The sequence below is a fragment of the Passer domesticus genome, chromosome 22 (assembly GCF_036417665.1).
Source record: "Passer domesticus isolate bPasDom1 chromosome 22, bPasDom1.hap1, whole genome shotgun sequence".
In the NCBI taxonomy this organism is placed as follows: Eukaryota; Metazoa; Chordata; class Aves; order Passeriformes; family Passeridae; genus Passer; species Passer domesticus.
In genome coordinates this window covers 624,435-907,560 of record NC_087495.1, presented here as the reverse complement: position 1 = coordinate 907,560, position 283,126 = coordinate 624,435, and the positions used below count along the sequence as shown (strand labels likewise).

Genomic DNA, 283,126 nt, shown 5'->3' with positions numbered 1-283,126 from the left:
TATTAAAGAGTAGAAAGAGGGGATGGAAAACGCATTTTTGTTTTGAAGAAAGGTGACATAAAATGGAGATAAGAAAGGGAACTTTTTTGTGAAGACGGGCAATAAAAGATGGAGATGGGAAGGGAAAGCAGCCATTCCAGGTTCAGGCTTCAAGCATCTGCTTCCACAGCTTCTCCCAGGGCCATGAGCCTTTCTGAAAGGGGAATCTTCAATAATTAAAATCTGAAATCTGCTCACTGAGAGAAAGAATGAGCAGCTCTTACAAAAGATTGTATTAAAGCAGAGTTCAGACTGAAGGAAAAGACCAGTTGGGGAGGGTTAAAAACCACCACAGGGATATTGTAGTGTGTTATACAGTCAAGAAATTCCAAGGGAATACTACACATCAAAATAATCCACTCATAGTTAGGGAAGAAAAGATGTTCAAGATCTTCAGATTGCCCTAAATTGTACCAAAAGTGATGAGAAGTGTTTTTGTGGCTCTGCTGCCAACTCGTGCTATCTTTAAAAACAAACCCACATGTTCTGCAATATTTTGAGCCTAAAAAAGTAACTCAGCTGTGAAAAAAGCCAGATCTGGCTGTGTGGATTGCGTACTTCCCACTTATCCATATTTGAATGTCTTTCAAGTGTAACCTTAACTGAATAATTTGAGTTTATTGTGCTTGTTTTGAGAAAATTATCTCATCACAGAGCAATCACAACATCCTTGTAAAGCTGATTGGAGAAAGCCATGTTCAGAGAGGAGTTAGGAATTGTTCCCTGTCAAACCAGGGTGTTGCGTCAAGTGTGATTCTTCAGGAATCTGTGTGAGCCAGCAGGATCCAATATTTCCATTTAACACCTTGTATTGAACAGACTTTGCTGACATTTGCAGATGAAAACAGGCTGTGAGAGATGATTTGTACAGGGAGAGGTTTCAGAGGAAGAGTCTGTTCTGGAGCCTGGAGGTGCAGTCCTGTACTTTTTACGGAATAAACACAAGCAGGTACATGCCAGGTAATCTAGCAGGAGTTCAGCAGAAGTGGAGCAGCTTTGCAAAAACCTGGGGATTATAATGGATTACATTTTGATGTGGGATGTGAAATTGAAAAAAGAAATGGGCAGGGACAGCTCCCACTATCCCAGGTTGCTCCCAGCCCTGTCCAGCCTGACCTTGGACACTGCCAGGGATCCAGGGGCAGCCACAGCTGCTCTGGGAACCCTGTACCAGGGCCTCCCCACCCTCACAGGAAGGATTTCCTCCCAAAATCCCATCTAACCCTACCCTCTGGCAGATTTATTGCACAAAAGTTATACAGCTCCCTAGACTTCATGGGAATTGCCTGCAGGAATAATTGGAGAATGCACTCAAGTAGCTCATAATGAACAGAAATATTCAGACCTTCATTCAAGGCACAAAAAAGCGCCTTGTATTCTGGGGACAACTCCTTGTGTCCTCAAAATTATAAATAATATTGACCCAGCAGCAGATTACATTTGCCACAAACCTGAAGTGAAAGGAGGAAGATTCCTGGATTGTCTTCTCTGTGTTCTTTGCTGTTCCCCACAGATCCACCTGAGTACACAGCACGGCTCCCAGGGTGAGCAGTGCTTGTACTGGGGTTGTTGTGAAAATCCCTGGGATTAACGGGGACAGCGCTCCAAATCCAGCTCCACCCAGTGATTTGTGTCACCTTCTGTCACCCTGTGGGAAGCTGCTACTGCTCTGCTAATTCCCAGAGAAATCTGGACTCATGAATGTTCTGATGTAAATATAGTCCTCAGAGAGAGAGATGATTGGGATAACATCCCCCTCCCAGAAATCCTCATCCCAGGATCTGAAATTCCTTAACATCGTCTTCAACCCTCCCTCGCATGACCCTCCAAAGTGGAATGGCACTCAGCAGTTCTGGGCTTTGAACTTTGATGTTGTGATTGGTTTTTTTCCCCCCCAAATCCCTGTAAGATATGGTCACCATGATTTGCTTCAGGTGCAGAGTCTGCAAACCTCTTTCTCTGTGAGGGCTGGGCTGAAATTCTAATTTAATCCTTTGTGAGGTTACATAAGGAATGGTGTCACCGTCATATTTTCTGGGAAAATCCCTTTGCCAGGATTTCTCTCCTGGGAAGCTGAGAAGCCTCAGAGAAAAAGGAAAACAATAATTATCTGATTTGCTTCTCCTCTGTTTTGCTGCCTTGGAATGTAGTTTGGAGAGTGTTTATCCAACAGGTGATTGTTTCATTGAATTGTTTTTACTTATTGGCCAATCAGGGCCAAGCTGTGTTGAGGCTCTGGAAAGAGTCATGAGTTTTCATTAGTATCTTTTAGCCTTCTGTCCGTATCCTTTCTGTATTCTTTAGTATAATTTAGTATGGTTTAGTATAGTATTCTTTAATATAATATAGATCATAAAATAATAAATTAGCCTTCTAAGAACATGGAGTCAGATTCATCATTTCCTTCCTTCATCTGGGAACCCTGCAAATACAAGAGGAATGGTGCTCAGGAGGAGTTCATCACTTTTTGAGGCCAGGAGGAATGTGAGGGACAGGTCCTGTGTGGGTTCGTGCCTCTGTTGTGGTAAGGTACAAAAGACCAGAAAAGTGACCTCTGGGAGAAGGAAGGTCACCTGCAGAGCCCTGGGGCTGTCACAGCCTCAGTTCAGAGCAGGGCTGGGCACCCAAAAGGAGGAACCAGAGGATCACAGAATGGTCTGGTTAGAAAGGACCTTAAACATCATCTCGTTCCCACCCCCTGCCCTCAGGGATATCAGCACCTTCCACATGGAACCACAGAATGTCCCGAGCTGGAAGGGACCCACAAGGATCAGAGCCCAGATCCTGGCCCTGCACAGATCCCCCAACAATCCCATCCTGTGTGTCCCTGGAGCTCTGTCCAAACTCCCCTGGAGCTGTGGCAGCCTTGGGGCCGTGCCCATCCCCTGGGGAGCCTGGGCAGTGCCAGCACCTCTGGGGGACATCTGGGTGATTTCCTCAAATCATCTCTGCCTACCCGCAGCCAGAGGATTATTTGCCATGGTTAGTTCATAAAGATTTTTGAAATTGTGACGGTGAGACCAGAAGTGAAATCACAAGTGGGAAATTGTGGGAATTTCTGCCACAACCTGCTGTTGTTTTATCTCTGTGGTGAGCCACATAAACAACGGCAAAGAGATGCTTATGCCATATTCACCCAAACCACCCAAACACCTGAAACGGCATTTCCTTTGTCTTCAAGATACTCTATTTGCATACATTTACATGAATTTACAGTTTTTATACATATTTATCTCCACAAACAAAATATTTTAAAAATATATTTACGACAGTATCTCATGGTGTAGGTAAAAAATTGAGTTTGTTCTCAGCTTCCAAATGAAAAATAAGGATCAAGAAATGCTTTCCAGTTGTTCAAATAAAATAAGAATTTTATTTAGCAAAATACAGCCTAAACAAAACAAGAAAAATACATCCTTATGCAACACAATTGAAATTTCCTATTTTAGTAAGTTGTTGTCACAGTACCTCTTCTTTTCTAATTTTAATATTACAAAAAAAAAAAAAATAGGCACAGATGGCTCCTGAATTTCCATTGTAATAAATCAGGAGAAAAGACATCACTGTAAACACTTCTATGGTTGATTTTTTTCCATGTGCAAAAAGGAAAATCCAGCCTTTCTGGTCACACAATCAAAGAATTCCTCACGATTAACCCATCCCCTGTAGTTTTTTTGGGGTTCCACCATCCAAGCTGTCTCTTTGAGGACCAGAGGAGCTGTGCCTGCCCCATCCCTGTAAGTGTCCAAGACCCTGGACCTTGGAGCAGCCTGGGATAGTGGAAGGTGTCCCTGCCTATGGACACCTCTAGAACAGATGGAAAAGTGAATTTGTTAAGGTTTGTCAGATTATAAAAAAATTAAAAGCCAATTGGGAATCCTTTCCCAGGTGCTGAGTTGTTATAAATCTTCTGAAAGACAAGAGTCAAAACTGGAAAAAAAAAAAATCTGCATGGAATACAACTGGCAGTGGGAGGTGTTGGGGCTCTGTGATCGTGGACACAGCTCCCAAAGACCCGTGTCCCAAAGTGGGCTGAGAAATCCCCAGCGTTGCTCTGCCCATGGGGACAGCACAGTCCCTTGGACAGAAATTGGAGCAGCAGGAGTTGCTTTGCCAGTATTTTGAGCACAGGGAGTGATAACAAATCTATTTTGTTACTCAGGAATCCTGTATTTTTCCTGCTCACTTTTTAAATTACAAACTTTTAGGGAAATTCATACCTTTGCCAGAAATGTCAGAGTTTATCCTGGATCCATGATGAATAATAGGGAAAATAAATGGTATTGTACAGAATCCCAGAATGATTTTGATTGGAAGGAACCTTTAAGCCCATCCAGTTCCACCCCCTGCATGGACAGGGACACCTGTCACTATCCCAGGTTGATCCAAGCCCCACCCAACCTGGCCTTGGACATTTCCATGGATGGGGCAGCCACAGCTTCTCTGGACTGATGGTGAGGAGGTGGTAAAAGTGCCTTAGATACAATCAAAGCAACTTGTTCGTTAGCAAACTCCTTGGTATAAAATTAATCTCATAAAGTTGCTGATTTTGCCAGATGGGCCCATTGTTGTTCCATTCCTGTAGAATTCCTGACTGACATTTCACAGTATGCCATGAGTTAAAAAGAGAGGAGGCAGGGGAAGCAGGTGCTGGGAATGGAGTACCTGGGAAGTGGGTACCTGGGAAAGAACACCCCCCCCCATTAGGAAAGAAACACCAATCCTGGCAAAGTCAGATGAAAGCTCTGCATCTTCTGACATTGATTCCCAGGGCAAAGACACAGGAACAGTGAGATCTCCACCAACACTGCCTCAAATATGGGCTGGATCTTCAGCCAAGAAAGCTGGAAGGCCTCCAATCACTCACCCCAAACGTGTCTGGATTTTTTACAAAGAGGCTGAACATGGGTTGCAGGAGGGACGACCATGGGCAGGGTTTGTTGTGGTTCCAGGAAGGTTTGTCAGAATGTCCTGAGTGCTGCCAAAATGCCAAGCAGCAGAATGGGGATTGGCCCCAAATTTTCCATACTGGTGGGAAGGGAAAAGCATTAATCGGATGTACTCCATGACTCTCCTTCCCATAGAAGGCAATACTTAGATACTGTGGATAAATTCTGCAAAGCCAAACCCCAGGTTTAGAACCTCAGGAAGAGCTGAGCAGAGGATCCTTATGTCCTTGTACCACTTTGCTCATCATGAAGGCTCAAGTCCCAGCATTTCAGAAATGTTCCTACTCTTTCCTTCAATTCTAAATTGGGCTGATCCAACCTGGCCTCAGGAATTTCTGTGGACGATGGAGCTCCCACTCACAGCACAGTTCCCTACATTAGATCAGGGTGGCTGAGCCTTTACCAATCCAAATATTGAATGGAATATCCAATGAGAGGGTGGAGGCACCTCACCTCTTTGGTGACCCGTGCAGGGGGTGCAGAGAAATCTGGGGGAGACAGCTTTTCCTAAAAGCCACCTTGAACATCCCAGGCTGCAGTTTGTGACTATTGCCCCTTGTTGGACTGTGTGGTACCACTTAGCTCTCTTCTGTCCTCTTTGTCATTGTCCTCCAAGTAGATGTAGGTGCTGGTAAATCCATCCTTCAGCCTTCATCTGATTAACCCAGCTCAGATCCCACCACCTCTCCTTGTACTCCCTGTGATCCAGGCATAACCATGGAAGTGCATCATCCCTGGAAGTGTCCAAGGCCAGGTTGGATGGGTCTTGGAGCACCCTGGGATAGTGGAAGGTGTCCCTGCCCATGGTAGGGGCTTGGAACAAGATGGACTTTATGGTCCCTTTCAGCCCAAGCCATTCCATGATTCCATGATTGTCTTGGTCATCCTCCAGGATCTTCCTGGGTCGAGGGAAAGAAGCCACAGAGGATGCATGGTGAGGCAATCAACTAGAGAGGTTTTCTCAAAGAGCTGAGAAGTTATGGCTGTGTTCTCCTGGAACACTTGGCCCAAGTGCCTCTCAGTCCTGAACCGGAGGGTGAATCCAGGTCAGATCTTGTGGGCTTGATCTCCTCTCCACAAGAGCTCAGCTGCTCTGCACTGGACACACTTTGGGTGCTGGGTTACTGACAGAAAGAGATTTGCATTTCTCTGAAACAAAATTTATGGGAGGTTTATGGTCCCTTTCAGAAAATATCGGATATTTTCCAATCAAGGCAAAGCAGCAATTAAAGGGGGTGGACCCTTTTATACTGCACTCCTGGATGTTTTGATGCTTTGCAAAGGTCACACTGCTCCCACTAATCTTCCTTTGTGGATGGGAACGGGGCCAGTTCTGGTTCATTTATTGTGCCATGTATTTTTTAAAACTGAATTGTTTATTGTGCATCGGATTTTAATTTGCTTAGTGGTTTCCTGGGATTCTGAGTTACATTATTTGTCGGGAAAAGGGCTTTGTAAAATTATAACTACTGGGCCCAGTGGATTCCCTGATGTAGCACTTCAGTGCAGATATGCAGAGATTACAAAATAATCAATCAGTGCCCAAACAGAGCATTGTGAGGTGTGAGGATTTCCTCACAGTAACTGGAATAGGAAGGAGTTTCGTAGGGAGAAACTGCAGACAGCTGTGAAGGGCTGAAATCTCCATCCCAGTCTTCAACTCCTCCATGAGAAAAGCAATATTGTGTCTCTAGATGACTTCAATGTCTGCATCAAAGCTGGGCAGAGAAATCCTCCCAACAAGCAGCAGGTCAGGAGTTCCTGTGGTCTCTTACATCAAGAAATACATTCTAGAAAGAGAATATAGTGCTGGATAGGATAATTTTTTAGGACAAGACAGAAATGAGAAAGAATCTGAGAAAAAATCAGTGTTCAATGTCTTGTTGGGTGAAGAGAGTCTGTGGGGCTGAGTAGAGACTTGGCCCAGGGACTGTGTTGTAAAGGAATTGAGGAATTTCAAAGATTTCTGTTGACTTCTGAGGTCACCACTCAAATTCTGACTGTGCTGAGAGACCAAGAGAAACACTGACATCTCAAAAGAGCATTCCCTGTGAGCTTCCCCCACATCTAACCATACTAATTTTGTATTTTTTGATAATAAAAGCCCCTTGAGCAGAGCAGCAGCAGTGTCACAGAGGAGCACTGGTGTGGCCTTGAGCACTTTGCTCACACTGAGTCCTCCTGTGAGGGCCTCCAGGGTGGTTGCTGCCCTTACAGGCAGCTCTGTACCCACCACTCAGCCCCTACTCCTCTCCCACACGTTGCCACACCTGCTGGCACTGCCAGTCCCTCTCCCACACCTTGTGCTCAAATATTTCGCTTTTTTCTTCTTCCTCCTCCCTTTCACCCCTCCATTGGTGGAACCCCCAGTTTTTATTGGATTAGTGTGCTGTTCCAAGCATTCCTTTATTCTGAGAGGGCTCCACAGGCCATCCTTGCTGATGGCCACAGTGTCACAGCAACACCTCAGCTCACAGTGACTCAATCCCATCACAGGAATTGTCTGATGTGCCCTGCCCTTGCATGAGGGGTAACTGCTGACTGCACCCATGACTGTCTTGAGCACTTGTTTTCTGCTCCAGGGAGCCCTGGGTGGCTTCCAGGACATGCAGCATGGCCTGGCTTGCTTCCATCCTGCTCATGTTCCAGGCTGTTGGAGCGACAGATTAAATCCCAGCTGCACTTGGGCAGGAGCACTCTGTGGGGCTCTCTCCCCCTGTGCCTGTGAATCTCCCCTGCAGGCTTGGTTCAGATTTGTTCTCTCCCCAGCTTCTCAGGGGCTTCTGCACTCTCTGAACCTGCTCCTGCCCTGTGAGCCCTGAGCTCAGACCCCGCACAAGCTCCTGGTCTCTGCCAGCAGCACCGCAGCTCCATGGCAGGGATCACTCTGAAGACACCCCAGTCACCTCACAGGAGCCTCACTCTGTGTTTCAGACACGAGTGGGTGTCAGGACAGAGGGATGGTACCTGAGCTTCCTTCAACATGCAAGAAAAGGATAAAGACGATAGTCCTGATGCTGAAACCACTGACTCCTGGATGAAATAAATCCTCTTCCATGTATATGACAAAGGCAAGTGGTTTCCCACTGCCAGAGGGCAGGGTTAGGTGGGACATTGGGAAGGAATTCCTGGCTGTGAGGGTGGGGAGGCCCTGGCACAGGGTGCCCAGAGAAGCTGTGGCTGCCCCTGGATCCCTGGCAGTGCCCAAGGCCAGGCTGGATGAGCCTGGGATAGTGGGAGCTGTCCCTGGCCGTGGCACAGGGTGGGACTGGATGAGCTTTAAGGTCCTTTCCACCAAACCTGTTCCATGTGTGGTGGTTCTCTAGATCAGTCAGTGTTGGCTGGGAACATCCAGGAAGATTGCCATCCTGGGAGCACAGATCTGTGCACATCCTTTTTGGGGACATCTCCCGTTTTTGGATTGACTGTCATGGCAAACAGTGGCCATTACCCTGATGAAGTCCAGCCCCTCCTGACTCTCACAAGTCAGTCAGGAATCTCAGCAGATACAGGACTGTACGTAGCATCAGATGGCACAAGAAAGGCCCAGACTGAGATCTGAAATCTTCCAGCTTGGACAAATGAAAGGGAAGCTGGAGGCTCCTTTTATGTCCTTATCTCTTTATTTTTTCATGTTTGTGGCTCTCAAAAGCCCCTTGATTGGTCTTTTCCCCACCTCCCCAGACAAGTCTTTGCATTAGTTTTCAATGCTCTTCCCCTGTGTCCCATCCTCCATCCAGTAACTCCCATCAGTGTGTGAGGTGTTCCAGAGACATTTTATGTCCCACTTTGTCCCAGATTTCCTGGCAGGCACCGGGGAAACTGCGTGGTGTTCAGTGATCGGAGGCTTTTCTGCATCCTCACAAGGAAGGAGCACCAAGGTGCAATGGCAGGTGGGGACCCCAAGTGACACCCCTGAGGGGGCTCCTCTCTTACAATAAACCCAATGTCAACAGATTTTTGGGAGTGATGGGGCTGAACCCAAAACAACAGCAACAAAACACTCTGGCCAAGAGAACTGACACTGGAATGGTGAAGATTTCCCCAGTTTTACCAGTTGCCCAGGAGGAGCTCTAGCAGCTTTCTTCCACAGGTTGTGGGAAACAGCCTATTTGTCATCCTGGAATTGACCTGCTCTTCCCAGCAGAGCTTGTTTCTCCCAGTTTGGGGGATGCAGGGCAAAATATTTTCCAATTGCCTGTTTGGGAGCACTTTGCTCCCATCTTTCAGATTTTTGATTTAACCAACTGCGTTTCTTACATCTTCATCAGTATGGCTGATAATTAGCTGGAAGTGATTGGAAATTGTGGCTGGACATTTTTATATTCGGCTCCCTCTTGTGCTCATTCCATCCTCCTGCTGATTCCTCTCTTCCCATGTTTTTCCACAACCTTTTGCCAGCAGGATGCTCTCACATCTCACCCACAGTGCTCAGGTGGAGCTGAAATTAAACGAAATGTGCCTGCCCATCCCTAGCAGAAATATCACTCCTTGGAGGAATAAATTGGGAACTAAACAGGAGCTGCTGCCAGGCAGAGTTGGCACCAACCCACAATGCTGATAATTGGGTTTGCATCGGGAATGGCTGCCAGGGGAGGCTCAGCACCTGCCCAGAGCAGTTACAGCCAGACCATGAGTGGAAAGGAGGGAGAGGAGATCCTTACCCTGTGCTGTGGCACTGGGCAGGGCCTGGGCTGAAGAGAACAGAGTAGGAATGATGGAGAAGTGTGAGACACAGACACTCCAAAGATGCCAGAATCCCAGAATCGATTAGGTAGGAAAAGACCTTTGAGATCATTGAGTCCAGCCTATGAGCTGACACCACTTTGTCACCCAGAGCATGGCACTGAGAAGGACTGTGTGACATCCCTGTGAGAGGCTGCATGGCACAGGTCACTGCAGACTTGCAAGTTCCACCCAAATTCCTTCCAACAAGTTTGGAGGTGCAGCAGGACTGTCCTGATGTGTAAGTGTTCTGTCTTGTGATAATCTTTGTGTCTTGCCTTGGAGCGAATGCCCAGAGCTCTCAAAATGCCATGAAGCCAGGAACCTTTGTGTTTTCTGGGAGACTCCCAAGTGCCCATGGTAAATAATTAGACCCTTAATTACAGCTTGCATACACCATCTCAGTGATAGCTTGTGACTGTACTTCAACTATGCTATATTCCCTCAATTCCTGTTTATATCTGCAAAAGGGCCTGGAATCCTGCCCAGGGGAAAAGATTTTTTTTCTTTCTGTTTTTATGTCTTTGAGTGTTTCTGGGCATGAAACATCAATTTACTTTTATTGTTTTTTCATAATTTTTGTCAGCTTGGCTAGTGCTGGAGACTGTAACATAACTGCATTTCAGCTCTGCCTGTGCAATAATTCTACCTGGACCATTAAAACCGTGTTTGCTCATTAGCTGTGAGGGGCTGGGATGGGTGTGCCAGAGCACTGCATGTTGAGGAAAATGCATTTTTCAGGACAATGTAAATGTGGATAACGTGAATTTGGGTGATGTGCTCCTCTTCGGGCTCTGAGAGAAAAGGGATGAAAGGTGGGGGCTCCATGGGCTGGAGGGACAGGGAGCTTGGAGCAGTGAGGGCTGGGGATAATTGGGACACAACTGCAAAAGAGAATGGGAGCAAAGTCCTCATCAATGAGGTGTAGCTGCAAGAGAGAATGGGAGCACAGGCACCCCATTATGCATATCAGATATCAGTGTGATCCTCACCTGAGCTGATAGTCCTGAAGGCAGAGTCCTTGCAAAGGGGAAGAAGTCATCATAACCAATGTCAGGTTAGAAAGGGACCACAAGCACTGCCTTGTTTTTTTTGAGCTGTTAGTCTGTGAGCCTCACGTCTTCAGGGCAAGGGTGGTGAGCTTGTCCTTACCTGAGAGCAGGTTCTGGAAGTGTTTCCCTTCCAACTGAAGAGGTGCTCATGATGGGCCTGGGTCCATCCCAGCCAGCTGGGGTCTGGGGATGTGTAGAGTGTGATTTGTCAATTTATCCCAGTTCTGCCCTTTGACGTGAGAGGAATCCACTCCACTGACTGGAGTCATTAAACTCACTAAGAAAGGAGTTCAAAGGGTTCAAAGTTCTGAGATGTAGGTGTTTATATTTTGCCAGATTATTCTCATTTTTAGTGGTCCAGAGTCTTTTAATTTGTAGAGTAACTACAGTTTAAGGGACACTATTACAATATTATGTGGTTTCATTACTGCTCCTTGGGGCAGAATTTAGTCTCTTAAACCAATAAAGTGAGTTTTGTTTTTGTCTGTTTTTGAATGCTGGGAATGCTAATGAAGCATTTTCTATTTGTTTGGTTCCCTGATGAGTAATTCTGAAAACATTTTTAAGCACTGTGTTTCTATAGGCTGTTGCAGACACATTCAGTCACTTTTTAAAGCACAGATTCAGTGAAATGTGAGCAGATGGGCAGAGTTTGCATGTTTGTTGTATGGATTGTGGAGCCAGTCTCTGACATGGGTGAAATAACAGTGGGATATTTTTAAATTCAGCAGCATACACAAAAGCTTAAATATTATTCATAATGGTAACTTAGATTCTGTAAAAGTTCAAGTAAAAAAAAAAAGGCAAATTCACACAGAGCTGTTAGAGCTGGGTAAAACACCTGCTAATTGAGTCAGGTCACCTCCCCCTCCCCTCCCTCCCAGTGACTGAGCAGGTTCTGCTCTTCTCAGGATGCTGTTTTGGCACAAACTTACAAAAAGAAGTTTGGGCTCAGGACTGTGACTCTGGCTGCTCCCCATGACTGGACTACCCCTAGAACTCCACCTTTTCCTGTCTGCCATGCACAGCCTCTCCCAAATCCTCTGTACAGATCTTTCAAGGTCCCCTTTTCCCCCTCTGTGTCAGGGAAGGTTCTCCTGCCCACAGCGAGCTCCCCTTCACCTTCCCAGGGTGAGCCAGGCTTTGGTGAGATAAGCTTTGCTGCAGCTCAGGAAATGAATTTGACTCAGTAGTGGCAAAGAACATGATTTACTGTTAATGAGAATGAATTAGAGCCCCCAAAATGTTGGTGAACAGGTGTGAGGGTGACCCACTAGAAAAGACTTCTTGGTGTCTGCGTTTCTGATGGAAAACTAAAACACCTCCAGCTTTCCGTCACACAGATGGAGGTTGTCCAGTGTGGTGTTTCCTCCTGGCCAGTGAGTGACATGGGATATAAATCCTAAATTTTCTTGGAAGCTTTTGAGGATAAACAGTCACTTCTTTTGTTTCAGAGCAAGAAGGACAGCCCCTCACTGGCTCATAGCCCTCACTCAGAAGAACCAGAATTAGACCACTCCAGGATCTTGCAATCAGACATCCCATCCCATGGACTTTGACATATGTCAGGAGTGTCATGGCAGTGATATTGTCCTCAGGAAATCAGCACCAAATGTGCCTGCATTCATCCCTCTGGGCATGACCACACAGGACAGTGGCATTTCCACAGGTTTTATTGCTGATGGTATAGCCCAGACTAAATATTGAACATATGGTGTTGTACAAGGTATGGGATGTGATCTTCTACAAAGTCCAGAGGAAACCAACACAGCAGCAGCTCTGTAAGGCAAGGTTTGCATGGTTCCACGTGCTGATCAGGGAACTGAAACTATCTGAGAAAAGGCAGGGAATTTCTGGGCCTTCAGTGATGGTCTCTTTATTCACAACTGAAGCTTAAGAGCAGCTCACAGAGTGAAAACACTGAGAGAACCAGAGAGAAGGGATCAGAGAGGGTTTTTTTCTCATCCTCTCTGAGACATGTCCACATCCAAGAGTCTGTGTGAACCAGCAGCAGCAGGACATTGCTCTGCAAGAGGGTACACTCATACCAGAACATGCATTTGGAAGGGTCTTTGACAGTGCAAGTTTCTATAAGACCTTGTGCAGTGCCCCTGTCACACTTCCTTCTGGATTTCCATGCTGTGCAGCCTCTGCCATGCCCTGCGGGTTGGATATTCATGTTAAGGTCAGAACTATCCTGCCCTGCCCCTCTGCTTGCTTTTATTTCAGCTCCACCCAGGGCTGAAATCACAATATCCCCTAATTTTGGAGAGGCATTGAGGAGCCAGGATTGTGCAGTTGTGGTGGTCCTGTCTGCCCTTGTGCCTGACATTTTCCTCATCACAGTGAGGTAGTGTTGGCCATTGACAACTTCAAGGTCATCGAGTCCAAATGTTCCTCCAGCACTGCCAGGGCCACCACTAAACATGACCCCAGGTGCCACATTCACACATCTTTTGAACACCTCCAGACATGGTGGCTCTACCACTGCCCCTTCCAATGCCTGAACACTCTTTCTGAGAAAAAAAAATTTCCAAATATCCAACCAACACTTCTCTTGGTACAACTTGAGGGTGCTTCCTCTTGTACTGTCCCTTGTTCCCTGGGAGCAGAGCCTGACCCCCTGGCTGCCCCCTCCTGTCAGAGAGTTCTGACCTTCCTGTCAGAAGGTCTCCCCTGAGCCTCATTTTCTCCAGGCTGAGCCCCTTTCCCAGCTCCCTCAGCTGCTTCTGCTGTCCCAGACCCTTTCCCAGCTCCATTCCCTTCTCTGGACATGCTCCAGCCCCTCAGTGTCTTTCCTGTCAGGAGGAGCCCAGAACTGACCCAGGATTTGTGGAGGGGCCTCACCAGTGCCCAGCACAGTGGGACAATCACTGCCCTGGTCCTGTGGTCACACCATGGCTGGGACAAGCCAGGTGCCATTGTTTTCTTGGCCACCTGGGCTCATGTTCAGCCACTGTCGCCAGCACCTCCAGGGCCTTTTCCTCCTGGGCAGGAGTTCAGTCACTCTGCCCCACACCTGCAGCACTGCCTGGGGTTGGTGTGACACATTTCCCTGTCCTGCCTGCCTTGGCATGGCATGAGCACAGGAAGGGATAATGAAATGCACCAGTGGCTCTGTAGGTGCAGGGGCACTGTCGCCAAGGTGGTGCTCCCCAGGCTGATGCATTTTCCCTCAGATCTTCACTCCCAGCTGCAAAAACCCAGTGGGTATGTTTGCAGCCAGACATCCTGCTCCAAACATACAGAAAGGTTTCCATGATTCCCGAATTTCCACACCATGCTCACACACTCCCTGGATACTGAGAGTGTCACAGAGCTGAGTCCCGCTGGAATATCCCACCTTATGTTCCTGTGCCTCTACACCCAGCAGTGAGCTTCAGCTTCTACACTGCTCCCACATCCTTTGAAGAACCAGCCAAGGAGTTCACACATTGCTCTGCACTTTTAAAAGTTTATGATCCAGGAAAGAAACAGACCCTCACTTCCCAGGGATTCCAAGCAGGGCCTGGTGTCACATTGGTGCCATTGTTTAGCACATAATGATTTTGGCAAACCCAGGTAAGGGATTTTTTTTGTGATAGACAGGCTCTTGAAAAGCCCTGGAAAAATCCTTGGACTGACGAAGAGACATTTTCTGAGAGACCCAGGGAATTCTCAGCCCTTTGATGATAGCAGTTGATCACCACAGTAGTCTTCAAATAGACAATATAAGAGTGGACACTTTAGTGTCTGGCTTTGTTTTTATGGCATCCAAACACATCCCTCCAGCACATTCCCACTTCTTTTTCCTGCAGGTGTGTCCAGGTGCCAGCTGGCCTGTTGTGCACTGCTGGGGGCCAACGACAAGTCATTAAAGTCATCTTAAAAGTGGGAAGGATTTGTTTGGCAAAAGAGTCCTTTGCCTCCATCCTTCCCTTTGGAATTGCATCCACAATGCCACACAGGCAGGAGAGTCTGGTAAGACACAGATCTGGAGCCAGCTCCCAGGAGTGGAGGGAAGAGCGTGGAATGTTTAGCTGTAGAACACGGGCTTGCGCAGGACACGCACCACGTTGTAGGTGTTCAGCCCCGGGGCGTCAAAGCCAGGGGACAAACCCTTGCGGTCGAAGGGGTAGAAGTTAAAGAGCTGCCCGTTCTGTGTCTCCAGTGAGATGGAGGCAGAGCCCAGGTGCAGAACACATGGGAACTCCTTGTCAAAAACTACTTGGAAAACGCGATCTTCCAGGTGGTGGAGCTTGATTGTCCGATACTTTTCAGGGATCAGCTCTTCCACATGAGGCCCAAACTGCTGCATGAGCAGCACCCCACCAATTCCAACTTTGATCTCATAGAAAGTCAGGTTGGAATAGGTGTAGTAGCCAACATAAGGAATTGGGTTTGGAGGAGGAACCAAGCTTTTGTCGGCCTCTCTGAACGCTGTCTCCATGGCAGGGATGAGATACTCGTATGTCTGAGACACAATGTCCCCACCCTGCGGTCTGGGCCCTGCCATCAGCACAATGAAGCTCAGGCGGAGCTTGGGGATGAGAGAGAATGTTGCTGAGTAACCATCAAGGTCCCCATCCTTCCTGATGACATCATATCCCAGCTGCTCGTTAATCTCCCAGGGTGTGCCTGTCTTGTTAGCAAAGTATTCCACGGAGCACTTGAACAGAGGTGTCAGCATCGTCTTCACCGTGTCGGGCTCGAGCAGCCGGCGGTGGTAAGTGCCCAGGAAGACCATGGCCAGCTTGGCCAGGTCGGCAGCCGTGGAGTACATCTGGCCAGAGGGCCGGTACCAGCCCAGGTCGTAGAGCGGGGCTGGCTGCTGGCTGCCATAGAAGCCCACGGCCATCTGGGAGCGGATGGGCGCCGTGATGTCGAAGCCCGTGTCCTCCATGCCCAGGCGGTCCAGGATGTTCTCCGAGATCCAGCGCTGGTACTGCCCGTCAGCTGCGTGGTCAGCCAGCACGTGGGCCATCAGGGAGAAGGCCAGGTTGCTGTAGTGGCATCTGGAAGGAAGAGGAATATATTTGGATCAGCTGTTCATCAGTGGTATGCAAAATCAGTGGCTGGGTCTCTCTTCTTTAGGGAAAAATTCACATTTTATGGAATGGCAGATGAACGGGAGACAGAGAAAAGCTGCATGTTGTTGTCATGATTTGTTGTTGAATCAAGAAACAGAAATGTTTTATGTGAACATCAGCAGAGCTGTTCAACCCTGATGTACAGAGAGCTGGAGATGGAAAAGAAACAACTTCTCTATATTTGCATAACCTGACTTGCTGTTTATAATTGTTCACCATCCATTCTTTTTAAGAGCAGCGTGGAGAGTTCCAGGTGCTCACCTTAAAGGTCTCAAAATCCTGGGTAAACCTCTTTGGGGATTTGCCATGGGATAATCACTTAGATACCTAAGCTACCATAAGATGGTAAAAGCACTTAAAGAGCACTTAAAAGCCCACAAAGCAGCATCCAGCAATGTGGAATCATTAAAGAAACTTGAGTACTCCAGTCTTTAATAACCATCAAATGATTTAAGTCTTCAGAACTGAATGAAGTTTAATGGCATGAAAACATGAAGGGGCATTTTTTAAAAATACATTTTCAAAATTCATTAAATTTTCAAGCCTGTTGGTTTTTTTAATTGTGTGAAGCCACGCATCTCATTGAGACCTATTTAGATCATAAATTTGGTACCACTTCAACCTTTTCCAGCTCATTTAGTTGAATAAAAGCATGGTGAGCATATATATTCTGACCCTAAGAACAATAACATTCTGTATGTAAAAGCTTGCATCTGAAATGGAGCTGAATTTCAACATAGAAAAATATGTTAAAACATCTGTATCAGTGAATGGGAACTTCCTTTGGGAAGAATGATCTGTTAGCTGGGAAGCATAACCAGGGACAAGGAGAGAGAGTGAAAACTGTCAACATATCAATTAATAAGGTGTTTAAAGAACGTGAGGGGATGTCCTTATTTATCTTCTTGGGAATAATAAAGATACCAATGGAGATAAGTTACAATAGTAATAAAAATACCAAAGAAGAAGGTGGTATTAAATTCTAAAATCCTTTAAGGAATATCTGTTGTAGCCTCCTACATGACATGGGACAGAACTAACACAAGGGAGTGGTAGATCCTCAGCCATCCTGCATAAATTATTTCAGGCTGTAATTAATTACCAAATGATTTTGCAGTCTTAGAAAGTTTCTTCCCATTTAGTTTGAATCCTTTCCCTCATCTGTTGTCCATTGGATCCTGTTGAAGCCTGTGAGGAAGTGTCCAAGGCCAGGATGGACAAGGCTTGGAGCAACCTGGGACAGTGGAAAATGTCCCTGCCCATGGCAGAAATGATCTTTAAGGTCCCTTCCAACCCAAATCAGTCTGGGATTCTATGAACCCATGATATTTTTGTGTGTTTGCAACCCAGGTACAGACTTTTAACAGGATACAGGAATTGAAACAAGCATTCATAGACCTTTTTGATAATTTAGAGACACACAGCTCACCACAGGCATGATTTTAACAGAAGCCTGTGATGATTTAAACCATTTAAATTAAAGTCCCTTTCTATTTTTGAAAACCTGCATCATTTAAGTCTGATAAAGTGAACTATAGCAGTTTAATTTGGCTCATCTGGGCTTAAAATACTAAACCAAACCCTGAGACCTCCAACAGTCCCTTTTTCCCAGCCTCTGCCAAGTGTGTGGGGAGTTGGCTGATTCCCTCCCTTTGGGAATGGCTGCCTTTACCCACCAGTCATGCAGGCTGGGGATGGGGCTGAGGGTGGAGAACACATCCAGACCAAAAGCTCCTAAAGGAATGTGTCTGACCTGGTTCCTGGGTCGGCCACCAGGACATCGTCTTTGAGCAGTGCGAGCGCGTCCTGTGTGTTGCCCTTCCAGAGCAGGCTGGTGGATCGCAGCCTCCTGGGCAGACCTGAGCCATGGGGAAGAGAGAAATCATGGAATGATGGCTCTGGTGAAGACAGAACAAAGGCAAGATTCAACAGCAACATGGAAGCAGCAGTGATGGACACGAGAGCTCTGGGAGCACAAGGGCCTGCTCCTGCTGGGCTGCAGGACGTGGCATCAAGTCATGGACTCCTGACTCTGGCTTACATAGGTCCAACCCCAACGTCAACTCTGGGCTGCTGCATCTCAGTGAAAACACCTCAAGGAATGATGGAAATTATCCTGGATCCCCAAATGTGGTTTGGAAGAGAGGAGCAAATGGGGTGTTGGGAAATCCCTGTATTTCCATGTGACTGCATTCCCTTGACTACAAATGTGCATAACAGCTCCCTTTAACAGGATTTCATTCTTTACACTTCACCACAGACAGCCTAAACTTCTCTGGACAAGTCTAGGCTTGGTCTAAAGTATTTTTATCTTCCCCCTCATCTTTAGCAACATTTATTCAGGGTTTCTGAATGTAGAAAAAAACAAGGTTCTTTCCACTTTTAATTATTCAGGGTTTCTAAATGCAAAAATATCAAGTTCTTTTCACTTGTCATTTCTCACTGAACATGGATTCCCTAAAATTTTTTGCTCAGTACTTTTTTAATCACCCCAGCTCCTCTGCACAGGATCTATGACTTGCCTAGGCCAGAACTTGGATCACTTTTGGAATGGAATCCTTGCTGCCATTTGCAACTTGTTTTGATGTGGATGTTTGGGAGGAAATTGGGAAATGTATGGTTTTGACAGAAAAATTACTCACAATCGTGTGCTCAGTGACCGTGTCTTAGTCATGGATTCACTAAGGTTGGAAAAGCCCTCCAGGATCATGGAATCCAACCATTAACCCAGCACTGTCTGTCCACCACTAACCCATGTCCCCAAGTGCTACTTCTCTCATTTTTTTAATGCCTCCCGGAATGGTGACCCCACTAATTTCCTGAGCAATCTTTGCTAATGCTTTACAACCCTTCCTCTGGAAATTTTGTTTCTAATATGTGCTCTAAGCATCCTTTGGTGCAACTTGAGGCCTTTTCCTCTTGTCCTGCACCCTCGCAAGGCTGAATGAGGCCCCATTCTTTTGTAGCAGCAATGCTTGTTTTCCTCAGCTGGCCTGAACTTGGCATTTGAGCTGGAGTGAGAGCACTGTTCTGTCCCTGCTCTGGGGTTATTTGTGCAGCTGCATGGCCAGATAAGAGATGCACTGGCATCTTCCAGTGGACAATGGGCTCCTTCATGGTGTACCTGCCCCAGTGGCAGCAAAGAAAATGTTGGAGCAGTGGGAGATTTCACCAGCTCTGTGACAGCAGAGCAGTGTCTCCTTGAGGTTCATTGGAAATGATAAACCAGAGCATAATATAATCCAGAGTCATTGATTTCTACCTCATGGGCTGCTAATTGAAGTGTCAAGCACGTTGTTAATAATTTACAATCGCATCCCCTCCTGTCATTCGTGTGGACTGGAAAATCACAGTCTTAACAAGCTGGAGCTTCCCTCCAGCAATGGGCCCATCGGGTGCTGAGGAGAAAAACCTTTGGAGTTACTTCTGTAATATGCAATGGAGAGACCAGATAATGAGGATCTATTACAGATCAGTTTCCACTGGAAGAATTTAGATGAAACCCACTTTACAATGTGTCATGCAGTGGCTTTGATCCCAGTGCTAAGCAGAACTTATTCCTTTTCGGGTTTGACACACGGCAAACGGAAAGTGGAACTGGAACATTCCTTTGATTTGCAGTTGGGATTTTGAAACTGTACATCTCCTTCTGCTGAATTGTCAGGGTCCAAGGGTTGGTGTGTCCTCTAGGGGTGCTCTGGGAAATTTGGGCCACATTCTAAAATCCAAAAATACATAGCAGCATAAAAGGAGCTGAGCAGGGGCACAAATCTAACACAGTGATGGAAGCAATGGAAGGGCTGCACAGTACAAGCAATTATGCCATGACCAGGTATTCTTTTGACTAATGCTCCTTACAACATTTCTGGGGTACACGTCACACCTCCCTGGGTGACAGGAGCAGTCAGAGCAACCTCAGGTGCTCATGAGAGTCAGAGGGGACCAGGCAGAATTGGTGCCCCTGCACACCACACCAGGCTGGATGGAGCCACACCTTGTCTGCAGGGAGAGGGGCTGGGCAGGGATGTGGCCACTTTGGGTTGTTTATCTGCTTCTTTCCAGGTTTCAGTATCATTCCATTTTGGGGAGCCCTCATTTTCATATTGGCTTTCTTCAGATGGTGCTGTACCCCATCCTGAGGTCCTGCAAGTTGCAGACATGCTATTTTGATTTTAGGTCCTAATTTAGGGCATTTATTCCAATCTTGAAAAATGCAAGTGTTACAGAGATTGACCAAAATACCACATGTGATATCAGCACAGTCTCTTTGGCCATTACATTTTGTAATCACTCAGTCAAGTATTAGCAGCTTTGTTTCAGAGAAAGGGTAAAGTTCTTAGTCTTGTGTGCTCCTTCTCCCTTGATATATGAGTTCCCCAATTCTGAAGGTAGCAGCAGATTAACACTTCTCTGACAGCAAATGCCAAGCTATTAATAGCTCAGGAATCCTGGATCAGGAACCACACACTGACAGCTAAATTTAGCTCAGCAATCAAGGTCTTTCTATTCAAAGCAAAGAGATTTGACCCTCAACTCTACATCTCAGAAAAATGAGAGTGCTCGGGGCTGGAGTGCAAAATACTGTTGTGCAATTGGAACCTGATTTCAGGTCATGGTAGTGAGTGAGCAGAAAGGAATCTGTGTTCACATCTGAGAGGAATCTGTGTTCACCTTGCAGGGGAAAAACTCCCTCATCTCAGCCCCTTCCTGGCAGGTATCCTGGACAAGAGTTCCCTTGGAGCACTCCATAAAGCTGCTGACGCCCTACTTGCAAGAGCCCTGCCTGGGAAATGCACAGTGCAGGGTCCAGACTGGGAAACAGCCTCCCAGCAGCTTTTTTTTTATTCCTGGAATATGGTCTGCTCCCTCTGAGGTGTCTGTCCAGGGCAGAGGGGCCCAGGGACACTGAGGGAGCTGTCTCACCTGAGAGCTGGCTGGCCATTCTGCGTAGGGTGACCAGGGATGGCTTCAGGGGCATCGAGCCTTTTTCCAGAAACACCAGGCCATCCGCTGTGTATCTTTGCTCTGAGTCCTTGAACCTGCCCAGAGGGTTCTTAATAACAAAGTTCTGTACATAACGCTCCAGTGGGTCATCAAGGGATGTGACTTTTCCTTCCTCCCACATCTTGTACAACATAATGGTGGGGAAGATCTTGGAGACACTGGCGATTCTGTTAGGGAAGAAACATTTGGAGAAATTTAGCATTAAGAAGCCCATGAATCAAGAAGAAAGAGGAGATCACCATGATTTTACATGTGTCACCTTTGCTCATTCCAGAGGGAATGGCTAAACACAGGTAGGAAGTTTGAATTAATATCCTTAAATCTGAATCTTCATAGACTACAACACAACTTCTGAATGTCTCTAGCAGTGCAGTGGGCTGCTGATATCTTTCTATTCACTTGGCATTCATAAAATTACATAAATTGTAAATTACTGGTGAGTAAATACACTCTCACATAGTTTATTGGAATTTTAGGGTTAAAATCACAGAATCGTTTAGGTGGGAAAAGACCTTTCAGATCATTGAATTGGACCATTTACCCAGCACTACCAGACTGTCCCTAAATACAAGATTCTCACAATTTTTGTGCCTGTCCAGGCTGTCTCTGTGGCGCAATCGGTCAGCGCGTTCGGCTGTTAACCGAAAGGTTGGTGGTTCGAGCCCACCCAGGGACGTGGCCCTGACTCCTGCCCTGTGGCAGGGGGTTGGAATCAGACCTTGAATGTCCCTTCCAACCCAAATTATTCAATGGTTCTGGAAGAAAAATAGCACAAGGTTATTTTACCATTAGACAGATGGGGAAGAAGCAGATAATCACAGCTGCTGAAATTGTCCAAAATTGTTAATTCTGAGGACAAGATTTTACAGTCAGAGTGCAGACCATGTTTCTTAGATAACACAGTTATAATTCACTGAAATTGATCTTTAGAGGAAGGAAGCATTTCCTTTGTCTTGGTTTTTGGTTTTTAGCACACATTAAGAGCTTTATTCTGTCTTAACCTAAAAAAATAATAGCCAATATGAATTTGACTTCACTGGAAAAATAAATAAACTTATGGGTCTGCTTTATATGTTCTGCAGATATACATCCCAAACATCCATTTTCCCTTAACTGACATTTATTATTATTTTTTAAATCCTGTGGCACTGTCTCCTCTCTGCTCTCCAAATCTGTGCCAACTCTTGGTCTTCAGGTTTGTGTCCTTGACATGAAACCTCTCCCGTGTAAGGAACAGTATGTTTTCAGGTTCTTTAGGGTCATTGCTATTCCAATTTAAAATGTTGTCAGAATTAAATGAAAAAATACATAAATAAATCCAAAGTAACTCAGCAAGCCACCAGCATGTAACAATCTGGGGATTCGCTTTGTCTCATAAAGTTCCAGCATAAGCCAGCAGAGTTTCCTGCACAGACCTGCAGTTCGTGACGGCGTCCTTATTGCAGGTACCAGCTCCCCATAGGTGTGTTGCCCTTTCCTGGCAGTCCCAGCTGTGCCAGGTGTCTCACCTGTAGATGGTGTACTCGTTGGGTACCCCTGAGGCAGGGTCAGAGGCGTTCTTCTTCCCGAAGTTGCCCGTCCAGAGCACGGTGTCGTTGTAGATGGCGATGGCCGACATGGCCGGGAGGCCGGAGCTGTGCATCTTCTGACGCAGCATCTGATCCACCTGGGGAGGAAGGGAAACCATGAACTCCCAAAAGAAGGGTCTTACAATGCATCCAGTCTGTACCAAGCAATAGAAGGCTCAGATCATCCATCCTCATTACTCCCAAGCACTCAAGAGTGATCCTATGAACGGTGTTTTGGGGAAAAAGTATCTTACCTGTTTATCTGTTTCTTCTAAAATTGCTTCTGTTGAATTATCCTGTGTCCTTTTTCAGTCTACATACCCACTGTGTAGATGAATGTGGTGCTTATGCTTGAAATATTTATGATTAAAACCAAATATGAACATGTAATAATTGCAATTTCTTGCTTTTTAATTTGTATTCTGCACATCTGTTCTTGGCACTGGTATTTCAGGGTCAAAGACACATGAGAAAAAGAGTTTTCAGATGTCCCATGACACTTCCCATCCCATGAAAAACTCTGGAGCTTGGGCTCTGTGTTGGTGTGATTATTTTTTCTCTTTCCTTCACGAATGGGATGGGACTGCTGGGATATGTTCCTTGAGCTTTCTTTGCAGCATCAGCCTCATTACGTGGTTGAGACAATAGGAAGATGGCAAAGCTCACATACAGCCAGCAACAACCAAAGATTTCTTTGTTATAGAACATTTAAAAAACTTTCTAGCCAATAGCATATGGCTAAATCTTACAGACAATTGTTTTAACCAATTACTAAAAGTACACTTACTTCACACAATGCTTGCTTGTCTTCTTTCTATTAACAATACACAGTACTCCATCACTAAGCTTAAAACCTTCTACTCTCTTGCTAAACATATTTTCCAACATTCTTAAGGTCTATCTTAACCAAACATAAGATTCAAGCTATTGTTTAATGTCCTTACTTGCTATACAATTTTAACTTTTTCTACTTTCAGACTTTACAACTACAACTTAACTCTAAGTTTTCTGTTCTTTCTATTTCTAAAGTCTACTTTTCCCAGTTTTCTAGAAATCTTTTTTCCTTTACTATTTCCCACAGGCTTCTGTTTAAACCACAACCTGAGAAACAGCTCTGAGCAGCTGAAGGGCTGTGATTGCTCCCGGCTCCCTGTTGTGCCAGGGCCGTGCAGAACTCTTCACTGAGCTGTACAGAACTCCTCATCAGCTCTGCACCCACCTCCTGCAGAATTCCTCAATCTTGCCCTTTTGGGACTTTTTCAAAGCAATGCCATCATCTTGCACATATCATTTGCATTTTCAGGCACAGGCTTTGTTTTGCACACCTTGGTTAAGACATAAGAAATGCACTTCCAGACCCATCATTTGAGGCAAGAAAATCCAAACTGAGTCATGTCCTTGGGATCTCTTCACTGAATGGCCAGGGGAGGTGCACTGAGAGCAACAAGTGGAAACATCCAGCTTGTGTCCAGTTCTTCTGTCAGGATCCTTTGCCCTCCCTCCCCATGGACCAGTGGCCTACCTGGTACATCTGTAGATGTGTACATCTGGTACCCCAGAACCTCCTGAGAAGGGGCTGGTCTCATGGAGACCATGAAAAGGGACTTTGGACAAGGGTTGGAGTGCCAGGATGAGGGGGACTGGCTTCCCACTGCCAGAGAGCAGGGTTAGATGGGAAGGAATTCTTCCCCATGAGGGTGGGCAGGCCCTGGCACAGGGTGCCCAGAGCAGCTGTGGCTGCCCCTGGATCTCTGTCAGTGTCCAAGGCCAGGCTGGATGGGGTTTGGAGCAGCCTGGGACAGTAGAAGCTGTCCCTGCCCATGGCAGGGGTGGCTGGGTGAGCTTTGAGGTCTCTTCTAACCCATGTCAGTCTAAGATTCATGTCAACAATCATGGTCCTCCTTTCCTCAGAGTCTGACCTTTAGACCTGTCTGATCTGCAGACAGGCAGAGACTTCATAAAAGTGGATGTGAAGTGATGGGAATTGAAATTCCATGTGGATAAAGCCATGTATGTGCAGGGAAACTGCCCAAACCTGGTCCTGAGCTCTCCACAGCAGGACCTCAGGGCTGTGGTGGATGTTCCTATGGAAACATTTGCTCAGTGCCTTAAGGCAGACAAAAAGGCAAATAAATAGGAGGGACTATTAGAGAACTAACATAAAATACAACAGAAAACATAATTTTTTCACTGTATAAATCCCCGATTCACTTGCATGTTGAATATGGTTTGTTTACAGTGCTGATTGCCCTCTACTTGTGAGAAGGAGACAAATGAGAGAGCACGTGATAGGGGCTAAAAATAGGGAATGTCCTGTCAGAGTATGATTATTCTTATGGTCCAGACAGTCAGAGCAATGCTGCAGTATTTCCTCAGAGCTCATGGAGCCTGCCTGAAGTTCAGGCAGTGCTAAAATGTCAGATCCATCTCATACTGAGAATATCATGACAGTGTATCACACCTTCTTCCAGACAGAAAGATACTTTCATCTCCTTCCCCTTCCCTTTCCCTTTCTCCTTCCCCTTTCTTCTTCCTTTCCTCTCCACTCCCTTCCCTGGAGTTATATACAAGCATATTTTTAATTTTTAAGCAGGGGTGTGGGGAAAGCCAGCAAAGAAAGAAAATTTGGCCCTGGCTGATGAATTTGAACTAGAGAGCACCTGAGCCAGGTACTCTCCAGGACCTCAGGGCTGCCTAACAGTACACCAGATGCAAAGAGCCATTATTTTTTTGCTGGTGGAATCTCACCATACCTTCTGATGGACAAGTGATGATGTTTGACCATCCCAGCTCACCCTCTGGGCATGAGAACTGCTCACTGAAGGAGTTCACACATCCATTTCTAGGTTTGTGTGTTCTCCCCCTCCTCAATTCCCCACCTCCTTCCCCAGGATGTTCAGTGGCAAAATCCACCATCTCCCCTGTACCCCTGGAGAAGAGCAGCCAAGACTGGCGTGTCCCTCTGCTCCCTCCTCCCCACAGACCTTCTCCAGTGCTTCCTTCAGGATGGGGAGGGGGTGGTCCAGTGGGACTGGCTCAGGATAGCGGGGACACATCTGCACAGCTTCTGACCTCACCTCCATCACAGATGGATCTGCAAAACAGTTTAGGGTGGCACAGGTGACCTCAACAGACACATGGGCAAGCTTGAACCTCACCCAGCAGCCACCATGAGCTTTCTTGCTTGCGTTGGCCTATGGGATACTTCTGCATGGGGAAGGGACAATGCTGAATTATTTCTGTCTGATGTAAAACAGGGCTGGCAGGGGCACTGTGCCCTGTTATTGCTTATTCCAACATGGGATGGCACAGGATGCACTTCAACAAACTGCAACCTGGAAGAGTAAAGAACTGGGGCTGCAGAAGACTCTGGGGTACCTGGCAGTGGGTTTAGCCCCCTGGAAGGGCCTGCCCATGTCTAAAGAAAAGTCCGAGCTGGGGTTCAGGACAGCAGTGGCAAAGAGTCATCCCTGTATCATAACCTCAGAAATGGGACCAGGAGTGACCTGTGAGGGCCATCTGAAATCCAGCAGTAACATCACTGGGTAGGCCCCACACCCACTCCATTAGTTGTCTCCTGCATCAGCTGCATCCTCCACATCCCACAGACAGCTTACATTTTTGTGGCCAGCAAAGATCTTTAAACTTTGAGAGAGATGGTAACTCCCTTACTTGGAGGCACTATTTTCCTAGCTGATCCCAAGGTGTTCATAAATACCCTGCTCTGTCAGCTGGGGACAAAATGCCATCTTCTTGCTTACCAGGTGAATGTGAAGCATCAGAAATAGGGATGAGGAGAGAAATGGCAGTAGGAAATCTTGGACATGGACAGGGATGGACACACACAGCCTACAGGCAGTCTGGTACTCTGAGATAAAAATGTGTGGTTTGAAATCTTTTCACCCCTTGGTCTCTGAAATACTTCTATCACCTTCATAATGGATTCTATGCCACCTTTCAGCTACTTAAAACTCTGATCCATTGACACTGTGTATATTTAATCCGCGTGTGTGCACTGCCTTGAGTGGATTGTTGGAGTTTCCTATAATCAACAGAGGAGGCCAGGGAGATGCTCCATGGGCTGGAGTCCCTCTGGAGCCAGGCTGGGAGAGCTGGAGTGTTCTCCTGAAGAGAGAAGGCTCCAGGGAGACTTTAGAGTCCCTCCCAGGCCCTAAAGGGGCTCCAGGAGAGCAGGAGAAGGATCTGGGACAAGGGATGGAGTGACAGGACAAGGGGGGATGGCTTCCCACTGCCAGAGGGCAGGGATGGATGGGATATTGGGAAGGAATTCCTGGCTGTGAGGGGGAATGCTGAGGCCCTGGCATAGGGTACCCAGAGCACCTGTGGCTGCCCCATCCCTGGATGTGTCCAAGGCCAGGCTGGACAGGGCTTGGAGCAAGCTGGGATAGTGGAAGGTGTCCCTGCCCATGGCAGAGGTGGAACAGAATGGGCTTTAAGGCCCATCCAATACAAACAATTCTATGATTGTTTGATTCCATGAATTCTAGTGTGAACCAGGGGGTTTAAGCCAGAACAAAGACTTGGGGAACAGGAAAGAGAGCAAACCCTGAAGCAGATGGTAAGGTATAAAAAAACCTGTTTCTACACTGGAGTAACTAACTGTAGTAACAACAGGAAAAATAAAAGATAAAAAATGTAAAATAAAATGCCTCCTTAGCAGTTATCCAAATCTAGGCCAGGAGTGATGGAGCTTCTTTGGACACCAGCAGAGTGACATGGTACCTCCATCAACCCAGCCTTCACCTCCTCTGTGGCTTTTCTCAATTGCACTCTGGGGAAATCTGTGTTTGGGGAAGTGCTCTTTAGGAAGGAAGCTTTTATTAGTCTCCAAATCTCTGTGCCCACACCATGACCAAGGTTAAACCCCCTACTCACTGGGCTCCACCTTGGGGAGGCTGTACTGCCACAGGAAGCAGCCAGTCATGGCCATTGACAGCAGGAGGAGGAAGACAACCAAGACATGGATCCACTTCACCTCCATGGCAGTGAGCTTGAGGAAGCTCCGGCTGCAGGGTGCCTGCTGGGAATGGAAAAGGAACGGGCTAGGAGAGAGAGAAAACACCTGGTGTGTCAGCTGGGAGAGAGGCCCCTGTGCAGGAGAACAAGGCTGCTGCAGGGACAGGACTCACCTGGTCTGGTGGAAGTGTCCCTGCCCATGGCAGGGGGTGGAATGACATGAGCTTTAAGGTCTCTTCATCCCAAACTATTCTGGGATCATTTCAGTACCATTGCTGCACCAGGGCAGGGCAGACCAGCCCAGGTTGGGGTAACTGGAACTAGAAATTACTTCCTGGCTTTCAGGAGCTCTGTGGGCCATTAACTCTCCTCCCCTTGCTGGTTCTTGTGGAACACCAACCACTCATTTTGCCTTCTCCCCTCCCTGCAGGTGAAGCTCATCATCCCAGCCTGGCAGGAGTCTCAGTTACAGCTCTCACTTCCTCCCTTCTCAATCACCATGACTTATTCCTGGATATCTTTCCAGCCCCTTTTTCCAGAGTCCAGCATCTGTTCATGGCAGCCACCAGCCAGACCATCTGAGCAGATCCAGCTTTTCTAGATGAATGATGGAATTTTTCACTCCGTGCTGCCCTTACCCTTCTCTGTTGTGCCTGTAAATCCCATTCTATCACGTACCATCTGCAGGCTTGGCATTTACAGATGCCATGTTTTGGAAAACTGCCTGATATTTGAGTGTGTGCAGCTCTCACAACACTGGAGACCATCCAGGTTGGTGAGAGAACCAGATCAATGTTGAAGAAAAACAAGGAACAGATGACAAATGAGGAGGTGCCTGAGCCTGAGCTGTGCTCCTTCACTGCCTGCAGGAGGTCAGGAGGGTGCTTTTGAAAGTTTGGCAATTAATGTTATAAAACATATGGCCTGCCATTTGCATCCAATATGCTCTACATTCCTATGCTGTTTCAGGTTGTCTGGACTCACTTGTAGGATAGACAGATTGAAATATTCCCTTTAGATTTCCACACAGCCTTTTTTTCCCCCTGTTTTTGAGATACAGGGTAGCTCATGCAAAAGCTTCTGCAAACCAACTGAGCCTTGTCACTCACAGCCAGGGAATGTGCAGAGCTTCTCCCAGACTCGCACATGATTCTGTGGATCCAGCTGGGTTTTCCAGCCTTCACTGCAACTCTGAGATGCAGTTCCACTTTCTGCATAATAACAGAAATATATAATAATTTTTCCTGAAAACCGTTAGCCTGGTCAGACATTCTATAGGAATTTCTGAAAGCAGCTTATGTCAGGTTCTTCCATAACATAATTTAAATTCAAGGATGACATAAGACTGTGCAGATGTCTTCAGACCCACTCACCCCTGAGCCTGCCTGAGCGCTCCAGGCCCCTATTCCAGCCTGTGACTTGTTTCTAAATAGGGGAATTCCATCCTCACACCAATCCCCTTTTTGTTTGGATATATCACCCTCCTTCAGGGCCTTAGCAGGCAGGAGATTCCATCACCCAAGGAAAAGCCCGTGCTGAGATCTCTTTAATCCCCTCACACTGTGGCTCAGCGAGTGTTCAAGGATGTTTTCCTGCAGCAAGGAGTGGGACAGGGCCCTCTGCCCTGGAGTGCTCATGGGTGACTTTCTTGCATTTAGTCCCATCTTAATAACATTGACTCCTCCACCAATTTTCAGCTCCTCTGACCATTCTTCTGCCTCTTTCCTTGCTTCACTGAGAAGCCCTGCTTCCTGAGTGCCAAAGAACAAGGTGAGAAGACTATTTTGTGGTATATCCCTCATCTCATGGACTCCAGACTCCCTGGGCAACTAATTGAGGACACAAAGATACCGACTTTGAGCTCATCTTTTAGTCCAAACTCTCCTTTACTTCGTGTGGATCATGAGCGCTCTGAAAGGCTTTTTTTCCTTCTCTGCCCTGTGATCTGGTGGGAATGCAAAAAAACCCTGGCAATACCATGGACCAGAGATATGAATCTCTCCCTTATTGATGGGACACTAGATACATGTGAGAAATACTCCTCCACCCAAGGAGATGCTCTACCCTCCAAACTACTTTTCAGGGAAAATACCACTTTTTCCCTGCACCTGGGAGACTGTCAGGCAAGCAGATGGATAGATGCCTACAAACCCTCATCACAATTCCCACTCCAGGACCTGTCTGGTCTCACCTTCCTCTGGTTTCCCTCTGACTACGTGTCTCTGTGACTGCCACTGCTCGCAGCACAGACACAGCAAGGCGGGGGAGGGGGACACTGAGCTCTTAAACACATGCAAATGAATGCAAACACTTGCAGGAATGCGTGCACACGGCTTCCCAAGGGGACAGCCTAGCAGTAGGATACATTTTTTCCCCCTGAGCTTTGAAAAATTAGCATGGGGAGAAAAACTGGGGATTCCCAATGGACCACCCAGGTCACTGTCCTGCCCCACCAGGGTTGCTCAGTCAAGGCACAGCTCAGCAGGGATTAGGGAGAGCCAGAAAGACCCCCAGCCCCTCACGTACCACCTCCAGGAGCTGCCTCAGTCCCAAAGGCTGTTGTCCTTCGTCCAGGCGTGTGGGCACTTCAACAGCCCCATCCTGGGCAGCCTCAGCCCCGGGCAGGGGGGAGCAGGAGCCCTGGGCATCTCCCAAAGGCAGCTCTGTGTCACGGGCAGCTGCTGCTCTGGCACTGGCTGGAGCAGCTGCCTTTCTCTCCCCACGAGTCCTGCTCCAGGTTTATCTTCCCAGGACTCCTGCTCTGGGTTTCCCCATCCATTTGGCCCATCCAGGCCCTCCTGAGAGTGCTGCTGATCTCCCCTGGGAAAGGAGCTTAAGTGACAGAGACAGCATGGCATTTGCACAGGAAAGTGCCCGAGAGATTGGATGTTAATTCTTCCTAATGCTTCTGTGCCATGTGTGTGAATCACAGCTGAAACCAGGAGGGCTTCACCATCTATTTATAGCAGCTTCATCTCCTCCTGACATCTGAACAGGAGGCGATTAAGCAGGAGAGGGCCAGTCCCCGAGTGCTTCCAGCCAGCCTGGGAGCAGCTCAAGGGGAGGGCACATGGAGAGCTAAGCTGGGAGCTCAGGCACTCTCTGGGCTTAATGCTGACCAGCCTCCTGGAGTTCTCCCACAGTGACATACAAGGGAGTCATTCCCAGCTCCAGGCTCACAGGACGGAGATGGAGCTGGGATTTCTTCCACCTTCTCTGCCAGGCACTCTGGAGGATAGTGGGAGGTGCACGAGGGCATCCTTACCCGCAGCTGTAACCCCTCCATGGCTGCTCAGGAGGCTCTTCTCATCCCCTGCGCTGCTGGTCCCCACAAATAAAGGGCTTATAAACCCCTGTGATAAAGAAAACAGAGTTGGTGCAGGAAAAAAGCAGTCAGAGCAAAGGGGTAACAAAGCTCAGCTCAGGTAAGAAGAGCTGCAGGCACAAGACTGGCTTTGGGGACATGGGGGTGGTGGGGGTTGGAATGAGGTGGTCCTAAAGGTCCCTTCCAACCCAAACCATTCTATGAGATAAACCACAGTAACCACAAAAGTCCTCAGCAGCACCTTCCCTCTCTCTGCCTCTGGTCTGGCAGCATCTTGTGTTTACCCCCAGGTTCTGGTACCTCCCATTTCCCATGGCCATCCTCACCTCCAAACACAAGAAACTGAAGCTTTGAGGCCTTCAGGGCTGACACATTTTCACTGTGGCTCCTCCACAGGGTCTTTCCATCCCCCCTGCAAGGCTCCTTTGCCTCGTTCCCTCTACACAGCCAACACCCTCTTACCCTTGGGAATCACACCCACAGCCAAGGCACTGCATGACAGGATTGGAAGTGCCACGATAATAGAACCACCACCATCTTTCCCACAAAATCTGCTATAAAATCTCCCTCATCCATCTACCTGGCAGCAGCAATTCAATCCCCAACCCCCCAGAAAAGAGCTCTTACCAGCCTTGCTGCTACCTCCGGCTTCCAGCTGAGGAATTTGGGGCTGTCCTGCAGCTGCAGATGTTAAGAGCATCTGAAGCACTAATCCAGCTGCCAGCCTCTCTGAGGACAGATTAATGGGCCAGGCCTCACCCCTCCACAAGCAGCACAGCATCTGTCCAGCAATGCAGCCAGAGGGAGGATTGCTGGTGATTTCCTGGCTCCAGAGGTATTGCAGTGGAAAATGGGGAGCTGTGGTGTGGGTATCCATTACATGCTATGAACTGGAAATATTGATATTGACTTCTATTAATATAATGCAATAAATATAATAAATATAATATAATATAATATAATATAATATAATATAATATAATATAATATAATATAATATAATACAATACAATACAATATAATTTATAAAGTACATCATACATGCTCTCCAAAGTGGAGGGCGTGGCTGTGCACCCAGTCACGTTCCAGACCCAGGGGATAATGCACCTCAGGAGATCCTGCTGTCCTATTTCTTCTTCAGATCTTCATAGGTAGGGGCATTCTCCCCTGTACCATTCCTTCCTTCCAGTATCTCCAACAGCAGCCCAGAATCTGACAGTGCCCAGAATATCCAGTGGAACTTGTGCCTGTGCCCCAGCTGTGCCCGGATTTTGGTGAATGGGGCTGCTGACCACGTCCTTGCTGATTAGAGTAGATCAGGCTCCTCATGGTTGCGTCATTCCCCATTTCTGGGAACTCTGGTTTTCTTCTGTCCCTGCTACCAATATTCTTTATGGTGGCCTCATGGCCAGGTATTCCACAGAGACCAACAATCCCTTTGTCCTGGGAACCCAGTCACTGCCTCAGAAATGTGAGTCTGTGCTGTCAAAGGTCCCTTGTGGTGGCCACTGCTCTGCTGGGGCTCCATCTCTGGTTATAAATGGCCAGTCTCCTCCATATGAAATATCTGTGTGCTTTTTTGATAGACCTGCTGTGCCAAAGGTTCTCTTCCCAGTTTTGTAGTACCTCCCTCCATTAAAGGCATTCCTTTCTCAGTGCTGGGTCTATTTTCCCATCATTTTCAGGAACTAGGAGGCATTCTAGGGATTTAAATCCTATTCTGTGTGTACCTTGTGATGATCAGGCTCATCCTGGGGAAGCAGCAGGAGAGGGGTTCAACCCCCCCAGCCCCCAGTATAGAGAAACTCACTCCAGTATTTTCACCAAATCTCCTGATGGAATTTTAACATTCATCCTTCGGTGCCTGGGTCCTGGTTCTGACCAGGACAGTGTTAATTTTTGCAGTAGCTTGGAAGGTTGTTCTGCACCACATCGTGGAATTGCTGGGAGCAGGGAAAGGGACTCTTCTGGGAGAAGGGGGAAAGGGGTCCCTTTCAGTCGAGGAAGTGGTTGGGTATTGTCTACTATTGGGTGATTTTTCTCCACGTGAGTAGTTTCTTATATCCTTTGTCTTTAGTATTGTTGCTGTTACTGTTCATTTTCTTATCTCATGGCTGTTTTCAGTAAATTGTTCTTGTCTCAATCCACCATCTTTATCTTTCATGCCTCCAATTGTCCTCTTCAGACACCCACAGGTGGAGGGTGAGCAGGAAGCAAGGGGCAGCATGGGAGCACTAAATTGGAGAAATCCATTCCTAAACAGCCACCGTCTCCCATGCCAAAGGTCCCAGGGGAGCTCACACATTGCTGGTAATGGATCTTTGGAGATTAAAGGATCCAAGATTGCGGGCTTGGGTCCCACCTGGGATGTCAAACAGTAAAAAAGTTTCCTCATCCTTGGCTCCCATCATCACAGTCTCATATATCCTATTCCAGAAAAAAAAAAAAAAAAGAAATATTTGAGTGCTACAGCAATGGGAGCAGCTGGAGCTGGGTGTCTCTGCAGAGGCCCTGAAAAAAGAGATCTGCGAGACACCCTCACAGTTTGTGCATATGCTCTTCATGCCTCCAGTGCTGATTTTTGGTCTGTGGTCTTCTAACACCTTACTGGACTCTTTCTGTCTCCACACACAGAGGCCATTGACTTCTCTTATCTTGTGGAATTGCGGCTTCCACTGGTGGCTGGAGCCTCCTTATCTCCTGCTCTGAGCTTCCTGAGCACTTGCTGAGCCAGCAGAGCTTGGGAGTCCAAACCCTTCCTGATTTAGGGAAAGCAGTGCCCAGCAGCAGCTCAAACAGCAGTGTGTTATCAGCATTATCCTCCTAATGTATTCAAGACACAGCTCTGTACCAGCTACAAGGAAAATTGCTGGGAAAATGAACTCCGTTCCTCCAAAAAGCACATCTGGGTGAGAGTTCAGAGCTTGTGACTTGAGGCTTCTGCAAATCCAGCTACTCAGACTAAGAAAGGAAAGCTAAGCAAGCAGCTAAACCACACAATGTTATAGCTCTAAGTGACCAATTCTGATTTAAAACCTACTTATTAAGCCAAACAACTGATATGCCCATCCTTGGGGGGCCTGAGAGTAGCCTCCACAAAATGCTTTTCCACTGGGTCCCAGCTTAGAGAAACCTCAGAAGGAATGCAAGAAGATGTTGTGGTTTCCAGGGCAGCCTCTCCCTCCCACTCCCAGGGCATCCCTGTGACCCAGGGAGCCACAGCCAGGAGGGAACATCAGGCAGGCACTGCAGCCAAAGGATTTTGTGTTTCATAACACCAAAGGGCTGCAAAGGTCAATCCGTGGAATAGCTCTGAGCAGGAGTCACTGGGATGGGGAATGACCAAAACAAACAGCTGGCTGGGGGCTGTTCAGGCTTCTCCCCCCACTCAGCTGCAGATCACCACAAAGATCTGCCCAGGTCCTGAGCTTCCCAGTCTGGCTGCATTTTTGTCCAGAGCCAGCCAAGGAAAGCTGCATTGTAGGTGTTTTACACAGCTTGTCCTTCAGCAGAGAGCCAGAATGCCCACCAGGCACTCTCCAGCTGAATTATTTTTCCTTCCCTGCCCAGAAACAGCTTTTGGCACTAAGGTGACTGATGAAGACTTTGGAACTCAGCCTTGTGGGAAATTCCCCCCACACAGAGCCCCTTCCCTCCTGCAGCACCTGCAGGGCCCCCCACACCTCTCCTTCTTCCAGAAACTCCTCCTTCTTCTTGAGCTCCTCTCCCATCCCATTTCCCTAGCTGAATTTGGGGGTGCAGCTTGCCATCCCACATGGGCTTTCACAGGAAGGATTTGGGGGGGCTGAGGTGTGCAGCGGGGGGCCCCAATCAGCAGAGCCCCCTCAAGGGACTGGTCCCAGTCAGCTCCGTGGCCAAGGCTGAGCCACCAGTGAAGCTGATGGTGCCTCTGTGGAAACATTTCAGAAAGGGAAGGAGATGCCAGATGGGAGGAAGGAAAGAGCAAAGTGAGAAGTGAAAGAGGAGCAGCAAGGTGGAGCAGGTGAGACTCCATAGGGCTGTAGATTTTCCCTGCAGCCCAAGGAGGACTCAGACCAGGGCAGATATTCCCTGCAGATGTGGATGGGACCATGATTACATGGCAGATACTCACACAACATCCCATGGGAAATCACTGTGGGGAAAATGGATATTCCTGATAAAAACACAGCCCACAAAGGACCACACTGCAGGAGGTTTTCCTGAAGGGCTGCAGCCTGTGGGGTTCCCGTGCTGGGGCACAGGAAAGGTGAGGAGGAAGGAGCAAGAGCATAAAACCCCTTTGTGCTGACATTGACCTGCTGCTCTCAATGTCCCATGCAGCGCATTTTTTTGGAGGGGGCTGATTAGGGGAGTTTGGAGTGAAGAAGCAAAACTGAATCTGACAAATGACTGGGAAGTGAGGAGGAAACATGTTGGTTTGATATTTGTCTTCTTGTTTCCCATCCCCCAAATTTTAAGGCAATAAATTAAATTACTTTTCCCAAAATTGTGTCTGTTTAAACCTGTGAGAGTAACTGGTGAATTCCCCATCTTATCCCAGTCCATGAGTTTTTTTACCCCCTTTTTCCCTCAATTTTTTTGAGAAGTGAGCAGCTGGGTGGTAGTTCTGCTCACCCAAGGTTCTCTCATCACCACAGCCATGGCAGGGTTGAAATGAGATGATCTTTAAAATCCTTTCTACCCCAAACCATTCTGGGATTCTATGATTCCATGATCACATAAGGAAAAGCTCTTCCCCTGTGGCTTTCTCCCAGTCCTCTTGTTCAATCTCCCTGCCTTGAAAGGTATTCCTGCCATTTTCCTGCCAAAAGAGGCACTTTCAGGTCTCCAGGAAGGCCCCAGCTCCTACCCAGGCCCTGGTTCAGAGCAGGTCCCCACACAGGAACATGGCAAGGTCTGGTTTTGCTGGCTAGAGGGGACTGATGGGGATATTTTGTGGTCAGATTTTTTTATTGGCAGGAAGATAAAGCACCTTAAATGAAACAGACTGGGCAGACGAATCAGGCCCAGATGCTTGAGCAATTAAAGAAGGAATTAGGAAATGAACAAGGGAGGCTCTCAGCGGTGCAGGCACTAATGGATGCCAGGACAGCAGTGGCATGTCCCAGGGAAGGGGGCTGGCTGCACTGTCCCCTCCTCCCTGGGCTGTCAGTCTCTCAGTGACACAGGGGGGCTGCTGGGGGAAGGCAATTGCCAGCTCTAATTGCCCTTCTCTCCTCTCTGCCCTTTGAACCAGGAGGGGGTGAGGGGGGCTCTCCCCCTCCCACGGCCCCACATTGCAGAGCCCAGCCAGGACTTTTTTGTCCCACTGGGTGTCCTTTGTGTCCTACCAGGCACCGTTGTCAGCCTTTGTGTCCCGGTACCAGCTGGTTCATTTTATTGATGGTTTTGTGTAGTTGAAGTGAGCTTTCAAAGTCAAAAGATGGAGCAGAGTTCCAGAGGGGCTCCAGCTGCACGTTCCTATGTCCGGGATTAGTGGCAATGGCGTGGCTCAGATGGCAGTGGAGGGGTGGCCAGCAGTGCCATTTGCTGTCATTGCCCAGCTCAGGGAGTCAGGAAGCAAGAGCCCGAAGCCTGAGAGGAAATATTTTATATTGGAGGCATCCAGGATGTGTTTTCAAAGCATTCTTCGAAGTAAGTAATACAGAGGCACAATGGTTTTACTCTTTTTTTTTTAATATGTCAAGACCCCAAGATCTAGGGATTTGGGATTTTTTTTTTTTTTGAAAACAGATTGGTGATAAAATCAAACGAATCAAGGACCACTGCTCCCTGCTAAGGATTGGATATGCCTCATTTCCAGGAGGATTTGTCAAGGCCCTGGGAGTACTAATGGGTTGGGCCAGCCTCACCTGGAGCCTCCCCCTCCCCTCCCTGCCTGTTGGCCCAAGGGCTGTGTTTCACTCCAAACCTGAGCCTTTGGTCCTTGCCTGGGATTAACTCTGCTGGCCCCCAGTGCAGCTGTGCCCATTCCTTGGCTGGGGGGGGGTTCCACTGATCCTGGCCCTGGTGTGTGAATAATGCTGGATCTGCCTCACCATCCCCAGCCCCCCATGAAGGAGGCTCTGGATTCCCCTCCCCATGGGCTGGTGCTGCTCTGCTCCCCTCACTCAGGTGCCATGGGGCTGGGGGTACCCCTGACTCTCTGGCCACGCCATCATTGTGGTCCCTCAGGAAGCATGGAGCCCTCTGGCTCCTTGACAACAGTACATTTCATTGTACACATTTCATTATATACATTTCATTACATACATTTTCTTTCTAGACATTTGTTTCATGCATTTACACAAAACACATCGTTTTTGTCTTTCTCAATTTGCCACCATAGTAAGACAAAAATTCTCCCTGTGTCTGGACCTGCATCCAGAGGGTAAACAGACCTGCCCTGGATGCCACAACCTCCCTAATTATCCACAGGGTGTTACACACAGGAAAAAGTTCAGCCTTTGTGCCACCGAAAAACTCCAGGCTGCCTCTGGGCACTGAGAGCATGGAGATGCTGAGGGCTGGGAGAGCTGGGGGGCTCACCTGGAGAGGGCTGCAGGGAGGCCCCAGAGCCCCTTCAAGGGCCTAAAGTGGCTCCAAGAAGCTGGAGAAGAATTTGGGACAAAGGCCTGGAATGCCAGGACGAGGGGGAATGGCTTCCCCTGCCAGAGGACAGATAGATGGGATATTGAGAAGGAATTCCTGGCTGTGAGGGTGGGCAGGCCCTGGCAGGGGTGCCCAGAGCAGCTGTGGCTGCCCCTGGATCCCTGGCAGTGCCCAAGGCCAGGCTGGACAGGGCTTGGAGCAGCCTGGGACAGTGGAAGCTGTCCCCACCCATGGCAGGGTAGCACTGAATGGGCTTTAAGGTCCCTTCCCACCCAAACCATCCTGTGATTCTATGATTCCATGATCAATCTCCGCAGAAAATCCCCCGTGCTGGCTCCAGCAGGGCTTCCCTCAGCCTGTGCAGCAGCAGCGAGGCCGCCCCCACCCCAGAGCGGGGCTGGCACAGCTGGACCCAGCTTGGGCTCCCTCTCCTCTTTCATCGCTGCTCTGAAGCCTGCAGGGAGCTGGGTTTTCACTGAGCCATTTCAAAGCTCTCTCATTAACTGCTTGCCAGCAGCCAGCTCTCCGATAATGGGGATCGCCTCTGGAAATTGCAGCCCCATAGCAACAAGGAGTTTAATGGCTATTATTGCTAAACGAAGGACACAGGTCTGGTAATCCACCTTGTGCCTCTAGCAAAGGCCCTTAGAAATAATGATTTCCCATTGCAGGTAAGGCAGGAAAACACACACAATCACAAAAGAACTAAAACAACATGGCCTGGCCTGGCAAAGTACGTTTTAACGTTTCAAAATACTGGAGTTTTAAAATATTTTAAATATTTGATAATTTAAGTATTAAATATATATAATAAATTAAATATTTAAATATTTAATATTTAAATATTAAAAAAACATTTAATTTTTTAAAAAATTCTTTTTCATGGAGTCATGTGAAACCTTTACAGGAAACCTTTATGTGTTTTAAAAATTGAAAGTTATTAATCTTCCTCACAAGACAAAAAGGGAAACCTGTTTTCAAGGACAGGACTCACTTCACATGGTCTGCAGCAGAGACTTTTGGCATCCTTTGCTTGTGCTTGCCCATTTCCAAGTGAACAAAGTTTTCCTGTGTGTCGCATTGTACAGCAATACAGAATCCCAAAATCCCAGACCATTTTGGGTTGGAAGGGACTTTAAGCTCATTTCATCTTCCACCCCCTGCCATGGCAGGGACACCTTCCACTGTCCCAGGCTGCACCAAGCCCTGTCCAACCTGGCCTTGGACACATCCAGGGGTCCAGGGGCAGCCACAGCTGCTCTGGGCAACCTTTTCCCATTGCCAGTGTCCCTTCTCTGCACACCCAAATCTGGATCCATCCTCTCTCCAGCCCTTTCAGGCAGTGGAAGGTGTGGTGAGTTCTCCCCTCATGGGTACAGTTCTCCAGTTCTATCCATCCCAGTGATCTTCCCTGGATCCATCAGGGAGCCCTGGTGCAGTGCCACTCAGCTCTGTCCCCATGATCTTTGTGCCACTGGCTCTCACCATTTCCTTCTCCATCAATTTAAGAAAATACACAGCTTGCCACTACAAAGGCCTTTTTTTTGCATTAAGGAGGGAGAAGCCAGCTGGGGTTTGGGCTCTGCTCTCAGGTAACAAGTGACAGGAATAGAGGAAATGGCCTCAAGCTGTGCCATGGGAGCTTTAGTTTGGATAGGAGGTAAAATTCCTTATAGAAAGGGTGGTCAGACACTGGCACAACTGCCCAGGGCAGGGGGGGAGTCACCATCCCTGCAAGGGTTCAAAGCCATGTCAACGTGGCATTTGGGCAGGTGGTTTAGGAGCAGACCTGGCAGTGCAGGTTGAGCATGGAGATCTTAGAGAGCTTTCTCAACCTTAATGTTTGGAATTTTTAATTCGTTAATTAATTAAGTCCATTATTTCTACCCACCCAGCAGCTCCATCAGCCCTGTCATGTCCAGCAGTGGGTTTCTTGGAGTTTTGTACCTGATCAGGCTGAGCTGGGTAAGACCCTGACTATGTCCAGCCAGGATGAGTTAACCTTGGAAGTGTCTCAGTGTTCCTGTGGCAGGTGGTGGCATCACCCTGCACCTGCCCAGTATCACCCACCCCATGAGTCCTTTTTCCTGTCTCCCCTGTGGTGCCTTCCCCCCTGTTTCCAGTGGAGGAGACACCAGAAGTTTGGAGCTATGGAGTGGCCTGGGAAAAGGGGGATATCAGTTTGCTTGGGTGGAGGCTCCAGGGTGGGAGGGAGATGGGAGCCTGAGGGGTGGGTGTGCATGGATAAGAGAAACCCTGGAGAGGGCTGAGGGCAACCAGCAGAGAACGTACTGGTGGATTCATGCCTGGCCATGCCTGGCCTAGGGCCATGAAAGTTTTAAGAGTGTTTCCCTCTGCAGCTGCCTTTTGGAGCCCTTGGGATCACATCCACTGCTTTTTTCTGTGCCAGTGGGGCTGCAAGAGCTTTCTGATATTTTTTAATGAAAGCAGCATTTCTCCTATAATCACCAAAGGACTCCAAGAGCTGGAAAAGACTGAATATTATATGAGATATAATAACCTAATATAATTATACTCTATAGAGAGAATAGGAGGCTTGAGCTCTGTGTCTCCCTGAAGAGTCACCCAGCCCAGCCAGGCAATCCCTGCTGGGGACTAGTGTGACCCCAGGGAGGGGGTTCAGCACAGTTGTGCTTCTCTGCAGAGCTGTATCCTCTGGCATATCCCAGGGTGCTGGAGCTGGTGTCTGGGTGCCTCCCAGCCTGACCTCCAAACCAGAGCGGCACCAGTGTGCAGGTCACTACTGCAGAGATTTGGTTGTGCAACCAAGAAAGAAGAGTTAATTCAAGTCTTAAAAGCCCAGTTTGGAAAGCTGTGGCTCCAGTGGCAATGAGCACAGGGAAGGTTCCCCAGGAGATTAGAGGATTTGGGCAGTGTCAGAGGAGGGAGGCACAGGGGAGCCTGGGTGCCCAGGATGGGCTGTGCTGGGTTGTGACCCCTGGGCCAGGGCTCAGCTGTGTTTGTGCAGCCCCTTCCCTGCCCAGGCACCTCTGGCAGCCCAGCACAGAGCCTGCCTGGGGCCATGCCAGCAGCACCACCCTGCCCACATGGAGAGGGTGCTGTGGGTGCCCTGTGCCCCCAAAGAGGTGGCCCCAGACGTGTCACCAGCAGCGTGACCCGGCTGCCATGGGCTGAGGCAGCAGCGACCTGCTCTGCCCTGCTCCGGGTACTTTAAATAGGTCAGCAGCAGGTGACTGGATGAAATTACCCTCCATTTTATTGTAAGGGAGCTGCAGACGAGGCCCTTCCCCGTGGCTAACAGCAGGGATTGCCAGTGACAATGTAATGATTTTAATCCAGCAGTTTTCATTAACTCCTCACGCGCTGTGGGCCTCGCCACGAGGCAGCACCGGCCGGGTTGGGGATGATGCCACTGCTCTAAACCTGCACAGGGACATGTCCCAGACACCACTGTGGGCCACAGGGGTACAAACCCATCTCTGGGGACAGGTGTAAAGCCCAAAGCCTCTCCCTGTGCTCCCCTGGGTCAGTGCAGAGCCCAGCAACTGTGGGGGGAGCTCTGTGACAGCAATGTGCCAGTTAAGCCCAGGGACCAAAATCTCTCAATTTCTGGAGGTAAACAGAGAACAGCACAGCTCTTCATGTGTCACTGCATGCAAATGGACTTTTATTTGTCAGAGGGCAAAGGACATGACTTGAGCATCAGGGTATGGACATGGGACACAACAGGACAGAAGGGGAGGCACGGGTGGGGATTGAGTGGTGGAGAAAATGATGGCAGATCGTGGGTGAACATGAGGGCAGGGCTGTCCCACTGTGGAAAAAAGCAGGCTGAGGGCTCAGAACGAGCCCAGAGCTAGAGCTGGCTTGTGGTGCCAGGTGCTGAGTGAGCCGCATGGGGCAGAAGGACAGTGAATCCTCTCAGTGCGACTGACAGAGACTGACTTGTCTTTATCCCCTGAGTTCTGATGTTCAATCCAGCTGCTCTTTCCCCCAGTCTCCAGCAGGCCCTTTTGAGAAGCAGGGCTGACACAGGCAGCTGCTTTTTCAAGTGTCCTGTTGAGAACAAACAAGGTCCCCAGTGACTGTCAGGGACAGTGCAGGGCAGCCCAGTTTGTACTGGAAGCAGGGCCAGAGGAGTGATGGTGTTTGAGGTGGTCCCAGTGCCAGAACAGACCAGCAGTGCAGCTGGGGGGATCCACTGTGTCTGGAGCTGGCACATTCCAGAACCCACAAAGCAGAGAGGAAAGAGGATGAAACAAGGGCAGTTCAGCCAGTGGAGCAGCTCCTGCCACTGACAAGGGGAGGCATCCTCTCTTCTTGTTTGTCTTCCCACCTTCCCCACTCTTCCTTCACCCCAGTCCCAATTCCCTCAGTGTCTCCTGACCTTTCTGCAAGGGGCTTCAGCTCCCACACCCACTCTAGGAAATCCCAGCACCTCTGAGGTGTGTGCTGAGCACCTCTGGAGCAGTGGAAGGTAAGACAAGACCTCCCCCTTGTGCTGAGCTGTCACAGCAGATTTACAGCTGCAGCTCTGGACAAATGCTGCAGGTGTGAGATTATTAAAGGAATGGTCTTTTAAGTCCAGAGAAGAAAATTCCTTTTGCTTGAAAAGGTAGGATGAACTTACTCATGTCCTGGAACAGCGTGGGGGAGACACTGCACCTCCATGAGCTGTGCCTGGGCTTTTTCATTTATTTTTTCCTAGGATGTCCTTCAGAATGGAAGGATGTCCTGAGGTCAGGACGTGATTTAGTCCAACCTACAACTCAGAGAAGTGTCAGCTCTGAGGTCACACCAGGCTACTTAAGGGTCTTTCCTTTAAGGTCTTGGAAATCCACAAAATCTTCTGGTCTTCTGACAGCATGGTGAGATTCCTGGGATTGTCCTGTAGGGCAGGAGCTGGACTCAAGGATCCTTGTGGATCCCTTCCAGCTCAGGGCATTCTATGACTCTATGAACTGGGGTTGGATCACCTTGGCTCTTTGGAAGCTCCTTAAGGGAGATGAATTGCTGAATGAGAGAGCCAAGGACTGCTGTGTCCCATTGGTCTGGCTTGCAGGGACATGACTGAAAATCTTACTGTCCTGTCCAGGTGATGGCCTGAATGCAAGCAGAGGCATTCCTGGCTCCCAGGCCAGGAGGAGGGAGAACACCACTTTTCCATGTCCATCCTGCTGGACACAGGTGAAACAAAGGCAAGGAGGAGAGGAGGGCTCCCTGCTCCCCCGTGGCATGGATGGGGCTCCACAGCCCAGGACCTGCTTTCACATAGGCTTTGCATGGCCAGGAGCAGGCTGGGTGCCCAGAGATCCCTGTGCTGCTGATGTGGGGGCACAAACACATCAAAAAATGGGGAAAACCTCTGAGCAGCAGTTCCACTGCAAGCTGGTCAAGCAGCATGACTGAGATCCTGGGATACTTTCCACTGCTCCCAAAATATAGTCAGGAATAGCCAGCACTTATGAGCCAGACTTGGCTCTGTTTGAGCTGTTCCCCAAGCTTCAGAGTAACCTTCTCTAGTCATAATTATCTGGATTTATGGTAAATATGGCCCTTTTCACTTTTTTAAAAAAATTCTCTTTAATTTTCTCTCATTTATGGTAAATGTGGTCATCTCGATTTATTTTTTTATAATTTCTCTTGAGTTTGCTCTGCTTGTGGCATATGGGAAGGAAACAAGCCCTGAACTCAGGGTGGCTGAGTGCTGAGATGTGAAGATCAGCTCCTGAGGTCCTAGAGCAGGGCTGGGCTCCTCTGCAGCCTGTCACAAGGTGCCACTGACCACACTGGGCTATCCTGGAACTCACAGCCTCAACAGGGTTATCCTTTCTCTCCTAAGGCAGTAAAGGTGTTGATACCATGCCCAAACCCTCAGAAACAACATATGGAGTGTTTGTGAGACTCCTACTGATTCCCTGTGCTTCACCTGCCTAACAGGGAAAGTGTAACTCCAGCCTGTCCACGCCAAGCTGTTTATTGTTTGCACATGTTAAAAATATCAGAAATACAGGAAGCTGAGTGCAGAGTAAAGAGGAGCCCAGTCACAGGCTAGTCCTCAGCCATGGAGGACAGACCTCCCCAGCTGTCTGCAGCACTTGGAGCTGGGGCTTCCGCAGACTCTGGATGGGGGTCATTGAATCACAGCCTAGGTTGGGAGGTAACTTTGAATACCATCAAATCCTAAAATCAGAGTTGTTTGGGTTGGGAGGGATCCTAAAGGGATCCACACCCTGCCCAGGGCAAGGACAACTTCCACTAGACCAGGTTGCTCCAAGCCTGGCCTTGGACGCTCCCAGGGTTTGGAAATAATATCCCAGAAACTACCAGATGAAAGAAGCTGAACAACAGGGTTAAATGGAAGCTGTGCAGCTCTGAACAAAACCAGTCCAGGGGAGGAGGAGGTGAAAGAATAGGACCCTTTAATTTAAAAATTGCTGATACATTTGTGACCCTCCATCATCCAAAAATAGCTGTACCTGGATCATAAATCTGAGCAACTTGATGCAGTGGTTGGCATCCCTGCCCATGCAGTGGGGTTGGTAGCAGGGTTCTCTCCAGCCCAGAGCAGTCTGTGATTCCATGACAGACAGTGCAGGGGGGTTGGATCTGGACTCCACTTCCAGGCACTTCCAGGCTGTGTTGATATCTCAGGATGGGGCAGGAATTGGGAGAATTGTGGCTCTTGATTTGGGAACTCAGAGGCATTTCCAAAGATGGGGCAGACTTAAAAATAATTTGGTCCAAGCTACGTGTGAGCCACCAGGAGAACCTGGCATCCGTGAGCAGCCTCGTGTGCCAGGTGACACAGGACTAGGGTTCATGCCTGTGCTATCCAAAGAACAAAGTCTCTCTAACAGCTTTGGGGTGGAATTGGGATTTTTGGGCCCACTGGGATTTTTGAGGATGATTGTCCATTGGTTTGTGGCAGAGGAACAGTGTCAGATTAAAGCTTTGAGACTTGGGGAATTCGCCTTCAAATCACACATTCCATAAGCTCGAGTACATCTTGCCTGAGGAAATATTCCAGTTCACAAATTTATGGGGTGATTTGTTGGAGAGACTTGAGGATGTCTCTGCTCCAACCTCCAACTCAAAGCAGGGTCAGATATGAGGTCAGAAAGGACTTCTCAGGGCTTTTTCCAGTTCTGCCTCAAAAGCCTCCAAGGACAGGGACTCCACAGTCTCTCTGGACAAACTCTTCTGACATTTGATTCTACACATAAACCCAGCTGCACATTATTCCTTTATTTGTGAAGCTCCTAAATGCATGACAGCATGTTTATTAAAAATATAGTCCTAAAAATATAAAATACATATATAAAATATATGTATATTATATAGCTCTTATATTTTTAGAGCTATATTATATGTATATAATATAGCTCTAAACATGTTCTTATGATTTTAAAGAACCACAGAATTATTAGGGTTTGAAAAGACCTCCAAGATTGTCAAGTCCAACATTTGACTGCAACTATAAATCTTGGTTTCTGCCATGTGCTACTTCCAATCCCTTTTCCTGTCCTAATAGACAAAATTCTGCAGCTAAGGATGGGATGGTGGAAAGGATTGGGAAGATGTTCAGATGGCCTTCAAAGCTGGTGTTGGCAATGACAGACACTGCCCAAAACATCCACAACATGTGCCTTGGTGGATTTGATGTATTGGTAAATGATGAGTAACTTAATACATTTTAATACTTTACTTTACCAGAACAATTCATACAAAGCTGGTTGAACAAAGCAGAAGGAAGAAAAAAAAAATCCCCTACAAAATACCCCAAAAGCTCACAATAAATTGCTATTTTCCTTCAGAAGAAAGAGAAATAATTCAGTCCTACTGTTTGGATGTCAGTAAGGGCTACTGGTCTCAGGAGATAAGGATGAAGCTCATAATGAAGAACACTCATAAATGTTTCATTCTGACAGAATATTTCTTAAAAAGTGATCTGGAAAGAAAAGCAAGGAATAAACAACTATGAGCATTTCTTTGCGTGGGTGTGAGGAATGATGCTGGCAAACAGAAGAGGTGAATCCTTAAATACAGAGAAGTCTAAAGTACAAGGAAACATAAGTGTGAGAATAGAAACACAGACACTCCTGGCGGAGGCTTGGAGAAACCAAAATACAGAAGATTTCTGTATTTTCTGTTCACTCAGAGATAACATTATTGGAGGAAGAAGGATGATGGCCAGCAAATTGAACTGCAGGTGTCAGTCCCTGCCTTGCTCCTGTGCTCCAGCTTTCCCATGTGTCCCTGGACAGAAGTAGGAGGTGCTGACAGTGCAGGAGGGAGAGAAGGGCAGCAGGAAAACAGCCCCAGTGCAGCCAAACCCGTCCCAGGGCTCTGGGTCCTGCTGGGAGCAACCACAACACTTCCACTGCCCCTCATCCTGCTCAGTCCCTCCTCAGTCCCTCTGGCTCCAGCACAGAGATGCTGGGAAAGTGCCAAGAGACTGATGGTATGTGCTGATTTGCAGATGAATTTGCATGAATTTGCATACATCTCCCTCTCAGTTTGCATTCATTCCCTGAGATGCCTTTAAGAACAAGCAAAACATTGTCTGCTCTGAATGAGTCAAATTTTCTACTTTCGTTTTCTTTTTTGCAGATACACAAATGTGAAAAATTCAGCTACTGGTTAATTCATTTTCTTCCATTTCTATTGCTTTTCCCACCTCCTTTCCACTCTCAGCTACCATAGTGATCTCTTCTTCTTTTTTTACATTATATGAAAATTGTTATCATAAATTATTCCCTCAGTTGCGTACAAAGCAGGCAATATCCCAAGCTGTAGCTTTAACTGTCCAATTTGCACAACACTGATGGTTCACAGACTGATCTTAATATGCTCCACTTTTCATTTCTTTTCCTGCAGGAACAGGTCTCAACACTGACATCTGCTTGGTGAGAAGTTTTAGGTAAACAGAATTCCACACAATTATATGTTGAGGGACAATTACCCTGGTAGCTCTTTGCTGTGCAGATGAGGGAGTTGAATGGAACACCATGGTCTGGGAATGCTCGGTCTGCAGGGAGCACTGGGACTGGGGAATAGCAGATCTTTTGGGAAATGTGGTCACTCTGGGACCTGATGGAGTGAGGGCTAATGCTTTGTTGGCATTTCCCCCTCATATCCCACCTTGTTGTCTTGGTGTCATACTCTAAGTGCCCTTCAATAGTTTGTGGTCTGTGATCTTCAGCCCCTCAGCATCAGCTTTGTGTGACAGCACAAACCAACTCCTTCCACCTTCCTGGGCCACGAGTCACAGCCCTGACAGCTCAGCCATCCCCTGACATCACAGCTAGCCCCTGCCACATCTCCTGTGTGTTTCTGTCACACCCTCTTGTTCTGGGTGGAGAAGGGAGGGATGGACAAGAACAGGGGATCTCAGCACTGAGGAGAGGAACTGGAACTCCTCCCTTCTGGTCCCAGTCCTCGTGAAGCCCAGTTTGTGGTTTCCCTGATTTGCCATGAGAGTGCACTGTTGACTCATGTTCCATCTGTCCTCCTGGTCCTTCCCAGCAGGCTGATCCCTTCCTTCCCAGGCTGCACTGCTGACCAAGGTTACCCTGCCCTGGCCTGGAGCAGTTTGAGAGGTTCCGCTTGGCCCAGATCTGAAGTTTGTTGAAGTTCTTCTGGGCTAAAGCTTTGCCATTCCCGTGCCAGCTGCTTCCTCATCTCTGGTGTTCCCTACAAACATAATGAGGCTGCACCTGAATTGTTACCCAGAGAGCACAAGGAGATACTGAACTAGCCCAGGGCACTGCTTAGCCCTGGGGTACTCAGATTGTCACCTGAGGTTAATCAAACTCCAGCCGGACTGTGCCTACTGCCCTTTCTTAGGGATTGTCCATGGCACAGTCTTTAACCCAAGGTTTTCCACTGTTTTAACTCAGTGGTGTCCAGGCTGATTAAGGGGGGCTTAGTCTGGATATCAGGGAAAGGTTCTTCCCCCAGAGGGTGCTGGCACTGCCCAGGCTCCCCAGGGAATGGGCACAGCCTTGAGGCTGACACAGCTCCAGGAGCATTTGGACACTGCTCCAGGGATGCCCAGGGTGGAACTGTTGGTGTGTCTGTGCAGGGCCAGGAGCAGGACTGGGTATTCCTTGTGGGTTCTTTCCAGCTCAGGATAATCCATGATTATATATTTTATGATTCCATATCTTTCCTGAAATTACTCTTCTGTTCTACCACTTCAAGTTACTCCAGTTCCTTCCATTCCACTGCTTCCCTTCCACTTAACTGAGTCCCCACCTGTTGGATGCCCTTCCTGGCTGGAGTCTGACTCTTCCCCACCTGGGACCACTGGAACCTGGGCTGTGGCTCTGGGCTCCCTGCCCTTGGGACTGCTTGTCCTGGCAGGAGATGGGTTTGCCAGGCACCCCCGTGCCCCTCCCTCCAGAGTGACCCCAGGCACGGCCAGGTCTGGGGGATGGGTTTTGCCCAGCCGTGGCTGGCCAGGGTTTGGGAAGCTGGAATGCATTCCCATGTGGCTCTGTTCTCTCTGGTGAGGCATTATCCCAGTTGTTTGCCATCTCAGTGCAGGGCAGGATGTCCTTACACTGATTGATGTGCAGCAGGGAAAAGGCAGGAGCCTTTCCAAGCATCTGTACACAGCTTGTTCAGGACAACCCGTGAGAGGGAAAATCTCCTTCAGCAACCAGGAGAGGACTGTTTGGAGTCAGTGGGACAGTGATGGGGATGTTCTCTCATTTCCCCCCTTATAGAACATTGTTGCCATGCCAGGAGATGGTATTTTTGTGGTTTTTTAAGTCACAGGTGAAATACTTCATTATTTGTAGCTGTGCTCACTGTTAACTGTAAACCACCAATCTAATCAAGTACCTGAGTTGTGTAATCAAACTCCTGAGGAAAACCTGAAGATTGCTCCAGACTTGGCATGTAAATAAATGCCAGCAGAAAGAGGTGAGGCCCTCTGAGCCAGGATTTCCTTCTGAGCCAGAGAAGTTCTGAGCAAGGGGAGCTCAGGCTCTTAGAGAAGCTGAGGATGGAACTGGATATGATCTTGATGGATCAGTTATCTACTGATCCATTGTTAAATACTCAGGTTTTAGCTACAAACAATATATAACTGATGTTTAGAGTTAATCAAGCTTTATCTTTTAATTTGAAATTTACTCTGCTGTTTTAAAACTCTATGAGAGCAAACTGTAAATATGATCTCTAGCCAAGAAAAAAAGCCTTACTCACCCCTCAAAAGCCATTCCTTCTGCTTCTCTGGAATCAGGCTTTTTTGGATTTGGCCTTTTTTTTCTAATTTCACCTGCAGATTTGCTCAGGTTTTCAGTAGTTTGCTGTCTTGCCTTGTGCACCTCACAGCAGGCAGTGCAGCAAGAAGGGTTAAACAAGCCTGGGAGTGTGCAGGGGATGTGCTTGACTTTCATTACTGGTTATGGCACATAAGACAGAGAACCCAGCATGTCCTCTTTAAAGGAAAATTGTGTTCCTCTGCCTGCTTTAAGTGTGTCAGCAAAGCAGTTTTGAAGGATGCAATTTACTGAGTCTTTCAAAAGCCTTTGTCAAAGTTCTTCCCAAAAGTCACAGAAACTCTGGCACATGACAAAGTCCATCCAGGCAGGGGCTGAGCAGGGATTCCCCTGGTGTGTTCTGGGGACTCACAGGTGAGCCAAGAAAATGAGAGGCTGCTCTTCAAATTAAATATTTCCTTCTGGGGTTGTTCAGCCTGGAGTAAAAGAGGCTCAGGGGGGATCTTCTGGGTCTCCACAATTCCCTGGCAGGAGGGAACAGCTGGGGATGGAGGGGTGGTTGGGCTGTGTTCCCAAGGAACAAGAGGAAATGGTTGGATGCTGAGGAAAAATCCTTCACTGAAGGGTGGTCAGGCACTGGCACAGGCTGCCCAGGGCAGTGGTGGAGTCACAATCCCTGGAAGTGGTCAAAAACCAGTTGACCTTTGTGCTGTGGTTTGGTGGCCATGGGAGTTAGGGCATATAAAGTTGTGTATTGGACTCAATGATCTTGGAGGTCTTTTCCAACCTTAATAATTCCCTGATTCTGTGAGATCCACCACCAGCCGTGGTGTTCATCCTCCCTGGGCTCACAGAATTGTGGGGGTTGTCTCCAGGTAAGTACAGGCTGACTGAAGGGACGTGAGTGACAGCACAAGAGAAGTGTTGCTTGTACAAAGCCCAAGGCTCAGGTGACTTGGCAGCAGAAACCTGTCCCCCAGCAGCTCTGGCAGCCAAACACCATGGCATCTGTGCTATTTCTCATCATGTTATCCCAACAAACACACCACATCCACCTGGGGCCCCAAACAAGGAAGCACAGGCAACAGAAATCAATCTCACTTAAGACTTACTGAGGGTGAGGCAAGAAAAAGTCCAAAGCAAAAGATCACACTGCAGTAAACGTTGACTTCTGGGTCAAAACTACTGCCCAAAAACCTCTTATCCTTGACAATCATGAGCACCCAGGGAGGGCCTGTAAGGACACAGCAGCTGACACCCTTTCTGTGCTGCATTTGGAAAGCTGCTGTGTCCTTACAGTGCCTCCCTGCATGGCCTGCATTAGTGTGGGAAATGGATTTTGGATAGCAATTTACTGCAGCGTGCCCCACCCATGCCCCACATCCTGGTGTTTGTACATGTGCATGTGAGGATGCAGGGGGACAGGGTCAGCTTCCCTGGAAAGTTAAATTAAATTAAATCAGACCCTTTTCTGATTTTTCCTGACAGTTTCTCACTGAGTTTTGGTACACTCACCACAGTCAGGCCAGACTCTTCCCTTGTGGGACAGAACCTTTCTCTTGCATTCCTGCAAAAGCTCCTCAGGGCTACTTTGCATGGCTGAATGGAGAGATTTCCTGCATCAAGAGCTCTGTCCCTCTTCCCTGAGCCATGGGGTGCCTGTCCCAGCTTGCAGGAGATTCTCAGGGAAGATGTATTTCTGCAGCTGTTTTCTGTGCAAAGTGAGGGGTGAGCAGCCCCAGAATTTCCCAGGGGTTAGGAGAAGGCCTGGCTGTCTCATCTGCAGCTCCCTGGCAGCACAGGGGCAAGGACTCAGCCCCTAAGGAAAAAAAAAATTAAAAAGAGGAAAAAATTCCCAGTTCCAAACTCCTATTTGCCTTTCTCTGCAGACAGCAAGTGTTGTATGGGAGAGATGGGAAACAAGGGCTTGGGGAGCAGGGAGAGAGACAGAGGGCTTGCAAAGGAGGGAAACACTGCCAAAAATCTGTGTCTGCAGGCAGCAGGAAGGGACAAGTTGAGACCTGAGGATGACACATAATTTTCTGTGATAAGTTGGCAGCTTGTGAAGGGGCCAAAGGCTGCAAGCCACAGACATGGAGGTGTTTAATTGTGCTTCCCAAAGCTCCAGCAGTGCTCAGCGCCCTGGGGAGCTGGGTCTGCTCACCCCAGCTCAGCAGGGTTTTGTGTGTGCCCTTACCAGTGTCCATACTGGAGAAAACCTATCTTGGGATTCCAGGATGCCTTGGGATTCTCTGGGGAATGGGGCCATGGGGATCCATACAATCCTCCCTCTGCAGCCCTGAGCCCATGATTTTGGGCATCTGCATGTTCTGCTTTGTTTCACTTGTAAAAAAAGGGCAAGGGAACTGATGGTGGTAGGAGATTCAGCAGTGCTGTGATTAAATTACAGGCAAATGCAGCTTTGATTCCTGCTCTGCTGTACCTTCCTTTCTCCCCTCAAGGCCAGAGGGAACCAAGAAGTGAATGGAGCTCAGCTGCAGGGACAGACTATGGCACCCCACCCAAATACCTTGTCCAGAGGCTCCAACTACACCCTGTATCCTCCAGAGAGAAAATTCCAGTGCCCCACAAGGCACAGAGCAATGTCCAAGCAGCAGCCAAGGCCTCCTCCCAGCAGGGCATCACCAAGAGCCACTCCTGGGTGAGCCCTGTGGCTGTGGCAAGAGGCAGCCCAGGAGGACCTGATGTGGAAAATGTCTTTACCAGACCAGCACTGATGGAAGGAACTCACAGAATCCATGGAATGACAGAATGGTTTGTGTGGGAAGGGACTTAAAGCCCTTCTCATCCCACCCCCTGCCATGGCAGGGACATGTTCCACTAGCCCAGGGTGCTCCAAGTTGTGGCCTTGGGCACTGCCAGGGATCCAGGGGCAGCCACAGCTTCACCCTGTGCCAGGGCCTGCCCACCCTCACAGCCAAGAATTCCTTCCCAATATCCCACCTAACCCTTTCCTCGTTCCATTTGAAGCCATTTCCCCTTGTCCTGTCCCTCTCCAGCTCTCCTGGAGACCCTTCAGTCTCTAGCAGGGCTCTGAGGTCTCCCTGGAGCTTCTCTTCTCCAGGCTGGACACCCCCAGCTCTCCCAGCCTTTCCTCACAGGAGAGGAGTTCCAGCTCTCACCTCATGTCCCCCTTCCCTCTCTGGACTTACTCCTTACTTCTGGAATAATCCCAGAAGCCAGAACAAGGAGCACAGTGCTGTCTGAAGGAGGAAGAAGCTGCTGTGGGAAGCCCTCAATGGTGGCAATCAAGAGAGCTGAGCCCCAGTTATCCCAATTATGTCACTAAATCCTCCCCCAGTGCTGCACAGTACTGAGGGGACTGGAGGATATAATCACACAATATCAGTAATGCCAGTCTGGCTGCACCCTGAGAATGCCACCTTGAATGTTCCCTGTCCTGGCACAGGTGCCCAGAGCAGCTGTGGCTGCCCCTGGATCCCTGGCAGTGCCCAAGGCCAGGCTGGATGGGTTGGAGCACCCTGGGATAGTGGGAGGTGTCCCTGCCATGGCAGGGGATTGGAATGAGATTCACTTTGAGGTCCCTTCCAACCGAAATCAGTCTGGGATTCTGTGATTTTCTGATTCTGTGCTTCAGCCCCAAACACCCATTTTCTCTGTGCTGGGTGATTTTTGACACTCAGTGGTGGCTGACCACAGTTGGTCACCAGCTGCTCACCCAGTTCAGTGGGAGCCAACACTGATTTTTTCTCTGTGCTGAGCTTCCCTGCTGGAGTGGGAAAACACTGACCTGTCACACAATGCTTTCACCTGGGCTTGAGGCATCCAGGAACTGCATTTTCAGGACAGGGCAGAGCACTCTGATAAAGGCCACCTCAGTCTTTCCCACTGACTCAGATGCTTCTTATTGTGAAACACTTCCCTCTTTCCCAACACTTCAGTTCCAGCCAAGAGGATCATGCAAGAGCCAGGGAAAACACTGAGGAAAAAACAGGGTGTAAAAGAGTATGTCTAAACAAGTTCCCATCACAAATCCTGATCCTTAGGTCAGCAGCAGAGAAAAACAAAAGATACCATTTCCTTTAGAGGTGAGATGATGGTGGGCATCCTGAGACAGACTGCTCACCAACACTGTGAGACCAAGGGAGAACAAATCCCTGGAGGGGAGGGGGAAAGGGGGGAAGAACGGTCAACAGATCAAAACTCAGCTCTTACTCAAGAGCAGGAGACTCAGAACAATGACCTGCAGTTGGGAACAGGTGAATATCTCACCCAGCCATCAGTGCTGCCAGCCAGGGCTCAGCACCAGGGAGCAGAGGAGACAAATAATTCCTGTTTGCAGCAATAAAGAGATCGGTGCTGAGGAAGGAGCTGCATCCATTCACACCTGGGATTACCCAAATGCCCCACCAGGGCCAGCTGATTGCTCAGGTCCAGGCAAGTTGTTTCCCAGGCAGCCCAGAAAAACTGCTCAGAAACATTTTGATGTGATCTCAATTACTTTTGGAGTCAATCGATGAGGGTTTGGGGTCAGTGGGAATCTGTGGGAATTTTAACAGCACCACTAATGGCAGCAGAGGGCTGGAGCCTCCACTGTCTGGGAGTGCTGCTGCTCCTCCTGGGCCTTTCTGGTCATTGTCCAGCTGCATTGTGTTTGGACAAAACTTCAAGATCCCCTCCCTCCTGTACAGGCCCTTTAAACATCTGTTTAACCCTGAACATTCCCCCAGACCCCACTGTATTTCTCGCATTGAGCCCCTCCCACCCCTTCCTGCCTTGCTCAAGTTCTAATATTCATCACCGAGCTCAGAAGTGCCTTATGGCTTAATGAAATCTGTCTCAGTCAAGGGAAAAGATTTAGACAGGAATCAGCTCACTCAGCAGAGGAAACTGTTCTCCTAACAAACTCATCAAGCCATTTCCCATAGGAAACCAGTTCCAAAGGCACTTTGGCAAGCAGCAGCCTAAGACAAAAGGAGATCAATTTGCTGGCTAAATTGCACGCTGCAGATGGGAGGGTGACATAATTGTGGGTTTTCTTCTTGTGACAGGTGAATTTCAGACCCAGGGCACCTTAGATCATACAAAATCATTTGTTAAGGAAATAAAATTTTATGCTGGCTTACCAAACCCTAGACAATGTGTAAAAGAGGGGGATTTGCTGTCAGATGCCTCAGAGCTGCAAGGAGTTAATTTATTTATAAGCATCCCTCTGCAGGGGACTCAGTGAGGATGTGCAAGGTACCTCACAGATAATTCACTGTGCACACAGAGTCTGGAGCTGCCCAGCACATCCCAGTGCTGCCAAGGTCTGGGGGTGAGGGGGAAGAAGCGATGGCCTTGTGGGGAATGTGAGGGAGCTGTGATAGCTGAGAAGCAGAGGTTTTGCCAGCACTGGGTTTCAGCCCATGTCCTTTGGTCATTTGTAAATTGGTAATCAATATGAATGTTTACTGGAGCTCTCTGTGAGTGCAGAGGCTGCTGAGCCATCAGAGCACCCTGGGGTCCTGCTCCTGGCTCAGCCCTGGCTCTGCTTGGCCACTGCAGAGCCAAGTACTTCCCACAACTGATTGTCTGTTCACAGCTCAGGAAAATACTGCACTTGGCACTGATGATTTCTTTGGTTTTACTTTTACAAGGAGTTATCCAGAGAAGCTGTAGCTGCCCCATCCCTGAAAGTGTCCAAGACAAGGCTGGATGGGGCTCTGAGCAACCTGGGGTAGTGGAAGGTGTCCCTGCCCATGGCAGGGGCTGGAACTGGATGGGCTTTAAGGATTCTTCCAACCCAAACCATCCTGTCTTTCTATGAATATGTTATTTCCAGCCTTGCTGTCTCTCACATAATCAAACTGTAAGTTAAAGTCACTGCTAGAGGCACCACAGAAATTCTGTGTAAGTACCTGAAAATCAGGCACTTATCTCAACAAATTTCCCCTGTGGCTTCCTGCTCGTGCTCTGCCGGTGAAATCTTCTATCCCTGTGTTTCCTGACACATTTTCATGCAAAGCCCCTGCTACTCCAGCTCTTCCCCTGGAGACAGACCTGCAGCCCAGGGGACTTTCATCCCCAAAGGACTGAAGAGGGGTTTTTAGTGAGGAGCTGTGCCCTGCAGCCCTGGCCCTCAGTGCTCCTGCTCTCTCCTTGCTACCAGGGCTGCCAGGGCTGCTGGCACAGGCACCAGCCCCTGCCTGAGTGGCACTTCAGCCACCAGGTCCCCAGCAAAGGCAGGGTCACACGTGGTCATTGTAATTAAGGTCTATATTTTCCAACACGTTTCCCTGTCAGCCATGCTCCTGAACTTTTGAACTTCCCTGTCATTGGGCTAGGGCTCCTGGGGATGCCTTGCTGCCACATTTTTATCCCAGTGCTGTTCCCACTTATCCCCATCACCTTGGTGCTAATGGATACCCAAACCCCACAGCTGGTGGCTTGGGGCAGTGAGGTGGAAGCTCTGATCCTGGTGTCACACACAGACTCCTGGAGCTGTGCCTGGGATTTGATGTTGCTGGGATTACCCTCAGCCACAGGCAGCTGCATGACACAGGTCCAGTCTAGCCTGCACTGCAGCCGTGGGATTGAAGCCCCCATGGGTTAAATGCAGCTGCCCCTGGGCACACCTGGTGCTCCCACTCTGGATTTCTCCCCGCCAGTGACAAGGACTTGGCACTTTGCACTGAACAGTTGCCCAGGAAAGCTGTGGAATCTCCATCCTTGGGGAAAACCAAAAGTAATCTGGAAATTGTCCTGGGCAGCTCGGTGGCCCTGCTTTGGCAGGTGACATTGGACTGAACGGCCTCCAGAGATCCAGATGATTTCCAGAGATTCCTCCCTGCCCCAACCACTCTGAGATTCTGTGATTTTCTGCTGTTTCACTGAGGCTTTGCCAGCCCAGCCCTGTGTATTGGGCTGGTTGGGGCTCACCTCAGCAAGCCTGAGTGGCCCAGAGCCACATGTGACTAATTCAGCTGCAGAACACAACACCACAGGGTGCCTTTGTGCTGCAAGTTTTCTTGGGCTCAAAACACCATTAGGTGGGCTAATACAATAATAAATACCACCTATTTTTTAAAAACTGTGGATGCTGAGAAGAGGTTTAAAGAATAGTTTTATTCTGTTCTTGCATCCACCCCAAGGCCTCCACTCCTGGTCTTGGTGGGAGTTGTGTGGCCATCTGGAGTGTTCCTGTGGGACGGCAGGGTTGGAAGTTGGACTGAAGGGTGTCTACCCATATCACTCATCTGAAAATTAGACTTCTCAGGGAAGACTAGGAATAAAACATCTCCTTCCAAGTCAACAGTTCAGCTCCAGCAGAGCGAGCTGAAGCCCCAGGTTCTGTTGAGATTTCCCAGTGCTCCTCTCCTTCCCTGGGGGATTTTATGGACACTTTTTTCTGTGGCCTGGTCTCTCACTCTGAGCACTGCTGGAGGAGGATACTCCCAGTTCATCCCACCTGAGGCTGGGTTTGCTCTGCACCCTCCCTCCAGGTTCTCCCACACACTGGGAATATCCCCCTGAGCCTTCTCCAGCCAGAACAGCCCAGCTCCCCCAGCCTTCCTCCACACAGAGCCCCCAGTCCCTTCAGCATCCTCAGGGCTTTTGTTGGACTCCCCAGCGTGTCCGCGTCTCCTTTAGGTTGCCATGAGCAGAGGGCTGAGCTCAGGAAGGGCCGTGTCTCCAGGAATCCAGCGGTGCCCTCTGTCATCCCCCCGCCCACACAGAGCCCATGGGCACCGTGCCACGGCCAGCACTGGCTCCCAGGGCCTGGCACCCCCTCCTGGGGCCCTGGGCACCCGCAGTGGGGTCCTGCCCTCTCACTCTGGGGTGCATCCTGTGAGAGATGTGTTCATTTGTGCAGTGTCACCTATGAGTTATGTGCCTCACAGCTCTATTCATCCTGGGAGTAATGCAGCCATCTGCATGCAGTGTGTCCTGTGAATAATGCATCCTGGGAGTAATGCAGCCCACTGCATGCTGTGCATCCTGTGAGTAATGCAGCTCTCTGCATACAGTGCAGCCTGGGAGTAATGCAGCCCACTGCATGTAGTGGATCCTGTGAGTAATTAATCCTGTGAGTAATGCAGCCCACTGCATGCAGTGTGTCCTGTGAATAATGCATCTTGGGAGTAATGCATCCTGTGAGTAATGCAGCTCTCTGCATACAGTACAGCTGGGAGTAATGCAGCCCACTGCATGCAGTGGATCCTATGAGTAATACACCCCACTGTGTTACTATGAGCAATGCTACCCCATGTGTGCAATGCAACCTTAGAGTGATGCATCTCACTGTGTGCAGTGTATCCCGTGAGTAATGCAGCCCACTGCATGCAGCGAATCCTGTGAGTAATTAATCCTGTGCGTAATGCAGCCACTACATGCAGTGAATCCTACAAGTAATGTACCTCGCTGCACACAGTGCATCTTCTAAGTAATGCAACTCACTGTGTACAGTGAAAGGTGTATGCCTCCCTGTGTGCATCCTGTGGGTACCACACTTCCTGTGTGCATTGTATCCTGTGGGTACCACATCTCTCTGTGTGCATCCCGTGAGTACGACCCCTCCATATGTGTATCCTGTGAGTACCGCACCTCGCTAAGGGCAGCCCTGCCCCCTGCGGGGCTGTTCCTATGGAACGGGATCATTCCCAGCTGTTCCCGGGATCATTCCCGGCTGTTCCCATCGAACGGGATCATTCCCGGCTGTTCCTATGGAACAGATCATTCCCAGCTGCTCCCGGGATCATCCTGGCTGTTCCTATGGAACAGATCATTCCCGGCTGTTCCTATGGAGCAGACCATTCCCGGCGGTTCCCGGGATCATCCCGGCTGTTCCCAGGGAGCAGACCATTCCCGGCTGTTCCCGGGATCGTTCCCGGGATCATCCCGGATCATTCCTCTCAGCCCAGGCACACCCGGCAGGTCCCTCCGCCTCCCGGGCGCACCGGCAGTCCCTCCCGGCTCCCCGCGGGCCGTGAGCAGGGGAGGGGACTCGGGCGGCTCTTCGCACCCCCAGCCCATCCTGCAGCCGGGATGAGCCGCGTTTGGAGCCGGCAGCTCCGCGGGATTGCGGCAGACGAGTCCCGGCCCTGGTGCGACGAGCCCTGCTCGCCCCTTTCATCGCCTGGGTCAGGGCTGCTTCTCCCTGCTCACGTTCTCAAAGGCTCCACATCAAAGTCAGCCCGTGGGTTCCTCAGTTTCTTTCATATATCCCACAATGGTCTTGTTAAATCACAGAAACCTTTGTGGCTTTTCTCCTTTCTTTCCTTTATTTCTTTGCTATTTTTTTAAAAAGAATCTTTTCATTTGGGGGGAATTGATAAGGGAAAGTGATTGTTGGGGGAAGGAAATTTCTTCCGTAGCATTTCTTTAAGACTCTTGCTTATCAAAGCACTCGAAAAGAAGCACCGAGGAAAATACAACCAGATGGATGAAATGCTTTCCTTTTTTTTAATATATATATATTTAATGTAGCTTTGGAGACATGCCTTTGATTTTCTCATTCTTCTCCTATTTGCCCCCAATATGAATCTACAAATTTCAGCTGGGGAACTGGCCAGAATCACCCCAGTGACCCACAGAATATCCCTTTCATTTTTCTTGCCTTAAACTCCCACGTTACAGGATCAGAGAAAACTGTTAAACTCCAAATTCCCATCTTTGTGCTGGGTCCCTTGAGCCCACAGGAATGTCATGTAGCTCCAAGAAGACCAAGTAATCCAGGGGCTCATGCTTCTGGTGTGAAAGGTGTGACTAATTTGGGGCAAATGGGGCACACTGGGTTCTGTTAAACCATCTGGGTGTCTGTCAGGAAATCCTGTCAGCTCCCACTCACCCGTGACAACCCTGCCCAAATTCTCCAGGGTACCACCCTGCTTCCAGGTAGTTATCTTTGGAATTTGCCATCCTTTTTTTAACCCTCTCAGAATTATTCTCCCTCCTGACATGAAAGTGGAGGTTTTCTCTAGGCTACCACTGCACATTCCACCACCTCAAGTTTTCAGTCTAAACTTACTCTGTGAATCCATCTCTATCTTTCTTTGCACCTCTACCATCCAATTGCTTAAACATCTGCTGTCCAGGCAGTCTGAGTCCCCCAAAATATTTAGAGAGAGTGATCTGATCTTCAAATCACTATTAAATATTTACAGAGAATTATCTGATCTCCTTCAGGTCCATATTTTGCTTCTGGGCAATGTCCTTCAGTCTGCTCCCTGAGTGACAGCCTTTCCAAGGGATGTCTCTTGGGTGAAAGATGCACAGGGAATGCTGATGGGCTGGAGGGCTGTGGGCAGTTTGAGAACACTCTGGGGAGGCCAGAAAAGCCTGCAAAGTCCAGTGGAGGGTCACTGGAACATCCCGAAGTACTGAGTGTGTTGTGTGGGAGGGAACTGGGGCTGCTTGGCCTGGCTGGGTAAAGTCAGTGGCAAAGGTTTGATCAAAAAATTCTGGCCCTGGGAATTTTCAAAATTTGACTGGACGAGGTAATGAGAAGTCACAGAATCAGAGAAAGGCTTGAACTGGAAGGGACCTTAAAGATTATGCATTTCCAACCAATTTGCCATGGTACCCCCTACATGAAGATTGCTCCAAGCTCCATCCAACCAGGTCTTAGACACTTCCAGGGAATGGGGCAACCACAGCTTCTCTGAGCAACCTGCTTTGACTTTGAAGTTAGCCCTGGGGACAGATGAGGATGTTAAAGGTCCCCAAAGCGTTTTTCCACCTTTCTGTGACTGCAAGAAAGTCAAAGACAAGGTTTAGGGCACACTGTACTCCTCAGCCCCTGCAAACACACCTTCCCAGATCTTGCTTCCAGCTGCTTCACCACCATGTGTCACGCTGGGGGTGCCTGGCTGGAGGTGTGACACAGCACTGCTCCAGAGCTCCTGCTTCCTTACAGGTGTCTGGCCCTGGGCTGGCAGGAGTGGAAGGATTGCACCAGTCCTGGTCATTTCTCATACAAGTTCAGCCAAAGGAAGGCAGCAGGTGATCACCCTCTGGGAACAAGATTCCCTGTTTCCTACAAGATGTGCTGCTTGCATTCCTCTCCTGAACTCTCCCAGTGGTTCCTGCCAAGGTTCCTGTGCCAGCAGGAATTGCCACATCATGCAGGGACCATCCCTAGTTCTGCCTACACACCACACCTTTGCCTGACCCTGTTTTCCCACCTGATAGGAGAGGCCATGCTGGGAAGAACATCCATGTCTTCCTCTGGTTCCAACAGTCATGCCAAAAGAGGGAGAAGATGGACTGAAAGCAAAGCTTGGAAGGGCAGATGACCAGAATATTCTGTCTTTCTGTGCCATCTTGGGTCAGTTCTTGTGTCTGCATACATCAAGCACTGCTGGGGGCTCAGGGGTGGGGATCCTCAGAGTCTGTCTGAGGAGTCTGGGTTTAAAATCAGGTATCTCCAGGGTTGTGAGGCATTGCTGGATGTGGTGTGAGAGCAGAACAGTGTCCGCAAGCTTTCAGGGGTTGGGGGGATGTTATCACCTCCTTTGCTCATCACAAACTGCCCCCAGTGTCCTGGTGTTCCCACCTGCAGGAGCACGGCCTCTGGGCTCCAAGTACAGCCCCAAAGACTGGTCTGGATCAGACTGGCTCTGTTTGCTCAGGTATGCCCTTGGGCAATTGCTCTAAACTTGTCTTGGCTGCGGCTCAAGCCCTGTGACAGCACATCCCAATCTCACATCTCACCCCAGCCCAAACCAGTCCCGACAGCACAGACTCCTCGGTGCTCACAGCCTGCCTCCCTCCCTGCCCAGCACCCACAGTGGCTCCTGATAACCTGCTGCTATCAGAGATCAAATGTTCTCAGAGGTACACCAAGTGTCTCAAAAGCAGTAACCACCAGAGAGGGTTTGGCAGGAATTTCCCAGCCCACCCAGACCTTCCTTCTGCAGGGCAGGAGCCAAGCACTGATTTCCCCATCCTGCCTGTGGCTGTTGTGCTCCCACTGCTGTTGGCACTCCCAGGGCTCTCACCCTGTGGCTGCAGTTTACAGAGTCCATGCAACCATCACCAAAAGGTTTTCCCAGGCTGACCCCTGCAGGGGCTCCATCCCCAGGCTGCCATGGACAGCATGGAGCAAGAACAGGCACTTCACTGTCCTCAGGGTCTGTGAAGGAGCAAGAGAGCTGGAGAGGGACTTGGGGCAAGGACATGTATTGATAGGGCAAGGGGGAATGGCTTCCCACTGCCAGAGAGCAGGGTTAGATGGGATATTGGGAAGAAATTCCTCCCTGTGAGGGTGGGCAGACCCTGGCACAGGTGCCCAGAGCAGCTGTGGCTGCCCCTGGATCCCTGGAAGTGCCCAAGGCCAGGCTGGATGGGCCTTGGAGCACCCTGGGATAGTGGAAGGTGTCCCTGTGCATGACAGGGGTGGAACAAAAAGAGCTTTAAGGTCCCTTCCAATGTAAAACATTCTATGATTCTGTGTGTCTGTGATCCAGGAAAGTGAGTTGTGTGGGATGGGAGTCACAGTAGCCTCATGGGGAGTGTGGGGGTGGCACAACCTGCCAGTTGTGAGCACAAAGATGGCTTAAATTCTTGTCTGCCTAGATTTTAGACATCCCCCTGAAGCTGGAGTTCTCCAATGCCAGGGCTTGGCTCTGTGCCTCACTTAAGTTGAGCTAGAGGTGGGGACAACACCCAGTGCCTTGTAGAAAAGCCCAGTGGGGAGAATATGTGAAAGAACACCAAAAAGTTGTGTGTGATCCCCAAATCCAGAGCTGCCCTTCCCCAGGACAGTGCCCCACCTCCAAGGAGGGTGCTCTGATGGGGCGGATGCAGAGCTCCCTTGTGAGTGCTTTGCTGGCAGGCTGGGAGCTCACAGTGCCACCGTGCAGGAGGATACAGGAGCACAGTCCTGGGATGGTGACATATGAGTAAAATCCAGCAAGGCTGGAAACCTTTCAGAGGCAGAAAGCAGAGGCAACAGCAGTGAGCTGGCAGCAGGACAGGAGGGTGGGGGGTGCTGTGAGGGAAGCTCATGTATATTCTCATGTATATTCCCTTCTCCAGAGCTGGAAAACAGCTCCAGCCTGGCCACCCCCGCTGCTCCAGCAGCCACAGAGCAGAGGAGGCTCTCCTGCCCTGGGCCACCTTCCTGGGGAGAGCACCATCAAAAGCACGGGATTCTTGTGCTCAAATAGCATTTTCTATGAAAAAGGTTTCCTTGATTATTTCCCAGCAAACTGCAAACCTTTGCTGTAGCCCAAACATCACAGGAGCAGTCCGAGGGACTGGCTGTGAGGCCAGCTCAGGGCAGCCCCATCTCCTCAGTGCTGAGCTTAAATTGTTCCTCTCCCAGCACCATCCCAGAGCACGAGGGAATCATCAAACACCCCCTGCCCTCCACCCATGGTCCCCCACCTGATCCAGCTCCTCCACAGCAGTGTGGAGAACACAGTGCTGTTTTGTGCTATTCATGTGTCATGTGCCTCAGTTTCCCAGTTTCTGCATGCTGAGAAACATGTGAGATAACATCCTTCTCCTCCAGGAGATAACAAGGAGTGGCTGCTGGGCACACAGGACTCCAGATCTCCAAATAAGGCATAATCAAAAACCTTCTTGGGCATCATTGCTGTGCTCCAAACCCAGGAACAGAAACTCCTCTGCCTGTCACAGAATCACAGAATTGTTAAAGTTGGAAAAGCCCTTTAAGATCATGGAGTCCAACCCTTCCCCCAGCATGGCCAAGGCCATCACTAGATGATGTCCCCAGGTGCCATACTCACACGTTTTTGAGCACTTCCCCTCTGCCCTGGGCAGCCTGTGCTAATGCCTGACACCCTTTCCATGGTGAAATTTTCTCTAATATCCAACCCAATCCTCCCTTCTGCAGCTTCCTGACACCTGCAGTAGATTCCATGTGGTTTACAGCTTTTTTATGGAGATCTCACATCCAAATGAAGAGGAAATAGGATGAAATCTTTCATAGAATCACACAATCATTTAGGTGGAAAAAGCTTTCTAAGACCATTGAGTCCAACCATTATCCCAGCATTGCCAGCCCACTACTAAGAAAAGGAAACATTCCTAGCAGCACAAAATTTTCTTCCTTCCAGAGTATCTCTGAGCATCTTCCAGAGTATCTCTGCCTTAAAGCAAAGCTCTGGCTCTCACTCACTCTGGGACTGGTTTTTGAAGCAGATCTCTGGAAATCTCCAGTGGGGACACAGCATTAGGGAAACCCAAATGATCCATAGGCAGGAGTGCTGGACAGACACCTGGCAGGATGAGACAGGGCACAAGGACAGAGGTACCATCAGCAATAGCTGTTGGGAAAGGCTGGGGAATGGCTATAAACAAATTTATTCCTCACTACTACTGACCATGTCTCCTGAAAGTTTAGAATAATCAAATTTGGAATATCCTAAGCTGAAAAGGAATGCACAAGGATCATGAAATCCAGCTTCTGGCTCTGCACAGGACAGACAGAATTTGCCTGACTGAGCATCTTTCCTGTTGTTAAAGCTCTTTTTTTTGCCCTTATGGTTGCCCATGATCCTTCTGTGGTGCGTGTAAGGAGCCAGGGGCAGGATCCAACAGCAGTGTATGGAATTGCCAGTCCCGTGAGCTGTCAGGAGTCAGGGAACTGGGACAGTGTGGGCAGTGGATCAGCCAGTGGAGAGACACACACAGGAGCAGAGTGAAGGAATGTGCAAGGAAAAGTTACCAGAAGAATTCCCTGGGAAGGACAGAGAATCAGAAAACTTAATGCCTAGCCCAGAAAATGAGGGAAAAGAATAATTGAACAAGGAAGAAGGAATGATCAAAGTAAAGAGAGCCAGTCACATGTAGGGCTCAGAACAGAGGGAAATCATGTTGGCTGGGGTCAATATTCCAGCAGGAGCCTGGGAGAGCTCTGAGAATTCAGCATTTCTGATCAGAGAGGAGACCAGGCTCTTCTCAGGTTTGGCTTTGCAGCTCATCAGCAATGGAGGGAGAGAGGGAAGGGGGGATGGATGGGAGTCAGGGGTGGGAGCCCCTCTCCTGCACTGGGACCACGGGCATGGCTGGCAGGAATCACCTTGGCCCAGGAATATGAGGGGTTCTCACACTTAATGTGCTTCCCCACGGTTTCTGCAAAGGTGTCAAGGTGAATATCAAACAGTCCTGAGGAGCCCCAGGAATTGGGCTAAGGATGCAGTCGCCATGGCAACAGAGTGGTTTTTGGTCGACGCTATTGAGTGATGTGTCACATTCATAAAGGCACAGCGCTGAGGCAGCGCCTCCCAGGAGCCTTTAAAGCAAGCCAGGAGGGAGCAGAGAGAGCAGGGCTGGGGCTGGGGATGGGGCTGGGGCTGGGGCTGGGACTGCTGAGACTGGGACTGGGACTACTGGGACTGGGACTGCTGAGACTGGGACTGGGGATGGGGCTGGGGCTGGGAATGGGACTGCTGGGACTGGGACTGGGACTGGGAATGGGACTGGGACAGAGACTGCTGGGACTGGGACTGGGACTACTGGGACTGGGACTGGGACTGGGACTGGGACTGGGACTGGGACTGGGACTGGGACTGGGGCTGGGACTGGGACTGGAGCTGGGACTGGGACTGGAGCTGGGACTGGGACTGGGGCTGGAGCTGCGGCCGGGGCTGCTTTACCTCCTTCCACATGAAAGCTGGCAACTTCCATCGTTATTCCATACCATGTGGCATGTGACGAGGTAGGGAAGTTCAAAAGCCAACAGATGGATCCAAACCACAACGCCCTTTTTTACATTCATGCCATGACCTCGCTCAAGATTAACCTTTAGGATGAACCTTCCTGAAAACAGCTGAGCAGAGGCATTTTCTTGCTTTAACAGGAGGTGGTAGAATTGTGGAATGTGCTGAAATGGAAGGGATCCACTGGGGTCATTGAGTCTAACTTCTGACCCTGTACAGACACCCCAACAATCCCATCCTGTGCCTCAGAGCCTTGTCCAAATGCTCCTGGAGCTCTGGCAGCCTCAGGCTGTGCCCGTTCCCTGGGGAGCCTGGGCAGTGCCCAGCACCCTCTGGAGAAAGAACCTTTCCCTGATATCCAACCTAACCCTCCCCTGACACAGCTTCAGCCATTCCCTTGGTCCTGTCACTGTCACCAGAGCAGAGATCAGTGTCTGTCTCTCCTGTTCCATTCAGAGGAAGCTGTAACTACAATGAGTCCCCCGTCAGGCTGAACAGACCAAGTGCCCCCAGCTGCTCCTTACAAGGCTTCTCCTACACCTTCTTTGGACACTCTCTAAGAGCTGAAATGATACTTTAATGTACTTACCATGTTTCTGTTTCTGCTCCCCTCCTGGAGGGTTCAGGTGTTGGTCCCTGAAGCCCCAGTTTCATTCACTACACACAGTCCAGAGCCTCTCTGGGCTGCAGCAGAACCCGGCCCTGGACAAGTGAGCAGCCACACGTACACATCCCATGGCACATCCTCCACTCTCAGCTTCCCTGCACCCAGACTGGGGAGCTGGTGGTGCTGGGCCCAGATCTGGAAATGCAGTGTCTTGCTCTCAGGCTACAGCACGGAACTGAGCCGAGCGCATCCCAGAGATCCGTTGTTGAGTCTCTGCCCTTTGGATGTTGTGGTTTTTCCTTACCCAGTAAATGTCAGATGTAAAACACCTAAACAGTCAGAGCAGAACCTCAAGGCATAGCTTTTTTCCAGCAGGTCCCACAGAAGAGATTTCCCAGCTGTTTGTTCCATAACATGTGGATTTTATGCTCGGTTTCAAAACACGCACACAAAGTATTGATGCTCCTTTTCCAACTTTAAATGCTCGCAGAGAGGGAGGGTGGTGGGGGGAGGTACTGCTGTTCTCCCTTTCCCAAATACTTGCAGTGATCCCCCCAAATCCCAGCAGGGATGGAGGATTTGCCCTCTGTCTCTCGAGCAGGTGCTCTCACTGCAGGATACAACACAGACGTACGTGTTTTATAAGAAGACAGAGGTCTAAGTGTCTAAACATCGGAATAAGTTTCATGCTCCAAATCCCAATTTCACAAGTTGCCTAAGTGCTGCTCTTGGATAGACACGTGAACTCATGTGGAAGAAACTCCGCACAACCTGTGTCATTGTCATCTCCAGAGCAGGGCATGGGCATCCCTGTGCTCAGTGTCATCCCTGTCACAAGCCCTGCTCTCTGAGCGTGGCCTTTCCATCATCATTCCAGTGTGTGCAGGGCCCCCAACTCAGCACTGCAAATTCTATCCCTGGAACTGGGCTTCTGCTCCTCAGTTTGGGAAGTGCACAGAGCAAGAGTCCATCATGAATTTAGCCAGAAGAGCATTGTCATGATGAGGGATGAGCGTGGAGGAAGAAGGAGTTGAACATTAATAACAGTGGACAAGACTTGTCTGCATTGATGGATGGCTCTAGTACCAGGAAATCAAAACAGATTTAGACTGGACTTAGGATAATTTGCAAACTGGGCTAAAGCAAATGAACCCACGAGAACCTTTTTGTTTCTCTGTGCCCTCAAAACAGCATTGCAGAAACATGAAAAGAAACCTCTTTTCCCCACTTGGATCCCAAATTTCTGTTTCAAAAGACAGACCCCCCTTTGAACAGGTGGTGTTTGTGACAAGGTTTTGGTGGAGAGAACTCCATGGGAGACCAGGGGTTCCCTGCAGTCTGTGCAGGACCTGCCCTGGAGCAGATGGAGGTTCCTGGCAGGAGGCACAGCCTGTGGAGGAGCCAGGCCAGAGCAGAGGAAGAGAATGAGAGGGAAAGGAGTCTCTGCACCCCAGTCCTGAGCTGCACTGCCTGTTCTGCAATGAAGGGCTTGGGTGAGACCTTTGGTGGCAACAGCAGGGGCAGAACAGGACTTGGAATGAGGTCAGCCAAGGAAAGGAGGAGGAAAGGTTGTTTCCCTTTGTGGGTTAATAATTGTCTTCCTGATTCCAGCTACCTGAATCAATAGTTTTAAATGTTTTTTTTTTAAAATATATATTTTTATGATTTTATATATAATTTGGTACTAAAATAATTTCCCCAAGCTGAGTCTGTTTAGTCCACAACAATGGGACCCTGAGTAACCAGATCTAGTGGGGGCCATCCCTCCTTGATTACCTTTGAGGTCCCTTCCAACCCAAACCATTCCATGATTTCTAGGATGACTTCTAGGATGATTTCCATGATATTTGGTAAGAGGTCTTCCATCTATATTTCAACCTATGAGTTTTCTCATTCCTGATCTTCCAAGCCCTCTCCCCTCCTGCTGCAGGGAGCAGTGAGTGAGCAGCTGGGCAGGAGTTTGGCCTTTTACTGGGACCAGCACACCAGTGTCCACTGCTTCTTACCAGAGGTGTAAGTCTGCCTACATAAAATATTTTCACTAGACTTTGTCAAATGTTATTTGCTCCTTTCTGCCTGTATCTGCTCATCAGTGTGTAATTAATTAACTACCACTCCAGCCAGTGGTTCCCCCACCACAGGTCTGAGCTGTAACACCCAACTTGGCTTCAGTTCTCTGAAGAACTGACCACAAGGTCTTCTAGAACTGACCACAAGGATGTCCAGCAGAAAATCCTACACAGCTTTTATTGGAGAATTAAACTTTGAAATGCCAAGTTGGTTTAAATAATAGAATCCTAGACTGGTTTGGGTTGGAAGGGGCATCAAACCACATCCTCTTCCACCTCTGCCATGGGCAGGGACACCTTCCCCTGTCCCAGGTTGCTTCAAGCCCCAGCCAACCCTGCCAAAATCAAAAGTTATGAAGATTCCAGTAATATCACATGCAGGAAGTTTTTCTACCACCAAGGCTATTCATTCAAAACCAGTTCTCTAAGAACTCCCTACTGGAGACAAACAATCCTCTTTGCCAACAATAAAGTAATCTCATCAATGACATAGTGTTCTTTCATCTGCTTTTTCTGAAATACAGCACAAAACATGTGCACACACACACAGACACAGACACACTTTTTTTTCATCCTTATCAAGCAATTCTCACCTCACATTGGATCTGTGTCATTACCAGAATTTTGGTTGCTAATGTACTCGAAAAACTTCTTTGCTGTATTGATTGTAGCTGTGGATTTTTCACTGAGGACCTTAAAGCCCTTTATCAATTTTCTGTTCCGTTAAGTGTCTCCTTCCAGGAGATTGTCAGGTATCACCCCCTCCTCCTGTTATTTAGAGCTTTTCTTTGTCAGTAGTTCAGCCCAAGTCCCTGGGTGGCGGGGACTCAAGCAGCAGGAGCTACTGTTGCTGGAAAGAAAAGATGGGCCCCGAGGAAAGCAGAATGTGGGACACACAGATGGGGCAGGATGGAGGGGGGTGGTTTGACTCAGATACCTTGAGGGTCTGGGATGAGAGGAAATGGATGGGTGCCTGAGAGATGAGATTGCTCTTGGCAGCATCACAGGCTGGGGAGTGAGGAACTGCGACAAGCAGTTTACAAATGTGAGCCATGGGTGGCCTCCCCTTGATCTGCAGCTGTGCTGCAGAGCTGCTCCGGCCGCTCGGGAGCTCAGCAGCTTCTGGGGTTGCTGACATGTTGTCACTTCACTGATCAAGGCAAAGCTGGGAGGGGAGGCAAAACACCAGGAAGGCGGAGAGGGAATGGAGAAAGATGCTCAAGGAGCAATAAAATCAGTGTTGGACACAAAGAGAGAAGACAGGAAAACACAAAACACTCATAAAGAGGAGAAATATCCAGAGGTTAAAGAAAGTAAAGTGAAACATGAGCAGCATGAGGTGTGAGAGGATCTGGGAGAAAATCCCATCCTCCAAACATTCTTCAAATTGAGAATAATGAATTTCCTCATCTAATGGGGGAATGAGGTGGGGAACTCCTGCACAATCCCCCTGTCCTCGCCAGGTTTCTGGAGCACATTCCCTTTCCCTGCCCCACAAAGGAATTGTCTTTGCAGCCTATTGTAGATAATGAAAAGCCTCAACCCAAATCAAGAGATGGCATTGCAGCACTTTGTGCAATATGTGGAACACATCCCTGTGGATCCCAGAACTCCAATCCCCCTATTCCTGTACTGAAAGATGGAATTTGTGCTCTAAGGCCAGTGGCTGTCTTGTTCCCTAATATCTTCCCCTCCTTGGAGCCACAGACTCCCAGACTGGTTAGGGTTGGAAGGGACAGCAAAGCTCATCTCATTCCATGTCCTGCCATGGCCAGGGCCACCTTCCACTGTCCCAGGCTGCTCCAAAGTTGGTTGATCCAGCCTGGCCTTGGACACTTCCAGGAATGGGGCAGCAGCAGCTTCTCTAACATTCTTGGGGTGCTCTGCTCTCCTGCACAGAACCCCTTCCTTGGTCAACCTGCGTTCCTTACTCTTTTCCCCCACTACCAAACATCCCTCTGCAATTTTCCTTACAAGAGATTATGAGAGGAACACCAGCATCTGAGCCTGTCAGAGTGGAGGTGAGCCTCTGATCCAGCAAAGCAACCTGTCACAGACAGACACCTCTGGCCAGGAAATCCTGCTTGGAATGTGGCACCTGGAACTGAGCCAGAAATTGAGACTTGCGACCAAAACCTGTGGGTCCAGAGTTGTTCCAGCTGCACCTGCTCCTCGTTGTGCCTGGTTCTGCACAGCTCCATTCACAGCAACTTATGCAAATAATACCTTCAGCTACTTATTTTTTTATGTTTCCAGACAGTTTATCCACAGTTTTAAGCATAAAATTGTGGAAATGGGAAATAGAAAAGTATCACTTGTTTCATGGAACATCTGGATTCTGCACATGTTGCTCCTGTCTCATTTCTTAGGATGAGGACCCACCCCATACAAGAAGGGGCAGGACAAGAGGAGGTGGCCCCAAGCTGTGCCAGAGAAGGTTCAGATTGGATAATAGGAATTTTTTTTTTTCATGGAAAGAATGGTCAGGCATTGACACAGACTGCCCAGGGCAGTAGTGGAGTCACCATCCAAAATGCAAAAAATTTGCAAAAACATTTGTAACTGTGGCACTTGGGGACCTTTAACAGTGACCATGCCAGTGCTGGGGCAATGGACTTGATCTTAGAGGGCTTTTCCAACCTCAGTGGTTCCATGGTTCTGCAAATTCCAGAAGACAGCAAATGCACGGGATAGAAAACATTCCATGTGGGAAAACACACTGGAGAAAGCTGTATCCCATCCCCTGACTGGTAGAGTGTGCAGGGGGTTTGCTCTCCTTTTTTGGCTATTTCATCCCAAAATCCCTCTGCATTTTGAAAAGTAAGACAAGGAAGAGACTTCTGCAAACAAAAGGTGCATCTGGAGGGAGGGAAAGGAAGAGGAACGTGGAAAACAGTCACCCAGTCCATAGGGGGAATAATAAAAAATGTAATTGTCCTTTTCAAGCAGAACTTTCTGGGGTTTTTGAGTCTGTGTTTGATTGTTTCAGGTCTTTTTGTGTGGGTTTTTGTTTGGTTGGTTTGGCATTTTTTGTTGCCCTTGTCCTGGTATATTTGTTTTAATTTTGTGGTTTTGTTCCAAAAAGATGAATCTGACCTTGAAAGAACTTTCAACCATGAAAACCAAAGCTCTGGAGCTGTGAAAGGAGCTGCTAACTAGGAGCAAAAGATATTTCCACACGGGTTTTCAAGTAGTTCCTGAGGCTGCTTTTCCAGTGGACTTTGCATCAGTCCTTGTATCCGAACCTGCAGCAATTACAAAGAAGATTAGAAAGTTGCCCATTGGTGTCAGGAACAGCAGTCCCAGAGAAACAGTCTAATTAAGAATCAAATAATCTAGCATTTAGATAAAGCCAGAGTAGCTTGATTGGGTCAAACCGTCAGAGCTGCTGAAGGGAGAAGCATGTCTTGTTAACCTGGAAAAGTTAATAAAATCCGAGAGCAAGGTGACCCAAGTGTGTGTCATTTCCTTGGATTTTGAAAACACTTTTTATAAGGTTCCCCATAAAAGACATAAGGAAAATAAATAGGTATAGGAGAGAGGGAAATGAGTCATAATAACTGATTTCATGAAAAGATACTAATCAAAGAACTGCAGTGGAAGTTTTCTCCCCAGAGGAGCAGAGGTTTTCTCAGTGTTGTTTTTTATGGTCTTTAATTAACTATTAAAACCAATGTTAATTATATTGTCAATGGAAAAGATGAATTTGAAATATAGGAAATACCAAACATCCAGCTGTCTTTTGTAACAAGGCTCTGAACTGTCCATAACTTTCAAATGGATTTCCTTGGTCCTTTTCCATAAACACCCAAAGAAATGTCTCTTAAAAGCAAAACCAACAAAAAACCACAGAGATTTTATCTGGAAATGGATAAGAACTAGGATGATTTTTTTTTCCAGTCTGCCCGTCAGATCCAACAACCTGATGCTAATTCTGGGGAGGAGTATCCCCGCTCAGGAAAAGTCATGTCATTCACTAAGTTTGATGTCCCCTTCTGGCTTCTGGAGATGTGGGGAATGAGGACTGTCCATGAATTCACACATTAAAAAAGTTGAAAGACACACACACAAAAATGTCCAGGGTAGTGCAGTGTCTTTAGGTAGGTTCACCTAAGCAAACAGAATATTCTGAATATTGGGAAAAGAGAAAAGAAGGTATGTGGTTTTCTGCATTCTAGTCACTCATGGAGAAAAGTAGGATTCAAAGAGGGGCTGGTATGTGAGTGTTTCCTTTTACCTTCACTGAAGAGGGTGAGAAGTTAAAGCACAGCATTTTTTATGGCAAATAACAAAAGCTCAATGAGTCTGAATTATTCAAGCTATCCCATGCAGGAGGATGTTGCACAACTTTTGGAATTCCTGGGGGAAAAAATGCAACAAAAGTAAAACAACAAAAAAAGAATCCCATAATGGTTTGGGTTGGAGGGGACCTTAAAGTCATCCCATTCCAACCCCTGCCACAGACAGGGACACCTTCCACTGTCCCAAGCTGCTCCAAGCCCTGTCCAGCCTGGCCTTGGGCACTGCCAGGGATCCAGGGACAGCCACAGCTGCTCTGGGCACCTGTGCCAGGGCCTGCCCACCCTCACAGGGAAGAACTAAGAAATGACAGATACATCTCAGAAATGTTTCAGTAGAAATAGTGTAAATATGAGGCCTCTGCCTTCTCCATGAAGGTTGTCAACACTGTAATAACTATTCCCAGATGTCAAATGTTTCCTGAGACAGGAATAATGACAAATGCTCAATCTATTTTAATTTCATATAATAATAGACAAATCCAGGGTTGAGGAGGACCCATGGAGATCTTGTGGTCACCCCACAGTCTGAGCAGGTCTTTAAAGACCCATCCCGCTGCTGGACTCCTGTCCTTTCATGTGTTGACCACCCCCGGGGACAGAGATCCCAGCCTTGCTGAGCCCCCATGCTGGTGTCTGGCCAGAGGCTGTCTTGCCCACTGGTCCTGGCAGGCTGCAATGACAGGGATTTAGAGAAACCAGAAGTTCATGTGATTGCATGAAGTACCTGCTGTTCCTGCCCCTTTGCAGTGATGTTTTTACTGCAAGTTTCAAGTCTGAATTTGTCTGCAGTGTGACTGATACCAGAACGATCCCAATATTAGATGATAAAGAGGACTTTAAGTAGGATAAAGAGACTGGTAACTTCCTCAAGCGCTCTTGGGAGAAGTAACACAATTGCAAAACCAAACCCACACCAAACTAAGCTTTAGCTGAGAGAGAACCAAGAGAATGGAGCAACCTGGGAGCCAAGAATGAGGGAAGAAAGCCTTCTACAGGTGGTGGATTTCAGACATTCTGCTCTTGAGGGATGGACCACAGGAGACCTGGTGAGACAGTGCCCTGCTGCCCTAGTGCCAGGAGTCATGCCTGCCATGGTGTTTCTAATCAAGCAGCATGAAGGAGTTTGTCAGATCCCCAGTGACAGTGAGGGAAGGCACAGCTGATACATCAGACTGATTAAAGTGTTCTTTTTCTCAGGGCACAGCTAATGATGCAGGGCTGCAGCAGTTTGACTGTAGGAATTACACTCACCATCACTGCTCGTTGTTTGTGCAGTGGGGATGCCTTGGAGGGGCCTGGGACCACATTGTGATGGTGCTGCATGGACATGTCCAGACCGCTTTGAGAAACAGGGATGTAAAGAGACAGGGAGACAGGGAGAGTGAGAGGAGAAACCGAGGCACAGTAGGAAGAAGAGCTTCCTGTTGGCTGTTCAGGCTTTCAGCTGTGAGCTGAAACCATCCAGATCTCCTGTGCTCTGCCCATCCTGCTGGAGGTGATGCCTTAGGTTTGGCTTTTCTATTTTTCAGGTTCTGTGCTGCTCTAGTGTGTGGGTCTGGGCTTCACATCAGGGCATGGTGAGCTCTCTGCACAGAGCAAGGAGACAAAACAATTCCTGCTCCAGCTGGGACCAAGGCCAAATAATCCAAATCTCAGGCCCAGGAGTGCAAGCAATGTGGGCTGAAGAGAGAAAAACAAGAAGGATGGGACTGCATGAGCTAAAGCTGGAACTGGACAATTAACTCCTATATTCAAATGGAGCAGAACTGATAAAAATGAGAGACCCCGTGACCAGTCATGTATTTTGTGGCCATTTTGGTTCATCTTGGGTGTAGCCCTGTCTGGGCTTTTGTGCTGCCCAAGGTGGATCTATTTGAGGCCTCCTAATAAGTCTCTACTTCATTCTTTAGCTCTGTCAAGTCTCTGTTCTAAGTCAACCTTCACAAGGCATCAGGGGAATGGACAACATCGCAGCGTTGAAAAACATGCCAGTTCTCCTAATTCTTTGGCCATGATTCTGGCATTTTAGGGCTTAGAATGGTTTTGGTTTTTTTTGTTTTGTTTTGGTTTTTTTTTTGTTTTTTGTTTTTTTTTTTGCTAGTTCTGACTGGAAAAGATGAGCATTTCTTATATCCATTCTACATCAAAATACCATTTTCATGGTCATGTTTCTGGTTCTTTAATACTATTCATGGTGACTTCTGCACTGGAAATAGAAATATAACAGACCATGAAATTGCTAAAGATTGTGCAGGATTTCAGAGCTTTGCTAGACAGCTGAGGAAAATCTGTCCCTGTTCCAAGTGAGAAGAGTATGAAAAGCTAAAAGTTCTTTAATTTTGTATGATGTTCTAAAGCCAAGGGCAATTTAAGGTAAGGAAGTTGTCTTTCAGAGAGGATGGGTGGTTGGAGAGATGGAACACTCCTCTTGTGAGGAAAGCCTGGGAATGCTGGGGGTGTCCAGCGTGGAGAAGTGAAGGGATACTTTAGAGCCCCTTACAGAGCCTAAAGGTGCTCCAACAGAGGAGGAGAAGAACTTGGGACAAGGGTCTGGAGTTCCAGAACAAGGGGGGATGGCTTCCCACTGCCAGAGGGCAGAGTTAGATACAGTATTGGGCAGAAACCCTTTCCTGTGAGGGTGGGGAGGCCCTGGCACTCATGAGATTAGAACACATGACAGGCTTGCTTTCATGAGGATCCAGTACCTCAGTAGGGTCTCCTGAGCTCCACAAGGCCCCACTGCATCACCCTGGAGTATTGGTTCCATGAGGCTCCATGCCCTCACTATGGTATCCTTGGTTCAATGAGGCTGCTCTGAGTCACATTAGAGCCCTGGTTCCACAGTGTTCCATCACCTCACAGTGCTCTCCTGGGTTCCAAGAGGCCATGCTGTGTCACATTAGAGCCTTTGTTCCAAGAGATTGCATGGCCACACCGTGTCTCCTGGGTTCCATAAGGCCACCCTGTGACACAGAAAAGCCTTGGTTCCCTGGATTAGCAGAACCTCACAGCATCTCCTGGGTTCCCTGAGCACTCATTGTGTCCATTTAGAGCCCTGGTTCCTTGAGATTCCATACCCTCACTGTGGTTCTTGTTTCCATAAGGCCCCTTGATATGACACTTTAGTATTTTGGCTCCTTGAGACTCCATAGTGTCAGTGTGGTCTCCTGGGTTCCATGAGGAGTGGAACTCCATGTGTCACACTGGACCCTTGGTTCCAATGAGGTTCCAAAACCCCGCCATAGGCTCTTGGTTCCCTGAAGCTCGTCTGTGTCACATTTGACAGAGGGTGTCACATTTGAACCCACTGGGTTCCATAACCTCACAGCAGTCTCCTGCTTTCCATAGGTTTCAAATTTCAGCCTCATTTTCATGAAGTTCCATAACTCCTTGAGGTTGCCTGGGCCCCATGAGGCCGTGCTGTGTCCATCAGAGACTGGGGTCCAGGAGATTCCATGGCCTCAAAATGGTCTCCTGGGCCTCATGAGACCCTGCTATTGCCCAGAGCAGTGGTGGCTGCCCCTGGATCCCTGGAAGTGTCCAGGGCCAGATTGGACAGGGCTTGGAGTGACTTGGGACAGTGGAAGGTGTCCCTGCCCATGGCAGGGGGGTGGAACTGAATGGACTTTAAGGCCTCTCCAACCCAAACCATTCAATGACTTGTAGGATTCTCTGATTCCTGGGAGGTAAATGGGCAGGACGAGGGCTCAGGTGATGACCAGGGTGTGGACTGAGGGGATGATGGAACCCTGGCACAAAAACCAATGTCAAGAAGTGAACCCAACAACCCATGACTGTTAAAGGTGACACTTGGTGACAATATAAGAAAGACCCAACTCTGAGGGACTCTTTGAGCTCCTCCTGTACAAGACTTTGCAGGAGTCTGAACCTCAGAGAGGGTCATTTTGGAAGGGACCACAGGAGGGTCCTCTGGGCCAACTTCCCTTTAAGCAGGGTTGTTCTACAGCACCTGGCCTGTCCCAGCCATGATGTGACCGCAGCACCAGGCTGAGGCCCGACCTTGAATCCTGGGTCAGTTCTGGGCTCCTCATGACAGAAAAGACACTGAAGGGCTGGAGCATGTCCAGAGAAGGGAATGGAGCTGGGAAAGGGTCTGGGACACCAGGAGCAGCTGAGGGAACTCCTGCAGAAAAGGAGGCTCAGGAGGGACCTTGTGGCTCTGCACAGCTCCTGACAGGAGGGGACAGCCAGGGGGGGGTCGGGCTCTGCTCCCAGGAATGGGAACAGGAGGAGAGGGAACGGCCTCAGGCTGGGCTAGGGGAGGTTTATATGGAATATGAGGGAATTTTATTTCATTGGAAAGGACTGTCAGGCCCTGGCACAGGATGCCCAGGGTCATTCCTGAGTCACCATCCCTGGAAGTGTTCATAGGGGATGTGGCACTTGGGGACATGGTTTTGTGGTGGTGCTGGCAGTGCTCAATGATCTTAGAGGTCTTTTCCAGCCTTAATGACTCTGTGATCCTGTGAGTTCCTCCTTGAGAGAACCTGGCAGTAATCCTGCAATCCCTGTGCCTTGTGGGACACTGATGGTTTGGTGTCCCTTCCCTCTGCATCTCTTCATCCTTCTGCCCCACCTGCCTCACGTGGAACAATTAGTGCCTTTTTTAATGGGAGCCTCAGCGATGCTGGAAACCAGTGGATGGAGGGAGCTGGTGCCTTGTGTCAGCAAGAAGAGTCTGGGAAATGCAATGTTGAACTATGGCAGGGGCACAACAGGGCCAGGGGGGAAGGCTGGACAGGGCAGGAAAGTCTCAACAGCCTCCTCTGCATCCCGAGCTCCAACCTAATCTTGATTAGTCCCCTACAGTTATCAAATGCATGGGCATTGATGGGAATTATGGGAGCCTTTAATGTTTCAAAAATGGATTGAAAGGTAATTACTGCTTATATTGGCTCAGATATTTTAGGTGATGGATTTCTTTGCAAAAGTCAAGTATAACACTGCTTTAAACCTTGTACCTGTGTGGTTATAAAAGTAGTAAAATTTGAATCAAGTGCAATCTTGAGATGTCTTTTCTCACTTCAACTTTCAAAATGGGCAAAAGTAGGTCTAGAATAGGTTTGGAAGCTTAAAAAGGCAAACTTTGAAAGCTAAGGAAATGAATTATTGAGTCTGACTAAGCAGCTCTGGGATCTGTGAGCAAAGAAGGCACAGGTACTTAAAATTCAAAATTCAAAAGGGAGTGAGAGCAGAGAGAAGAGGAATGTTTGAGAGGTTATAAACTGAAAAAGAAAGTTAAAATGACCAAAAACCCACCTCACACACGAAATCAAAATTAATAATAGTGAGTGGCACTTAAGCCATAGAAACCAAGAGGAGCCAAGAGAAAATTAGGACAGTTACACACTTGAGACAAAAATAGATCAGAAGTTACCTGTTGGCAATCCTGAAAATCTTATTTACCACAACTAACAGCAGCACCAAGGTGATATCAAGGGCATGAACATAAATCCCAGGGTAAATTAGGGTAGGTCATGAGGCCTGACATCATCTGAGGAGAAGCCACAATTTGGGCTGATTCAAGTGAAAAATAAAACACTGATTTCTACCTGGACCAGTAACAGCACTGTCTGAACAACAGATCAAGCAAGGACCATGGAGAATGATTATGGAAATCAGAGATAGTCCCCATAGTGGGGTAACAGATAAAACACCTCTGTCAAGAACAGGGTGAAGCATGGTTCAGACAAGAACAGGCTCTTAGTTGGAAGTCAAAGTTATGGAACAAGAACACATAAAGCCAGGGGAGCAGGGAAAAATACATAAAGTACAAGATAATTTAACAAAGCTAAATTGTTTCTGGATAATTTAGCAGCATTTTCTGGTAGGATCAGTGCTGCCATGCATAGGACATACAGGAACTAAATCCCTCTCGCTTTCTGTGATATCCTAATAAATTAGCCATGGATTTGGGCTCTGGAGCTGAAAGTGAATAAAAGGAGTCTGCAAGTGTTTCCACTGAAGAGGAAACTACCAGAGAAGGGAATGGTAGTGCTCAGAGACAGCTCTGAATCCAACAGGACATGGACTCATGGGGAAAAGTCTCCTGGGAGAGATCTCTGGAGAGAAAACTCCTCTTAGGGCATAGCTGACTGCAAAGGGAAATCTCTTTAGTACAGGATGGTGAGCAAAGACTAAAAATTAGGTCTGAGTTTCATGGCTGGCATGTGACACAAACTGGGAGCTGCTACCAAGACTGGCAGAAGAACTAGACCTCACTCTTTGAAATGGGTCACCTTTTGAATGAGGAGACATTCAGGAACTCAAAGCAGACTCGTGTCCTTAGAGTGTCTCAACCAAGGCTGTCTTTTTGATACCTGCTGTAAAATAGGGGGCCAAGAGTTAAGAAATAAAAATTCATGAACTACAGGCATAAGGAAGGTGGAAAAGTTTTAAGCATTTATAGGTTGCATATGGCTTTTTGTTTTTAACACTGGAACAACCAGCTCTGACTCATTTGAGACTTCTTGTACAGTTAAAGAATCCCAGAATGGTTTGGGTTGGAAGGACCTTAAAGCCCATCTCATTCCACCCCCTTCCACAGCAAGGGACACCTTCCACCAGGTTGTTCTGTCCCTTGTGTTCATAATTCCTCCAGGGGGAAATGCTTGTGTGACAGACAGAACATAAATGCCATGTATGTATCAGTAGGAACTGACAGGTGGGTCTGCAGTGATGGCTGGAGGTGGATCAGGAGCCAGTTTGGGCTGAAATTAGGAGAACCTTCCCATTTCAAGAATAAAGTGCACCATGGGTATCAAGTCAGCATTCACCTAAAATCCAGTTCATCATACCCCAGTGGCAAACACTGGGATCAGAGTCACAGGGAATTTCCCAACTCCCTCAGCAGCTGCAGCGGTCTGAGAGCAGTCACTGAAGCACCTGGGTGTTCTTGCAGCATGGTCTTTGTTACATGGCTAAAATATCACAACAGCATTTGCCAACGAGTCAAGGGCACCTGGATGGTCCCAGCCATGGGGTGGCAGCAGGACCAGGACAGTGATTGTCCCCTGTGCTGAGCACTCAAATCCTGGCTCAGTTCTGGGCTCCTCATGACAGGAAAGGCACTGAGGGGCTGGAGCATGTCCAGAGAAGGGAACGGAGCTGGGAAAGAATCTGGGACACCAGGAGCAGCTGAGGGAACTCCTGCAGAAAAGGAGGCTCAGGAGGGACCTTGTGGCTCTGCACAGCTCCTGACAGGAGGGGACAGCTGGGGGGGTCGGGCTCTGCTCCCAGGAACAGGGACAGGAGGAGAGGGAACGGCTGCAGGCTGGGCCAGGGGAGGTTTATATGGAATATTAGGGAATTTTGTTTCATTGGAAAGGGCTGTCAGGCCCTGGCACAGGATGCCCAGGGTCATTCTGGAGTCACCATCCCTGGAAGTGTTCAAAGGGGATGTGGCACTTGGGGACATGGTTTTGTGGTGGTGCTGGCAGTGCTCAATGATCTTAGAGGTCTTTTCCAGCCTTAATGACTCTGTGATCCTGTGAGTTCCTCCTTGAGGGAACCTGGCAGTAATCCTGCAATCCCTGTGCCTTGTGGGACACTGATGGTTTGGTGTCCCTTCCCTCTGCATCTCTTCATCCTTCTGCCCCACCTGCCTCACGTGGAACAATTAGTGCCTTTTTTAATGAATCATAGTCCTGTGGCTCAGTTGTCCTCTGTGACACACATAATACCAGGGAAGCAGAACTCCTGGTGGAGCTGCTGGCAAAGATGGAATAAAAACCTTTCATTTTGATACTGGAGCATTTTCTGAAGCTTTTATAATTCACCATTGCTGTGAAACTGCTACAGGAGCTGCTCCGCTCAACCCATCAACCTGGAAAAAATGCTTTTCCCTCTTGAGTCACATTTAGTGTCACGAAGCAGGAGAAAATGTTTGAGTGAAAATGCTCACAATAATAGAAAGACATTTTATCTACTAGAAAGAGGTACAAGGTGGTTAGGCCATTATCAAGTTCTTAATGTAAAAAATGCTTTAGATAGAGGGAAACTGGCAAAAATGGGAAAATTACTCTTTATCAAGATTATGAAATGCTTTCCATTAACTGGATCCAACATATGCTCCTTGTTCTACACAATCTATCAGATTTAAAGGAAGATTTCTTCTAAAGCTGATAAAACCATTTTTGAAATATTCACTCTTTGCTCATTTGCATTTGCTTACACAAAATTGTATCTACTGTAAAGACAGCAAAGCAGTAATTATTTAAATTAGTTTGATAGATGTTTAGTAATGCTTTGATTAAAATATCAATTTTAGATACCAGTAAGTTTGTGAAAAGCAGAGCGTTTAAATGATAATGAACTTTTCTTCAAGAAATAGTTTCATTCTGCACAAATGATTTGGAATGAAAAGCCCTTTTCATATAAAAATTTCAGGCACTCAAACAATGGAACCAGAGCAGAACTGAGGTCAATCTGGTGACCCAGCTGGATCATTATAAGACAGAAAAGGGGCCCATCTCTGTCAGATGAAATGTGGGTGGATCCCCCTACACAAGCAAAGAGTTTTATTATGTGGGTGATGCCCAAGTAACACAAACTTGCCTGGAAAATTGTCCTGTAGGACTGACAGGCTTTGCTCAGGGATGAAGCTGAAGGTCACTGGCAAAAGCCAAAGACAAACCAACACATCCCTGGGAGCATTTCCTTTCCCAGGCCACCCCAGGGCTCCTGTTCCGGCCTGCAAGGAGTTGGTGAGCCCCGGAATCAGAGAGCAGGAGTTTTCAGGGATCTGCAGCCTGTTGGTCCCGCTCTGCACATTCATCTCCCCGGATAAATATTCATCTAATCTCTACATCATAATTTTCCACAATCTCCCTGCTGACTCTGACCTAAATCCTGTTATGCAAATGAAACTGAGTAGTTTCTGTCCTATCCATAATGGGTTTGGAACCAAGGCTATTTGTGTAAATCAGCTCTTCTCTGGATAAACATCTCAAATCCTTTTTCCCCCTTGTAGTTCTCTATCCAACTGCTCTGCCTCCCCCCAGCTCTCTAAACTGGCATTATCACTGCCACTGTGATCCTGCCCTTTCTGAGCACAGCACCATGATCACTGCACACGCTGAAAGAAAGGCAGAGATATTTACCCAGAGCAGCTGTGGCTGCCCCTGGATCCCTGGAATTGTCCAAGGCCAGGCTGGACAGGGCTTGGAGAAGTGGAAGGTGGCCCTGCCCATAGTTGGGAGTGGAATGAGATGGATTTTAAGCTCTTTTCCAAGCCAAACCACTGTGAGATTCTATGGTTCCATGATTCTATGATATATATAAATCTTTTTTCCCCTGTGTTCTCTTCCAGCAGCAAGGTGTTAATGCACCTTAGGATGCATTACTACTTCCCAGGTCTCTTTTACAGTGTTGGCACCAAGCTTCATTTTTCCTGCCCAGTATTTTCTGGAATATTGACTCTTACCTGGAAAGAACAGCATGATGAATTGATGTATATCAAACCACACCAATATTTTTCAGGGTCTTTTCTCATCTTCTCAGGGTTTTGCTGAATTTTAAGCTTTTTTCCCCACCTTCAAAAGGAATGGGCAGAGGAAGAAGATATGGTGACACTGGTAAAATTCTAATTTGGAAAATGTAAGGCTTTGGTGGGAGATTTGAACTGCAAATGGGCAGCCAGGGGTAGATTCGGTCTCTGGATTAAAGCAATTATGATTTGAAGTTCAGAAATGTGAATGACAAACCAAGGGTGACCCTCTCCTCCCACCTGGCAATTACTTTAATGTAGAGGGACACAAGCCCTGTTACCTATTGCAGCCTGAGGAATCAGCCTGGGAGCAGTAAAATAGATGTGGAGCTAGCCAGAAAAACAGGATTTCTATCTTTTCTCAATAAAACTGTGCTTCTGAGACAATAAATTTCGGAGCAAACAGGAGCAGTAAGGGTGATGTAGGTGTCTGCTGCACTAATGAGCAGCATGCCAGGCTCTGTGGCATGATCATGAACCCAGGCAGGGGTGCACCACGTCCTCACCAGAGATTTAGTGCAGCAAGCCTCAGATCCTCCTAAGCAAAACTCAAAATGGAAATATTTAGAGCTTAGTAGAGGATTTTTTGCTAACGAGACTTCATTTAATTAACAAATCTGTGAGCAGGGCTGATCAGCTATGAGAAAATCCTGTTTGGCTCTCACTGTGCTGATGTTTGCTGTCGGGTAGAAACACCAGGGAAGTGAAGTAAGCCCACAGCCAAGCTGCAGTAATCGCTGAAAACTGTCTGAAAAACTGTCTTTGCCTGAGAAAAAGATGGGGAAATGAAATTCAGCTGTCTCCCACGCCAGTTTGCAAGGGAGGGCTGAGCAATGTTTCACTGTTTGATCCTCCACAAACCAGCACCTTCAACATTTCTTTCACTGCAGAGCTAAAGGCGACCTTGCTGCATCAGATTGCACCAAACAATTGTGGAACAGAGAGGAGGAGGCAGATGCTAAAATAAAAATAATTCAGCAACAGCAAAGCCATTCCCATTGCCATGAGCTCGTCGTGAACCACTGGGAGTTTGTGCCAGCAGCTCATGTCTGCACAGTCCCAACCACAGCAGAGTGAGTCTGTAAAGCCATTCAAGGGGAAATACCTTTATGCTGATAAGGGGCAGATTTAGATGGCGTATTGGGAAGGAATTCTTCCCTTGGAGGGTGAGCAGGGTGCCCAGAGCAGCTGTGGCTGCCCCTGGATCCCTGGGAGTGTCCAAGGCCAGGTTGGAGCAGCCTGGGCCAGTGGAAGGTGTCCCTGTCCATGGCAGGGGGTCGGAAGGAGAGAAGCTTTAAGGTCACTTCCAACTCAAATGATTCTGTGACTCTGTGATTCTAAGAGATGTCAGTGCTACACCACGCTCACAAATGGCATCATCATGGAACATGGTAAGAGATTAATCACTGCTGTCTCACACAGATCAGCTCCCACTGATTTGTCCTGGTTTGGGGGTTTTTTTGTTTTTTTTTTCTGAGTGAGCTTTGCATTCTCCAGAAAGATCCATGCAGATATTTTATGACCAAATCCACCGTTTCTTGTTTCAGCTGCTGTTTGAAAGAGGAAAATTGGCTTAAACAGGCTCATTATCACAGCTGAGGAGAGGAAAGAAAGTCCAGCTGCTGATGGTGGATCAAGACAACATATCTCCTCTTGACCTTCAGCCCCCTTCACCCCTCCACCCTCTTTTCCTTGGAAAATCCCCACCCCATCGTGCCATGGTGTGAATCAGCACCTTTTGCTGGAGCTCTCCAATTAAGATTCAGCAACACTGGGAGAGCAGCAGTCGGCCCACACTGGACTAATTAATTTTTCCTGCCTGAGTAATTACAGTCCAGAGGTGACCATGAAAGCCAAGTAAATCAATTTGTGTTTTACTGAGATCCTCATCAGTCACGGAGCACTAACCAAGAAGAAAAAAAATAACCAGGGACAGAGCTGGCCCCTGAACAGCAACCAAAAAAGGTTGCACTGAACCTGCTAAACTTCAATGCTGGCAAATGCAGTCTTCAAAATATTTTTGGTTTGGTTTGTTTTGTTTTGGTTTGTTTTGATTTGATTTGATTTGGTTTGGGGTTTTTTTGGCCCAATCACTCTGCTGCTCAAAAATTTAAACTCCATCTCCCTCACTGGCACTGACATTCCCTGCAACTGGCTCATTCCAGCCAAAAATCCTTCAAAGCTCAGTTTATGAAGATGAGCACAATCGTTTTGCAAATGTCTCAGCAAGTGCTGGGAGTGAGTTTCCCACTTTCCAAACAGAGGCAATCTGCTGCTCTGCTGAGCCAGTGCGGTACCACCAGCAGCTGAACCTATCTCCCAGGAAAAGCTTTCCCAAATCTGCCAGGGATGCAAACAGACAGCTGTCTCCACACACCACTTGTTGATACCCTGTGAAATGTCTTGCTCAGCCACAACAGAGAAATCTTGTCTCCTGAAGCCAAAGATTCCCATTTAAATTTTTCTGCAGAGTTCATGCAGTCCTAGATGAGTGGTTTGACTGGTGGTATGGTGGAGAAGATCAAGTTTTTCCTACACTGCAAAGAACTGGGACACAGGGCTCTCCCAGGGGGTGTGAGGATTTGTGGATAGGAGCTGTCTCACCTGGAATGGTGCAGGTGGGGTGGAAGTGCCAGCTAAGAATGACCTTTAAGGTCCCTTCCAACTCAAACCATTTCATGATTCTGTGATAGGATTGTGGGATTCTTCTGCCCACACCAAAGCAGGTGGAGGAGTCCATGGGGTGCATGTGTCCCAGAGTCACTCCTGAACATCCACTCAGTCTGTGTTTTCATGGCCAGACGTGGCAAGGACAGTTCTGCTAACACGGTGTGTTTGGGCTGTCCTGAAGGCTGTCCAGGATGCCTCATCCCTTGAAGGAGCCAAGGAAGGAATAACCCCAGCTTATGTAGGCAGAGTCACTGTGGAAGTCAACGTTCCAGCTCTTCTCCAAGAGAATCAGCACCAGCAAACACGGAAGCATCATCCAACCAGTGCCCTTTTCCTGAAACACTTGGGTACCAGCAGATACCTGCAGACCCTCCAATGAACAATGTTGCAAAAAAATTCATATCAAGGAAGATGTGAAGGCCCCTGAGGAGCCACACGGTGCTGTGCTGGAGCCTACGACCTGTGCCAGATCTAAGTGCAACCCATTGAGCTCAGAAAGGGCTGCGAGGGCTCTCTGAGACACAAGACAAAGAGAACAAACACAGAGAAGGGAGTGGGAGCCACCCTTTGTCCTGGGGGAGATTTGGGTCTGCCTGGCTGCAGAGATGTTCTTGGTGATCTGACAGGAGCTGAGGTGTTGCCCAAACAACATCCCTGTTACTGTTGGTGTCCCTGTTGCTGTCACTGAAGAAGGGTTTGTTTGCAGGAATTATGACCTGGAAGTAGAAGTTTAGGAATGTGTTATCCCTAAGGAGCAGCACAGTCTCTTCCTGTGCAGTCAAGAGCACCCACAGTGGGAAAATTATTTAGATGAACACAAAGAAGATGCTGAGCTCCCAGACAGAACTCTGTGACATGGATGATACTGCAAAAAGCCCAGCAGAAATTTGTGTTTCCAATACAGTGGTCAAGACACATTCACCGGGGTCCAGAGGATACTGCAGGTGTGTTAAGGAAGATCTGCTTGAAGAATAGGCCACAGACTGCAGAGACAGCCAAGTTAGAGATACGAGGTCTGGGTAATTTGCATAGGATTGCATTGGGGACATTCAAAAAGAGAAGTACAAAACGTACAAAACAAAAGGATGGGATGAAATGGTAAATTTGGCACAAATGTGGCATTCTGGAGTTTTCAGGGTAAAAGAGTAGATCAGAATGGGAGTCAAAGTGTTGGAAGGGAGTGGCAGGACAAAGCTTTGTCACACCAGATCTATGAGTAACCAAAGGAAGATTTGATGATCAGAGTTTTTGTCTGTCATGGGGGTGAGAACCCACCTGCAGTGCAGTGGAGTGGGCTGCTACTGGTGTCCAAAGAGAACAACTCACCAGCAATGTTTGGCCACTTCCCTTGCTGTGTTGTTTAAACCACTGACAGCTGGGCTCCATCCTCTTTGCAAGGGCCTTGGGGTTGCTGCAGCTGCTCCTTGGAGTACCCCTGGTTAACCCAACCCAACTCTGTGTCTGCCTGTGGGCCTGGAACCTGGGTCTGACCCTCTGGCCTCTCTTTTTTCTCCATGTCCCTCTGGAAGCTTGGGACAGTTCCTAAAACTGACCACAGTAAGTCCTATTTGTCTTCCTCAGCACTGATCAGAGAGGAAGTTACTTTCCCTCAGTTGGCTGGGCACAACCCTCTAAATGTTGCCCAGGCCATGGTTTGCCTCATCTGCAATGGGATCAAGCTCCTGGCAGACATCCCACACGAAGTGCACAGCTCCCTGAGCAGGACCTGTGACCTTCCAGCAAGACTGAGAGAATGCAGCGCTGTCAGAACAGGGAGCTGGCCTGATTCACCTCTGCCATGTTACAGTGCAGGGACAGACCTGAGCAAGTGGACAAGGCTGCTCAAGGGCATCTGGCTTTACCTTCCCCTTTAAAATAAATGTGTGTGCCTGAAAACACGTCTGTGGTGGTGTGGGATGAGCCTCATCCCCAGCCCTTCATGCAAGGGCAGATGGTTGTCTCTGCCAGTTATTTCAAGATTTTGAGGGTGCTCAGATGTGGCATCAGCTGCATGTTTTATTTGGGCTGGAGCGGAGTGCCTTTGGAGCTGTTGTGCACACAGGACAATTGCTGCCAAAGGCTTTCCAGGATGCTCCTGTCTCAAACAATCCAGCTTCAGCCATTTCCATCAGGACTCATCAAAGGTCAGTGGCAGAGGTCTCAAAGCCAGGGCCAGTCAGGAGGAGAATGGGATGGAGTGAGAAGAAGACTTCTGCCCCAATACTAATCTCCACATTCCCTTGTCCAACAGGCAGTGGGGCAACATTGCCCTGATAGATATCACTGGACAAAACCACCCTGCTACACCCTGAACATGAACTGGTTCATGGAGAAAATGTCTTTGGCTGGGGAGGAGCTGGGGTTTGTTGCTGAGGTCCCATAATGGGGCTAGATGATGATCAAAGCGACCATCAGGGGTTCTCTGCCCAGATTTGCACAGCGTGATGGGGATTGCTTCATCCCTGGAAGTGTCCAAGACCAGGCTGGACAGAGCTTGGAGGAACCAGGGATAGTGACAGGTGTCCCTGTCCACGACAGGGGGTGGAACAAGATGGGCTTTAAAGTCCCTTTCTAACTTAAACTGGTCTGGGATTCTGCCATTCTCTTTAAGTCCATGGCCCACCATCCAGAGAAGCGCCACCTTCTATAAAAAGCTGATCCTATTAACCATGCTGCAATTGGCATTTGCGTATTTGTTGGGTTTGTTTTTTTCTCCCCATGCACTGAAGCTGCTTGGGATTTTATTTGGCCACCCAAAATGATGGCTTTTTTCCAGAATGGACTTTTCCTGCCAACACATTTATTTTTAGACATAATTGCTCTTCAGTTCCTCCCGATGAGCATGCTCTGAGGAAGCACTGCCTTCGGAAAGGCCCAAGCCCTGAGTTCAGCGAGAATTTGCAGAGAGGGACGGAATTGTTGGGATTTTTCGCTATGCTCTTTCTCCATGCTTCCTTCCCATCATGCCCGCTGCTGTCAAGGCAAAGACCTTGTTGTTTTGAGTCTCCCAATCTCAGCAGAGCGCAGACTGAGGGACCCCGAGGCGCTCTTACCGCAATGAATGGCGCACCAAGAGCTCTTTGTCCTTCAACGCAAGCGACTCTGAGCATGGCAAACCCACCCTGTGGGTCATGGAGGATGATAAAATATTAATGACAAATAATTCATCAACATAGTCGTGTGAAAGCCAGTTGGTGGTGACAATTACAAAACTTGCACCCCAGAATAATTATCTCTCACTGTAAGACAAAAATCTCCCCAAAATTCGCCCGCCCCTCACGCAATGGCGCCAAGAAGATGATTTCTCTTGACGCGCTGAACTTTTGAACCCGATGAAAAAAATCTTTTTTTTTTACAAGAGAGTCATCGAAAGTTCATTGCCCTTTCTCACATTTGCACCACCAAAGGGACATAAGGAAAAACATCAAGTGTAATATCCGTCAATGTTAGTGAGGCATTCAGAATATATCACCGATGCATAAATAACCCCCATGAAACTCCAGTGGCAGGGGGAGGTTCTGGAAGAATGGAGATACACAACAATATTTAATTATAAATTGCATCAAAACAATTGTCTTTACTCATCAAAGGGTGTCTCACAAGCATTCCTTTGGTTCGGATGTGAGCCTGAAATCCTAGATGCCCTCATCCAAAAGCTCGGGATTTTTCTTGGTTGACTGGCTACTTTTTCCTGCCAAAGCTCATAAAAATCCAGACACCAATTTACTTAACACGAGGGGTGTGAAATCCCCACTTAGGGAAGGTGAATTTAATTGGAAAAGAAAAAAAATCATAAATCCAGGCCACTGAGCAGTTTGAATTGGCAAACTCTCTTGTGACCTCGATTTGTTGTGGTTTTATTTTCCTGAAATGTTTTTCCCAACACATGTTGGGTGGAAAAATCCACTGGAATCACCAAACATTGGGTTTTCTTACCTTTTGTACAGAGCAGTGGGTGCGTACTCTTTGTCCAAGGCAAAGGCTGATGGAAAAAGCGTCCTGGTAGGAGCAGCAGGAGGAAGTGGGTGGGAGGAATCCCAACCCACTCTAGAGATTAAAGACTTGGAAGCCTTTTGTTCTCTTCAAAGTAACATCTCCCACAGTCTTTTCTTGACTTGAGGCTGTCAGGGTCATCTGATCCTTAGTGTAAGATCAGTCCATGGTCAACATCCTCCTGTGCTCCCTTCAGCCTCCCCAGAGCTGTCTGGAATCTCTGCCCCACTGGGGTCTCTGTGGTGTGGAATCACAGAGTGGTTTGGGGGGACTTTAGAGATCATCATTTCCATTCCATCCATGGCTCTGTGGGCCACATCCCTGCAGCAGTTTTGTCTGAGAGTCTCCGAAGTCTCCCACCACAAGCAATGTTGGCACCCAGGGTGTTGAGCAGCTGCTGCCAATGCCTGTGCAAAGAAAATTCTCTGGAGCACTTCCACTGCTACCCCAGGAGTTCTGTCGGGGATGGCCCACAACACATCCAAGGAAGAAGTTCAAGCTCTCAGGCCCAGTGCTGTCTGTGATGGGAGACTCTAGAGACTCTCAGACAAAACTGCTGCCCACAAGGCTGTGGATGGAATAGGAATGATGATCTTTAAGGTACCTTCCAACTCAGACCCCTCTAATCCTACACCACAGACACCCCAGCAGGGCAGAGATTCCAGTCACAGACAGCTCTAGGGAGGCTGAGGGAAGCCCTGGAGGATGTTGACCATGGTCTTGCACTAAGGATGAGATGACTGACAGCCTCAAGTCTGAAACAGACTGTGGGAGATGTTAATTTGAAAAAAGCTAAAGGCTTCCTAGTCTTCAGTCCCTAGAGAGACTCTTCTATTCCTTTCAAACACACATGTTAAACAATGTGGGTAAAGCACCCACATGAACTTGGAGGAAGCTGAAATTACTGCACCCCTCATTTTCTGCTTGGACTGTTTGGGGAGGGACCCCTTCACTGCTTCCATGTCCTCACTGCCAGCAACAGCTCCTACTCTGGCTGCTGAAAGTGCACATTTGCTCTTTGCACAGCAACTTCCCTCCCTTGAACCGTGTGGGAATACAGGAGGAGAGGGAAAGGAGGAAAGAAACTGCCCCAGCTGGAGAGAGCCGCATGTTGCTGCCTTGTTGCCAGACCCAGCTCCCAGGTCTTACCAAAATACACCTGGATGGGGAAGATAAAAGTCAACATGGAAATCTTACCCACAAGGTGTCAATATTCCACTCTCTGGGAGTCAGCCACCACCTCCATGGCTTTCAAAGGGAGAGTGTCTGTAAAAGGGGCAGGAGCAGCTCCAGGCGATGTTTCCTGTGGGAGTATCCATGTGCTGGCCTGAGGCTGTGATCAGAAACCGTGTGGGGTCATTAAAACCCCCCTTATCCCGAGCTTTGTGTCAGCCTAGACCAGGCAGCCCTGACAAGGATCTGCTGTGGGAGTGGGGCCACGGCACATTCACAGAACCAGCCTGGGATACCCAGCTGACATTCACAGCTCCACAGTGAAGACAGGCAGTGGGAAAAGGGAAATAGAAAAGGATACAAATGCAGCAGGAAGAAAGCTGAGGCACAGTGTGGAACACTAAATTATTAGAGAATTATCTGGCAGATATGCAACAAGCAAAGTACTGAAATGGAGATGCTGTGCTTGGATAGGGATGTACAGCAGAAGGCACAGGAAATGTAACACAGAGCTTTGAATAAACTTAATATTTTGATATAAAGAGCAAGATACCTTAAATCATCATATCTGATTGAGAGTGGCAAAACAACTGAGCAAATTTCCAAGAGGGGAAACCAGCTTCTTTCTAAGTGATACAGAATGTAACACCTTTCTTGTGTTTTGAAAAGTTGCAGAATTTAAGTTAGGGAGGAAATAAAGTCAGAGCAGCATCTCCAGACATGAAGGCAGTAGAAAAAAAACCCCCAGAAATGTACACAAATAATTATTTCCTATCTCCAGGTATTTTAGACATATTTTGTTTACTAAAAATCAAGTGCAAATTCAAACTTTCTTTCCATGTACCAGTGAAAAAATTAATTAGGCTTACATCTTTCCAGTGAAAGAAATTAATTATTGTTTAATATCCCTCCTCTTTGCCCCATCCCCAATATATAGCTATAAAAAGGACATTTTAATCTGAACAAAAGGGTTTCCCATATTTAGTCCCTCCTGCCATTTTCACTCCACCAGGCTGTGATGTCCATGTGGATTTATTGTCACGCCACAGCTCACTGAGACTCGCTGGCTGTTACCAGGGTTTGGAGCATGTTTTCTTTGTAATAATCCACTGCCATTTTCTACACCATCCATGGATTTATGACATTATTTATTCTCTATAAATCCCCATTGCCTTTTTTTCTAATGGCAATTTCACCCTTTGTTTCTCCCCAGCAGTCGCCCAGAACTGTGGGCTGGGGGTGCAGGACTGGGGGCTTGTTGCACTCAGTAAATTAAATTATTGACATGCCCCCAGCACACACACATCCATATGTGTCCAGATTTGCTGCTAAAAATGCATATGCAAAGGAAAAAGGAAGAGCTCAGGAAGGATGGAGATCAGTAAAAAATTGCATTGTGTGGTGAATCCTTTCAACCAGAAAAAACAGAATTTTTTTGAAGTCCAACAAATCCTCCTCCAACCACTGCACAGAGAATCATCTGCCTGACCAGCCAGACCAGTGACTTGTGACATTTTCACATGAAATGATCTTACCTTTGACTCAGAAATTCATCTGTAAGATATTTACATTTGGAAAACAAGAAGAAATCAGACTTGGAATTTTTATTTATTCTAATCTTTCTCGTGGGATACATGAATTTGTGGAACCAAAAAGGGTCCTTTTCAGCCTTGATAAATTCCTCAGGGATGGTGTGTAATTTTTTTTTAATTTTATTTAACAAAACCAACAAAACCCAGCTAAAAAAAAAGATTTCATGTTGATTTGAGCATCCTGCCCTCTCCCCTTGGTTTGGAAAATGAACAATTGATTATTCCCTTTCTGCTGCACAACCACTGACACTGCATTTATTTCCCTCTCTGCAAATCTTCCCATTGAGAGCATTCCCAGCTCCATAAATTCTCATGAATAATGTACTAACCAGCATAAATGTGACACTTTCATATATGTGGCCTGATCTGATTAATTGAGAACCACAACATCCTATTATCTATGTTATCTCATCCTGGCAGTTTATATATATTAGATTGACCTGAAATACACTTTTAATTGATTTTTATCAACAAATCCGAAGAGCTGTGGTTTGATTTTATTGTGCATGTAGTGAGCCTGGATCTTCACTTAAGTTGAGCTGCATTTCATACTTTGATGGATTTTCCATTAAGATCACAAGAAAGAATCTTATTTAGACATTAAAATGTTAAACAAAACATGGCATAAAGGACTAAGAGAGAAGAATGCAAACCGATACAGATAAAATTCTTACTAAAATAAATATATGATGACTAAAAGAAAATGGTGCAACAGAAAATAAAATTAATAATAATCAGAACTGTGAAACAGCTTGGCTAGGAATTTTAAAAAACCCAAGGAAAAAAAGTCCAATTTCAGTGCTAATATTCAGCGAAAGTGTGGAAGGAAGAGGCTTGATAGAGCACTACAATTCTTTGAGTCCCTCTAAAGAAAAATATGTATCTCTATGTATGTGAAGGCTGGTGGCCAAGGAACAAAGCCTCAGAATCTCTGGTTGGAGATGGGAAAGGGTCATTTCTGAGGGGGTGCTGCAGCCCCAGGGAGGGGGGGATGCCCCATTTGGGCTGCCAGACTCACCTGCCCCACTCTCACAGCCCTGGGATGCCTGGGAACATGTGGGAATTCATATTCACCATAAGGAAGTTGCAGATTCCCTTGCAAACGTGCCTGGGAAGGCCTGAGGAGTCAAAGCCTTCATCATGATTTGCCACCAGAAGTGCATTGGAAAGTAGCTACAGCTGCTAAGGCTGCTGGAGGCTGCAGGAAATTCACGTGCACTTGGTCTGTCTCTGAGCACAAACTTCATGGACAGGGTGAGCTCGTGGTAGAAATGGCCCAACAATGAGCCAAGATGCTCCTGGTATTTAGTTTGGCTGCTGAGTACCCTGAAACCAAAGAGTAAAGGCCAGAAAAGCCTTGATGAGAACAACCAAGGCCTCGATGAGCAGAACTGAGGCTCTCAGTGACTCCTCTTGGTGGCAGGGGGATGATGGAGGATGGTGAGCACAGGGCACAGGGGGGCAGACCCAGAGGGAACTGGAGAAAACAGGGAAATATTGGATGTTAGGAATTCCTATTCCTGTGACGGTGGGCAGGCCCTGGCACAGCTGCCCAGAGCAGCTGTGCCTGCCCCTGGATCCCTGGCAGTGCCCAAGGCCGGGCTGGGCAGGGCTGGGAGCAGCCTGGGACAGTGGGAGCTGTCCCTGCCATGGCAGGGTGGCACTGGATGGGCTTTAAGGTCCTTTCCCATCCAAACCATTCTGGGATTCTATGCAGCAAAAAAAGTATCAAAACTGTGAAAGGCAAATAAGAAATATACAAGAGGGGAGATAAATATGCAAAGAAGGAACACTGCAGACAATGGATAAACTGCCCTAAGAAAAATGCCTTGTATCTAATAATCATTGGAAAATCAACTATTATACAGAAGTCTGCAGACCAGAAAAAGCCAAGGAAAGAAAGCACAATAGAAGCAGTGCCTCAAAATATCAGATTTTATACATTTATGACACCAGCACATTCCAAAAAGGCAGACATATTTTTTTTACAGCTCTGACTAGCACCAGATAAGGAAAAACCCTGGCAGAGGAGCACAAACAAGCAGGAAATTGCATGGGAAGTCAACATCAATGCTCTGTGAACGAGCAGAGCTACAAAGGCTTCACTGCATTGTGCTGAGGGAGAAAGCAAACCCAGAGCTAAGCAAAGAGAAATTAAAATTTTATGCAGGGTCTAAGGCAGTGTAAGACACAAACACACCAGAAAGGATATTTATCGGCCAAACAACACAGGAATCGTTACTTTCAGCAGTAAATTAAAGGAATGCTGACATGAAATCAGAGAGAAATATTCCATACAAACCCACAGGAGTGAAATGGGTAAGCAAACATAAAATATTCAGTCAGGATGATGCATCTGCAGCAAGAGAGAAATTGTTTCTGCTACCCAGAACTGCAGATATTGGTGTAACTTCAGAGGCAGGAATTCCAAGAGGGAACTGATCTCCCACACTTCCTTTTGCACTGAGAGGACTCTGAATGAGGCTGTGAAAATCTTGACCTGGCAGGAATTGATGTCACAGAGCATCAACCACAGCAGCTGGGGCACAGGGGGCCTGGGAAACCCACCAGGAGCATTGCTGGGATCTTTTCAGGGAACTATGGAGCTGGGAAAGCACTGGGAGAGGTGCCCAGGGAGGTGGTGGCTGCCACAATCCTGGCAGTGTCCAAGGCCAGGCTGGACGGGGCTTGGAGCAGCCTGGGACAGTGGAAGGTGTCCTGCCCATGACAGGGGGTGGAACAGGATGGGCTTTAAGGTCTCTTCCAGCCCAGACCTTTCTGGCATGCTCTGATTCCATGGTTATTGGTGATTCCATGGTTATTGGTGATTCCGCGTCTCCGCACAAGTAGCAGCACTCGAGGGTTCACTGCTGGAGTGGCAGGTGAGAATAAACTCATCACCTCATCCCAGTGAAGGGAAGAGGAGCTCAGTCAGGAGTACAGGAAAACCACTCCAAGCTGCAGGCTGACCCAAGGGTGGGCTTGGGTGTGAAAGGTAAAAGTGACCCCAGCAGTGGCTTCGTACTGGCTGGAGCTGAAGTCTGGCAAGTCAAGGCTCTCCTGAGGCAGAAATCCAGCTGCTTAAACTGCACATTTTGGGGATCATGACATAACCCCTTGGAGCCTCACATGTGGGTCTCAAACAGGGATTGCTGAGACCTAAAGCTTGATCTCCTTCAAATTCACTCTTTAGGTCTCTATAACATCTGGAAATTGCAGCCCTACACTCCCAGCATAGATTCTGATTACACAGCAGTTTCCTCTCAGTGTTTTTCCACCAATCCCCACTGAGTTCTGCCTGACTTGCATCAGTGTGATGGGAGGGAATGCTCAACTACTCAGCACTCACTGCTGTGTCTTCCTGGGGTGTAGCAGAGAAGCTTGGGGTGGGGCACGGGGGGATTTGGGGCTGCTCTTGGCACTCTTTTCAAAGCACATCAGTTACTGGGAGAATGGATGGGCCAGAACAGCACTGTGCTGTCACCTTCCCTTCCTAGAACAGGAAAGGAAAACTTACAGCCTGGGAAGTTTAAGTTTTTACACCAGATCCATCCAGCTGAGATTCCTTTTTTAATGGTTTGCTCTGCGAGCAAGGAAGCAGTCTGGAAACAGCCCAGGCAGGACCAGTTTCACATTTGGACAGCAGCAAATCCCTTCCCCAGTGTCACAGAACCACAGAATCATGGAATCTTCAGAGCTGGGATGGACCCACAAGGACCAGGGAGCCCAGCTCCTGATCCTGCACAAGACAACCCAATGATCCCACCCTGTGCCCAAGAGCTTGGTCCAAACACTCCTTGATCTCTGTGCCAGATATTTTGCCTGTAGCTACATGAAAGATCCATTGCTCTGCTATTATTACCAGCTTTGAGTACAAGTGTCCCACCTCCCAGAATATCCTTCCAAGTGTCACCTCTCTCAGGTCTGCCAAAGGGTTCTGGGCTCAGGAGCCTCCCTGAACTGTCTGCAGGTTCTTTCCCCACTCGCTGCAGCTGGAGGAAGGTGCACAGGGCCTCGAGCACTGGACATCACAAAGGCCCCTGGGAGAGGGAGTGACTGGATGCTCATGTGGGGCTGAGAGGTGAGACAGGGAGCTGAGAGAGCTCCTGGTCCAACAGGAGAGCCAGGAGGAGCTGCCTGCCCCAGGCCTGTCTATATCCTATTGCTGGATATGTGGCTTCCTTGGGAAGCATTTCAGGCATGAAATTCCCAGAGAAGTCCCTGGGAGCTGATCCTGACCCCATCATCTGTTCAACAGGTTTCCAACAGAGATCAGGTCTTACTCCAGATGAAGACAGCACTGTTCCCCATAAATTGAAGTGGCCAGGAGGGTGGGAGGTGAGCTTTAATTTAATTTAAGGCAATGAATGCCTTTACTGCCTTCCTAGACCCTCCTCTGTGCTTGTTCTGCTTGCAGGCCCGGGTCAGTGTCAGGGTGGGTGAACACCAGCTGCATCCACGTCCCTCCAGGTCAGAACAACCTGGTCCCTCTCAGGGATCCTTTCTCCCCAGTCCTCCTGCTCCTGTGACTTGTACCCCTTGCTGCTCACCAAGGGCTCTTGGGAAGAGCTGTCCCTGCAGGAAATAAGGCTCCCTCCCTCCCGAGACACCTTTAGGGCCTTTCCAGGACCCCATAAAAAAGGAAAAACATATGCCCTGCTCAGCTGCACGCAGCTGTGGGGTGCCAGGACTGGGGCTGGTTCACAACCAAATAAAAGCCTTGCTGGGCTCACTGGTTTCAGTCCAAGGCTTCCCATCCATCTTCCTGCTGCCATTTCAGGGCTGTGTGGGCTGATCCTGGGCAGAGATCAGAGCTGGCAGGTGCAGACCCTGACCCAAAGATCCAGGAGGACCCCCAGCTCCACCTGTACACAAGTGTCTTAGAGCTCCACCTGTACAGAAGTGTCTTAAGACTGCAGAAATATTTGCCTCAATTGCAAAATCAAACCCAAGCTTCTCCTGACAAATCCACGTAGAAATTTCTTTTTTCCTTTGGAAAATAAGTAGGAGGGTGACAGAACCAGACACACGGATCTGTGACTATAAACTAAATTATTGATGTTCTCTTCTTATGAGTCAAACTCTTTATTGCAGCTGAATGTTGGATTATGACAGCCAATGGTCTGTGCAGACTGTTCACTGCATTATTTATATCAATCATGTGAGCTACACCTTGTTCTCTTGATGGGGGCTCTTTCAGGGTTGAAAGATCACTGCAGAGAAGAATTTGTGGATAGTAATTAAAATAAAATAAAATTAATTTTCATAGGACTTGATTTACAATAATCCCTTATATATGTGATTTTCCTTTTAAATTTTTTGGTTTTGTTTTTGTTTTTACACACAATTGTCAAGGGATCAAGATTCCCATGAAAACAGCTGTGATTTACTCCCAACACAGAGTTCAAGCTGGGGGTTGGTTGCTTAGACACTGAAATTCCTTGAATTTCCTTCTCCTCTTTACAATTGTTTGTCAATCCACTGAGCATTGATACCTCCATGAATAATGAAGAAAAGGAAAACCACCATTGAAGTTCTAAGCTAAAATACTCACATACGTGCACATATAAATTTGCAGCATATTTTAACTAAAGAACAAGTTAGTGACAAACAGAGTGGATAATTTATTGCTACACTTGAGGGTTAATTATTCAGATTAAATGGTTTAAGCAAGGTAACAATGGTATCTGTTTATCTTGCAGCCATTTACCAGGCACTAAACAAGTTCTGGGCATGTTTTCTCCCTTTTAAGTAATCAGTACCTCTCTTGTTTCTTTACCTTCATATTGACACCCAAGCAGGATTATTGGGAAGGGGAAAAGTTGGATAAAGCATCTAGAAAGGAAAGCCACAAGCAAATGCTTCAAACTTTACAATTCACATTTATTTTGAAAAAATGTTTGTTAAAAATACTCCTACAAAGGCATTGGAGCAGCAGGTTTCTGTTTCCTTTATAAATACATCTGATTTATTTATTTATTTATTTATTCTCAGTAACATCGAAAGACATCTGACAAAGCCAGGGAAGCCCTGGGCTGAATGGAAGACACATCCCTGTGTAACAAGGACCTGCACATGATCTCCCCATTCACAATTAAAAAAAATACAAATACTGTCATGAAAAGCGTTCTGTTGTCCTCAGGGTCACGGCCAACACAGAGCAAGAGAAGGAAGCCAGGGCTGGGGAGGCCCTGGAGCCCAGCTGATGGATCCTGGGGCTGGTGGCAGCGGAGGAGAGGACACAGTGTTGACACCCTTGTCTTTGGGTGGCTGAAGGACTCACCCCATTTCCCCAGCCCACTCTGCAATTCCTTCCAGAGCCATGGCCACGAGGTCAGAGCCTGGCAAAGCCTCCTCTCCCTGCAAACCTTCCCTGTGCCTTTGGCAGCTTCTCCGCAAATCTTCCAGGGAAGGACATTTTCCACAGATGCCGTCACATCGTGTCCTGTGGGAGGACCCCATGCGCAGATCACAGGAGCCAATGCCCTGATGGACAAGAGAATTCCCTGCCACATCTCCCCCACTACCTCACTGCCACCTGCCACCTCACTGTCACCCCTCTGGGACCTTCTTGGGATTTGGTATCTGAGCTAGGAAAAGATCTTCCCTGCAAGGAGCTTTTTGGAATAGGAGCACAGACAGCTACCTTGGCTCTTCAGCTCCTCAGAAGCCCATGGGTAGATGCTGGCACAGGAAGGAGGTTTGGATACCTGTGCCCAGCTCATCCTGAGAGAAGATCTCTGAGCTCCCAAACTCCTGTTTCCTGCTCCCCAGTGCTCTCAAACCACGGCTTGGGGAAGTGAGAAGGGTCATGCCTTTATTTGGAAGCATCAGACTAATTTATCCAGCAAGAACTGGGACACCTCAGCTCTGGCTTCAGGGGCTGGAACACCCCCAGGCTCCCCAAACTTAAACCAGGGCCTCACAGCACTCCCTGGGTAGACTGAGCTCCCATCAATCCAAACAGAATGGCAAGGAGTGACACAAGGTCGGCAAAGCCCTTCCAAAGCAAACCTGGACATACAAATTGTGTTCTGACACTGATGGATGTGCTCCTTCTCCTGTGGCAAGAGGCAGGGTTGGAGCCTTTTCCCTGAACTGTCCCAGGGAACACTGGCCAGGGATCCTGACACACCAGACTGCTTTCATACAACTTTCTACTGCTTTATCCAGGAAGATCTGTGTTGTGAGGTGGATGTTTCCAGGAAGAAAGGGAGGACTTTTTAATGGGAACAGATGTAGCTAAGCAGAGGTTCCCTGCAGAGATGTGCTGAGCAAGCTCCAAGGAAGAGAATCCCTGGCCTTGGCCAAACCTGAACAAACCATCCAGCCCTTCCATACTGGGATGGGGACAGAGGGCAAAGAAGCAGCAGAGAGAAAGAAAGCTGTAGGTGGAGGACAGGCAATGACAAAGAAAAGGGTGCAAGAGTCACAGGATGAAAAGTGAATGGAGGAGGGCATCCAACAGAGATCTCCAATGCAGGGGCTGTGGATCCACAGAAGAAGAAGCAGATGCAAACCCCCATCTCTGATCCTTGATTTCTCCCTCTCCATCTCCAGCAGGATGGCAGGGGATGTGCTGTGATGTGGGGTCTTGGAGGACCATCCTGAAGAAGGGAGAAGCAAAGCCAGGACCCAGGCAGGAGAAGCTGGGAGATCCAGGACACCCACAGCCTGGCACCAGGGACTGCCCTCCTTGTCAGGGCAGCCACAGACTCCAGCTCCTGCTTAGAGTCTCCAACTCTTGAACCCTCCAAGGAGTCTTTCCTTTCTCCCCTGCTCAAAGCAGGCTTTTCACTGCTCAGACCCCACTGTTGGAGGGGACAGGAATGACCACACTTGTCTGTCTCTCTGCCCATGGCTGATCCTGGGCAGGGGGAACTGGGCTGTTTCACTTGCCTCCACTGTTGAACACCTTGAAAGAAAACTCTAGAGCTTGAGGGATGGATGGTCAGTGGTTCTACAGACCTGAGGGATCCAGCCACACCTGACAGCCTCACTCTGAGCAAGTTCTCACTCCAGAACCCTGGAGGATTTTCGGAACTCCTGCAATATGAGCTTTATTTCTCTGTTCTTCAGAGAATGGCCAACATGAAACCCAAAGCTCTGAACCTTGGCCACCTCACATGAGGGCTGGACTGTTCTTCACTAAAATCTGGGATTTTCCTATGATCCCAATGCTCCTAGGATCCTAGATACAGAAGCTGTGATTTTTAGAGGAAAAAAGAACCATCAGAGAGCTCATAAACCCATCTGTTCCTCCTGGAGACCAGAGCCCAGGTCAGGCCAAGCAAGAAGCACTGATGCACCAAACCTGTCCCTTCCCTGGTCCCCTACAGCTCACAAGGGGCAGGAATGCAGTCAGGGACCCTTCAGCTCCAGCCTGGGCCTTCTCCCACACTCCTGGGCTGCTCTGCAGAGGGACAAAAATCCCTGCTTGTGCCAAAGACCTTTTCACTTGTGCAATCAAGGCAGACAAAGCAATGAAGGGTTTTAATATCTGTATCTAAGTTGTCCCCAGGACATAAAGAACAAATTCATCTTCAGAGCTGGGCCAGCACTCAAAACCAAACCTTGCACTTAAATATCTCCCTGGATCTTGTCCTGGAGCCCTCAACACTCAATGCCTGCTCTGGGGCCCCTCTGGGATTTCCCTGCACTCCTCCAGCCCAGCCCTGAGTTGCTCCATTGCACCAAGAGCTTTCTGCCCATTATAGAAGCTTGTCCCAGTCTCCTTTCTTGCATTTTAACCCTTGAGGAAGCTTTGACACGTCCATTTGGACTCCTGGTCAGATCCCCAAACAACCAGCAGGTCACAAGCCTGGGTCAGCCAATGCAGAGGGACAAATCTCACTGACAGAACCCTCTCTAGAGCAGAGGAAGGGAAGGACAGGGATCTCTCATACCCAGCACTCCTCAGGTCATGAAAGAAGGTTTGAGGTAAGAATGCTTGCACAGAGAGCTTCCACATCCAACACATGGTGGAACACCCAGTCAGTCTCTCTTTTTGTGCTTTTCCAGTTGTTTGAGGCACTGAGGTCCCACTGCACCTCTGAGCCCCAGGGATGCCTCGGGATACACAAGAAATTGGGAGGAGGAAGCAAGTGGTTCCTCTGATATGGGAAGCCCTCTGGCTCCACACAGAAATCCTTCCCCAGAAAGAGTGAAAATGGAAAATCAATGATGCCTGATGGAGTGTTTGTGCTTTTAAGAGATGTAGAATGTGTCAGTCCCAAGAATACAATCGAATAAAATAATTTCTGCAGGAATCCTGTTATACACCCTGTGCCCCCAGGCATCCATGACCCAGAGAAACTGGAAGAGGCATTTTTGTGTCAAGATTAGTCTATTAAAAGTTTGTCCAGTCACCGTTTGAATCCTAGAATGTTTTGGGTTGGAAAGGACCTTAAAGCCCATCCAGTCCCACCCCTTGCCATGGGCAGGGAACTTCCACTGTCCCAGGCTGCTCCAAGCCCCATCCAACCTGGCCTTGGACAGTGCCAGGGATCCAGGGGCAGCCACAGCTGCTCTGGGCAATCTCTGCCAGTGCCTCACCTCTCTCACAGGGAAGAATTTCTTCCAAAATCCAATCTAAACTTATCCTCCTTTAGCTTAAAGTCATCTGTCTTTTTCCTGTTAATCCATCTAGTGCTGGCTATCCATGTTCCAGCCATGAGTTCCACCCTCCAAGCACTGTGTTCTGTGCCAAGGAATATTCTCCTTCCCCTGCCTTCAAGCTGCTACTGTCAGAAACAGTGACTGCTGCTTTCTCACCTTTCTCACATCTTTCCTGATTTATGGGCATGAAATTTTTATCATTGTGGTTCACCTCTGCCAGAACCAAAAATCAAAATCTATTTATCTTTTATACCTCCCACAGATTTCTGGCTGTTACAGAAGCCCTGATCTGGCTGCACCTATCTGTATATTTATTTCTTCATTTCTGTGTATCCCTCTTGAGTGGAGGAGAACAAAAGTATCTCCAGCATTTGCAGAGCCAGCACATCAAAAATTCACTGGCTCCTGACCTTGTGTGAAGGCTCCTGAATGCCAATATTTGCTAGCAATCAGAGATTTCACATTTATTCTCCACCAGCAAAGGCCAAGCCAGGCTGTGGGTTTGCCACACCATCTGTCCCAGACTGGTGATTTTATCAACCTCCATCTCCCAAGCCAGCCCACTCAGCTTGGGGTCAGTGAGCTGGAAGTGCAGACCAAAGGCAATTGGGGGAAAAGGGGGATCTGACTGCCAGCTTCATCCTCAGGTAGAGTAACGCACTTCCCCCAGTCCTCATGGAATCCTGGGATGGTTTGGGTTGGAAAGGATCTTAAAGATCATTTTGTTCCAACTCCCTGCCATGGGCAGGACTCCTCCGTGAACCCCTTCCATTAGTTTTTCATAACACAGCTGTTTGGCTCTTAAAGACAAAATTTATTCCTTCCCTCGCAGACTTAGTTGGAATAACCAAAGGATATGGCACAACACCTGTGCCAGAGCTCCAGACTGACCCCAGAGGTAGAAGCTGAAGCTACAGTTGAGGCAAGTGAAAAATTCCTGAAGTTTACTGAAACAAAAGAGCTGGAAATGGATGAACCAAGTGTTTGTTGATCTTTTTTTAATGAAGGCAAAATGGAGTTCCTGATAAAAAATGAGGCACGCAAGGCTGAGTTGTGGTTTGTTTGCAGGGGGGGCAATGGGGCACTGGGATGTCCCATGGAATCAGACAGGGAGACAGAGTGGCACTGCTGCTGCACTCCTGCAGAGCTCACAGAGGAATTTCTTGCAGAATTTAAAAAGGAGAAAAAAGGGAGAGATACTGCTGAATAACTTTTAAGACACCAGGAATGCAGATTCAGGAAAAGATTTGTGGGGAGAGAAGACTTCTTGCTTCCAGTCCCAAATTTCTGCAAATAACATTTGTCAGTGGAGTTGGCAGGAGTTTACACAGGGACAGCAAGGAGGTAAATTCCAGGAAATATTTGGAGAGTGCAGGGAGTTTTCTAGGAGAGCAGTGGAAGATTGGAACACATATGGAAGCAAACACAGGCCAAGGTTGTGTCTGGGAAGGGTAAAGAGTTACAAGAAGCAAAGACGTCCTGAACAAGTTTAAATAAAAAAGGCCAAAACGTGACTGTAGATAAAAAAAAGTTGAATCCTGTATGTGAAGGACTTGCAAATATGTAACATTTCTGAGGATGGAAAAAGACCTACATTAAATCAGCCTCGAGTCAGACATGCAGGAAAGAAGATGATTTACATTAAAACAATAAACTCCACTAAACCAAACCAGACAGCAGTGACACTTCCAGCACTCTGTTGTACATCCAAGGCAGTCCCAGATTTATTGCATCATCAGAGGATACAACTGTTAACGATGCAGCAGAGTTCAAGCCCTGACTCCAGGATTCATATAAATCAGCCTGGCAAATATAACAAGAAGTTTCCTCAGCTGCTCAAACCCTCCAAGAGGTTCTCTCTACAGGCCACTGCTAATCCACAGCCTGGGTGAGGATTCCTGGGAAAGAACCTTCCCTTTAACCCAAATTCCAAGAACAGCTTCAGGGAGTGTGGGAAAAGCCCTGTAGTCCAGCCAGCAGCTGATGCTGATGAAGGTCCCTCTCCTCAGCTCAGCTCAGCTCAGCTCAGCTCAGCTCAGCTCAGCTCAGGCCAGGAGGGAGCTGCTCTGGGCAGTGCTCATTAGCCAGTGGAGAGAGCAGGTCCTGCTTTGGGGAAAGGGCTAAGAGGAGCCAGCAGTCCCTGTGGGGCTGCTCTTGCAAGGCAGAGCTCACAAGGATGAAGCTCTGCCGTGTCCCCAGGTCCTCCAGCCCCTGCCCTGCACGTGGCTCTCCCTCACCATGAGCTGACCCTGCTGTACAACTGGAGTGAAGCCGTGGGGTGGATCCCAGCCCACTCTGGGATTACAGCACTAAAGGAACCCTGCAGCAGTGGGAAACCCTGGGACAGCCACGTTTATCTGGGTCACATGGAAGCCCCAACATGGATTGCTGCCTTTGGGAGCTGCTGCTCAGCACTGAGGATGTTATGGAGAGGAGGAGCTCCTCAGCTGCTGAAAAGCACAAATCCCCACTAATTCATGAAAGGCAGTTCTGAGGGTTTGCTGGGGAGGAGAGCAGACCCTTTAGGGAGGGGATGTGCAGCTCACAGTGCCCTGTTTTGTGTCCCCACAGCCACCAGGACAAGTGATTCCTTATGGCAGTGCTGTGTCTTACAGGGCTGTTTTTCCTTTCTCCTTCACACCCCTGGGCTGTAATTCCAGAAAACATATTTTAACTTTTTACTGTCCACATGTGCTTTGCCTGCTCTGCCCTGTGATGCTCTGCAAGATTTGAACTTATCACTGAGAACTTCCAACCTGCTCAGCAGTCCCACTGAACGCCCTCCACAGGCTGATCCTCAGCAGGAAATGGGAAGGGGAGAAGGGAAGGGCTGGGAGGTAGATTGAAAGGTAGAGGGGAAATGTGAAAATTGCAACAAGCTGCCTGAAAATCTCCATGTGATGATTTTTGTTACGTACCCACACATGCACACATGCACATGCACAACAGCATTTCACAGTGTCAATGTTAGCAAGTGCCTTTTCCCCTTTTCCCCTTGGAACACGCTGAGTTTTCCATTAGACTCCCACTTCATAGCAGTACATTGGAGACCCATGAAATAAATATGTTATTGTCACTCCAGTGCCTCTGCCCTCACTCCGCAGCATGTGCCAGAGGCGTTTACAACCAAAGCACTTGACAGGAACTCGGTTCCTTGTGCTCCCAGGAGAGCTGAAGGATGCAGAAAACTGCAGTGTTTTCTGGACCATGCCTATTTTAGTCCAGCTCTCCATTAGTCCTACACAGCCAAACACAGATGTCACAGCCGTGTCTGGGATAAACAGATGGGAAGGTGTTACTTTCAGTACCACCACCACTGTGTGATTTTTGGTCAGAAGAAGAGACAGGGATGTGCTTTCTCTGTCCTGCAGATGGCTGCCACAGCTCTGGAGGCTGTGGCACTGGGACCTGTCCTTCACAGTGGGCTGGGTCTGGCAGGTAGATGTGTCTGAAGCAGCCAGCAAGGAGATTCAGTGCATTGAGACAAAATGTCTCCAAATGAAGAAGACCTGAAGTGCCCTTCCAAGGCCTGGGTGGCTCTGTAGGGATGCTGCCTGGACATTGCTCCTCCTTAGTGTCTGCAGCAGTGCAGGGGGTGGCAGAGAACAGTCAGGAATTGTCTGGGGAGGACAAGTGAGGGGCATCATGTGCTCCTTCCACATGGCTGCCCCACAGGAATCTGCTGGTGAGTTTTGGAGGCAGAGCTCTGGGGCACGAGGTCACTCCTGGCTGTGGCTGGGCATTGGCACAGCACCATCCTGTCCTCAGCCTGCACTGCCATCAGAGAGCTTCACATGCCTTTGGGGCACAGTGACAACTGCTCCTTGTGAAAGCACAGCAGCCACAACGGGGACAGACCCACCAGGGGAGGCTCCCACACCACACTGGGACTGGGCACGCCTGGGAGCTCCTGTTTCCCTGTGTGCCCTCAGCAAACACTTCCTGTGGTTTAGTCAACTCCAGTGATTTTTTATGTCCTTTCAAAGCTGAGCCCGTCACCTGACCAGGAGCAAGTGCTTTTTGGATGCAAAGGCATTCCAAGTATGCCTTTGGATACAAAGGCTAAACCAGGCTGGATTTAGGGCATGGCTGCCCATCCAGGTACCACCTGCACACCCCATGCCTGCAGCCCACTGCCCCTTGCTCCACACCACTCTGGAGCTGTCCCAGGGCGTGCCCTGTGGGCACTGAGCTCAGGACAGGACCCTGGCACCCAGCACACACCTCCTGCCAGGTTCCCATCAGTGCAGGCAATCCCAGAGCTCAAATGCAGGGCTGAACTGGATGCAAACACAAACACAACACTGCACTACAGATTTTGGATTAACAGGGGCTAGAGGGACAATTGAAAAGGCCCTGCTGCTGGAGCACCAAACCCTGGGACAGGACAAGAGCTCACAAGTCTCTCTTGTAGGGACTGCTCTGGTGCCACTCGCAAGGGCTTTGTTGTTGGATCTGGTCTGGCAGTAGGAAATGCTAGAAGTATTTAATAAAGGGCCTCATATTTTACAAGCAGTCTGGGGAGATGATGTCTGGCCACAGAGGTCTAGACAGCTTGGGATTTTCATCCACAGCAGACACACTTCCTCTTGGATTCAGCTCCTGGAAAATACAGCCAGGCAGCTCCCAGTGAACGTGCCTTCAACTCCTTGCTGCCAAAAACAAGAGGAAGAGCCCAGGAATGACATAGCAATGGCAGATAAGGGCTTGTAAACACCAGTCCTGAGGCCATGACCAGGAGATGGGTGGGAAAATGCCACGTGTGGAATGCTTCAAAGGATGCAAGGTGGTGTTGAGCATGGAGAACAACCTGATTCTCATCTGCACCTCCCTGCGCTCAGCTGGTGGCATTCACACATCCCAAAGACCTGGTCAGTAACTAAAGAAATTTTTTTCAGTTATTTACAAACCTATTGATTGATCATTCAGCTTCACCCACAGCATTTTGCCTTTGGAGAGCTGGGATTGGAATTTTTGCTGTCCTGGGCACTCAGTGAGGGGCTGAGCCTGAAGCTGTATCACCCAACGAAGGGACAGGGTCCCCAAGGCACAGAGCCCACCTGCACAGCCTGGCACCTGCAGGGACCCATCCTCACCTGGAGATAACACAATCCCCACTCCAAAATGCTGTGCCACGAGCTCCTCTGAGAGAACTGGGCTTGCCCTGCCTTTCCCATGCACCAATCCAGCACCTTCCTTAGCAGCCAGATGCTTCCAAAGGGCTCTGAAGCCAGCTGTGGAGTCATCATTCCCTCACAAAACCCCTCCACCCTCCCACATTTCCCTCCCAACCCCCCTGTGATGCTGCTCACCCCCGAGTTGAGCTGGTGGCCATTTCACTTTGGCAAACACCTGGAACCCCAAAAGCCACTAACATCTGTTGTGCCACGACCAATTGGAAAGAACAAATAAGCAAACAGGAGGAAATGTGCATATAAAAAACCTTTTTCTCCTGGCATATGGTCAATAAGCTGCAATTTTTCCTTCCACAGGGAAGGGATTTAAATTCTTGGATGATATGATGCTTGGAGATGTCATTTCTTTTTCATTAAAAAAAAACCAAACCCCCAACCAACCGAAAATTTCCAACCCCAAACTCACAAATTGATGTTAACAAAACAATGTAAAAGGACAAATCTCCCAACAATGACAACCGAAAAATAAAGGTACACGTCAGCATTTGTAATCAAAAACTACTACATACTGTACTTGGGAAGTCTTCTGGGAAAAGATCATTGGCATCTAGAAAGGATATCACTAAAAGTCTTGAGCAATGATATGTATGAGACACGATGCCATTGGAGGGTGGATGGACGGACCCTTAGGAAACTGTCACTCACAAAACTGTTCCATGACAAGAGAAAATAAGAGATGTAAAAAGGATTGGTTTTCCCCATCCCCACCCCCCCAGGCGTCACAGATTCCTTCTCATTCGTCGGAAACAGCCTCCTCTAGTCTTAGTTTATTTGTTGTGGTTTTGTTTGTTTGTTTTTTTTTTTAAAAAAAAGTCTTCAGCTTTTGAAGGAGTCCATCAGTTTCTGAGATGCACTTGGTTTCACAGCACCAAAGAGCTTCAGCTCTCCCCGTCTGATCTGCTCACAGGGGCTCTGGGGAAGGGCCTGGCTCATGGCATTCCCAGAGCTCACGGGAGGAAGAGATGTGCTTCTCGTGGCCTTTCCTTGCATTCCTCTTCCTGGAGAAGTCCCACTGCTCCAGAGGTGCCTGGGTCCAGCTGCAGCAGCCTTGTGCAAGAGGAAACATGAAGCTGCTCTTTTCTCTTCCTTTGGAGACTCCCATTGGTCTTGGAGCCCTTTTCAAGAATGCAATTGCTTTATTATTATTTAAAAATATTTTGTAGTTTGTTCATTTTTGTTTTTTTTTTCAAAATAGTTGTCTTTTTTTTTGTTCCCTTTTTCCATTGCTTAAATTCTAGAAGCTCTTGGCAACTTCTCATTGTTGAGGACAGAGTGTTCCCTCCTGCTGCCGTGATCCTCAGAGCAGCTGCCTGTCTCTGGTCCATGCAGAACACTCAGGAACTGGAGCTTGGACATACAGGGGCAAAGGGGAGCAGGGCCTCGAGGAGGAGGAGTGGGAGGACAGGCAGCTATCAAACCTCCACAGACTGGATTTGGTTCATCTGTGCTCTCATCACCTGGATACTGTTCAGAATTTTCTTCTGGTGTCCTGCTAAAGTGACCCCGACTCGCAGAATGTCCCTTTGGGAGGAAAGGAAACAAACACAAATATTAGGAGGTATTTTCTCACAGCAGAACAAGATCATAGATGGTATTTAAAATTATCTTTAAGATCCCTTTCAACCCAAACCATTCTGTGATTCTGTGATTCTATGATTCCCTGATTCTGAGTCCATGAGAACAGTATTTAGAGAGCTGAAGTATGCACAATTTCTTCCTGAGTGCAACAAACAGATGCAAACCTTGTGAAACCTCTACTCTTTCACTTTTTCCTGCTTATTGTCCAATCTTTACACTTTCTACCTACCTGCAGCACCCTCAGAGTCCTGAACCTCAACAGAGAGTGTGAAACAAAATGCCACAGGCTCTGCTCTCTGCTTGTGAGTCAATTTGTCTTAAATTTTTTACCCATTTACTGTTTTGTATTTTGGATTTTCTTTCATTTTGTGACACACTAACCCATTTTTTCTACCCCTGGAGACATTGGACAGGGATGTGCTGCCCCTCCTCAGTGTAGATCTGACCCCCATATGCAGATGATGCTGTTCATGATGCTTTTCTTTTGAGCAGATAAGACCATGAAGTGATCAATTTTTACACTTATCCTTTTGTTAAGTCATGGCAATCTCATTTCTGGACAGCTATTTTTTATAGATTTAGACATCTGAGAGAAATCAAAGTCATGCCGAGAGCCTGAGTGTGGCTCTAAATTGGTCCTATCTGTGTCTCCAGCTGAGTTTGCTGTCATCTCCCCCTTGGCGAATAAACCTCAGTCATGAAATCTTCAGATCTTCTTCTTCTTCTTCTTCTTCCCATCAGGGGATGGGAGGCCAAGTGACCCAAATCTGACCTGAAGGAATTTCAGGTGCCTTGTGTCCTTGAGTGTTAAGAACAGACATTTAAGGGGAAGATGGCAAAATCTTTGCCATGTTTAGAGTGGAGGTTATTGGGCAAAGAAGGGTAGAGGGGAGCTCCAAAGGGTGCAAAAAATTCTTCACTTGTGTCTGTAAACCAGAATAAGACTGTGGCTCTGCACAACCCTGTGATTCCAAGCCTTCTGCCCTAGACATTAAATATTTGATTGGATATTGGGAAGGAATTCTTTGCTCAGAGGGTGGTGAGGCCCTGGTTCAGGCTGCCCAGAGAAGCTGAGGCTGGCCCTTCCCTGGAAGTGTCCAAGACCAGGCTGCATGGGGCTTGGAGCAAGCTGGGATAGTGGAAAGAGCCTTAAAGCCCATGGCTTTAAGATGAGCTTTAAGGTCCCTTCCAACTCAAATGGTTCTGTGACTCTTGAAAGATAATTTGGTGTCCCAGGTGTCCAGACAAACCAGTGAAGATCTCTTCCAGTAGGTCAGTGTTGAGACCATGTGGATTTGGGGAAGTGAGTCAGTTTTCAGGAAACATTCACACTTTGCTGGCTTTCCAAATCTGGATGAATCAGCAGCTCCACTGACATTCCTATCAGCTTCTGCAAAGGCCAGTGAACATCAGGGGTGGTGTCAAGTCCTGTTACACCACAATTTGCCAAGGAAAAAGGACTTGGGAGTGTCCTCTCTATTGCACATTCAGCCAAGCAGGTGAGGAATGTGGAAGTTTGCCAAAACTAGTGGGACATGAGCTGAGGATGCCCTTGGAATTGTGGTGAAGGCTCTTGGAGAGGATTTGAGGGACATGGTAAGGGACAGGGAGAATTGGTGTTTAAGGGACACAGGATGTCTGTGAAAGAACAGCCAGCATTAGCTGGATTGTCTGCATCCTGCCTGCTGTCAGATATTGCAAACAGCAGAACCCAGGCAGGGGTGGGTTGTGGTCTGATACCTCCCTTTGGTCGAAGTTCCTCCCTACCCTTCAGAGAGTCCCCTCCAGTGAACCCTTTCTCTTTCTGTTGTATAAACCCAGCCAATACTGTGCCAAAACTGTCCTCAGGGCCTTGGAATTGCACTACAGATGTCCCAAAACAGTCAGAACTGCCACGGGAACTTCCCAGCAGCAAATAAGAACAAAAAGCCAAAGAAAATCACAGTGGCTGTTTGAGAGCATGGATTCTGACTCACTGGTAGATTTAAGACCTGGGTTTAAGCACAAATCCAAAATCCTCCCTGGCCACCACGCTCAGAGACACTGCAGCCCTTAGAGATGGCTCTAATGCTTGGCCCTTTCTGAGGGTTTCTACAGATACCTGCAGCCAGCCACAAATCTTTCAGCAGAGGCATCAAAGTCCCAGCCAGCCACAAGGGATTTCAAAACCCTCCAGAAGTGGGATTTCAGCTGCCTGATTTCTCTAAAGAACCTGCTAATAATCAGGTGCTGATTGTCACTTGTCAATTGTCATTGCAGGATAATTTTTGTAGATGCAGGACACTTTTAGTGGATGCAGCACAAACTTGAAACCACCCCCCACAAGGGGATCTTATCGAGGTGTGTGAGGGGACATGGCAGAGGCTGGAGCCAGGCTCTGCTCCATGTGGCAGAGCAACAGGATGAGAGGCAATGGGAAGAAATCAATGCCCAGAAAGGGTGTGAAATCTCTTTCCACAGACATAATCCTGAGTGAGGAGCTCTAGAAGCTGAGCAGGAAGGTTGGACTGGATGACCTCCAGTGGTCCCTTTCAACTGTAACCACTCTGATTCTGCTTTTCTTAGGCAGATCTTTGCACCATGCTTGTCTCCATCAATACATCAGCCATCCAAGAGGACTGCGGAGTTCAGAAGTGCTCTGGAGAATTGTCTGATGCCAGCCTGAAATCTCAGTTTGTCCTATGGAGGGGTTTGGACACCCCTGGCAGGGTGGTAATGGGGAGAGGAATTTTGCAGGTGCAGTGTGACAGACACATGGTCTAGAGAATGACTAGATTAGAAGCGGCTCCACAAAGCAACAATTCTATAAAAGTAAAACTACATCACATGAAAATAAAATCTAATTCAATACCAATTATTGCAAAACTGCTGGGACTTTTCCTTGTGCTTTGGGACTCAAAGCCTGGGCACTTACTCTACAGTCATCTGAGATACTACATCAAAGGTGGTGAAACCAGCACTGGCAAAGCTCTCCTTGTACTGGCTCATCTTGATGGCATCCAGCCATTCATCCACAGTGTTGAAGCTGGTGTAATCCGGGATTGTGCGGTCAAGGAGGGGGAGGTTCATCCTGAAACACAGAAATGGGCAGTGACAGACCAAGAGCTGCAAGGATGACTGCTCCTGCACCCTCTAGCAGCTGGAGGCACAGGATCAGCATCATTCACAGTGCACACACTGCCCTGTAGTGTGGAATTCCACCCAGAAATCACTGTTCTGCCAAGGGAAGCACTGTGCAGAGCATCAGGGAAGCCCTTCTGGATCAGTTCCTGCAGGAGAGGCAGCAGCCATCAGAGATGATAGGATGCTTTAAATCCTGGCTGCTCACTGGGAGAAAGCTCATTCTTATATAGGAGCAGTGCTTCCCACAAGCTGCTGCAAACCACCCAACCCAGCAAAACTCCACACTGCCTCACGGGGCTTTATCTGCTCCCAGTGCAGTGGGACTGGAATACCAGAACAATCCCACCACCTCAGCATCCCCATGTACATGAAACCAAGGTCCTCCTCTACGTGCAGAGTGCACTGTGCAAGAGCTGCCTGTGCTCACCAGAGCTGCCCAAGAAGAGGGACCTTGACATCTGCATCCCTGCTCTGTGGATGCCCCAAGCCTGGAAGTGTCCAAGGCCAGGCTGGATGGGGCTTGGAGCAAGCTGGGATAGTGGAAGCTGTCCCTGCCCATTGCAGGGGCTGAATGAGATGGACTTTAAGGTCTCTTCCACCCCGAGTTGTGAATTCTATGATCTTTTAATGCTCTCCCTATAAAGGATCAAACACAGTCCAAGCTCTAAAGTAGCTCTGAGAGGTGCAAGGGTGGTACCACCAGGACCCAGAGGACACCAGACTTGCTCAGAGAAGCCAAAGGACAAGAGGAGGACAGAGACATACCCAGAGGAGAGAGGTGCCATGGCTTTCAGGCTGTTTGGATTTCGGATCATTTTATCCAAGGTGTTGACAATTTGCCCAAATTTGGGCCTGTGGTTCCGATCCTTCTGCCAACAGTCAAGCATCAGCTGGTGAAGGGCATTTGGGCAGTCCATGGGTGGTGGCAGCCGATAGTCCTGCTCAATGGCATTTATCACCTGCAGGAAGAAAAAGAGGCATCAGTACAGCTGTGATAAAACCTATTTAATTCATAAAGCGCCTTTTCTGGGATCCTGAGGGTGACTGACATGACTGATCCTGTAACCTGTACTCACTGCTGCCTTCCCACCTCGTCCCTACCTCACACTGTAACTTCCAGCCCTCAGCAGGTCAGGTGAGGTGTGAGGTGTCCTGGGAGGTGCCCAGGACACCTCAGCCATCCAGCCTGGGTGGCTGATTGTCAGGAGCAGTCTCCTGATCTGAGGAAAGGAGCACCCCTGTTGCCCTGACAGGATGTGTGATCCCACAGCTGCAGGCAGGGGAGTCAGAGAGAAGCACAACAGCTTGGTGAGAAAACAAGGGGGGTGAGTTACAGACAAGGGAGCCTGTCCCTGTGTTTTCCATCCCCCAGTGGTGTTTTGTACTCCTGACAAAAACCAGCTTGTCCAGGTGACAGGGTCGTGCCATGGCATGGGAGGCTCAGTCAGCAGAAACAGCTGGCTCTTTCTGCAGGCCTGTGCAAGTGCAAAACACCATGGGGAGACCAGACCCCAGTCAGCAGAGCCCAGGACAACTTGGTTGCAGTGTGCACAGAAGAGCTGCAGCACACCTTGCCAAAGTCATGCTGCACCTCCAGGCTCATCCAAAAAGGCTTTGGTCTCTCCTTATTGCTCCACACAATCCAGGAAAATGTCTGGTCTTGCAATGTCTACAAGGGCTGGAGCAAGGACTGGAGGATCTTCTGGAATGGAACAAAGGCTGGAGGATCTTCTTCAAGGGGAACTCCACCTCACTGCCACTCTGCACCTGCAGCCCTCAATCCTCTCCTGGGTGACAAATGAGGATGGAGCTGCTCCACTTCTTCCAGGAACATCTGTTCCTCTGACAGAGGCATGTACAGGCAGGACTCTCCTGCATCCTTGGCCACGCACAGCAAAGGCACTGAAGGATGAGCAGAAGGAGTCTTGAACACCAGAGATGGGCTCGTGTATGGCAACAAAACCCAGAAGTAAGGACAAAAACCAGAACTGAGGATACCGCAGAAATCAGGAGCAGATATCGAAATGTTGAAGTCTCCATGGGAATGATGGACAAGGGAAGGAAGAGTGCCAGAACCTCCCTCAGGGATCCTGAGGAAGAACCTCCATGTCTCTGGCTATTCTCACCATGGGATCAAGGCTGCCATGGCTTTGTCCAGCCATGTCTTGCACACTTCCAAAGATCTTCCTGGTGGGATTCCCTACGGCTGTGCCCCAATCCTGGGGAAGTCTAGACATATTCGTGGTGGTGGACATATTGTTGAGTAGGGAGACTACACAGAGAAAATGAAGGATACTGGGATTGGGAATGGGTATGGGAATGGGAGAGAAGCAGGGAAGAGCTGGTGGCTGATCCATGCCAAACAATCCAGAGTGTGAGATGGGGCATCTGGCAGGGCTTGAGATAGTCTGTGGCTCTAGGCAGAGAATGGATTGGGAGTGCTGGAGGCACTGTTGTGTGTGGCCAAGGTGCTGGGCAGGCTGACCTGAGACATGGGGCTGGCACTGCCATTTCCAGAATTTGCCAGATGGAAGAACCCAGTTCTGCTGCCCTGGTTGGACATGGTGGTGGCCCCACGGTGCCTGTGAAGGTCTGACCAGAGGTAAGTCCTCTACAAATCACTGACAGGAGGGTGGAACCGGGGAGTGATGGTCTCTTCTCCCAGGTAACAAGTGGCAGGACTAGAGTAACTAGAGTAAATGGCCTCAAGTTGTACCAGGGAACGTTTGGATTGGACAGTAGGGAAAGGACTGTCAAGCATTGCAACAGGCTGTGCAGGGAAGAGGTGGAGTCACCATCCTTTAAGGCTTCAAAAGGTGAGTGGATGTGGCACTTGGGGACATGTTTAGGGTGAACACAGCAGTGCTACGTTGATGGTTGGACTCACCGATCTCAGACCCTTTTCCAGCCTCAAGGATTCCATGGCTACTGATGCACTTTGTGCAGCTCAGGGAACCTCCCAAGTGGTGCTAAGCCCCAGCCCAGCTCCCTGGGTTCAGGGCCAGTGCCAGGGGAGGCGCAGGGTGGCAGCAGCTCCACGCAAGCAGCAAGCACTCCTCTCTGTTCCCAGCGAGTCCCGCTGCCATCAGCCACATCCCAGAGGCAGCCCCAGCTCTCTCCATGTCCTCTCCCAGCCACCGCCCCAGGCGCTCACACCCCAGGGTCAGGAGGGTAATCTGCCCTCAATATCCGCCACGTTCCTCCACAGCAGGACCAGCTGTGCTTAAGTGGTGACAGCTTCTGGGGCACCGTGTCCTGCAGCATGGAAAGGGAGCAGGGGCTGGGGACAGCGACGCGCAGCGGGAGGTGCCAGGGACAGGCACAGCTCTGCCATCCCTGGCACAGCAATCGGTGCTGCTGCAGCCATGGCAGGAGAAACCAGCTAGGGAAGAGCTCCAGGAGAAGGACAAGGCACAGGGAAGGTACAGGAATATCTGGTGCAGGACACGCTTGAAACTGAGGTGACAACAATGGCTTAGCAGGAAGGGAATTGTCCATGCTGAGAAATGCAGACCCCGAAGTCCCATCCCTTGGCTTCCAAGATCTGATGGAAACATTTTCCAGGTGTAGCAGAGGCTGTGAACAGCCAAAGGTTCTAAGGCATCATCCCCCTGCTCCAGGCTTAAGAATTCATATTAATAAATTTCCCACCAGGCAGTAGGGAGGAAACAGTCCCACTCTAGAGAAACCTGATGTGGCACAGATGGAGATCTATTGAGATGGAAAAGGTCTGATCTGCCATAGGGACAGGAGGAGGGACAGGAGGGACAGGGAGCTTGGCCCTCACTCTCTCCCTGTAAGGCAAGGCCTTTGGAGCTCACAGGATGGTGGAGACGAAGTGCATGTCTGCAGGCTTCCAAGGGACTACCCAGAGGCTGCTCTGAGAAGCCAGCACTGGGGAAGCCAGCAGAGCTGCAAGAGCCAGGACAAGCTTTCTGCATCCCCTAGGTCCACCCAGGACCTTGGTGTTACATTCTGAGTATTCTTTATGTGAGGGCAGCTGTTCTGAGAGACAGAGTTAAAAGAGGCCTTCTGACGCACACATGTAGATGAAGCATCCTCTCAGCACTCACTGCCACTGGCCAGATGGGCTTTGAGCCCCAGGTACCACAGCAAGAGGACCAGGGAGAATGGAAATGGCATGGCTGTGCTGAGGGCAGGGAGTGCAGCCAGGGGCCACCCTTGCAGGAAACACACCCGGAGCAAGGAGTGCATGTAACTGTTTGACATGAATTAGAGCAGAGGAATGAAATATTTAAAATTGAGCATGTTATGAAGTACCTTGTGGTTTTGGTTTCTAGCTGTGTTTAAATTACTTGGCTTCTTACAGACCACAGTCCAAGCTTCCCACAGGAGATTTCATGACCATCTAGCAGATGTCCTTGACCATGGCAGGGGGTTGGAAGGAGATGATCTTTAAAGGTCTCTTCGGACCCAAGCCATCGTGTGGCTTTGTAACAGACCTTCCTGGAGTGTCTGTGATCCCAGCAGATGAAGCTCTGCTCCAGAGGCTCTCAGCTCAGTGACATCTCCTTTTCCACCCATCTGCTCCTTCCCTTTCTCAGCACCTGCCAACACCCCTGGGGTGCTTCCGTTAACCCTGTGCAGTGGGTGCTGTGCTATCCCCAATCTGTGCCACAGCAGCACCATGGGGCCACAATAAACCCCAGATCATTCCCATTACTGCTTCCAAAGGTGTTGACCTTGGACACATCTGCCATAACAGAGAAGGCTCTGGACATGCCAGAGGCTGGGACAGGCTGTGGACATGCTTTGTCCTTGCCATGCTCCCCGTTGCAGTGTTTCTGCCCCTGCTTTCCCAGAACTCACATCCTGGTTGGTCATGTCCCAGTAGGGCCGCTCTCCGTAGGACATCACCTCCCACATGACGATTCCATAGCTCCACACGTCGCTGGCCGAGGTGAACTTTCGGTACTGAATGGCCTCAGGTGCTGTCCAGCGGATCGGGATCTTCCCACCCTGCAGGACAAAAGCGGGATGGTAACAGAGAGAGCAGGAGCAACTGAAAAATAGCATGTCCACACTTCTGTGATGTTCTAGTAAAATCCCAGAAGGAAGGAAGCACAGGACTGTCTGTCCCTCAGGGTGGATGTGAATCGTCCAGTCATCCTGGAAGCCTTCACTGACGATGGTGATTCTTCTCATTTGGTGACCTGTCCCAACACCCTCCTGAGGAAAGAGCTTTTCCTGTTGCTCACCTTGAACCTCCCCAGTCACATTTTTGTCTATGACCCCTTTATTTTATCATTGGGTGCCACTGCAAAGAGTTTGACTCTGTCTCTTCATTACTGCCCTGAAGGTCACTGAGAAGTGTCCCCTCAGTCTCCTTGTCACCATCTTAACCAAGGCCAGCTCCTTCCCCCTGCCTCCTGCTCCTGGCATGGCAAAATGCCCATGGTGCTAACAGGGTCTTTGGTAGAAAGTGAATGCCCAGGAATGTGAAAAACCCAAACTGATCTCCCTCCATCTTTTCACTGTCACCTGGCTACCTGCAGAGCAGAATAAAGGGAATTAGATCACCTTCCTCTTCAGCCTCCTACAGCTTCCACTCTTTGAAGTCAGCAGTAGACCATTTCTGGCCTGAGTCCTGGTGCCCCAGTCTGTCTGTGGATCTACAGCTGATCCACCATGTTCTGATCCTTCAGTATGGGATGGGGGAGTCACTGGTGGGAAATGGGATAAGACTGGGTGGGCACTGGGGTCTCTGTCATCCAGCTCTGGAGCAATCAGGGTTCTCCACTCCCACAGAGGAGTTAAGCACAGGAGTGGCACACACAAATGGGGACACAGGGATTGAAGGCTCTGCTTAAGCCCTTCCTGCCTCCTGATTTTCTACCAGGGGCTTTGGACTTGAGCCATTCACTCAAGGGATCTTCTGAAGGGAAAATCTTCCTCTGTGCTGAAAAAATAAACAGAAGTGTCTGTGTTTTGTGGCTGTGAGAAGATTAAAAAACATTATATTTTGTCAATGAACAACTGCCACGTCTTATTAAGGGTCTCCCAGGACTCCATAGTACTCAGCCCCAGTACATGCCAGAATAATGAAAAAAGATAATGTTTCTTAATCTTTTCGCAGCCACAAACCTCAGACAAAACATTGTTTTCCACAAAAGGGGAAGACGAAGCAATCCATACCAAACAGGATGTCCTCTCCATCAGGCAGACTCCTGACAGAACTCCTGGCAAGCAGTGGATTTTAAAAATGGCTAAAAAGAAGTCCTAAAGAAGAATTTAGACTTTGGAGGGTTCTGAGTGGGAACTCAGTTCAGTGACACCGCCTATCTCTGTGGGGGTCTGACCTGGAACTTCACCACTCCAAAGACTTTCCAAAGGTCCAGCATGAACCTCCCAGGCCAGAACTTGTGGCTTCTGCTCACCCATGGACACAAGGTCATTGGGAGAATGATGATAAAAACCATTTTGCAGTGGAAGATACTTATTATACAGTAGGTGCATATAATTTGTCATTATGGATAATAAATATCCTGCTACAGTGCCCACAGTTCAAGGAGAATAAATTAGGGATGATGAATTTATTACTAGAGAGAAAAGCTACAGGCATAAAACCAGGGATAGAGACCAGCAGTAAACACCATGTATTTAGTTAACAAAGGGAAATTTAATTGGCTGTAAGGGATATATGAAAAATAAACGTTATTAGTGTTTGTTAAAACCGTTGATGGCTGTGTGAGATGGATCAGCTGATGTCTGAAGCTACACAGATGAGAATAAACCCAGACATTTTTAGGTGTTTGTTAGGTATTTAGCTACCAATAAAATTTACTAAGAGCTGTGCCAGGCAACTCATCACTGCCAGCTCCAAAAGACCAGGAGAGGTGATTTCCTACAGGTCATGCCCCAGCTCTATCAACACTGATTTCCAAGGATTCCTGATGTGGGCATTGATCCTGATGCACTGTGCAGAGCATTTCTGTGTGGTATTCATGAGAACTCCTGGCTGAGCTCTCACTGAGCAAAACCAAATAATCCTCTGGTCCTGGGGCACCTCCTGAAGCCTGACATGAGCCACAAGTTCTTGGTGGCACTTGCATCTACGGCACCAAGGTTTTCCTGGGAAGTTGTTACATGAAGTCATTTTTAGGAGTGTTTTTCTGTTTAAATTGGATACTCTCTGGAAGATCAGTATCTAGTATCTGGCACCCACCCACACTTCCTACACTTTCAGTCTGTCCTTCTTGGGGCTGAGCCAGTGAGATGACATGAGGAAGGACAGCAGGGCAGCATGACTGGACAGTGATGGTAAGAAACCCAGACTTGCTGCCCTGGGAACAAATCTGTCAGGGCAGTGTCACATCTCAAAGGATCCCAGGTGAATCATACGGGGAGGGCGCAGCGCATGATCCCAACCAAGGGCTTTTCAGGGACATGTGTGTGTTTGCAGGCATGTCTGGAGGAAGGCTCAACTATCCACAGGAATGACAGGACCTTGCAAGGGAAAATCTTCAGTTTTTCTTTCATCGCTCTTTTTTCGTCTGGGACCTTTCCACTGCTGACACCCTGAAACAGTGCTCCCTGCTGTCAAGGGGGAGGTCCCTCCTTCCTTCACCCCTGCCCCTCCCTGGCCGAAGAGCAGCATTACCAGAGCACTGGTGTAGGTGGGGTCGGAGGTGTCGTCCTCCAGGAAGCGGGAGAGGCCGAAGTCGGACACCTTGCACACCAGGTTGCTGTTGACCAGGATGTTGCGGGCGGCCAGGTCCCGGTGCACGTAGTTCATGTCTGCCAGGTACTTCATGCCCGCAGCAATGCCCCGCAGCATCCCCACCAGCTGGATCACCGTGAACTGCCCGTCGTTTTGCTGAGGGACACACGGACACAGGTGACAGGAGCACATTCACAGTCCAGGCAAAAGCCAGGAGCTTCTTTCCACACCCACGGCAGGATATTCCCTCCCAGGGAGGGTGGGGAGTGCACAGCTCACAGGGTTTGGGAGTCACCTCACACATCCCAAGGGCACCACTACGGCAGCTGCTGTCACCCCAAAATGCACCCACCCTGCACAAGAGAGCTCAGAAGGGACAATTTATTCCCATTGACCAGATTACTTCCTTTCAACAGAGTCAATTATCCACTTCAAACCCAGAACTAGAAATATTTAGAAGAGCAGCTGGAGGTGGGGTCCTGCTGGGTTAAAGCTGTGTCAGAATGTCCCTCCATGGGTGTCCGTGGATGTGTACCTGTGGGCAGGCAGGCATAGCCTCTTGCTGGGATGAGTGGACAGACACAACAGAAATGACAGCCCTGGTGCTGTCACCTCCAGCTCTGTTCCCAAAACACAGAGCTCTGGCTATGCAGCAGCTGCCCCAGTGACAGGGAATGCCAGGCAGAGAAGGCCACTGGAAAGGCAACCTGCCCCCCAAATCCCCTCTGTGCTAGCACAGCCTCTACAGCTGTGCACTCCCAGATCTCTTACCCGCAGGAAGGAGTCCAGTGAGCCATTCTCCATGAACTCAGTGATGATCATGACTGGAGAGCTCTTGGTGACCACCCCCTCCAGGTGGATGACGTTGGGGTGGTCGAACTGCCCCATGATGCTGGCCTCACTCAGAAAGTCCCGCCTCTGCTTCTCCGTGTAGCCAGACTTGAGGGTCTTGATGGCCACAAAGATCTCTCTTTTGCCTGGAAGCTTGAGATGCCCACTGCACACCTCACCAAACTCCCCTGTGAACACAAGGTAGGGCCTATGAGCCTTTCCCACCTCTGATGTGCCCCCCAGGGGACCCCTGGCCCCAGCTGCACCTTCCCTGCCTGTCCCTGAGCTGAGCACCCACCCCCTGACCCATGTTCCCTCCCTCTCCAACCCCCCAGCTGAGGAACACTGCACGTGGGATTATATGCACATAGGAACTGATGGTCTTGCTTCTCCTGCATTGGACTCCCCTGCTCCTTCTAGTCCAGCCTGGGGCTAATGAAGATCTTAAGAGGCATCAGTCCTAGTGGCATCAGGCTAAATCCTCCCAAATCCTGGCACCGTGAAGGAGCTTGTGCTGCTGAGGGCCAGCCAGCCATTCCCAGGTCACCTACCTGCCCCAATCACTTGCTCGATTTTGACACAAGAGATATCGATTTCTTTTGCAAATTCCCTGACAGCCTCATTGGGATCTTCGTAGGTGAAAGGATCGATATAAATCTTCATCCCTGGAGTCACTGTGCAAAGGTGAGGGAGAGAGTCAGACAGATGGATGCAACTGGAATGACTGGCATCAAGGAAAAGAGAAAACGTTTTGAGTGACGGTCTTTTAACTCAGCAAGTTGCATAATCAAGGCTCAAAGCAGACAGAGAGAAACAGTTTGAGAAAGAACATGCAGAGCCATGTTCCACAAGACTGTTAAAACTGTTTTTAATGAACACTGGCCCACAGGTCATTGTTGGGGCAGTAGGGAGCTACATCGTGAGCCTGGACTAGAAACTGCAGACTCCTCCATGGGGGATCTGTCACCCTTCCAGGAGCTGTGCAAGCAGGAGGGACAGTCCTGTCTGCCCTCTTCTCCTGACTGGCACTCCTACCCAAGGCTGGGTTCCCTCTTGGGAGCCCCAAGAGAAGCAGTGGGACACACTAGGAAAATCACAAAAGACAGGTTCCTCTTGCTAGGCTGAGCAGGGGACACAGTGACATGTCATGGGAAAGGCGGTGGCCAAGGGACCTGGTGAGGCTGGACTGCTGATGCCACATCCCAGCGACCTGCACTGTGGGACAACCCTCACCTGTGCTTCTCTCCCTTCTGTACTTTTCTGGCCCCTGGCTCACTCCAAAATGGGCTGTTTGGAGAGCAGAGCTCACAGCTCCCTACACAAGGAGCCCCACACAGCACCAGACTGACTCCCAGCTCCAGGATGCTGGCTGTATTCAGAGGGTTCTGCAGGGCTCACAGGCTCCCTGGGCCATGGCAATTTGCTGCAGTGTCTGCATAGCAACCACTGCTGGGGACTGAGCAGGGACTGAGCCTGGCCAGGTGTGTTGGGTGAGGAAGGGGCTAAAAGGCACCCAGGCAGCATCAGCTCTGCTGCATCCTGTGGCACCAGCCTGCTCCAAGTGGTGCAGGCACAGTGATTAAACCCATCCCAGCCTGGAGCTGTCACATCCCACACCAGGCCCCGGGAGAACGTGTGAATGTGTGTTTGCAGCCCAGACTGACAAACAACTGAGAGCTGCATTTACATAATGTCTCCTGAAAAGTGTCATTTTTCCTGGTAAGTGATAGCGAGGCAGCCAGCACAGGCTGCTGGGGCACAGGGCTGCAGATCTGCCTTTTGGGACATGTTTCCCATGTTTTGGGACAGGTAAAAGCAGCAGCAACAGTGAGTCCTGAGTGGAAACAGTACTGGTGTTTTCCATGCTCTGAGCATAGCATGGAAATAAGGTATTAAAAGGGCAGAAATCCTGAAGCTGCAAGTAGAACATGAGGAAAATCACAACTGAGATTGGAATAAAGCAAGATTAGAGCAACAGGTCTCTAGTGAGAGAAGAGAAAGGAATTTGAGGGACATGAAAGCAGGGGTTAATGATAGAATCGTGGAATGATCTGGGTTGAAAAGAATCTTAAATGACCTCATCTCATTCCACCCCCTGCCATGGTCAGGGACACCTGCCACTATCCCAGGTTGCTCCAAACTCTGTGCAACCTGGCCCTGGACATTTCCAGGGATGGGGGAAGAAGGATGCACTGGGGTGAGGCAGGGTGTGCAGTGAGGCTGAGCAGGAATGCTGGATGTGAGGGAGTGCCTTGCACAGGGATGTTGGAGGAGGGAGGCTATAAGAGAGGGCATATTAGGTATTGTATTATATACCTATATATATAGATATATCTCATATCTGCTGGGAATCTGGGAGCACTGGGATGGGCTCTGGCAAAGGTCTGTGGGTGCCTACAGGGGACAGAACTCTGCAGGACAGAGACAGGTCAGGGAAGGGGTCTCACTGCTGCCCAGGAGATGGGCAAAGCTCAGGAGCTGGAGGAGCAAGACATGGTGTGCTGGCAGACGCTGCAGCACAGAAGATGGTGATGCTTCAGGGGGTGTTGGTTGTCACAGAGGTCTGGAGAACACGCTCAGGCACCTGAGAGCGTGCAGGGCTGAGAGCAGGGCAGGATCAGGGGCAGGGGGGATCTGGAGCTGCCCTGCCCACACACACATGCACACCCTGCCCAGAGCCCTCCCTGCAAGCCCCGAGTGAACAGGAGCACCAACCGAGCAGCGAGCGGCCCCCCAGGGCTGGGGGGGGCCCCCGGTACGTACTGTGGCCACTGGTGTAGTGCTGCAGCTTGTCCGTGTACTCCGAGTCAGCCCGCTCGAAGCCCCGTCTTCTGGAAGGGAAGGGAGACCTGAGCACAGCATGGGCCCCTCGGGGCCGGGGCTGCGCTGTGGGGGCACCTCTGTCCCCCCGGTGCCATCCCCTGTCCCCAGCGCCCGCGCCCTGCCCGGCCCTGGGCTGTCTCAGCCTGCCCTACCTGTTGCACACGATGCCGATGACCACCACGGCGATGAGGAACACCAGCCCTGCCGCCGAGGAGCCAATGATGAGCGGCAGCTTCTCCTGCACACTGGTCTGGTACTCGGCTGGCACACGGGAAGAAGGGAACAGGTTACTGTGGCACAGGCTGCACTATCCCTCATGAGGTCATTGAAGTCAGAGGACAGCCCTGAGCATAGGCCACGTTTGATCCCTGGCATGGCTTTGGTCTTGGGCAGTCAGGACTTCCCTCTGGCTGGGGGATGTGTCCCAGAAGGAAGGTTGGATAGAGCTATTCCTTTTGGGAGGAAGGTTTAGTTTTGTGGGTGCATGCTGTGCCTTGTCTTTGGCCACAGGGCCAGAAAACTGGCTTGGTCTGTTTTATTTAGCGGCACAAATTTAGAAAAGTAATACATGGCTCTGTGTTTGTCATCAGCAACTGTGCAGGTAGGAAACATAAATTTTGTTTCTTCTACGTCCAGCTGAGCAGACACATACCAACAACAGAAAAGCTGGGCAGAAACTGGGGTCTTCCCTGCATGGAACAAGCACCCAGGCCTCTCTCCAGGTCTTGAATGTGATTTCTCAACACACCCTTGGGACTGATAGCAAGGGGACAAGCTGCTTGTCTATCTCCATATCTCTCGAGACCCTGAGTCACCTTTACAGAGCAGCTGCAGACTCACCTTCAGTCATGGTCTGGAAATACATCTTCCCACTGTAGCGGCCGTAGCCGGCCACGGTGCGCGCCCGCACCTGGAACACATAGATGGTGCCAGCCTTGAGGTTCTGCACTGCCACAGTGTTGGTGGGGCTCTTCACTGTGGTCGAGTTCAACTCACTCAGATCCTGCCAAGAAAAAACAAATCTGTCATCAGCAAAAACAGTTCAGAATCAGGCATTGTACTTCTGGAAGGAGGAAGGGCAGGAGACCAGGGTGGACATACCACCAAGGTCTGAACAAAGAGTCTGAACAAAGTCTCCTCCTGGCAGGGAGACACAGACTCAGGGATGTGAGTGTGGATGTCCCTAGGCTATTCACCACCTCCCAAGAAAGGCTCTAAAGAGGGCAGTAGCTACAAAACTCATGTTGCTTCTCTAAGCCTTGAGGTCAATGGAGATGGGAACTTCTTCCCTCTTCTGCGCCTTTTTCTTAGCACTTTCCTCCTTCCCCATCCCCTCCTGCTGTGCCTTAGCCAGCCTCAGCACAGTCCATTTGCTCTTCCCCAACTCCCATCTCCCTTTGCCAGGAGGTAAAGCCCACCTGAACAGTGGGTTTTGGACCTCAAGAGAAGTTCTGCTTCCACCCCACTGCCCAAAGCCTGCTTCTCCAGGGGCCAAGGCCAAGTTTCTGAGGCTGGGGACCCCAAGACCATATTTCAAAGTGACAGTGAGACTATTTCCAAACTTTTGTTCTGCCTCTTGTCTGCAGTTTTGTAGCTGAGGACTGGATCAGTCACACAGTGGTGCAGGAAGCTTTGCATTTGTGTAGGCGATGGTTCCATCTATGCCCTTGGGAATTGTGCCCTTCATCCAGAAGCACTGGTGGATGGGCAGGATTTCCATATACAAGAGAACAGGTAGTCCCTGTCTCCCAGGGACATGGAGTCAACAGAGGACAATGACAGAAGGTCCTGAATGTCGCCAGTGAAAGGTGGCTGGGAGCATGGCTGCCATGAAGTCCCAAAAGTCAGAGTAAAATAGCAATGTCAACAGCACAATGCTTCTGGAAAACAAAGAGCTCTTAGGAAAGCCCAGCTGTGAGCAAGCTATGGAAGGTGTCCCTGCCCAAGGCAGGGGATGCAATGGGATGGGCTTTAAGGTCACTTCCAACCCAAACCATCCTATGATTCTGTGGAACACCTGGGAGACCTCCACTATTAACACTGTTCAGGAACACTTTTCCCTTCTAAAAACTACAATATCTGTTTTATGCATCTGGACTTGGTGCTGAAGGTTCCTGATTGTCACTGGGGTCCCTGGTAATTAGACTGATGGCAGTGAAAAGCTCAAGTACAGATACACACACACCAAGGAAAGATGAGCACACAGAAAACTCACGGCCTCGTTTGTCTGATCAGGCCTCAGCACTCCCTTGGACCTTTCCCAGGCAGGCAAGGAGAGAAATAGGTCAGGAAATGTTTACAGTTTTAGAGCTTAAGGGCTTGGATGAATCCTCCCAGGCCCTTGGAGGGTACTAACAACACAGTTGTCTTAAAATAATTTGTCCAACTCTTTTAGAGAACCTCAACCCTGCTCCTGGAGGACTTTAAATGGAATGTAATGGCCAAGCCTGCAAGGTGGTTGATAGCCTGGGAAATTGATGTTTGCCTGGCTGACAGGAGGAAGGTGTGCTTGTGATGTGCTCTTCTCTAAACCCAAACCACAAGGAAAAACCATTTACACCTCTCCACCCTCCCTTATCAAACCTATTCCTTCTCCTTGGCATCACCTCTCCAGAACCTGCACGTTCACCTCAAACACTTCTCCCCTTTCACCTCTGGGCTCCTCCAGCAGGCCAAGTGCATCCCAGGTGGTTTAAAGCCCAAGTCCAAGCAGAGATTTGTGGTATTTGGGTTGGGTTTTTTGTGTTTTTTTTTTTTTTTTTTTTTTTTTTGGTTTTTTTTTTTTTTCCCCTCATGATTTTCTTTTGAGTTTGGAAATCCTAATTCAAAATAACACACTGGTTAGATTTTGAGTCCTTGTCTGGTTCCCCCTCCCACGAGTCAAACTGAAGCTGAAACCAAAGTCTGATCAACAAAGAAAGAGTCTCTTGAAACATGGGTGGGCTGCGAGACACCCAAAGAATTTATAAAAATTGCTTCTAAAAAGTCGCATTCAAAAAAAAAGAAAATTGAAAGTGAAAAATCCAAGAAAAAAATGTCAAGCGACTGCATTTGGCAGAGTTCCTATGAGCCTGCACAGTGACATCTGCCATGGCCCTGGAGGCAAACACAGCAGGACACAGCCACACCAGGGCCGGGTGCCAAACCATCACACAGCTGCATTTCGGGATGCCCACGTGTGGGAGCAGGGTCCAGCCAGCCACACTGGGGCTGCATCTGTGGCATCCACAGCACCTGGACTCTCATAAGGATCCACCACTTCTGGGGACAGCCCAAGAAGATCTGTGCCCTCAGCCAGGTATCCCATCAAGTGGGACAAGGAGAAATGGCTTCAAATTGTGCCAAGAGAAGTGCGAGTTAGATATAAGGAAACATTTCTTCATTAAAAGGGTTTTCAGGCATTGTCACAGGCTGCTCAGGGCAGGGTAGAGTCCCCATGCCTGGAAGTGCCCAAGAAATGAGATGCTACACTCAGCAATGTGGCTTGGTGGGCATTAAGTGAAGGGTGGAATGACTGATCTTGGAGGACTTCTTCAACTTTAATCATTCTCTGAGTGTTTGAATGCCTCTCCCAAATCCACTGAGTCCTGGACAGTGCCCAGTCCCAGTGTGGCACTGGGCAGGGACTGAGACTGCAGGTAGGCTATCCCAGGACTCCCTGGCAGGGTTTCCTCTCCATGTCCTTGAACTCCCAGTTTTCTTGGGACAGAGACCCCTCCAAGGATTTGGGCAGCACTGGGTGAAGGGGCAGCCCCACCTCACGACAGATGAGAAACACCAGGCAGCAGCTTTGGCTCCAGGCTCAGGGATTCTGAGGACACTGCAGGACAGATTCCAAAAAGTCAGAGAATGATGGAACCCCACGACGGTATGGGTTGGGAGAGACCTTAAAGACCATCTCTTTCCAACCCCCTGACATGGGCAGGGATGTCCCCTGAACCAGCCTGGGAGCAGCACCTCCAGTGTCCTTGGTCCAAGCCCTGGGCTCTGGCCAGAAGCTCCTGGGCACCAGGAGAGCTCTCCTACCTCCACTTCCATATCCACCTTCACAGGTCCTCTCCCTGAGCCTTCATCCCCCAGCCAACCCATGTCCCTCCTCCAGCAATGGCTGGAGACATCAAAGGGCTCTTTGGCCTCCTAAAATCTTGCACTGGTAACCAAACTGGGCTGAATGTCTTCAAACAATTAAAAAATGGGTGACTTTGAGCATCTTCAAACCCAATCATTTTGCATAATGAGGAGGGCTAATTACTCTGCTGTGTCTGACACTGCATTGGATCTCCAGTTCCCACACTCCAGGATGAGTTTGGCAACTTTAGATAAAAACTGCTACGCCCTTTCTAAATTAAGACAACACAGACTTTTTTAATAACACAAACTTGGAAGTGGAAAAGAAGAAAACACATTTAGGCGATGGCTACAGAGAGCAGCCACATCAGGCAGTGATTGTGCAACAGTCTGTGTGGATTTGCTCCAACTCCACGTGTAAGAAACTCATAATGTTGCCTTTGTACAGGCATTTTTAATGGCATCTAAGAACAGCAGTGTTATAAATAATCTGTGACAGGGAAACAAAAATACACCTTTGTTTCAGGTATTGTGAACAGTGCTTTTCTGTCAACGCTAAAGTAAATTCTTCTATTTTTTTATTTAATGTCTGTATATAGAAGAGAATCTATTAAAAATGAAGAGTCAAGGTGCTTTTTATATATAATGTGTATGGTGCTATTCTTCATTTGAGCTGTTTTCATGAAAATAAAATATAATTTTCTACTGGGGGAAAAAAATTCCATCAGAAAAAACTTAATCACGTGACCAAATCCAGAGATCTTTGCTGAGCATTCAGAAGCACATGGGAGAGTTTGTAATGAAATATTTGGAAGGAAATCACCTCTGCACAGACTGGCAGTGGAGTGAGAACACACCTGGGATGTGTCACACACCATGTCCAACTGCTGGATTGATGGGAAGCAGGGGAAGAGCATGGCAGAGCCAAAGTCATGGCACAGGTTGCCCAGAGCAGCTGTGGCTGCCCCTGGATCACTGGAAGTGCCCAAGGCCAGGCTGGATGGGGCTTTTAGCAACCTGGACTAGTGGAAGGTGTCCCTGCCCATGGCAGGGGGTGGCACTGGATGATCTTTAACGTCCCTTCCAATCCAAACCATTCTGGGATGCTTCCATGGTTCTCTGAAATACCAGGACAGGGAGAATCTCAGCCCAGCTCTGCCCTCTGTGCCAGGCTTAGTGCCCCATGAACAGCACTGCCTGAGAGTGGGGCCACTTGTCCCCATCATCAGGGACACGCTGTGCCCTCACTCAGACAGTGGAACAGGCAGATGTGGCTGCCTGCGAAGACTGGTCACCAGCAGCAGCACCATTTTTTAGACAAAAAATCCCTTTATTTACAGCCTCCCTCAGAAAACAGAGGAGAGGGAAGAACGAGGGTGAGACACTAAGATAAAGTAAGAGGAGTAGAATGTACTCCCTGAGATCTTCTGCCTCTGCATTGAGGGTCCCCAGGGAAAGGACCCCTCTTGCTTCCCAGATCTGTCTTGTTATCTACTCAGCCATCTTGCCATCCATTCTGGGATAATTTCCAAGGGTCAAAATAAATGGCTGTGATTTATGCAATATAGGTCAGGACCTATTTAACAGCTCACAAAGGAGCCCCCCCTCCTCCCCATTCTCCCTCTGGCTCTTGGTGATGAGAAAATAGGTCACAGGCAGGCAGTGGGGGGGATTAATCATTTCTTCCGGCAACTGCTGGGAAAAATATTTTCAGTTCCATTTAATCATAAAGCTTTTTAATTAGTTAGTTTGCAATTTATAATGTATAGTTTATAAGCTCTTGTGCAAGGGAGCAGATTCCTGGAAGAAGTCTCCTGCTCCCCATCTCCCCTGGGCTGCACAGATGAAGTTCAGCCTGGCAGGTCCTGGGACCAACCACCACGTGGTCCTCAGCTCTCTGAGCAGCCACTGGTGGGATGGACACCCTGGCACAGTCCAGAAGAAATCCCTCTGTCTGCCTGGACAGGGAGGTTATGGAAGGAGCAGGTTCCTCAGGGGTGAAAGAGCCAGAGCTGCAGGACTCCTTCACGCTGACTCCATAGTGCAGCATGGACCCTCCATGGGAGCATGAGACACCTCCCTGTACAACATCTGGGTGTTGGATGGGATGCTGAAGAGATGCCAAACTCACCTTTGGTGTAGATGTACCCATGGGCAGCACTCCAGAAAATCTCCAGGACTGTACATGCACTAAGTGTGCTCCAGCCTGGGACTGGATGTTCCCTGTCATTCCCATTTCCTGCTGATGCCACAGTACACCAAAAGGAAAAACAGACCCTGGACCTTAGCTACCCTGCTCTCCCTGCAATGGGTCGACTTGCCACCAGTTCTGTGGAGGTGACAGGAGAAGCTCCTGAATGACCAGTGGATTTTCTACACTTAGGCCACTGGAACCATCACTGGACCCCAAGGATTGATGGCCACTGTCATCCATGTGACCAAATGCAGCAAGAGAAGTCTCCTACTGAACCACTGTATGCCCTTAAGTGAAGCTCTGCACCCCTCCTCTCCCCAAAAGCTGTGGGTGACCCCCGTGAAGGTCCCTCAGTACCTTCTCGTAGTACTGCAGCTCATAGTCCAGGATGACTCCATTGGGCTGGTCAGGCTGGGACCAGGAGAGGGTGATGCTGTCCACAGTGCGGCTCACCTGGTGCATGATGGACACGGCAGAAGGGGCTGGAAGAGAGAGAGGGGGACACAGACAGTCAGACACCTGCACAGGCAGGACCCTCACCCTAGCAGAAGGTGGGCAGGAGGGTTATTGCTGTTTGGAGCTTTGGAATTCACTTCCTGCACTGGGAGAGCTGTGCAGAGGTCAAGAGATCCTGATTTTTGCTGTTTGTATAGAGCAGTGAGGGGAGAATAAAAATGGTTCTGCTGAACTGGTAGTTAGAAAACATGTAGGACAGTGCCTCAAGCAGGAAACTGGCAAAAGGAGCCCACGGTTGGAGCAGGCACAGCACTGTGGCACCGCAAAAAGCCCCATACCATGCATTCATCCCTGCCCGCCATGGGGAAATGGGTGGTTTTTACTTTTCCATTTGCATAGAGCAGCTTCCCAAGGCTCAGGCAGGCTGGGGCTGCAAGCTGCACATGCCAATCACGGGAGGCGCATCCAGCAGCCTGAGCAAGCAACACAAAGCTGACCTGACACGCTGACAATGGAGAGCCGCCCGCTCCGGGCCCCGCTCCTCCCGGCGAGCACAGAGGGCCCCGCCGGCCCGCAGAGAGCCGGGCCACGGCCACGGCCACGGCTTCGGCCACGGCCAGAGCCACGGCCACGGTCAGAGCCACAGCCACGGTCACAGCCAGAGCCAGAGCCACGGGCACGGGCACGGCCGGACCCCCGGGCAGGCGGGCACCGCGCGGGCCCGGCCGGGCCGCGCCCCGGGAAAGCAGCCCAGGGAGCTGTGCTGACAAGCCCACGGGGCAGGGACCAGAGCTGGAGCTGCCGCCTCCCCGGGAACCCTGACCGGCTCTGGCCCGGCGTGCTGGGGAGCGGGGCAGGTGAGCCAAGAGCCCGGGCCGCTCCCAGTCCTGCGCGTCAGGGAACTCATCGGAGCCCGCAGCATCTCCTGAGGGGAGCTCCCATCTCTTCTCTGTGAGCAGCGACAGCACCCACGGAACGGCTGGAGCTCTGTCAGGGGGCTTAGGCTGGATATCAGGGAATGGTTCTTCCCCCAGAGGGTGCTGGGACACTCCCCCAGGGATTGGTCCTAACCCCGACGCTGCCAGAGCTGCAGGAGCGTTTGGATACCGCTCCCAGGGATTGTTGGGGTGTCTGTGCAGGGCCAGGAGTGGGACGCGATGATCCCTGTGGGTCCATTCCAAGTAGGGATATTCTCTGATTCTAGGTGCTGACAGCAGAGCAGCTGACACCTCCACCCCTCCTGCAGGGCTGACACCCACGGCTGCCTGCACTGCCTCCTCTCCCCGCATCCCAGAGTGGTGAGACGAGCTCTGCCTGTGCCCAGCCTGCTGCTGGCACTGCCAGCACATCCATCTCGGTGCAGGGCTGCCCCAGACCTCCCCTGGTGCCAGCCCAGCCCTGGAGAGCTCGAGCTGCAGTGAGCGTTCGCCCTGGCACAGCTGTCAGCACTGCAGCAGCTTCAGGGCACAGGGGAAGCCTCAGGGGTGGGAGAGGACTGCAGAGTGGTAGCATGAAAGCTTCCCCATCACTTACATGCCAGGCCAAATGGATGCAGAGAGCTTTGCACTCAGATGGGCTTTTCTCAAGTCCAACCCTTACAATATTTCATGAAAGAACAACTCATTTGGCAACTCTGAGTAACAGCCTGGAGGAGCAGCACCCGGAGGAAGGCACCTCTCACCCAGCTCCAGGCTGGCTCCCCTTGGCATCAGGGGCAGTGACAGGAGCTGTGCCAGCTGGAGTTGCAGTGGCAGGACTGCGGTGCTTGGACAAGCATGGCCCCAGCATGTTCCTGCACATCACAATAAATTACCACTGAGCAACTCCTCTCCAACACACCAACAAAAGCCATTTTTCTGGTCCACCATCTACCTCTTCACTGCTGCTTTTCTGACTCAGAGCATCACAGTTCCCAGGATGCTCAATGTCTGGGTGCCAAGGGGCTCGGTTTGGGTAACACAAGACCTGCCACCACACTGCTGCACCATTTTCCTTCACCTGCCTGGCATTCCCCACTCCTGAAGGAAGGTGTGGATGTGGATTAGCCTCAGCAGTGTGGTTGAGCTCCAGTTTTGTCCAGGAGAACAAAACTAGAAGGACAGCAGAGACCTTTCATCCTTGAAGTGTCCCAGGCCAGGATGGATGGGGCTTGGAGCAACCTGGTCTGGTGTCCCTGCTCATGGCAGGGGTGGGACGAGATAATCTGTAAAGGCCCTTCCAACCCAAACCACGTCATGATTCCAAAAGATCCTGAGGCCAGTCCTTCCATCCATTTCTGCTTAAGCAAAGCCACATTACCCAACAATCTAAAACCCTCTGTGTCACCTCAGCCCTCCCCTCCCTCCATGGCACTGCTCCCCTCCCACCCTGACATCCTCCTCCCACTCCTTCAGGCCACATCTTTCCAATCTCCTGGGCAGAGTTTCTCACGCTGGCGTGAAGATAAAACACAGGTAATGTTTCTGGAGCCTGTCAGCTCTTGCCGGAGCTCACTGCTTCCTTGTTGAAACAGATTCGGTAGGACATCTGCAATTTTCAAGACAAACATCTCTGTCTCTGGAGACCAGGCTTAGAAGGAAGATGTGACTGTGCTGAGGATGCCCTGTGGCAGGGCTGGCACTGGACTGAGGGAAGCACGCAGCCCATGGTGTCTCTGCCACCTGCTCTGGGAACTGATCCCACATTTAGACTCTGGGCTTTTCCAGGACAGGGGCCACGTACAGCCAGAGCTGTTCCACCACAACTCCGGGATGTGGCAGCATCCCATGACTCAGGCACAGGTTCAGTGGCCTTGCAGCTGGAGAAACTCCTCAGCTCCAGGTTCCTCCTGGTAGGAGTGAGGTCTCTGGGATGTTCTTCTTCCAATTCCATGCACTGCACCCCAGCCAGGGAGTAAAGGACTTCTCCAAGGCATCTCCTGCCTCTCCTGAGGGACATGTACAAGACAACAGGTACAGCAGGACGTGTGACTCATGTGCTGCTGGTACCTGGTGAACCTGCTCTTGTTTGAAGAAGACCCAAATGGACAAGGTGGGGCTCATCTAAGGAGCTTAATGAGGCAAATGTGCTGCATGGTGGGAGGAGGCAGGTGAGATCAATGACTGCAGCAACCTCAGCGCCTTTCCTGTACCTGGGGCAAGGGAGTGGCTCTGGAAGAGCAGGAACGTCCCCACTGCATGTCCTCAGTAACTGCTGCTCTTATCACAGACATTCAGTGCACAGCAATGAAATCACAGGAAGGCCTAGGTCAGAAGTGACCTCTGGATGTTTCTGGTCCCACGGGCTGGCAGAGTAATTTCAAAATCAGATCATTTTGCTCAGGCCCATGTCCAGATGAGACCTAGTGAATCTGATCCCCATGGATGGGGCTCCCACAGGCTCTCTGAGCAGCAGCCCCCAGCTGCCTTGCTCTTTGGGGCAGAAACTTTCCCTCACATTCCACTGGGATTTTGCTGGTTGTGCCTTGTGGACGTTGCCACTGTTCTCCCCCTTGATGGCCCTCAACCTTCCTCCTCTCCAGGCTGACCAGACCCAGCTCTCAGCTGCCCTCATCTCTCATGCTCCAGCCCCAGCCTCAGGCTAACCTCACTGTCCTGCTGGACCTGCTCTAGTTTGTCCATGAGTGTGATACTGGGAGCCCCAGAGGATGCAGGAGCCCAGCTGTGGCCCTGAGGCTGCCAAGCAGATTGAAACAATCCCTCTCCTGGACTTTTTGCTAACAGAGCACAGCACTCTGCAGTGCCACAGAACACAGTCCTTTGTCACACCGTTTATGCCAGGTGAGGGCCTGGGGTGCACAGAGAGGCTCCCAGTCCTGTGAATCAGGGATGGGCTGGCACTGGATGTATGAGCTTGAAACCAGTTTAGAGGAGCCAGCCAGAGTCAGAGTGACTTTCCCAGGTCCAGTCAGCAGGAACAGCTTCAGCTGGATTCTGACACGATGCCCAGGCAGCTGACTGTGCCCTGTGACACACAGAGGAGATCAGATATGGAGAGTCCCCACTCTCAGAGCCTTGATCACCCTGTGATGTCACCATGAAGGTGTGAACAGAGGTGGATTTATCCCCATGGGGTCTCCAGGGGTAGGTGTGTCCCGAAAGTGCAAAAAACAAACAGACCTTCCTTCATTCCACAGCTGACGGAAACACTGCTCCCGACTGAATCCCTTAAGCCTCAATGTCATTTGATTGCACGGATTTCACAGAATATTCTGAGTTGGAAAGTATCCACAAAGATCACTGAATCCATCTCTGAAGGGAACAGTCCATATGGGGATTGAACCCACACTGTTGGCATTATCAGCACAGGGCACTGAGGCAACCACTGCAGTCCTTGAAAGGCACTTTCTGCATCTCTTGATCAGGGATGGCCTCAGATTCCTCAGATTCCTCGGAGTGGAGCCCTGTGGCTTCCCCAAATTGCTGGAGAAATAAACCACACCAAAACCACCACTGGAGTGTAAAACAAGCTTAATGAAAATCCACTAATGTACAAAGCCAACATGTCCCACACAGTGACCCCTCTGGGGCAGAGGCATGGGAGGGATGCCAGTGACACTTCTGTGGTCACCACCCCGAGCCCCTGCATGGCCACACAACACTGGTCACAGCCAGACCCCTGCCCAGGCTGGGCTGGTGTTTTGGCAGTTTATCTTAATCCAGGGAGCTGAGCAGACTTCTGTGGCTGGGGCAGCTCTGCAGGATCAGTGTAGGGGTGCTGACAGCTCTGCATCACACACAGAGTGTTGCCTGAGCTCAGGAACTGGAAACACTTGGGAAGGATGGGGTTCAGGAGGTCCTTCCATCCTCAGATCTTGCCAGCAGAGCTGCATGGCCATCACCTCCCCGAAGGGATCACCCCTGAGCTTTGCCAGGGCTGGAATGGCAGAAAGCCATCTGTGTCTTGGGCTGATCCCACAGCGTGGGCAGCAGGTCCAGGGAGGGATTCTGCTCCTCTGCTTGGCTCTGGAGAGATTCCCCTGCAATTCTTCCTCCAGCCCTGGGGTCCCAGCATGGAAAGGACATGAAGGAGTCAGAGCAAGTCCAGAGGAGGCTGTGGAGATGCTCCAAGGGCTGGAGCCCCTCTGCTCTGGAGCCAGGCTGGGAGAGCTGGGGTGTGTTTAGTCTGGAGAAGAAAAGGCTCCAGAAAGACCTCAGAGACCCTTCCAGAGCCTAAAGGGGCTCCAGGAGAACTGGAGAGGGACTGGGGACAAGGGATGGAGGACAGGACACAGGGAATGGCTTCCCACTGCCAGAGGGCAGGGATGGATGGGATATTGGGAAGGAATTCCTGGCTGTGAGGGTGGGGAAGCCCTGGCACAGGGTGCCCAGAGCAGCTGTGGCTGTCCCTGGATCCCTGGAAGTGTCCAAGGCCAGGTTGGATGGGGCTCTGAGCAGTCTGGGACAGTGGAAGGTGTCCCTGCCCATGGCAGGGGATGCAATGTGATGGGCTTTAAGGTCCCTTCCAACCCAAATCATTCTGGGATTTGAAGACACCTCAAGACATTGTCCTTTCAAACCAGGCTGGCTCAATGTCACAAGGTGGACATAGGTAGGCAGGTCTGAAATCCTCAAATTAAGGTATCCTTATAGAAAAAACTGAGACCTTAAGTCCTGCTTGACTGACTGTCTCCCAGGAAGGCTCAAATACCCATTGGGGAGGAAATGTGTGGTCCCAGTGTGGTTTGGCAAGGGAAGCACCAAAGCCACCAGGCTGGGTTTGATCTCCCCAAAATTAGTGTAGCAGCTTCAGCCTCACAGAGGCCAGTGCTTCTGGTACCACGAGGTGGGTCTAGCCCGTGTCAGCTGGGGCTGACATATCCTCATGCTCTAATCTAACAAAAGGCTAACAGCCAAGGAAATGCATCCTGTGCTCTTGGCTTGGTCCCAGAGCTGTGGTGTGGAGTCAGTACCAGCAGGACAGACACAGCCCAGGCTGTGCTGCTCTGGCCTCTCCCACGTTCATTATCCATGTCTAGGTGAAGCAGCTGGACTAGATGATCACTGTAGGTATTTCCAACTGAAATATTCTGTATGCCATTCCATTCCACAGACTATGCTGAGGAAAGGGATGACCCAAGAGGCCCAGGTGCCTCCACACAGAACAGAGAAGAGCTGTGACAGCTGACAGGACTGAGCCCTCCTCTCCCACTGCCCCCTTCAGGTCCCCAGAGCACCAAATCCCAGGAATGCTGGTGGGATGGCCCAAACACCACATCAAGGAAGGGAAGCTCTATTAGGTGAATCTTTAAACTCCAAGGATGGGGCTTCCCTCAGTAGCCCCTCTGTATCAGCACCTCTTAGCCTTTCTGATTAGCTCTAGACACAATCTCAATTTTTGGTATAAAACACATTCCTTCTCTGCCAAATCCCTGTAATGAGCCCCACCATGTCCTGCCTCCCAGGCACTGTAGCTGAGGCACATCCAGAATTTAAAATATGTCTTCTAGAGGGGAAAAAGAAAAAAAAAAAGGTAAGAGATCACAAGTGATGGTCTGGGCCCTGATTATGAAGCTGAAACTACTTTTATGAAAGAGTTTGTTGGGTTTTTTTAAGGAGCTTTTGCTAAAGATCCCATCCAGGCACATCTCTCTTTACCTCTTTACATCTTTGACTGAAAGCATGTCCAGGCTTCCCTGTGACAGAGCTGCTCTCTGAGGATGCTGTGACATGAGGATAACGCCTCCCTGGGCACAGAACCAGGGAGCTCCATGGCTCCAGAGTAGTTCCTCAAGGCTACTTCAGCAGCCTGTGCTAAGGGAAACCAAACCCCAGGTGGCACAGATCCATCACACAAATGCAGCTTAACCTGCACTGATCCTCCACAAGAGGCTTTGGGTTCTGTAAGTAAGGATTTGCCTGATCTCCTGCAGGGACAAAGGGGGGTGTTGGTTGCAACACAAAGCCTCAGGCTTGGCATAGCCAGAATTTGACTTTCATACAAATAGTTGTTTCTTTGACACTTGCTGAAAATGATGAAAAGTATGAAGGGAAAGAAGGAAATGGAAGAAAACAGGAAGGAACAAAATGTGAGTTTTCCAGGAGAAATAATCACTTTTTAATCACAGGAAAACCTGAAGAAGGTCACACGAAACCCAGGGCAGTGCAATGAGACAGCACAAGAACACAGCAATTTAGCAGAGAATTGGGAAAAGCTCCATAACACCCAGGTCTGAACATCTGCACAAACTCAGGCAGAGCTAAAAACAGCTGAAACACTTGTGTTTGACCCCCTGAGTATGCTACAGACACACCCCCTGCTTCCTTTGAGGACTTCAGATGATGCTGAGCCCACCATGCCTCTGGGGAGCTTTCCCTCAAACTCTCTTTGAAAATGCACCATTTATTTTCAGGTTAAAGTTTATGGACTTCAGTTTCTAACTGCAGGAACTTTTCTGGGTTTTGTAACTAAATGGAGGAGGAGCCTAGAAAAAGAATATTGTCATCATGGACCAGCTGAAAGACAGTGAAAATATTTCCTTTTTGTCCGTGCAGTGTTGGAACTGGAAGATCTTTAAGATCCCTTGCAACACAAACCAGCCAATAATTCTGTGATTTCTTTCTGTTTCCCAAGTAGTATCCTGAGCACTTCACACATTTATCAGCCTGATGACTTCGTCTTCTACCTTTTCTAATTTTTTGTTAATCTCCTTTTTAAACATAAACCTCAAAAGTGACTTCAGTACCCAGGATCCATCTCTCCAGAGATAGCATCCAGCTCCTTGCTGAGGTTTGATATTCCTCTGAGTGTGTCCAAGGTGACATTTCCCTGCCTCAGCTCAGCCCTGCAGAGCTGCTCTTCCCTCTCCCCTGGGCACTTCCACAGGGTATTTTTGGCTGTGCCCCCCAGCTCAGGGAAGGGAGGAGGCTGTTTTGCATTTCCTATCATCCCAGTTCTGCTGGGAGTGGGGTGAGAGATCCTTAATTCATCCAAAGTTCATGTAATTGGTAAAATTCTCTCTAAAGCTCAGGGAAATTCATTAGGAGAAAGCTGACAAAAAGCAGCAGGAGGGCATCACACAATGAAGAATTGTTTTGGGGCAATGAGAAAGAAACAGGCCCATTTTCCTCCTGGCTTCTGTGTCTCTGAGTTGATTTGAGGGTTCTTAGGCAGCTCACGTGTTTGTCTCTCTAGCCCATCCCCACAACACCACAACTCTGAGCAGTTCCAGGAGCCCCAGGACATCTCCTAGGACATCTTCCTCTTTTATTCAACAAGAGCTTCCATCTGGGAGCTGTTCCTTTCTCCCAGGCCTGCTTTTTCAACATCCTGAGCTCACCTCCCTCCTATGCCACCTCTATCTGCCTCATCCCTGGAAGAGTCTAAGGCCAGGTTGGACAGGGCTTGGAGCAACCTGGGATAGTGGAAGGTGTCCCTGGCCAGGGGAGGGGTGGAATAAAATGATCTTCAAGGTCCCTTTCAACCCAACCCGGTCTGGGATTCTGTGATTTTATGATTCAGTGTATTCTGGTTCATCCCATCCCAAAGGAACCATCAGGGCATCCTTGTCTAATAGGCTTTGGTAGCAGAGGCCAATTTTCTCTGTCAGGTCCTGACTCTTGGGCCACCACCACTGCCAGTGATTTTTAGGAAGTCTGGCTCCCAATGAACCACTCATCCAGCTACACACTGGATGTCCATGGCACTCCAGGGCCACTTTGCAGCCTCGGTGCTGCTGTGACCTGTGGAAGGTCACAGTGTGCAGGCTGGGAAGCTGTATTGCTGCTGTAAAGGGAATAAAACGGGAAAAGACACTGCCACCAGCCAGAGCAGCTCTGCAGGAGCAGCCCAGAGATTCAGACTCTGCTGGCATCATCTTCTGGGAGTGTCTGGTGGGACTGCGTGGCTCCAGCCTGCAGGGGGGACACGAGGATCTTTCCACAGCTTCTCTTTCATCATCTTTAGGCCCATTTGAAAGGCTGCCATGCAATCTTTCTCCCAGTCTGCAGCCAGCCCCCCCTCACCTGCCAGTCCCAAGGCTGAGCCCTACTCCTTGCTAGTGGGGCAGCACTGTTGAGATCCCGGTAAAATCAAAGCGTCCATTCCTCTGCTGGCTTAGCTGGGAGAATCAGGTTACAGGCAGCAAACCCCCTATCTCTGATCACTTTAATTCCACTAACCCATGTCATGTCAGACAGAGTCAACATTTGCTCTGGAAAACACTCACGACTCAGAGAGAGCAAAGCCAGCCCAGCCTGTGGCCTCTCCCTGGCAACACTTTGAAATCACCCAGGGGAAAAAGCGAGGTGAACAGCTGGGAGCTTTCCAGCATCTCCTCAGAGCCCTCCTGACAGATCTCGGTCCCTGGAGTGTCAGGTTACTGGACGGGGGGAACTGCTTTTATTATAGGAAGGTCAGCAGGGAATTCTGGCATTTTCAATTACCCCGTGCAGCAGCGGCTGTGATCGGGGTCAGGATTAACTGCCTGACCCGCGGCTGAAGACAGAGTGGCAGGGAAATGCACCATGATGCTGCAAGGCACCAGCCAGTCCAGAGGCCACAGGACAGGGCAGGGAACGGGGAGATGTGGGGGAGAAGGTTCTGTCAGAGCAGAATTTCTGCCAGAGCATCTGGCAGGGGATGCCTGTGACTGTCCTGCCACTGTGGCGAAGGGGGAGACTTGGAAAACCTTGGGGGAAGGGGGCAAGCTTCCCTCTCACTGCCTTCACCCAGGGACTCAGTCTGAGTGGGTAACCCAACATGTGGGGAGCAGGATTCCCTGTGGGTGCAGAGCAGGGCATTCCCCAGGACAGCATTCCCACACCCCGTGCAGTGAGGCTGGAGGTGATGCTGAGCAGCAGCCAGGACGGTGCTGTGATCAGTCACAGAGCAAGGGCTGCCCTGACCTTCAATCCACAGGGCTTGGAGACTCTAGGCTGGGGATCTGTTACTACAGGAATCCAGGCTCCAGCAGTCTGGAAGACTGTGTTTGAAGTGGCAGGAGCACACAGGGCCTCTGTGCAAGGCTTCAGGCAGGTGGAGGAGGCACAGGGGTGGGGGTGAGCTCTGTTTCTTCAGCATGGACAGGGGGGACAGACAGGACAACTGACCCCCACATTCCCAGAGACCTGGATGTCTCTCACCAGTCTCACCCACAGGACACCTAATCCAAACCAGCCCTCCCTTCTTGCCCCATGGCCCCCCAGTCCCACACAGTCCCCAGCAGGTGGGACAGACTGGCACTGCGCAATGGTCCAACTGTCCCCACTCCAGGTGCCACCACTGACCCCAAGGCCCTTGTTTTTGTGCTCCTGTTCAGCTCAGAGTCCAAACACATCTAGGTATTGAACTGAAAATCAGTTTCACTGGTTAAAACCTCCCTCTAGCATTTAAGCATCCCAGGCTTTCACACCATGGACCCTCCTGGAGAATGCATTTGAACTCAGACGCCTTCCTCCAACACTAGCACTGAATGCACCACAGTGAGGAACACCTGGATGAGGAAGGGAAGAAGGGAGGATTCCCCTGACCTGCCCTCCATGGTGACCCTGGTGACCCTGCTTTGCATGGGAGGTTAGGCTGGAGACCTCCAGAAGCCCCTCCACCAGCACTTGTGTGTCTGTGACTTTCCTGCTAAAAGGGTTCACTATTCCTTGCACTATTCCAATATTTGTCCCCCCAGTTCCTTTCCCAGTTCTGCCCCTGTGATGCCACGTTCAGGAGCCACACACTTTTGGAACCGATTCTCTCCAGCAGAAGCTGAGGAAAGCAAGGAATGGCAGCATTGGGCTCTTTAATAAGCAACATTTGCCCATAAAGGAGTAAAAATTCTCAGGTCTGGGATATTCCTGGACTTGCTGAAGCTCTGGAAAATTGGTGTTTCACAGTGTGTGAGGTTTTTGTTCCGAGGTTCTTGGCGAGGTGGCCCCATCAGACTGGTACCCACACTGTGTCAAGTGTCTGGAAAACATCCCAGTGGGCCCAGCCTGCAGCTCCTTGAGTCTGTAACTACAAACGCTGGAAAATCTTAAAAATATGGCAAAGCAGCCCAAAGCTGGTCCTGGCTGCATCCCCACTTAAATCAAGGCAGGCTTTGGTGTAGATTACAACCTCTTAAGCAGTTGCTAATGCCACAAGCCCAGCGACTTGGCCCAGGCAGCCAGGGTTTGGCTGTGTTTGAGCTCTTTGTTCAGTGGGGCTTGCAGTCCCATTTGCATGTGTCACCCGACCTGCAGGGCTTTGTTCCCACACAGAGGAGCTGCTCCAGAGGGTCCTGGCACCCCTCACACTGCTGCAAGAGCAGCTTTGGGGTCACAAGATGCCAAGGGTGTCCCCACCTCCTGGATCCCTCTGCACATGGAAAACTCATCTGCTCCAGATCATGGCATGTCCCCAGCAAAAGGCTGTTGGGAACACGAACACTGAGGGAGGCAGACCCCCCTCACCTCCAACCTGCCCCCCAGATTTTCCATAAAACAATACTTCCCCAAAAAGTGCCAATTAATTGCTGTCATTAATTGCAATGATAACTGCCCTTAGGAACAACCTGACTTCAAAATTTCAAACATAGAAAGCTTAGAGCTATAGTCCTTGAAAGAGTGATGTCTGCTGCAGAGCATCCATGGAATCACAGAATGGTTCAGGTTGGAAGGAACCTTTCCACCCCCTGTCATGAACGGGGACACCTTCCACTGTCCCAGACTGCTCAGAGCCCCATCCAACCTGGCCTTGGACACTTCCAGGGATCCAGGGGCAGCCACAGCTGCTCAGGGCACCCTGTGCCAGGGCCTCTCCACCCTCACAGCCAAGAATCCCTTCCCAATATCCCATCCATCCCTTCCCTCCAAGAGTGGGAAGCCATTCCCTGTGTCCTGTCCCTCCATGCTTTGTCCCCAGTCCCTCTCCAGCTCTCCTGGGGCTCCTTTAGGCACTGGAAGGGGCTCTGAGGTCTCCCTGGAGCATTTTCTTCTCCAGGTGAATCCCCCCAGCTCTCCCAGCCTGGCTCTGGTGGGGTGCTCCAGCCCTTGAAGCACCACTAAGTTTTGCTAATTTGTGACTGAACCTTTTCCCTTGCCCTCTTGCATGGCAAACTCCACCAGGTTCTCAGTGTGTATGGGAAAGTTTTGGAAATACCAGTTTCTCTTGGGAAGAGCATTTCCTGCCCAGCCCCAGCCATGCAGCTGCCTCCTGCACCCCTGCCAGAGCAGGGATGGCCAGAGACCAGCCTGTGGAGAGCCAGGCTCTGTGAGCATCCTCCTGCTTGCACAGGGGCACACAGAGACTCATCCCTTCCCACAGGGACCCCACTATCCCCCAGGGACACCAGGAAGGGCTGAAGGACACCCAGCCAGGAGGCTGCAGTAACCCCTTTGCTACAACAGCCTGCCCACCTGCCCCAGGGCTGTGGTTGCCAAGGGCAGCAGGAGACATAAATCAGCCATCTGGAACACAGGAGGAAAAGGAGAACCCTGGAGCCTTCCCATCAGCTCCCAGCACAGCACAGAGGAGGGATGGTGGCACACTGGGGAGCCCCTGGTTCAGCAGAAGGGACTTTCCACCCCATCCATCATGAACAGATTGTTGTTTTCTGACCAAAGTCAGCTCCAGATGCACTGGAATAGGTTTCTGAAGCCCCAGGCAGGTGTGGGAAAAACAATCCTCAAACTCATGGTGTAATTTATGCAACAGAGAAGCCTGGGAGTCAGCAGGAGGAGAAGCCCTCAGAGATGGTGGTGGGCAGGGAAGGGCATCTGCTCGGGAAGCTCCAGCAGTGCAGCCCATCCCCTGCTCTGCCAACATCCCCCCAAACTGCCCATCACAGGAGCAGGAAGAGGCTCCTGAAGAGCCAGCAGCTGACAAAGCTCCTGCCATCTGCTGCAGGATGGTCTCCAGGCAGAGAAGGGATTTGGGCATGGCAGGATCCCTCCTGGGCACTTGCTGCCAGCTGCTGCAGGCTGGGGGGATGCAGTGAAGGCAACAGGTTGGGGCAACAAGAGAGGGGAGGAGGGCAGCAAAAGCAAAGCCACAGTATGTTCTGGGGGCCATCAGGGTGAAGATGGGAACTGTGGGTGAATGGAAGAGGGAGAGAAGATAGATGATGGAACCAGGATGGTGACACGGGTCCATGGAAGGCAAGGTCTGGATCTTAACTGGGGTAAGAGAAGCAGCCATGAGGATGTCAAGGTTTCAGGAGGTTTGGAGCATGGGAGCAGGCTGAATTGTCACAGAAACACATCCAGGGAAGTCTCCAAAAGATGAAACCTGGGATTTAAGTGACCTCAGGACAGCAGCCCAGCAGACCCTCCAGCTTGCTCTGTCACACAGAGAAACAGGCTTTGTCCTAGCTCCTCCATGTGTGAAATGGCTGCAAAGCTCAGGAAATTTCTGTATTCCCCTTTTGTGTCAGTTTTCTGCACAAGAAGTACCCTACCAGGTCTTGAAACATCAAGAAGTATGGAAGTGCTTCTCATGGACCTCAGTCACCTCAGCTCAGCTGAGGCTTCCCCCCTCGGGTCATTGTGGTCTCCCATTTATGCAGTTCCTGGACAGACTTCACAGAACCACTTCCAGCTTGCAGTTTCCCAAATCAAATGTTTTACTGGTGTCCTGACAGACAGAGTCTCCTGTATTTCCTTTGCAAGTCAGTGATTTCAGAGGGAAAAAGGCAGCGATCTACACAGGCTCATGTACAAGGACCTTGTGGGCTGCCTGTCTCTTGATGGCTCAAGACTAATTATCTTCCTGAAAGGTATTTTAGCTAAAACCAGGAGTGAATTGGAGGAAAATTCCCATCCCTAGAAGTGTTCCAGGCCAGGCTGGACAGGGTTTGGAGCAGCCTGGTCTAGTGGAAGATGTCCCTGCCCATGACAGGGGGTAGAATGAGCTAAGCTTTAAGGTCCCTCCAGCACAAACTGGATTCTGGGATTCTGGGATTTGAACTGCTATTCAGGCTGATCTAAAATATCTCTGGGCTAGAGCCTTTGAAACTTAGTTGAATGAAGAGCAATGGCCATAAGTCATAACTTGGGAGGGTCAGGTTGGCCATCAGAAGAAGTTCCCTCCCCATTTGGGACAAATCAGTGGGACATGAGGAGAGCTCTGCCTTTGGAGATAACTAACAACTGTCTACCCAATCCATGACTTTGCTTATGTACTGCTGGCAGCAGCCCTGCTGCAAGTGGGAAGTTGGATGAGATGCTCCTGCATTTTATTCTGGAAGAAACAGGAAAGTGGAGTGTCAAAATCTTGTTGAAGTTCAAGGCCAAGTTGGATGGGGCTTGGAGCAACCTGTGCTAGCAGAAGGTGGCCCTGCCCATGGCAGGGGGTGGGACTGGATAATCTTTAAAGTCCTTTCCAAACCAAACCATTCTGGGATTCTATTATAAACAAATACTCAGAGCTTTGAAGCTCTGGAAAGCTCATTCCAGCCCTTTGAGGTAATTTCTGCACTTTCCCAGGTTCTGGTTTCACTCAATAACTCTTGGCTGCAGCAGGGCCCAGCTGAGCAGCACGAAAGAGAACAGGAAGAGCCACTACTCCTGCTCGTGTCCAGAGCAGCACGGGCTCTCCTGTGCCTCCCTCACAAGAAGGGAGCCAGACTCTTCCTCTGACAAACAGTGAAAGTGAGAAGATAAAAGCAAGACTCCCTGTGCCCCAGGCAGTACAACTCTCCTGTCCCTGTCTAGCCAGCAGCATCACTAATGTGACAAGCAAACAGCAGGCTGGGATGGCTGGTGAGAAGGTCTGGTCCTACCCACCTCATCCCTTCACCTCGCCTGCTCCCCGACCTCTCCGTGCCCCCTGCTGCCTTTACCAGCAGAGCTCCGGGGCTGTGGCTGCAAGGGAATTGTTTTGATTGAAGGTGAGGGGAAAAAATCCTCCTTTCTGGTGCTCTGCACAACCTGGGATCTGTCTCACCTGTGCTCCATCACTCATGGATGAATTCCTCAAGGTCTGTAACAGGATCAGGCTGGGCTCAGTCCAGTGCTAGGAGACTCCCAGCAGAGCAGAGCCATGGCCCATGTCCTCACTTTGGACTGTGGTCACCTGTCCTTGAGCTCATGGGCTCCTCTGAGTCCTGTCAGGACAGCCCTCCCCAAAAGACCCTGTGTGGCTGGGACACAACCTGGGCTGTGCCAACCACCGAAATTCAAACCCTACTGATGCCTGGCATGCACCTGGGACAGAGCTGTGAACTACACATCTTCCTGCCCGTAGATGTAGAGAATCATGGAAGGTTGGAAAAGACCTCCAAGATCATCAAATTCAACCTTTGACTGAATGCCACTTTGTCCACTAACCCATATCACCATGTTGTGACATACTGATGTAAAATGCCACCCAGAATAATAGCACAAATAATCATAACAACTTTTCTGGATCTATAGAGGGGGAGAAATCATCCTGTTTTATTGGGACAGTGGATTGGTTTCCTTCACCACACACTCCTGGCATTCCCTCTGTAAGGGCCCTTTATGGCTCTGTGTGGCTCTGATTGCAGCCAAGAGCCTCTGACATCAGCACTAATCCTCCCTCCTTATCCCCTGTGACAAGAGTTGCTCACAAAAGGGACACATTCCCAAGAGCCTGGATGCTCTCTTACCCCCACCGCTGGGAGGTCTTTAATTTGTCTCTGGATACGCCAGAGCCCAAGGTTTCTTCCTCCCTCTCCTCAGGTCACAGAAGCCACTTACCAAGAAGTGCCCTTCCCACTGCTATTAACTCATCCCTAACCATGGAGCCCTTTCCTTCAGCTTTCCAGGGCACTCAGCCTGTCCACAGTGTGGACAGAGCCTGCAAATCCTCACAGCACCAAAACTCTCCCCACTCCCCACCCCTCCCAAAGAAAGCCCACAAATTAGTAGTCAGGGGCTGCCAGCAAGAGCTGGTGCCTGGCAAGGCTCTCAATTAGCCAAGTGTTGTTATCCAGAGCCCTGGGCCAGACGCAGCTCCTTGACCCCTTGGGATGCTGGCACAGCTCTCAGTCACTCTTGGCTCAGATCATTTGTTGAGGAATGGCTGGGAAAAGACTTTTGGTGGCACCCAGGCTCTGTCACAGTCCCTGCAGACGGGACTGTGGCACATGGAGAGTCCTGGATTTCACTCCTGAAGGGATGCTGAGCTTTGGGGGATGAGGCACTGCTCAGCTGCAGGATGTGAAAGCAGCAGTGCAGGTGAGCTGGAGATGCACAGTGTGCAGCTGGAGGTCAAGGAGAGCCTGCTGAGAAGAGCAGGGAGAAAACCCAGCCTGGGCTCAGAGGTGACAGAAGGTATTGCCCAGGAAGGCAGGTGGATCATGGTTATGGGGACTCAGTTTGCTCAAAAGGGTCAAGGCCATGGGATGATGGTCACCAAACCATATGCCACTCACCTGGCCACACTCAGGACCTTCCTTCCCTCTGGCTGCTCTAGAGGGGTTGCTTTCTTAATCTCACAAGAGATTTTTCCTGGGATCCCAGCATGGTTTGGGTTGCAAGGGATATAAAAGCTCATCACGCCTTGCCATGGACTGGGACAGCTTCTACTATCCCAGGGTGCCCCAAGCCACATCCAACCTGGCTTTGGGCACTTCCAGGCATGGGGCAGCCACAGCTTCTTTGGGCAACATGTGCCAGGGCCTCCTCATCCTCCCAGGGAAGAATTCCCTCCCAGTATTCCATCTAACCCTGCCCTCTGGCAATGGGGAGCCATCCCCCCTTGTCCCAGCACTCCATGCCCTTATAAAATGTGGGTGCTGAGGAACTGGTGACACCTGAAGGTTTTGGATGCTGCTGGTGAAGGGGCATCTCTCCTCAGTCTTGCAGCACAGAGGGTCCCCAGCACTCACCCTGTGCTCCTTGGGGAACCAGGAGGGTTTTCCCTGCTTCCTGCAGGGCTACAGGACCCTGAAGGGTGGTGGGCACTTTGCTTTGTCCAGCTGTGGCAGGAGCACAACCCCTTCACACATTCAACAATGGAGCCCCAGCTGGCTCCTCCATCCAGAGCCAAGGCAGCGGGAGGCTCTTCCTCCCTCTGCTCCCTCTCCTCTCCCCCAACAGCCCCCACTCTCCTGTCCCAGCTCTGCCTTTGTGTCTGCAGCTTCTGTTACCAACTGCTAATGATCTACATCAAGGCTGCCAGGCGGTGCCTGTGCTAGTGCAAGCAGAAGAATCCAGAGCCTCTAATTACAGAGGAATTAGCAAGCAGACAGTTAGTGTTTAGTGCTAATGAATAGATACATTAAGAGAGACATCACACAGGCTGAGAAGTGTGAGCCCCGATAATAAAGGAGTGTCAAACCAGGAAAACACAAGGAGGAGGATGCAGGGGACTGAAAAGGATTTGCCTTCGACTCAGCTCGCTGCTTTTGCTCAGGTGGGAGCAGCCATGGGTGATATACGAAGGTTCAAGCACAGCAGAGAAATGCAAGTATGAAATATGAGCATCAAATGCTTAATCCATAGTACAGGACCATGGTGGGAGGGTGCAGAGTCCCTTCCCAGCTCCAGGCAGCATTACAGCCACCCCATCTCCATCAGGTAAAGGAAGCTGGTCATTCAGATCCATTCCTCTCTCCTCCTTGGGACAGACCTGTCCCTGCTCGGAACCAAACCATGGCTCAGCCTGTGTCAGGCCTTCCTTCAGGGCTCCAAAACACTCTGGCCCCACTCCTGAGCTAACTCCAGATCGATCAAAAGGCACCATAATAATTCCCCCAGGCATTTCTGCAGGTTCCCTCTGTCCTCATGCTCTGGAAGTGATGTCCAAGTGATGCCCACCTGCCCTACTGCTGTTTTACCACATGCACCATCCCTGGCAGCTAGGACACACCATGGCCACCAGGTGATTCACCCACGGCTGCCAAATTCAGCCCTGGGGGTCAGGTAGTGTCCAGAGCATCTTCAGAGGGACCAGAATCTCTCCTGCTCCCAAGCAGGGCTGTCCCTCACTGGCATCCTTCCACCTCAATCCCATTAAGACAAGCCCAGCCCCAGCCTGTGCCCAGCTCCAGATGTCTTCCAGGTGGGCTGGGAAGGCAGCCCCTGGCCAGCAGCTCAGTGGGGCTCCTGCCACCAGCACAGCTGCCAAGGGGCTGCTGGGGACCCTCCTGGGAGCAGCACTACCACCACTCTGACCATCCCTACCCCCAGCAAAGCCCCCCTGCACACAGCTGGAGACCCCGACTGAAACCCTTCCAGCTCTGTGCCTCAGCTGCTTCACCAAGTGACTCTGCAATGGCACAGGAACTGGAGCAGATTCCCAGACTGTTAGCCCAAATATCCATCTCCCAGCCCCTCTCCTGAGCAGCTCTCCTTTGCTTTCTCAGTCTGTCCTGGCTCTCTCTACAGCCCAAGCAGGGACTGCAGCTCCCATCAAAATGCTGGAGCCACCTCACCTTCCCTCCCCAGAACCAGGAGTGTGCCTGCAATGACGCTTCGAGGCAACAGCCTCAGGCCCAGGCACACCCAGTGCTGGAGAGTGATGCTGTGACACCGGGGGACAGTGCCACCAGCGGTTCTGCTGCCATGATGGGGAGGCACCTCTGCCTTGGGGCACGCTCCAGCTTTTCACTCAAATAAGGGATATTTTGACACTGAGGACTTGGGATTCACTCAGGAATTGCCAGGCACTCCTCACCACCAACAGTATGGAATAAGCAACACCTCACCCCACCTCTTGTCCCCTTCCAGTCCACAGGGGCTCAGCCAGCACTGCCCAGAGATGTTGCCCACCCCTGATGCCTCAGGTTTAGCTTTTCTATTTTTCAGATTTTATTCTGCTTTAGTGTCTACGTCTAGGCTTCATATCAGGGGATGGTGAGCTCTCTTCACAGAATAGGTAGATAAAACAATTCCTTCTCTAGCTGGGGACCCAAGGACAGCTGATCCAGATCTCAGGTCCAAGAGCATAAACAACATGGACTGAAGAGAGAAAACAAGAAGGATGGGACTGCATGGGCTAAAGCTGTAACTGGACAATTAACTCCAATATGCAAATAGACCAGAACTTATAAAAGTGTGAGACCCCATAACCTGTCATCCATTTTTGTGGCCATTTTGGGTTGTGCTGCCCAAGGTGCATCTAACTGAGGCCTCTTAATAAATCCCTACTTTATTCTTTAGCTCTGTCTAGTCTCTGTTCTAGGTCAGCCTTCACCGGGCACCACCGCGCCCCACGGCGTGGGAGCTGAGGCAGGGGGCTCTGGGCCTTACCGGCCTGGTTGGTGGTGATGTTCACGGAGGCGAACTGCGGGGAGAAGGGGCTCTGGTCGGTGACGCCGTTGACGGCCTGGATCTCGAAGGTGTACTGGGTGTGTGCCAGCAGGTCGCTGATGTAGATGCGGGGCTCGGTGAGGCCCAGCTGGCGCGGGGCGAACTGCACGTTGTCCCCGCAGCGCGTGCAGGCCCCGCGGCCCGCCCCACAGCTCTTGCAGATGATGTTGTACACCAGGTCCTCCCGGCCCCCCGAGTCCCGCGGAGGGCTCCACTCCAGCATCAGCGACGTCTCGTTCACGCTGGAGATCACGGCCTGGGGGGCGGACGGGATGGCTGGAAAGGGAACACACAGGAAGATGTGAGACAGCTGCACGCCTCTCCCCCCATCCCTGGGCAGAACTCTGCATGAGCCAAGCTGGGTGCTTCTCTTGCTGTCAGGATGTGTGCAGCAAGCTGGACATCCAAAGCAAAGAGTGCGAATGAAACCAGTCCTCTTACCCCGGGCTAATTTGACTGTGTGACAGTCCTGGCAAAATTTACCAGTTAGTTGTGTAGTGTCCCCCAAAACCCCACTGGGACAGACACCTTTGTCAAGCATCCCTCGGTGCTTTGACTGAGGATCATCTCCTTTCCCCAGCACGTGGTCCCCTCCCATCTGCCCAGACCCACATACTGGTGCACGGCATGTCCACGGGGTCGGCGTCTGCCCGGTAATATCCATTTCGGCACACGCAATTTGTGGCCCCTTCCGAGGTTGTCCGGCTGTTGATGGGGCAGTGGACACACCCTTCATCCCCTTGGCTGGCCTTGAATGTTCCTGAGGGACAGCCTGGAAGAGAAGAGAGCAGTGGTGAGCAGTGAGAAGGGGGCTGGGGGGATGCCTGGAGCCCAGCACTGCTGCCCAAACTATCCTTGGGGTCTGCAACATCCAAAGCAAATCCTGACAACTGAAGGTGAACACCACAGAGAAGGAACAGCTAGTTGGAAGGCCCTGAGGAGGCACCTGCAGAAATGGGTCCCTGTGTAGACACTTCTGTCCCTGTTCCCCAGCAGTGCAGACGAGTACAGAACAGGGATTGTAGGAGTACAGAGAGAATTTTGAGCCACCGCCACATAAGATGTCAGTGGCTGTACCAGGTCAGACTGTGGACACCACAATTCTCCCCCCAACAGCGACTGTCAGGGGGCTTTAGGCTGCATGTCAGGGAATGGTTCTTCCCCCAGAGGGTGCTGGCACTGCCCAGGGTCCCCAGGGAATGGGCACAGCCCTGAGGCTGCCACAGCTCCAGGAACATTTGGACACTGCTCCAGGGACACACAGGATGGGATTGTTGGTGTGTGTGTGTGCAGGGTCAAGGGTTGGATTTGATCCCTATGGGCCTCTTCCAAGTCAGGATATTCCATGATTCCATGACCACCCAAGGAGCAGGGCATGAACCAGGTGCACGTGTTGCCCACATCTCTTCCCCACTCCCTTCTGAGACACAGCCCCTTGCACTCAATGCCCCATGTGGGTGTTTCTCCCACTCTGTTACCCACTCAGTTTGTCATTCCCCACAAATGTCCTGCACCTGTTTCGCCCATAAAGAGCCCTGTGCTGTAACCACACGCTGCAGAAGAAACTGCTGCTCTCTGCTTCAAAGCAAATCTGCCATTCTTGATGCCATCCCACATTTCCATTGCCAATGGACACTCAATCACCATCTGCCTTGTCCATGACCTCTAGAGTTGTCCAAATCTGTCATGCTCCACACTGCATCACAATATTCACTTTTTTATTTTCTTTTTTCAGCAATGCCCACATGATTTTTTAACCACTGACTGTGAAAGCCTCAAGATCTGAGTTGTGAGGCCAGCTCCTAGCCCGTCTCTGTGCAGGTGTGTGTGAATTGGTCTGCTGGAAGATGCCCCTGTCCATGGCATCTTTAAGGCACCTCCAAACCCAAACCATTCTGTGATTCCACCATTCCATGAACCTGGGGTGGTTTTCTCCCATTTGTATCACCTCAGGTCTTGTGAATTCCAACTGCCTTCTCATTCCCTGGTCACACTGTCTCACAGGGTCCTTTTGCAATTCTCCACAGAGTTTTGTCTTCACGACTTTGTAGATGTGGCACTTGGGGACATGGCAGTTCTGGGTTGATGATCCTAGGGGACATTCCCAACCTTAATGATTTTATGACTCAATATCACAAATAAATTGTTGGTTCTGCTGAGCAGTAACAGTGGGCTGGGCTCTCCCTCCAGGCTCTGAGCCCCTCACAGGTGAAGAAGATGCTCCATAAGCAGCAGCCACTCAACCCCACATGTGTCCAGCCCCACAGGGCGGGTGAGGGGACACAGGGGTGTGTGGTGCCTACAGCAGACAGTGGTGAAGACTGGACCACGCTGTGATCCAGCACTAACAGGTTTAGCACTCATGGATAAAAGCTTTCAACACCAGAAAGTCCCTTCCAAGCCTAGGGATCACCGGTGCCCAAGGAAAAGCTCAGCTCACACCGTTCCACTGTGGTTTCTCCTGTTGTGACTTTCTGCTGCTGTTAATTCTTACACAGCCTGAAGAGCCTGGGGGTAGGCAGGTGGTTCCTGTGCTGAAACAAGTTTAACAAACTTCTCCTTCAGTTGCCTGCCAAGGCTCCCAGGAATGAGGCAGATCAGAAAATAGCCTGGGAAAAACATTCACTGGGGTTGCTGTGAGCAAGAGCCAGTGCTAAGAAGTAGCTATTTCTTATTTGGGGAAAAAGGGAAAAAAATAAGTTTGTTTTTTTTTTCTTCAGTTGTCATCTCCTTTCCTCCAGAATTAGCCTGAGTTTCTAATGAGAAAAGCTCTTCAGAGAAATTCCATCAGCCTTCCTGCTTGCACTATCTTTCCTTCCTCTTATGGTCAAAGGAGCTGTTGAAAACCAGGATCCTCCTCATGTCCCTGGATCCTTCCATCGATCCCTCACCTGTTCGATTCCACTCCTGACCCACTTCCCTCGGGACCAGCCCATCTCAGAGGGTGTTAAGCTGTTGGGGAGAGGTGATGGCTGGGCAGTTCTGCATTCCCCAGAAGCAATGGGGACATGATAACAGGCTTCCTGCACTAATACCAATATTTGAGACACACAAAAAACATAAGAGATAAAATTGCTCTCATCTGACAGCCCAGGTGAAATGCACAGTCATTCCAGCAAGGATGGTTTCAGACAGGGGCCTCTTTCACCTTCCTGAGGTTTATTTTAAAAATAGATACTTTCCTATAATGCTTCTTCTGCATCAAGACAGAGAGACATCCAAAAAGTGCCCAGACTGTGGAGGGTATTGACTACTCCAAGGGATAAAAACATTCCCCACATTGGCCCTGGTTAATGGCTGGAGAGGGATAAAAACTGAGGCTCAGTGGTTGTTCCTCAAAAATACCAAGCTGGGACACTGAAACTCTTTGCGTGAGCCACACAAGCCAGGAGTTTTGGCAAGTCCCTTCCTCCCCAGCAGATTCTGCATGGGATAAAATAATCCTGGAAAAATCAGAACTTCTCCAAAGTTAAATGTTCTGAAATCATGTGTGAAGACAGAAAAGTCACTGAAATTTGATACAAAGTCCTTTTTCTCTACTGATTTATTTTTCTCCAGTAATGACAACGTCCAGAAGTAAAATTGTCTACAAAATTGTTTACATTGTCTTCAAAACTGTTCTGCTCCCTCCAGGTCTTCCCCTGGGTGAGAAAACAGATTTTCTTTAGGAATTCACCCAATTTCTTGTTTCCAGAACAAACAGCAAATCAAAAGTGAAATGTTCACACAGGGGCTAAAACCCCTCCTGCCTGAACAATGGGAATGTTCTCACTATGTGCTGGAAGCATCACAAAATCATGGAATATCCTGAGCTGGAGGGGATCCAGAAGGATCATCAGTCCCACCCCTGGCCCTGCACAGACACCCCAACAATCCCATCCTGGGCATCCCTGAGAGCCTTGTCCAAATGCTCCTGGAGCTGTGGCAGCCTCAGGGCTGTGCCCATTCCCTGGGGAGCCTGGGCAGTGCCAGCACCTTCTGGGAGAAGAACCTTTTCCTCATGTCTAGCCTGACACAGACATGAGGACACCCAGTTTTCTACCCTGGGAGGGACAGCAACTTTGGGACATTGCTGTTTTTTCTTAGGCTTGCAGCAAGGACATCCCTAGAAATTCCTGCTTGCAAAGATGAAAGTTAAACAGTGAAAGCACAGAAATTTCTACTTTATCCAAGCACCCCTCATCCCTGGAGGGAGATTTTGGTGCCAGTGGCTCTGGCCCCATCACTGCAGCAGTTTCCCCCACCCTCAGCCCCGATGGGATGCCAGCAGGGGCTCACAGGGACAAAGGGACCTTTAGCTGCCTGGCTGCTGCACAGACCCATGGATGGCTGCCTCACTGGGGTATGCTCCAAGGCAGCCTGCAGCACTCCTGTGGCTCTCTCCAGCAAGGCTGGGAATGCTCAGCAGCACAGGGGGTCCTTGTTTCTCACTCACTCACTCACTCACTCACTCACTCACTCACTCACTCACTCACTCCTGGGGCATGGAAAGGTGCTCGTGCCTGGGAAGGCATGTGCTTTGGGAATCACGGAATAAACTGAGCTGGAGGAGACCCACAAGGATCATGGTGTCCAACTCCTGAAGGGAAGGGAATGCCATGGACCCACGGAGCATCCTGCCCTCCCTGCAGAGGACCACACCAGGATGTGGGAGGCAAGGCCACCTCTGCTGCTGGCACCAAGCTTCCAGCCCTCCTGTTCCAGGGCAGCTCAGCAGGGAAAGGCACCCCATGGCTCAGAGAAAGCCTTTGGCCAAATGTGCAGGAGGGGCCACACAGGGGCTCCCTGTTCCTTTGTGTCTCACTGCCTCTCTCTAACCAAATGTTTAATTAATCCAGTGCGAGCTGGGCAGGCTCCAACCAGGCTCTCCTGCATCCCAAACTGCCCTGGCCTTCAGAGTCCACCCCAGCCTCCTCCTGGAAACAGCTCTGAGCAAGCAGCTCCCTCCCACAATAAAAGCTCCTAAAATGGCACCTTCAGCCCATGCTGAGGGCTCTGAGGAAGGAAGGATTCTTCTCGCCCCCTCTGCCTGGCCCTGTTTCTGCTGGCAGCAAGGATCCCTGAACTCCAGTGAGGCATTTTTAAAGGCTGATGGAAGCCAGGCAGCCCTGGCTGTCAGGATCTGCCAGGAGCCTTAAATCCCCAGCCTTATCTCCCAGTGGCTCCTTTCTCCCTGCGGGGCCAGGGCTGGGGGCTGGCTCTGCAGCTCCCCTGCTGCTGCAGGACCCAGGGCCAGCCCCCTTGGCCACATCCTGCCTCCTGCCCCCCTCTCTGGGTTTAGGGGTCCCTCTCCATGCTTTTGGGATTCCTTCTCCATGCTCTTGGGGTCCCAGCCCCACAGCCCTCCCTGCTCCCACTAGCACCCTCATCACCCCACAAACCCTACATGGGTGCCTTGGCCCCACACCACAGTGCTGCTCCCACTCTGACCCCACATAAAATGAGTCCCACAGACATGTTCTTATGGAGAATAAGGAAAACAATGTTGTGAGCCAAGGCAGGAGGAGCATGGTCAGGACACTGGGGGAGGTGTTTTCCTTTCCCTTGCCAGGCACTGGGGATGCTGCCATGGTTAGGCTAGGGTTGCCCAGTTCAGGGGTGATATGGAGAAGCAGGAGAGTCCGGTGGAGAATCACCAAGATGGTCACGCCTGGAGCACAGGGCCTTTGGATCCACTTCCAACTCCCCCCTGGAGTCCCCAGCTGGAGAGGGCTGCAGGGAAGAGGAGTCAGGCCTTGAGGAGGCAGGTGTGACACCCGAGCCCTCTGGCTCCTGGAGCTGGCTGCTAGCTGGGAAAGAGCCAGGACTGGGACCTGTGGGTGCAGCTCTCTGCCCTCGCCCTTCCCAGGGCCACATGGGTCTCCTGTTTCCTTAGGGATAAATTTAATTAGCAGCCTGCGCTGTTACCTCATCCTCAGATAAGCAATTAATGCCATTGCCAGGTGCTGTCACTGCCAACAGCTCTGACAGCATTTGGAGAGCAGGGGAGGGAAATACAGGAGGGAAAACAGGGTTAAATGAGATTAACTGGAGGGGAACCTCCATGATGTGGATTACAGAATTGTCAATAAAGGGAATGGTCCCAATGCAAATGTTCCTGTTTAACCTCATCATTCTCCATGGGATGGGAATGAAAGCAAGACAGCACAGGCTGCAAAAGTGCCTCCTGGCTTAGAGACACGTCCCCACTGACTGGGCCAACACCCTACACCTCACCAGCAGCCCCAGGGATCACCTGTCCCATCACCTGCCCACAGGCACTGCTGCTCTGGCCTCACAGGTGGAGGTGCCAGCACTCCAAACCCACACTCCCTGCAATGGTGCTCCCCACCAGCCAGCTCAGCTGCTCCCAGCTCCATCCCAGGCTCCCTCAGACACAACTCCCTCAAAATGCCCTGCCAAGGACTTCCACTGTGCCCTGCCTGTCCACAGGTCACGGTGGCTTAGGAGCTCACATCTTGTTCTCAGCATCATCTCCTGTGTGCCTTGGTCCCCAGGTAGAGGGGCAGTGCTGGGACAGTGTGAGGTTGTGACAGGACCTTAGTGCTGGAGTGTCACAGAGCTTTGGAGAGGACAGGGCAGGACAGAGTGATGCCCTGCTCTGGGAGCTCCCCAAAACTGGCCACACTGGAAGGTCTTGCAAGGGGCAAATACACCCCAATCACTGGCCAGGCCTTCCTCAGCCCAAAGCTCCACAGACCCAAGGATCAAAGATCCAGCCTTTAGACACCACGGGACAAACCAACAGTGCTCATGACACACCAAATCCAGGCAGGTACAGTTCCCTGCTCTCCTGAGAGCATCCCCAGCCTCGGGCAGGACCAGCCTCATCCCAGCCCTACAGCTCTCTCCCAGTGCTGTGCTGCAGCAGCAGAGCTGAGCTCTCACCTGGGAGAGGCTTTGTACCAGGGGCTTCCCAGCAAATTCCCCCCTGCAGCTTCCCGGGGTTCACAAGGTCAGCTCCCTTCCAGCACTGCTCCCAAGTTCAGGCAGGTGGAGAGCCCAGCACACCTGTGGGCAGCACACCTGTGAGTCCCCCCGTCCTGCTGGGGGGGAGGGCACATCCATCAGGGCTGATGGGATTCACTGTCACAGAGAAACGCCTGGAATTTCTTACCTGCCCCTCAGCCTGCTTCAGCCTCCCCAGCCTGTCACAGTTCTTAAAGAGAAATGTAATGTAAATTTTTCTGTCCCTGCTTGAGCGTGTGGGACTGGGATGTTGCCAGCATCCTGAGAGTACAGATGGAGAAGACCATAATCCAGCATTTATCCTGTCAGGGCCATCCACATACAAGGGGAGAGGACTTCCTGGTCCCTGTTTGGGGTCAGTCTCCTCTCCCAGGAAACATGCAAAAGAACAAGAGGAAACAGCTTCAAATTGTACCAGAGGAGGTTTAGATTGAATATTAAGGAAAATTTTGTCGTGGAAAGTATGGTCAGGTATTGGCACAGGCTGCCCAGTGCAGTGGTGGAGTCCCCACCCTTGGAAGTGCTCAAAAAACACATGAGTGTGGCAGCTCTCAGGGTTAGTGGTGGGTTAACGGCTGGATTCAATCCTAGAGAGCTTTTCCAGCCTTAATGATTTCCTGATTCTCTGGTTCTATCCCAAGGGCACACAGATCTGTGTGTCCATCATGCTGCTGTAGGGGTGGCTGCAGCCCAGAAGCTCAGCTCACTGCACACTTCCAGAAGCCTCTGTGGGAAGCTGAAACCAGGGAGTGAGTTCAGAGGCCAGGAGCATGGTGCTGGTGGCAGCACATGCCTTCAAACTCCTGGCTCCTGCAGACACCTGAAGAGCAGCCCAGGAAGCAGCTGCTCCAAGGCCAAGCTCAGTAGCTCAGTGCTCTCCTGAAGCAGGACATTTCCCACCCCAGGAGTGCCAGGTGATGGTGGCCCAGGAGCAGTCCCAGTGCCAGGCAGGGGGGGAGCAGGACACTGCCAGGGCCTGCACAGCCTCCAAACCTTGTCTGGGTAGCTTGGCACACATAGAAGGAACCAGAGCCCCAGGGGCTGGACAGCAGCATGGCCTGGGAGCCCTGGGGTGATTTGCATGGAGCAGGGGAGCTCTGGGGCACTGCTTTCATCTCTGGGGTCCCAGCACAGGAAGGACATGCAGCTGCTGGGGTGAGTTCAGAGAAAGCCAAAGAGAAGCTCAGAGGGCTGGAGCCCCTCCAGAGCCAGGCAGGGAGAGCTGGGGGGTTCACCTGGAAAACAGCAAGGGAGACCTTAGAGCCCCTTCCTAAAGGGGCTAAAAGTGCCTAAAGGGGCTCCACGAGGGCTGGAGAGGGACTTGGGACAAGGAATGGAGGGACAGGACACAGGGAATGGCTTCCCAGTGCTAGAGAGCAGGGTTAGATGGGATACTGGGGAGGAATTCTTCCCTGTGAGGGTGGGCAGGCCCTGGCACAGGGTGCCCAGAGCAGCTGTGGCTGCCCCTGGATCCCTGGAAGTGCCCAAGCCCAGGCTGGATGGGACTCTGAGCAGCCTGGGACAGTGGAAGGTGTCCCTGCCCATGGCAGAGGTGGAATGGGATGGGCTTTAAGGTCCCTTCCAACCCAAACCATTCTGGGAGTCTACAATTTTATATTCTTATTTTAAACATACTGCTCAGACCAGCAGCGCATCCCTTTTCTCTTGATGTAAACACTGAAGCACTGCAGACTCACACAGTGACTATTCTGAGCCAGCTTTCTCCAAGAGGTCCCCTGAAGAATTTAGGACCTTCATATTTTGTTACTTTGTTTGGTCTTGTTTAATTGTTTCCCAAAGCTTCTGCCTGGGAGAGCTGTGCCTCGGGAGGGAGGCAACGTCAACCATCACAGGAACACTTTCCCAAGGAAAGGAACAAACCAAGCAGGCAAGTGGTGACATCAAAGTTGCACTGATGGAAAACCCCTAATCCTATAAACCCTTCCTGCTTTAATTGGTGTTAAAACAAAGATAATCTTATCTCAGCCCTATAAAAGAAGGGATAGGATGTTCTTTCTAAAAGCCTCTCTAAAAGCCCTCGTAAACTTGACAAACATTCCATGGTTCCAGCCCAAGGAGAACAACTTTAATCCTAAAGGAAACAGGAAAGCAAAAAGGGAGCTTTTCCTGGACAAGAGCCCTTCAAGTGTCCCCAGCCCTCTGGTCCTGGTGCCAGTCTGGAGTCACACTCCCAGCACTGTGGGGCTGCTGGGCCAGGCACAGAGCCCCAGGACCAGCCCCAGAGCAGGGGCACCAGGCAGTGCCTGCACTCTCCCACGTGTGAGCAGAGCAGGACCAGACCTGGGACAGATTTGTGCCTCCCCTCCAGGTACTCCCAGTGCATCTGGGGCTGCTCACTGTTTGTACCTGTCTCATCTCCACTGCCTTGTCTCAGATGTTGGAGGAGCAGTTTCAGAGCCTGAGATGGGGTCTCTGAAGGAATCCCCAGCTGACCCAGCAGCCCCAGTCCAGGCTGCAGCCAGTGGCACTATTCCCAAACTGCTCTGCCTTGACTCCCCCAGCAGCAGCAGCCCTCACCCCACACTCCCCATCTGCAGCAGTGCCCTGCAGACCCCTCTATCTGCCCTTCCCACGGCAAAACAGCTTTTCCAGGTGGAGCTGGGGATGCCAGGAACCCTTGGAATAAAAGTGGGCATGTTTAATCATCACATTTTAATGCTCCTTAGCACCCAGTTGGGACAAGTTCAAAGTGCCAGTTGGTTTGATGCCAGCAGCCACTTTCCAGATGACAACACTGCTCTGTGTCAGCCCTCAGTGCTGAGTGGAACTGGCAGAAGAGTGATTAAAAATGGGCATTATGGTGGGTTAGGTCACTGGGGGAGCTCACAGAACCTTTCCTTCCTGGCCTGCAGTGAGTAAAAAAACTGTGGGGAGGCAGCACAGCCTGGGAAGGGCACACACTGTCCACATGTGCTTCCCAAAATGCCCTTTGAAAGGCAAAACCCAAAGAGAACCAACCTTCCTCCAAAAAAAGCTCCCAAGTGCACTGGCAATGAAGAGCTGTTCCAGTTTGGGCTCCCCAGGACAAGAAAGGACTCCATGGAAGGCCACCAGGCTGCTGCAGCACACGGTGGGCAAGGAGAGGCTAAGGATGGACGTGAGCCTGGAAAAGAGAAGGCAAAGGAGAGACCTCCTGCTGCCTGCAGGGTGTAAGGAAGGTGGGCAGGACTCTAGCTGGCACGTGGAAAATTCCAGCTTGACACAAGAACGTTTTTCACCATGAGGGAGGTCAAGTACTGGAAGGAGGGACCAGCAGCACAGGGATCTGCATCCTCAGAGATGGTCACAGCCACTCCCTGGGAACTGAGCTGCTTTTCTGTCACTCCAGCTGCCTACAACCAGCTGAGCTTCCACTTCTCAAGGTCCAGGAATGGTTTGTAGGACATGGCTGAGAAAAAATTCACTTTTCCCTTTGCTAAAGCAATCCCAGTTCAAGAGAGGTCCCTTCCCAGAGTGGAGCCCCTCGGTGCTGTCAGCACCATGGCTCAGGGACTGCAGGGCCAGCCTGCAGCTCCAGCTCTGCTCCACAGCTCCATCTGGCCCTGCCACCTCGGATCCCCTCACGTCCCAACAGCCACACTTGTGGTGCTGAGACGTTTTCAGGGCTTCCCCAGCAACCTGCAGCAGCTGAAATTGGAACACTGTGATTGTTCTTGCACAGCAAACTGCAATGTTTACCCAAAATCACTGTGTCTGCAGGCACCTGATCTGCCAAAAAAGCTGGGGCTCCACTGAAACAGGCCCCTCATGGCTGGGATCATTAAGGCTGGAAAAGCCTTCTGAGATCTTCGAGTCCAAGTGTCAACCCAGCACTGCCAGGGCTGCCACCAAGTGCCACATCCACAGATTCACTGAACAACTCCAGGGATTGGTGATTCCACCACTACCCCGGGCAGCCTGTGCCAATGTCTGATCACCCTTTCTGTCAAGAAATTTTCCCTAATATCCAACATCAACCTCCCCTGGGACAGCTTGGTGCCATTTCCCTTTGTTCTGTCCCTGTTCCCTGGGAGCAGAGCCTGTCCCCCACCTGGCTGTCCCCTCCTGTCAGGAGCTGTGCAGGGTGAGAAGGTTCCCCCTGAGCCTCCTTTTCTCTAGGTTGAGCCCTGCCAGCTCCCTCAGCCTCCCCTCATGAGACTTGTGCTCCAACCCCTTGACCAAGGAAGTCCATGGAGGGAAGACAAATTGCTGTAATCAGCACACGAATTTTTGACAGAAAGCAGGAAATCTGATGTGGGGCTGTGCAATGAAGTCTGAGAAAACCACTGTCACCTGCAACTCTTCCCAAAGAGCAGCTTGAACCATCCTGCACATGAGAACCACCAGCGTGGCCATGTCAAGATCACCCTGTGCCAGGGACGTGCATGTAAGGAAAGCTAAAGCAGGGAGTTTAGACATTATTTCCTAGGAAATCTTTTATAAAGCCTCCCTGTGCTGCATGAGTGTAATGACTGCCACAATTCATAGCTGAACAAACACCCAGGAGCAATTCCCACTGTCTACATTCCCTGTGCACTCCATGTGTCATTGGGCTGTAGTGCTCGTGCAGCACTGAGGGCTGTGAGGGATCAACATCAGAGGGAGGAGGCTGAGCCCTCAGTCCCCAGGCCCCCATTCCACTGATAACTTTCTCTAAAAGGATGCTCTGATGAGGGAAAAACATCAGCAAATAATTATCTCTCTAAATCCATCAGGAGCAGTGCTTAATGGAGGGATCTGAGAGCCAAGCATGCCAGAAAACAGATGGGAAGAGGCAATTTTCAACAGCTCATAATTCCCATTATTTGGGTGGGTTTTGCCTGCATCCATCAAAATGCACCTTCCACATCTGAAAGCTTTCTTCCACCAGATCTCATACTTCCCAACTCCCAGACTTTCCCACTCCCACTGAAAGGCAGTGCAAGGAACTTGAGCTGGAAAAGATTTGAGGTCGCTCAAAGAGGAGGTTGGGAGATGCTGGCTGGTGTCAGCCATGTGAAGGTTGAGCCCAGCCCCTGCCTCTGTGCATTTAGGGTCTTCCCAGATTTCCAGAGATCTCCCACTGCACTCGAGGGCTGGCTGCCAGCCCCAGCACGAGCATGGAACAGGTTCCCAGAGATGCCAACAAGGCCATCAAGGACAGAGAGTACAAATGCACCACTGTGAATAATAACCAAAATAGCCTCAAATAAAGTTGCTGCTGCCCCCAGGAAAAAGGCAATTCATATTTTTACAATAAAAATTAATTCTGAACCAAAAATGACAGTGAAGGAGTAAAAATGCATCTTAAAAAGTCATGAACTGGTAGCAGTGGCTTTAAATTAGTCAGCAGAAAATACAGCAGCTGGTAAAAGCAGTGGAAAGAACAGGGCCCTTAAGATTAACAGCAACAAGATGGAAATCAAGAACACAAGAAAAATGAAGCCACAGTCAAGAGATGGGCCTGTCCCCAAAATATGGGAAAATTATCCACTGTGTCACAGAAGAAAAGGGATATTTAATCACATGGTGTGCATAGAGAGGGATTCTTTCATAACCAACACATCCCTAAAATTTTCCATTCCTCCTGAAGTAGGAGGAATATCAGCTATGGGCTCCCAGAGCAGGATTAGATAACTGGGACCCAAGAGCTTTAAGTCTCAGCCAAGGAAACTCCATGATGCAGCTGCTGGTGTTGAGGCCACGCTGGGGAAGCAGACACATGGATCACACCATACCAAAGCATCTCCAAGGGCAGGAGGTGCTCAGCTCCCCTGGCCAAGGTGATGGCACCAATGCCAGGGGTGAAAAGTAGAACAAGGGACTTGAAGTCAAGTGCCCTGATACATTTTCTTGGTGTTGTTTGGCTCTGCAGAGCAGACTCAGACACTCAGAGCATCCTCCCAGTCACGTTCTACACAACGTGGTGCTGGCATTGTGTGCCACAGAGAAAGCAGCATGGGAAACAGGGAGGGGCTGCAGAGACCAGGCTGAGTGTGAGAGCCCAGCATGGAGCTGCAGCAGTGGATCTCAGAGAGGAGAGGACCCTTTACTCTGACCTGGTGAGACCCCCACTAAATGCTGCCTCTGGCCCTGGAGTCCTCAGCACAGGAAGGATGTGGAGCTTCTGGAGTTAAGTCCAAAGGCTGGAGCCCCTCTGCTCTGGAGCCAGGGTGGGAGAGCTGGGGGTGTTCACCTGGAGAAGAGAAGGCTCCAGGGAGACCTCAGAGCCCCTTTCAGGGCCTAAAAGGGCTCCAGAAGAGCTGGAGAGGGACTTGAGACAAGGGATGGAGGAACAGGACATAGGGAATGGCTTCCCATTGCCAGAGGGCACAGACAAATGGGATACTGGGAAGGAATTGTTCCCTGTGAGGGTAGGGAGGCCCTGGCACAGGGTGCCCAGAGCAGCTGTGGCTTCCCTGGATCCCTGAAGTGTCCCAGGCCAGGTTGGACAGGGCTTGGAGCAGCCTGGGATAGTGGAAGGTGTCCCTATCCATAGCAGGGGTGGAATGAGATAAGATTTAAGGTCCCTTCCCACCCAAACCATTTTGGGATCCTTTGAAGGCAGAGAGTGCCCAACACCTTGGGTCAGGCCTGGATGTGGTGTGAGAACTTGAACAGGCAGCGTGGCACAACCAACAATTTCCCTCTGCAGCCATGTGAAAACACAGAGACATTTGGGCTTCTTAACCCTCAGACTGCCCAAGCACCAAGCTCACTTGGCTGAGAGGGGTCCCAGCAGTCACTCTCCAGGGACCTTCAGTGCCTTTCCCAAGGTTAGCCACTCCCTGAGCCCATGGCACGTCTGGGGCTGACACCAGGATTTCCTCTGTCTGCAGAGGAGCAGGGGAAGGCAGCCACGCTGCCTCAGTGGGAAGCAGCTGGGATTTTTGGAAGAGGGGCTGTGGTCGGAGAAGGGTTTTCTTCAAAGCACGAGGCTCCTGGAGCAGTTCCAGGCAGAGCTGGGAGCAGGACAGATGGCAGAGCCCCACTAATCCAGATGGGCAAGCCCAGCCCAGCCCTGCACAGCTCCCTGGGACGCTGCCAAGCACCAGCTCCCGTTTGCAAGGCGCCACTTGCTCGTACAGATTAACCCAGCCCCGAGAAGGTCCCATGGGGAGACACTCCTGTTTGGGAAGATTTGAGCTCTGATTGATGGAGGATGTGGGACTGGAGCAGAGAGAGGAGAGCAGAGCCAGGCTGGAGCATGGGATGCATATCCCAGCCCTCTCCTGCTGTAATCCTCAGCAGCAGAGTGCAAACCCCTGAAACTCACCAACCTGACACATCCTCATCCTTCATCCCAGCAGGAACGTGCTGCAGTGCAGGGATGTTAACAAGGAATTGCCTTATTAGTAGGGGAGGACCTCGCTGTTCTCAAGAACAACTTGTAAGGAGGTGGTTGTAAGGCAGGGGTTGGACTCTTCTCCCGGTAACAAGTGATGGGACAAGAAGAAATGGCATCAAGTCATGCCAAGGAAGGTTTAGATTGGAGATTGGGAAAAATTTCTCCATGGAAAGGGTACTGGACCAGGCTGCCCTGGGCAGTGGTGGATTCACCTTTCCTGAATGTGTTCAAATGAGGTTTAGATGAGGAAGATGCCCCTGCCCATGGCAGGGGATGGAATGAGATGGGCTTTAAGGTCCCTTCCAACCCAAACCACTCAGTGATTCTCTGTGATCCTCGAGGCAATGAGAAGCAAATCCAAGCAGGCACAGCTGTCCCAGGGAGCCCCTGCCTCTCCCTGTGCCCCAGAGCAGGGATCACTCCACCACAGAACAGGCTGCATGCACAAAGCAGCAGCAGGAGAGGGCTGCACCAGCTCCTGGCGTGTCCCTCAGCCTGGCCACAGCCCCTGTCCAGCCCACACAGCCGGGCTGGGGGCACGGGCTGGGCTGGGCTGTGCCCTGGGGACTGCTCATCCCTGGGCAGCAGCAGCACACAGAGCACAGCAGGGCCCTGTGCTGGCACCACTGCCCCCAAGTCCATCCCAGCACAAGCAGTGCCATGGTGCTGGAACCCAGATGCTCCCAGGACTGCTCTAGCTGGTCTAGAGCTGAAAATTAAATTAAAACCACGACAGGGACAGTTAATTAAAGCAGATTAGTGCGAGACTAATTAGGGACGCTGACACTGCAACCATCAAGCCCTGTGATGTTAATTAGCTGTTCATTAATGTCAGCTCCCTGTTCAGTACAGAAATATGAACTGCTGATCTCCTGGGCTTCACGTGCAGCAGAGCACAGGGGATCACTCGGTCACCTCCTCCAGGGCACGTCCTGCCTTGTCACCACCCCGCAGAGACACTGTCACCAACAACAGCGTCACCCCAGCACCACTGAGACCCTCACCACAACAGCAGAACCCCCAACACCATCAACAGAGGCCCTCACCACTAGGCAGCACAGAGACACAGCCACCAACGTGCTGTCTCCACGCTGTGCCCCACAGCCAGAGGCCCCCCCCTCACCATGCACAGCAGGACACCCCAGCACCCCCCGTGAGTCCTTCATGGACACCATCCCCTGTGCCACTGCCAGGAAGCCGAGTGGTGCCCAGCACCCACCCACAGCAGTCCCTAAAACTGGCACCCACTGAATTCCACAAGATGGACAGACCTTTTTTCTCCTCACCCTAAACCTTGAAAAGGAGACAGAGCTGTGGAATTGTTCAGGCTGGAAAAGCCCTCTAAGATCACTGAGTCCAACTGTCAACCCAGCTCTGCCGTGTTCATCACTAACCCATGTCCCCAGGTGCCACATCCACATGGTTTTTGAACACTTCTAGGGGTGATGACTGCATCACTGCCCCATTGGTAGCCTGTGCCAATGTATGACCACCCTTATCATGAAGGAATTTTTTCAATATCCAGCCTGAATTTCCCCCAGAGCAGTATGAGGCCATCTCCTCTCCTCCTGGGAAGAGGAAATGTTCCCTGGGAGCAGAGCCTGACCCCCATGGCTGTCCCCTCCTGTCAGGGATGTCCCCCCTGAGCCTCCTTTTCTCCAGGCTGAGCTCCCTTTCCCAGCTCTCTCAGCTGCTCCTGGTGCTCCAGCCCCTTCCTCATTCCATTTCCTTCCCTGGACATGCTCCCATCCCACCACTGTGGCCAGACCTGAGACAGAAAGGCTGAAGGAGATTGGAACACTGAGATCCTTGGTAGGGACAACACTCAGAACAGCAGGGAGCACAGCTGCTGCTCCAGGGAGTGCAGCCTGGGTACAGGGAACATGCACAGCAACTGCTGGGAGAACTTACGGGATGTGTGGAGCACACGAGGGCTGCAGGAACCAAAACACTGGAGCTTGAGGCAGGCAGAGGGTTCCAGGGGACACAGAAGGTTACAGGGAGCTGCAGAGAGCACACACTGCAGGAACTCCACATGGGCTTGTAGGAACTCCACACACAGCTGTAAGAACTCCACACATGGTTGTAGGAACTCCACACACAGCTGTAAGAACTCTACAAGTGGCTGTAGGAATGCCATAGGTGTTTGTAGAGAGCCCCCACAGTGACTGTATGGGGCACAGTAGGGCTGTAGGGGGCACACACAGGGGTAGCAGGAAGCACAGACAGGTTATGGGAAGCACACACAGTGTAGAGAACACAGACAGGCTGTAGGAATCTCCAACAGCCCACAGGGATGCCCATACCAATTTACACACAGGCTGTAAGGAGCATACACAGGGGTAAAGAGAGCACACATGGTGTGTGTGAGGAGCAGAGGTTGTAGGGATACACACACAGGTTGTAGGGATAACACCCAAATTGTAGGGATAACACACACAGGTTATAGGGATAACACACAGATTGTAGGGATAACACACACAGATTATAGGGATATCACACACAGGCTGTAGGCATAACATGAAGATTGTAGGAATAACACACACAGGGGTGTAGGGATATCACACACAGGTTGTAGGGACATCACACAGGTTGCAGGGATGACACACAGGTTGTAAGGGGTAATGATAATGCACAGGTTGTAGAGACAACACACACACAGGTATAGGGATAACACACACAGGGATGTAGGGATAACAGAAGCTGATGGGAGCTCACACAGGGAGCACAGAGGGGGCTGAGGGAGCCCACCAGTAGCTCTCAGCCTGCTCCCACTCACAGTGCAGCACGAGCCATGGGTGCCATGCACCCCACTGCAGCCCCAGCCTGCTGACTTCAGCCCCCTGTGAGCTCTTTGGCTGCCTGGTATCAGCCCAGCCACAGGGCCTACCTGTCCCACACAGCCCTAGCAGGGTGATGGGGACACAAGAGTGCTCCTGTGCCCGGTGACAGCCACAGTGTTGAGTGCTGAGCTGTCACCCAGAGGAAATGCAGCTGCAATGGAGCATCTCCTGAAGATATTCCAGCTGCTGGGCTGTACCAGCCCCCAAACCTTGCACATCCCTCAAATACAGCCACATTCCTCACCACACACCCAGAACCAAGCTACACCTTCACATCTCACCGTGGAAAACACAGGAGGGTGCTCACACCTTCTCTAAGCTGTATTCCACTCCACCACCATGAGAAACTCTTTGGATGATGCATCCAACATCACCACCCCAGGCTACTGGAGGGCATCCCTGTCATGGCAGTGAGGGGAACAAGATGAGATTTAAGGTCCCTTCCAAGCCAAACCATGCTGTGATTCTGCGTTTTAGCCAGCTCTGGAGGAAAAAGGTGTCTCCTGTGGCTGTGCAAACTGGTGATGGGTGGGAGCCAAGAGGGGACGTCCTAATGGGAAGCAATCAGACTCCACTGCTCCTCCTCCCCCAGAGCGTATTTAGAGCTTTCAGAAAGAAACAAAACTTGTTTATCTTAACGCTAATCAATTTATAGCAATCAAAATAAAACCCATTAGGAGCCATTCTCCATTTGAATTTCAAAGAGGCTTCTGACCCCAGGAGGCTCCCAGCTGATTGATTAGAAATTTCTGACACTAATGTGTGTCTTCGAAGGGTCCAGTGTGGCTTTAATTCCTCTCTCCTGAGACACTGATCGTGTGTTAACATCTGTCAGCCCCTTCCTGCACTTAGGGGAGGGGAAATTCATGAGCACATGGAGTTGCCTGGCACAGCTGGGGAGAAGGCTGCATTTGCTGGCTTAAACAGCTTCCAGGAATCCCTTGGGGCAAATCATTTGCATGATCCTTTTCTCCTTGGGCAAAAAAAAAAGCTGGAGTGCACCAAGAAATGAAAAGTAGTGATGAAGAGAGGGGGCAGAGAGTGGAGGGTTAGAGCTCAGGGCTGGGATTTGGCTTTTGCATCCCAGCTTTGCCCCTAACTCCTTGTGTCCCTTAAAGCAATAGGAAACACAGGATGGGTTAGGTTGGAAGAAACCTTAAAGATCATCTCATTCCAACTCCCTGCCATGGGCAGGAACACCTTCCATTCATCCCTGTCTTCCTCCAGAAAAACCACAGATGGCATAAGGGAAAAAAAAAATCTCAAACCCAAGACATATTCACATTGTTCCCAGGCTTTTCTTTTTAACCACATTCCCAGTTTGGAAACTGTAACCTTCAATTTTGGTGGGCAGGAATTCATATCCTTCAAGGGTATTCCATGACCCAAAGTGGACTGGGGTCAGTCCTGGGCGATCCTGCTCCCCCTCTTTGGAGGGGAAACAGGGGAACAGCAATGAAACATAGGAGAGGTGATTTTTATCTGGAAAGGTGATTTCTGTCTGGAGATAGATGTAGAGAGCAGCCTTCATCCTCCAGGGTAGAGCACACTTGGTCCACAGTGGTTTGTTAAGTGGTGATGAGCACACCTGTCCCCACTTGGGGACAGACTTAGGGCACAGAGCTCCTGGTCCTGGCATGGGGTCCTGCCCAGCTGGGGAACATTCCCTGCATGTGCAGGCACCTCTGCTGTCCTGCCAGACCTCCTGCCTTGAGGCCACCACCCTGCTGACTGCAGACCTGGCTGGGCAAGAAAGGGCATTTTTTTGGTGGGGAGATTGAAGTAATTGACCCAACAAGGGAGGGATTTGACCCATTACCCCACACTTCTTTGTCTGATGCAGAAAAGCTGAGGATGGTCGAACACTCAGGCTCGGGATCTCGCCATGGAGGGAATCCATGGGGGGGACAGCACTGGAACAGCACAATCCCTTGAATGCTTTGCATCTGCACAAAGAAAAGGCGTGGAGAAAGGGTGGGAGGAGAAGGTGTAAATCTGTTCCTGCAAGGGGAAGCAGTGAGAGCAGCAGGCAGAGGCTCCCTGCTGCCTCCACCCCGCTCCCACTGCCATCCATCCATCCATCCATCCATCCATCCATCCATCCATCCATCATCCATCCATCCGTCATCCATCCACCCATCCATCCATCCATCCACCCACCCATCCATCATCCATCCATCCATCCATCCCTCCATCCATCCATCATCCATCCATCATCCATCCATCCATCATCCATCCATCCATCCATCCATCCATCCATCCATCCATCCATCCATCCATCCATCCATCCATCCATCCCCTGCTCGGCGCTCCCAGGCGGGACTGAGCAACTCTCACTTTCAGCAGATTAAGGCAGCTAATCTGGTTAATGAAGGCAGATCAGGCCAGGGCTGCTGCTCTTCCCTGCAGCAGGGCGGGGTCACGGAGCAGAGCTCAGCCCTGCCCTGGGAAGCCCGGGGCTCAGCCAGGGGCTGCAGCATCCCGAGGGGCCAGCGGGGCTGCCAGAGCCCGGAGGGACGGTGAGGACAGCACGTGTGACAGGAGGCACCTGGCTCTGCCCCATCTCGCCCTGCCGGGTGCTGGGTGCCTGTTGGGACACGGAGAATTGTGGTGGCGTTGGCTGGAGTGAGGGCAGGGATGCAGCAGCAGAGCTGGGGAGGAAGCAAGGGCTGTCCTGGGTCTGCATTACAGACGCCAGAGCGAGGAACGAGATGAGCTTTAAGGTCCCTTCCAAGCCAAACCAGTCCATGACCCAAAGGATGCTGCTGTCCCTGGGCCCTCCTGCAGCCCAGCAGGCAGTGCAGGGGGACGTCTCTCCACCCTGACACCAGAGACAGGAGCCACTGCTGCCAAGGCTGTCTCACCTGTTCATGGACACGTCCCTCCTTCTCCAGCAGTATCACCAGCCGGGCAGCCCAGTGCCTGTGATGTCAGCAGGGGGTGGGGAGGCATGGCAAGGGCTGGTGGCTGCACAAAGGTCCCCTCAGTGGGTGCTGCCAGCAGGGCCAGGACAGAGAGGACGCTGCTCTCACAGGCACTGCTGGGTCTTCTCAGTGCCCCTGGGGCTGGGCCCTCCCCAGCCTTGCACAGATTTGGGGTTCAGGGTCCTGCACCTCATCCAGGTGCTCTTTGATACCCTGATGGCTGGCTCAGCTAAAGCCCAACACCCAGCAATGAACCCTCTTGTCTGACATGCTCCAAAACGTGGAGACGTCCCTCATCTCATTAGCTTGCTCTAGTGGTTAATCACTTAGAAACACATGCCTAATTTTTTAATTTGTTTAGCTTCAGTTTAACCCTACCAGTTCTTGTTATCCCTTTGTTTGGCAGATCAAAAGCCCTTTAGAGGCTGGGCTTTCCTCTTGGTAATCATCTCACCTAATCTTCATTATGAGAAGTCACTGAGCTACCGAGCTTTTCAGTCCCCAGTGGAAGGGCATTTTCCATGGCTCTTGGAACCACATTTGTCTTTCCCTGCAGCATCCTCCAAGTTTATTTTTCATATCCCACTTGAACCTTGCAGAGCAGGGTGCTCTGCTCACCTAGAGGCATTTCTGCTCACCTGGAGGCATTTTTCTGACCTCAGGCTACAGGACAGGCAAGTTTTGCATTTAAATTCTTCATCTGAAATGTGGCTTGGCATGACCTCCCAAACTTCCTCCCTTGCTGCTCACTGTTTTATCAGCAGAGATTTTCCACTCTATGCCAGTTACAGCAGGTCTGGGTGCTGCTGACTCATGCTGGGCTACTTTAGAATCACATAATAGTTCAGGTTGGAAAAGTCCTCTGAGATCATTGAGTCCAACGCAGCTCTGCCATGTCCACTGCCTAAACCATGTCCCCATGTGCCACACCAGCAGTGACTCCACCAGTGCCCTGGGAAGTCTTTCCTGTTTGACAACCTTTTCAGTGGTGAAATCTTTCCTAATATCCAATGTGAACCTCCTGTGGCACAATTTGAGGTTTTTTCCCCTCATTTCACCACTTTTTACTTGACAAGCAACCCCAAGAGCTCAACATGGCCCCAGCACCCTACCAGGGTGCTCTGCCTCCAGAGCAGAGGTGGTGCTTGGGTCAAGTTGGCATCATGGTCCTGGCACAGAAGCACCTGTGGCAGCCCAGCAGGAATGGCTCCTCTGAGGTCTCCAGACCACTCTCCAGCTCACAGAAAGGCTCAGTCCTAAGGGCTCAGGGCAGCTGCAGCCAAGCCTTAGAAATCCCTGAGGGTGGTGATGTTCAACATCTCTGGAACTTCTCTGCTTTTCCAAAAGCCCATCCTGAGCTTCTCAAGCTACATCTTGTGGCTGCTATTTCTTCCTACAGGAGCTGGCACCACCAGTGGGGGCCTGTCTCCTTCCTTTTTTAACAGCCCCACACAGAGCTGCAGCTGTGCTGAGATCCCTTCTTGGGTTTCCTTCTCCAGGTTCTCTCCACTGCACTGAAATCAGCTTGGGCCAAGCTCCAGCCAAAGCAGCAGCAATTCACGCCACATCCCTCCACAATTCCACACAGCATGTGATGTAACCCTGCTGCCCAGGAGTTGGGAAAGAGCATCCTGAGACACGAGATAAAGGCCTCTGGCAGCCCAAGAGCACTGAGATCTGGAACAGAGGTCAACCCGTCCAAAAATCCCCATCCAGCCTGAAAATCACAGAATATGCTGAACTGGAATGGACCCACAAGGATCATCGCATCCCACTCCTGGCCCTGCACAGACACCCCAACAATCTCACCCTGTGCCTGAGAGCTTTTTCCAAATGCTCCTGGAGCTCTGGCAGCCTTGGGGCTGTGTCCATTCCCTGGGCAGTGCCCAGCACCCTCTGGGGGAAGGACCTTTCCCTGATATCCAACATAAACCTCCCCTGACACAGCTTCAGGCCGTGCCCTCAGGTCCTGTCAGTGCCTGCCTCTCCTCTGCCCTCCTGAGGAAGCTGTAACTGTGAGGTGTCCCCTCAGTCCCCTCCTCTCCCAGTGGCATCCATCACCAAGAGTGACCCCACTGCACAAAGCACGGATGGCATCCCCAGACAGGCACAGACTGAGGTGGGGCTGCCATCATCACCAAAGATGTCAGTCCTGATGATGCTGAACAAGGAGCTGCCCTGAGCACCCCAGGGGTTGGGCAAGGGGTGACAAGTGACACGGGACAGCCTCCTCGTGTCCCCAGATCAGCCACTTTGCCAGGGCTGCAGTCACTGGCACTGAGTGACAGGAAGATCTCCAGGTGCCGAATGACTGGGCAAGAACATGGCAAATGAAATTCAGCAGTGACAAAAGGAAACGAATGCACTTGGGGGAAAAGAGCCCTAATTATACAAACACAATGATGGGCACTAAATTAGCTATTAACATGCAGGGAGGGGATCTCGGCAGCACTAGAGATAATGCTCTGAAAACATCAGTTCAAAGCTCATCCATCATCAAAAAAAATGAGAAAATGTAAGGAATGATGAAGAAAGGAGCCCAGTGCAGAGCAGGAATGTCATTAAGCCATGCGTGGAGCCACGGCTCGAACGTGCTGGCAGTGGTCACCCCGAGACAAGGGCGTGAGGGAGCTGATAAAAATGATTAGGGACACAGAGCAGCCTCCATATGGAGAGTCAATCAACTCAGAGCTTCCACGTGAAAAGAGGCCACTCAGGGAGGCATATAAAGCCATCAGGAATATGGGGGACATGAATGGGAATAGATTGCTTGCAATTTCATACAGTGTGCAAGGACATATTTTTTAACATGGTGCATAATTAAATTGTGTAACTTACTGCCACAGGCACCCTGGGCACTGGAAATATGAACAGCACGGCAGGGGACAGGAGGAATCATCACTCATCCACCCCTTATTTCTCTACTGTCTGGGCAGTACAGAGCTCTGCAAACCAACCAACACCACGGTGCTCCTGGAAAAGTCATGTTTATCCCTCACACATCGTCCTGCCCAGCACATGTGGACCTCTCCCTTGGACACCTCCTGGATCTTTCTGGGTCCGCCCAGACCAACTGCTTGGCACTCCTGGGACCTCCACCTGTGAAGAGCTGCAGCCAACAGGAGACACAAGCTGGTGGATGTCCACACTCCAGCCCCACACACAGCTCCTGGTGAACCATGTCAACAATGCCAGCACCTGGAACTGAATGTGGAGGGGCTGCCAAACAGAGACTGTGGGGCAAAGGGAGAGATGCCATCTCCCCAGGAGAGCAGCAGGACCCTCAGCACTATGGAGTCTGAGGAACCTGGACTCTGTCCCTGGCATCCCAGTATCCCAGGAAGTCACACTATGTAGTGCAGCCTATATCCCCAGACCCCCCAACATTCCCTGATGTCCCACTATGAACCATGGACTGTGCTCCTGAGACCCCAGCATCCCATGATGTCACACTATGAACCATGATCTCTGTCCCTGGAACCCAGCTTCCCATGAAGTCACACTGTGGAGCGTGGGCTGTGTCCCTGTCAGCTCAGCATCTCACACACATGACCACAGGAGCAGGATCTCTGGAGTCCTGGTTCTTGCCCCTGCACTGTGTGCCTGACCCTGCCCACCCACCCCCTGTGCTAAACACATTGAAACCTGCACAAACATTTAAACCTGTCCTAGGAGGCTCCAATCCTCTTCTGGCCTCCCAGAGCCTTCTGTGGAATAAGAAACCACCCCAAAACAGATCAAAGATATCCACAGAGAGTCTGTTTAAAGGGAAAGAGCTTCTGGGCTTCCCATTTGAGGGGTATGTTTCCCTTCATGCTCAGCCCAGTGATTAGTGCTCTCCAGGGACTCGGAGCTGCAGAATGAATTTGAGAAGACAGAGCAGTGTCAGGCTGTTAGAGGCTCAAAAAGGATCTCGGCTCCCCTGAGCCCCAAGGCTGAGCACTTACCATTCACATTTAACAACCAAACGCTTCCAAGGCAGGCAGAGGCCTCCCTGCTCGCCTCTCCCTCCCCGAGGACACCATTAGCACCTGGAAAGGGAGAAGGCACGGCCTTGGCAGCGCTCAGGGCTGGCCCTGGTGCGAGGCTGGGGCTCCTGCCGGCCTCACGCGCCGGGCTCGTATTTTTGGAAACAGCATCCCAGAGGGCTGCAGTGGATGCTGCTTGTTCTCCTGCCAGCCCTGACTGTTTTGGAAAGTTTGGTCGAGCTCCGTTTGGCTGCCTCTGAGCTATTCAAGCACAGAAAGGGGGTTATTGCTTACACGGGGGGGGGTTCAGATTTTTTTTCCCCAAGCACATTTGGGGTGAGGAAGCTCAGACTGGGGCTGCCTGTGCAGCTCCTGCAGGAAGCCATGCAGGGCCACGGCTAGCCCAGCAGAGCTGTTGGAAAGCATGCATTCAGTGCTGCAGGGCTGCTCTGCAGCCCGGCAAGAGGCACCTTCTCTGCAGCCCAAACACGTCCATTCCCACTCCCCCCTCCCTCCACGCCTCTGGCAGCAGCCCTGTCCCAGCAGACCGAAGGCTTGGCAGGAGAAGCTGGACAGGAGCAGGCAGGGCTGCTCCAGGCTGCACCACGAACACCCCAGGAGCCCTGGACACCCCCTCCTCTCCCTCAGCTGCTCGCCAGCCTAACGCTGATCATAAAGAAACCTCTGTGCGTCTCCAGGGAAGCGGGACTCGGAGAGGGGCACAAAGCCTCCCGCAGCTGTGTGTTTGCAAACAACCCAGCTGAGCTGTGAAGAGGGGCTGAAAGCAGTAATTGTCTTTAATTAAAGGAGGTTGGAGGCATCTCAAGCTTTGACAAAAGACATTTCCAGTCTGCTAGCAGCTCCAGCACTCAGCGCTGCTGCAGCCACAACCTGGCCAGGGGTTCAAAGGCGGTGGGTGACAGCGGGGACATGGGGACATCAGCCCTGGGCTGCAGATGCAGCAGTGCCAGGGCAATGCCACACACCGCAGGGCACGAGAGAAGGGCACACCCACGCTCCAAGGAATTAATACCTGGGACCCCTCCAAACCTTGTGCTTGGCACCAGATGTGCACCACATGTGCCTCTGTGGGGACCCAGCAGCTGCCTGAGGCATCCCACCCTCCTGGTGGACCTGGCTGCACGTGTCTGTGTCCAGGGGTGTCACCTCAGCCCTGCTGGGGTCTCAGCCCTGTCCTGGTATGCCCTGGTCACTCCCACTGCACACAGCCAGGCCACAGACCAGACACCAAGAGTGCTGCTGCTGCTGCTCGTCCTGGGCTAATTAATGAATCCTGCTTATTAGTGAGCTCCCTGGGCTGGCACAGAGCTCTGTCATGGTGCTGCATCCTTGCAAGCTCACGTTGGGCTCCACAGCCTGAGCTAACATGCACCAGACCCCTACCCACATGGATGCTGCCCCACAAAGCCCTTTCCAGGGCTAGCCTTTGGTCCCAGCCATGCTCTGAGCACCAGGGAGATCACAATGTCTCCCTGAAGCTCAGGATACCACAGCTCAAGGCAGCAAAATGTCCTCCTTCCCTCCCCTCCTCCATCCTCTGGGGCTGAGGCTCCCCAGGCAGGGCCTGCTGCCCACCATCCTCTGCTTTCTCCCTCCCACCTTTGCTTTTGGCCTTCCAGCACATCAGCATGCAGGAAATCACTACTCTGGTTTCCATGGAAACCCTATCATGGGGAGGCACCCCGAAAATGTGTGTGACACAGTCGGTCTGGTGCAGCTTTGGTGGTCCCACGTGTCCTCCTACCCCACCCCTGGCATGGCAACCCCCTCCTGAGCTCCCCACAGCCCTGCTGAGCCCTGGGGTCAGGAAAGCTGGGACGGAGGGAGGAATTCTGCTGCCAGAGAAACATCACTGCCTCTCCTTGTTCTCCCAGAGGAGCTGCAGCTGCCCCATCCCTGGAAGTGTCCAAGGCCAGGCTGGACGGGGCTCAGGGCAAGGTGGGACAGGGGAAGGTGTGCTGGAGATTACCAAGACAAGGTGTCCCTTCCCTTCCCATGGCAGGGAGGGGGAGCACTGGATGAGGTCATTTAAGGTCCCTTCAACCCAAACCACTCCAGGATTCTTTAGGCAGGACTGAGCAGCAAACCTGCAGCAGGGTTTGAACCAGAGGTCTGAAGCCTCTGCTCAGCTCTGCACACTCTGCTCCAGCTGTCTGCCCACGTGTCCCCTTCATGCCATGCCTCACCCACTGCATGTCTGCCTTGCACTGGGAAGTGCTGGAAAACCAGCCTGGGACAAGGACAAAGCCCTACCACAGCCCCTGCAAAGGTGCAGAGAGCCAAATACACCCAAAATCACATCCCAGAGGACCCACCCTGCCTGCTGGGCAGGTCCCCATGTGAATATTTTTGCCTGGGAAATCCTGGAAAGAGCAGCCACGCTCTAATTCAAGAGACACAAAAACAAACTGGGATCACTTCCATCTGTGCCAGACAGCAAAACTTTCAAGAAGAAAAAAAAAAAAAAAAAAAGAAAAAAAAAAAAGACCAGTTCTAATTATAGGGTATCATGAAGATACACACACGCTCAGATTTGTCACTCTGTTTCCAGATTAGCCCTACACATGGTGACAACGTGAGTGAGCACCAGGCAGAGTGACATTCCTCTCCTGCTTCATAATCCCCTTTGGAAAGCAGGAACACCAACCAGAGTAAGCACTCACTGAGGGTGAACCAGAGCCTCCTGCCATTTCCTTTTATAGAATCCCTGTGGCTGGAAAAGCCCTCCAAGATCATTGAGTCCAATCATTAACCCAGCACTGTCAGATCTACCACTAAACGTGTCCCCAAGTGCCACATCCAGTTGTTGTTTAAACACCTCTAGGAATGGGAACTCCACAGCTGCCCTGGGCAGCCTGTGCCAATCCCTGACCACCCTTTCCATAAAGAAATTTCCCTAATATCCAACTCAATCTTTCATGGCACAGCTTGAGTCTATTTCCTCTTGTCCTGTCCTTCATTCCCTGGGAGCAAGAGCCTGACCCCACCTGGTTGTCCCCTCCTGTCAGGAGTTGTGCAGAGGCAGAAGGTCCCTCCTGAGCCTCCTTTTCTCCAGGCTGAGCCTCTTTCCCAGCTCCCTCAGGCACTCCTAATCAGACTCATGCTCCAGACCTTTCCCCAGCTCTATTCCTGTCTCTGGACATGCTCCAGGAAGGTCCTCAGGCTGGGATTTGACTGGATGGAAAAGCAAACTGGAGAAAACCTGGAGATTACTTTTCCTACAACGCCTCCCTCTTCTCTTACTCTTCAGTTGGTGCCACAGGTTCACTCCCAGGTGTAAACTGAGAGTAGAACACCACCATTCCTGCCTGGATCCATGTGGGAGCTGAGGCAGGTGATGGTACTGTGCAGGTGACAGGATGGCAGTGCTCACTGTCCCCACACCAGGACAAACAGCCCTGCAAGGGCAAAGGAAGGCAGGCTTTAATCCATCATTGGGGTGCTCTGTAGGGAAAGGGGAATGAGAAGCTTGTCTGTGAATGAGTCATTGCCCAAATTCTTCTATTCCTGTTTTCCCCGCTTTTCCTCATTCTGTTTTATTAATGAGGCTGCACAGATGCACTGAAAGGCTCAGAATTCATTTTGCTCACCGTGCTGCAAGGAAAGGTCTGCAGCAGGAGTACTTCCACTGGGATAAACCCTCCTGTGCTTCCTGCCTTCAGCTCTGGGAATCCTCTGGGTGATGCTGGCACGAGGGAGCAGCTCCAGCACCCACTGCCTGGGCAGCCTGAGGCACCTTCTCCTCTTCCTCCTCCTCCCTCCTTGAGATCTCTGAGAGCCAAAGGTAGTTTTGTAGGGTCCCAAGGATCCCAAACCATCTAGGTGGGAGTGAACAGGGAATCTGCCAAAATAATCCTCTGGGATCCTCTGTGGTGACAGCAATATAGACAGACACTGCAGAACTGACACCAGTACCTGAGATGAGGGACAAGGTAACAGGAAGGGGAGGGAAAGGGGCAGAGAAAGCCTCAGGAAAAACAGTTGGTTTCCACTGAAATGTCTCAGGAGAGAGATCAGCCCCTCAGAAATTCCAGATTAGGGGTCTGATGCCCAGCAATATCCTGCATCCTGCCTGTTCCACACCCATGGGCACCTGGGGCCACTGCCTGCAGTGCCTGCCCCCATCCACCCATTCTGCATGTCCCAGGGATGCAGACACCCTGCCCAGGAAGGGCTCTCCTGAGGGGCAGGCACAAAGAAGAACAGTGATGGGAACCACTCCCTGCTGCCCAAGAACCAACATGGCCCTGATGCTGCACAGCCCCTTCCTGCCTCCCCCTGGAGCTCCTGGAGGGCCTGGGCCATAAAAAGGCAGATCTGGAGCATCCCATGGAGTGTGCTGTCTGCTGCTCCTGCAGCCACTTCAGAAGTCACTGCAATCTTCTCCAAAGCCATCCAGCAAAGCAAGAGTGTTAGTGTGCTCCACAAGCTCCACTTCAGGCTGCACTGTAACTCTGACTAACCTGGAGGGTCTGGGCATTTTGATAGTTTGAATGATGACCTCTTTCTCACATGATCATTTATTGTTCACTCTGCTCCTGTTCCTGTCCAGCTGTGGGTGTAACAACCACAGGACTCTTGGGATCATAATGTTTTGGAAGGAAATTGCTGGCTGAGGTTTTAGCCTTAACAATGGTTTGAACACAGGGTCTCTGTGAGCTGCAGAAGTGCCAATAGTCTGAAAGTGCCAATAGACTCTAAAAGGAGGAGGCTGTCATTGTTGAAAACTGTCAGTGCCCAAATCCTGAAGACATTCCTTCAAAATGCAGCTTGAATTTGCTCCTGGTCATAGGAGTTATTTCCAGTCTGTGGATCTCCAAAGGGGCCCTCACTTTAGGGTGCAGGGATGCCCATCCCTGGCTGCTGCTGCAGCATCACCGTGGTACCCACAGCCCTTCATGGAGCTGGGGCCAGGCCACGTGCCTGCCTGGGGAGCAGAACCATACACTCAAGCACCAAGACTCATGCTGGCCAAGTGAAAACATCAGTTTCTGCTAAGGTCTGTCTGGTTTCTGACACAAGGAGCACAGCAAAAATCTCTGGGTTACCTCTAAGGACTCTGTGAAGGTGCCAACTCCTTGGCAGGTTTCCTCAATATGCTGAGGAGAAGAAGAGATCTCAGATTTTGAAAATCTTGCTGCAAAAACCTGGTAAGGCTTCACAGGTTGTCACAATGTGTTCACACAGGTCCTTTTTTGGGTGCCAGACCACAACCTTTTCCTGCCTCCCCCTCCCAGGCTGCTTTCCAGACCCAATGACTTCTGCTTTCCTGCTCATGCTATTCCCTGCCCCCCATTTTCCAGCCTCCAGGACCTGCCATCCTGCAAACTACCAGTTTCTCAGGTCCTTCAGCCAGTTTCCCCACTACCTGGACTCCAGCAGAAGCACTGAGGCCAGGTGGGCAGGGGGATGCTGCCCTATGGGAGGAAAACTCCTGCAGGAGCCCACAGCAGGGAGAAGGCAAGGATGTGGTTCAGAGCCTCTTCTGTTTCAGCTCTTGGGAAGCACCCAAAGAAGGTCCTCAAGGATGGGGAGAGGTCTGGAGGGGGAGGCAGGAGGTGTTTAAGTCCCAACCACCCACAGAAGGACTGGGCATCACAGGGCAGCATCACCAAACTTAAGGTCTCCTTCAAAACATGACAGTAAAAGTGTATTTTCCTTGGCCAAACCTAATTAAACCTCATTTGAAGTTTGGTCTGTGTTAACGGAGCCATTGTGTGAGCTATGAACGCTTTGATTCAATTTCCCAACCTTTATGGGGACTTTTCTGTGCACTTCCCAGTGATAGATTATGTTTCTAAGGCATAAGGGGAACAATAACAAGTTTCCTTGGAGCTAATTAAGCTAATCATGGTTTATAGATTAAATTCTCTGTAAGGTTTTTACCTAGTGTGGCTAAAATCAAAGAGCTGTGCTCTAACTGAGCACATCTGACATCAGAAAAACTTTAAATAGAGCAGAGAATATTGGAGGGTATTTCCCAAAATTAAATGTACAACACAATTTCTTGGCTTTGGCCCAACTTGCTGAAAAATTTCAAATTAAAAAGAAAAAACCTCAAAAGCAGTATTTTCTCTAATTTTCCTCAAGTTACATATGATGAAGAATATTCTCCTCCTGCCCTATAAAAATCCAGCACTGTGAGAAATTCAAGGAAAAATGCTCCTTCCCCCCCAAGATCTGTGAGAGCTTTCAATCAAAGGAAAAAACTAATGGCAAAAAACTACATTCCCTTCATTTTATGGCAATAATGAGTTAAAATCCTGGAATCCTGGGCCTGAATCCCAGCTATTCATTCCAGCTCCTATTAATGTTTACCACTTTTCTCAGAAAAAAAAAAAAGAAAAAAAAAGAAAAAAAAGGGGGGGAGGGGGGAAAGGGAGGCCAACGAAGGAGAGGAATAAATGCTGCTCTCCCACCAGCGTCAGCACACGATGCTGCCAGAGCTGCTATTCCCTGCTCACATGGGTGTAGCAGCACCAGGAATGTGGTGTTTGATCCAAAATGCTGTTTCATCTGTAAAAATCAGTCAGAGGGAGATTTTCTCCTGGGTACACATCAGCTCCAGGAAAGCACCCGGGTTACTGAGTGTCCCTGTGCCCCAGAGGGGACCCCAGCCCCAGGTCTGCTCTCACTGCCCTCCCCACATCTCACTGATCCCAGCACAATGGGATGGAGGGAGCAGCCCATCCCAGAATGGGAAGGGGGGCAGAAACCATCCCTGCAGTTCTGGGTGAAGTTCAAGGTCCCTTCCAACCCAAATCATTGTGAGACCTTGAGCAGGGGGATGAAGGGGCTGGGGAAAGGGTCTGGGAAGCAGCAGCTGTGGCAGACAGTGGCAATGCAAAACTCCACCCATTTCTCTGAGGAATGGCCATCATTTCCATCAGGAAACTGGGCTTTGCTGGACCTGAGATCTTCACCCCTCCAACCCAAGGGATTCCTGACCTGCCCACACTGATAAATGAGAAGATACTGTTCCCTTCTGGGCTCCCATGGGCTCCCAGGTCACCTCGTGCATCCTGCTGAGGTCTTTCCTACACCATCACAGCAGGGCTGGGAGAGCTCTGCAACCTCCTGCTGCTCAAAATCCACTCTCATGTCCTGGAAAACCTCATCTCCTTCCTTTCTCTGTAGAGAAAATGCTTCTGTAGAAGGTCTCAGTCCATTCCTTGTCTTGAACGCAAAATGAGAAAGGAACTCTCATTTCCTTTGTTTCCCAAGGTGTAGTTCCTCAGAAGCTGCATTTTCTATTCAAGGTGAGTGGTCCATCTCCTTCCTCTGGTAGCACATCTTTTGCCTCACTCCTGGACCATGTGTGACCCTCCCTGTGAGATCAGCATCCCTTGGGGCTTCATACCACCAGCAAATCAATGCCTCAACCCCCCTGTCTGACACCCCCTTGCTCTGCCAAGCTCCCCAGGGTCCTGTTCCAACCTCCCAAAGCCCAAACTCCAACAGGAATGTGCAGAGGACAAGCACCAGGCAGGTGTGGAGTGTCTCCCAGTGAGAAGCTGCAGTCTCCACCACAGCCCTAATTGGACTCAGAACATGGAGAGGTCAGCAAGAAGAATCAAAGCCATGGAAAGAAAGATGCTTTATTCTTGCTTCCCAGACAGAGAGGGAGGAGAGGGAGAAGCCCCAAAAGCAGTATCCAACAATGCCACCGAGCCCCGGCCGGCTGGGAGCATTCAAATTGTCAACAAGCCTGTAGAAAAGGCAGACAAATTCCTGTTTTGTACTTGGGAAGGAGCCAGGTGATGTAATCATCTTTGAGGATGATGGTGGAATACTTTCCATTCCAGCAGTAACTCAAGATGTTAAATAGCAGCCACTAAAGTTAAACATTGCTAAATCAGCCTGTCAGGGCAGCACCTACCTAAGGGGGTGTAGGTGATAGACTGGGGGACACTCAGCTCACTTTCCACACGCCGTGAGGCAACAGGGTGTTTCAGAGATGGAGGAAAAAGCTATTTGCTAAATGAGGCAGTTGTGGCTATTTTAGGGTTGCAACATCAGTACTAGTCAAATAAGGCTGTGACAGCTCCAGGACTGGGTCAGCGAGGGATTGAAGGAAGGTAGGGACAGCAGTGCCAACCTATATGCACTTAGGGAAAACAGATTAAGGCAAATTAGCCTAGAATGGGTTTTTGATGCAATACAAGATTGACAAGATTGACTGGGGGAGTAATGGCATTAATGTCACACCCCCAAACCTCTGCAGAGCCTTTCCCTGGCTAACACACGGGATATTTGGATTCTGAAATCAGTGGCTCCACCGACACCATGGGACATCCTTGATGAATTAAAACTTGGCAGGCAGACATGGCGCGGCCGGAGATCCGAGCGGGGCTGTTTCTGCTGCAGCCAACAAATGTGGTTCATGACTCTGGGCTGTTTAGCATTTTTATCAATGACCCAGGAGAAAGCCCAAAGTGTTCCCAATAAAGTTAGCTGTTGACATGGAAGCTGTGGTGTGGTAAATACTGAGAATGATGAGTTCCCGATACAGCAATCCCGACGCCCTGGGGAACTGGGCACAAGAAAGGAATGTGCATTTCAGTACAAACGTGTCAAATCACACCTACAGGGACAAGGATGCAGTCCCAGTTCTCCCAGTCCCACAAGAAAGGACAAGGATCCTGCAAAACCACCCAGAGAAATGCCATTGCCAAAGTGGTTTAAACAAAGGGGGGATGCAGGCAGAGGGAATCTCAGCATCCCCTCTGGCGTGCAGCTGATCACCATGAGCAGCCTGTATATGGGGAACTGGATCTGCCAAGGGAAAGGCTAAAGCAGTGCCAAGGGCTGGGAAGAGCCAAAAAAGTTGGCTGAAAACCTTACCAGAGGAGCAGGGGCCAAAGGTTACCCTTCAACAGGCACACAGAGCACTGAGGTGTGGCCATGGATGAAGCTCTCTGAGGTGGGAGTGCCAGGCCCAGCAGAGTAAGAAAGCAGGGACAGCCTCTGGAAGCATTTAACGGGCAGTTCTCTGTCTCTGGAAACATTTCCAGAACAATTGGCTGTATCTGCTCCAGTTCAACCAGGAATGCTTCCTGGAAGAACTCGATTACCCCTAGAGCCTTACAATTTATTGGCTGGGTCCAGCACTATCAGAGGAGGCCCAGACCCGAAACAGGCACAGAGCCATAAATAGCCTTTTATCACGAAAACATCACGTCCTCACGGGCCGTGACTGTGAGACAGCTCGGACAGGCCTGCTCCAGCACATCAGGAAGCTGCTCTCAGCCCTCAGCACTACTTGGTCCCTTCCAAATCCCAAGTACAGTGTGGGTGCTGCCCACCCTCTGTTCTGGAGGGATGCCTCGGGGTCCTTGTCACACGTGCCTGAGCCCACGTCACCCACACATGGTGGGGTGGTGGCAGGTCCACTGCCCTCGACATCAAAATCACAGCAGGGAAGGGGACCTGCTGAGCCCTGGGGCTCCCCTCAGGAGAGGCCCAGCTCCACCTTAAGCTGCAAAATCAGACAATCCCAGAATGGTTTTGGTTGAAGGGACCTTAAAGCCCATCCAGTTCCACCCTCTGCCATGGGCAGGGACACCTTCCACTGTCCCAGGCTGCTCCAAGGCCCATCCAACCTGGCCTTGGGCACTTCCAGGGATCCAGGGGCAGCCACAGCTACTCTGGGCACCCTGTGCCAGGGCCTCACCAGCCTCACAGCCAGGAATGCCTTCCAAATATCCCATCTGTCCCTGTCCTCTGTCCATCTGAAGCCATTCCCTCTTGTCCTGTCCCTCCATTCCTTGTCCAAAGTCCCTTTCCAGCTCTCCTGGAGCCCCTTTAGGCAGTGGAGGGGCTTTGAGCTGTCCCTGGAGTCTTCTCCAGGTGAACACCCCCAGCTCTCCCAGCCTTGTCTACAGAGCAGAGGGGCTCTACCCCTCATAACATCTCTGTGGCCTCCTCTGGACTCACTCCAGCAGCTCCACATCCTTCTGACGTTGGGGACCCCAAAGCTGGAGCATTGCAGGAGGGTCTCACAAAAGCAGAGCAGAGAGGCAGAGAACAGGGCCAAGGAGAAGACAGCTGCCAGCCTGAATCTGACTTGTTTTTCTACTCTTCCCATCAGCTCACCAGCTCCTCTCCTCCTCAGAAAGGCCTGTGACCCCAAGGGATGACACCAGATGTCTCTGACAGCCAGAGAGTGTCACAACCAGCTTCTGCAGGGCAAAACCATCCCTTGTCACCCCAGCAAGACCAGGACTCCCGATGCTCAGTGCCGCAGGAACACAACAAAGAGAACACAGAGACCAGAGATGCCCTGCTGTGATGGAGAGGAGCTGCAGAAGGGATGAAGGGCTGAGCTGCTGGGAGCAGCGGCCATCAGCTGGTGTCCCCGAGCAGGCACAGGCCGTGCAGGCAGCGTCCACCCGCTGTCCAGCCAGCCCGGCAGCACAAAGGCTCTGCCTCCGCTGTGGCTGAGCGGAGCCAATGGGCACGGCAGAGGCATAAACGCTTCATGTGCTGCATGGGAGGGACGGGGAGGGGAGGGAAGGGGGGAGGCGCAGACAAAGAACAGGGAGATGGAGAGGGAAAAGCAGGCAGGGAGCAGAAGGTGAAGCGGGGAGGACGGGGCTGGGAGATGTGTGTGTGCAGCCCCGCACAGGAGGAGCTGGGGAGCGAGCGGAGCGGCGAGAGGAGCGTGCAGCCAGCCCCTTGCAGGGCCCTGCAGGAGCAGCAAGCCAGGCCCAGCGAAATGAAAATCTCTTAACCACACGGAATTGTTAACTGCCCCCAAATCCTTTTGTGCTGGGGCTGTGAGCTTAGAAGAGCTTAAGCTGTTAGATGCATGAACTTCCTCCATAAATATCCCTTGTGCACACTGCCGCGAGCAGGCTGGCGTGCTATTAGCCAGATGAAAAACCAGCGGAGAAAATGAGCAACTCCTTCCAGCTGCACAGAGGGGTTGTCCATTCCTTGGGATGTCCTTCTCCACCTGGACCCTTTGGTGGGGCAGGACCGTGGCCCCCCATGCTCCCTGCCACGTCCTGTTTAGGCGCCTGAGTGTGTGAGAGAACTTCACCCCCAAAGCCAGCTCAGATTTGCTATTGTTTTGCTTCTGGAAAGGGGCCCAGATTCCCTCCCACCCCTGGAAACACGAGCAAACCTGCCAGCCACATGTAGGAGTGAGTCCCCCAAGCCAGGCGGCTCCGCCGCTGCCTCCGCAGGGACCGGGGCAGGGACCCGGCGGGAGGAGGGTGGGGATGCAGGGATACATCCCCAGCTCCTTCCCGAGCACAGCTAGGATGCAGGGATACATCCCCAGCTCCTTCCCGAGCACAGCTAGGATGCAGGGATACATCCCCAGGTCCTTCCCGAGCAGGGCAGGGATGCAGGGATACATCCCCAGCTCCTTCCCGAGCACAGCTAGGATGCAGGGATACATCCCCAGGTCCTTCCCGAGCACAGCTAGGATGCAGGGATACATCCCCAGGTCCTTCCCGAGCAGGGCAGGGATGCAGGGATACATCCCCAGGTCCTTCCCGAGCAGGGCAGGGATGCAGGGATACATCCCCAGGTCCTTCCCGAGCAGGGCAGGGATGCAGGGATGCAGGGATACATCCCCAGGTCCTTCCCGAGCAGAGCTGGGCTGAGCAGCCCCTTCCCAGCCCTTTTTGCGGCTCACTGGGAGGGCTGGGAGAGGACGGGGATTCCATGGCTGTCCTGCCAACTCCGTGTCTGGCTCTCCTCCCAGTCCACACTCCTCTTCTGGGGGCTGCCAGGGAAAAATGGAGGGGCGCAATCCTGGGGTGCCATCCAGCCCTGATTCTACCCCACATGAGAAGAGGAAGGGAAAGAAGGAATGGGGAAGACAAAGGCAAAGATCGAAGGGAAAGGGAGATAAAAGAAGAGGGGGATAAGGGAATAGGAAGGGGAAGGAAAAGGAAAGAGGAAGGTTAAGAGGGAGGGGAAGGGGAAACAGAAGGGAAAAGCAAAGGGGAAGGAGAAGGGGAAAGGTAAGGAGAATGGAAATGAAAGGAGAAAGGGGAAAGGGGAAAGGGGAAAGGGGAAAGGGGAAAGGGGAAAGGGGAAAGGGGAAAGGGGAAAGGGGAAAGGGGAAAGGGGAAAGGGGAAAGGGGAAAGGGGAAGGGGAAGAGGAAGGGAAAAGGGGAAAGGGGAAAGGGGAAAGGGGAAAGGGGAAGGGGAAGGGGAAGGGGAAGGGGAAGGGGAAGGGGAAGGGGAAGGGGAAGGGGAAGGGGAAGGGGAAGGGGAAGGGGAAGGGGAAAGGGGAAGGGGAAGGGGAGGCAGCCCCGAGCCAGCTGCCCCATGGAGACGATGGGCTGCCGGCCACCGCGTGATTAATGAGGGTGGGGAGCGCGGCCAGCACCGGCTGCAGAAACAGCTGCCGAGGTACCGGACCTCCCAAAATCCTGCTGCTGCTGCTGCTGCTGCCCAGACAAAGAGGGGACCGGCCTCTCCCTCCTTCTTGCTCCTCCGCCTCGGCCCCGCTCCTGCCTGCTCTGCTCCCCCCATTCCTGCGGGGACAGGGCTCTACAGGAGGGGTGCTGGGAGCCCCGGGGTATGCGAGGGGACTGTCCCTTGGCTGGGCCCGCAGTGGCACCGGGGACTCTCCAAGAAACCCCGGCTGCATCAGAGCAAAGCGCTGTGCAGGGCTGGGTCTGCTCCGGGAACTGAGACAGAAAAGCTGCCATGAATCACTGGGGTTTCTGGTGTTGCTACGGATGCTTCACTTGGGAGCTGTAAAAGCCCCATCTGCCCTTCGAGGCAGGGATTAGCCGGGCTCAGTTTCCAGCAGTACTTCCTTGCTGTCCCCATCCCCATCCCTGCTAAGGCTGTAAGACACTTGATCTGCCCGAGCTCGGTGGGAAGAAGCGTTCAGTGGCTAAGTGTGGAGTAGCTGAAATAATGGATATTAAATGATCCCCACAGCAGACCAGAACGTGAATTTTGGTGCATGAGCAGCCCAGCCACTGGCAGCAGACAAGGAATCCCCTCCAAGGGGACCATACAGCCTGCAGTCCCTCCTGAGCACGATCAGATTGTCCATTGCCCTCTTCAGTGTGTCTGTCTCCCACTACCAGCACCTTCCCCATGCTTGGTTCTACCCGGCCAACGCTTCACAGCCAGAAGAGAGGAGACACAGCTCCTCCCTTGGCTCTGCAGTGGCAAACAACGTTTCTATAATGGATGTCAGAAGCCCTGGCTCTGCTTGGAGTGTGCCGATGCTATTGGAACCGCAGAGGGATTTGGACGTTCAGCCAGGTCAGGGGAAAAAGATCCTGTTTGCCAAACTCTGTGGTTTGCTCCGTGCCTGGCACAGCTGCAGGTGCCCATCACACAGCTCTGGGGTCCCCACCTCCCTCCCAGCAACGCCAGGAGCTCCTTTCTCAGCCTTCCTGAGCCCATGTATGACTGGACAGGGGCACAGATATCAGCTCAGGGAGGGGGGTGCTGAGCTTCTTGCCAGCCTGGGACCAGGCTGGCTCCATGGTGCTCAGCAGAGCTCAGCAAGCACTCACAGAGTCTGCTTTGAACACCTACAGGGGGAGGAGAATACCTACAGAGGCAGAACATTTACAGGGCAGGAAACCTCTGGCTGTTGAAGAGCACAGGGGCCTGGTAGCTCTGAACAGGCCATGACCATGTCCTGCCCTGGGCCATTTGCACCTCACCAAGAAAACACTGTAGACAACTTGCTCTCTCCCACTGCACGCTTTTGGGACCCTGCATTCCCATTCCCCTCATCCAACAAGAGATTCAGCCCATGCCAAAGCACACAGCAAAACCAACAACATAACAGCCCCAGTATTTTGGGAGGCAACTACAGATTGGTGACATGCACCACATGTGTGTGCCTCCAAACCCTGGAGAGCATGGATGGCACCAGCAACAGGTGTCAGCCCTCAGCCCAGTGGCTCTGGGGACCCAGAGGTCATGCACAACCTCTGCAATGGACGGATGAGCCAGGGGCAGGAAGTGAGGAGCTGGGGAAGGAGTCATGCCCCTCTGCCACCCCTGCCCAAGGAGGTCCCTCCCAGACGGTTCATGCAGATCCCAGATGCAAATCCCGAGGCCCCCCAGCAGAGGTGAGCCCGTGGTTACCTCTGCAGACGGTCCCGTTCTCCACCGACTCGTAGCCGGCCCGGCACATGCAGCGGCCGATGGGCACCAGCCACTCGCCATCACCGTTGCAGTACAGCTTGATGGGCACGTCCACCTCCTCGGCATTGGCAATGCACGTGCCCCTGGCTGCCACCAGCGAGGTGCTCTCTGCTCCCGACAGGGTTTCTTGGAAGACAGCCCCGTTCTGGATCACACGGGGACATTTGCGGTAGAAGACACGGACGGCAATCAGGGACATGCAGCCCCCGTAGTCCTGGAAGGCCAGGTAGAAACCATTCTTGGAGACAGGCCCAAAACTGCGCACCTCGGTGTTGATCTTCATCACCCGTCCACCTAAGTCCACCTGTGAGAAGCTCTCGTCAGCAGCAATTGTGTCCACCTTCATCCAAGGATTCTCCATCCAGTTAGGAAAAGTCTTGGTGGCCGAGTCAAAGTCTGACTCAAAATAATACAGGTTAAAAGTCTCCTTACAGGAGCCTGGGACATTTGGGATGCTGCTGCAGTCCCGGACAGAGAATTTCATCTCCACGTGGATGCGGTGAGCTCCTCGCCTGCGGATGTACTTGGTCCGGAGCCAGTTGTTCTGGCTGGATTCAAAGACGTTGCACACCTGGTAGGTGCGGATCGTGTTCATGTTCTCATCGTACCCACTCACCTCTTCCCACTGCGGGCAGGACACACACAGTCAAGGGGCTGCTCTGAATGGGCGCTCCCTACCCTCCTCACCTCTTCCCATCCCCACTCTGTGCCAGGTAGGCTCTGCCAGCCCCAGCTGCCCCTCTCTGTGCCCACCCCGTCCCACAAGCTGTCCCAGAGTCCCAGCACCTCCTCCCAGCACCCCCTGCAGGTGCCCTGTACCTGCGTGGGCAGGGTTTGACCCACACCATGCCCCAGGCAGGCTGCACACTGTGCAGACAAAGGGGCCCCTCAGAGCCACCTTGCTGCCACTAGCACCATGCTCCATGCCTGGATTCAGGATCAAGCCTCTCTGCTGCTGGAGGGACTGCTCTGCAGAAATGGTTTTAACTGGGACTGTGTCTACGGCTGCATTGCTGTGCCTCTGGCAAAAGAACACAGTGCCTTTAGCACAAGGATTCCCACCAGTGCCACTATGGTTACAGACATGGCAAACATTCCTCATAAGCCACAAAACCTCCTGCTTTGGCTGCAGCCAGTGCCTCTTCTCAGGGGCAGGAAGGGACCACGGCCAATCCTGCTGTGCTCCCAAAAAGGAGGTGCTGGGTAAGTCCCACTGGAGCCCTCATCCCTGCCCCTTCGACAGTCAAATGCTTTGGGGCTCCTCCAGCAGGTGTGCTCAGGTCCCCACCCCAGCTGTCCTGAACAGATCTATAGGATGCAGACAAGCCTACAAGCTGTGCCATGACAGCAACATCCTTCTCAGCAAGACAGCTCAGAGCTGACAGATTTCCCCATGGGAAGCTCTGCCCAGCTCTCCCCAGCTGACTGACTCTGTCAGCTCTGGAGGAAGCTCTGTGGAGTTACAGAGAATATCCTGAGCTGGAAGGGGCCACAGGATCATCAAGTCAACCTTGTGGCCCTGTACAGTCACCTCAACAAGCCCACGCTGTGCTTGAGAGTGGTGTCCAAACACTCCTGCAGTTCTGGCAGCCTTGGGGCTGTGCCCATTCCCTGGGGAGCCTGGGCAGTGCCCAGCACCCTCTGGGGGAAGAATCTCTTCCTAACATCCAGTCTAAATCCCCTTGATACAGTTCCAGCTGTCCCCTTGGGTCCCTACAGAGCTCAGGGCTGCTGTGACATCATCTGGCCTTCTCCAGCTCTCTGCCCTTTTCCCAGGCTGTTTTTTCCCAAATCCTCCAGTGCTGTCCCCATTCTGTGTAGGATGGGGACATTTCAGAGAGGGGGATGCAGGGCATGAGCTGCAGCCTGTAACTGGCCAGTGCTCCTCTCTGGGGAGCACCAACAGGGAAGGGAGAACCCTCAGCTCCCAGAGCATCTCCTCCTGCCCAGACCCTGCTGGTGCAGAGCACCTCCCTGCAGTCCCATCCCCACCCAGGGCACCTGTGTGATGCTGGCAACAGGGACCAGAATCCTGCTGGCGTGTTACACAGTCCCAGCCAGCTGGAACTGCTCCTTCTGAATTTGTTCATAAAACTGCTGAAGTGGAAGCCAAGCTGTTTCCCATGGATGTTACACCCCAAGCACAACCCTGCCCTGGATGCAGGATCACAACACCCAGGGCAGGGCAGCAGCACAGCCCAGATCCAGCACCAGTGCCAGGACCAAATCCAGGGAAATCCTGCAGGAGCACAGCACCAGCCCCTCAGTCTGTAAATGGGCTCACAAGGGCACCCAGGAGTGGGGGGTGAGGCTCAGGAGATGGGAGACAGATTGCTCCTCGCACATCAAGGCTCACAGCCCAACAGAAGGCTGTCAGGGAAGATCCCCAACAGCTCCAACCACTTCAGATTGGCAGTAGCTGTGAATCTGCTGCCAGGGCTGGGGGACAAGAAGAGCATCCTCGCAAAACACAGCCGGAGCATTTGCTTTGTTTTCCAGAAATAAATTTGGTGTGTTAGTGGAAAATTGCAGGATCTCCCTGCTTTTCAGGGCACTGGTTGGGAGGGGAGCGAGGGAATCAAGGACAAGGCATGCAGAAGCAATTCCCTCCCTTGCCCTGCCTCTGGTGTGGCTCTCCCTCGCCTGGACCATTCCAGACACCCACCTTGGCAGCTCCCAAGACCAAGGGACCCCCCACCACACCTGCCCAGCCCCCAGGGAGGGTAAGGACACGAGCCCAGAGAGCTCAGCCTTGGTCAGGCAGGAGCAGCACATGGTGGAATGAGAGTCTCCAGGGCTTGGGATGAACAAGAGATGCTGGAGGCAGGGCTTGGGTACATATATGAATGGCACAAGAGCTTTAGAGCCAGACATAAAGCAACTTTGCTTCCTCGACGCTTAATTAGAAGCCTCTCCCTTTCTCTTGGCTCTCTAATTAACATGCCGGGAGCTCAAAAGCAGGCAGCAGCACAATAACCCGGGGAGACGGCTTCCAGCAGGCCCCGGCCTCATTACGGCCGGGCTGGGGAGCAGGAGCAGGGCGTGCTTCACATATGGAAACACCGCAAACAAGAAAGGCTGGGCCAGGAGAGAAAAAGACTTGACCTCTTCTCCCCTGCATTGTGTGCCCGTCATCCCCCTCGGCGGGCACTGGCGGGGCTGGGGCAGCTCTGCCCTTTATCATGGTGATGGGCCCGGCCACAGCGCCTGTGCCTGGCGCGGCACCGCGGCCTCGCCGCCCCGGCTCGGTTTAATCTCCCCAGACAAGGCTTTTCTCGGCTGTTTCTTTTCTTCTGCCAAGTCGGCTCAGATCGGGGCCATGCTGTCAGCCTGGGGGTGAGGTCCACAGAAACGTCTTCATCCAGCCCCTGCAGAGGGTGGATGGAAGGCAGGAGGGAGCCTGAGCCACCACTGCCATGCACGGGCTTGGGAAGCATCTCTAGGCTTTGGCCAGGCTGGATGGGCCACCCAAGTGTAAGGGAGCAGTCTGGGGGGGTTGGACACTGTGGCTGCTGTGGGTTACCACCAGAGGTGGGCAGGATGCTCTGAAGCACCTTGGGTCCACATGGGACGCAGAGGTGGCTCCAGTCTGGGTTTCTCCCATGAGCGGAAGGGTGCAGAAATCACAGAGTCACAGAATGTTCTGAGTTGGAAAGGACCCACAGGGATCACTGAGTGCAACTCCTGACCCTGCCCAGGACCCCAACAATCCCACCCTGTGCATCCCTGGGAGCACTGTCCAAATGCTCCTGGAGCTCTGACAGCCTCAGAGCTGGGACCATTCCCTGCGGAGGCTGGGCAGTGCCCAGCACCCTCTGGGGGAAGAACCTGATGCACTGCCTTGCCCAAGCTCTTCTTTAAAGGAGTTTCTTCAGTGTGGTTCTTTGAAACGTTTCAAGGTACACCTGGCCCTGGTAAAAAAGACAGATAGTTCTGCTGAACCTGCAAACATCTCTCTGTGGAATGCCAGTCCTTTCAGGACCTGAGCCTAATGCCCTCATCCTGCTACAAGTGACAGACAATGGAATAGCAAGTGAGACACTGGGGACAGATGATGGTGGCCTTGGCATATTGTTTCTTCCTCTCCTCATTTTTAGGTGGCTGTATGCCAGCTCTATGAAAACTGTGATTCCTCTAGCACCACACTGCATGACTCTGGGGGGGGCACTACATCCCACTGACACTGGGGTATTTTTTGGAGTATAATCTCCTACAAAACTACTGGAAACCTCAACTGTCACCTCCTTTTGTGATCTTCCCACATGGCCAAGGCACTTTGCATCAGTGCCTGACTTTTCCTGGGCCAAGTCTGCCACATTCACGTGCAGAAGAGACCCCAGAGCAGCTCCAGGTCCCCGTTAGGTGATGCCTTACCCCTGATGGAGGATGAACTGTCCAGCCCAGCTCTGCTGTCGCCGTGGTGGAGTCCATCAGTGTCTCTGTGGAAGGAAGGGGAAACAAGGAGTCACTGGATGCTGATGAAAGGACTGAAGATGGAGACAGGGAAAAAGGTGGCGAGGAGCTAGCCCAGGGCTGCAAGGCTGGAGCCCATCCCACACTGAGCCTTTTGGCCACATCTCAGCCAGGGGACCCAGGTACTGCTCCCTCCACCCAACTGCTCCCACCCCACTGCTCCCTGGCCCCCATGCAGAATCATGGAATCAAAGAATGTCAAGGTTGGAACTGACCTCCAAGATCATCAATTGCAACCATCAGCCCAGCACCAAAACCATGTTCACCGTTAAACCATGTCCACAAGTGCCACATCCACAATTTTTTTAACATCTCCAGGGATGGTGATTTCATCACTGCCCTGGGCCAATGCTTGACCATCCTTCCCATGAAGGAATTTTCCCTAATATCCAACCTAAACCTCCCCTGGCACAGCTTGAGGCTGTTTCCTCTTGTTCTGTCTCTTGCTCCTTGGAAGCAGAGCCCAACCCCCACCTGGCTGTCCCTGCCTGTCAGGGAGTTCTGCAGAGCCAGAAGGTCACCCCTGAACATCCTTTTTTCTAGGGCTGAGCCCCCCTCAGCTCCCTCAGCCTCTCCTGGTGCTCCAGACCCTTCCCCAGCTCCATTCCCTTCTATGGAAATGCTCCAGCTCCTCAATGTCTTAATTTTCATTAGGGGCCCAAAACTGACCCCAGGATTTGAGGTGGGACCTCAAGGAGCCCAGCACAGGCAATGTCTCCTGCTATGAATGGGACTGTTCCATCCATCAGCCAAGCTGGATTTTCCTCCTCTCAATCCTAAATCCAGGTACCCCCAGCCTAGTTCCACCCCTGCAGCTGAGGAGCAGCCGAGCAGGGATCCTCCATCACCTTCTACTTTCCTTTGCCAAAAGCAGGATATTTTTTTTCTCAGCACTTTGCACAGTAGGGAGAATCCTCTGAGATGCAGTAGGATGTGGGGAGGAGCAGCACTTTTGGGACTTAAAAGTAGTAAAAAATTAAACCACTGTTAAAGCTAGTTTTCCAGGTGATTTGGGTTGAAACAGGTCAGGTGATGCTACCACCAACCAGCACAGACAAATCCTCCTAAGCCAGGCAACAGCAAAGCCTCCTCACCCTTACTGCAGCCCATGGTACTTCCAACACTGGAATTCTTTTCATCCCAAATAGCTGCAGGCTAGTTTAACTCCACTGATGGCACAAGGAGGGGTGCTCAGGTTATGGCACCCCAATATCTGGGCCAACATGAGCACGTGAACCTGCCAGCCAGCCTCATCAGAAATAAATGGGACAGACACTTGGAATCATGGTTCCAAAAGCCATCTAACATCATTGAGTCCCACCATTACTGCAGCACTGCCATGCTCTGCACTAAACCATGTCTCTAAGCACCACACCTACAGACTTCTTTAACACTTCCTGATCAGGGAGTGTTCAAAAGTCTTTTCTGGACACCCCCATGAGTGGCTTCCAGAGTCTGGGTAACTCTCTGTTCCTCCAGGTCTGCAGCCACATGCTCATGGCAATACAGGGATTTTTCTGCACCAAACCCAAAGCTGATAGTTTAAGAAAATAGGACAATATTACTAAGTTTAGGAAGTGCAATTAAGAAATTCTGCCCAAAGACCTCAAAACACCAAGGCTGGACATGAGGGGAGTGTGGTGGGACAGACTGCACAGGGCAGCACATGGCCAGTGATTCTGTGCTGAGACCATGGTCATGGCCAGAGGGGAAATTCCCTCCCTCTGATCTGCAGGGACAATGTGAATCTGGCCCTGATTTCAGCACGTGCCCTGGGGATGCCAACTGTGCTTGCAGGGATGCTGGGAAGTTTGCATCCCATACACACTTAGAGTGCCTCTTAGAATGGTTGGGGTTGGGAGGGACCTTCAAGACCACCCAGTCCCACCCTCCTGCCATGAGCAACCTTCCACTAACCCAGGTTGCTACAAGCCCCATCCACCCTGGCTTGGCTTTGGACACTGCCAAGGGTAGTTCCAGAATGGGAATGGAGAGTTGCTGGATGTAACCATGTCCTTCTCCCACCAGAAAAACAAGCATGCTCCCAGAAACCCCCCAAGAGCATCTCCACCCTCTCCTCTCCACTTTCACTCCACTGAACAAAAACAAAGGAAGAAAAGCTCAGCCTTGAGCAGATCCATCACTGCAGAGCCAGGCCTGGATGCAGAGGTGACAACTGCTCCATGCATGTGACCTCCTGCCCCCCACTGGCACCCCAAAAAGTGCCTCGGCAGCACTGTGCTCCCTGCACCTACTCCTGGCAGCAAATCCTCCTCAGACTGTGGCTTGTTCATTACTCCTGGTTCCAGCCAGCGGTTTCCAGTTCACAGGAAACCAGGATTTCGAAATTTGGTTTTATTCCAAGAGTAAAAAGCAAAAAATAGTTCTTTTCAGTTTTTCCCACTAGGAAGAGTTCTGGAAAACAGCTAATCCCGAAATGTTGTGGGTCAGGTTTACAAAATTTCTTTTTAAACTGAGTATTTGTTTACATAGGCAATAATAGTGTTTACTTTATCAGAGGATCTTGCTTTTTCATTAAAACACCAGTGGCGTTTGATCTGAAAGGAAAACAACATTTTTCACACAATGCTAGCAAGAAGCTTTAAAAACCCCCTGAATTTGTTACTTTATCTTAACTATCAATGACACTGGTGTATAGTAAGTACATTAATAGCAGTGACTAAAATGGAAAACAAGATATATTCTAAGTCATTACAAATAATTCCCCAAATAAAGTTCATATTTTGAAGCACTTTGCATTTTTAAAAGCCTTTTATTTAATGAAAACTCGGTGCAGTGGAAGTGTCGTGCTCAGTACACCACTGCTCCCACCCCCTTATCCTCATCTGAAGGATCCCCTTGGAACTCTGCATCCACTCTGGCGGCCCAGAGAGAAGGAGAAAAAATTTGCAGGTTTCAAGCAAGTTTTTCCAATGGCAAATTATCTTCCTATAAAAAACACCAGATATTCCATTAATTTTAGTCTGGATTTACACCATTTAGCTGCCAGCTATTGGATTTCCTTTTCCTTCTACAAAGACTCTGCAGTCCAAAACCTTTCTCTCTTGTGGTGCTCACGGGTGGCAAATGATCCATCTCCAAGACAGCTAAATTAGCTCAGTTTCCTTCTTCTTCCTCCCTAAACCAGGTTCCTGTTTGAGGCTCCTGTTCATCACCCTTCATAGTGCAGGGGGTCCAGGGCTGTGGTCCCTATGGCACACAGCTGTAACACTCCAACGTGCTCCTTCTGGGGCAGTTTTTGCACCAAGCTGCTGCCCAGGCTGAAATCCTTTTGGAGATGGAGTTACACTGAGCAGAGAGTGCCTGAATTATAGAAAATTGGGAATAACTGGTCCCTGTGAAGCACGGTGACCCTGCAGGGTCAGCACAAGTGGATGTGAATCAGAACTGTAAAACCACAGAATGGTTTGGTTTGGGAGGGACCTTACAGCTCATCCAGCTCCATGGGCAGGGGCACCTTCCACTGTCCCAGGTTACTCCTGGCCCTGTCCAACCTAGAATTATAGAATCATAGAATAGGCTGAGCTGGAAGGGACCCACAAGGATCACAGAGTCCAACTCCTGGCCTTGTACAGGGAACTCCAACAACCCCAGCCTGTGCCTCAGAGTGCTGTTGAAATATTCCTTGAACTCAGACAGGCTTGTGACCACTGCTCTGGGGAATCTGTTCAGTGCCCAACCACCCTCTGGCTGAAAAACCTTCTTCTAATACCCACCCTAGCCCCACCCATATCCCCAAGTCCTATCACTGCTCACCAGAGTGAAGAGATTGGTACCTGCTCTTCTGCTGCCCTTCAGGAAGATGTTGAAGAGCACAATGAGGTCTCTTCCAGTCTCCTCCAGGCTGAACAGACCAAGTGACCTCAGCATCTCCTCATATGGCTTTCCCTCCAGACCCTTCCCCATCCTCGTGGCTTCCTTTGGATTGGATGCTGTCTAATTGCTTAATGTCTTTTTAATACTGTGGTGCCCAGATCTGCTCCAGGACTCGAGGTGAGGCTGCTCCACTGCAGAGCACAGCGGGACAATCCCCTCCCTTTCTTGGCTAGCCATGCTGTCCCTGATGTCCCCCAGGACACGGGTGGCCCTCCTGGCTGCTAGGGCACTGCTGGCTCAGATCCAGCTGGCCATTGACCAGGACCCCGGGTCCCTTCCTGCAGCTGCTCTCCAGCCTCTTGTTGCCTAGTCCACCCACACAGCCCGGGTTGCCCCATCCCCGGTGAAGAATCCGGCACTTTCTCTTCTTGAACTTCACATGGTTGGTGATGGCCCAGTCCTCTGTTTAGTTGAGGTCTCCCTGCAGAGCCTCCCTGCCTTTGGGGAAGGCAACAGCTCCTCCCTGTTTTGTATCTTCTGTGAACTTACTTCATATTCCTTCCAGTCCTGTGTGCAAGTCATTGGATGCTGAAGAGCTCAGGGCAATGACAAAGCCCTGCAGTGACAGGTCACCAGTCTGATGTCACCCCAGTCACTGTCACCTGTTGTGCCTGACCTGTGAGCCAGTTTCTCACTCATCACATGAGGTGTTTATCCAGCTGGGGGGTGGACAGGTTGTCCAGAAGGATCCTGTGAGAGACAGTATCAAAAGCTTTGCTGAAATAAAAAAAAGATTCCATCTCCTGGCTTCCCTGGATCAACCAGGTGGGTTTACCCTGTCATAGAAGGAAATCAGGTTTGACAAGTAGGGCTTCCCCTCATGAAGCCATGCTGGCTGCAACCAATGACTACGTTTTTCAGGTGTTTTTCAATATAATGCTCTCCCTTGATTTTACCAGGCAATGAAGTGAAACTGACAGGCTTGTAATTTCTAGGGTTCTCCTTCTTGCCCTTCTTGAAAATTAGGACAATGTTCACTGACTTCCAGTCAGCTGGGACCTCTCTGAAATCCCAAGACTGCTCAAAAATCACCAAGAGAGGCTTTGCAATGACATCAGCAGCACTTTGAGGATCTTGGATGATTCACAGAATCCCAGAGGAGTTTGGTTTCAATGGGACCTTAAAGCTCATCTCATTCCACCTCCTGCCCTGGGTGGGGACACCTTCCACTATCCCAGGTTGCTCCAAGCCCTGTCCAACCTGGCCTTGGACACTTCCAGGGATGGGGAGTCTGGGCAACCTCTCTGGGCACCCTGTTCCAGATGCTCATGGACACTTCTGAGTGACAGGTGACTCCAGGTCCAGGGACATCATTTGGACAAAATTCTGCCACAGGTTTGAGCTCCACACAAGTGTGATAAGCCCCAAGGCTTGGGAACACATCAGCTCCTCCACCTGCATTTGCACTGGGCTGCCCTCTGCCCCTGCCACTTCTGTGCCCACGGTAACCCATGGTGGGCTGTCATGGCCATATCTCCCCCAGCAGCTTCCCTGGTCCTACCTGGGGCTGCCCCATGCTCATCCAAGCACATGGGCACATAACAGGACCAGCTCCTGTGGTGGGGACAAAGAATAGACCAACTCCAGGATGGACAACCCCAAGCCCAACTGTTAATGCCTTGACCACCACCTCGGCAACTTCGCTCACTGGCACAGCCACTTTCATGGTGCCATCCTGCTGGTTGGGCAGCACCAGATAACAGCGTGAGAGGCTGATGCCTTGCCAGCCCCACAGAGATCCCCGTGGCACCCAGGGCACGGATCAAAGCCGTGTGGGAGTGGCATGGGTGGGAGCTTGGCCCCTGGCCCACCTCTGGTGGCTGCGATAGCTGCAGCTCAGTGCAGCGCTCCCTCCACAGCAGCGTCTCCTCAGTGTTGTTGCTTCTGTTCTCCCCTCCCGTGTGTTTATCTGCAGCTTCACATGCTGCCCACAGCATTATAAATAAATCTGCAGCTGCTCCACACCAGCAGACGCAGCTCTGGCCCGCTTCCCACTGGGAACCGCGCCGCTCCCCACGGGACACGCGGAGGCCAGTGCCCGTGCTTTGCACTTTGAAGATGTTTTCTCTGAGCAGCTTCTCCCAGCACTGGGGGCTGTCCCTGGCACTGCTGCCTGCTCCCAGGGCACACCGTGGCTCTGGAGGGACACTTGGCATCTCCAGTCACTTCATCACCCCTACCCCACCACTTCCAGATGCTCAAAGCCACGCTAAGACAGCGTCGTGCAGAGGATCGGCTGTGACAATACTGGGTGGGGGTTTCTGTGCTTCCACGTGCTCTTCTTGCTGCTCAGCCACAAGTGAGATGGGGTTCTCAGCTGCACCAGCTTTCCCCATCTGGTCAGATCAGGAATGAGACTGGTGGACAGAACTGGAAGGGGGGGACAAGTCTAGGATCGTGCTGGGTCCTGGTGGTAGCAGGACAGGCTGGCCAGGAGTGGGGATGAAGGGTGACAGGACCAAGGGACACTGGCAGAGGCTGGAGGTGAAAGGGATTAAGAGAGGAGCTGTGCATGTTACAGACACACTTCTCTCCATCCGGAAAAATAACTTGAATGGAGTTTTGCCAATTCAGACCAATTTGGAGTATCCGGACCTGAGTTTCTGAGAAGTCCTGGCAAATGCTTCACATTCACAGGCTCCAAGCTCATCCAGATAAAGAAACAGCTGGACAAATAAATAGCCCCACAGATAGCTGGAGCCTCCACCCTCATTTTTCCACCCACAACTTTCTCCCTTCCCCTTTCACTCCTCACGAAAGCTCCTCTCTCAGGGTAGGACACTTGCCAGGATTGTAACCCTGGTCCAATATTATCAACACAGGGAGCAAGCTTCTCGTGAACCCATGACCACACCAGCTGTGGCCAGTGCTGCATGTGCAAAGCAGGCAAGCAGCTTCCAGCCTGCTCTGATGGGTGACAGCAAAGTCATCCTTAGGGAGAGACAGTGGGAGATCATTCCTTGTCACCATGTCCCTTACGTGACCTGGAAGCCCACCCAAAACACCTGATCAGCTCCAGGCTGGAGGGACACACAGTGTTAGAGCCCAGCCAAGTGGAGCAAGACCAGGATCTGCATGGGAGACACCACAGGTCAGGATGAACTCCTCCATGCAGGAACATGTGCTTCTGGAACCATGTACCCGTCCTGGCCTCAGGCACAGCCAGCACATCCCGGGGCAGGGGGTGGCTAATGAGAAACCCGTCTGTCCCCGCCCGAGGAGCCCTCACCACAGATCTCTACCCCTCCCCAAGTTGAAAGGCCCCTCTCTGCCTCCTGAGCTTTACTGGAGCCTGATTATGATATTTTTGCCAGCGTGAGCTGAGAGGGGCCGAGCAAACCCAGTGGCCCTTCCCTGCAGCCCCGAGCTTTGCTTTGCCTGGCCGGGGGCCAGCGGAACAAGCTGAAACCCAATCCCCCCCCGGCCGAGCCCTGGCGCGGGAACAGCTCCCTGCATTGTGAGCCGCGGCCACGGGATACTTGGGATACTTCACTCAGGGATCCACTCACACTCCAGGAGGGACAGTGATTGATGGGGAGCGAAAGAGGAGGCTGACTGAGCTGGGATGGGGACCCCGACACGCCCCGCTCCTGGAGCCCCAAAGGGCACCCCGAGGTCAGCCACAGCAGGTCATGCTGGTGGTCCCAGCACTGAGGTACCTGGTCATTCCATGCCTGTCCCTGAAAAACTAGGTCTAGCCAGACTCAGAGACCTAAGAATTAGGATGATGTCCATCATCTCCATTGCACAGAGTGCCTCCGACCTGCCAAGCAGGATCCAGGCTGATAGTCCACGGAGCAGGGAGAGCTGAGCCCAAAGATACCACACAGCACTGGCGCGGGAAAGATGTCCTCACTCTGGGGGAGTCATGGAGCCTTCCTGGCTCCTCAGCTCCCTAGGACATCAGTCACAGCTCCTGCAAGCCCTGTGAGACAGGAGCCAGCCCCAGAGCCAGCAGGGGAGAAGGGGATGGAAGCTGGTGGGGCTCAACAGAATGTGTTGGGTCACCCTCACGCAGTTACTGGGAGGTGCTCAGCTGCTTGTGACACTAGGGGTCAGGAATGGTGTCAAACAAGGGGATGGCCCCAATGCCCTGCCCTTGGCACAGCATTTCAGCAATCCCACGTGAAACTCCCCCTGCGTTTGCATGAGGGAAATGCCATGAGCTGGGCTATGCTTTCCCATTCCCACCAAAATCCCTCCCTTACTCTGACTGGCCACGCCTTGTCTGGACCATTCTCAGGGAACCAAACCCAGGGCTGATATTGCTGTGCTGAAAGAAACCACTGGTCTTTAGCTCCCAGCCTTGCTAGACCAGAAAATACGGAAAGCTGGGCTTGGAGCAGAGCTGCACCTGGCCACGGGGACCATGGCAATGCCACTGGGTGAGCCAGGAGCCAGGGCTGAGCATGGCCACAGCCCAAACCCAGCAGCTTCCAGACCCTCTTCCCAGCTCCTTCTCAACCTGTGAAGGGCTGGGCTGTGCAAGCACTGCCCTGCAGGGTGCTCCACTGCTGGAAAGCTCAAAGCAAGGAGAAGCCAAACTCAACAGCCCTGGATCCTGCAGGTCACCCCAGCAGGTGTCCTGCTTTCCAAGCACTCAACTGACCCACCCAGGAGTGTCCCTCTCACCTGCCTGGCTGGGAGGAGAATGAGAGCTCCAGGTCTCAGAAAGGAATTCTGATTTTGTGACCTCTCAGCCCCTGCTGAAGAAGCAGGTGAGGCTGGATGTGAGGCAGGACCACTCTCCATCCAGCTTCCATATTATCCCACTCATGGCTGCAGATGCATCCTGTCTGTCCCAGTTTCCCCACACCAGCTGCTCCACAGGTCAGCAGAAACAGGAAAAGCCCACCAGAGCTCTCTGGGAAGCTGCTCCAGCAGCACCAGTGACCCACTGGCAGCACCTGTCCCAAAAGGAGCTGGGACTTGTAGGTGGTCTGAGTTCAGGGGAGGGCAGGCTGCTGGGAGGAGACAATGCAGATGCCAAATGGCAGCAAGCAGAGGCCTTCCTGCTGCTGCTGGGAATGCAGGAGCCACACAGAGGAGACACAGATGACAGCCACTGCTACTGTCACTGCTGATGGCTCTCCGTGGTGGCACTGACTCCATTGGCTGTGAGATACCCTGAGGGAAGGAGTACCAGGGCAAACTTGCATCCAGTCTCATCCAGGCCCAGCAGAGACTGAATACCCCAGTAAGCCTTTTTCCAAGAGGATGGAACAGGGTCATGTTCCCTCTGAGACCCTCCAGGTCTCTCTTCCTCTCTTGGGGATGGACACAGGGGTGCTCTGGGAGGTTGGAGTCCCATGCCCAGAAGCTTCTAGAGGTGGCCCAAAGAAACCATCATGCAGTGTCATGGTCCAGCTGAGTGTGGCACAGCCACCCCAGGGGGATGGACACTGGTGTCACCACTAGTGCCCAAACACATAGCCACTGTCACTGGTGTGCAGGAGCAGGTGCCATGTGCAGCTCCTGGCTGCAGCATCTGGGCAGAGAGCTGCTGTATGACATAACCTGCTCCCACCACCGTGCCCTCAGCCACTGGCACAGGGTGTAATGCCCAGGGTGCAGGGCAGCATGCCCAGTCCCCTCTGATACCCACAGCCACTCTCCTGTATTCCCAAACCCACTGTCTTGAGGTGGCCTTGGGAGATCTGGGATGCAGCAGGAAGCCTGGAGGCTGCAGAGCATCACTGGGTAAGGAGCACATGCGTGGCTCTTGGACAACATCATCCCTTTCCTCACTAACCCCTGCCCATCATCTGATGTGATGAGCATGGAGGGGAGCAGGAGGGGTGACACAAACCCAGGGCATGGCTTTGTGGCCAGCTCTGTCCCTCTTTTCCTTGGGGCCACTCCCACCCACAGTGGGGACAGTGAGCACCGCCAGTGCCACCTCCCAGCACTGCTGATACTAAATGAGGTTTTGTCACCCTGCTTGGTGGCACAGGCTGCAAGCAACTCGCTCCCAGCAGGCTCCAGAGTCCTGCTCAGAATCCCAACTGAGCTATCCTTAATGGGCTTCAATTTTAATTTGCTTTTATTGGAAAACACAGATGGTGACCCCCCTCTCTCCCTGGCCCAAACATACACAGGATAATAACATTTACAGGGAAAGATGTTATCTCCAAGCAGCCAAAGCTGCAGCAAAAGCCCCACTGTCCTGCAGTGACACACAGCTGTGCCCCACAGCCCTGCCTGGGCCACCCAGAGCCACCAGTGGGGGGAAGCAGGAAGCAGGGCCAGTGAAGAAGAATTAAAGAGCAGGATGAGTCCCTGGTGCAGCCAAGCTTCTCAGATTGACCTGGACAACTTCCTCTGGGACCAGGTCTCTGCAGAGCAACAGCAGGCATCCCAGAGCAGAGGGATGCCCACAGCTCTGCCAGCACTGCTGTCCCCATGCCTGGAGCCAGCCCCTGCCTGCACCCATCCAGCTGCTCCAAATATCCCTGACTCCAGCCACCCCCTGCAAGAAGTGCATGTCAGAGCCCAGGACGGCTGTGGGGAGGGGATGGCAGTGCAGGGACAGACATGGACAGGCATGGACAGGCAGTGCTACAGGCACCAGGCTACACCTGCACCAGGGACCCAGCAGGAGGGTTCCCCAGCAAACAGCAAGCATCAAAAGCCTCTGGGCTTGTGCCACATTAACCAGGGCACCCAAACACCAGGGCCTGTGGATGCTCCTGCCCCTCTGGCACTGCTGGTGTCATGTAGAGCCAAGCCCCCTTGTGCACCCCCCCCAAACCCAAGCATGGGGTGAGCAAGGATGCCCTGTGTCACACATTTGCTCTGTGGATCGACCTGACATTGCTGCTTTTGCCGGTTGTTACTGACAAGCTGGAAACGTGCTTCTGGTTGGCAGTTCCAAGCAGGGATGGCTTGGGAGGAGCTGCTGCCTTTTGTCAAGCATGGAAGGGACCTCTGGGCAGCAGGAGGCTTCAGCTCAGGCTCCTTGCTAGAGTAAGCTTCTCCCCAGGACAGATACAGGAAAGCCCAAAACTCCTTCAAGGAGCTTGGCTTCCCTCCAGTCCCTCCCAAGGCCAAAACATCTTCCCACTGCCATCCTTTTCTATCTCCACCTTTTCTGCATCTCCTCCAACCCCACCATGGCAAATAAAGCGCCAGAGGAGCCAGCAACTGCAGGTGGTGGGAATTTTTAGTGAGAAGCAAATGTTTCCTTCCTTAGGAAAACCCCATCTTCAACACCTCACCATGGAGGTGAGGGCTTTCCTTCTTTCCTCTTACACACTCATTCACTTCACCCTCAAAAACAGTGGGGGAACTGAGGGATGCTCTCCTGGTGGGTGCCACTGTGCTAGCGGTCCTGCTTGGGCAAGGGATGAGCTGTATCCCCCCCCCTGCCTCCCATCCTCCATTCCCCATCCATCCATCCATCCATCCATCCATCCATCCATCCATCCATCCATCCATCCATCCATCCATCCATCCATCCATCATCCATCCATCTATCTCCATCCATCCATCCATCCATCCATCCATCCATCCATCCATCCATCCATCAGCTGCCTTTCACTGGAAAAAGCAGCTCTGGAGCAGGCAGGAGATGGGCTGTGGGCCCACAGGGAGAGAGAAGCCCCTCTGCCATCACCCACAGGGGCTGCAGCAAGGAGATGGGGGATGTCCACTCTGGGATGCACCTGCAGCTCTGCAGGCCAGCCTGGACAAGGTGGCAGCAGCTTGTGAACCAGCTGCGCAGCTCTTGGAGCTGGAGGAGAGAACGTGCCGGGATCCAGGCTGCCACTGGGATGGAGTCCTGGAGAGCCCAGGGCTTGTGGAGCCTCGTTTCCTTCAGAGAACAATGGATGTGAGCAAAGCTCACCCGTGAGCAGAGGATGAGCACTCGGCAGGTACAGGCAGCCCTAATCCGGTTCCACGGCTGCGGGAAGGGATTTTTGCATGCATCAAAAGAAACACACCCGGAGGTGGAAAAAGGGCAATTTCCACAAGTTGAAAGGGATTATTAGCAAAAATTGATCAGGGGGGAAATGTAAACAAAAACAATGAAGAGTAATTACAGCTTATGGCGGCTTTGCCAAAATCTCATAAATCTGTGATCATAAAAGAAGGCGTCTTGAGTTCAAAATTATCTTGGCTTGGAATAAAAGGAAAAAATTGCAGTAAAAATAAACATATTGTATAAATTAAACCCAGGGGAAGTTGGCAGCAGCGAATTAGCAGCTCTAAGATGCAGACAGTTGCAAAAGGAAGTATCAATGAAAAAACTGACTGCCAGGAGACAGAAAGGAGGGAAAAAACTGAAACTTTAAATACACCAAAATCAAATACAACCAGAGCTGTGGAAAGGCAAGTCCATGGGGATGCCCGAGTGTGAAGGCAGCAAACACAGACACCCCAACCAAAACAAGGGCACAGCCAGGATGAGCAGCCGTGGCAGCTCCAGGGACCTGCAGTACCCAGGAGATCCCCAGAGACAGACACACCTGAGACCTCTGGTGGGCAGCATCCCACTGCCCTGGGCAGCTGCCCATCCTGCCCCACCCAGGAGCAAGGGCTGTGAGGTGGTGGGGTCAGGACAACAATTCTGGAGTTGTTTCCTGATGGCCACATCAGCCCCAGAACAACCATTTGCCCTCCAGCAGCAACATGGAGCGGTCAGCAGAGCCCTACAGACCTGTGGGCAAGGACAGCCCAGGACCAAGAGCTGCCCTCTCCCCTTCCAACACCTCTGCCAGGCACCAAGCAGGGACAGGGCACTCCTAGGATGGGGAATGATTTGGAAGCATCCCAGAGGGCTGGTGGAAAGGATCTCAGGTGTCTGGGTTCAACCCCAACTCCACCACAAAACTGGGGCAGCTGGGGCTCTGGGATGAAATCACAGTGCCTCAAGAACTTGCTGCCAAGTGATGTAGACACATCCAGCTGCTCAGCAAACCCTTCCTGGACCAGGAGGATCCTAAAGCACCACGTGCTGCCTGCAGAAAGGCCATGGTGGCTCTACAAGCACTGCTGCAGAATCCATCCTGGTCCCCCAGGAATGATCACCAAATCCTGGGAGGATTGATCCTTGATAGTTCAAGGATCACCAGATCCTTGGGAGGAGAAACAGGCCAACAGCTCTGTGAAAGCCACAGTCACCCAGACAACTCAGCCAACACACTGGCAGGAAAACCAGAGAGATTAGGGCCAGGGCATTAGCCAGGATAGAGGACAGCAGAATGAGCACCAGGGAGGGCAGATCCAGTGCTGAGAGCTCTGCAGGCCAAACTCAGGTGGTTCACACCCTCCAGGCTGCACTGGAACCTCCTTGCTCTGCATCTCAAGTGCTTTGTGGAGGTGCAGCAATGGACCCCTCACCCTGAACAAGCTTTGAGGATAAGGCAGCAGAGGTATCAGATGCAGCCATGAACCTGTGGCTCCTCTGCATGGCTGGGGCCACCCCCAGTTGCACAGACCAGGACAGCAAGGACAGGCCATCAGGAGTGTCCTGGGGAAGGACAGACCAGGCCAATGTGCAAGGTCTCTCTTTCATTCCTCAGTGCAGAAGGTCCCTCTTTCACTGCCTTTTCTCACTGTGGGTAAATGCCACACCTGTGCCAGGAGGAGAGACTGCTCTTCTCCAAAGGCTGCCAGTGGAAGTGAGGCACAGAGCCCCTGGCAGTGCCAGGCTGGAACAGGCTGTGGATCAGTGAGCCTAGAGCACCCTGTCCCCTTGCCACCATCAGCACCACTGGGGCCTGCCAGCACAGGACACTGGAGTGACACTGCAGGAGCTGACACTGCCTGTGCCCAGACACACCCAGCAGCTGCAGCTCCTGCTGTGACGTGTCCTTGAGCCAGGCTGTGTCTGCAACCTCTCCCAGGCACCCCAAATCCCCAGTACTCTCTGCATGGATGCATCCTGGGGACCCTGGAAGGATGCCCCAGTTGCATCGCTGCTCCCGCCCCACTCTGCCAAGAGAGAGCATCCCTGCATCTTCTGAGGATGCAAAGGATTCCCAGACAACCTCTAACAGCTTTGCAGAATTTAGTGTTTGCTGCCTGAGCATCATAAAAGTACCACAGTTCCAAAATTTAGTTTACAGGGTGACCGAGGCATTACCTCTCATCAGCCCTGACATGGGAAATCAGGTGAAAAGTGCTGTGCAGTGAATGCCCCATCCCCCAAATTCCCTACTCAGCATGAAACAGCCTTTATAAATCAATGTCTGCAGGAAGAAAACACATGAGGAAGCAGCAAGTTTATCCTCCCCTTGCTGCTGCACTCCGGGTGATCCCTGAACCCCACAAGTGTGATGGAAGGGATCTCTCCAGGGCTGATGCCCCATCTACTGCTCAGGGAGAGACTGTGACCTGTGGGATGTGCTTGAGTACCCAGGGATGCACCCAAATCTCAGGGAGCAATAAAAAACCAGGACACTCCTCCCATTTCCCAGCACCACACTCAGTGTCCTCTGGCACCTCAGCACCCCCATCCTCTCCCCTGCTCCTAGGACATGGAGCCCAGGGAGCATCCTGCAGGTCCTGTGCTGCTGTCCAGTGGCCTGAGCCAGCCATGGTGGCCAAGCCATGGGAGCCCCCAGCACCCTGCACTACTGTCAGTGATGCTGGAGCACAGGAATGTGTGGGAGGAACATGGGCAGTTTGGGCTGAGTGGCCACACCAATGTCCTCAGGACCAGGCAGAGCAGCAGCCTGCACTCAGCTCCCTGTGTGGGCATCACTGGCACCACAGCACGTCCCAAAAACATTGATGAGCTGAGGAGAACCCAGAAGCTGCAGTGCCACCACAGCCCAGATGTGACCCTCTGGTCACCTTGCCCATGGCAGGGTGCTGACACAGTGAGCCCAGCCTGGGGCTGCCCGTGCTGCCAGGCCTACAGGAGGTGCCTCTCACCACAACACAGCCCCAAAGGCACAGGGCAAGGCTCCCCAAACCCCATGTGCTTGGTAGGCAGAGAAGGGGGTACACCCAGTCCCAGCCCTGGCAGCAGGATTGATTTAATTAGATATTGAGAAGAAATTCTTCCCTTTGAGGGTGGGGAGGCCCTGGCACAGGTGCCCAGAGAAGCTGTGGCTGCCCCTGGATCCCTGGAATTGCCCAAGCCACTGGAGGACAGGAGTGGACAGGGCTTGGAGCACCCTGGGACAGTGGAAGGTGTCCCTGCCCACAGCAGGGGGTGAAACTGGATGAGCTTTAAGGTCCCTTCCAACCCAAACCATTGTGGGACTCCATGTCTGCACCCCATGGCACTGCAGCAGCCTAGGAAGTGGGAAACATGTCTGTGGGGTGAAAAACACCTCCTTGATCCATGAGCAGCACCCCTCCCTCCTGCAGGGGATGCAGCCCTCCTCTGTGTCTCCTGATTTATCCTGCCTGGAGAACAGAGGCGCCAGGGCCAGTGGGATGCTCTGGGCTGCCAGCCCCCTCCACCCTCTCACACTGCCCAGGATTTATAGATGGATAAAAATCCCTTGGCTGAGCCTTTGTTTACTTTGCTCAGAGAAAATAATTAACTCTTAATGTAGTTCTGGTGTCCCTTCCCATGGCAAGGGAATGGAATGAGATGAGCTTTAATATTCCACCCAATCCAAACCATTCTGGGACTGTCTGATTCAAGGAACTTGGTGAAACCTTTAAGCTGTCCCACTCCAAGCACAGCACACATTATCATACTGCCTGTATCACAACATGGCAGTGCCAAGCCTCAGCTCCACACACTCGCTGTCCCCATGCCATGATGTCCCCAGGCTGGGACTGATCCCAGGGACAGTGTGCAGGGAGCAAAGCCCTGCAGCCGGGAGCCTGGGAAAGAAGCCATGGGGTGATGGGAGAGGTGGGGGGCTGGGGGAGCATCCCTGCAGGAGTCAGCTGGGATGGCTCTGGAGAGCCAGCTGGCTTCCAGCACAGAGCAGCTGGGAGGGTGTGAAACAAGACCATCAGACCTCTGGTGCCTTTCATCCCTGGTCACATTTTTTGCCTGCAGACATCATGGATTTGCTCAAGGTCACTGTTGTGACAAAGCTCCCAAAGCAAAATGTTGCACTACAGAAACAGAGGTGACAGGAAGGGACACACAAAGAGTTCTGGCACCACCAGCGAGGTGGGTACTGTGAGGCAGCACCTGGGATGGAGCTGAGCAGGCAGTGCTCAGAAGCAGAGACCCCCAGCATTCCCTACAGGGATAGCACAAGGCTGGCAAATTCCCACTCAGTACTGAGGGAAGCACTTGCTTTGGCCAGCCCCCCCAAACCCAAGATGTTTCTGCTCCCTGCAGAGCAGAGAAACACCAGACCCTGAAAAACACCACCCTGAGCACCCCAAGCACACATGAACCAAACAGCTTTACCCCCTCTGGGCTACAGGGCAGGGAAGCACCAGGCACTGACCCCCAGGAGGGGCAGCAGCCCCCAAACCCTGTGGCCAGGAGCTGCTGGCAGCAGGTCTGCCTGTCCTGGCCAGCAGCAGCACAAGGACAGGGAACAAAGGCCAGTTCCCAGCTCCACTGATCCCGAGGTCACACGGGTGAGGGGGAACATCTGCTGCAGCACTGCCCAGCCCTGCTGCAAGGATTTCCCTGCAGTTATTCACGCAAGGGTGAATTTCCAGAAGGAAGCAGCCAGTACTGCTGTTGAAATTCCCAGCATGGAAAGCCCCAGCCCCAGTTTGTGCCCATGGGGAGGGACCAGGAGCAGCACAGGGTAAGTGCCAGTGATTCCATAGTGGCCAAGATCCATGTGGTTGGAAGATGACAGAAGGATAACCCAGATCAGCAACTTGTGTCCAGGCTATCTCCAGCCTTCCATTTGAAGTATTCAAGGCCAGGTTGGACAGGGCTTGGAGCAACCTGGGCTAGTGGAAGGTGTCCCTGCCCATGGCAGAGGGTGTCACCCAGGCTGCCGGGCCAGAATGTGCCTGGGATGGCTGCAGATGGAGGAGCATTAGCCAGAGGGAAGAGCCCCAGGGGTCAAAACCAGTTTATGAGAAATCAGGCACCTTTGATCTACAGATTTGAGCAATAGTGAATCAACTCCACCCCTGGGTGATCTGCTGTACAGTTAATTAGACACGTTATTAAAAATATGCTCCTCTACCAGGCTGAATTAGTCCAGCTTCCAAGCCACAGAGTCCTGCCCTGTCTAATTAAACAGACCTTCCCGATTAACAATCCTTCCTCCAGGCCGCTACCAGCAGACAAGGCAGCAGACACTCCTCAGTTTCCTGAATAAGACCAACAATGGGCAGGATTCCACACCTTGAGTCATGACCATTCAACTGGTTTACTTTTATTTTGATTCTCCTTTGGCTGTGGACACCAGAAGCAGACCCAGAGGCCCCAAGGGCTGGCCTCAGTATCACAAGGACAGAATGTGCAGGCATGTCCCGGCTCACCAGTCAAGGACCTGATCAGCTCTCTCACTCCAGGAGTATCCCATTTCCAGGGTGTTTTCAGAGCCAGAGATTTCCTGGTTGCTCTGGTTATGCCCCACAGCTGAGGACACACTGTGCTCCCAGACACAGTGTGGCCACATTCACACCCACTTCAGTTCCCTGATGTGCTGAATTCCCTCAGGTGTAACCAATCCATCTCCTCCAGCCTTCACTGCTCTCCCAACACCGGCACTTGCTGCAGATGGGAATCTCCACTTGGAGTATTTTCCTCTGACCAGCCCATTTTAAGCCCCTCCAGGACACACCTGTAAATCCATCTCTTCTGGAGCACGGTGGGAACCCCTCCTTACTCCTAAGGCTGCAGAACCGCACATTAAAGGTGTGAATCCCCTGCATACCTCTGCAACAGCTCGTGGGGTGGTGACTCATCTGTTCCCTGGTTTGAAAGCACCAGGTGCTGCCCACATGCTCTTCTCCAGGCTGAAGCCCTGTGCATCCCACATCTGCATGGAATCCCCTTCCTTAGGCCAGCCTGAGCTGCAGCTGTATCTCAGGGCAGCTTTGTGTCCCACGATGATGCAGAACACGTCCTGCTGCTGCCCTGTTCCCCCAAACCCCACATCTGAACCTGAGGGAATGGCTGAGGCTGTGTCAGGAGGTGTAGGTTGGGTATCAGGAAAGGATTCTTCCCCCAGAGAGTCCTGGGGCACTGACCAGGCTCCCCAGGGAACAGGCAGAGCCCCCAGGCTGCCAGAGCTCCAGGCACAGGTGGGAATTGCTGGGGTGTCTTAAGCAGGGCCAGGAGTTGTACTCAATGTTCTATGGGTCCCTTCCAGCTCAGGAAATTCCACAATTCCGTGAACCCCACATCTCCACTGGCAGTGCAGAGAAAGTTCAGTCCCCTAGGAGAGCCTTTCCGTGAATTTATTTTTCCCCTTGGTTCCCAGTCCTGTGGGTTTCCAGAGCTCACTGTTTCCAAGCCAGCAGCTCCACCTCACAGGAGACAGCCCAGATGCCCAAGGGCATGCTGGGGACCACGCAGGCTGGGCCCACCCTCCTCACCCCTGCCTCACTCCAGAAGCTTTTATTAGAAACACACAGTCACCAAAGGCTGCGAGTGGAATCCATTACACAGCGTTTAGTACGAATCATTTGTATTTCACAGCCCGCAATCCTTCTGATTTCACAAGGAAACGGCTGTTAAAGACCATGCTGCAGCCAACAGGGAGGGACCAGGTGGGAGCAGGGACGGGGGAGCATTCCCAGATCCGGGATGGACCTGCTCCCACACCTGGTCATCATCCACAGCCGCATCCTCCACTGTGAGATGCTTTGGAATGTGGGAGGAGGCAGCTCTGCTACCTGCACATAATCACCCCCATCCGAGTCAGGAGATTTTGGAAGCAGGGATAGGTTTCCTTGCACTGCTCCAAGGAAAAAGAATCATAAAATCCCAGAATCATTTGGGTTGGGAGGAACCTTAAAGCTCATCCTGCTCCATCCCCTGCCATGGGCAGGGACACCTTCCACTATTCCAGGCTGCTCCAAGCCCTGTCCAGCCTGGCCTTGGACACTTCCAGGGATCCAGGGGCAGCCACAGCTGCTCTGGACAACCTGTGCCAGGGTCTCACCACATTCACACTGAAAAATTTCTTCCCAATATTCAACCTAATCCTTCCTTCTGGCAATGGGAAGCCACTCCCCCTTGTCCTGTCACTCCATGCCCTTGTGAACAGAACCTCAGATGCTCAGTGTTCAGAGTAGATTCCGGTGAGGAATTCAGGATGTGTGCAGACATTTCCAGTTAGTGCACACAGAAAGGGTGTGAGCCATGCCTTACAGACAAATAAATTGATACATTAGCTCCTTTCTCACTTCCTCCCAAGTGCTTCTTTCCCCAGGCTTTGGGGACAGGGTCCCTGGGGCAATGGGGATCCATGGTCAAATGGGATTGGCACCATCAGGCGAAGTTATTTGTGTACCACCAACACCTGGGGTAGAATGAAAACCAAAACCATGGTTTAAACCTGAACATGGCCATCCCCAGAGAGATGCCATTTTGTAAAGGAAAAAACTAGAAGTAATGAAGGGAAAATACAGCCCTCACCCACATTCAGCTATGCAGAAGGGATCTCATCCCATAAAACAAGAACAGTGACTCATCCGATAAAATGAGAACAGCAAGTCACTCCAGGGTGGACATCTTGACCCACAAGAGACCGTTTTAAAATATAAATCTTGACTTGGGATGTTCAAGTTGGATATTAACAGATCATTTAGGACATTGCTTCTCCAGGAAGGCTGTCCAGCCCTGAGTCTGGCCACCAGGGACCTGGGGGATCTCCAGCACTGGAGGTTTCCAGGAACTGGTTTCCCAAATCCACATCACCTTCATCACTGCTACAGCTGGGGCAGGATGACCTTGGGGACAGGGGGACCTTGGGGACAGAGAACCAGAGCTGGACATCTGCTCTGATCACAGATGCAGCTGATAAATCTTGCTTTTCTAGAAGGTGAGACACAGGATTCCAAATCACTGCTATACAATGATCCCAGCCACTATCTCATTCAAACACCCAGTGCTCCCTTTTTCTGGCAAATGGAACTACAACTGCAGCTCTATATTTTGTCCCCAGGAAGGATGTCTGGGAACATCATTCCCACACATCTCCACATGAGCCACCTGAGGATGCGGGAGCCCACACAACCCACTAACAACACTTCTCCCCAGCCTAATCCAGGATGTTTATCTGTTCAGTATCAGAACTTCGGTGGGGAAAAAACCAGCATTGCTTCCTCTTCATTGTGTTTTGGAGGAAAAACCCAGCAGATGCATTAAGCCAGCAAAGCAGGAGGGAGGCAGGGGCTCCCTGGACTCACACCAGGCTCAGGGACACAAGCAAGTCTGTGCCTTGGCATTCCAATCTCAAAATCCAGAGGCTCAGCCACCCTTCAGTGGTGCTAAAAGGACTCTCCCTCCTTAAACAGCAGCAAGGCAATGAGACAGCAGGGCTTGCACAGCCCAAAACCAAGAGACACCGGCAAATGTCTGGCTGGTGCCACCTTCACAGGTGAAGGCTGGTTTTGCCAGGGCAGTGGGTCCTTCTCCAGCAGCTAAGCAGGACATGATTCCTGCTGACAAAGGTCATTGCAAGTCCTCTCAAGTCCACCATTAGTGGTCTTTCTTCAGTCCTAAAACATCCTGTTAGCTCACCTGATACTGTGCCTCACCCAAGGCTGAGAAAGTCCTGGACTCCCCTCTCCATTTCAGCAGAAAATCTGGGCAGGGCTCCCAAGGAGGAGGATTTTAGAGCCAGGAGAGGTGAGTACAGCATGCCTGGCCTGAGCTGCCACTGACTGCACTGCCATCTCCCACACCACGTGTCCTCCAGCTCCCTGCAAAGGATGGGGTACACCCACGCCATCACTGGCACATCAATCCATCAGCTGGGACTGCTCTGCACTACAGGCCCGGAGCAGCTGAGGGAGCTGGAAAGAGGCTCAACCTCATGAAGAGGAGGCTCAGGAGGAACCTTGTGGCTCTGCACAGCTCCTGACAGGAGGGGACGGCCAGGGGGGTGGAGCTGTGGTCCAGAGAACAGGGACAGGAGGAGAGGGAACGGCCTCAGCCTGGGCCAGGGCAGGCTCAGGGTGGGTATTGGGAAAATTTATTGACAGAAAGGGTGATCAGACATTGGCACAGGCTGCCCAGGGCAGTGGTGGAGTCATCACCCCAGAAGTGTTCAAAAACCACATGGATGTGGCACCAGGGGACATGGGTTACTGGTGAACACGGCAGAGCTGGGTTAACGATTGAGTCTGGTGATCTGGAGGGCTTTTCCAACCTCAGTGAGCCTGTGATTCCATTAATTGGGAAGTTCAGCAGTAGAGGATGCTGGAGAAAACCCCTCAGTTCACACAGGTTCAGCTGAGTCCCCACTGCACCAATATAAATCACAAACATGCTCAGGACATGCCTGTCACGACGTGCAATGACACACGTGATGGAAAGCCAACATGTGATGACACAGTGCCCGTGACCCAGCTCTCACCACCACATTTCTGCCTCTCCCCTGCCTGGAGACACTGGTACCTGTCAATATCTGTCACTGCTCCACTGTATCACACCCTGCCAGCGGTGAGGACAGGCTCGTTACATAATTTTAATGCACAGAGTGCAATAAAGACCCTGAGGTCTCCAATTTTGGACCTCATAATGATACGGAATGAGGGCTGAATCACTGGACTGGAAGCATGGAGTTGCCTTCAGCACTGATGACCACAGTGTGTGCGGGCCAAAGGGAGAACAGGCCAAACCTGAAATGGCTTTGCCTCTTCATCCAAATGTATCAATTTCCAAAATCTCATCAAATTTACAATCAGAGTCAACCAGGAAACAGGAGCAAAAGTACAAATGGAAACCAGAGGGGTTTGGGACTAGATCTTTAAGGTCCCTTCCAAGCCAAACCATCCTACGATTCTGCAACAAAAGTTTAAACTATTTATATATATATATATATATCTATAAAGGCAATCTAGGAAAAAAACAACTTCAACCAAAACCAGCCTCAGAGGAAAAAAGTGTTTGTGACAACCACACACACAAAAGGCAATGCATGAGAAATGGAAAGAGAATAAGCACAATCCATATTTTATTGTGACTGGCAGGAAGTGAATAAAAGAAACCTCTGGAAAACCCACGTCTGAAGACAAGAAAAAGTTATGATGATGTTCTTTTCAGCACATAGAGAAAATGCTAAGTAAAAATGTTAAAATTCATAGAAACATAGAGAAAAGCATTGAGACAGCCCAGGGCCGGAGGTGCTGTCACTGACTCGAGCCCTGCTTCACTCCCAGTGTGATGAACAGTTTTTTTTACTCTAGGCACAGTCAGAGCTTCCCTCACTGCAGTTCCTGGTGTGTGAAGGGTGGCCATGGTCAGCCAGTTTGTGTCTTTATTAGGAAAGCGGGATGTTATTCCACAGCCCTCCAGAGGACAGGGCTGCTTCCTCCCCTGAGCAACCAGGATTCCTTAGCTCATACATAACTAACGAGCCAGGGAACGTCTGGCTGTAATTCCTTAAAAATCACACACGTTTGCAAGCATTTAGCAAATAACTGAGACTTTGGAACAGATGCAACGGGGCCACATGGTGCCCAAACAACTCAGCTGTTTTCTCCACAGACAGTGGCCTTGTGGAGGTGGGAGAAGCCCCAGCCATCATTTATCCTCATTTCTGGCCATTTCATTGATGACACTTCCATAAACAAGCCCAAGAAACCATGACCACATCAAATTCCTGTGTGACACTTCCATAACAGACACGAAAAATCCAATTCTGGGACAAGCCACTATCAAACTGGGAGAAAACCACAAGAAAACTTCACAGCCTGGTTCCTATACTGGTCAAAGTTTGCAGGAGTAACTGGGCAGTGGAATAAACCTGGGTAGCTCTTTCCAGCACTGTTTCCAGAGAGTATCAGCATTCCCTCTGTTACCTCTCCTGTCTGAGTGACCACCACAATAGACAGAGCTCAAAGTCATAGACCTCACAAACTCAATGGACATTTTCTGGACAATTGTGGACATTTTCTGGACACTTTACAGGGATGGCCCATAGACTAGGGGATCAGAGAATTACCAGGGTTGGAAAAGCCCTCCAAGATCATTGACTCCAACCACTAATCCAAGCTCCTCATTAACCCATGTCCCCAAGTGGCACACATGCCTTTGAGCACTTCCAGGCATGGTGACTACACCACTGCCCAGGCAGCCTGTGCCAGGGAATGCTATCTGTGTATTATATCTGTGTGGGGATGAGCTGCCAGCTGGGGTTAAAACACGACAAAAGAGAGAGAACTAAGAAAATCCAACACATTTCACAGTGACAGACCCAAGAGACTACAAAGATTAAGAAGCAAGAGCCCATGAGAGGATGCCTGGAGAAGAAGAAAGCTGGGAAGTCCTTGAAGACACTAATGCAGAGCATCCCAGAGCAGAAGGATCACGTCTAGTGGATGCACCAGGATTACAACGTGAGGGAATGGCAGGCACTCAAGGTCTCGCTCGGTTTGAAATCACTTCTGGGGAAATAATGAAAAAGCTGATGTAATTCCAATCATAAAGAATTAAAGAACAAGAGTATAATTAGCACCAGTCAACATACTTCTACAAGAAACAGGTCTTGTCAAACAAATCTGATTTCATTCTTCACTGAGATTACAAGTGTGATTGGTGAGAGGAGCTATGTACGAGGCAGGGGAGTGTCTGAGTGCTGGAATCAGGAGATGTGAGGGCAGCCTGGAGAGCTGTGCCAGCCACTGCCTGCACTCCAGATCAAAAAACATGCTACAAAAGGCGTTAAGAACTGATTAGGTGGCACGTCCCAAGCAATAGTTCCCAGTGCTGGACCTCGGTGGGCTCCACAGGAACCAGCCCTGGACTCATTTCTGCCTTAGTCAGCACGATGGAAAGGGATGAAGGAAACCACTGCTCAGGTGGGTAATGCCCTTGCAGCCTTGCAGAGCATTCTTAAGTGAAGGATATGGGATTCACCTTCTTTGGCATTCACCATATGAAAAAATAATGCTCCCACTTTAATGGAGTTGTTAATTTTCTCCGGACAGTAACAGAGAGAAAAGGGCCTCTGAGGACAGGCTGATGATCGAGACCAGCCAGGCAGGCAGGTGAGCTGAACTGCCCTCAGCAAGATACTGGGGGGTGCTTCCAGCTTACATGAGAAATCCCATTTTTGTGATAATGATTAAATTGTTCAAATCATCTTCAAAGAAAATTTTGGGGGGGGTAAAAGCCTTAAAATAAATTAAACTCAACAGTGAAAAGCACTGGAAAGCCTGATCTCCTCCAGCAACTGCCCTGGAGCTGGTGTGGCTCAACAGATGTAAGCACCAGGCAGGAAAAGCTCCAGATGGTGCCAGTGACATGGTGGCACTGATCAGGGACAGCCCCCTGTGCCCAGCTCTGGCACCACAGCACGGATGCAGTTCCCACCCGACAGACATTCACTGTGCATGGAACAGCTGGATGGCTTCAGCCCCCTTCCAAGCAGGCAGGTGCCACCCACAGGACTGCCACCACAGCTGGGACCTCCTGGCAGCAAGGAGGGTTCCCTGCTTTGCAGGGAGAGCAGGAGCATAACTATGGCTTTAAGGTTTCCAGGAGAGAGATGACTGTCCCAGGCAGGAGCACCTGTGTATGTACATTATCCCACGCATCTCCAGCCCCAAGGAGTGACCAGGGCGCGCACACCTGCCTCAACAACGCAGCAAACAGGATAAGGAACACCCTCAGCACCACCTAAGTCTCCCATCTGGGTATCCATCTATTCCCTGTCCCTTTGGCTCCCCAAGGTTGAACAAAACTCAAAAGCACATCAAGAAAGTGCCATGGATGGTGTTAAACTAGGAGCCCTTCCATGGCTGGCATCACACATGGTGAGAAAGGTGAAGGTGGGAGCACACCTGACACTAGAAAAACACCTCTTGGTCCCCAGACCAAGCTTTAGGTTTTTTAAAAGGTTTGGGGAGCTTTAACTCTGGAGCATTACTCAGCTCCAGCAGAGACAAGACAGGTCTGAAGTGTGCTGGGAGATGGGAGAAGAAGTTCCAGGTCCTCGCCTGCCCCAAGAGAAGGGAAAATTCTCAGACACCCCAGCAAAGAGCAAATCCCTGCAGAGAAAGCCCTCAGTGATGGGAAGGGAGGAGCTGCTGCTGTCACTGCCTTCTGGGCTGCCTCTCACCCGCTCCTCCCCAGCCAGATCCTCTGACATCCAACACCGCCTCTGCCAAGCCAGCCCAGTTGGGTTCCCCCACTAAAGCAAGCAAAAACCCATTCTTTGGGGGCTGCTTTATATCACTGCCTCCTCCAGAAAAGGTTTAGTCAAAGCAAATGTCAGACCCATTAAGTGTGAAGGACCTCACAGCCAACACAGGAATGCTGGGGCTTGATGGACTGTTTATAGAGTCTTTTATAGGAAGGATGGGTAACCTAATCCCAACTACAACATTTTTTATGCTGCTCTGTGAGGGTTCAGCTGTGATTAAACTGCTGGCACAGTCCCATGCCACGTAAAACCATGGAGACCAGCCATGTCTCATCCCCACCAGAGCCCTGCAAACGCAGGCAGCAGAAGTACTCCAAGTATTAAAGGCTGGCGAGCCCCGCTTTGGGGGTCCCTGCTCATACCTCCACTGGCCTCGTGAGCCTGAGACACCAAAACAAAACATCTCTAGTGAATATTTACTCTGACTGCAGCCCAGAGCAGGGCAAAGGGTAACCACCCCTGCAGGACTTGGTCTGGGTGCAGGAGATGCAACAAAACCATGCTCTCAGCAGCAGGCTTCAATGTCTTCCTCTCCCAGAAGCAGCCCCAGGATCAGCACAGAGCCCTCCACAACCCTCCTAAAACACTGGAGAATTCCCACAGCAACATTTCCTGCTTTGTTAAAACACTTGATTTTGAGCCAGCCTCGCTGAACTGAGATGTTCCAAGCTGTGGATCACCCGTTGTCTCTACCAGGCTGATGCTCCATGGCTGTAGCTAAGATCGCAGTCCCCAGCACGGGCAAAGTCCTCCCTGGGAGAGGACATCCAAACGTTCCAGCAGACATTGACCCAAGAAACCAAGCCCACTCGGGCTCAACCACCCCAAGGGTGTGCAATTTAACTGTCAGAAAGGGAAACAAAGATTTGCAGGTGGAGAGATTGGAAGGCTGGGAACTCCCAGCCCAGGCTTGGCACAGGGTCACACCAACTCCGTGCTGGAAGACAGGCAGGGGTAGCAAAGCCAGACCCTCTTAGCTGGAAAGGGAAGAGCCTGGGAGGCCAGAGCAAGGGCAGAGCTGTAACACATTGATGAGGATGGCACAGGGGATGTGCATCATCAGAGTGTGATCGCTTGATGTTGGACCAGCAGGGTCTCCCCGGCACTGCTGGTGGGTGGGATTTCTTCAGGCAATGTGAGCATGAAGTTTGTTTCATTTTATTTTTATAGAATTGGAAGAGAAGCCAAGTTTGCCTTTTTCTTATTTCTGTATTTTGGGTCTGCTGACTCATCCATCAGTCTGTCTGTTCACCTTCATGACACTTTTCTGATATGATGCATCGTCTCCCTCGTGGCCACCACACACCCACCCTAGGTGGGCTCTCACCACCCACCTTAACCCACAGCCCCCTCAAGAGTTACAGCTCTGGAGCATGCCAAGCACAACAGCTGACCAGTGACTTCTGCACTGAACAAAAACCACCAGCACCTCAGAACCCCTCACTGAGCATCCCCACCACAGCAGCCAGGAGAGGAATTTGTTCTCCCCAGGCTTTTTCTCTCAGACAGGATTTGGGCAGCAGTTTTATTTTAGTCCTGAGTGAGCATATGGCACATTCCTGCCACCAAAGAGAAGGACACTCCAGAGCATGCTCAGGTGCAGCACCTGAGCCTGTGCACTCACAGGGCTCCTCTTCCAGCACAGACCCTGACATGCCACCAGGGAAAGGAGCATCTTGATGGTGACACATGAGGTGGGCACGGCACCACAGCTCCACAAACCTGTTGGCATCCCCAGGAGACCCATGGAGGGCTGAGCCCTTCTCCACCCCTCTGGCCACTGAGCAGTTCAGGACTGGTGGATGACACACCCAGGGCTGACCTCACAAATCCCATTTTTTTCCCTTTTGCCTAAGTAGCCCACACACTGAGGACCTCCCAAACACAGTAAAATACCAGGTCAGCTTTCCAAGGGCTCAGCACCCACAAGCAGGAGCTCAGGTCATATTTAGGCCACCCAAATTACAGGGCAAGGTTTCTGCTGGAGGGTGACCTGATTGGTCTCCCCCAGCACAAAACCCCATGGGCAGCCCCTGCCATCCCATCCAAGACGCCACAGGGACGTCTGGGCTCCACTGGTCTCTCCTGTTGGTCCCAAATGTGCTACTCCCAAACCTCCCACAGCCCCTGGCAGTGTCCCCTTACACATCCCTTACTTCCCCTTCCAAAATTCAGCTCCACTCCCTGCAGCCCCACCTTTTCTCATGCAGGGACCAACAGAACTGGGAGAAGCAAAGCAGCACCGTGGGACCCAGCCTGGCAAGACTGAACTTCAGCCCCAACTCCCCAGATAAGGAAGGATGGGCTCCTGGAACAGCCGGGGATGAAAGGGAACGCCGCAACGGTCGAGTTGGCTGGCTCAGCTTTTGGCTTGTGCCCATTTCCTTGCCATGTGCACACCCATGTGCCATGTCCCACTGCATGGGGACAGCCACTTGCCCAGCAGCCCAGAGGGACCAGCCTGGCAACACCTCATCTGCACGTGCCTGCACCTTCTGCCTGTCCCACAAACCATAAACCAGTGGAGATCAAGAGACCTACCCAGCCACTGCTCAGAGCCTCAGCAACCTCCTGAGTGATGCAAGGTTTAGCCAAAGCTGGGAACAGGGATCAGGCAAGACACGGGAGCAGCTGACAGTAAACTCAGCATTTCCAGCGGATTTGTTTGTATCAAAAGCTGCTGCTCTGAAGCCAGAACAGGTGTCAGTCACACCAAAATCTCATGGCAGCTATTCAATGTGATGGCATAAGTTTGACATCAGATTAAAAAAAAAACAAAACCAAAAGCAATGTGAGCAGCTCCATGCTCTCTAATTCACCTACAGCCATGGGAAAAGAAAGGTGAGGAGCCAAAAGGAGGAGAAAAGCAGGTGTATCAGGGCTGATTGTGCAGCAGCAGCCCAGCCACATGAAGGAAGCAGCTCCCCATCACTGGCGATGCTCCCAGCAGACCCAGGCCAAAGCCACGTCAGACTCTCACCCAGCTGCCCAAGGTGGGCTCAAAGCAGCACCCACCTCCCCCTGGATGGCTCCATCAGCCCTGAGCTGGCCTTTTCCCCCCTGCAGACTTGTGAGCAGCCTGCTGCCCTGAGCTCTGTACCGAGCGTGACACGGAGCAGAGCCCACGCTGCCTCTTCAACACCTCCCACCAGCCAGACACCAACCCCTATTCATGCTGCCAACATCCTAATTAGCACCTTCCCTGTGCCCGCCCTGTGCCCGCCCTGCTCCCGACTGCTCTGCAGCTGTCCAGACTCTCAGAGGTTCGCCAAAGGTGACAGGGGATGGGGACAAGTCCTGGAGGCGCTGGACACTGTCCCTCTAGCCCATGGCAGCCCCACTGCCCTGCTGTGAGTCTGTGCCAAGGGATTTCCACACAGCATCATGCCCACGCCTGAGTTTACCCTCCCAGAGCCTCTGGGACTATCCATCCCCCTGCAAGGCAGGCAGGAGTGCGGCTTTCTCCAAGCTTCATCAAATCACAGGACGGTTTGGGTTGGAAAGGACTTTAAAGACCATCTCCATTCAACCCCTGCCATGGGCAGGGACACCTTCCACCAGACCAGATTGCTCCAACTCCTGTCCAGCTTGGCCTTAAACACTTCCAGGGAGTAGACAGAGCATGGACAGGGCAGCTCCAGGCTCTGCCTGGGGAATGCATTTGCCCATCCATGCATTTGCAGCTATTTCCATGGCTGGAAACCACCCCTGGTTGTATCCCTGGGGCTGCTCTGCTCTGCCTGATCCAACCCCTCAGTGCCCCATGCCAGTAGCCAGGCTGGGGGAGCTGACACCTCCATCCCACCTCTCAGCATGCTCCAGCACTGGCTGATCAATACCCTGCCACCAGCCATTCCCCATGTCCAGGCAATGAAAATATTGGAATTGCTCCCCAGGCAATGAAAATGTAACATCCTCAGCTCGCTTTCCCTCCCAGACAACGCCCAGGGAGCCACAGGCCTGCTCCCATGGAGCACGAAGGTGTCACAACGTGCATACAAAGGCTGGAGACAGGGAACCAGCACTCAGACACCTGCAAAGGCACTCTGCAAGCAGCCCTGGAGGTTCTGGGATCCTGCAGGAGAGATCCCTCAGATGAGATCCACAGGAAATGCTTTCCCAAGGCTGGCATGCTGCAGCTCAGTCCCTGCAGCCTGGCCAGCCCCCATCCCTGCAGGCTCGATCGAGCCCGGACATCTTGTTTCACTCCATCCACGCTGCCCCCAGGTCACGCATTTCTCCTGCTCGCTTTACCCTCTGATACCAGACAGGCTTAAAAGTAAAACAAGGCCAAGATTTATGAAGTGAGGCTCACCATAAAGGTTTCGCAGCCGCACTTGTGGAGCCTGGAAACAGGATTACAAGCAAAGCAAATCATGAAACGCGATCGTAACCTCGGCACGGTGAGATGTGACCCTCACGTGCTCCAGCCCAGCTCGCTCCCAGCATGTGGTGTGCACTGCCTGGGGGCTGCCTGGCCAGCACAAACCTCCCTGTGATGGCCCAGGGCTTCTTTGACCTCCCTTCCACAGCACCCAGCTCATTTGGGTGGCCCAGTCCTGATCCTCAGCAGGCTTTCTGCCACACCTCGCCTCAAACCAGCTGCATGAGCATTTGTCAGAGCAGAGCACTCCCAGCCCTTCAGGACCACAAACAGGTGCTTTGGACACATCTCATCATTCCACAGTGACTTTACTGCAGCTTTCCAGTGCCCAAAGGAGCTCCAAGAGAGCTGAAGAAGGACTTTGGTCAAGGGATGGAGGGACAGGACAATGAGAAATGGCTTCCCACTGACAGAGGGCAGGGACAGACTGAATATCAGGAAGACATTCCTTTCTGAGAGGATGTTGGGGCCCTGGCAGAGGCTGTCCAGAGAAGCTGTAGCTGCCCCATCCCTGGCAGTGTCCAAGACCAGTTTGGACAGGGCTTGAAGCAACCTGGTCTAGAGGAAGGGGTCCCTACCATGGCAGGAGTGGAACTGGATGAGCTTTAAGGTCCCTTCCAACCCAAACCAGCCAATGATTCTATGATTCCAGGACCAAGCCCCCCTCCTGGGGCATCACTCCCCACCCAAAAGTCTACTGCCAAGGCAAAGCTTTCAAGAAAGATGGATCTCAGGAGAAAGGCTTGAAGCCAAACTTACAGAGGCATCACCTGGGGACAGTGACCAGCAAGTGATGGAAGCCAACAGCAGGGAAGGATGATGCCAGCTCCATCCAGGAGTACCTGCCATGGCCACCAGCATCTGCCTGGGAGTGGAGAGCAGTGGAAGCAGGCAGATATGGGTCCTGGTAGGACACACACACCCACACCTGTTTTGGGTGAAACCAACCATGCACCTGGAGGCACCTCAGCAACCCATTCCTGCCTGCTTTGTCCTCAGACACATCCTGTCCCACCCTCCAGCCTGCAGTTCAGTGGCCACTTTGAGGGAACTAGGGGCCTCCTGGGAGGCTCAAAGAGCAGGATCTCCTCTGGAGACCAAGGAGCATCCAGGGACTCCCTGTCCCCTGCTCCAAGGCAGAGTGCTCCAATCAGTCCTCCTCTGCCCTGAGAGACTCTGGCACAGGCAGAACATGCACTGTCTCAGCACAGTGCTTCTCACCCACAGCCTGTGCATGAGGACTGCACAGGATGGAGACGCCTTCTCTCTCTTTCATCCCTCTGTTGAAGTTGTTCAGGCCCACAGAGGGTCCTGACAAGAGATCTGGAGGATCCAGCCTCCTCTCTGACCCTCCCTGGTTCTCCTCTCTGCTCCTCAGCAGAACTGTGCTGCAGAAGCCTCCAACACAAGTCCCTCCAAGCCATGACATGGACATGCAACCAGAGCTCACCAGGCTCCAGCAGGGCTCCACACACTTTGGGGACATATTTAGGGAGCTGGGATGACACCTCCCATGGAGCAGGACTCACCTCAGCCTGCTGCTGGACAGACAGAGCCCAGCAGGGCACGGCCAGAGAGCTGCCCAGCCTGTGCATCACCAGGGGCACAGCCTGTCCTTCAGCCTGCTGCAGCTGGGTGTCCCCGTGTCCCCAGAGCCTGGGTGGGAGCAGAGCAGATTCCAGACCATTTGCCTGCCCCTCCTCTTGTGGGCTGGGGGCTTGGGGCCAGCTGCAGGCTACCCAGGAGCACAGCAGCCCAGCCCATTGTTCCCTTTGTCTGGCCCTGGGAGCACCAGCCTGCAGCGGATCAAGGCGTCCCCTCTGCTCAGGGACAGTCACACAGCTCTGCCCAGGGACAGCCACACAGCTCAAGGTGTCCCCTCTGCCCAGGGACATTGACACAGCTCGAGGCATCCCCTCTGCTCAGGGACAGTCACACAGCTCTGCCCAGGGACATTCACATGCCTCGAGGCGTCCCCTCTGCCCAGGGACAGTCATACAGCTCTGCCCAGGGACAGTCACACAGCTCTGCCCAGGGCATTCACACAGCTCGAGGTGTCCCCTCTGCCCAGGGAGGTTCACACACTCGGCCACATTCATCACCCCAACCCCTCAGCTGCCGGGTGAGGGCCCAAGCACGTCCCCCAACCCAGCCAACAGCCCCCCAAGGTGAACCCAGGGCTCAGGGAAGCTCCTCTCCTCCCCAGTTCCAACCAGATGTTCTTGGCCTCTGAAACTCCGAGGAGAGCAAAGGCAAGCACCAACAGGCATTTTCCAAGAGAACTTCCTTGGCCATCTGGCCAAAATCAAGCGCCTGTGGAAGGTTAAAGGTGTCCCCAGACACAGAGGGCTCAAGGCCATGAGCACCCAGAGCGATCTGGACCTCCCCAGCACTTTGCCTTGGAAGCTGCAGATGACCTTGAAAGCCCAGCTGGGAGCTGGGGGCCAGCAGGACCCCACTGAGCCTGGACACTCAGTGTGGGAGCCCAAAGAAGGCACCTTTCCCCGTTTCCCTTCAAATACCACATCTGCCACAGAAGGCTGAGCCAAAGGGATTCCTGGTTTCCATCCCACCTCCTGCAGTGCACCAGGGTGCTCAGGGCGCACACCAGAATCAATGCCCCTGGTACCCAGGACAGGGGAGGGCTGAACTTCACCCTGCCCTGCCTCCACCCTCCATTGCTCCTGGTGTGAAACCTTCTGCTTGAGAACTCCAGAGGGAGGGAAAAAATATAAAATAAAGGATCATTACCTTTTCATCGCCCTCTTCTTTATGCCTCCCACAGTCCAAGGCACCTCTGTGCCCCCTCCCTCCCCAAGCTGCATCTCTCCCAGAGCCCCTCTCCCCTGTCCTTCTCCTGTACAAGCATCTTCACTCCCTTTCCCAGTCTTTCCCAGTTCGGAGCTGATGCTTTCAAAGAGCCATCCACAATGACTTTAAGATCTCTTTCTCAAAATGCTAATAAGTAATTTAAAGACTGCCACTGTGCATGCATGGGTTTAGGGTAATTTTTTCCATGTGAATCCCTTTTCATTCATCCCTGACTACATTTAATCTGCCACTTTATAGCCTGGCTATCCAGTGTCATGAGAGCCTTTTGCAATATTTTCAAGACAACTGTTGTTTTTATCATCCTGAATAATTTTGTATAATCTGCAAACACTCTTTGCCTTCCCATTCCCACCCCTCTCTACTTTATGAATACATCACCAGCGCAAGCCTCACGCTGACCCCGTCCAGTGGGAAAACTGACTCTTTGTTTCCCCTTCTTTAAGCAGATTTTAATCCATAAGAGAGCCCTTCCTCTAAAATTACTGCTCTGGAGTCTCCTGGATCACCCAGGGAGATCTTCTTAAAGGATGCTCATCCCATTTGCTCTGGCTCAAATATTCATTTTATTGACTTACTGTAAAATACCAGTTCTCCTGCCATCACTTCAGAACAGTCTCCCAGCCCTGCCCTGGGAAGCAAAGCTCCTTGGCAGGAGTTCCTTTGGCCACTTGGGGTGACACTGAATCATCCCCCTCCACCCCAAGGGCTCCAAGGATGGAGCCCATTTAACTTCCCAATACCCGCTTGTTGAGGGGAAACTTGGGGGATAAACAATTTATTCTCTCAAGTTATTTTTCAAACTCCTTTCAGCCTGCCTTATATGGCTTCACATTCACCAGACCACAGTTTCTGTTTTTTTTTATTTTCTCCTTTTAAATACCACTTCCACTTTATGAAGAACATTTTTTTACCTCCAATGACCTCCTCCAATTTGCCATTTAATCAAGTTTGGTTGGGTTTTGGTTATTTTTAGGAAACTCATGTTAAATGGCTGCATGAATTCATTCTGAGGTTTAATTTAATTTCCTACATTATGGGCAAGCATTTTCCTATTTTAACTTCTCCCTTCAGTCAGCTCCTTCACTTTCCTTTACTCAGAGACCACTACAATGTGGTGTTTTTAAGTGCTGGTTGCTTTATGGATGCCATGGTCTGACTCTGAGAGAAGTAACATGGAAAGAAGATAATTCATTGGATCAACTGAGAAAGCTTCACCAACTTTTGGAGCTCCCCAGCCCCTCCTCATGCCCATTGGGAGATTGAGTCTGCTCCCGTGGAGCAGATCTGATGTCTTGTGTGTGGTTGCTTGGGTCAAAATCCAGAGTTCATCCTCGTGTGAGCTCTCCAAAGAACCACAACTGTTCTCAGCCACTAAAAACCATCATTTCTGAACGTGACATTTAGGGAGGCACAGACCAGCCCCAATCAGTTGTGTTTTCTGCCCTCATGGCCTGCTCCGTCTTCCTTTAATGCTTGGCAGTCGATGCCACACTTCCTGTCAGACCTGATACTGCTCCCTTCATCCCAAGCAAGGAAATTCAGGGAGGGGCAAACAGCGTGATCCTCGCTTACTCCTTTCCCTCATCCTGCTTATCTCAGGGGGCTGGCATGCCCTGCACAGCCACCTTGTCTGCACCCTGGCACAACCTGCCATCCATCCAGCAGGTTCCTGAAACATCTGACATTGATATAAAGGCATTAACAATATATGCCTGCACAACATCTCTAGGCACCTCTCCTTCCTCACACCCTCCCTCCTGCTGTCACCTGGCCTTCGAGGGGTCCCTGCCCACCCCAGCATTCCCAGTGCTCCCCAGTGCTCCCTGCATCCCGGGGTACAGGCCGGGCAGAGCCCCTGGGAACTCCCCCGTGCTGCCTCTCCCTCCCTCCCGCCCAGCCCACACCACGCTCAACCCTTATCACAAGAGGCCCCATCCTCTCCCTTATCTAACGGCTGAACTTTTGCCTCGGAGGATCTCCTGCTCCCCCCATCCCAACGAGATCCAACTGGCAGCTGTGCTTTGCCCCGGTCTCTCTATAAACCAGATCCAGGTATGGGAGGGATTACAAACCAGAGTGGGAGCTGACAGGGCTCTTCCTCGGTAAAAATGGATTGTGGCAGGATGGGAACCCCACTCCCAGCCAGAGCCACCCTCACTCCTATCCCAGCAGGGCTGGTGTGGGGGGAGCAGTCACGTTTTGGGGCAGGGGTGGAGGGCCAGGCTCTCATTCATCCCTCACCCTAAAGCACTCAGGCCTCGGGAGCTGTCACAGCCTCCACTATTTACCCAGCTCCTCGAGCAGTTTCCTGAGTGCCCACCCCTCTTTCCAGCAGCTCAGGTATGTGCACACAAAGGGCCCTGACTAGTGCAGGCAGGTCCTCAGCCTGTCTCCAAGGGGACGGCTGCTCCCATCCCTGGGGACAGCCCCAAACCCCTCACAGCATCCCCAAGGCACAGCCGTGTCCCCTTCACACCCTCTGTGGGATGACCCGAGGAGTGGGGGAACATCAGTGGCCACACCAACCCCGAGCCCTTGTTCCCTACAGCATCTTCTCCCTAGGCTTCTGTCACCCAGAGAAGCTGGAAGTCAGCAGGTACTGAGAGGACTGCTGCTTCCGCCTGGAAAAGACAGAGAACAGTGTAGTAAGGGAGCAACATGGATGTTTGAAAGAGGCACTGATCTATTTGGTCTCCAAAAGGAGCTTTCCCTTTTGCTGCCCCTATAATGCAAAGGGCAGGTGGGTGCAAGGAATGTGCCTTGTCAAAAATTAACCCAGGAAATGGAGGGGAGGGGAAAGCAGCAGGAGGAAGACGGGTGGCACAGGGCCAGATCAAAACCACAGGCTCTGCTCTGCTCCTCAGTCCCACTTGTCCCAAAACATTTGCTCCCCTTTTGCTCTTAGGAGCTCAAGCTCGCAGGAGGGATCAGGTCTTGACAGATCCTGTGTTTTCCCCTGGATCCGCTGTTCTGCCACATCCCTCTGGAGCATGCTAGGCTTGCTGGGAGGCTGCTGCAGCTCCCATGGTCCTGGCACACCTGGAACATCCACCTCCATGGAGCACTAAGGTCAAAGCAATGCTCTGTTGTGACTGTAACCCTGAAGGGATGACTCAAGTCTTCCTCTATGGAGACCCAAAAAGATGGATACACAAAGGCCCAAAGCAACCCTGTGTCCCTGGCATCTCCCCACACCCCACGTGGAGGTGCTTAACATAGGTACAGGAGAAGAGACTATGTTTTAACATTGCAATATGTTACTGCATAAGTGAAATTAAATATACGGTATACTACAGAATCATAGAATATCCCAAATTGGAATGGACCCAAAAGGATCATCTAGTCCAAATCCTGGTCCTGCACAGGACCCCCCAACAATCCCACCATGTGTCTGAGAGTGCCATAAATATTATGTGTATTATAATTCACTATTAAATACACAGAAGCACTGAAGTTCTGTCTCCAGCTTGCTTAGAGGATGGGCAGGGATGTCCGTGTCCAGCACCTCAGCCACAGCACACCCTGGGAATACCCCAGGAGTGGATACAGCCCTCCTGCTCCACCATCTCTCTCCAAGCACGAGACTGGGCTCAGGATTAGGATTGCTCGGCACAGCTGATGCTCAAAATTGAGTCCCCTCACCCATGATCCTGTTTCTCAGCAAAACTCGTGCCGGGCAATTCTCCATCGCCCATTGGAGGCTGTCGCTGCCTCCGTACTGCTGGCTCCGTGCTGCCCACACCCTCACTGATAGCAGGGCCATCTCACGTCTCCTTTTGCATTTTTGGCACAGGGCTGGCTCTCCTCCAGTCCTCGGGAAGCTTGCCAGCACCGCAAGGTTTGTGAAAAGTTAACTCCACCGGGGTGAACAGCACCATCGGGTTGGTTTTCCCTCCTCGCACGTGAGTTAGCCAGGCTGTTGATTTTAAAATACCTCCGTGTCCTTCCCAGCTCCCCCCAAAATACCTCGGGAGCGTCAGTCCTGCGATCGGCGCGCAGCCTACGCAGCAGGAATACAAAGCGGGGCCGTTAGCGATAGCGGCGTTACCAACTGGTGTGGGATCCAGACCCTTCCAGGACTCCTTTGTTCTTGACTTTCTGGTTTGGGTTTTGTTGTGTTTTTTTTTGAAAAACACACAAAAAACTTTCCTTTGAGAAGCCTGAACTTTCTCAGCTGCAGACACATTACCTTCCAACCGCCTTCACAACTATAGGCAATTCCTAACCTCTGCTTTATGTATGTTGTCATCCACCTCCCTGTTTTCCATACTGATTTATGTTTCACGTTCTTTTTACATTTCCTTTTAACAGAGCCGGTTTTAACCAAACAGCCTTGCCTCCCGAGCCCGAACCATGCGTTCTGCTGGCCAGTGAGCAATCAACTTCCAATTTCCATGCACACTCCTGTTTATATTTCCTTCCCTATCGGCTTTGTTTCTAATTAAGGTTTGTTAAATGCAAGTGAATATATAGCGCGCAGAGAAATATAAAGCATGTAGATAAATAAACACCCCACACACAGCCGCACTGACTAAGGCTGCGCTTTCAACCACGGATCCCAAAGCACTTTGTCATGTTCATTAACAAAACCTCGCGGCTCCCTTGGGAAAGATGCTTGGATTATTTTACGCCTTGTAATTAGGAAAACTGAGGCACAGAAGAGACAAGTGAAATTACCAGCAGTACAGAAACGGTCTGTGACAGAACTGAAAACAGGACTCAAGAGGCAGGGTCCTCCAGAATTGTAGTTTTCCCCTGAACAAGCTTTTCTGCCCCCATTTTGGCCCTGGAATATGCTGGGGCTGGCGATGGAGAGCATCACCAGCATGGAGGTTCCCTGCAGCCGCGGGAACACGGTGGGTCCAGCCACCACCTCCATGGCCAGCAGCTACTGTTGGGTCCATCTGTCCACACCGAAGAGATCCAGAGCATTCAGAGGTGCAGGTGGACAGCACATCCAGGCACTTTGGAAGAAGTGGGAAGAGGCAGTTCCAGAAAGGAAGCAGCAGAGGCACGCCCAAGGAGCTGCATCCCACACGTTTTCACCTTGCCAGCTCTCCAGAAGCCTTTTCCTGGAAGGCTAGATGAGGGATCTAGCTGCCCACAGTAACCCTGAGAGTGACCATCACAGCCCCATAACACACACAGGGCAAGAGAAGAGCAGGGGCATGGGGGGACCACGCCAAACCCAAAGCAACACAGTCAGCCCTGGCTGGAATGGCCGCTGGAAGCGCACTGACCATCTCCCTGAGAGCGTCCCCCATCCGTGGAGGAGCACACCTTAGAGCAATCATCTCGGGTGGGTGAAACACCTCACCTGCACTGGCCAGCCCCTCATTTCTAGATATACTCCCCATCCCTTGGCACACATGCATCCAGTGCCTGCCGCTCCTGTCATGATGATGGGAAAGTTACTCAGGCTCCACAAACACGCGTGGGAGCCCCGGGAGCCAGTCACTGACCCACAGCACCAGCCAGCAGCACCTCTTGGGCAGCAGCAGGAGCAGGGTGGGGTGGAGATGTCACCCCATCCCTGCCCAAGGCACCCAGCATGCCACACTTGGCAGCATCAGCTTGTCATGGTCAAGTGCGCATGGGCCCCGCCGGCCAAGCCAGACCCCATTGGAAGCGTCAAGACCACCGGCGGATGGGGCCAGACGTCCTGCATGGACACGTATGCTCTCACAAACACGCTCCTCACCCCAACCCTCCCCCCCATAATTAAAACCATGCTGGGTTCATTTGAATAGCAGAGCTGGCGAGCGCTCTCCGCTGCAACGTAAATAGTCCTATTTATGCCAAGCTCCCATATTGTAAATATCACGATGTATAGCTGGCCAACCCATGAGTCATCTCCCAAAACTCCAACTTAATAAATGGTGCCTCATCCATGTTCCAGACAAACACCGTCCGAGTGGCTCCCACCGCCCGGCACACGCAGGGCCAGCACTGGCCACCCAGCCTGCCCACCAGCCCAACGGAGCCGGAGGGACAGCGGAGCCACCCAGCCGCTCCAACACGACCCTTCCACAATGGACAGGCATCCCTGGACCACGCCGCTCCAGGACGAGCAGGTTTTTGGCCTGACACCTGGCCCTCGCCCCTGCCCAGCCCAGTTCTCTGGCACTTCCCAGGGTGTCCACGCAGCGGGCGGGTGGGAGCAGGCAGGAATGGCTGGGATGGTTGAACGAGGCTCCCCTTGCACAGACCCCGCCGTGGGGCTCCCGGCCAGCGCCGTCCCCACACACCCAGCCCAGGAGCTCCCCACCTGCCGCCTCGCACTGCTTTGTCTGAGCACCGGGGACCTCGCCGGGGAGCTCGGCTCCTCCTGGGGACGCCGGGAACGCCACGGCGCCAACGGGGAGCCGGCCACCAGCTCCAGAACGCCGGTAAGGCCTGGCGGAGGGGCACCCCAAAGACTCTCCCGAGAGCACGGGGCGGTGAATGCCGGGCATCCCCGGGGGACCCTCCGCGGTACCCAGGGATGCCCGCTCCGGCGGAGGGATGGCGGGGAGAAGCGCGGCCAGCGATCGGGAGGGTCTGTGGGCGGGGGGGGCACACACGACACACCGGGCTCCGGCGGCGACACCTCCAGCCGGGGTAGCACTTCCCCAAACTTCGCCTCCCCTCCGAAGGGCGTGCGGCGGGGAGGGGGGCAGGGGGCAAAGTGCCACCCCCCAAAAAACGGGGAAAACCCGGAGGGGGCTCGCCCTACCCGCAGGGCCCCCGCCCCCCGCGCGCCCCCCTTACCTTCCACGGCGGCGAGCAGGGGCAGGAGGGCGAGGGGCAGGCAGCAGAGCCACAGCGGCCCCATGGTGCGCGCCGGGCCGGGCATCAGAGGCGGCGCGGCCGGCGCTCCATGGAGGCGGCGGAGCGCGGAGCGCAGAGCCCAGAGCCCCTCGCTGGGGCCGCCGCCGGCGCGGGCACGGCCGCGGGCACGGAGCGCTCCGCCGGCCCCGCCGCCGCGGCCGGGCCGAGCCACCGCCGCCGCCGCGCGGGGGACGCCCCGCGCCGCCCGCCCCGCCCCGCCCGGGGCCGCGCTGCTCGCGGGGGTGGCGGGGGCGGCGAGAGGGGCGCGGCGGCCGGGGGGGCGCGGCGGGGGCCGGCGGCGGGCCGGGGGCGGCGGGCGGCGAGCGGGCGGCGGCTCCCCCCGGCTCGCCGATGGTTTCTCCCGGAGCTGTCGATCATCCAGAGAAAGCCGTAATTTCAGCCCAAATCCGCCTCGCCGGGGCTCGCTGCGCCGCCGGCACCGGCGAGGGGGCGGAGGGGCGGGGGGTCCCGGGGGGATGCCCCCGCCGCCGCGCCCTTCGCACCGCCCCGGGCATCTCTCCCGCGGGGCTGAGCCCCCGCAGCTGCCCACTGGAGCCGGGGGGCCAGGGCGGTGAGGAGATTCCCGTCTGGAGAAGGGACGCGTACAGCAGGATACAAAAAAAAGAAACAAAAACCCAAGGAGTTGGCAAATCCGAGGCTTGTTGTGGGCAGCCCCCGCGTCCTTCTCCTCCACCATCCCCCTGCTGCCAGCCAGGAGAGAACAGGAATCCCCCCACTTCCCACGTGGAGCGGTTGTACTTGGTCACAAGCCCCATTGACACTGCCGGGGTCAAGCAGGACCTTCCTAGAAGGTGCAACCACATCTACCCTGTGGGCACCTCATGATCCACACCCTCTTCAGGGCATGTCAGGGAGGTTGGGACCAGATGGTCTTTAAGGTCCTTCCAACCCAAACCATTCTGTGAATCTATGACACGTGGCTGCTGCCAGGACTCTACACAGGAGGTCCCTCTGCCACCTGACATCTCCTCCTCACCTCTCTAGTATCCACGCTGTACCCAGCAGTGTCCTCTGCTCATCCCCATAGCTGTGTCCCAATTACTGCTGGTTGGGCAGAAGGTTCAGGTGCATCCTGCAGGAAGCACTTGTGTCCTGGAAGATCTTCCTAGGGAGGTCACACCCTGCACATGGATCTCTACACGAGCTGTGCCAAGTTCATAGGTCAGGAGCTGAAGACCCACTGGAGTTCGAGGATGGATTCCTGTCCCTCAACCCACCATGGAAGGACATGGAAAAAACAGTCCAGGCTCCACTGTGCTCTTCCTTATCCCTTTCATGCACCAGCAGCTCGAGGACCTAGGGTTCTGCCTTGACTCACCACAGGACATGATTCCACAGGAGTGGTTAGTGGAGGTTACAGCCCCATGATGGTGTTGGCCACATGCATGAGCCAAATGATCTTCCCAAGCTCAGTGTGGCCAGCTGCAGGCTCTGGTCTGCTTTGGGAGTTCTTGTCACTGCAGATGTTGCTGCTCATCCAGGTTGGCCCCACATCCAACATGAAAACCCTGTGGCCCAGCTCCATCATGTGTGGAGAAGCTTTCATCATTAGAAACTCTTCTGGGGTCACTCTTGCATTGAGGAAGGAGGCTGAAGGCCAGGACAGCCAGTGGCCTTGCTTCTCTTTCCTTCAGATGTATTCTTCTCCAGGGCAAGAATCCCAAGGATCCCCAGCAGTTACCTACCATTCCAGCCCTGTACCAGGCTCCCCCAGTCCCAGCCTTACCTCACCCCCTACTGCTCTGGAGCAGCCAGCATTTCTCATCAGATGTCTGAAAGCACTCCCCATTTCCAAACTCGTCATACCCTCATTTCAGTCCTCCTGGATCCCAGCGCTTTTGTATCCTGCATGTTCCCAAGGATCCATCAATTCTCCCAAATGGAAACCTGGGGTCCAAGAGCAGCAGCCTTGTATATTTGCCAGTGCCTACCCAGACCCTCAGGATTTTCTTGAAGCTCTCCAGGACTGCACTGCCAGACACAATGGTAATTTTGTCCCAAGGGAACAGTCACTGGAGACCTTCTCTCTTCTCTTTTGAGATCCCCCTTGGGGTGTTGCTGATGGAGATGGACCTTGGACTATGCAGACTCATCTGGCTGCTGCACTAACTTTGAAGTTCTTACATGCTCCCTGGGGTCTGGGTTGTGCCCTGAAGATGCTCTTCATGGCCAGTTATGAGCTGTGAGCACTGGTCCCAGCTCACACCTTCACTCTGCTCCCAGGAAGGGCTTTCTATGACTGTTGCATTTTTTGGCATCCATGGGAAGGCCTGCCAAAGTTCCACTGCCACCCTCACAAAGTTGCTGTTCCCAGTGCAGGTGTTGTCACCAGTATCCACCTTCTGACCTGAATCCCAAAAGCTCCTCTGGTCACCATGCCTCAATATCTGAGCAGACCAGCAAGTGCTGCAAAGAACCGTGCATGACAAGGGACTCCAGGCCTCCTCCATTGTCCTTCTCTGCACCTTCCATTCACTCTGCACAAGATTTAGTGGCTTCAGTGGGGGCTGGCCATGGACCAGGGAGCGCTGTGCATCCTCACTGCTGTCCTCAGCCACACTGTGAGCTGATGCTCTCCTTGCTGCCATCTGGTGACAAGTGGCCTTGGAACTGTATCACACGGACATGACCACCATCAGGCAGCTTGGATGTGGCCAGCTGGAAGTCAGGTTACTCAGGTTTTGCTGGTCCTTGCTGCCCACAAGTAACCCTGGGGCAGCACTGCCACAGGACACTCAAGCCCTGCTGCAGACAGCATCAGGTACAGCCTTGATGGGGGTCACAAAATGGAACAACCACCCCTCCAGCTGCACCCACATTTTAGTTTATATCAAAAAATGGTTCCCAGGCTGATAGAGCCAGGAGAGATGACATCTAGGTGGACATTAAAACAGGTATGATGGTGACACATTTAATGCTGCATTTTCAGTTCCTGATGCAGAAAGAAAAAGGTCATTTGCATGTGAAACCCTTGGCTCATCACACCTGGAGGAGGTGGTTCCCTCTCACCCTCTGTGAGGTTAAAGAGGTGCAGCTGGGAGTCAAGGGAGGTACAAAGGAAAGCAGCAAGTGGTGACACAGAGCTGTCAGGCACAGACTCATGGCTCAGTGCAGTTGTCTTTGGTGATTCCAAGGAGCCTCAGCTACCAGAAAGATTCAGGAGATGCTTCTTTGGTCCAAGGAAGGGACTTGGTCAGTCTCAATGCCCCAGCTGAGAGAAAGGGAGGTTTATGTGGAATGGGGGAGATGGGGAATGAGTCCCATGCTGGCACCTAGAGTAAATCTGCCTGTAAAGTCCCAGCAAGAGCAGACAGGGAGCTGGTCCAGGGCCACAGAGAGATGCACTGCAGAGAATCAGCACCCTTGGTCCTGAATCGACACCCTTGGTCACACCTCTGCATGCGAGAGAAGGAAAGCTTTCCAGGTCCTGGCTGAATCCCTTGGGCTCCAAGGAACCTCGAGCTTACACGGGCAGGCCGGGAGGAGGAAAACACGAGCATATTTTTACAGAAATTGGAGTCTCCCTGCAGCAGAAAGTCCGGTAAAAGCAAAACCCAAGTGAAAAGCAGCTTCAGCTGTTCTGGCTCTGGCTGTGACGGGCTTGGCCACAGGCCAGTGAGTTAATTCTGCCTATTAACTAATAGTATAGTATTGTCGGTAAAGATTCATTGCTAAACTTATGTTTTTAAGATATCGCTTATCATTTAAACACTTAACTCCTGATCCCTAAACATGTACAGGCACCATGTAGCCCTGCAGCCATGCTGCAGATAACCAAAGCCACCACTGGCTGGGGAGGCCGGGCAGTGTTTAACCCTTTTCCCCCTCTTTGTTTGAATGATAAATTGTCTGGAGTAGCTCTTTCCAGAGGAGAGCAGGCCCTCCCACTCAGGGACCACTTATTATCACCTACTTAATGTTCCCCAGCTCAGCAGGGATGGAGGAACTGTTCCCAATAGGGGATTTTTCTAACCTCTGTGAAGGGTGTGTGAACAGCCAGAAACCCCATGGATATCTGTGATTGCAGCCCGTCACCACCAAGGGCCTCCCTCTGTCCTTCCTTGCCTTTCCCAGTCACCCCAGTGCTCTGCAGGCTGGGGACAGCCAGGTCTGCTCCTTCAGGAGGAAGGGTGAGAGCAACAGGGGCTCCCCACCTCCAGGCTGAGCCCTCGGTGCTGCCCAGCACCTTTCAGCTCAACATCCCCACTCTGATCTGTTCCACAAATCGACAGTTTCCAGGGATCTCAGACCTCTCCCACACCATCCCAGAGCAAACCAGCACCTTCACCAGTCACACCAGCCACCACTCAAGCAGGCATTGGCAGCAGCCCCCACCTGGGACATGTGGGGAGGTTTCTCTGCACAGAGTTAAATAAAGATTAACCTTTTACATCCCCGTACTCTTGCTGAGCGTACCTGGCCCCGGGTGGCTCGTGCTGAAACGTGACCCTGGACAGCCGCACCTCGCTCAACCTGTTTATCCTGTTGCAGGGACCTGAGGAGGGGGAACCAGCGGCTCCTCTCCCCTTCAGCTCTCTCCCCCGGCATTTCTGAGCCCTCCACATGAGGGACTCCTGTGTGCAGGAACCCCGAGCTCCCTGGAAGCAGGCGGGTGAAGCAGAGAGGAGGGAGGTGAGAGGATGGCACCGGGCAGCCGAGCATCCTCCTGCGCTGGGACCCCAGCGAGGCAGAGCCGCAGGAAAGCTCCAGGCGAGGATTTAACCTGCGGGGAGCATCGAGCACCAAGGGCTGGAAGGTAACCCTGTTTCTGTTGCTGCTGCAATGTCTGAGGCTTTAGAGCCTTCTGCTAGAATAAGAAGGAAAAGTCAACTGGTAGATTGCAATAACGATTTGGAGAGTTCTCCGCTCAGAAAATGAATGAAACTTTTGAATGGTAGCCATGGGAACAAATTAAAGAGAAGAGGCGCTTTTGAAGCATTTAAAATAGATTTAGAACTGTAGAATTGAGCAGGAAATTTGGATTATTTTGTTTGACAGCTAATTTGAACCCAGGTTCAGAATTAAAAGTAACTTTTGGGAAAATAAAGTTCATAAAAGTGTCTTCTTGAAAAATTTGTTTTGGTAAATAAGCAGCATCATAGAGAGGCAGGAAGGAAAAAATTAAAAGAAGGCAAATTTATAAAAACCCCATATAGTATATATTTATTGCTAAATAAAAACAAGGATTTCCTGATTTATAGACTTATATAATCATTAAGGTTGGAAAAGACCTCCAAGATCATCAAGTCCTACCTTTGACTGAGTACCACTACTTTTCCAGAATGTAGAGAAATGTGACAATCAAGTCTATAAACTATTACTCTATGTATAAAAAAAAAAAAAACAAAACAAAACCCAAAACCAAAAAAAAACAAACAAAAAACCACAAAAAAAAACACCAAACAAAAAACACAAAAAAACCCCCATCACCAAAACATTTTAAAAGACTATTTAGATATACAGCAAAGAAAAGGTGGAACCATCACCAGAATATCATATTATATATAGAAACTTAATCCAAAATACTTTACAGCCATGAGGCATGACTGGCAGAAGATGGGGTTTGCATTCTGGAAAATATCTTCATTTCAATCCTTGGTTATAGCCAGAAATAACAGTGTTAGAGAATAAATCTGCCCAGGAGATAACCTGTGATGAAAAACTGCCAGGCATTACCTACTGACAGGGGTAACGACATAAAAGGATGCTCGATTTAATTGCTGTCATTTGTAAAGGTTTGTAAAATAAAAGGATGTAACCCAAGCTATTTTGCGGCAGGGAACCCAAGGTCCAGAAGTCTTCCAGAATATAGTTTTAAAGTTGTTCAGAGGAAGGTAGAAAACTGAAAAGTCAAACTCAGGTCTGTGTTTAATACTATAAAATTACAGGGTGGCATCCTTGAAATTGAGAATGCTGAAATGGCATTTAATAGGAAACTGGGGAAACCGGGGAGAAAACTACCTGGGTTTTGTCAATGCTGGTGTTAAATATAGGAGCTTTGCAAATGCTTATGGACGCTATGAAAAAGTGCAGCATTATGTGTTACACTGAAGGCACTCGTGAACAAAATCCCCAGTGCTCTGAGGCAGCAGGGGTTTACAAGAAGGCAAATACAGGATCAGAGGCAATGGTCTGGTGTGAGACTGCTCTTTCCTCCTCAGAGGTGCTACAGAAAGACAGATGTGAGGGAGGCAACCACATGTCCTTCCACAGCAGAGGGTGGGAGCACACAGGTTGTCACAGCCAGGGTGAATGGGGGAGCCCTGAGTGGAAGATGTCCCTCTCCATGGCAGGGGGGTGGAACTGGGTGGTCTCTAGGATTCCTTCCAGCTCAAACAATCTATGACTCTATGCCTCCATCCATGTATTTCCAAAGGGAAGCAAGCTACAGGAGCGTGGTGGGAAGGGACAGGAAGCACTGTGGAGGTGGTGGACACATCTTCAAGGAGGGAGAGGCAGGGGCTTCTACTCAAAATGTAAGGAGGCTTGGGGGGTCTTTTGGGCTGGGCAGAGGCAGGGGACACATCTCTTCAGGGCTTGAGGAGTGCTGGCCATGGCACAGGAGCAGGACCTGCTTCGTGTCTGTCCGTGGCTCTGGCAGGGAGTGGGAGGAAGCACTGCCCAGCTAACCAGCGTGGATGGAGCACAGCTGCCCTGGAACAGCCTGTCCTGCTGCTCTTTGGGTTGCTGACCTGGCAACAGAGGGACCTGCCAGCCAAAGTGTGCTCAGGTGACTGCTGGCACCCTGACTGGCACTGCCAGGATGGAGCAGTGATGGTGGAGAGGCCGTGACACTGGTCCCTGCCAGAAACACAAGGGGACAGTGATGGTCACAAAGGCCATCCTTTCATCCAGCCCTGCAGTGTGGCCCATTGAGGAGGCTCTTTGCAGATTTCTCCCCAAGACTTGGTCCTTGCAGCTGCTGGGATCCCGTTGGCCCACTGGAATCAGGATCCTGCTTGGTCCCTGTGGAATTTGTCCTTGAGTGCTCCTTTAGGGATTCTCATAAGCACCTGGGACTGCTGATTCCTTCTGCACTCATTGAGGTGTCCCTGCTCCTGAAGGGACCAGGAGCACACCATCAGGGCTGAGCCCTCACCATCCTGTCCCGGCACCAGGGGATGGGGTGCCTTGAGGAGTGCTGTGGTGGCCATATGAAAAGTCCCTGGGAGACACAAACTCCATGTATTAGAGAGCAGCTGAAGACCCCTGAGTAAGTGCTGTCTGCCAGAGGAAAGTCCATGGGGCTTCTCCAAAGGGGAATCCTGCTTTACAACCCTTCAGAGCCCTCCAGAGTGACCAAACACACACTGTCAGTGCCATCTGCTCCTGGCATCTGCTGGGGGCTCCAAAAGCTTTCCTTTAAGTTCCTTGCTGAAAGTTTTTTAAGGAAAGCAGGAAGCCTGGGAGAGTCAAGGAGGTTCCTTGTCATTTTAATTGCATAAGACATGGCTGCAGAGAGAAGTAAGCAGAGGGAGGTCACCAGCCTGTCGTGCAGGGTCTGAGCTGTCATGTCCAACAGCCCCAGAAGAGGCAGGAATAGGAGCGAGCAAGGAGGTGACAAAGGATAAGTGATGTCATAGGGAAAACACCCATAACTTCACTTGCACAGTGACAAGGTTGCTCCTTTCTCCGTCTTCTCCCAGGAATAAACCAAAGCCATCAAATGACACTTGTGTGAGGTCCAGGGCCAGGGTCTAAAAGATTGGGGTTTGGGATCAAAAGAGGTGATTCTTCACATGGATGGAAGGTGAACTGTTGACCTCATCAGCAGCACTGGGGACACAAAATTCACAGGGATTCAAGTGCAGGCCGGAAAAGTCTTTGGAATGGAGATACAGGAATCTAGAACACACAGGGAAATCCACGGAAATTAAAATAGCTGAAAAGTCATCAGTACAGATTTTCCTGGACCCCTACAGCCCCCCAGCCTGTCCTCCTTCTTCTGTTAAAATCCTTCCTGGCCCCTTGGGATGCTAGAGACTTGTTCCATGGGCTACACCAACCCCTAGCAGGGGCTCCCTGCCATCAACGTGGCCCCAGTGCAGGATGGGGACCTCCAGCACAGCCCTGCCAGTTGCATTCATGCACCCGAGACGTCTTTAATTTGGGTTTACTTTGCTTTTTTCTTTCTCAAGGCATGTTTTGTTCTGTCTGGAGAGCTGGGAATGTCAAAAGCTGGAGTTGCTATGCCAGTGCTGGGGTGGGGACTTCAGCAGGAGCTGAGGGAGCTGGCACAGCGCCCTGTGAGAGGGAGCAGGAGGGGAGCAGGAGCCAGCTCTGAGGGGAGCTGAGGGATGCTCATGGGTGTTCCAGCCTTGGGAGCACAGCAAGCACAGAGCCTTCCAGCCTTGGGATATGGAGGCAGGGATGTGTTGAGCTGGGGCTGTGCTGAATGCATTGCTCAGCAGGAATACTGGGGAGGAAATAAATCAGCCCCTGATTTACCTGGGAGGACAGATACTTCTTCTCAACTGGTTTTTAATTTGGACTCAATTTCCAAGCCCGGCTGTTCAGATGTCTCTGAGATAAGTGATCTGTGTAACGTCTGAGTCAAACAGGATTTTCCTTCTTTTCAGACAGCAAAGCTGTGCTCTGTAAGTGGATGTTCCAGCTAATGAGGTGTTAAGTGTAGAGAGAATCACAAGTACTCGAGGGCAGGATCCAGCTGGTAGTAAAACCAACAACCAGCACCAAGATTGTCCTCAACTTCTAGGAACAACTTCCGACAATAAAACTGTACTGAGGGCAGGAGCGAGGGAAAACCTGGGAAGTAGAACCACAAAAATACAGCCATATGTCATGTTACAGCTCCATCACATGTTCCCTTTCCTTGGGCCAATGGAGGATGACTCGGGAGAGACAGCAACAGTGGCTTTTAGCTGGCAACCAGGGGCCAAGTGGGAGCAGCCCAGAGGGTCTTGAAATCCCAGCGTTTGCTGAAGAAATGTCCACAGAAGATGCAGTGAATCCTGCCAAGGAGGTTTAGCACAGGTCTCTGCTCCTGGGGAGAAGGGATGCTGTCTGGGCCTGAGCTACTGTGCCTTGCAGTGTCTGAAGTGCTGAGAGGAACAGGGTGAATCTTGAAGCCAAATGTATCATCTGCCCATTTTGTTTGCCCAAAAGCCCAGCTGCATGCACATGCAGTAGCCCTGGTGTCCATCCCTCCACAGCAAAGCCACCTCCATCTGTCCTTTTGCCTCTGTGGAGAACAGGCAGCCCAGGAGCAGCAGGACCACCTGGCACAAGGACAGAGAGGATGCACAGGCTCCACAGTGACCTGGTCTTCAGGACACTTCCACACCACAGAACCAAAAATCACAGTGATATTCTCTGAAAGGGATTTTCTTAGTGTTCTGCTGTGGACACAGGTTCAGCTGGCACCTCAGATGGACATCAGGGTTAGGGAGCAAGCCCATGAGGAGCCTGGAGGAGACCAGGTGGGACAGAGAAGCATGAATGTCCTACAAATGCAGTGTCAAGACACACAGATGTCTTAGCAAGGGACCTGAGGAGGGAGGATCAGAAACGTGTAGGGGAAACACAGCAGGTTCCCTAAAGCAGCAGCCAGTGGCAGATGTCCTGCTTTGGACATTCCAAGTGGTGCTGAGAAGTCCACAGGACCTCATGGCAGATGGTAGAACACTGTCAGCTCCAACACTCACTCAGTGTAAGAAAACTTGAGGTTGCAGAAAATCCCCTAGAGGGTTTCCAGGACCTGCCACATCACCCTGACCCAGTGCTGATGACACTGCAGGAGGCTGGACCAGAGACCCCATATATGCTCCCACCACCACCTCCAGGATTTATGGGTATCTCCTGAACTGACATCTGGGACACAGGTTGTGCAGCAGCAAAAGGAACAACCTGCAGTCCCTGAAGCAATATGGATATGGATATGGATATGGATATGGATATGGATATGGATATGGATATGGACATGGATATGGTTTAGTGGGCATAGTATTCAGTCAAAAGTTGGACTTGATGATCTTGGAAGTCTTTTCCAGTCTTAATGATTTTGTGATTCTGTGATTCTGTTGCTGTCCCACTGCAGCAGGTGGATAAAGATGTATCTCTGGAGCAGGACAGACCTCAGGAACAGGGATGGGAGAGCTGGGAGGAAGGTTCCAGCACCAAGACCCTCACGGCCATCCAGCATGGGACAGCACTTGGTGTTGGCTGAGGAAGGTCACCAGGGGATGGAATAACACAGGACTGGCAGCAAGCCAGCATCTCTCATAGCACTGGAGTTTATCTTTAACAACAACAACGGCAGCAGCCCCGCTTTGCTGGAAAATACCTGCCCAGCGCCGGGATCCTGCATCCTCAGACAGAGCCAGGCATCCTGCGGGAGCTGAGCCGTGTTATCTGCCCGAGGGGGATTACGCTGTGAAAACGGCTCGTTGGGGATTGTATATTAACAGGATATGCTCGGCTGGTTGACAGGAAGCAATAAAGTAATTTGAAAGAGACTGGGAGAGAGTGTGTGAGTTCCTGCGTCTGTGTTAAATCATGGCTCTAGATAAGCAAACAGCGGCCCCGGAGCGGGAGGAGCGCTGCCAACAGGGACACGGCCGGTGCCAGAAATCTCCGGGAGCTGCCGCAAGTCCATCTCGGAGGCAGCGTGGAAAGCACTGGGATTGCGATTACAGCTCTCCCATGCCCTGCCCCGGGCTGCGCTCCTGCAGGATGCCGTCCCTGTCACCCCGGCTGTGCACGTTTGCAAGGAGAGAATGCCCGGCAGCCCGGAGAGCTCTGCGGCTGCCGGCAGGAGCCATCCCACCCACCTTTAGAGCTCCGGGAAGGAGCTGCTCCTCCCAGCAGCTCCGGGCCTGCCGAAGGAAGGGGAGGAGAGCCGGGAGGAGAAAGACGTGCGGCTGCAAGGAGAGACAGTGCCGAGAGAAGGGCGAGGCACGGGCTGTTGGAGGCGAGGAGAGAAGGGGGCTGAAGGGAAGCATCGCCTGTGGCAGCCCAGGGATCGCAGCGCCCTGCTCGCCTCCCGCCCGGGGAGAGCGGATCCTGGTGTGTGTGTGTGTGTCTGTGTCAGGCATTCCAGGGAAGGGCATCCTGCGCTGTGTGTATCAGCCAGCCCAGGGAAGGGGATCCTGGTGTGTGTGTGTCAGGCATTCCAGGGAAAGGGATCCTGCCCTGTGTGTGTCAGCCAGCCCGGGGAAGGGGATCCTGCCCTGTGTGTGTCAGGCATTCCAGGGAAGTGGATCCTGCCCTGTGTGTGTGTCAGGCAGCCCAGGGAAGGGGATTCTGCCCTGTGTGTGTGTCAGCCAGCACAGCACCTGGCATGCTGGCCCCACTCAGCCTCCCACATCCTGCTGGAATCACGGCAAAATGTCAGCGGTGTTTATTGCTCTCAGAGAGGCTCTGCTGGCCTCCAACAGAGGATGTTTGAGGTCTTCTGATGCAATCTCTGGTCTTTTTTGTAAGGGATACACTTTCACACACCAAGTGATTGCCCAGAAGCTCCGTGCCACAAGATGTGAGCTCCACGGGATCAACAAAATGTGTCTGTGTTTGGTGGGCACTGAAGACACTCAAAGCACTTCTTCAGAATAATAGAAATTAAAAAAATCACATATGCTGCCTTCCACCAGAGGTTAAAAATATCCAACCTAGAGCCTAGATGAGTGTTGAACAGAATCACAGAATCACAGAATTTCTAGGTTGGAAGAGACCTTCAAGATCATCGAGTCCAACCCATCCTATCTTATACCGCAACTAGGTCATGGCACTAAGTGCCACATCTAGTCTCCTTTTAAACACATCCAGGGATGGTGACTCTACCACCTCCCTGGGCAGATGATTCCAGTGTTTGACCACTCTTTCTGTGAAAAACTTCCTCCTTAGGTCTAACCTGTATCTCCCTTGGCGCAGCTTGAGACTGTGTCCTCTTGTTCTATCTGTTGTTGCTCGGAGAAAGAGACTGACCCCCAGCTCACTACAGCCACCCTTCAGGAAGTTGTAGAGAGTGATAAGGTCACCTCTGAGTCTTCTCTTCTCCAGGCTAAACAAACCCAGCTCTCTTAGTCGTTCCTCATATGGCTTGTGTTCCAAGCCCCTCACCAGCCTCGTTGCTCTCCTTTGGACACGCTCAAGCATCTCAGCGTCCCTCCTAAACTGAGGGGCCCAGAACTGGACACAGTACTCTAGGTGTGGCCTCACCAGTGCCAAGTACAGGGGAAGAATGACCTCCCTGCTCCTGCTGGACACACTATTCCTGATACTGGCCAGGATGCCATTGGCCTTCTTGGCCACCTGAGCACACTGGTGGCTCATGTTCAGCCGACTGTCAACCAGTACCCCCAGGTCTCTTTCCACATGAGCACTGTCCAGCCACACCATCCCCAGCCTATAACGCTGCAGGGGGTTATTGTGGCCAAAGTGCAGGACTCGGCACTTGGACTTGTTGAACTTCATCCCATTGGATTCTGCCCATCCATCCAACCGTTCCAAGTCCTTCTGCAAAGCTCTCTGTCCCTCTAACTGATCGACACATGCTCCCAGCTTAGTGTCATCTGCAAATTTACTAATGAAAGACTCTAAACCCTCATCCATATCATCAATAAAAATATTAAACAGAACTGGCCCCAGCACAGACCCCTGAGGGACACCACTGGTGACTGGCCTCCAGCTGGATGCAGCACCATTCACGACCACTCTCTGGGCTTGGCCATGCAGCCAGTTCCTAACCCAGCACAGAATGTTCCTGTCCAAGCCACAGGCTGCCAGCTTATCTAGGAGTATGCTGTGGGAGACAGTGTCAAAGGCCTTGCTGAAATCCAAATAAACAACATCTACAGCCTTCCCTGCATCCACTAGGCAGGTTACCTGGTCATAAAAGGTGACCAGGTTGGTTAAACATGACCTACCCTTCCTAAACCCATGCTGACTGGGCCTGATACCCTGGCCATCCTGTAAATTCTTCATGATGGCACTTAATATAAACTGTTCCATTATTTTGCCAGGTACTGAGGTCAGACTGACTGGTCTATAATTACCAGGATCCTCCTTTGCACCCTTTTTGTGAATGGGTGTCACATTGGCCAGCTTCCAGTCTTCCGGAACCTCACCAGTGAGCCAGGACTGTTGGTAAATTATGGAGAGTGGCTTTGTAAGCTCATCTGCCAGCTCTCTCATTACCCTGGGGTGGATCCCATCAGGTCCCATAGATTTACGAACATCCAGGCATTTCAGTAGTTCTTTGACTGTCTCCTCTTGGATAAAGGGGGAACCATTCTGCTCCCTGACCCCATCAACCAGCCCAGGGGGGCAGGTATCTTGAAGGCAAGTCATCTTCCCACTAAAAACTGAGGCAAAGTAGTCATTAAGCACTTCTGCCTTCTCCTCATCTGCAGATACTAAGTTCCCTGCCTTGTCCAATAGGGAACTAAGGCTGGTCTTACCCTTCCTTCTAGCATTAATGTATTTGTAAAAACATTTGTAAAAATTGATTTTTTGTTATCCTTTACAGAAGTCGCCATTCTAAGTTCAAACTGAGATTTGGCCTCCCTAATTTTCTTCCTGCATGCTCTAGCAGCCTTCTTGAATACTTCCTTAGAGACCTGACCCTCCTTCCAAAGCTGATAGGTCCTCTTTTTATTCCTGAGTTCCTCTAGAACCTCTTTGCCCAGCCAGGCTGGACGTTTACCCCGCTGACTTATTTTTCGGCACACAGGGACAGTCTGTTCCTGTGCCCTCAAGATCTCTGTTTTGAGACATGTCCACCCTTCCTGAACTCCTTTGTTTTTAAGGGCTGTCTCCCAAGGGACGCTTTGAATAAGTCTCCTAAACAGGCCAAAGTCTGCCCTCTGGAAATCCAGTGCAAGAGTCTTACTGGTGCTCCTCCTGACTTCACCAAATATTGAGAACTCTATTATTTCATGATCACTCTGACCCAAGCGACCTCCAACCATCACATCTCCCACCAGCCCATCTCTATTTGTAAACAGCAGATCTAACATAGTCCCTCCCCTGGTGGGTTCACCCACCAGCTGTGACAGAAAGTTGTCTTCCATACTCTCTAAGAATTTCTTGGACTGCTTCTTTTCTGCTGTATTAAGTTCCCAGCAGATGTCTGGTAGGTTGAAGTCACCCACAAGAACAAGAACCTTTTTTCCCCATGTGTCAAGTGCCCCATGCTGGGTGATGGGCAGGAAGTGGGATGGGACTTGGAGCAACCTGGTCTAGTAGAGAGTGTCTCTGCCCATGGCAGGGGAGATGGAACAAGATTAAGTCCCATTGAACCCAAACCATCCTGTGATTCTATGAAAGCTCCCCTGACAGTGGTTTATGTCAAAAGCTCTATCTTACCCTGCAGCACCTCATACTGCCCTTGTCAGAGAAGATCTCCTAGTGCATAAAGCACTGTCCAGCGTGCATTGGGCACCCCTGTGCCTGACCAGCACCTTCTCCAGGGCATGAGTCCTCACACTCCTGCAGCTCTGTTATGAGAAGGCTTCCCTGGAAGCCAGGCCATGATGCATGTGGACACCTGCATACATTGGAAAATAAGTCCATGCCAGCAATTTTCACAAGCATGTTTGTTGCATTCCTTGGGGCATCACAGGCCCTCTCTGTTGAGGATAAAATGGTGGCTGGGACAAAGGTGGAAGTGACTGGAGCAGAAATGGTCAGTCAGAGACTGTGAGGTAGTGCCATGTCCTCCACATGTTCCTCATTTGCTTTTTCGACATTCCCCCCCTGATCCCTGCACTAATGCTGGATCCCCAGTGGAGTCATTGATGATGTTCTTGCACCCCTCCTTTCTCCCACGCACCTCACAACATTTTTGGAATATCCAGCTGGGACAAACACAACTTGTTCCCTGCCTGTGCAAGAACTGCTCCAGCTGGCTCTTCCAAAGACAGCCAGGCCAGCCACAGCTCAGAGTTATCTGATGGTCACACGCAGCAGCCAAACCCCCGAGCCCTTCCCACAGACTTTTCCTGCCATAGCTGGAAGGGCCTGGGCTGTACTGGGGAGCCAGCTGGCACCTGGCTGGGTGCGTGGGTAGTCCCCAGAGCCTGAGATGTCACCAGAAGCTCAGGTGATGTGCTGTGCAGCCCTTCCCATGGCGTCACTCAGCAGACTGGTGTGGGTGGCCCGTGGTGGCCTCTGGAGAGGCGGTGCCCTGCTCCCTCCTCTCCCTGGGCCTGTCGCTGTTTCGTGTCTCGCACTGCCTCATCTCGCAGAGCCTCACACAGACTGTCTGACCTTCATCACCAGCTTGGCACCAGGAGTTACCAGACCTGCTCCTGAGTCATCCCTGCATGCAGCAGGGAGCAGCAGCCTCCAGAAAATGGATGTGCCTGCTGCTATCCAACCCAGTCACATGGCTTGGGAGCTGCTTTGGAGCTCCCCAGGTGGGAATTGGCTGCCACCACTTCAGTCCTGCACAGTTTCCTCAGCCACTTGCTTGGAAGCCTAAGGGACCCGGATGGGACTGGCCAAAGCAGCCACATCCCAAGCTCAGCCCCACTCCTGAAGAGACCTGGGACACTCTGAACCTCTTTGCCTCTCCAGCAATTTGTCCTCTTTCCCTTACACCCCCACCCAGCTGCAGAAAAGAGATGATCTCCCAGTGCATGACCCAACCACCTCACAGCAGAATTGGAAGGGCTCCTGGAGCCAGGCCACTGGAGAGGAAGGACCACTCCCTGTACTGGACCTGCTCCAGGCTGGAAGGAGAGACAAGTTGTCTTGGCTGCAGTAATTAAATCTTTCACCCAAATGAGAGAGAACATCCTATCCTCCCCACTTCCCCCACAGTGCTGCAGTGTGCAAGTCCCTGGCATCACTAGACAAGCACATCAGTCATCCCCCAGGTGGGTTAGGCTGGATTTAAGTGGATTTAAGTTGCTTGGGCTCTGTCCTTGCTATGTCTGAGACTAGGCAGGACTCCCAGCTCCTCTGGGTCAGCTGTCCAAAAGCTGCCACCACACTGACCTAACCTTTTGGATCTGCTAAACCAGGTCTGAGCACCTCAGCCTGGCTGCTCCTAACTGGGGGGAGCAGGCAGAGAATCTCTGGTGTAGACTGACCTGTAGAGATATGCTGGTGCTCACCAATGCACAAAGGCTGCAGCATGTGCAGGAAAAAGAAGAAGCAAACCCATGGGAGATAGGACACTTGCCATCCTGCAGCACCAAGAACTGGGTATCAATGTGTGTTATTTACTGAGCCAGCACCTCCTGCCGGGAAGGGACGGGTGTTTCCTCCAGACCAGACTAAAATATCCCTGACATTCCCCTGTCTTGGTAAGAACTCTGGTCCTGTTAGCGTGGCTCAGCTTGTGTGGGATCAAGCACCATGTAGAGCTCATTGGCTGTGCACCTGGCCAGGTCACCTCCATCCTCCTGCAGCCCCACCAGTTCCCAGTAGGTCTCTGCTGGTGAAGGAACCTCTGTGGAGGATTCCTCTGTGGAATCTGCGTGGCTCAGTGCCCAGCATGGCTCTTCTACCCAGAGGCACTAGGCTCTCCCCCTGCCCACCCTGCTCCCATCTCATCCCTGGGGACCCAGGGGTGTTCAGGGCTCCCACAGCCCCCACAGCTCTGCCGCCCTCCCCCACAAGCCAGCCCCCCTCCCCGGCAGAGCTGCATTCCCCCGCCTCTGCACGGCCATGGCTCGGCCTTTCTTCCTTTTCATCCCTTTCTCCCTGGCTGAATGCGCTTTGCTTGCTCTGGCGGCGCGGGGCAGGGAGAGCCCCTCTCCCCCCTCGCTCCCGGGGATCCCCCCGGCAGATGGGGCCGGGATATGAATGTGCACACAGTGAAGCCCCTAAGAGGATTTGCTGGTGCCCCTTTCATTGCGAGCCTTTGTGTGCTGCTCCACTGCGGTGGGACGCCCCCGAGATCTCCCCCGGCTCCTCTCTCTTCCACTCCAGAAGAAAAGAAAGTGCCTATAAAGGCCTTGTTTGTCCGACTTGTTTGAGAGGACCATATTGCTGTAGGTGCCGCGGGTCCCGGCGTGACAGCGTCGCCCCTTTGAGAGCGGGTGACGCGCGGCTCCCTCCTGGGAGGGTCCGAGCGGGCGGCTTAGCCAGGCGCTGGGAAAAAAGGTTTCAGTTGCATTTCAATGTCCATTGAACCCTGAATCCCCGGCGATGGTTTTTCCAGAGGCTCTGCAGACAGACAAAGGCACGGAGGAAGAGGCTGGGAAGATGCTTAGCGTCCAGCAGTGGGTGAAGGAGCTGCTACCCCCCAAAATCCCAGCCCGGAGAGCTGAACAGGGCTGGCAATGCTGCTTTTCCAATGACATCTAGTGGTAAAGCCAGGGAAAGAGGAAAACGTCGGCTGGGTTTTCCTGGCTTGAGCGCGGCACCTCCCGCTGCGGCGTTTTGCCCTTTGTGTGGCAGCAGACAGCCCCCGGTGAAGAGGGAAGCACGAACAAGCTGCACAACAGCCTGGGCAGCCCCACATGTCCACAGCCCACCCTGAAACGTGCGCTGCTCCCCGGGCCTCGTCCCGCGTTTTCAGGGGCCCCAGAGCTGGAAATGGAGGTGCTCAGAGCCCCCTGTCCTGTCTGGGTCTGTGCTCCAGCACGTCCCCATGCGTGCTGCCAGCCGCCCGGCAGGTGTGTGACACACGTGGCAGGCCTGGGAATATCTCCAGTGCAGGCAGAGTGCTCGCAGCAGCAGCCACAGGCAGTGACCCTGAAGCACAGAATGTGGCTCCAGGGATGCTCACAGGGCATCTCACACCAACTAAGCTGGTCCCCCAGGACCTGTGGTGGTTCTGACAGGGGGTGATGGCCTGGTGAGGCTAAAAAACAGCCTGGGCTGCTTACAGTTTAACCAAAGTGTATTAAGATGTCAGGAAGATCTTCCATACCTCACCAGACACTGGAAGCCCCACTCTGGAGAGCATACACACTGGAGTGGTTGGTCACTAATGTCTCCACTACAGCATTTCAGAGCCATTTCTTATGGCTCACTGCACACCAGAGCACCCACACTGCTGCACTGTGAACTGCTGATGGAAGCTGTCCCCAGCCAAAAGGGACCATGCAGCCTAAATCCTCTCTTGTGAAGCCTCTTCTGCATCAGATCTCTGGTACAGGGTACCCAGAGCAGCTGTGGCTGCCCCTTTCCTGGAATTGTCCAAGCCAGGATTGGATGGGACTTGGAGCAAGCTGGTCTGGCAGAAGATGTCCCTGCCCATGACAGGGGATGGAACAAGTTCTCCCCCAGCCCAAATCATTTGGTGAGTCTCTGACTCAGCATAGAGGGCGTGCAGGAAGGGTGCACCCGAGGATGCATCAGGGAGTGAGAACTTCAGGACCATGCCGACAGCAGGACAAAGAGACCTGAAATACGGATGCAGGAGGTGGCTTTGCTGGTGATGCACAGAGGCAGAGCAGCTGTAACCTCCATGGATTCTCACAGCTTGTGCCCAGAACCTGTGACACACTGTGAGCAGCCAGATGTGGAGTTGAACCCAGCTCATTGGGCTGGAGGGTGATCTTCAGCTGGAGGATGAAAATTGCAAAAGGAAACCCAGGAGGACATTCCCTGTCTCCTGTGACAGTATTTCCAGTCCCTCTGAGCAGTCCTATACAAAAGAGATATCACAGCAAAACCAGGATCAAGGAAAAGCCCACCCACTTTTTAATGCTGGGAGAGAAAAAGTGAGTAAAACCCAGCAGACAAACAGCTTTTAAAATTAAATACATTGAATCCAGAGACCAAATCCACAGAGACCAAAATGGGTTAATAATAAATTGGTGATGCTTCTGTCTTCCTGGGCTGAGGGTGCTCCAGTACTCTGGTAGAGGTCCTTGGGGTCACCAGTGCACAATGTTCAGGTACATCCAATGTTCCTGTACTGCTTTTTATGAGAGGTGAAAGAAAATGAGGGAAAAAGCAGGAAAAAATGGAGACAGAACCACACAGAATGTGAGATTGTGTCCTCTGCAGGCCATAGGATGAGGAAGAAGCCTGTCCAAAGAAGGAGAACAAGCCTCCTGGATAACCTTCAGGTCACCTCTTCCTTCTCAGTCATGCTCTCTATCGTCCTCTGAGGTCTCAGCCTAGAGACCAGGAGTGTCCCTCTCCATGGCCTTTTGGGACAGTCATTGGTGGCTGCATGTTGGAGCTGGCAAGGAAGAGCTGCTACAGCATTTCCCAAACTCTCCTGGCAATAGTTTCTCCTTCAAAAAGGCTTTTATTTCCTCTCTTTCCCTGCTCAGTGAGGACACAGGTCTGAACAAACACCGATAGTTTCAGCTCCTTGCTCTCCAGCAGCCTGGGGGACCTGTGCAATGGAGGGGGAGACTGAAGGACTGAGACAGAACTGCCTGGACTCATCCTGAGACTGGGGACAGAGTTGGAGCAACCGTGGTGGATCCACATGGATGTCAAAAGGAGAAATCCATCTACTCCTGGCCATCCAGCCCACCCCAGGAGACCATCCAGTGCTGGGGAGGGCTAGCTGATCCTTGCCTTTCTCCGGGGAGGAGGTGCCCAGTGTGACCCATGTTCTTCCCCCACATCCCGAGGGACCATTCTCCTCTGCAGGCAGCTGATGACAGCCGTGGCAGGACCCCCCCTGGAGCTCTGCAGAGCTCAGGTTTCATAACAGGAGTCTCAGTGGCTGCTGGGGGCTTCCCACTGCTGGTGCCAAGTATCACCTGGAGATCTCCAGGAGCCAAAACTCTGCACAAAGCCCTCATGTTCCCAGAGCCTGACTGTGCCCAGCCCTCATGGACACCCCCAGGCTGCAGGACTGGATATGTGACACAGGATCACCTCACACAGCAGAGGACATCAGGCCATGCAGCCCATGGCAGGGGTGCATTCTCGAGAGTCACTCAGTGATGTGCAGGGCTGCCCAGCTCTCTCCCAGGGATGTGCAGGGCTGTCCAGCTCTCTCCCAGGGATGTGCAGAGCTGTCCAGCTCTCTCCCAGGGATGTGCAGGGCTGCCCAGCTCCCTCCCAGGGATGTGCAGCATTGTCCAGCTCTCTCCCAGGGATGTGCAGTGTTGTCCACCTCGCTCCCAGGGATGTGCAGGGCTGCCCAGCTCCCTCCCAGGGATGTGCAGGGCTGACCAGCTCTCTCCTGGCTCCCCTGGAAGTGCCACCAATGACCCATTTCTGTTCCTGTCACCTTGATGACGACACATGCCAGCATCTCCAGACAAAAGCCCTCCTGGCACATCATGAGAGAAGAAGGGAGCACTGGGCAGTACCACACAGCCCTCGGGGAGCTGCCACCCAAGCCTTCCCCCCAGGGCTTCAGTCCCTGCTCTTTCTGAGGAAGGCAGGACAGCAGGCTCACGGATATTTACAAACCAGATGGGAATTCCAGGTATGTGTCCATGCATGTTGCACACATTTCCCTGTGGATCCTTCTTCTGCATGTGGCAGTGTCTTGCTGTGCTGTGGGCTTCAAGCTGCCTTTCTTGATTATATATGTATGTATGTACATGCGAGATTTTAGGGCGGAGTGAGACTGTTGAGTGCACTCCCAGCCTCTTCCACCCCGGTACTGCCTGCCCACCGTGTGCACGGCTCTGGCCCTGGCTGCTGGAAGCGTGTTGTGTGTGCTCTGCACTGTGTTTGTGTGTTTTGTGTTGGTACCTGTGCCTTGTGTGATAATTCAGTGAGCCTCCAGCCCGCTTTGTGTGAGGCACATGGATCCATTTTTGATGGGATGGGGCCCATCTGAGCCTCAGCTTGTGCAGCAAACTGAGGGTTGGAACCCACACACGGCTCCAGCAAGGCACACAGGGCAGTGTATGGAGCAGAGCAGGGCTGTTCCCTGTGGGGAAACTGAGGCAGTGGGGGGAGAGTGTGGGTGTGCCACTGATTTGTCCCCTGCCACTGATTTGTTCCTGGATACTGCCAGTAGTGGAAGAAAAAAGCTTGCCTTTCCTTTTTCTTGGAGAAAACCTTTGGAGAGGAGAGCAGGGCTCTCCTGCGTTGTCACAACTTCAGCATTGGTTTGGGGATTTTGCCAAGAGCCCAGTCCTGCATCACAGCAGAGGATGCCCATCATGGCAAAGCATCCCCATCACTGCACAGCATTCCCAGAATGCCAGAGGATCTCAATGGCACCAGAGCATTCCCACAGTGACAGAAGATCCTCCGTGCAGCAGAGCGTCCCGCATGGCTCCTGGTCTTAATGGGTGGGGACAAATCTGAGTTCATTGCGCTGCATCCCTCAAGGGGTTAAGGACATGCTCGGGGTCAGGCAGGCCCAGGCCGTGGTCTCACCCGTCCGTCCCGCATTTCCGTTTGCATCCCCTGCATCCCCTCCCGCCGCGGCGCGGGCACAGCGCGGAGATGCCGCTCGGAGCCGGGCGCAGGAGGGCGGGAGGCAGCGGGAAGCGGAGCGGAAGGAGCCGAGCCCCGACGTCCAGGCGATCTGTGCCTGGAGCTGAACAGGCCAGGCTGCTCATCCCCACATCCCCATGGAAACCTCGGCCCCGCCGCCCTGCCTTGCACCCCCGCCCGGCTCTAGGCCAGCGGTGCCGCGCAAGCCCGAGGCACCAGCGGGGCTGACGGGGGTGCTCCCCGACACCCGGGGCACCTGACGAGGCTGCCAAAGCTGCGAAAGCAGGGACTGAGCCCTTCCTCCCACCGCCGCCTGCATCCTCTCCGCAGCATGAGGAATCCCCGGCAGCATCCCCAGGCAGCATTCCCGGGGCTCATCCCCAGGAAGCATTCCCGAGGTTCATCCCCAGGCAGCATTCCCGGGGCTCATCCCCAGGCAGCATTCCCGGGGCTCATCCCCAGGAAGCATTCCCGAGGTTCATCCCCAGGGAGCATTCCTGGGGCTCATCCCAGGCAGTATTCCCAGGGCTCATCCCAGGCAGCATTCCTGGGCTCATCCCAGGCAGCATTCCTGGGGCTCATCCCAGGCAGCATTCCCGAGGTTCATCCCCAGGCAGCATTCCCGAGGTTCATCCCCAGGAAGCATTCCCGAGGTTCATCCCCAGGCAGCATTCCTGGGGCTCATCCCCAGGCAGCATTCCCGGGGCTCATCCCCAGGCAGCATTCCCGAGGTTCATCCCCAGGGAGCATTCCTGGGGCTCATCCCAGGCAGCATTCCTGGGGCTCATCCCAGGCAGCATTCCCGAGGTTCATCCCCAGGCAGCATTCCCGAGGTTCATCCCCAGGAAGCATTCCCGAGGTTCATCCCCAGGCAGCATTCCTAGGGCTCATCCCCAGGCAGCATTCCTACGCCTCCGGATCCAGCCCCGGGAGCATCTCTGCCCCCCTGGTCCAGCCCTGGAAGCATCCCAGCCCCTCGATGGAGCCCGGGGTGCGTGGGGTGCCCCACCACGGGGGGCTGCAGCCGCAGGATCGCCCCCACCCCGGTTCTGTGGTCTTTACTCTCGTGCGCTCCCCTCCCAGCACGAGTCCCCTGAATGCTCCATTTGAAGCTAATTCCGGCTGAAATCTGGTTTGCTTTCCAACGTTGCTGCTTTAAATTGGAGAGATTGACCTTGTAGCGGGAGGTGACATGCAGATGCACATCAGCAGCCCGTCAGAGCGGCGGCGGGGGCTGGGGGGGTACGGAGCCGCCTCGGGGACACGCCAACTATTTTATGAGTAATTTAATATCTGGAACACAGACTTTTCATTCCCAGAGATCTGCTGGGGAAAGAAAGAGCCTTTCTGCAGCCCTGCGAAGACTGTTCCTCATAAGGAAAAAAAAAAAAAAAAAAAAAAAAAAAGGGCTGGGATTTAACTCCTTGGTGGCCAGCCAGCGCGGAGCCTCTCGGTCCCTGCAGAGGGCCAGGAAAAGCAGGAATTCCCTGCGCACCTCAAGTGGGAGACAAGCCAGGCTGTGTTGCTCCAGGCAAAACAAGCAATTGCTCCTTCCCATTCAAACTCAAACGCAGGCCTGGGTGAGAATGGGGGGAACAAACTTAACAGCAGCCCTGAAGTGAGATTTGGTGTTGGAGCTGATGTCTGAACTCCCTTCCCTGTCCCAGACTGGTTTCTGCTGTATCAAATTCTCCAGGAGTCTCCCTGGAGCTGGGACCACCCTCCAGTGGAACCAGTGCACCCAGGGGACCCATGCAGGGAGCTCCTGCCCTGCTGACACCGTGTATCAGTATCCACCAAAGCTGCCATTTGCTGCTGGGTCCCATTGTGATGCTTGTGACACCCCAGCAGGCACAACCCAGTGCCCTGTCCCAGTCATGCCCCTGCCCAGAGCATTCCAGCACCTTGGCACAGCAGTGGACCCACATTCCCATATGGCTCCTGACTGACATTGTGGTTTGGAGAAGGGGAGGAAAGGAAGAACACAAAAAAACCCCCCAACCCCAATATTTCACTCCACAACCTGGCGCAAGGGCAGAGGAGATGGTGGAGAGCAGCCACCAGCCTGGCAGCCTCACCTGTGGCTCAGGGCTGGGAGGCTGAAGGGAAGGAATGCTCGTGGGCTGTTCAGGAGGGAGCTGCAGCTGAGGGAAAAGCCTCCCTGCACTGAGGAGCAGCGGCATGAGCTACGTGGGAGAAGAGCTGTTTGGAGGGGCTGGCATGGGAAGCTGATCCAGCAGGCCCTGTCAGGCAGCCTGGCTGTGTCTGGTGCTGCCAGCAAGGACCAAAACCAAACAAGAGTGGTTTAGGAAGGGCTCTGCCTTGGTTTTAGCTGGTACTAGGAACTCCTGGGCTCAGTGCAAACAGATCAACACTTCTGCAACCTCCATGATGTTTGCTGGTGATGTTAGACCAGACCATGGCACTGACATCCCTGGCTCCATCTCACTGACAAACAGCATGGTTGTGCTTTGATTCCTCCAGCTCAGCTTCATTTCTATGAACATCGACAGGCACACCCATTTTCCACCGCATGGGATCCTGCCAGAGTCCTGCTTGTGCCAAGACTGGAGCTTTGGCATAGAGAAAACCTCCAAACCCCCAGTTAGATAATGCAGGAGAAACCTCTGTGTGATTTTCTTGCTGGTCCCTATTGCTCTGTGCCTGGGAGCAGGAAGATTTTATTTTAACTGCCTGATAGCTCTGTGGGTGTCTTTGCCCACAGCTGTGCTCCTGGTTCCCTCCCTGTCCCACTCAAGTGGCCTCCAACACCGACAGACCAAAGCACCATGTGGCTTCTGGGCCAAACACTGACATCTCTAAAACTCCTGAAGTCACCTTGAAACACCTCCTGCCCCAGCTTCAGCATCTGCTGAGCATCTGGTGGCCTGGGCCCTGCCCTTGGTGGTGGCCTGACACCACAGGTGAGGGTCACAGCACCGCCTGGTGAAGGAAGGGCTGTGGCTGTGCCCTGGGGAAGGACTGCAGCTGCCTTGAAAATGAACCCCAAAGGGAGTGACAAGGAGCAGAATGTGCGTGTCAGGGGACAGCTGCAGAGCACACACAGAGCGCAGGGAGCAGGGGGAGCTGCACAGGGGGAGTGTGCACAGGGGGGCAGGTGAGCACACACAGCACGAGCAGGAGCGTGTCCAGAGCCCCAGGCCAGCTCTGCCCACCCTGGGTGAGGACAGATCCTGCAGGGTTATTCCCTGGTGCAGCCATGCCAGGTTGAAACATTGGGCTCAGGCCCCATGGGGAAGGTATAAGGAATGAATTAAATATACCAACTGGCCTTTCCTGACTGTGGTGCTGCCCACCCTTACCACCCACAGCACCTGACCCCACACAGGTTTCTCTCCAGCTCTCCTGTTAATGGTTGTGTTGTTCCAAGGTTGCCCTGTTTCCATGGAATAACGAATCACAGATCAAAGAGCAGGGCAGGAGATTCAGGAGCAGGGCTAGGTGGGTCCTGCTGCTCCTGGGAACACCAGGCAGGACAGGTGGGACTGCAGCACAGCACCCAATCACCCAGGTGCTTTTGGGTTTTCCACTGTGGCCCTGAGCAGCACAGGGGGTTCAGCAGAGGGACTGATCACAGCACACAGGAGGAACAATCCCAGTTCTTATGCAGGGAGCCATGGCAAGGGGCATTTTGGCTCTGGCCTCAGTGAGTGCTGTGACAGCTTGAGAGGAAGGGGCCTTTCCAGCTGAGGGGCTGCAGGCTGTGGCTTTGGGGCTTCCTACAGGGTCAGAAGTGTGCTGTCCACCCTGGGAAGAACTGAAGGGTGGTGTTTCATGGATCAACAACAGCTCCAGCACCCTCTGGACCCCTTTCCTCATCCATTTTGGATACCCAGGGAGTGAGTATAGCGGCAGCCTCAGGGGAGCAGGCAGCTGCCATCCCATGGGGTCACTGCCAGAGGTGGCATTGCTGGGTGCTGGCTGAGACTCATGGGAGGAAACGATGCTCTCTGCACATCTGGGCAGCAGTTCCCTCTGCACCTCTGTTTCCCAGCTGTGTAAGCACTGTGAGCTGCACTTACAGCTGCTGGTACATGCACTGCCCTCTGGCTTTCCCCAGGCACAGCCAAGCCCCCAGAACCCTTTTGGCTCATATTGGTCAGACATCTCTTTTAAAAATAACCAGATTTTTTCTTTACACCTTTTAAAAAAATTAAAAATTATTATATCCAATACCTGGAAAGGCAGAAAGCTTCACCTTGGTGTCCAACAACATCCCAGGTCCCTTCCTACAGAGTTTTCTGCTGCCAGTGCCTGTCCTCTGACATGGGATTGTCCCATGCCAGAAGAAGAACTTTGAATTTGTCTCTGTCAAATATCAGTGGGCTTCTGCCAGTTCATTTCCCAGCCTTCAGGGCTCTTGGAATGGCAGCGCTGACCTCCAGTGTATCTGTTCCTTGGTACGGTGTCTCCTACCTGCTGAGGGTTCAGGAGGCTCAGGCAGTGTATGCTCCAGCTCTCTTTTGGGTGTCAAACATCTGCTCTTTCCCCCCGCCTGCCTTGCCCAGCTCAGTTTTATTTGTGATGCTGCATCTCCAGCTGTGAAACACCGTGGGTTTGGTGGCTGCTTTGGCACTGGGGGAGCTTCAGAATGCAACACCCAACACCTGTGCTCAGACCTGAGAGCGGCAGAGTCTGGGGACAGGGCTGGCTGCACCCCAGGGGACAGGAGCCACAGATTTTGCTGCAGGAAGGACAAAGCTCCGAGGCGGTGGTGAGGAGGAGCTATGAACCGGGCTAATCCTGCCCTCTGCCTCGTCCCAGTCCTTGCGGGCATAGCGGAGCCCTGGTGCGGCCCGTCTCTCGGAGCCGTGCCCGCCCAGCCGGCGGCACGAGGCTGCTGCGGCTGCCAGCTGAGGAACGAGCCAGGCTCCAGTGCCACCTGCCAGGCTCCAGTGCCACCTGCCGGCAAAGGACAGCAGCCTCCGAGCGGGTCACAGCCTCAGCCGCTGTGTGCGCTGGGCCGGGGCCCTGAGCAGCCCGGAGCTGGGGCCTGGCCTCACGAGCAAACCTGGAGACCTCAGCGGTGGCGCTCCGTTAAATCTGCCCATAGCACGCTCACCTCCCCGAGACCTTTTACCACCATCCTTTCCATCCAGACCCTTTCAAATCCCACAAAAACTCCTGAATGCCCTGTGTCCAGGCCCACGAGATGGGCCGGGGGCTGCAGGCAGCCCACCCACACGGGTGCAATGCTGGGCTGTCACCTGCCCCGGGGCCAGGGCTGTCCCTGGGCTCCTCAGCTTTGATTCTTCTGGACATTGCTGGGTCCACAGCTCTGCTGTTGATAAGGAGCAGGCTGGGAGGGCTTGGCTGTGCTCCAGGATGTGGAGCACAGCTCTCTGCTGGGGTTTGCAGGCTGTAGTGGGCTGTCCTCCACACCACCCCCATCATGGCCTCCAGCTGTTTGGCCCACACTGACCTGCCCCGCCCTGTCACAAGCTTTGACAATCTTCTGTGGGTATTTCTGGTACCACAACCACCCCAAAAAAAAAAAAAGTCTGAGAGAAATTGGTGTCCCCAGATCCTGCCACTGCCAGGACTCTCCAGTACAGCACCACCTCCAGCATCTCCCCACCTACCACCAGTACCCAGTGGCCCCAATTTTCCCACTATGTCATTGTCCTGCTAAAGGCTCAGCTGCCTCTCCATGTTTTCCTAACCCTGGGCTGGGACCGTTTGGGTGGCTCTGGATGGAGATACTCGGCCTGGTCTGCAGCAGGAACTGCATGACTTATCTGGCTCCACTCAGCAGTGAGGAGATGCTAATGAGCCTGGGTGGCACCCAAGAGGGCGAGAACCAGTGCTCTAGTTGTGTGAAAATTATTTGTGAGGAAAAAGGCAAAATCCTATCCAGAAAGGGACCAATAGTGCGAAGAGCTCTCATTTATTGTGCAAGAATGGCAGCAGTGTGCTTCAAGCACCGATTTGGGAGCAAAGAGTTTCCAGGGGAGTCCTCAGTTCTGCACGGACTGCAGAGATTGGCCACAGACACATCTCCGGTGGGCTAAGCCTCAGGGAAGATGAGGAAGCCAGAGAAGATGCTGTCAGACCCTTCCAGCCCCACCAAGGAGTTCTTCTCTGTTGGCTCCAGCCAGACAGACTCGTTCATGGCCATCTTGAGGACCACACCACCTGTGGTGACCTGGAAACTGTTGTGCACGAAGTCACAGAAGGTCACCACCCTCTCGCCCCTGCTGGCACCCTGGCCCTTTTTGATGTTGAGGCACAGGTTGCCCCGGGAGGTGACGTGGTAGGTGAAGTAGTAGGTGCCGGGCACGCGGCAGGTGAAGCGGCCGTAGCGGTTCTCGTAGTGCCCCTTCTCGTTGGTGATGATGCGGTCAAAGCGGATGGGCTGCTCCCGGCGGGGGTAGGAGCTGATGCTCCTGGCAGCAGAGAACCCGGACTTGAAGGTGACCTTGTAGTCACCGGCTTCTCCCATGGGGCCAGGCAGTCCCCTGATACCTGGTAAGCCCATTTGACCTGGGATGCCTCTGGGACCGACCTTCCCAGGCTGTCCCGGGAGTCCCGGGACTCCCTTCTCCCCTCTCCCTTCTCCACTCTGGCCAGAGGGTCCTAGGAAAGAGGAGGAAGAGTTACTGTGGTCACAGCCAAGACCCATTTGTCTGCAGAGAGAGAGCATGAGCAAGGAAACCTGTGCTGGCTGTGGGTCAGTGGAGACCCTGCCCAACAGGCAGGTGTGACACACCTTGCTGTCATCCCCCTCCTTCCCCAGGTTCCTTGGGGTGCTCCATCATCCTCACCTGACAAGACCTCGAAGAACTGGTGGAAATGGGTTGCTTTCCCAGAACCATGTGCCTGGCACTGTCTTTCCCTGCTCTTGGCATTCACAAGACAGTGTTTTACCCACCTGCAGCCCCTACCTTACCTTGTTCACCCTTTGGGCCGTTCTCCCCATCCCTGCCATCGCTGCCAGGCTGTCCTGGTAATCCTGGGATGCCTGGGATGGTGCCGTAGGTCCTGCAGAGTGTGGCACTGGCAGGCTGCCCTCCAGCCAGGCAGATCAGCATAGCCCACACGAGCCACATCTGTGGGAGCATGGAATGGTGTCAGGGGTTTTCCTGGGTGGTGGGAGGGCTGGGGAAGACACTCTGAGCTGCTCTGAAAGATGGTGACTGCAAGCAAGTCTAGGTAATACCATCAGGGAGGGAAAATATCCTACTGCAGAGCCAAATCCACTCTCCTGCTGGCCCTGGAGCAAAGGACCATAACCCTTGGGCAAGGCAGAGCTTGCAGTCTCTTGTCATTCTTAAATCCCCATTTTACAAGTCCCCACAGCTTCAGCCACATGAATATTTGGGACAGGTTATCTCAGAGATCTGATGTCCAATGTGGCCATGCTGCTGCCTTGTGGGAGGAATTCCCCATCTCATCTCAGGGCCATGCTTGCAGGGTAAAATCCTTACCCAACCACAGCAGTTTTGTCATCTGCAAGGGAACAGGCCTTGCCTTCCACCAGCATGTCTAAGGGACAGCGTCAGTACTTGAAGATGGCAATGAGCCCCCAAACCTCCCTCCTCCATCCCACAGGTTCCCCTTGCGACCTGTCACACAGCTGCTCAATGCCAGAGGCATTTCTGTATCTAACGAGCCTCACTGGGACAGTTATCTGGGCTTCCATGCCTGGGGCCTTACCTTCTTCCTGCCCTTCCTGCCCAACTCCTTCCCCCAGATCCTGGTGTGGGCACATGTGGATAAGCACTGGGCATTTGGAGGCTGTATCTGGACATCACAGCACCCCAGCCACAACTCCCCCACCTCAGGTGGATTTTCCCAGTGCTGAAGCTCTGGTGCCAGCAGGACAAAAGATTGGTGAGTTGGATCCTCCAGCCACAGCCGTTCTGATTTGGGTGCAGCAGGAACAAGGACTGATCCACAGGCTCCCAGCCCAGGGGCATAAGAAGACAAGAGCTTCTCAGGGCAGGAGAGCACCCCCAGGGCACCTTTCAGAGTGCACCTTTCAGTCCCTGATAACCCTTCTGGAACTCTGCCATCTCTGCTTTTATGTTTTACTTCTTCCGAGTGGAGCAGGAGGGGTCAGAGTCTCATCAGGGACCTCCACCACCCCCAGAGCAGCACCTCCACCAGCACCTCCACCCCGTTTCTCTTCTGCCCCAGGCCACAGGGAAGTGCCAGCAATGCAGGTGACTGTCACCTGCCAGAGCAGGTGTCCCCACATGCTCCTGGCCTGCAGGGGGAACCTTGGGCTCAGTCTTGCTCTTACCTTGAGCTCCTTGTTCATCAGGTGGGGAGATGGAGAAGGACACCCCAGTGTTCTGCTCAGAAATGCCCGAGAGGAGAAGCAGAAGTTTGCTGCATGGGTTATTGTGAAAGGATCTGGGACACATCCCCTTTTTATCTTTAGCTCCTGTCCTTTTTCCGTGGCAGTTTCAGATCCTCCACAAATGCTGTTGTCAGCTGAGCAGGACAAGCCATCCCCAAATAGCACTCTGAGCCCCTCCAGCCACAGCTCTGCCCTGCAGGGTCCCTGGGTCCTGCTCAGGGGTGCTTGCTATGAGGAATACTCTTCGGAGCTCCAGATGAGTTTAAGGTAACCCATCAGAGCTGCAGAAATGTGCATGCACTCAGACAGCACTCCTCAGGCTGCTCTGCACACTTCCAGCTCTGCAAGCCCAGGGGATGCTGCAGGGTCTCAGCATCCATCACCCTGAGTCTGTGCCCCTGACTCTCCTGAATATTGTGCATGGGAAGTGATTTTACCCTGTGGGAAAAGCATTCCCTGCTTTGGCAACTGTCTTGTGGAAGTGGAGTACAGGACGTTTGGAGAGGTGACTGCCTTGTTCCACCCTTCAATGTGTGACACCAGGAGAAGTCCCTGCTGGGTTTTGGTGGGCTCTGCATTCTCCACAACCATGAGCTCCTTTGGTTTGGCTCAGGAAAGCTAGAGTGCTTCCCCTGCCCCATCCTGGTAGGGACCCCAGAGATGTCCCAGCCATGGTGTTGGGGTTTCCTTTGCAGTCTGTGTTCCTGTAGAGCATTGAAGGGAAGGGGAGTATCAGGGTTCTGCTTGGATGAGTCTTGGTGCCCTCTTGGTAGGGGCTGTGTGGGGACACAGGAACCATCCTGTTCCTGCAGCAGCAGGGGTCCCACTCCCTGTGCAAACGGGTGCAGGTGGGGTGTGGTGGTCTCTGATGCCAGTGAGGCTTGGGGACATGCTGATGCCACACAGATGGCCAGATGTCACCTGCACATTTGTGCACATCACAGAGAGGTAGGACAGGGAGGAAACAACACACTACACCAGGTGCACTGGAGAAGGTTTTATTGACACTTTCCACAGCCAGCTCATGGCAAAGGGGTTGCTGCAGCCTGGGCCAGAACACCTGGCTGAAGCTGAGGCAGCCCAGGTGGGGAGAGGAAAAACACAGGAAGACCTCTGAGGTAATGTAGGGCTAGCAAGGGGGGATGCACGTGGCAGGGCCAGCAGCACCAGGAGCTCAGCACCATCACTCTGGGTGCAGATGTAGCAGATGTGCCTGTTTCCCCTGTGCAGCAGCTACCATGCTCAGCCCCCAGACCGAGGTGGGGGTCTGGCTGCTGGGTTTGATGCCCTCCCTGTGGAGAAACTGGGAGCATCAGGAAGAGCCCAGCAGTAAGCAGTGTGTTCAGGGCAGGTAGAAGGTGCTGGGGTGAGCTCTGCTGATCCTCTAGTCCGGGAAGAGCAGGAAGCCTGAGAAGATGCTGTCAGAGTTGGCGATGCCCACCATGCCATTGTAGTCGTTCACTCCCAGCCAGACCTCGTCTGCAGCAGCCAGGTGGAGCAGCGTCCCCCCCGAGCTGACCTGCATGGCGTTGGTCTTGTGGTCACAGAAGTTGGCCATCTTCCTCTGGTTTTTGTGCAGGATGACACAGAGGTTGGCTGTGTGTGAGCTGTGGAAGACGAAGTAGTAGACCCCAGGGAGCCTGCAGGTGAACTTGCCCGTGGTGGTGTTGTAGTCATGGTTGGTGTTGGTGATGACATTGTTGAAAACCACGGGGACGTTCTTCAAGGGGTACTGGCTGGTCTGCCTCGTCACTGAGAACGCCGACTGCTGCTTCTGCTTGGAGCTGCCTGGCATTCCCGGAGGGCCGGCATGGCCCGGCTCCCCAGGGATTCCCATTGCACCAGGGAGCCCAGGGGGGCCAGGCTTGCCTGGAGGGCCTGGGAGGCCTGGTTCCCCTTTCATGCCCTTGGGCCCTAGCTGTGTAGAAGAAGCTGGGATACCTGTGGGGTGGTGGGGCGTGAAAGGGAGTCAGTGTCAATGGCAGGATGTGGGGAGAGGTTTCTCTAGCCCCTTCCTTTAGGCAGGAGAGTGCTGTTGCCTCTTCCACCTGACTACAGAGGATGCTCTCCACATCCTGGAAACCCAGGCAGACCAGCCATTGAGGACTCAGTGCCCCCTGCAAGAGCCCATGTGGTTTCCCTCCTCGCTCACTCACCTGGCTCTCCTTTGGCTCCCTTCAGTCCATCCCGGCCATCCCTGCCTGGTATACCTGGCATTCCTGGCAAACCTGGGGCTCCATAGCAGCTGTGAGGGTTTTCTACAGTCACAGAAGAGCCCAGATTCAGGAGGAGGAGGGTGAGGGCCAGATAGAGCTGCTCCCAGAATCTCTTCTCCATTTTGGTGCTCTGTAGCATGGAAAGTGAAAGAAAGTGCTGGAGTGAGGGGTCACAGCAGGGTGGCTTGCAGGACATGGAGAAAAGGAGCCTGGATATACCAGGAACACCTGGATGCCATGGGTGTGTCCTCAATGTCCCACCCATACACACTGCAGGACAGTGGGGAGGTGGACATGTGGAGATGGACCTCAGGCTCATCTCCAGCCCCAGGGCAGCCCCTGATGGCGCAGTGAGAGTTGGACTTTTAGTCTGGATGGAGCCATGAGGTCTGAGGTACCCATGGCCAGCCCCAAGCCCTCTGAGTCCCGTGTCCCCAAACCCTGGAGATGCACACACCACTGCAGACTGTCGCCCTGTGCTGTACCAAGGCTGGAACTCCCTGCACACAGCTGATCTCCCTCCTCCAGCAGCAGCCACACTGTCCTGGCTTTGTCCATCAGGATCAATCCTTCCACCAGCTGGTGCATCCTCTCTCCATCACACATGTGCAGCCTGTCAGTGCCTCTGCCTCTGTCCTCTCCTCCTCCTCCTCCTCTCACATCCACATCCTCCTCTCATTCTCCCCCTCTCCAGCAGTGTGCCATGCTGCTGGACTCCCAGTCCCACCCTCAAGACAGGGACCCTGCAGCACCTCTTACCTCTGGTGGGGACCAGGGCAGGGAAGCCAGGCTGCGGATCCCGCTGGGCGCGTGGTCACTGCCAGCACAGCGCGGTGGGCGCGGCTCCCCGACACCCTCACGGAGGAAGTCACAGAGTTAGCAAAGGGTAAAGGGCCCACGTGAACACAGAACCCAAGCTGTTCTCAGCCAAATTCCACATCCTCCTGCCCGATGCTTTCTGCTGAGACAACACTTTCTTGGCTCTCCATCGAAGCCTGTACTGGTGCCTCTGCAACAGGAACGACTGGAAGGAAAGAGGTGGGACATAGCTCAAAGAGATGTGGCACAACCCCCAAGCCTCTGCAGGGAATAGCCCTCCCCAAATCCCCTGCTTTCCCTCTTCCCTTGTTTCTGAGCAGAAGGACAGCTTGGGAGAAGAGCCTCAGGCCAGCTCCAGTGGGCTGGAGATGCCTGTGGCATTGAGGGGCTGCTGCAAGGTCGCAGCCTGGCTCTGAGGGAAGATGCTGCACCCCTAAACAGGAATGGAAAATGTTTCCCTTTGAGAGTTTCTGATCTGCACCTTTCCCCATGCTCCAAGTTCTGCTGGGTGCTAGACTTGGTGAGGCCCCAAGATCCCTCACTGGGGTGTTGCTCCTTGCAGGTGACCCAGCCTCCTCCTCATTGCTCCAGGAACGGGGATATTTGAGTGCCCAGTGTTTGTGGAGCAGCTCCCCTGAGGAGCAGTCCCAGGGTATGGCATCTGATGGCAGCTCCACCACCATCACCCCACAACCCCATCCGTGTTCCAATGTCCCTGTCCTGCCTTGCTGTAATGCCAGAGGACCACAGCTGCCTTTTGCCTTCCTGGGAGAGTTTGGGTGCCAACTTGGGACCATGCAGGTGAGGTACAGGATCTGCTGCCTGTGTTTTCCCCTGCAGGACAGCTACCTTGGGCTCAGCAGAGAAGGACACACATAGCCATGTCCCAGATGTTTCTTATTCCTCCCTGGAAGTGTCAGCTCTGATTGGACACTCCATTCCTCCCTGTCCTTCTGCCTTTGCAGTGCCAGGACAAGCTGGAATCATTTCTCTCCCTGGCAGCTTGGGAAGGGGTCCAGGATATTGATGGTTTGGGGAAGATGCATGAGTAGAAAAGAACACCCAAGGAGTAGTGGTAGAAGAAGCATTTATTTTTTACTGATGGGATGACAGGATGTGTCCCAGTGCCAGGAAGGCTTTTGCAGTGGTTAGTGGAGCAGAAGCAGTGGCAGGCAGTGATTTCCCACTCAGGAGCAAAGAGCCACAGCTGGTGACAACTGGGATTGGAGCTTGAGTGCCCAGGAGAAGAAAGGAATGAGAGTCCACAGCCTCCAGGACAGTGCAGGCAGGCTCAGCATGGAGGTGAGTGCTGCACTGGTGACCCACAGCTTGGCCAGTTGTGACACTGGGGAATCACAGAACACTTCTGGATGCTCAATTTGGAACCATCCCCATGCGCTGTGGCACTAAAGCATCCCACAAACCCAGAGAGGAGCAGCCAGGCAGGCAGACACCCCACGATGCTGTGGGAGTCCCTCAGGCTGCCTCTGGGGACACCAGGAACCCGCTGAAGACGCTGTCGGCCTCGGAGCCGCTGTAAATGGAGCTGCCCTGGGCAGGGTTGGTAGTGAGGGACACGTGGTCATCCACGGCCAGGCTGAGCACGCTGCTGCCCGAGTTCACCTGCAGGATGCCGTGGCTGTTGTTGTCGCAGAAGCTGACCACACCCAGCCCGTTCTTGGTGATGCTCAGACACAGGTCTCCGTGGGACACCACCTGGAAGGCGAAGTAGTAGAGCCCGGGAATGCGGCAGGTGAATTTCCCGGTCCGGGGGCTGTAGGAGTTCTCCTGGTTGGTGATGATCCTGTCAAACACCACCGTGGTGCCTGCACGTGGCGGGGACAGCCTGGAGGCGGAGAAGGCGGGACGCGGGTGCCCCAAAGCATCGCCAGCCTGCCCTTTCTGCCCTGGTGGCCCTCGCATCCCGGGCAACCCAGGATCGCCAAGAGAGCCAGGTAGGCCACGCATGCCTGGCGGGCCAGGAGGCCCTGGTTCGCCTGCATCCCCTTCGGGTCCCTTGATGCTAGGGCTCAGTGCTGCTCTCCCTGGGGAGAAGTGGGGAGGAGAAGAAGTTCATGCACATCCGGCATCTCCTGAGCTGCTCCCACAGCTTGGGATGTTCCTACCAAGAGGCTTCCAGGCCCCCAACATCCCTGGCTTCCTCTTACCTGGCTCTCCCACATCACCCTTCTGCCCTGGCCTCCCATCACGGCCAGGGACTCCAGGGGAGCCGTTCTTGCCATCCGGTGCCCTACACACTCCGTCCTCCAGCAGGGCCATGCCCAGCACTGCTGCCAGGGTACTGGCTGCCAGCAAGAATCCAGCTTGCATCCTGCTTCCTACAGCACAGGGATGAACTGGGGAGGGAGGCAAACACACAGATGAACCTTGGTCAGAGATAAGGTGTCCTCATCAGATGCATCCACAGATCTACTGCATTGTCCAGTATGGAGAACCAGACACCACCTGCAGGGAAGGGTTTTGAGGCTCTGTGATCTGAAATCACTGATGGCACTGAAAATCTCTAGCATGCACATGACAGAGCTCTGGAATTGAAAAGCCCAGGACATGGAGCATGGCACAAACCCTTTCCTCCATGTCCTGGGCAGGGGTAGGGGCACCTCAGATGCCTGTAGAGGATGTTTATTCCAGTTTGGGGGGAGAAGCACTGCTGTGTGGGGCAGTGGCCCCATGGGATAGAGAGCACAAAGGAGGAAAGGATGCAAAGACATGACAGTGCTAAACAGGAAAGGGAAAAATGGCAAATGAGATCTAAACCTCCAACATGCAGAGCTGGGAGAAAGGACATGGATCTATCTCAAAACCTGAGGTTCTCAGCCTGGGACAAGTCAGCAGAGCCCAGTGATGTCCACAATCACACAGAGCAAGGACAGATTCCTGCAGATACCTCTTCCCACCGCATAATCTTCTCCCTGTTTTTCTACTTTGAGCCCTTGTGGAGGGGGAAGTGAAGAATGAAGGAGGACAGGGAGCAAGGACTGGAAAATGGTGGCAGCAGAGGAGAGTGTCCCCGGCTGTTTGTGGTGAATTACCTTGGTGCAGAGGCTGAAGACAGGGCAGTGTGAGCAGCTCCGTTTGCTGGAAGCTCTTCTCTGGGAGTAGGGAGGAAGAGGAGAGGGGTGGGAAGGATGAACTTGCATGCACTGCGGTTTGCCTGGTTGGAGAGGGGATGTGTTGAGTTTCACTTTCTCTCTAAGAGAAAGAAACTTGTTCCCCTTTCCATGCTTGTTTCTGGCTTTACTGGAAACAGCTTGGTCAGGGAGAGCACAGCACCACTGGGTGCCTAGCCTGGCCCAGCAGCAGGGGCTGGTGGTGACTAGGCACAAAGCAGCATGACTGGAGGATGCCCACAGGCTGCTGAGATGGCAGGAGAGGAGAGGTGATGGGAGTACCAGGTGTCACAGCCACCCAAGGGATGCTCAGGGCAGGAGATCACCCTTGGAGGCCTCTGCTCTGGGTGATGGGCACAGTGTCTGTCACTTTGTCATGGTGCTGCTGGGTGCTGACCCCTCCAGATGCCCACCTTGGCACTGCACTTGCATGGAGCAGAATCCAGCAAAGGGATCATCAGTGCCTCTGTGGCTCAGATGGGCCTCGAGTATTTTGGTTGGGTATTAGGGAAAGGTTCTTCTCCCAGAGGGTGATTGGGCACTGCCCAGGCTCCCCAGGGAACAGTCATGGCCCCAAGGCTGCCAGAGCTCCATGAGTGTTTAGCCAATGCTCTGAGGCACAGGATGGGATTATTGGAGTATCTGTACAGGGCCAGGAGTGAGACTGATGGTCCCTGAGGGTTTCTTCCAACTCAGGATAGTCCACGTTCCAACGATCTCCTTCCTTCTGCCCTCACTTTAGTGCTTTGGAGACCCAGTGTCTAGAGTAGGGTGGGAAAAGATGAGGAACTGGTGATGTTCTCAGTTCCCTTTGGGTAGCTGTGCCTTGCACCAGCCAGATCTGGGCAACCCCAGGAGCTGTGTGTGGCCTCCAGATCTGCCAAGTGAAACACCAGCACCTCCTATCACTGAGTGCAGGGAGTGAGTCCAGGGACGCACACTCAGCTCTGCTGAACAAGATCCCCAAGATGCCACCAGTCCACAAACCCCATCCCATGGGCATGGGAGGTGCCACAGTGACCATCCTTGGGACCCTGGGGACCACCCAGGCCCCCCCATGGGGGACACAGTGGACAGTGAGGAGGGGCCCTCTCATCCAAGTCCCCTTGAATGTCCTTTCAGGAATCCTGTGGCAGCTGCTCTGGAGCTGGGGCTCAGGGGAGGATATCCAAGGAAAGAAGACAGTAAGCAGACCTGGCATTAGGGTGACTCCAAAGTCCAGGGGAGTTGACAAACCCCCTATTCCCTCTGCCTTTTGCTTCCTGCATTCCCAAGGGAGGTGTTGCATCATTTCCAAAACAGCTGAAAAAGGCAATGACCAAAACTCAGTCAAGAGACCTTTGCCAGCAGAGATCTGACAATGAGTTGGTCTTTAATTCATTGACTAGATACCCACTTAATGCAATATGTTACACATTTTTAATCAAAATGTTACTCCATAATAAATCAGATGACCAGAAGAAATGTGATTTTATTTCAGAGTTCTCCTATCAACCCGTCCTGTAACCATGTCAAGACAAGATGACAGGTGAGCTGGAAAGGACCCACATTCCACCAAATGGTATTTCTGGACAGTAATTGTATTTCTGTCCTATTGCCCTTTCTTAATACACAGCCCAAATTAGACCACTCCATCATTTCACCCAGCATTGATTGATGGCGGTGTCCTCATGCTCTGTGTCCTTTGTCTTCTGCTGTCTCCTTAACACCGTTTAAATGCTCAATTACAGGGCCTGGCTGTGGGTTTCCAGCATCTCCTGAGAGCTGGTGCAGGTTAGGTGTTCCCTCCCCCAAGTCATTGAGATTTCTGAGAAGTGTTGAGCCCCACTCACTTGACTTTCAGAGCTGCTGTGGTCAAGCCAAGCCTTCCTCTCCCATCCTCTGAGCAAATCCTCCTCCTCCTCCTCCTCTCTGGAACTGAGACATCCCAGACTGGTTTGGGTTGGAGGGGACCTTAAAGCTCATCTTGTTCCACCCCCTGACATGGGCAGGGACGCTTTCCATGTTCAACCTGGCCTCAGACATTTCCAGGGATGGGGCAGCCACAGCTTCTCTGGGCAACCTGTGCCAGGCGCTCTCCATCCTCAGAGGGAAGGATTCGTCCCCAACAACCAATGTGACCCTGCCCTCTGGCAATGGGGAGCCATTTCCAGCGACAGCCGTGGCTTCAGAGGTGCCGGCCGCGGGGAGCCAGCCCGAGCATTGCACGGCGCCATCCCGGAGGCTCCTGCAGACGCAACTGCCGGCACAGAAACGCCGCAGCCGGGCCCCTGCGGTTCTCCCCCTCCCGCTGCCGGGAGCGGGGGATGCAGCGGGCCCGGCAGCGCGGGGACGCGCCGCGAGATGGCACTGCTGCCTCGGGCAAGCGGAGCCCCCGCCCGCCGGCCCCGCCCGCCGGCCCCGCCCGCCGGCCCCGCCCGCCGGCCCCGCCCGCCGGCCCCGCCCGCCGGCCCCGCCCGCCGGCCCCGCCCGCCGGCCCCGCCCGCCGGCCCCGCCCGCCGGCCCCGCCCGCCGGCCCCGCCCGCCGGCCCCGCCCGCCGGCCCCGCCCGCCGGCCCCGCCCGCCGGCCCCGCCCGCCGGCCCCGCCCGCCGGCCCCGCCCGCCGGCCCCGCCCGCCGGCCCCGCCCGCCGGCCCCGCCCGCCGGCCCCGCCCGCCGGCCCCGCCCGCCGGCCCCGCCCGCCGGCCCCGCCCGCCGGCCCCGCCCGCCGGCCCCGCCCGCCGGCCCCGCCCGCCGGCCCCGCCCGCCGGCCCCGCCCGCCGGCCCCGCCCGCCGGCCCCGCCCGCCGGCCCCGCCCGCCGGCCCCGCCCGCCGGCCCCGCCCGCCGGCCCCGCCCGCCGGCCCCGCCCGCCGGCCCCGCCCGCCGGCCCCGCCCGCCGGCCCCGCCCTGCCCGCAGTGTGTCCCGGGCTCCCGCGCCATGTCCAGCTGCAGGGCCCACTCGGACAGCTCTGCCAGGCGCCGCGCGGTCGCACGTGGAGCCGGGGCAATCCATGTCCCCAGCAGCCCCAAAGGCCCTTTCCCCAGGCCGGGGGCGGTTTGGCGCTCCCCGGGATGGGGGCACAAGCGGGCTTTGCTCGGTGACGATCAGGCCGTGGCGGGAGGTGCGGGGCCCGTACAGCCGTGCTGGATTCTCCCTGCGGGGCAGGTCCGGCAGAGCCCCCAGCAGCACCGCGGCCAGGTCCAGCATGGAGCTGGGACTGACACCATGTAGGGGAGGCCCGACGACATGGAATGGGGCCAGCCCCAAAGAGAGATTACCTGGACTAGCCAGAGGATGTAGAAGCTCTGTAGAGCCCCAGGTGTCACAAAATCATCCCCAAAGAACACGATGCCTTGGTACTTGGGGAACCTCAGCACTCAGGTGAGCATCCTCATGATTTAGGGCACCTGTTATTGCCTCTTGGCACTGCTGCACACCCAGGAACTCTGCTTCAGATGCCCCTGCTCCTTTCAGCACGGGGCAGCTCCTCCTCTGTCTACCCTCCCAGCTGGGGGTGCCAGGCGAGGTGGGCCAGTGCCCTCCCAGCCCTGCAGCCCTTCTTGGAAGGGAAGTGACCCCTGCACAGCCTCCCCCTGCCCCCAGTGCCTGCAGGCACACATGAGCTGCTGACAGCAGACAGCAAGGAGAGTGCTGCCTTCCCTGCTGGGGATCCCTGGGGTGCCGAGCCGACGGGCAGGAGCTGCCAGAGGAGGATAAATCAGACAGCTGGCACTTCCCTGTCCTGAATGGGAGGCAGTGATGGAGACAGCAGTGCTGGCAGGTAGCACACACCCCTCTGCTGCCAGGCACCAGCATCCCAGCTGGCCACCTGCACCCACTGGGAGGTGAGGACAGCTCACAGCATCCACCTTTCTGCAGCCACTGGTGCCTGATTGACCACGTAGATGGATGTTGTAGCTGTTGAGCTGGGCTGTCCCAAATAGAACCAGAGAATTATGGAAGCATAACGTTTGGAAAAGCCCTCTAAGACCTTGGACTCCAAACATTAACACACCAGGTTAATGCCAGGTCCATCACTGAGCCAGGCCCCCCAAGAGTCACATCCATATCTCTTAAATCCCTTCAGGGATGGTGACACCAGCACTGCCCTGGGCAGTTGTGCCAGTGCCTGACAGCTTTCGGTGAAGGAATTTTCCCTAATATCCAGCCTAAACCTCCCCTGGCACAACTTGAGAACATTTCCTCTTGTCCTGTCACTTGTTACCTGGGAGAAGAAACCGACCCCCACCTAGATCCATTGTCCTGGCAGGGGCTTTGGAGAAAGATGGTGCACTGGAAGGATTTCATGAGATGCCAGGTGAAAATCAGGCTGCAAAGCCACTTGCCACACTGTGTAACACTGTGTGGCACACTGCCATGTGTCTGAAATGTTTTTAATTGCTGTCCCAGGGGATGAGTTATTCTTATGATGGATGCTTGCACAGGGCAGGTGTGAGGAAGAAACATAGGTGTGTGGTTTAAGAGCCAGGATTTCAGGCTCCAGCCCTTGCTGGCTGTCTCCTGTCATTGATGCACATCTCTGTTGACTCATGGGACGAGAGGAGATAGATGAGTGCTGAGCAGCCCTGGGCAATGCTGGGAAAGCTGGTCCCATCCCTCTCTCTCTTGTTCCCTGTTGAGGATGTCAGGGCTTGTCATTATTTGACATCTATTGGTTAATTTGGCTGATTGTTCCCCATTCTTTAATGTATCCGTTATTTATTTATTCTCTGGTGTAACAAGCAGTTCCAGATTGATCACTTTGGCATGTAAATGAGCTGCTCTAGTGCTTGTCACTGAAATTTGTAGATTGGGGGAGTTTGCAATCAAACACAGCCGGAATCTAAATTACAGCATTTCAGGCAATAATAGCAGGGAGAAGACAGGAAGGATGTGCCATAAATAAGGTGGTATCAGAGCAGGGTGCCCTGAGCTGTGCTGACAACCCACCAGGAGCCCCAGGGTGAGCAGCAGGAGTCCCTGCTCTGCAGAGCCGGGCTGTCCTGGCAGGGATGGCTCCTTCCCCAGGGGAGAAGGGCAAACAGAGGAAGCAAAAGGCTTTTGGGAATAGTAGGGCCTGGTTGGGGACCAAAAGCTGCTCACACTGGTCTCTGAAAAGCATGGGGAAAGTGTTTACAGGACTGCAGGCTGCAGGGAGCCTCAGGACTCTAGTATAGAATACTGATTTGATTGCCACCATGGATCATGTTTGGCATCTTCCCACCTCCATCAAAAGTCAATGGATGCATCCAGGATGAGATTCTGTCCATCCTAAGATCAGTAAGAAAGATCACACTGGGTGAGTAAGGGATTAAAGTGCTTTAGGCCTTCCTGGAGGCTGGGCACAGCTGGGATGGGATCAGGGAGCCAACCTGGACCTTTGCAACATCAGGGGAGAAGAGCCTGTACCCTTCCATGCCAGGGTATACCTGGAACAAAGTCCCCCCAGAGAGCAGGGTTGTCCAGCAGGCAGTGTGCTGTGGATCCCAGCAGAGCTGCAGAAAGGACCTCAGGGATCCCCAGTCCAGCTCCCTGCTCATGGCAGGACTATTCCAGCATTAGATCAGAGAGGATGTGGCTTTACCTGCCTGAGTCTGGAACGCCCCAAGGACAGAGATTGCCATTGCTCCAGTGAGCTCTCTTAGAGCCGGACCACACTCAGGCAAAGAAACGATTCCTGATGTCCATCCCAAATCTCTGAAGGTGTCCTGTGTGCCCACCATCCCTAGTTATGCCATTTGCCATCACAGATAGATTTGGCTCTGTTTCCTTGCAATTATTCCCAAGCAACTGCAGCAGAGATCAGCTCCCACCTCACCCTCCCCTTCCCCTGGCTGACAGCGAGGTGGTCTCTCCACTGCTGATCATAAGGATGAACAATTTCCCTTGAACTGGCCACGCTCTCCCTGGTGCAGCAGTTTAGCCCACCTGTGCTTTATTCACGTTCAGCCTGGTGCCCATTGATTCCCACCCTAACCCTTTCCCTACTCCAGCAACAAGTCCTGAGCCTATTCAACCCTTAAGGAGAGTCCATGGTAGCTCCTAAACACCCTGAAAGGTTTAAAAATAGCTTGAAGTGCCATTTTTACAAGGCGACAACAACAACAAAATCCTAATTCTTGTCATTCCTTTCTCTCTTGGCTTTATGCTGCAGGTTTGGGAGGTGAGGCTCTGAGACACATCCTGGACATGGTGGGATTCCCTTCAAATCCCATGGGATGGCCATAGTGGAGGGGAGGCACAGGGTGCCGCTCTCTAGGCTGTGAGTTTTGCTGCCTCAGTTCTGGATCTGTGGGATTTGGACTCTTCCAAGCCTTTAGGCCATGGTGACACCATCAGGAATCTCTCCACCAGGCAGGGATGTGCTCATCCCGATGGACTGGGAACCATCAGGCACTGGTTTTCAGCAATGTTGTGCTTCCCTGCTGGGCTGGGATGATCCTTCCTGCACCCTGTGCCCAGACAGCTCCGGAAGCTACTGGAGCATCATGCCCCCTTCCCAGACTTACCTCCATGCTGTGACCTGCTTTCCCTGACATGAGGCCTTGAAAATGCAGTGGAAGTTTCCTGCAGGTGAGCATCAGTGTTAACTGGGTCATGGCAGCTGGAGGTCTGTGCTGGCTGCAGCCAATTACACCTCATTTTTGTTCAAACTCACTTTCCACAGGGGCTTTTCTGGGAACTCAGCTCCCCTCTACCTGCCCTTGGCTGCTGGATCAATGTGAGCTCACAGGCTCACTTGTCTCATCTGCCCACTTTGGAGGGTGGCTGATTGCTGATCCTGAGGCTCTGATTGTCTCTTCCCCATGGCCAGCAGGGCCCCAGCATGTGCCTCAGGCTCCATCAGCCAGCCTTGCACTCAGCTTTCCCAAGGAATACCCCAGCAGTGCTGAGCACAGCTGGGATGGATGTTTCCAAGGCAGGGAGGTGCTCAGGCTGCATTGGGCCACGGTGCCCACCCCATTCCTGTGCTCTGAAAGCCACACACCTCGAGTGGAGAGAATCTCTGCCCATGGCAGGGGGTTGGAAGGAGGTGGTCTTTAAGGCTGCTTCCAATCCAAGCCATTCCAGGGTTGATGACCCTGGTCTAATGAACACAGACCTTCAGCAGCTCTGATTTTGGTGGCTTTCTGGCTTTGCTTCCAAGCAGAGGGCAGCACTACCTGTATCCTCAATCCTGGGTTGGTCCACATGCTTCTGAGTCACTTCCATTATCTCCTCCATGGACACATCCCAACCTCTCTGCTTCTGCTAGGAGCTCACCCTCCTCAGCCACCTCCACTGCTTCCCATCAGGACACAGCCCTTCCCAGCTGGGACAGACACTTCCACTTGCAATGGCATGAGCCACTCAGGATTCACTCCCATCCAAGTCCTCTCTTGCATTCTGAGGTCAAACCCATGTCCTTGCTGACAACTCAGAAACAAATCAATCAACACCTCAGAGGCCTCTCCAGACTCTTCGTGTGGAGGTAGTTGTGTGGCAGCCCCAGCACTGACTCCTTGGCCTGGCGTTATTCTTCACCTGGACTTTTAATTTCAGAGCTCCAACAGGTCTGAACACTGTTTTTCCAAACACCCCAGTGGGTGGCCCAAAGTCCTGAAACAGCTCCACACTCCAGATCCTGAGGGAAGTTTGCACTGGTGGCAGAAGACAGCTGTGATGCTGTGGCCTGTGTATGTCACCAGAGCAGGGAACCACAGAGCATCCTGGAAGGTGGCTACCTCTGGACAGTGGGCCCTTGTCCTCTGGATATTGGGAAGAGATTCTACCCTGTGAGGGTGGGCAGGCCCTGGCACAGGCTGCCCAGAGCAGCTGTGGCTGCCCCTGGGTCCCTGTCAGTGTCCAAGGCCAGGTTAGATGGGGTTTGGAGCACCCTGGGACAGTGGAAGGTATCCCTGCCCAAGGCAGGGGGGCACTGGAGCTTTAAGGTGCCTTCCAACCCAGACCAGTCTGGGATTCTCTGATTCCATGGTCTGATCTGGTGGACACAGAGGTCCCAGCATGAGGCCAAGCATAAGCACAAGGTGATACATGCAGGACCCTACAGCTGGGCTTTATGTGGCATTTCATGTGACAAAAAGACTGCATTTTTATTTCCAGGTCAGATTCATCCTGTAATGGGACATATTTGGTTGCATTAGCCTTCATGATGAGGATTCAGGGCTGGACAGTGGAATCTCTAAGGCACTCTAATCCTTCCAGTAATGCCTGAATTTTTCAATTTAATTTACTTGGAGAAGTCAAATGAAGCCTCTCATTTGCCACAATGATACAAGGAGATTACAGCTTGTGCCTCCCATTCTCAGTCCTGAGCTGGATGAATCTCCCTAATTCCCTAAAAGCCCATATTATTGGGATGTGTGTTTGTTCTCAAGTGTCTCCTACGCTGCTCTGATGTAGCATCCCCTGGGTAGGGCCATATCCTTGCACTTGGAGCTGGATGTGCCTCATCAGGGCTTAAGAGGGGATTTACTGAGCCTTTCAAATTGTCTCCCTCACTAATTAACGACCAGGTTTCAGGTTCAAAACATGCACTTAAATAAACTGCCAAAGTGCATTTCATTAATCTTAATTAATGATTTAAATACTCGGAAGCCTCTGCTCAGGCCCTGTGATTGATGGCAGCTCTGTCACTCTTCTTGTCACCCCTGCCTGTACAGTGGGGACAGGGACAAGGACCTGTCCCTTTGCCTGCTGCCTCGGCATCCAGGCAGGGCACCATTCGAGAAGGTTTGAAGTGCTTGGTCAGAATGTGAATGAGTGACAATTGTTGCTCTAGACAGGAAAACTCCCCTGAATATAAACTGTGTTTTGGGTGTGCAGCCACTGCAGCAAAGTGTGACAATAGCCAGGGCTGGTGGAAAACAGGCTTTGCAAACCACTGGAGGGAAGAACTGGGCAAAGTGGGCAAGAAATTGCACTTCAGACCCCTGCAAAGGTCTGTCCACAACCCTGCAGGGCTTGGACAGCTCAGGGGGCACAAAGAGTATTCAGTGCCATCGCACTTGAAGTGGCACCAGGAGCATTTCCCAGTGCTGAGATGCTGAGGGAAGACCTTCCATCAGATGCACACATGAAACTGTGCAGATGGTCAAGGGAATGTGAATTAAGGGGAGAAGGACCCTCCTGCATTGCCAAAAAACTGCTGCTGAGTCTTAACGTGGAGGCTGCACCCTGGACTTGCTCTCTCCTGCTGGAGGATCTCTGCCAAAGGTCCCAGGGAATTAGGGTAGAGATAATTATCAATTTAGAGACCAGAGGATGTGATAAAAGCTTGTTTGCACATCCACAAAGGTGCAGGAAGCGACAATGGCAGGAGGGGGAGCTCAAACACTACCCTGGGGCTATCCTGATATTCCCTAAAGGAGAACCATCAGCCCTCCAAATGTCCAGAAGCCATGGTGGGCACAGGGACGCAGTGCCAGGTGAGGATCCAGACTCCCAAGGAACAACCCCCTTGTCCATGGCCCCTTCCAGAGGTGTCCCAGCAGAGCCATCTGTTCAAGAGTGGAGGTGAAAATCATCACTGGCTGAAAATAATCACTGGAAGTAGCTCCTGGGGTCACCTTTTGGACCAAAGACGTTGCTGCCCTGGGTGTGAGACCCAACGTGGGATGTGGGGAAAGAGAATTTCTTCACTTACTGTGGATAAACTGGGTGTCTGAGCCCAGCTGCTGGAGGGATCAATGTTGAACATACGTGTGTGTATGTATTTATATTCTCTCTGTCAGACCTGCACCCTGCTCAGCCCCAGGAGCAGTAGGTTGAGGCTCGTTGGTGCTGTTGATGTTCTTGTGGGTGCTCTGAGTGTCTGTCTATGAGCTGTGTGGCCAGGCAGGTGTCCAGGCGTACACTTACACAGGTATAGAGGTGTAGATGCAGCACAGGTGTGCTGTACACATGTTCATCCTCACTACTGACAGACCTGGGGGACAGGCAGCTACAGCAGCCTCACGTCCCTCAGCTGCTGGACCCAGCTCCCACTACCAAAAAATACTGAAGCCAACAATTTAGTGAATAAGAGACTGGGAATCAGCAAAGGAACTACCCACACTTGTCTCTGCGGTGTCCCTGCTGCAGACCCTGAAGTGCTGCATCTCCGGGTGTACAGGCAGGGAGAGGAAAACATAATCATTTGGGGAGAAGACCAAGAAACTCTGCCCATGATGTCGTTCTTCCAGGAGATGAGCATCCTGCCTCTCCTCTGGGATCGCACCAGCTCGGTGCGTGACACGCAAAGCCTCTCTCAGCATCCCAGTTACTCTGCTTTGGAGCTGCAGGTGACACAGAGCTGTCTGCAGAACTGCAGTGGTACATGCTTGAGTTTTCACTGATACCTGGCTCCTGAACAGCAAAATCTTTGTTCCCTCTCTGGCTGTTCCCTTCTCCCAGTCAAGAATCAGGAAGGGATGCTCCCTTGCTTCCAGGAACCCTGATAAAAATGTATTTTTTAAAGCTCCATTTCCCTGAGTGATGACATTAAGCGTAATACTCTTTCTGCCTAAAGAGGTATATTTTTTCCCATCTGGTGAAGGAAGAACCTTAAAAACATTATTGAAAGGCTACTGCCAGTTTAGACATCAAAAGCTGGGAGTGACAATCCAAAATCAATAATGGTTTTTAATTCAGACCTGATCTGAAGCTGGAATGGTTTTGGGACAGAGCATTTGGTTTACCAGCACCCCCAGGGTGATGCTGAGAAGCATTTCTAAATTTCTGGGAGACTTAGGGACACTAGACTATGGATGTCACGTAGGGTGGCAGAATTTCCCAGGTGGCTCTGGGGTCCAGATGTGTCCTGAGCAGCAGCTGTGACCTTCTGTCCACCCTGTCCTTTGGCTGGGTGGGGATGGGACCCCTTCCCTCATGCCTCAGGGCTGTGGCTCTGACAGCCTGGTCCCCAGGCTCTGCTGCAGCTCCTCACCCTTTATTAAATATCACACTTTGCGTCAGGTGCTGATTAATTTCTAATCAGATCTGTTTTCCCGTGGCCATCTTCAAGCCCCCAGGGCTGCACTGCTGAGGATCCTGTGTCTCTGGCACCTCTGAGGTAGCATTTCTGCTGTGACCATGTGCCTCAGCCACATCCTCAGCAGAGCTGTCAGACAGTCACAGAATCCCAGACAGGTTTGGGCTGGAAACAAACTTAAAACCCATCCCATTCCATGCCCTGTCATGGGCAAGGACACCTTCCACTAGCCCAGATTGCTCCAAGCCCTGCCCAACCTGGCATTGGACACTTCCAGGGATCCAGGGGCAGCCAGAGCTTCTCTGGGCACCTGTGCCAGGGCCTCCCCACCCTCACAGGGGAGAATTTCTTCACACTATTTAATCTAAATTTATCCTCCTGCTGCTTTCTCATCCAGCTCTAGAGGGTCTCTGCAGGCTAGGACAGATGGGAACCATGACTGTGACATCCACCCAAGGGAACGCTGGCCAGACTGCAGGGGAGCACTCTGACGTACCTGCCATAACCAGGCACCTTCTTTTTCATTGCTGTTCATGACATTTTTGCACTTGCCTGTGCTCTCAGGGGGCCCTGCTCTGTGCACCTCCCAGAACCCTGCGGGAAGGCTGGAGTCCTAAATGTTCCTTCATGGGCTGGTCCCATGAGAGGAACACAGGATCATCATGGATCGGGCTGTTCAGTCTGGAGAAGTGAAGGGAAACCTCTGAGCCCCTTCCTGTGCCTAAAAGAGCTGCAAGAGTGCTGGAGAGGGAGGGATGGAGGGACAGGACACAGGGAATGGGTTCCCACTGCAAGAGGGCAGGGTTAGATGAGATATTGGGAAGGAATTCCTGGCTGTGAGGGTGGGCAGGCCCTGGCACAGGGTGCCCAGAGCAGCTGTGGCTGCCCCTGGATCCCTGGAAATTTCCAGGGCAGGTTGGATGGGGCTTGGAGCAACCTGGGATAGTGGAAGGTGTCCCTGCCCATGGCAGGGGGTAGGACTGGATGAGCTTTAAGCCCAAACCAGTCTTGGATTCTGTGATCCCTGCAAAATGCAAATAGTGTCCTGGAACCAGGCAGTGGGAGGAGGAGCAGTTGCTGCCTGATTGTGCTCAGGGGGTGTATTTGGATCAGATTGAGGACAGATAAATCATCTGCATTCAAAGTGCTTTCCTTGTGCACAGCTGGCTCACATGACAGATCCGGGAGTCAGGGAGCTGGGGGGGAAGGTTTATCATACCTGAGATTAGAGAAGTGTCTGACAAGTGCTCACTCTGTCAGCCAGAAGTAAAGGACCCCTGTGTGAGTGAGCAGCCGGGAAAAGGCACTGCTGGGACTTGCTTTCCTTGCAGACCCAGGACTTGGCAGCACTAATGGGCCAGTGGCCAGGGAGGAGCTGGAGGATGAGGGTGTGCCTGTGACATCTGCACACAGCTCCCAGCCTGTGTCCCCTCTGTGCTGAGGCACCTGACTGCAGCCCCTTTTCTGTCTCTCCCAAACCTCCTTACCTGCTGCCTGCACCCGTCCCTGCCTCCCTTCCCTGCCCAGTAACTCCTGTGACAGATGCAGACAGCACCAGCCAGAGAGGAGAGCCAGCTCCAGCTGGGTGGAGGAGCTGGAAATGCCTTTTGTTAACCATTTTTAGCAGTTCATTTGGAAATGCATTATTTTGCCAGCAGAAACTTCAGCATGCTGTTTATCCCTCTTAGGGGAAGGCTGTTATTAGTGCAAAATGAATCAGCATGGATGCAGCTTCTCAGCAGCTCTGAGCCGGGAGGGCAGCAGGAGGGATGCAGCAAGCACAGAGAGAGCCTTCAAAGTGCCATTATTAATTCATGCTCACATTCATTGGAAGAACACATTCAATTGTGGCAAATTCAGCTGCTTTAGCCACTTGGTGCAAGGGGCTCATGGGAAGGAGCTTTGTGAGTGTGGCTCCAGACTTGGTCTGCAAAGACAGAGTGGACTGGTACTGGTTTGACTGGGACCCTGGCCAGGGATGGTGGCCCTCACATCCCACAGCTTGCAGTTACTGGGCACAGAGGTGGAGTCATTGTAACCCTGTAGGCAGGGATGGCTCATGGACAAGGATATTCACAGAACATCTCAGATCATCTCCTCCAGCATTCACAGCCTCCTTCAGCTCTCATTTCACAGATTGCACCACATAAAAGAAGGGTTACATAACACCCCAGTGCCCCCCAGTCCAGTGCCAGTCCTGTGGAGGCTGCATGGAGGTTCCCACTCCATAGGGAGGGCGATTGGTACCAGAGATGGATCCTGGTCCTGTGCTGACCCCAATCCCTTGTGCCTGGACTGAGGCACTAGAGCAGGACACAGCAAAAGGCTGCAGGTACGTGATGGGAACAGGAGGCGTGGGAGGAGCTGTGGCACCCAGACACACAAACACTCCATAAATGCAGGTACAGCACGGACAGGCACCCGCTCCCAAGCACAGGTACACCACTTACTGTTCTCTGCATTTGTCACTGAGGATTGTAACTCAAAATAGAGAGGGGTTTTGTATTTTTAACAAAATATATGCCCAAGGAAATGGGCCATGACACTGAGAGTGTTTGGTGCAGGTATTTTGGCAGCTGACCTACAGCTTGTCTTCCTGCCTGATGCCTGACTGCTCTGCCAGCAAGTCTTGATGGACAAACTTTGGAGAGGAAATTTAATGGCAGTCCAGGGATGCAGGATTCCCGACACTGGAATTTGGTCAGGCGTGGGATTTTGGATAGTAGCAGCAGGGTGTCCATGTCCCTGCCCTCTCCAGGCCAGCCATGGAGGGCACCTCCCATATGCTCCATGCTTTGCCCTTTTTGCCTGGAGTATCATCGCAGCAGCACTGGGGGTGATCCAGCCTGGTGCCTCATTGCCAGCAGCAACACCAGCACTGCCCATGAAAAGGGAGGAGTATCTGGAAAATTTTCCCAAGTGGTGGTGCCCAGCAGGAGCAGGGTGGGTTAAGTGACACCAGAGCTGTCACAGGGAAGGGACAGCACATCCCAGCCAAGCCCAGAATGATGCAGCTGAGGAAGGAAGAAGAAGGAGGAGGGAGTGGGAGACATCCTGCATTCCACTGGGGCTTAAACCTGCAGCCCCGTAGACACAGGGCTTTGGGAACATGCGTGGGCCACGTGAGAGGGGTCTCAGAGAGGAGGAAGGTTGGTCAGAAAGGCTCAGACCTGCGGCTGCAGCAGCGCTGGGCACAAGGAGATGCTCTGGACTCGGCAGAGCCAGGCTGTAAGGATGACAACCTTCCCACAGCACAGGGCGATTGGAATATTTGCTTTGTTTTCCTGGCCTTTGCTGAGGCACTAATGAGTGCTGTGAGGCGTGGCAGCAGTGATGGTGTCTCCTCGGCCCGGCGGTGGCTGCTGGAGGGGCTGGTGCCACATGCTCAGCACTGTGATCCATTATGTACAGCAGAGAGCCAGGCCTCACTCAGCTGCACAAACAGGCATTTAACAGGGCCAGAGGCAAGGTCACACGTGGGGAGAGGAGGTCACACCTGTCAGATGGGGCCCTTGGAAGGGGACTGCAGGACAGCACACCTCACAGAGGTGCTGTTGGTGTGGCCCCAGGGCAAATGAGGTGCTGGTGTGAGTAAGAGGTGCCAGAGAGGGGAATGACCTCCCTGTCCTAGTGTCTGACTGAGCCCCTGAAAGATGTGATGTGGCTGATGGCTCTCTCCGTGTCTAGCAGAGGATGTTTCTGGTGCTGTGCTGGGTGCTGCAGGCAGATGGGCTGGTGAAGGTCAGGCATGAGTGACTTTGTCGTAAGACAGACCCTCCAGACCCAGGCAGATGCCAGGTATTGCCTGAGGTGTCACACCAGCTCCACAGAGGTGTGATCTGAGACCCACTGCCCAGCTGTCCCATCACTGCCATCACCTCAACCACAGCACAACCTGAGCAAAGCAGATACTCATTCATATAATGGTATCAAAACATGGTCAGGAAGAGGCTCAAGAACCTGCAACTAAAATGTGCCCAAGGAACAAAACATACCATGTAAATACAGATATTCTTATTTTCAGATCCATTTTCTCCTGCAAACCTCTGGGTGCTACTCACCCACTGTCACAGGTGATGTGAACCCCTTCTTCTGATCTCATTAGTCCTGCTCCATGTGCTGCCACCATAAAAGTTCAGGGGGTTCTGAGGTCCCTAGTAAAAGGAGGATATGGACATGTTGGAGAAAGAGAAAGGCCCAGAGAAAGGTGACAAACTTTTTCAGGGGGCTGGAGCCCCTCTGCTCTGGAGCCAGGCTGGGAGAACTGGGGTGTGTTTAGCCTGGAGAAAAAAAGGCTCCAGGGAGACCTCAGAGACCCTTCCAGAGCCTAAAGGGGCTCCAGGAGAGCTGGAGAGGGACTGGGGACAAGGCATGGAGGGACAGGACACAGGGAATGGGTTCCCACTGCCAGAGGGCAGGGATGGATGAGATATTGGGAAGGAATTCCTGGCTGTGAGGGTGGGGAAGCCCTGGCACAGGGTGCTCAGAGCAGCTGTGGCTTCACGTGGATCCCTGGAAATCTGCCGGGGCAGGTTGGATGGGGCTTGGAGCAACCTGGGATAGTGGAAGGTGTCCCTGCCCATGGCAGGGGATGGAATGGGATGAGCTTTAAGATCCCTTCCACCTCAAACCTGTCTGGGATTCTATGATTCCTGCTCCAGGTCAGAGCAGATTGGGCAGGATGGGTGAGGGGAGACCAAAGAGGCAGGAGTGAGGACAGGGAGTGAGGGCAGGGGACAGCATCTCTTGATCCCCGTGGCAGGAAGGATGGAGGGATGCAGGCCATGCAGGGAAGCCCCTTCCTCACACTTCATCTTCCCAGTGCAGCTGGAGGCCACGTGCTGTGCTGGGTGCAGGGAAACCATCAATCTGGCTGTTTGGGCCTGGAGCCAGCACTTAGGATCAGGATGTCACCTCCAGGGAGATGTGGGTGACACTGATCAGTGCCTGAGAAGCTCTGGCTTGGCCCGAGTGTTGGCTTGAGGCCCCTGGAGCTGCAAGCATCTGTCCATATACAGAATGCTTTGCTGTGGTAGAGTCCCTCCTCTGCCACCAAAGAGGATCTGCATCCCTTCCCTTCTGTGACTCCCACATGCAGGTCTCTCCTCTCTGTCCTGTTTCTTGCTGCCTGAGCTGAGCAGAGCTCCAGGTCTCTGCACAGGGACACAGCACAGCTCTGCTGCTGCACGAGCTTTCATGGCAAACTAATTCTGGAGTCACTAATTTAATGATGATTAATGACAGGTACACCACCTTTTCCTTCCTACTTTTATCGATTGGGGAAAAAAAAACTGGAGCAGAGCCGGATATTAATTAATTCTCTCAAGTGGAGAGGAAAGTAATCAGACTGAAATCAGATTGAATTTAGGACTTGCGGGTGAGCACGAGCATGTGCTGAGTGATGAAAATGAGAGATGCCCAGTCTGGCTGGGCTGGGAGGGACAAGGCTGCTGAGCAGATTGCCCTGGAAAGTGCTGGCAAAAGTGGATGTAAGGGACAGGTATCCAGGCTGGACCTGCCCACCTGGGGCACACAGCCAGGCCCCACACTGGGAGGGAGTGGGGATGATGGGAATTTGATGCAAAGCCTGACATGGATTTGGCCTGGGTGGCCTCACCTCTGCCCTACCTCCACTTTGGTTCTCTTTCCTACAGGCTGCATTGCAGCATCACATTACACCTCACTGGCAGTGCCCAAGGTCAGGCTGGAGGGGCTTGGAGCAGCCTGGGACAGTGGAAGGCGTCCCTGTCCATGGCAGGGGTGGAATGAGATGAGCTTTAAGGTCCTTCCCACCCTAACTAGTCTGGGATTCCGTGATTGTATGAGCACCCAAACCGCTTGAGCTGCCACAGAAAGCCACATTTTGCAAATCTCTGTGATCATAGATTTTTTGTTTCACCTGGGAATGCCAGAGCAGGGCTAATCAAGGTTGGGGAGTCAATCTGCCAAGCATCTAACAGTTTTAAAACCACATATCCTCCAAGAACATCCATTTCACCTTGAGAAAATACCTCCTTGCCTTCTTCCTGCAAATCAGTTCAGTGGCAGGTCAGGGCTGAGCCTCACAGCTCACTGAGGCTTGGGGCTCCAGCAATCTCCCAAGTATTTAAGCATGACTAATTGGCTTGTGCCTACCATACAAGGGATTTAAAATCTGTATCCTATTCAAGCATTGGTCAGACCCGCAACTGCCTAATTTCCAATAGCATGCACACTCAGCCATCAGACAGGAGACATTCCAGAGTGCCCTTTCCTTTTGCAGTCCAGTTGTCACCTCACATTAGGACTGGGACCATGAATCCTAAACCTGTGACCCCAGTGAAGCAGTCAGTGATGCTGTGTCAAAATCTTTTGACATTATGCTTCAAAAAAGAATCTTAAAGAAAATGAACCAAATTAAATAAATACAATTAAACAGACATTTTTCATCAGAAAAGAGGTTACTGACTGGGTCCACTCCAGGATGTGAGCAACCTTGTGTTCATAAAGGACAAGAGAAAAGTTTTCTGCTGAAATCTCCAGTTTGGGCAAGGCTTTGTGGGTCAGGTCGGGTTGGACTGAGCCAGGAGTGAGGTCTGTGCTCCAGCTCTACGGGGGAGTGCAAGGCAAACACAGTCTTAGGAATGGCTGGAAAGAGAAACAGGAGCAAAACAGCAATCTAATTCCTGTTCCTGCACCAGCAGCAGAGACTCATTTAAAAGAATCATGGAATATCCCGAGCTGGAAGGGGCTCACAAGGATCATCCAGTCCAACCCCTGGCCCTGCACAGACACCCCAACAATCCCACCCTGTACTTGAGAACATTGTCCAAATGCTTCTGGAGCTCTGGCAGCCTTGGGGCCATGCCCATCCCCTTGGGAGCCTGGGCAGTGCCCAGCACCTTCTGGGGGAGGAACCTTTTCCTGATACCCAGCCTAAACCTGACACAGCTCCAGCCATTCCTTGGGTCATTTCACTGGCTACCAGAGCAGAGATTGGAGCTGCCCTTCCACTTCCCCCTGGGAGGAAGCTGCAGACCCCAATGAGGCCTGACCTCAGCCTCCTCCAGGCTGAAGAAGTCAACTGACCTCAACAATTTAAACACACTGCCTTTAATGCCTTGGAGACAAGGTGTGGGAGTTTGCTGGATGTCTGGGGGGATGCCTCAAGGGCAGGACATTGTGGAGACAGCAAGCTGGAGGGAACACTTCCAGCAGACAGCACACAGGCATGGAGATGAGAAGAGACACAGGTTTTTGTAGGGTGGGACTAGAGAAAATAGGTCCAAGCCAGAGCCCTTATGTCCCATCATGTGTGCCACCACCTCCAGAGACCTGTATGATAATGAACAAATACTTTTCTCCTGTGTTTTGTGGAAAGAGCAGAGTGAACTCAGCGTCTGAGCCAGGTACTGCTCTGCAATCACCCAGCCAGCTCTGGGGATATTCACTGCTGTGTGCCATGGGGACAGTGAATCACAGAGGACTGACAGCAGCCCTGCCCTGCCAATGGCCACACAGCAGCAGGAACTGCCTTTGACTTATGGGCTCTCTGAGAAGTCCTCAGCAAGGCTCTGAGTGACCCAGTGCTCAGTGACCTCAACTGCAGAGGTTCAGAGGCTCTCTCGGGGGATGTGGGCTGGCATTTCTGAGTTGGACTTGGGCCAGGATGTGGTGGAAAATCACAGAATCATTCAGGCTGGAAAAGACCTATGAGATCATTCAATCCAGACACCAAG

At 51.7% G+C, this 283,126-nt stretch overlaps 5 protein-coding genes, 7 long non-coding RNA genes and 1 other non-coding gene across 21 annotated transcripts; 4 read left to right on the top strand and 9 right to left on the bottom strand.

The window, feature by feature from the left end:
- Positions 1 to 12,625: 12,625 nt before the first annotated feature.
- Positions 12,626 to 28,079, bottom strand: LACTBL1 (lactamase beta like 1). The gene is made up of 8 exons (XM_064397495.1): positions 28,062 to 28,079; positions 27,303 to 27,516; positions 25,391 to 25,500; positions 22,347 to 22,504; positions 20,758 to 21,005; positions 17,588 to 17,693; positions 14,109 to 15,759; positions 12,626 to 12,925 (listed from the first exon to the last, which is right to left on the bottom strand). Exons 1-7 carry the CDS (start codon positions 28,077 to 28,079, stop codon positions 14,781 to 14,783), a joined length of 1,833 nt encoding a protein of 610 aa, XP_064253565.1. The 3' UTR covers positions 12,626 to 12,925; positions 14,109 to 14,780.
- TRNAN-GUU (transfer RNA asparagine (anticodon GUU)) lies at positions 21,441 to 21,514 on the top strand. The gene has a single exon. It is a non-coding gene; the product is annotated as a tRNA-Asn (tRNA).
- A 2,568-nt stretch (positions 28,080 to 30,647) lies between the features above and the next one.
- On the bottom strand, positions 30,648 to 33,132 carry LOC135285274 (uncharacterized). The gene is made up of 3 exons (XR_010350214.1): positions 31,816 to 33,132; positions 31,336 to 31,598; positions 30,648 to 30,736 (listed from the first exon to the last, which is right to left on the bottom strand). It is a non-coding gene; the product is annotated as an uncharacterized LOC135285274 (long non-coding RNA).
- Positions 33,133 to 69,755: 36,623 nt separating this feature from the next.
- On the bottom strand, positions 69,756 to 74,452 carry LOC135285266 (uncharacterized). Of its 2 annotated transcripts, XR_010350206.1 has the most exons (3): positions 74,226 to 74,452; positions 73,854 to 74,111; positions 69,756 to 70,092 (listed from the first exon to the last, which is right to left on the bottom strand). It is a non-coding gene; the product is annotated as an uncharacterized LOC135285266 (long non-coding RNA). The 2 variants fall into 2 exon arrangements; XR_010350205.1 differs by lacking the exon at positions 74,226 to 74,452 and having other exon boundaries at positions 73,854 to 74,215.
- LOC135285277 (uncharacterized) lies at positions 73,652 to 82,581 on the top strand. Of its 2 annotated transcripts, none has more exons than XR_010350218.1 (3): positions 73,652 to 74,834; positions 81,547 to 81,729; positions 82,204 to 82,581. It is a non-coding gene; the product is annotated as an uncharacterized LOC135285277 (long non-coding RNA). The 2 variants fall into 2 exon arrangements; XR_010350217.1 differs by lacking the exon at positions 73,652 to 74,834 and adding an exon at positions 79,800 to 80,766.
- Positions 80,649 to 87,390, bottom strand: LOC135285278 (uncharacterized). The gene is made up of 3 exons (XR_010350219.1): positions 87,263 to 87,390; positions 86,380 to 86,448; positions 80,649 to 80,702 (listed from the first exon to the last, which is right to left on the bottom strand). It is a non-coding gene; the product is annotated as an uncharacterized LOC135285278 (long non-coding RNA).
- Positions 87,391 to 93,513: 6,123 nt separating this feature from the next.
- On the top strand, positions 93,514 to 96,328 carry LOC135285275 (uncharacterized). Its single transcript, XR_010350215.1, has 3 exons — positions 93,514 to 94,165; positions 94,343 to 94,422; positions 96,079 to 96,328. It is a non-coding gene; the product is annotated as an uncharacterized LOC135285275 (long non-coding RNA).
- Positions 96,329 to 105,131: 8,803 nt separating this feature from the next.
- Positions 105,132 to 254,469, bottom strand: EPHB2 (EPH receptor B2). Of its 6 annotated transcripts, none has more exons than XM_064397312.1 (16): positions 254,162 to 254,469; positions 189,413 to 189,477; positions 184,979 to 185,663; positions 147,458 to 147,613; positions 146,782 to 147,117; positions 127,553 to 127,677; positions 121,774 to 121,936; positions 121,086 to 121,194; positions 120,826 to 120,941; positions 118,662 to 118,784; positions 118,051 to 118,298; positions 117,220 to 117,435; positions 114,429 to 114,578; positions 110,364 to 110,557; positions 109,390 to 109,545; positions 105,132 to 106,418 (listed from the first exon to the last, which is right to left on the bottom strand). In XM_064397312.1, exons 1-16 carry the CDS (start codon positions 254,199 to 254,201, stop codon positions 106,310 to 106,312), a joined length of 2,991 nt encoding a protein of 996 aa, XP_064253382.1. In that variant the 5' UTR covers positions 254,202 to 254,469; the 3' UTR covers positions 105,132 to 106,309. The 6 variants fall into 6 exon arrangements, with proteins under 6 accessions (XP_064253382.1, XP_064253380.1, XP_064253383.1 ...); XM_064397310.1 differs by lacking the exon at positions 254,162 to 254,469 and adding an exon at positions 228,596 to 228,813; XM_064397313.1 differs by lacking the exon at positions 254,162 to 254,469 and adding an exon at positions 228,596 to 228,813 and having other exon boundaries at positions 120,874 to 120,941.
- LOC135285272 (uncharacterized) lies at positions 169,878 to 170,311 on the bottom strand. The gene is made up of 2 exons (XR_010350212.1): positions 170,103 to 170,311; positions 169,878 to 170,013 (listed from the first exon to the last, which is right to left on the bottom strand). It is a non-coding gene; the product is annotated as an uncharacterized LOC135285272 (long non-coding RNA).
- Positions 227,848 to 239,151, top strand: LOC135285268 (uncharacterized). The gene is made up of 3 exons (XR_010350208.1): positions 227,848 to 228,234; positions 233,168 to 233,432; positions 238,734 to 239,151. It is a non-coding gene; the product is annotated as an uncharacterized LOC135285268 (long non-coding RNA).
- A 1,381-nt stretch (positions 254,470 to 255,850) lies between the features above and the next one.
- Positions 255,851 to 258,344, bottom strand: C1QB (complement C1q B chain). Its single transcript, XM_064397374.1, has 3 exons — positions 258,231 to 258,344; positions 256,875 to 257,034; positions 255,851 to 256,561 (listed from the first exon to the last, which is right to left on the bottom strand). Exons 1-3 carry the CDS (start codon positions 258,246 to 258,248, stop codon positions 255,993 to 255,995), a joined length of 747 nt encoding a protein of 248 aa, XP_064253444.1. The 5' UTR covers positions 258,249 to 258,344; the 3' UTR covers positions 255,851 to 255,992.
- A 928-nt stretch (positions 258,345 to 259,272) lies between these two features.
- C1QC (complement C1q C chain) lies at positions 259,273 to 261,496 on the bottom strand. 2 transcript variants are annotated; one of them, XM_064397372.1, is made up of 3 exons: positions 261,266 to 261,496; positions 260,447 to 260,636; positions 259,273 to 260,231 (listed from the first exon to the last, which is right to left on the bottom strand). In XM_064397372.1, the coding sequence occupies exons 2-3, from the start codon at positions 260,625 to 260,627 to the stop codon at positions 259,675 to 259,677; spliced, it is 738 nt and encodes a 245-aa protein (XP_064253442.1). In that variant the 5' UTR covers positions 260,628 to 260,636; positions 261,266 to 261,496; the 3' UTR covers positions 259,273 to 259,674. The 2 variants fall into 2 exon arrangements, with proteins under 2 accessions (XP_064253442.1, XP_064253441.1); XM_064397371.1 differs by lacking the exon at positions 261,266 to 261,496 and having other exon boundaries at positions 260,447 to 260,645.
- An 899-nt stretch (positions 261,497 to 262,395) lies between these two features.
- C1QA (complement C1q A chain) lies at positions 262,396 to 264,500 on the bottom strand. The gene is made up of 3 exons (XM_064397375.1): positions 264,379 to 264,500; positions 263,494 to 263,682; positions 262,396 to 263,370 (listed from the first exon to the last, which is right to left on the bottom strand). Exons 2-3 carry the CDS (start codon positions 263,654 to 263,656, stop codon positions 262,802 to 262,804), a joined length of 732 nt encoding a protein of 243 aa, XP_064253445.1. The 5' UTR covers positions 263,657 to 263,682; positions 264,379 to 264,500; the 3' UTR covers positions 262,396 to 262,801.
- Positions 264,501 to 283,126: the final 18,626 nt, after the last annotated feature.

Bases quoted from the DNA above. Each gene is read 5' to 3' on its own strand.
- C1QA (XM_064397375.1), bottom strand. From the start codon at position 263,656: ATGCAAGCTGGATTCTTGCTGGCAGCCAGTACCCTGGCAGCAGTGCTG. The intron at 263,371-263,493 runs GTAAGAGGAAGC...ACTTCTCCCCAG, and splicing joins GGGTGATGTGGGAGAGCCAG to GGAGAGCAGCACTGAGCCCT.
- EPHB2 (XM_064397310.1), bottom strand. From the start codon at position 228,680: ATGCCCGGCCCGGCGCGCACCATGGGGCCGCTGTGGCTCTGCTGCCTG. The intron at 118,299-118,661 runs GTAGGTGACCTG...TTGTGTTCACAG, and splicing joins CGAGCAAGTGATTGGGGCAG to GGGAGTTTGGTGAGGTGTGC. The intron at 114,579-117,219 runs GTAATGCTGCTC...TTTGTCCTGCAG, and splicing joins CCACCTACACCAGTGCTCTG to GGTGGGAAGATCCCGATCCG.
- LACTBL1 (XM_064397495.1), bottom strand. The intron at 25,501-27,302 runs GTGAGTAGGGGG...ACTGTTTTGCAG, and splicing joins CCTCCCCAAGGTGGAGCCCA to ATCCATCTGTGATGGAGGTG. The intron at 17,694-20,757 runs GTGAGACAGCTC...CCCATGGCTCAG, and splicing joins AATGGCCAGCCAGCTCTCAG to GTCTGCCCAGGAGGCTGCGA.
- C1QB (XM_064397374.1), bottom strand. The intron at 256,562-256,874 runs GTAAGGTAGGGG...CCTCTTTCCTAG, and splicing joins CGGCCCAAAGGGTGAACAAG to GACCCTCTGGCCAGAGTGGA.
- C1QC (XM_064397371.1), bottom strand. From the start codon at position 260,645: ATGCTACAGAGCACCAAAATGGAGAAGAGATTCTGGGAGCAGCTCTAT. The intron at 260,232-260,446 runs GTGAGTGAGCGA...ACCACCCCACAG, and splicing joins GGGAGCCAAAGGAGAGCCAG to GTATCCCAGCTTCTTCTACA.